This window comes from Cnephaeus nilssonii, assembly GCF_951640355.1.
Source record: "Cnephaeus nilssonii genome assembly, chromosome: 7".
NCBI classification, from domain to species: Eukaryota; Metazoa; Chordata; class Mammalia; order Chiroptera; family Vespertilionidae; genus Cnephaeus; species Cnephaeus nilssonii.
Window position 1 is genome coordinate 92,436,938 of NC_137078.1, and position 283,426 is coordinate 92,720,363.

The window sequence follows — 283,426 nt, forward strand, 5'->3', positions numbered from 1 at the left end:
AAAATAAAAATGATTTTTTAAAAAAAGCTCTTGGTACAGCTTACACAACTGCAAACGATACACAAAAAAATAAAATGAAAATTAAGGTGAAAACAGCAACGAGTGAAAAACACGACTCAAAGGAGAGTGGTTCAGACAGTGTGGTGGGTCCTCCACCTCCAGTGTATACACACAATCTGTCTTTTCTTCAAGCTAGTCAGTCCCTAGCTTAAGCCAGACCAGCAGGAACCTAGCTGTGCATCTAGATGGAATTTTGGGAAGGCATTTTGTCATAGCCTACCCTCAGGAATGGATTTTAGAACTAGGTGCTGGATTTATTCTAGAGATGTTAAGGATATTATTTATCGTATGTAGAGGAACAAGGAGGAATTTACCTATGGGCTCAGTATCAGAATAGTTGTCTCTCTTAAATCACTCATAAATATATTTTCCCTTTGATTTTAAGTAGAACATGCATGTTATAGAACAAAATTTTAATGCAAAAATTACTGTGGACTAGTACTAATAATCATGGTAGCCAGTTTAGTGTCCGTGTGTTCCAGGTTCTTTCTTAATGGAATCATGCTATTTAATTTATTTGTTTTTTCAACTACTGCCTCTTTAACATCATGTTTTCATGAAAGAGGCCCTAAATTCTTTCTGGAACAAAATATGATAGAAATTTTAGAATTGTAATTTGACTACCCTTATAAATTGCTATTCTTTTTTTAAAAAAGCTTATTACATAAGCTACAATGATCAGAATCATTCCAAGACTATTTACTGACTTCTGCTCATTAAAAATTTTGTTTTTAAGAAATGAATTATTGTTTCTCTACATTCCTTATTTGGAATGCTTTTTTCCCTTCTCAAAATAGGGCTTGTCTCAAATCTAAAATCCTCCCTAAAGCCTTCCCTGTTGATTTTGGCTACCCAGAACCTTTGAGTTTCCTGGCTGCTCACCACACAATTTCCCGAGTGGTGTATCCCAGCATTTTATTACTTGAGTCATGTGTCTCCCAGGGATTGATAAGCTGTTTTCTGAATTCCCCACTATCTTAAGCATGAAGCTTCTATTTTGACTAATAGTTTCTCCAATGCTAATACCTTCATAGGAGAGAGGATATTTGTCATTAGTTTCTTAAATTTATAGTGCCTTATGGTGACTTAGTAAGGAATTCTTAGATTGAAATGCCAAGAGGTAGTCCTACTCACCTTTTCTGGTATGCCCTGGAACACAGGCTCTGGCAAACCTTATTATGCTACATTAAAAAAATGCTCACAAGATCAAAATGGGAAAAGAGCTTTGTGGTACCATAAATTCTATTGTAAAAAGGAAGGAAATCTCAGTATTATATTTATGTGTACTTATATAAACAAAATAAAGAGAACTGTGATTACTTAGACTCAAAGTCCAAATAGGCTTTGAAAAACAATGTTCTTTATAACTGCCTTAATATTCAAATTTGATAATTATCATTCCATTATCAAAACAAGGTAGACAATATGTTGTCGAATTTATTTATTTATTTTTGGTAAAATGCAAACAAAGATCCATCTACCTTTCAATAATGGAGACACTGGTACTTCGTATGAAGGAACTGCTTCATATTTTGTTGCCAAGTTATTTATATTAAAAGACTACATACGTTACCATCCATGTTCTGCTCTCACATGGATGTTTCCCTTATCCTTCCTCTCTCTCTCAAAACCAATAAAAATATATTTTTAAAAGACGACATACATTATTAAACAATACCAAAAAAAAATAATGGTTCCATCTCCCCTTCAAAACCTTCCCCAACCCTCTATGTCCTTGATAACCACTGAACAATTTGGTATGTATCTCTCCAGACCACATAATGTTCTGCAGCTTGATTTTGTCAGTACTAGAGGCCTGATGCACGAAATTCGTGCAAGAGTAGGCCTTCCTTCCCCCGGCTGCCGGCACCGGCTTCCCTCCGGCTGCCAGCAGGCACCTGGGACCCAGGCTTCCCTTGCAGCCCCAGCTTCGTCTGGAAGGATGTCTTGGTCTAATTAGCATATTATGCTTTTATTATTATATAGATATCACAGACAGCTTCCCATATTAGCAATAAGGATCTCCCTTACCCCTTTTTATGGTCACAAAATTGAAATTCTTCAGTGTTATTCCATTAGAGATTGTTGTTAGATCAATTAAGTGCTCTTTCAGGGAAGTCTTTCTTGATTTACTTAGACCAGTGGTCGCCAATCTGTGGTCTGCGGACCACTGGTGGACCATGAGGTCCGAAAGGTTGGTGACCACTGACTTAGATCATCTTTCCCGTAAGGATTTATAACATAAAGGATGTGTACACCCTACCTCTTCAGTTTTCAAGGAGTTTGAGTGTGATGTCAGTTGAGACTGACCAACCAAAATCCTCTTTTCCCACCAGCACTAGGGTTATATACATTTCTAACCCATGGTACTGAGATGGTACCATTTTCAATATAGAGACTGAGGCTATTTAGAAGGCATCTTTATAAAATAGCTACACATTTATACTGAAGAACACTTTTGTCTACTATTGCCTAAACATGCAATCTGAAAGAATAAAAGAAAGCAGAAATACATCTAAAAGTCATATTTACTCATGTAAGTTTCACTGTACTTCTTAAGGTTTTGGTGAAGTTTTATATCCCAGGTGCTGTGATAAAATAAGCTAGACTAGAAACTAATAAGCAGAATGCCAGCTTATTGATGATAATGAAGACAGGAATTATAAAGAGGATTAGAATACTTACGTCTGCTAGTTGGAATATATATATATGTTCTTTCCTTTGAAGAAGTCTGGATAATAAGTTAAAATGCTATAAGTTTGCTTGGTTATTATGGAGTTAGAATAGGGGGTGTGAAATCCTATGCATGGTTTTTTACTATAGCATCTATAATAATAAAAGCATAATATGCAAATCGACCGAACGACCGAACAGCAAAATGACCGTCCAGATGATCCTCCGGATGACCACGCTATGACACGCACTGGCACCAGGCCAACCAAGGCGGGTGCAATGCAATTGGTTGGGGGGCCCTGCCATCACCCCATCATCACCCCGCAGAGGGAGGCCCAGGCCACCAGCCAGCGGGGTGATGGATTGCAGATGGGGGGGGGGGGGGGGCTCTGTGATTGCCCCAAAGAGGGAGGCCTAGGCCACCCTCTGCACAGGGATCAATCACGGAGACCTGGCCTGGTGGGCGGGGCCTCCTTCTGCGGGTGATCGATTGCGGGGGGGTGGGGGGGGGCTCATGGTCGATCACCCTGCAGAAGAAGGCCCAAGCCAGCCAATCGATTGCACCCCATGCCTGTTGCCAGCAGAGTGAGGCAACTGGTAGCAGGGGGGTGGGGGGTGGTGGTGAAGGGCAGCGCTATACAGATGGCAAGCAGTGGCAGTGGTGGGGGCAGGGCCAGCTGCCAGCAGCTGGGGGAAGGAAAGCCCTGATAGGCCCTGATCACCGGCCAGGCCTAGGGACCCTACCTGAGGGGTCCTGGACTGCGAGAGGGCGCAGGCCAGGCTGAGGGACACCAACCCCCACCTGCATGAATAAGAGACCAGAATATTCACTTCCGCTGACCAGAATAGCCCCTCCCTCCCCCAAAGGATACATTATAATCATTTGACTGCACTTTTCCTAGACTAAGTATACTACCTTCCTTCTGTTAAGTGCCTGCCAAGTGTCTTTATACTCTAATCATAAAGCAAAGTATTTACAAGGTTTTAAAAAAACCTTTTTATTCTGATACAATTTCAGACTTACAGAAAAGTTACAATAGTACAAAGAATTCTCAGATACCCTTCACCAGATTCTCCAAATATTAACATTTAACATTTTCGTTTTATCCTTCTTCCTCCTAGCTTTCTCTTTCAATCTGATGGTCCAAAATTCTGAGTATAAATCCGAAAAGACAGCAATAACAGAACTGAGGAATATAAAAACATTTCACAAAACAAAACTCTTCTGATAGATTTTCAATTTTATGTGTTATTTTTTTAAAGCTGAATAAATATATCCATGCTTCGTTTTGTAGAAGAATTTGTCAGTTGAGCATTTGTTAATTCACATTGGCTATTACTGAACACTTAAAAGTTGAAGGTTTACCTTATTATAATTTTAATAATTTCAATTGTGTTTTCCTTCTCCAGTTTCCTGTAAGTCCTGCTTCCTGCTGTTCTTTAAAACTGACATTGTATTCTAGTCCTGCACAATTGCCAAAATTATTTGTCTCAAAGCAAGACAACTGCAAGGCACATTTTCTTCTTTAAAATTCTACCATACAAAATGCACTATTATGGGGAAAATAATATTTGTGGGTTACAAATGACTGTATCCTATTACTAAATTGAATCATGTTTCCAATCTATTTCCTTATATTCTTTTTTTTAAATATATTTTTGATTTCAGAGAGGAAGGGAGAGGGAGTGAGGGAGATAGAAACATCAATGATGAGAGAGAATCATTGATCGCTGCTTCCTGGACACCTCCCAGTGGGGACTGAGATCGCAACCCGGGCATGTGCCCTAGACCGGAATTGAACCTGGGACCCTTCAGACTGCAGGCCGACACTCTATCCACTGAGCCAAACTGGCCAGGGCTCTTTACCTATATTCTTGGTATTAAAAAAAAAAATCATTGTGAATTACCAAAACGGAGCTACTCTCCATTTGTAGTATTCAATGCTGCATTAGGAGTTTCCACAAGGTGTGCCCTGACTATTGGTTCATGTAACTTTGTAAAAGCTTGAGAGCAGAGTGACTTCTTTTGGCTCCTGGGAACTAATAGTAGCGTGGTTTATTCATCTAATTGTTTTTAAACACAAAGTATCTATGAGAGTTTACTTCAAGCAACCCTGTATCAGATGGAATATTTTTGGAAAAACAAAAAAGAAAGCCAATATATCCTGCTTTTGGGGATCCTGCAATGACACTGACTTCTTGGTGTTCTTGCTGGATTGAGGTATAATTTATAACCACTAAAGTGTACCCATCAAGTACATAGCTCAATAAATAGCATTGTGTGTCTCTACACCTAACCACGACTTGTGTCAAGATACAGAACTTTCCCAGCTCCCTCCTAGTCTGTACGCCCACATTAAACCATACCGCTCAGCTATAGCTGCTTAATTTTGAAGCCATGGTTTCCTCTAGGCCTGGCCTTCACTGAATTTATTTCTAGTATGAAATAGGTCTTTTCTTACTAAAAGTGCAGCTCGACCACCAGGTACCAATTTATTCATCCGCATTACACCGGTAACAAAAGCTCTTCCCAAACTTGGGATATTTCAGGGCTTCAGGATTTTCATAGTCTCCACGGTTCTCGCAAAGATTTTTTTTTTTTTTTTTTAATTTAGGCGGTCTGTGGTCCCCCGGCCTAGTGCTTGACGTCGTCCGCCAAGATCTCACGTGCCCAAGAATGCCCTTAATGTACGCATACCTTTCCTGGAGTCAAACGGCTTTTTCCTCTTAAATCTGGTATCCAGGTCATTCCTCTCCCTCTCAATAAAATCTAGACATTATGCCCTGTGAATAAAAGCTTACATTCTTTCTTTGCTAGTAGAAAAAAAAGGGAAGATGGACCCTCATGTGGCAAACTGGAAAGAGCGATGCAAATACGAGCTGGTAAAATTACTAACGAGGATAATCAAAAGGTAAAGGGGATGTGGGTGCGAAGGAAGGAAGGACTAGAGATTCCCATAATAGCGGGAGGCGGTGTGGGGAGGAGGAAGCTTTGTAAACCGTAAGGCGCTGGAGTATTATTATTATTACAGGGAGCACTGCGAGGTGAGAAGTGGGTGAGTGATCGGGCTTCGGCATCCTCGTCTGGTCCTTCGCGGTCTCGGGCCGGAGCCAGTATATTCGCGATTCACAGCGTACTCCGCTGCCCTGGTCTTGTCACCTGAAACCAAGTGCTCAACTCACCTTTCCCGGGCAGCGAAGCCACTTTGTTCCCACCTTCACGAACGACTCCCAGGGCGCAGGCGCGGAGGTGAATGCGCTCCCGCCCTCCCCGAAGCGCTGCGTCCTGCGCAGGCGCAGCAACCCCGGCCTCCGCCTGTGGGAGCGGAGGGGGGGCCAGCCCTGCGCGTGGCGTGTTTTGGCCGGCGACGGCGGCGCGCAGTCTGACGCGCCCGATTGCGTCACTTCCGCCCCCTCCCGGGAGGCGGCGCTGGGCCGGTGGCAATCCCCCGGAGGGAGCCGCAGGAGTACGACGGAAGATGGCGACGAGTGGCGGCGAAGAGGCAGCGGCAGCAACGCCAGCGCCCGGGGACCCGGCGACGGGGGTGGACACGACCCCGGGCTGGGAGGTGGCGGTGCGGCCCCTGCTGTCCGCGTCCTATTCCGCCTTCGAGATGAAGGAGTTGCCGCAGCTGGTGGCCTCAGTCATCGAGAGGTACCGGGCGGCGGCCCCGGCGGGGCGGCGTAGCGAGGGGGAGGGGAGGTCGTGCGGGACCGTCTGGACCCGCTTCCCGGGCCACCTGCTGCCTCTCGGGGACCTCCGCCCCAGCCTCGGCTTCAGGGCTCCGCGGCCGGGGTAGACGTGGGCTTGTGCGGGGTTCCTTCTGTCAGCCTGTGAAAATCATCCGTGCCTCAGTTTCCCTCCCGAGCAAAACTTTGGAGGTCGGCCTCTCGGGAGGGAGTGGTCGCGCGGGTTTGTGAGTGAGTGACTTGGCGATGCACCGGGCCCCGAGGGGAATGGCCCCCGGGCTGCCCCCTGCGTTAAGGTCAAAGCGCTGATGAGTTTGCATTTCTCGCCGGCCCTCAGGCCCCTCGCCTAGGCCCCAGCGGAGCCCGGGGTTTAAATTGGGGGCCCACCACACAGTTTGATAACGGTCTCTCCGAGGGGCTGTCGTCCCCGGGGCACGTGCTGTTTCTGCGACTGAAACCACTGGGGACCGTGGATGACTTTCTTCCAGGGTTGCACTGACTGTATATTTCTACCATAACGGTCTGTGATCGGAAGCATTTCCGTGTGTTAGTCTGAGAGGTCATTTCCACAAACACTGTGTTCTCTTTCTCTCTCAAGAAAATAGCGTCAGACTCTTTCCCTGGTGGGACTACTTATATGGTTTGGCCTTTTTGTACAGAGATTCTGAGATTGTGAGGGTTATGTTAATAGGAAGGCGGTGCTCGCCTTTTCCTGACTTACTTGCTCAGAGCAATCTTTCATCAGCTTAATGGTAGACGTGCTTTTAAAGCTAGTCTTATTTTCGTTTTTCTAGCCAACCCTTACTTACTTCAGCAACTCCCTGCAGTTGCTAACTGGGTCATTTTAGCTTCATGCCAACAAAAGTATATCTAATTGTTATCCAGAAGGTTAGAAACTGCTATTTATTACTAAAGGAAAGGCCATGATTTGAAATGTTTTATTACAATGCTTATTGTTAGGTTTATGTTGCTTTGGATGCAGTTTTTTAAAAAAATTATAATTAAATAATACAATAGTTGGATTTGGTAACAGTTTTGGTTACAGTTAACTTTACAGATGGATCTTTCTATATAATTACTAAGCCAAGAATGTTCTGAAGATGTAAACAAGTATCAAAAATATTGCTCTGAAATTATGTAGCCACTTTTTAACTGTTTGAAACATTTGGATTAGTGGTATTTTTTCTGAATTATACTTGTCAGTCACGTTACTTATAATGGACCGTGTTACACTTTTTAAAGAACAGTTGCTTTTATGTTTTTGTGGAAGTGAGCTGAGTGGGTTATAAGTCATTTGTTGACACCCTCCCATACATCTGCTATTCTAGGCCCATGCTTTTATTATTATTTTCCATTGAATTTTTTTTAGAGAGAGTGGAAGAGACAAGGGAGGGAGAGAGAGAAAAAAATTGATGTGAGAGAGACACATTGATTGGTTGCCTCCCACACCTACTCGGACTCAGCCAGGGATCGAACGAACCTGCAACCTAGGTATGTGCCCTTGACCAGGAATTGAACCTGAGACCCATCAGTCCTTGGGCCGGTGCTCTAACCACTGAGCAACCTGCCAGGGATGGGCCCATGCCTTTTAAAACAATAATAGTTAAGCAACTTCCTCCAACCTGTAGAAGGAGCCAAAACCAAATGCATCAAACTGGGTTTGAATTTTACCACATAAGTAATGGTGGCCCCTCCTACATTCTATGTTGGCTAAGATAACCAGAGCTGCCTGAGTTTGTGGACACTCCTAAGACCTCTCTTCATGGTTTAGAAACGAGGTCCAAACTGATGGCTGTTTAGTAACAAAATTTTATTGGAAGGCAAGAGCCTCAAAGTCTTTGTTCTGATTTTTGTGGCTCAGTTAACTCTGAAAGCCTATGTGTCCTCTTCAGACTTTATGAGAAGAATGTGATCTTAAGAAAAATTTCCTAAAGAAACATCTGGCTTACAAGGTCTTGTGGTTAAAACAACTGAAGATATTCAGCGTCAAGTTTGGTGCAGGGCAGAGGTTGGCACTTTTTCTGTAAGGAGTCAGACGTTTGCAGGCCGTATAGTCTCCTTATAGACTAGTCAACTTGGCCCCCTAATGGGCGGGCGTGGCGGTGTTCCCAAATCTTACTTGTGGACACCACTGTGAATTTCATGTTATAAAATATTATTCTTTTGATTTTCTTCAGCCATTAATAAATGTCAAAACCATGCTTTAAATTTTTTTTTGATTGCGCTTATTGGGGTGACATTGATTAATAAAGTTATATAGATTTCAAGTGTATGATTCTATAAAACATCATCTGTATACTGTAGTGTGTGTTCACTACCAAAGTCAAGTCTCCTTCCATCACCATTTATCCCTCCTTTACCCTCTTCTATTTCCCCTCACCTCCCTTTCCCTCTGGTAATCACGACACTGTCTGTGTCTATGAGTTTTGTTGTTGTTTTTTGCTTAATCCCTTCATCTTTTTCACCCAGCTCCCCACCCTGCCTCCCCTCTGATAGCTATTAGTCTGTTCTTTATATTTATTAGTCTGTTTCTATTTTTTTGTTAATTTATTTTGCTCATTAGATTCCACAAAAAAACATTCCTTTTATATACACACACACACAAACACACACACACACACACACACACACACACACACACACACTGAGTGGCCAGATTATTATGATCTCTGAATGCATAATAATCTGGCCACTTGGCATATATCCTATATAATAAAAGGCTAATATGCAAATTGTCCCCTCGACCAGCAGGCAGGCCGGCTATCCGCCCATGTCCCCTCCCCCTGGCCAGGCTGGCCGGACCCCACCCATGCACCAGGCCTCTAATACACACACACACACACACACACACACACACACACAGAGTGGCCAGATTATTATGCGTTCAGAGATCATATAATCTCTGAACGCATAATAATCTGGCCACTCAGTGTATATATTATTGATTTCAGAGAGGAAGGGAGAGAGAGAGAAACATCAATGATAAGAGAGAATCATTGATCAGCTGCCTCCTGCACGCCCCCTAGTGGGGATGGAGCCCGCAACCAGGGCATATGTCCTTGTGTGGAATTGAACCTGGGACCCTTCAGTCCGCAGGCTGGTGCTCTACCCACTGAGCTAAACCGGCTAGGGCCACAAAAACCATGCTTAATGTGGACTGTATAAACAGGCTACTGGCTGGATTTGGCCTGCAGGCCATAGTTTGCCAACCCCTGATTTGGAACACAAAAATTAGTACTGTGCTGTCAGTATTGTGTTTCTCAATATATTTGCCTTTCAAAAAAATGAAATGAGGGTGTCAGAATGATGGAAGTCTTTCTTGAATATCAAGTTGTGGCCACTGAGTATAGGACCAGATCGGAGCCAGCGCTGTGCAGGTGCTGTGGTGGGCTTGCTTTAGGTGCCTAGGTTGTTGCTTTACGTCTGTGGTTGCCGCTTTCATCTTCTGCAGCTCCTGTGGTTTTTTCCTAGTCTGCCTGCTATGCTTTTCTTCCTTGCCTCCAGGGATCTTCTCTTTTTCTGTTGCAATCTGCTACTTTCTGTTTCCCTTTTTGATGTCCTGGTTCCATCATGCCAGCTCCTACTTTCTATCTGGCAGCCTATTAACCCATTGAATTCCTCCTTTTTTGACTATTGGGGATGATGACAAATGTCTTAAGAGACTGCTCAGTACCCTATTATTCTGTTTTCTGCCCCTGTTCTTTCATACTTTTATAGTTGGATTTGACCTTTGGATTAGAAGAAAAGGTAGTTAAAAAATTCCTAGGTCCAGACCCTGTTACATTTGGCTTGGTTACCAAACTAAGTAAACAAAGGAGGAGTGGATTAGCATGAAGAAATTGGGAAGGTACTTTTTAAAGTGTCATTGGATTTTTAAAAGAAAAAGGTAATCTGAGTTTACTTAAAGGGGAGTTATTTTTAAAATCTTTATTGTTGAAAATATTACAAATGTCTCCCCTTTTCCCCCATTGACCCCTTCTAGCTTGCACCCGCTCCCACAGAAAGGGGAGTTATTTTTATTTCTACTGTCTGTTGCTAGAATGTCTTTTAGTAGTAAAGACGGAAAGTCTTTTAAACACCATTACTTTTCCAGACCAGAAATAGAGCTAGGACTAGCTTGATGGAGCACATGTTATACATGGAATTAATATAATTGCTGAATGTAGCCTTATGTTTTAAAGTACTGTAAAAAAATTTCCTTTCTTAACTTTGCGCAAGATATGGTGATGAGCATGACTGTCTGAACAATTTGATGGACTCTTGGTCGATTACAAAAAGAAATTGCCTCTTTCGCCGAAACCGGTTTGGCTCAGTGGATAGAGCGTTGGCCTGTGGACTCAAAGGTCCCGGGTTCGATTCCGGTCAAGGGCATGTACCTTGGTTGCGGGCACATCCCCAGTAGGGGGTGTGCAAGAGGCAGCTGATCGATGTTTCTCTCTCATCGATGTTTCTAACTCTCTATCCCTTTCTCTTCCTCTCTGTAAAAAATCAATAAAATATATTAAAAAAAAAAAAAGAAGAAAGAAATTGCCTCTTTCCTCTGAGCCAGTCCTTCCTAGGCTGTCCTGGCCTTCATGGTGATAAATAAGCCTCTTTGAGTCTCTGCCTCCCAGTTATTTGATAAAATTTAAGCCAGAGAGACCTACTTGGGAAGGCAGAAGCTGTTGCAACAGCCTCATTAGATAATGCAGAGTCATTTCCTAAAAATCTTTTTTTAAAATATGTTTTTATTGATTTCAGAGAGGAAGGGAGAGGGAGAGATAGAAACATCAATGATGAGAGAGAAGCATTGATCATCGGCTTCCTGCATGCCCCCTACTGGGGATTGAGCCTACAACTCGGGCATGTGCCTTTGACCGGAATCGAACCCAGGACCCTTCCATTGAGCCAAACCAGCTAGGGCCATTTCCTAAAGATCTTGAAAGGGAGAAAGGGATGCTAATGCCATGCTCTTTTGCATTTATAGGCTATAGGACAGTGGTCGGCAAACTGCAGCTCACGAGCCACATTCAGCTCGCCAGCCGCGCGGTTTGCCGCTCTGTTGACTAATGAGTTTGCCGACCACTGCTAAGACATTTGTTTGTGATTGACCTATAGAAAAAGAGCCCACCACCGACTGGTAGAGTATCATTGTGAGATTAGTTCTGGTACTAGTTAATGGTTCCCTGTCTTAGTGTCTCGTTCACCCCAGGTTTGTCAAGAATGGGAGAGACATACCTGAAAGCTTTCAGTTCTTTGGTGAATATGTATTAAATACTCTGTGGCATAAGCACATGTTCAATAAACATAGGCTGTTTTAAAATATAATTCATTGACGGATTCATTATGCTTAGTAAACAATGGATTGGAGTTTATGATTCTGATGAGGTAAAAGGGGTTTGTGGAGTTTCCACAGTTCCCCCAAAAGATTTGAATAGTATGTAATCTAAGAGGGAGAAGGGAGGTGAATCCTTCATCTTTTATTTTGCACTCTCCGATTTCTACCTTTTCCTTAAAAAGCTAGACATATCCAGACCCTTCCAGTTCTTTCTATTTACATGTCGAAGTGGATTTCTCTGACCTGGCTGCTTAGCTGCTGTTCCCCTTTGTGCTCCGCATCACATTTATTTTGTGTGGAATATGAACACCCGTCTTTCAGCAGTGTTTCAGTGGTGCTGTTGTCGCAAAGTTAGAAGAAGCAGATCAGATGTTTGAGGAAGATAGCCTGACTGCCCAGAGGAGAAAATTCTAACGTCTCTTTATTTTTCTTCCTCTGTGTTATATCTGTCTTCAATTTCTTCATCCTTCCCCTTCCTACCTAACTTCTTGTCCTTTATTCCATTCCCCCCCACCCCCCCATTTCTTTCCATCCTCTGATATCCCTCAGGTTCTTGGGGAATGCGGATGGGGTCAGGAAGTGTGGCAGCACATCTTTATTAGGTGACTCATACATACTTGTTTCTTTAAAGTCAAGGGATATGACATTGTTATTGACCACATGTCTATTCCCTCCTTCAAGTGGTTTGAAAACTCATTTCCTCAGGTTTATCCTTAATTTGCCCTAAGCAAATTATAAGTGGAGCTCAAGACTGCTCCATATTTCTTTTCCTCCTACGCTAGTGTCCATCTTTCCCCAAAGTGCATTCTTATTTATTTATTTATTTAAAAAGTGCTCCGGGCATGCAACAGCTCTGGCCACCAACACAGGCATCCAGCTAGGATGAATTAAGGACTGTATGTCTGCTTAGCCCCTGGCAGATATAAGAGCAACACCGCCGATCAGGTGTCTTCTTGCCCACTGCTAGGGGGTCCAAAGTGCATTCTTGTTTCCTTATTGGAATAAGGCAGTTGTGTTTTCTAGGGCAGGAAGTAGGGTTTGTTAAATCATATTGGGGCAACAGTGAACCAGGTAATTAAATGAGTTTACTCATATATTTTGCATCTGTTTCATTGACTGGGAATGAAAACAGAATAAGTTCATCCTTTGGGTGGCCTTTTTTTTTTTTTTTTTTTTTTGTAGTTTTGATAAACCTATTCAACAGAAAACATGGGGTAAGCAACTCTGAAGTTTTGAAATAAAGCAGAGAAGGTAAACAGCTCAGTAAAATACACCAAATTATGGGGTGGAAAAACTTCAGAACAATGAATAAAAAAGCATAAGGATGGAAGTGAAGGAACACCTAAGTAAATGTAGAAGTAGGGGATTTAGTAGGGAATTTTCTGCTGAATATGGTATGTCCCTTATCAATGTGATGGTCACTAGAAACTTTGAGTGCTACTTGGTTTAAAGGTTTTCGTTTCCTCCTTTTTGTTAACCTGACAAATAAAGAGAAATGATCGTTGGTGGGCAGGAAGGTCCTTGTACATCGTGTGTTCCATAAGTATTTCTTCTTGGTGAAGGAGTTATTACAAGATAAGTAACTGATCTTTGATAAGTACCCATTTATCCATGATAAATCCCCAAATAGCAAAATGTTTGCAATGCCAGACTCTTAAGTGCTATTTGAGGTAATTCATCATTCACAGTGGCACCTTCTGAATCTCGAGCTTGGATTTTTGGCTTCTGTGTTGCTTTGGCAAGTGGGTAGAATCCTTACTGTTTACATTTCCCTTCCTAGGCTGATACTTGTGGTTAGAGAATTAACTCATTGAGGAAACTATGTAACCACATTGCTCTGCTCTTTAATAAAATACAGTTTAGGCTTTTCTTTGCCTTCTTGTTTCATGGATTGTGGATTAGCATCTGATTTGAAAGAGAGAATGACATAAATGTATCCAGCCTTTAGACCTAGTTGGGCTCCAGGCTTTCACTAAAGAGGGCATTTCTTCAGCCAAAGATCAGGGATGTGATTAAAAATCACCGAATCTGTGCCCTGGCCAGGTGGCTTAGTTGCTTGGAACATCATTCATACACCAAAGGATTGTGGATTCAATTCCTGGGCAGGGCACATACCCAGGTTGTAGATTCGATCCCTGGTTGAGGCACGTACAGGAGGCAACCAGTCGATATTTCTCTCTCACATAGATGTTTCTCTCAAAATCAGTAAAAAGCATATCCTCAGGTGAGGATTAAAAAAAAAAAAATCACTGAATTTGTTGTGATCTAGCTGTAATCTACCAGGAAAGGGGTGGGGTCAAGTAGTGAATTTAGGTTTGGGCAACAATTAGATTATTTCCTCCCTTGAGTTACTGATTGTTTATGACGTTATTGCATATGGACTAGCCTTGTTTGGTCTTCCGAAGGGATCACTGTATCTGTATTCCCACTAACAGTATTTTAAGGGCTTTGGTCTACCCCTTTTGGCCAGTACATGACATTATTAGATTTTGGTCTTTGCCGATCAGTAATATAGGACACAGTGGTATCCTGTTATGTTTTTACTTGTATTTCCTTTAGCCTTTGCCATTCACTAAACCAGATACCTTGAACAGGTACTTAATTTTAGTTCTCTAAGCTTCACATTCTCAGTCTTGAATGTAGGGATGATAACAGTGCCTTCCAAGTAGGGTTGCTATAAGAATTAAGTAAGATAATACCTATAAATGAATGGGTAGGGTATCTGGCATATGGTAAGCACTAAGTAAATCTTGGCCAAATTATTTTCTTTCCAGTGAATCAGAAATCCTGCACCATGAGAAGCAGTACGAGCCATTCTACTCATCTTTTGTTGCACTTTCTACACACTATATTACAACAGTTTGCAGCCTCAGTAAGTATTCCACTCTTGTCACCCTCTCCTGAGGGCTTGTGAGTAGGGGGTTGTGTACTAGTATCCTCCTGCTAGGGTGCCTGAACAAGTTGTTGATGAAGTCTGTATTTTACCACTTTTGACCTGTTCACCCAAGAGTTCATTCAATACATGTGTTGTTTGATATAGTGACTGTGAGGCTGAAGTGAGTTACAGTAGTTTGAGGTTAAGTAAAGCTCACAGCTGTCAGTGTGATCAGGCTCTGCAAGTTCTTTACCTAGGCCAACCTAGAGGGATTTAAGAACTACTTCCTTTGGACACTTGTTTCGTATCCCATTAAGTTAACCTTCTTTACCTTCGTAATCAGAAGCATTTTATTGATTTCATAAATGCACTTACTAGTGTGTTCATTTCTGGGGTGGTTAGGGGGATAGGTGGGTCTCAGCCTGGGGTTAGCAGCCAGTAACTAAGGCTCTATTCCTTACTTGGTTTTGGTGAGAAAGAGAATTCTCCTTTTGTGTCCTCTGGTATTTGAAAGATTTCTATTTCAAGTCTCCATCTTTTAAATTTTTCTACTAAAAAAGTGACCAAGCTTTTATTTTCCACTATTTCTGGATTTTTGCATTTTCAGATTTTTAATAAAAATTCTAACTCCTATAGTTCTGAAAATTGTAATGATTTGTTTACTTAAAAAAATTCTAAGCAAGTAAAATGAAAGGAAGCTCCAGGGATGCTGAGTAATCTTTTAGTGTCCAATGCTGTTTATTATAGGCATTGGCTACTGGTGAAAAAATTACTTTTAACTTGAAGGAACTTGGTGTAGGGAGCCCCTTGCAAAAAGGCATTTAGAATCTGTGGGGGAAAAGAGGTAGTGTATAGTCTTGTGGCTAAGAGCCAGAGTTCCTGAATTTGACTCTGGCTGTGTGACTGTGGGCAAGCCATTTAACCTCTCTATGGTTATCTGTTTAAAAAAAAAAAAAAAAAAGGGAGATCAGCTAACAATAATACCAACCTCAGAGAATTGGTTTAAGGACTGAGTTAATATACTTGCAGTTCTTGGTGCTTACAATGATGTATTTCTTATTATAATTATCTTCATTTCTAGTAAATATAAGTTGATTTGTAAGCAATTGATGGTTATCAATGCCAAGATGCTTTTGTGCCCCCTTGGGTTGTTGGTTCTGAACAATTATTATCATGGAAATATTGGAAATGTTGGATATATGGAGCTCAATACATGTTTTGTTTGATATATTGACTGTGAGGCTGAAGTGAGTTACAGAAGTTTGAGGTTAAGTAAAGCTTATTACTTTCTCAGTTCCCCGGAACCAACTTCAGTCGGTGGCAGCAGCCTGTAAAGTCCTGATTGAGTTTTCTCTCCTACGTCTGGAGAATCCAGATGAGGCTTGTGCTGTGTCCCAGGTGAGAGTGATGGGCCCATTTCTGGCTCTTATCCTGGGGTAGTATTGTGATTGACTAGTGGAATGATGGAGAAGAGGTGGCATAGAGCAGGGGTTGATAAATTTTTTTCTGTAATAGGCCAGATAGTAAATAATTTGTTGACCATCCAATCCTTGTTGCAACGAGTCTCTGCCTTTCCAAGCTCTGCCTTTGTGATGTGAAGGCAGATACAGACACTATGTAAATGCATTAGCATTACTGTGGTCCAGTGAACTTTATTTACCAAAGCAGGCAGTGGGCTGAATTGGGACTGTGGTGCTCTAATCTGTAAAAAGAGCTGCAAGAGGCTTTTTCAAGGATTCCAGTTACATGTCCACAAGGCCAGGCAAGTAACATAAAATGAGTAAAGTGTGCTAGTTGAGATGGGTGCATGACTCAGCTATAAAGGGCCCAATCACTGTTTGGCTCCAGCTCACTGTTGTCATTCAGTAATGGAGGCTCAGAGGCTCATTGCTATATCTTGTGAATTATTGAGAGAGATAAGAAATCTGGAGTTGTAGGTTAAACCTCCCATGTTTTAAAAAGTTAGTATAAACTTCAAATTAAAAACCAGTAACATTGTGAGAAATGTAGGACAAACCTGCAAGCCAGATATGGTCAGAGGACCATTAGCTAGTGATCTCTGCTTTAGTGTTTTTACCCAAGATTGCAGTTCTTGGTAGGAATCTAAATTTGCTCCCATGCCAGTTAGAAGTCAAAAGTGTAGGATCTTCTAAAAGACATATTTGAATTTGTTTTCTTTTCAGAAACACTTGATTCTCCTCATCAAGGGCCTGTGCACTGGCTGTAGCCGACTAGACAGAACTGAAATTATCACGTTTACAGCAATGATGAAATCTGCCAAGCTGCCACAAACAGTGAAGACACTCTCAGATGGTGAGTATTCCTTTGCCAGGCCTGGTAACTTGGCCACTTCCCTGGCCTGCTTTTTCCTGTTTTGCTTTCTAAGGGCACTCTCCTCACCCCTCTTTTTGCTTTTGTATTTCACAGTGGAAGATCAGAAAGAGCTGGCCTCACCAGTAAGCCCAGAACTGAGGCAGAAGGAGGTACAGATGAATTTTTTGAACCAGCTGACATCAGTTTTCAACCCTAGAACTATAGCATCACCGCCCGTAGGCCCACAGACTCCGGTGAGTTACTTCAGTCAAATGTCCTTATTAAGACGATAATACTAGAAAAATAAGTAACAAACATATTGTATATTTCTGATATAAAATGATGTACATGCCTGTGATAGAAAAAAATTGAAGAATACAAATAAAAAAGAAAAGGCCTGACCAGTGGTGCTAAATGGTTAGAGCATCTACCCACACCGAAGGACCTGGGTTGTGGGTTCAATCCCTAGCTCTGGTCTGGGCACGTGCAGGAGGCAACCAGTCGATGTGTCTCTCTCATATCAATGTTTCTCCCTCCCTCCCTCCCTTCCACTCTTTAAAAATAAATGGAAAAAGTATGCTTGGGTGAGGATTAACAACAACAAAAAACAAAACAAAAATAAACAAAAGTAAAACTCACCCCAACTTCTCTGTCCACAGTTATTATTATTTTCGTGACCATTTTCTAACATTTCTCAATTTGAATAAACAAATGTAAAGCATGTTTTCTGTAGAAGGCATCACTCTATAGTAGCAGGATATATAAAATATATTACAGCTATATATTTTCCCCCTTCTTTTTGGAAAATAACTTGTATTTTCCCCCAACATTAGAGAGGAATCTCTTCTCATTAACTGGGAGTCTGAAGAGTGTCCATGAAGTTGCTACTTAGTATGGACAGTTGGTTCGGTTCTGAACTCCAGGGCAAAGGTCAACAGATGATCGTATCTTTTTAAAAAAATATATATATTTTATTGATTTTTTACAGAGAGGGAGAGAGAGCTAGAAACATTGATGAGAGAGAAACATCGATCAGCTGCCTCCTGCACACCTCCCACTGGGGATGTGCCCGCAACCAAGGTACATGCCCCTGACCGGAATCGAATCCGGGACCCTTCAGTCCGCAGGCCGACGCTCTATCCACTGAGCCAAACCGGTTTCGGCAGATGATCGTATCTTGATAGGCTTTTCTCATCCTGTTTCTCTTCAGGTGGAAGGAGAAAACGACGAGCAGTCATCCGCAGATCAAGCCTCTGCAATCAAAACCAAGAATGTGTTCATAGCTCAGAATGTGGCTAGTCTTCAAGAGCTTGGTAAGACACTTAATTGTTGTCAGAAAGGTGGTTCCTCTACTGGTTTCTCTGCTTTCAAATATTCCTTGAGTGGAAAATAATCAAACGGCAGACAGAAGCTTGTTTGTAAGGTCGAGCCTTTTCATTAATTCAGGTGGCTCAGAGAAACTACTGCGTGTCTGTTTGAACCTGCCATATTTCCTACGCTACATCAACCGGTTTCAAGATGCAGTGCTGGCAAATTCCTTCTTTATCATGCCTGCAACAGTAGCAGATGCCACTGCTGTTCGTAATGGGTAAGGTGCTCCAGGGGACATGTACTTTACATTCGAATGCTGTTCTTAAAAAGAGAGAAACTGGGTAGTTTTTATGGCATGCCTACTTTCAGATTATAGAAGCAAGTGATTCAAAGAGACACTTTTGTCCATCTTTTCTATTACATTCCAGTTTTCATTCACTGGTGATCGATGTAACCATGGCATTGGATACCCTTTCTCTACCTGTGTTGGAACCTCTCAATCCTTCTCGTCTGCAAGATGTGACAGTCCTCAGCCTAAGTTGTCTATATGCAGGTGAGAAGTTATATCTGATCTCACTTTCTCAGTCAAACAACAGGTATACTTTCCAGAAACCATGAGATCTTTCTAAGTACACTCTCCCCCTTTACCTTTGCTTCCTTCCTTCCCCCAAGGATCATCTAATATCCTTTCTAGGTGAAATGAGGTCTCAATAGGAATCTTGTAAGTTGTCCTATTGACTTAACAGCTAGCATTGTGTTATGTGCATATTTGTTTTTTTTTTCATATTTGGTTTTTTAGTGTGTGCAGATAATGTCTACTGTATGAAAAGTAAAATTCCAGTGCTCTTGGGATAAGTAATCTGTAATCCCTGCCCTCAAGGAACCTATACCCAAGAGTGGAGAGTAGATAGAACCACATAGCGTAATATAAAATAGGAGATGCTAAAGGCAATAAGTATAGTATATTAGGGACACACAAAGAAGGGAGCGATTGCGTGTTGCTGTGGGAGCAGGTTTGAGGAAGGCTTTGTAGAACAGGTGGAATCTGTTTATATTGGTAAATACGATGAATGTTATTCTTCATGCTTCCACACAGTCCCCTTCCTCTTGATCACACTTGCATTGGGAGTGGGGCCTGACAGCTGGTGTTTACTCTCTTTTAAGTTATTGTTACCATGCTTGTTAACTATCATAATCCTGGAATGTCTTGGAAGGTATAACAGTTTCTGATGTTTACTTGGTTCTGTAAGTGAGGATTTGAATAGTCTAGGGAAATCTGACTTTGGGGGCACCAAGAAATTATTGAAGTTGGTCACCTTCCTACATTCTTTGAACAGCTTATTTTGAACATCCCTGTGCAAGTAGGAATCTAAAGTTAAATGCACTTACGCTAAGGAAGGCAGTAGTCATGAAGGAATTAAGTTCTGTTGATACATCTTGTAGGGCAGGCGGGATTTTAGCTTGGCTATCCCTAGGCAGAAGTAAAAGCAGGGCCAAAAGTATGCTAGACCTTGGGGGAACATACTAGGGTGTGTGTGTGTGTGTGTGTGTGTGTGTGTGTGTATGTGTGTATGTGTGTATGCATGCGCGTGCTGATTAGTGAATGTTACAGCTGCCCAGAAAGTAGGCCCCAGTCCCAGAGGGCTTAGGAATGCAGTCTAAGTCATTTGGACCACATTCTCTGGACAGTAGAGAGACCATTAAAGATTTTGAAAGGTGCCATGATCTGAGCTATATTTTAGGAAGAACATTCAAGCAGTAGTACGCAGGATACTTTGCTGTGGGGAAATATTAGAGGCAGGAAGATCTGTTAGGGGGAATTTGCAGTCACTCAGGTAAGAACACACTAATGGCCTGAGCTAGAGCAGCAGCAGGAGTAGAAAGCTAAGGATGCATGTGATCGTGGTCTCTCATTATACACAATAGTGTGTTATTTTAATCCTTCTGCTCATTGTGGGATTCTGAACCATGGAAGCTAACCCATCTGGGTATAAGTGCTTATATTTATGCAACAGCTGTGGACCAAGGATCCATGGGTTGGTCTCAGGTATACAGACATGCATAGATGTAGACCTTGAGCAGTTCTTGAGCTAAGAGTAGGTGCACTCTCTCCAAGCCCACTTCCAGTATTTATATGCTAGTCCTCTACCATTGATCTTTGCAGTTTTAAATTTGGGGTTTATTAATTTCAATTTTCAGGGAATTTCTTGAATATCACATGGATCTCATTGTGTTTAGTCAGTAAGGATGAAAGATTCTTTAAAAATTCTAGTTGGATGAAAGATTACAGATTTGATTTGTTGTTGAAATTTGATCACTTGGGGTTAGATTTAAAGAAAGAGATTTATCCTTGATGCCTTCCAGAAAAACTAAATGTGGGATTTTCCCCCCAGAATCTTAAAAAAATAATAAAAATCATTAAAAATATATTTTAAAATTAACAGATTTTAAAATTGATTTTTAGATAGAAAGTAAGGGAGAGGGAGAGAGAGAGAAACATCAATGTGAGAGCAAAACATTGATTGGCTGCCTCTTGCACCGCCCTACCAGAGATTGAGCCTACAACCTGGGCATGTGCCCTCTTTTGCTCGAACCAGCAACATTTTGATGCACAGGACGATGACCAACTAACTGAGCCACACCGGCCAGGGCAATAAACTCTATTTTTAAAGCAGTTTTAGGTTTACAGAAAAATAGAGCAGATTGTACAGTACCTTCCCTCCCCCACATACTTTCCCTTATTAACATTGCATTTATATATTACATTTGTTATGATTGAGGCAACAGTATTGATATATTATTATTAACTGAAGTTCATAGTTTAGATGAGGGTTTCCTTTTTGTGTTGTACAGCTATGTGTGTTTTTACAGATGCATAATATAATGTATCCGTAATCATTGTATCATACAGAATAGTTTCATTGCTCTAAAAATCCCCCATACTTCAGCTAGTATAGTATTACCTCTTCCCTATCCTCATCCTCAACCTGTAGTAACCACTGATGTTTTTATTGTCTTCTTAGTTTTACCTTTTCCAGATTGTCATATAGTTAGAATCATATAGTATGTAATCTTTTCAGATTGGCTTTTTTTTTTTCTTAGAATATGCATTTAAGTTTCTTTTATGTGTTTTTGTGGCTTTATAGCTCATCTCTTTATTGCTGAATAATATTCCTTGTATATGTACCACGGTTTGTTTATTCATTCACCCTCTGAAGGACATCTTGATTGCTTCTATTTCTTGGCGATTATAAGTAAAAGATACAATAAATTTATGTATGCAGGTTTCTGTGTGGACAGTTTTTCCGCTCATTTAGGTAAATACCCTTGGAGTATGATTGTCTCCTTCTTGAAGTCTAATGACCCTGCAGTCTATTCTGCATAACGAAGCTGGATTCTCAAATCACTGATAATTACTTTCAGTAATCAAATCACTGAATTGCTTGTGAGTGGGTTTTTTGTTTCAGCTTTGGTAGATTCTTCGGACCATGCCATAATTGGAATTTGTGCATCTTTTTTTTTCAGGTGTGAGTGTGGCAACCTGTATGGCCATCCTTCATGTGGGCAGTGCTCAGCAAGTGCGGACAGGGTCCACGAGCTCCAAAGAAGACGACTATGAGAGTGATGCAGCTACGATTGTCCAGAAATGTGTAAGTCACACCTCTGGGGATACGGGTGCCTTGACTGTTCAAATGAGAGACTATGGCCAGTTCCACTTTTCCTTGGTAGGGGAAAGGCTGTGGAGTACTCTAGGTTTAAGAGGTAGGCATTCAGTTTGTTTATTTGGCAGATTGGTTAACCCTATAGAAAACACTGCCATGTTGTGATGGCGGTGGCCCTTAAAAGATGAGTCATCCAATCAGCATATATATCTGAGGGCTTACTATGTGTCAGTGTACTTTTAGTGGAGACATAAAATACACAAAATAATTTCCAATAATGATAATGTATAGGATGAATAAATGTGTTAGAAAGCAATCTGGGTGTGTTGGGCCTGGGTGTGTTGCTTTAGATTGGGTGGAAGGAACACCTCTGAGGTGACATGTGAGCTGAGGGAGCCAATGCTATGTGAAGATGAAGGAAGGTGGGATGCAGTTGTATCATTGGAAAGTGACTTGAGGATATTTAACTCTCGAAGCTGAATTAATTTGGGTAGGATTTAGCATGTATAATGAAATATGTCAGCTTGCTCAAATTTTTGTGTATGTTTGATATTGGACAGCTTGAAATCTATGACATGATTGGACAAGCAATCTGCAATTCTCGCCGGGCTGGTGGTGAGGTAAGAAGCACATCTCTGCTACATTCCACTCTTGTAGCGTCTAAGATGTGTTCCTGTCTTGTAGCCTATAAGATATCAATGTTCATATTTTTCTTTTCTGCCTTTTTCTTATTTATTAGTGTTTATTTATTTAAAATTACCTTTTTCAACAGCACTATCAGAACTTCCAGTTGCTCGGTGCCTGGTGCTTGTTAAACAGCCTTTTCCTCATATTGAACCTCAGTCCTACTGCTTTGGCTGATAAGGGGAAAGAGAAAGACCCACTGGCTGCACTCCGAGTCAGAGACATCCTTTCTCGTACCAAAGAAGGCGTGGGCTCTCCTAAACTGGGGCCTGGAAAAGGGTATGTGTCACTCCTGCCTTGTTTTATTTTATTTCCCTGACATTTTCTGTTGATTAGGGTGAGTTTAACTCTTCTAATCTCCACATCAGTAGAAAAGTTTGCCTTCATACCCAGTTGAATTTAACAACTAAAATAATGATCATAATCTACTATCTCTACGTCATAGCTGTATGATTTTGGTGGCAGTGGACTCATTTTCTCTGATCTTGTTTCCTCATCTGTAAGGAGAAAATATCTATGTAATATATATTTTAGGATTTTTTCGAGATTCAAATCAGGAAAAAAGTGCTTTTGTATAAGGAGCTGGTTGATTTGAAGGTGATGACTCAACTTGCATGTTTACCTATAAAGCGAGGATTTTGTCACGTCCTTCTGGCTTGCTTCCTAAAAAACTTGCTACTGTTTTGAAGAAATCTGGGCATTAAGCCCTGCTTGGTAGGAAAAAAGAGATGGCTTCTGTGCTGTTCAAGGTTTTGTTTTCTAAGCCCAGGCATTTCTGGATTGTATTTATTCATTCTGTCCCAACAATGTACTAGGTAGGTTCTATTCAGGCCTTGAGGCTGTAGCACAATCAAAGCAATGTCCTTGCCTTTGTGGAGTTTATTTTCTTTCTTTTTGTTTTTGTTGTTGTTAACCCTCACCCAAGGATATTTTTTTCCATTGATTTTTAGAGAAGGGGAAGGCGGGGGGAGAGAAGAACATCAATGTGAGAGAGACATGTTGATTGATTGCCCCCTGTACATGCCCTGACTGGAGCTGGGATCAAACCTGTAACCCAGGTATATGCCCTTGACCAGCAATCGGACTTGAGACCCTTTGGTCCACAGGCTGATGCTCTAACCATTGAGCAGACCCGACCAGGGTAGAGTTTATTTTCTAACTGAACGACAGAGAACAAATATACTAAGTTCATAATAGATTATTATATATGAGTGTTGTGAAGAAAATAAGCCAGAGCAAGGTAATAGAGTGATGGGCTGTTATTTTAGTTAGAATGGTCAGGAAAGAGCTCTAAAGGTGAGGTGTAGAGAACATAAGACAGGTGACACAGTGAGCATTGCAAATATTTGGGATAGAATTGTACAGGTTTTGAGGTGAGAGTATGCGTTGGCATTTTTAAGGCTCAACAAGTTCAGTATAGCTAGAGTGGAGAAATTGAGGAGGGAGATTAGTGGAGAATTAGGTCAGAGAGGTAGCTAGGGGCCAAGTCACCTAGGGCCAAGTGTAATCTGTAGGTGTAAGAGGTTTTCGACAGGGGAGTGATATGATCTGATTTATTAGTGATTTGATAATCCAGCTTCTGTATGGAAAATAGACTGTAGGGTCGTTAGACAGGAGGAGGCAGAAGAGTTAGGAAGCTTATGCATTACTCCAAATGCGAGAGGAAGGGGACTTGGAGTAGGGTGGTGGTGGTTAAGGCAGAGAAGAGGCCATATTGGGATATGTTTTGAAGGTATAGCTTATGGGATTTGCTGATGGCTTGAACGTTGAGTGTGAAAATATGACATCAAAATTTTTTGGCATGAACCCAGCCTATGTGGGTCAGTGGTTGAGCGTTGACCTATGAACCAGGAGGTCAAGGTTTGATTCCCTGTCATGGAACATGCTCAGGTTGCTGGCTCAATCCCGGCAGGGGATTGAGGGGGGAGTGCAGGAGGCAGCTGATCGATGATTTTCATCATTGATGTTTTTGTCTCTTTCTCCTTCTCCCTCACTCTTTGAAATCAATACAAATATATTTATATTGTGAGTCTATCTTCACTCTTGGTATTGTAAAGGGAAATGCCAAAAAAATATCTATGTTCTTACAAGTAGCAGTTACATTTTTTAAATGGCTGTTGTTTCTTGAGATTTAAAAAGAGTGCATGTACATTTTATAAGCTATAAACCATAAGAAAGGGGGAAAAAAATCACCCAAATTGGTAAACACTCTACCAGACATCAGACATTTTTCTGTACACATACATATGTTTTACAAAATTAGGATCACTGTTATGAAATATTGTTGACGTCTTTCCAGTGAACAAACTATGTAAGTTTTTAATGGCTGACGGTATTCCACTGTATAAATACACCATAGTTAACTAATTATCTTGTTAAACACTTAGGTTGTTTCAAGCTTCTTATTTTGATAAATAATACTCTATTAAAACTTCTAAAACACAAATCTTTGTGAACTTGTTTAATGATTCCCTTGGAGTAAATTCCTACAAGTGTAATTGTTAGGATAAAGGGCACACTTAAACATTTGCTATGTTTTGCAAGTTTCTCTCGTTTGCATTTCCACCTTCTATGTATGCATATTCTCATTCTCCCAGGTCCACTTTGACGGTGGTTATCGTTAGTCCTCATGTTTGCTAACAGAAGTGAAAGATGTTCTTATATTGCTCTTGTTTGTATATCTTTGGTTACTAGTGTGATTGTGGTTTATTGCTCATTTTTGTTTCTTTTGTAAACTGCCTATGTCCTTTGCCTCAGTTTTTCCTCTTTGGTGTTTGTCGTTTTTTTACTTATTGATTTACACGAGCTCATTGTAAATTGGATATGCAAACTTTGTCATGCCACTCAGACATAAAGAAAAGTTTTATAGAAGTTGGTAATTTTTAATGCTTTCTTCTCAAAAGAATGACTTTTAGAAAGTTCAAACACCATTTAAATGTCAGCATCTTCACATGACTCAGTGGCTGGGTAGCTCAGTTCGTTACAGTGTCATCCTGATATGCCAAGGTTGCAGGTTTAGTCCACACTCAGAGCATGTATATAAGTGGAACACTAAATATTAATGTTTCTCTTTCTCTCTCAAAAAAAATAAATAACTAAATAAAATTCCGTGGGTTTGGAAGTTTCTTCCAGTCCTGGAATTCTTAACCTGAAGCCTGTGGATCCTTAGGCAGTCTGTGGTTGGCCTCCAGGGAGATTGTGCACTTCTGAAATTACATGCAGATTGTGTGTGTGTGTGTGTGTGTGTGTGTGCGCGCGCGTGAGCGTGTGCGCACGCACGCCTGCGGGGAAAGGTCCATAGATTCTGAAAGGGGTCTAGGACCCCAAAATGACAAGATCCACTGTTTTTACGGTTGTAATTTATTGTGAGTTATCTTAAGATTTGTGTTTTCCTTTTGCTTCGTGTAGGCATCAGGGATTTGGGGTGCTCTCGGTAATTCTGGCAAATCATGCTGTCAAGCTGTTAACATCCCTCTTTCAAGACCTGCAAGTGGAGGCTCTGCACAAGGTGAGTGGATTGTACTCAGGGAATCAGTATATCGATGGCTGGATTTACTGGGTAAGCTAGCTGGAGCTAGCAGATCAGGTTGTTATTTCCTGATGACTCATAACATTAATTATCTTTTGATGTTTACCTTCAGGGCTGGGAGACAGATGGTCCTCCTGCGGTCCTGAGCATTATGGCTCAGAGCACCTCCATACAGAGAATTCAACGGCTGATTGACTCTGTTCCACTGACGAACTTGCTGTTGACATTACTCTCAACTTCCTACAGAAAGGTGGGTGGGTCATGCCATTGGTAATTGGAAGATCTTATATAGTATAACCTTCTCAAAATGAGTAAGACTGACTACATTCTTACCGTGACCTTTGCAAACGCCAAATTTGTGGTAATAGTTTTAAAGATTAGAGGAATTCTTAAATTATTCTAAACATTTGAATCAGCTATTAGCGTTGTGACACATTTGGCTACTTGGTGATTTGTGACAATTGGCATGCTGAAGCGAAAACATGCAGTGCACTATGGAAACACTCCTTTTTCAATTCTTGACTGTATTTCTGGTTTCGGAGTGCTTTTGTAGCGTAAAGCAGAGAGTCATGAAGGGGGCTATTAGGAGAGCTACTCCTTGGGTTTAGAAAGAAGAGTAAGACACAGAAAAAACTTTCCAAGTGATGAATGGGATGAAGTAGGATGGCTCCAATTTTGTGTCTTCAGTTACACAAACCTCACTGTTTGCCTAGGCATGTGTCCTGCAGCGTCAGAGGAAGGGCTCCATGAGCAGCGATGCCAGTGCCTCTACTGACTCAAACACCTACTACGAGGATGATTTCAGCAGCACAGAGGAGGACAGCAGCCAAGGTAGAGTCTCTCTTTTCTGTCTCCCAGGAGATCAGCTACACTGTAGCTGCTACAGAGTGCAGCAGGAAGTTTCCCAGTGGTTCCTCTAGTTTCCTGTTTACCATTTTCTTTCAGCTGCCTAGCCTGGATCTTCACTTTATGTGTACTCAATGGTGACATGTTATTTAAGAGTAAGTTGAGCTGTTGAAGACTGAATGATAGAAACTATCAGTAAAGCCCAGATTGCTTTTCATTCCTTTTCCTCCAAAATCAGAATACATCTCAGTTCATATTTCTTTTCATGTTAACCCATTTTGTGAACTCTGCTCTGAGCTTTCCCACTGGAACTGAAAAGGTTGTGAGGTGCTTGGTTTGGCTGTTGTCATAGATGTGTGGCTTGGGGAAGCTTTGGGAGAGACTGTTGCTGTGAACTACAAGGCAAAACTAGCATTACTTCCTGCCTCAGTTTGGAGAAAGATTGAAAGAGATAAGTATCTCAGATTCTTTATAATCAGGTTTGAGGGACCAATGTGCAGTACTGCGAAAGGTACGATTCTTATCTTGGGGTTTACAACTGATAGGCAAGTAAAAATTTGCTCTTGAAAATATTTGCTTTGTTACCAGTAAAATAAAGTGAGATTGTTTTTCTTCCTCTGTTGGGCTCCATTAAAAAAAAAAAAAATCAGTTGGTAACAAAGGGGAAAAAAAATCAGTTTTATTGAGGTATAATTTACATAAAGTGCTCCCATTTTATGTATACGTTTAGATGTTCTAAAATTTTCAATTACAGTTGATGTACAATATTATATTAGTTCCAGGTGTAAAAACATAGATGAGTTTTGACAAATTTATGCAATTTTGTAACTACCACCACAATCAAGATATCCTTGTGTTCCTTTCGACTTACTTTTTTTTTTTACAAAATATCTAAATGATATGCTAACATTTTAAATTTAAAAAAATGTATTATGTTTGTTGTTTTTCTTTTTCTCTGTTCAGATGATGACAGTGAGCCTATTTTGGGGCAATGGTTTGAAGAGACCATCTCCCCCAGTAAGGAGAAAGTGGCCCCTCCACCTCCTCCTCCACCCCCTCCTCTGGAGAGCTCTCCAAGAGTTAAAAGCCCCAGTAAGCAGGCCCCTGGTGAGAAGGGCAACATTTTGGCCAGTCGCAAAGATCCTGAGTTGGTAAGAGTGGATTTCTGAGATTTAGGGGAAGGGAAAAGGGGGAGAAAGGGCATGAAAAGCAGATAATTTAACTAAAACATTTTGTAGGATGGGTAATTGTAAGATTTAAAGGTATTTTATCTTAGGACTTAAATGTATCAATTATACTTGATTAAATAACTTATACTCTTCGTGGTGTTTCTGTGATTGAGGGTTAGTAACACGGTCTTTGGAGTTAGACAGAAGTGATTTTCAATTATATGTCTCTTACTTACTGGCTCTGTGAATTTGGGCAAGAATCTGAACTTCTCCTTGCCTCACTTTTGGTTTTATCATATGGGAGTGATTGCACCTGCCTTTAAGGGTGTTGTGAAGACCCCTCAGCATAGGTCTGGTACATAGTAAGTGCTTGCTAACACTTTTTCCAACCAGTATTTATAGATGATGTACTCTGTGTCAGCCCCTATTCTGAAGCTGTATCAGCAAACAAGTCAGATATAATCTTTGCTTTCATACAGCTTAGTCTAGTCAAGGGTCTGGAATAAAGCATTTATGCAATAATTCAATTTAATTTTTATAGAGCAGGTAAAGAGCCAAGAATTCTATAATGATTATATAGGCCTCAGAATTGAATATAACAATAATACCCTAGAACTGGACAAATATAGATCGTAGCAGAGAAAGAAGCGAGTCAGTCTAATTGGAAAATCCCTGTCTTCATACAATATTTTGTGAAGTCTGTTATACTAAACTGGCATACTGCTTTGTGTAATTGGTAGAATTACATGGGAAGGGCTATCATAATTAAACTTAGTCCTGATGTAGGAATTTAGAATCTGATTTTTACATTCATTGTGTTTATTATAAGCATGAGGCCCATGGGCATATTTTACTTCTATTTGTATTCAGGATTTGTAGGGGCTCTGGGCTTCAGAATCTGATAGGAGCTTTTTGTTGTTGTTCTTTCTAGTTCTTAGGTCTGGCTTCCAACATTTTGAACTTCATCACCTCTTCCATGCTGAACTCTCGGAACAATTTTATCCGAAACTATCTGAGTGTATCTCTTTCAGAACACCATATGGCCACCCTGGCCAGTATCATTAAGGAGGTGGACAAAGATGGACTCAAGGGTCAGTAGACAGGATATCTTTTTCTAGGGGAGTTTGGCTGTTGGCAGGGTGGTGTGATGCATCAAGTAGCTGCTTGAATAAATTGGTTTTCCCATTTGTCTCCAAGGTTCATCAGATGAAGAGTTCGCTGCTGCTCTCTATCACTTCAACCACTCTCTGGTGACTTCTGACCTCCAGTCACCTAACCTGCAGGTGTGTGTGCACTCTGACTGGTCAGGCCAAGAGCTCTCCATCAGTTCTCGGCAGGCTGCAGTTCTTCTGTTGCTAAGGAATGCAGTTTGTCATGGAATCCCCACACTGGAAAGAGTTTCTGAGAAGGATTCTAGTATGTCCCTCTGCTTCAGTTAGGATCATTTTAGGGGAAAAAAAGTCAATCAGTGAACTTAAAGAAAAGGAACAACTATGTAACTCCCAATGACTATCCTAGTAGAAAAGTGGACAAAATAAACAAGAGGGCAGTTTATTAAAAGAATATAAATGGCCAACAAACAGGAAATGTTCGTCATTAATAATCTTAAGAAATACAAATTAGAAGGTGTGTTTTAAAGGAATCAGATGACAGGAGATAGATGCTCTCATATACACTCCTGCTTGCAAACCCACCACCAAAATGAAATCTAGGTTCTTGATTGTGGACTTCTAAATTTTAAAATTTTCTCTCCCTACTGAAGTACCTGATGTCCTGATTTCTAAATCTTTAATTTCTCATTTCATTAGTTTCATATATGTATTTATTTTTGCATTTATAGTTCTTAAATGATAAAATTATTGTTTTTAGTTTTTATAGCAAATGACATCGTGCTCTATGGAATCTTTTTAGGCTTTTTTTCACTTAATATTATTTAGCAATAAACTACCAAGATCCATCTCTACTTTTGCAGTTCGTGTTTTGACTGCTATGTAATATTCCACTGTCTTTGTGACTATATCAGTTTATTTCCCATCTGCTCCCACTGACAGACCTTTGGGCTGTGTCAGGTTTAATTGAAATTCTAGGTGTTGCTATGGTCTTTCTTGTACATCTCCCCTGTTCTCCTGGGACTATAACTAGGAGTAGAGTTGATAGGTTATGGAGTTTGTGGCCTTAAGCAGATAATGCCAAATTACTCTATTTGTGATATCTGTAATGTTTTGAATAATTATTTCCAAGGAATGAGGTCCTCTAGAATGTTTTATATGAATATAATTTAATTTGGCAGACATAGAAGTTTATCCTGTGCCCTGAGGTAACCATGATTTGTGTTTTCTGAAGCCAAGTGAGCAAGCAGGCTTTTGTCTGCTTTTCCATTGCATCCTGCTCAGTTTGTGTGTGTTTGAGAAGATAAGTTGCAGCTTAGATAACTGAGCTGAATGTAAAGCTCATTTGAAAGACATGCCTCAACTGAAGGCAGACAGCCCTGATTAATTCTAGATGCCTTGACATCTTCCAGGCATGTTTCCCTGCTAATACTGTTAATGTAAGTTGTTAGACCTACAAGGTGTTATATCTTCCCCTTTTGAGTGTTATTTGTAGCATGTAACTGATTATGAAAGAAAAAAATGTTAGCTATTTCAGTTCAAGTTATCTTTGGAAAGTACTGACTTTTCATGTTCTATCCATTTAGAATATTTCCCTGATTCTGCTGTCTCACTGCATTTCTCCTTTTTCAGGACCTCATTTCTGACACTAATTAATGATAATTGTTAATGGGGTTAGGTTAGTAATTGTTTCCTTTATATTTTTGTCATTTGTTGAATGAAATGATCTCTTTTCAAACCACTTCTAAATCTGAATCTTGGCACCTCTTTTATTTAAATTACTCCTTTCAGTGTTAAAAAGTAACATTAGAGAGCATGAGTAGCCTTTTGGCCTCATTCGCTGTCCTGGTCCTAATGGTCTCTTGTGTCTTTCATGTCAGAACACACTATTGCAGCAGCTGGGAGTTGCTCCTTTTTCTGAGGGCCCGTGGCCCTTGTACATCCACCCTCAAAGCCTCTCTGTACTTTCACGCCTCCTGCTCATCTGGCAACATAAAGCCGCCGCTCAAGGTGACCCTGATGTCCCTGAATGCCTTAAAGTTTGGGACAGGTAAGAAAATGCCAAGAGGAGCCCTGTGGAGAAGGTTATTTACTTTTTCTTTGTAGTGAATCTGTACCTCTGAGGTGGTACTCAGATGATAGTGTTGAAAGTGTGAAGGTGGAGGGAGAGGGTTGGGGGAAGACGTGCTGTTTAAAAGACAGAAGTACATAAACTGTGGTCTGGAAACAGAATTCCTTCGGCACAGAAGGGATTTGGTTGCAGTGATGAGATAGAACCTAAATCGTGAACATAGCCAATTTTATCCTGACATGGTTTTTTGAGAGGGAACAGGGAAGCCAACTCTGTCTGTGGTTATATTGCTTTCAGCATGAAACCACTTAGAGCGACTCGAAGTCTTTTTTGGACAACTTTTAAAGAATTTTTTTACTTGGGGGAAGCTCAGATTAATTGTCTAAATCCTCTTTAGATGGACCTATATTTGCATTTTTGTTTATGTGGTTAGGAGTCTTCAAAGCAGTTTATTTTTCTAAAAGGCTTTGCTTTTTCTTCCCCATTCTACGATCAAATAAATTCTAATGTTGGATTGGATAAATCATAAGCCCCTCAAATGCCAAAGACCCTGCATTTTTCCTGGTGGAATCTTGCAAAAAGGCCAGGAGATGGTGGGGGGAATGTGTGGGGGAAGCCCTTATTAAAACACAAATCTCTATTCTGATAGCCAAAGGCAGCAGAAACAGTTGGCTACATTTATTTCTTTTTTGCATAAAAGCTCTTCCAACAAGTTCTGAATAGCAGAGGTTTGAGTTATTTTTGACTATTATTATACATTGATTTAACCTGTACTATAAACTAAAATAATTAAATCCTAGAATCAAAGTATAGGGAAAAGTAGTAATTGTTTTTACCTGACCAGATTTGTTAATTAAAAAAAAAAAGCACCACCTTTTGGGAGTTTGCAGTTCTTGCCATTGTCACAAATGGCTGGGCTGGTGTTAACACTCCTGTGGCCTCCCTGGACATTGCTGAAGGGTTCTTGTGGATCCATCTGGCTCTTTTGTAGCCAAGATTTAGTTTTTTCTTTACATGTGGCTTTTTGTCTTCCTCAATTTGCTATCTTAATGCCTGGGTTTAACTCTTCCAGTACTTAACATTGTAACACTTCGGGAATGTTCTAATTTTTTCCCAATGGACATATTCTCCTTTTCTCTGGTAGGTTTTTGTTGACAATGAAGCAGAATGCCTTGCAAGGGGTGGTGCCCAGTGAGACAGAAGACTTGAACGTGGAACACCTGCAGCTGCTCCTTCTCATTTTCCACAACTTCACTGAGAAAGGCCGGCGGGCCATATTGGTCCTTTTTGTGCAGATCATCCAGGAGCTGAGTGCCAACATGGATGCCCAGATGCGTTCTGTGCCTCTCATCCTGGCTCGCCTTCTTTTGATCTTCGATTATCTGCTTCACCAGTACTCCAAAGCCCCTATGTATCTGTTTGAGCAGGTACGATGGACATATTCTTTTTGCTTTACTAGCTGTTATGTAGAGTGTTTTCTTCTTGAGTTACATGATACAATCCAAAATGACCTGCTCAGGTTAGGTTTAAGGTGTTCATTGTGGTAGGCATTTGAGTAGCCTTAGGAAGACCACTAGGACTGTGTTTGTGCACTCACACTTGATGTTTAGGAGAAGCAATAAATGTAGATGACTTGATTTGATGTGTTTGTTAAAATTGGATTATAGGCTCTGTTCATAGGTGTCCTTCTTTGACTTAACCTTGCTTTGTCTGGCACAGTACCCTGAACATCAGCCCTTACTGAATATCTGTTAGTGGTTGAATGATGATCAAGGAATAAATTTTATGGTTTGGTGAATTCTTTTGTAGGGATCCAAAATGAGGATGGAAGGGCCAGTTAAGGATTATTATACTCAGCATTTCTTAAAATGTTTCATTTTACTCCAGCAAAAAGATGCTCCCCAAAAGAAGTCACAGAAAAATCTTAAGATTTTATTTTAGTTTATGAATTCCTTAAACTTTGATTCATCAGTCTACATCATGCCTGGAGTGAGAAGCAGATGGTGACTATGCATCTTTCTTACTTTGAGTATTTGTTTTAATAGGTGCAGCATAACCTGCTCAGTCCTCCTTTTGGTTGGGCAAGTGGATCCCAAGACAGCAACAGCCGCCGGATGACCACCCCCCTCTATCATGGTTTCAAAGAAGTAGAAGAAAACTGGTCCAAGCATTTTTCATCAGGTCAGACAAAAGACTGTCGATAAGAAACTGATTTATTGGTTCTCATGGGCAGGAGACTGCTTGAGGATCTTTGCTCATTAGTTTGTCTACTCCCTTGGGTGACAAGTACCTGTAGATTCAAAACATTTTCAGAAATAGATGCTCACATATCCAGTATTTATTTTAAAACGACAACAACAAAAAAACACATTGAGACACAAGAATTAGAATCCTTTTGTCTGCCACTCTAGATTAAATTTAATTTCTCTTAGGATATGGTTCTAACTCACAGGCTAAATTTCCTTTTGGGTCAATATTCAGAAAATAATGGGAGTTATGACATTTTGTGTGGTGTTTCTAGTTGCCCATTCTTTTGACGAGGTGCTTCTTGTGTGCATGTTACCATGAGGATTGTGAGATTTTTAGTGTATCCTGTGGAAACGTTCAAGTGTTCATATGAATTTACTATCATTTGGATCTCTTATTAGTCCCTTTGGTATTGGGGAAATAGCATTTAACTTTAAGGTAGTCAGTCTAATGGTACAATTTCGTTGATGAGCTTGATCATAGAGCATGTTCGGTAACTCCTAAATAGTGGTTCTTATCTGGGGGTGATTGTGTCCCACTGCCAAAAGAGATATTGGACAGTGTCTGCCGACATAGTTAGTTGTCACAACTGGGAGGCTGCTCCTGGTATTCAGTGGATGGAGCCATAATGGTGCCAAACATTCTACAGTCTGCAGAACAGCCTCCCATAGTGGAGTTATTTGGCCCAAAATGTCAGTAGTGCCAAGGTTGGGAAACCCTGTTCCAAAGTGTTTCTTGGTTTTTACATTTTACACTTATTAAACAGAGTTGAGAATAAAATACTTTTTTTAATAAGCATATTATTTTTCAGATGCTGTGCCACAGCCCAGATTCTACTGTGTCCTGTCCCCAGAAGCCTCAGAGGATGATTTGAACCGACTCGATTCTGTGGTACCAGGAATTTTAAAACCCCATTGTACATGCGGGTCAGATGGTTTCCACCCAAATCAGTTTGTCAGGGGGAAAGGGAATGACTGTATGTAATGAGGGAATTTGTTCTGTGTTAAGGTTTGAGCTTATTCTAAAAGGACAATGCTATTTTGAGGTTTATTGGCTGGGCTCCAGTTTTGCTGTAGGGGATGTCCTTTCTAGTGGTTGACACCTCTGACACATTATTCCTAAAGACTTTCAGCATTTTCACATGCAAATATTTTAATGGATAAACATAGTTGCCTTATTCTAAAACCTGCACTGTGTGCTCACAATGGCCCATATAAGGGCCCTGAGTGGGAATCTTTCTGCAACAAGAAATTATTAATCAGAATTAGATGAACTCTTTTGTCATTCATGAGGTTAAACGGTAGTGTAAGTAGTAGGAAAAAAATATTTCCAAAAATAAGAAATGATTGTCTTTCTTTCTTGGTATTAGGCATGTGATGTTCTCTTCTCCAAGCTTGTCAATTATGATGAGCTTTATACTGCCCTGACATCCCTGCTTGCAGCTGGTTCCCAGCTTGACACGGTCAGGAGAAAGGAAAACAAGAATGTTACAGCTCTGGTAAGACCATGGAAGCCTGGGCTAGTTATGAAGTTTGGCCTTTGTTTGATAATTGGTAGCAGTTCTACCGGAAATTTCCTTCAGTTTACTGAATATCTATTTGCAAAACTGACTGATACTTCAGTATTTCTATGTAGTTATTCATCTTAGAGATAATTTTATCATTTGTCAGCATTGGGAAAATTGTGACTTTGAGAGTTAATGGCCACCTAAGTATTACATACCCTGTGAGCGCATAATGGGTGATACCGAAAGCCTCACACTTGAACTTTTTCTGTGGTCACAGCACTGTGTCTCTCTCTCTCTAAAAGCCTTAACAGCAATCAGGCCACAGAAAAGGCCAGCTGATTGTGGGCCTGCCAAGGAGAATGTCCTGCTTTCTTTTAGTTACTTGTTAAATTGTTTGGGGAGCCAAAGTTGTCTCAGAGCAGCTTTTTTGGCCTGTGAAGTGTGCAGGATATGGTGCAAATTATTTGTTTGTGTGCTTTCACATTTTCTGCTTTATTATTAGATATATTCTCTAGAAAGACTTGAGAGCCAAATCTCAGTTGAAAGTGAGGACTATTCTGCTGTGAGAGTTGCGTTTGGAGCAGTTCTTACCATTAGGGAGATCTTGAGGCAGTGCTGCTACCTTGGTGACTGCTCTTTTTGCTTCTTCCAGGAGGCCTGTGCCCTTCAATATTACTTTTTGATACTGTGGAGGATCCTAGGAATTTTACCACCATCAAAGACCTACATGAACCAGCTGGCCATGAACTCACCTGAGATGAGTGAGTGTGACATCTTACACACTCTGCGGTGGTCTTCTCGCCTGCGGATCAGCTCCTATGTCAATTGGATAAAGGTACCACAGTAGAATGCAGAGCTTGCTGCTAAGGGGTATTCAAAGTCAGTATTCTCTGTGCTGTTGGGAACTTTTAAATGTAAGGGTAATGAAAACTTCAGACTCTGTCTATATTGATCTCCTGAACACTTTTTTCTTGCTGCCCAAATAGGATCACCTTACCAAACAGGGAATGAAGGCTGAACATGCTGGTTCTCTCCTAGAACTGGCTTCCACTAAGTGCAGTTCCGTGAAGTACGACGTTGAAATTGTAGAGGAATACTTTGCTCGACAGGTATGTGTGTTTTGGATTCATAGTGACTGAATTTGGCTTTTGCCACACAGCCCTTTGCCACAACTAATTAATATCTTGTTATTTTTAAAGATCTCATCATTCTGTAGCATCGACTGTACCACCATCTTGCAGCTCCATGAAATTCCTAGTCTGCAGTCCATCTACACCCTTGATGCTGCTATCTCGAAGGTCCAGGTCTCCTTGGATGAGCACTTTTCCAAGATGGCTGCTGAGACTGATCCTCATAAGTCATCTGAAATCACCAAGAACCTACTCCCAGCTACACTACAGCTCATTGATACCTATGCATCATTCACTAGGTGTGATGGGCTGCCTGCCGGGAGGTGGCAGAAAGGGAGAGTTTAGATCCTTGGGTGGTTTGCTTTCTTCAGGAGCTTGAAAATTCCTAAAATTGAACTTTGTAGTTCTAAGTACTATTCACTCTTCAGATCCCCAATGATTCAGAATTTTGTTGGTTTTGTTTTTATCAACTTAGATTTTTTTTTCTTTTCTTTCTTCTTCTCTAATATGAAGGGATGTCTGATGAAGGAATTTTCGAATAGTTCAGTAAGAATCAAGAGAAAGTTTAATTTTTATGAATCTTTAAATATTTTCTAGCATTTTATTTGTAAGATACAAAGAAAGATAATATAATTTTTCCAAGCCTGGTCATTTCTGTTATTCACTAAGATAAAGCTCTTTAAATGCTCTTTAAATTTTATGGTATGTAGTTAGAAAAACAAATTTTTAATGAGTTCGAGTATATTAAAATCCAGCCCTTTCTATAAGCACGGCAAATCACATGCCATGTAGATTTGTGTGTTTTTCATTTTGTCTGAATATTTTGGAATTCATTTTCCGTGTATAAAAATTGGGAGTTTATTCACAAATGAAAATTTCTGGCCTTTCTTACGTTGGAAGAGCTGGCAGAACTGGGCCTGACTTGCCACGTGTCAGTAACAGACCTGAGCTGAGGAGTGACCACTCTTGTAGCTGTGCTCCCTGGGCTCACAGGGGCTTTAAGCTTGTCCTCTTTTTCTGGTCCCCCTAGGATATCACTATTCAGCACCAATTCTATTGGGCTTTTATGTTAAAAGGGTCTTGGTGTTTTTGTAAAAATTAACTAATGTTTTTTAATGTGAATGCCTCCCAGTGGAGAGAGGACTATTGCTTGAGGCAAATTTTTGAACAAAAAATATGAAGTAAACATGAATAATAAATACAAGTGTTTGCTATGTGCCAAGTGGTTTTCTAGGTGCTGGTGTATAGCAATAGCAAAGCTGGGGCCCTGCCCTCTGAGAACTTACGGTCTCTAATCTGGCCCATTAGGCCAATACTTTGTCAACAGAACTGTTACTTGATGTTCCTGGGCAAGTGAGTTTGGGAAGTGCTGGGTAAATAATATTTAACAGTTTTTAAAACTTCTCTGAGACTTTATATGTTGCCAGTGTTCCAAGGCCAGGGGGAGAGGGGTCGATATAGTATTCACTATTTCCTGAACTCATTTATACTAGATTGTGCTTTGGGAACATTTGAGAGGATGGGATATTCTTTGGGAAAGTTACCCATTGGAATTCTTATGAGACCAGAAAGGGGCAGGAGCTGTCAACCATATTTAACAGATTAGGAAATGGGTAAAGGTTTTTCAGTTGGTCCAGGGTTAGTTTCTCCTAACTACAATGGGAGTAGATTCCTTCGGCTTTTACATATCCCCTATTTTCTCTTCAGAGCCTATTTGCTACAGAACTTTAATGAAGAAGGATCCACTGACAAACCTTCCCAGGATAAATTGCACGGCTTTGCTGCTGTTCTAGCTATTGGCTCTAGTAGGTGCAAGGCAAACACTCTGGGTAAGTGAATGTGCTTTTGCATAATACTGTTATTATGACCAGTAGTGCCACTTCTCTCCCTCTCGACCTGTCTGCTGGCATTTTCCATTTATTGGAATCAAACACTGACAGGTTTATCTGTTTAGATCTTCACAGTAACCCTGTGAGTAAGTGTTGGCATCATCCCCTTTTACTCATAAGGAAACTGAGGCTTAGAGAAGTTATTTGCCCCTAATCCTATATCTTTGCAAGTGGTAGAGCTGGAATCCAAACCAAGATAAGTTGTTTCTAAAGCATTAGGCTATTCTGTGAGCACAGATCTTTGTTCTTTTTTTCAGTTATAGAGATTAGGAAGACGAGCAGACTATTGTTTCATGCTTGGGAAAACCTTCCCTGAGTTAGGAAAGATCTGGTAGAAATTTAGGATGGGGAATCAAAAGAACTGGAGTTAAGTACAGTAGTTACCCTTCAAAATTTCCAGCCATTTGGCCTTGGCCAGTTTGGCTCAGTGGATAGAGCATCGGCCTGTGGACTCAAAGTTCCCAGGTTCGATTCCAGTCAAGGGCACATGCCTGGGTTGCAGACTCGGTCCCCAGTCGGGGGTGTGCAGGAAGCAGCTGATCAATGATTCCCTCTCATATTGATGTTTCTGTCTCTCTCTTCCTTTTCCTTCCTCTCTGAAATCAATAAAAATATATTTTTAAAAAATTTCCAGCCAGTTGTATTTTCCTGAATTTCAAACTTTAAATGCTTTGGATGTTCAAATATTCTCACTTTAGAAATTAAATTTTACTACTTCCTTGAATGCTGTTCTTTATGATTTCTACCCTTAAGATTTATCGTAAGGGTAAAAGGGATCAAAGCAACACTTATTTGTAGGTGTAGCAGATGTTTAATAGTGATTTTAGTCTAACTTTTAATGACCTGCCTTTACTTTGCGTCTTGTTTCCAGTTTTCTGCTTTACTTACAAGATTAGAAAGTGAATATAGTGGGAAATAAAAACCTTACAATTGAGATTGTTAAGCAGTTATATAGTTCTTGGACATAATACTGCTATTGAACTATCCATCTAAGCTATCTTAGTAATTATTTTGACAGCTTGAGCTGTGATGGTTCTTTTCTGCATTTGGGCCTGGCTTTTAAGATGCTGTGCCCTATTCTTTTTCTCTAGTGATGATTCCTTGTCCTTTTTGTGGCCACCAGGTCCAACACTGGTTCAGAATTTGCCATCGTCAGTGCAGAGTGTGTGTGAGTCCTGGAACAACATCAGCACCAATGAATTTCCCAACATCGGATCCTGGGTGAGTGTCTGTCTTTCCAGGAAGCATTAGCCCGTCTGTGTTCTGTTCTTGTTCTTTAGGCTGAAAGTAGCCTCCAAGGGATCTTTGTATGCTCCAGTAGTATTTGCTGTGGCTAAATCACTAATCAAAGCCTTGAATTATCCATATGGTACCCATGTGGTCTTTTGCTAAGAAGTGTGTGTTATCGTGTTACAGGACAGGTACTCTGCTACTATGAGCCTCAGTTTTTTCATCTGTTAAATACAGATGTGAAATTGAGAATATTAAATGTGAAGTGCCTTGCACATGATCTAGCATGAATTCTCAGTAAATGTTAATTGTTTCCTTTTTAGGTTATGTCAAAAACATGCTCCTCTTGTCATAATTTTATGGGGTAGCTTTTAGGTTCTCTAGGCTTTTAGAAGACTGTTTAATCTTCTATCAGTTTACTTGAACTTTGTGTATTCTCTACTCCAGGCGTCCTCAAACTACGGCCCACGGACCACATGCGGGTGTTTTTGCTGTTTTGTTTTTTTCCTTCAAAATAAGATATGTGCAGTGTGCATAGGAATTTGTTCATAGTTTTTTTTAAACTGTAGTCCGGCCCTCCCAACGGTCTGAGGGACAGTGAACTGGCCCCCTGTTTAAAAAGTTTGAGGACCCCTGCTCTACTCAGATTACCTCTTAACAGATTATTACAGTTCTTTGGAAAAGCCAACTATTATAATCTTATTATCCCGGCTTTGTAATTGTGGCTTCAGTTTACATTACCTGGAGCCTATAGTACAAGGATAATGAAGATATTTGTAATAGAGATCCAGATGCATTGCAAACTCTAGATCCTTCTCAGGTATTCGAGACAATAGTTTTCATGTTGTGAATATACAGTTGACCCTTGAACAACAATGGCTTGAAATGTGTGGGTCCACTTATAGGTGGATTTTTGACCTGTAAGTTCAATTTGGCATTGTTTCAAGGATCAATTCTAGGGTTGGGAACCTGTGTATGAGGAGGACTGACTAGTTATATGCAGATTTTCGACTCATGGGAAATCGGCGCCCCTAACCTCCAAGTTCATCAGGGCCAACTGTAGTATATTCTAATTATTTTGAAAGTGATTGGTATTTTAACTTTTTATTAACTAAATTTTAACTTCTAACTAAAGTTTGTACCTGCTCCCTCTACTCTACTAGCTTTCCTTCCCAGGATGCATAGTAGTGTATACTGAGGAGAGCCATTGTCTGTAAACCTCAACAGGGCCTTAATTTATGTCAGCTTGGTTTCTTTCTTTCCATGTGAGAATTTTATCCTGGGTAGGTAGATGGCCTGTCCATTCGTGTCTGTTTTGTCTCCATTCAGCGAAATGCCTTTGCCAATGACACCATCCCTTCAGAGAGTTACATCAGTGCTGTGCAGGCTGCTCATCTGGGAACTCTTTGTGGCCAAAGCCTACCCTTGGCTGCTTCCCTGAAGCACACCCTCCTCTCTCTGGTCAGGTTGACTGGGGATCTTATTGTGTGAGTACTTACTATGTAGCCTGAAGTGCTTGCTACACCTGTATTCTGTCACAGCTAAAAAAAGGCACGGGTGCTGTTTTTTAAAAATCTGCATAATAATGACTTATGCATGTTTCTGTAGCTGAAAGCCTGTTGGATTAGAATCTGAGCTTTCACCTAGAATGATTTTTAACTTGGTTCTGAAGGTCAGCAGAGTACCTCCTCCCCTCTCTGTATAGTATTTCAGAAAAGGCATGCTGGCTTTAGATGATACTGTGATTTGGAGGTGCTTTGGGTTTAAACTTTAAGGTGATAGTGATGTATTTGAAATCAGATGTTTTCCAGAATTATTGTGGGAGGCAGACACAGCTATTGGGGATTAGGAAAGGCCATGGAGGGACTATTTTGTCTTCCTGTACTTAGGCCCGGGTAAAGTCCTATATCACATTGCCTTAAAAGTTATCCAGATTCCTGACAGTTCTAGAAAAGTATCTGGGATGGGTTACTATATTAGGTTTTAGTTAATTTTTCTTTTCTAAATATAAAAAAAATACATCTTGTTGTTTTAATAAATGAATTTTTCATATGGAAATAAGTTTTGCTTCTGATATAACAATGAAAAAAATAGGAAATGATATGATGGCACCTCTGTAAAAAACAACTATCAAGGGCAAAAAACTGGACTAAGAGTCCTTCCCCTTAATAATGACTGAATTGCCCTATTTTGCTGTCCCTCCTCGCAGCGTTTTGGAGAAGTAAATTCACTAACTTGGTTCCATTTTCTTTGTTGAAGTTGGTCCGATGAGATGAACCCGCCACAGGTAATTCGGACCCTGCTTCCCCTTCTGTTGGAATCGAGCACTGAGAGTGTCGCTGAGATCAGTAGCAACTCCCTGGAACGCATCCTGGGCCCCTCGGAGTCTGATGAGTTCTTGGCTCGTGTGTATGAAAAGCTGATCACTGGTTGTTACAACATTCTGGCCAATCATGCGGATCCCAATAGGTGAGCCTGATTGAGATCAGTCAGGTTCCTGTGACCTGCTACTCTCAGTGAAATGTACCAATACAGGCTCCTTTATGCCATTAATTATTAGCTTTTTATTGTGTTTTTGAACAGAAAGTTCTATACTTGTGTGCACTTTGTGTTGTCGGCATGGCGTGAAAGTTATTTGGAATCCTCTTTTGTGATTAATTCTTAAGAATAAACATGAAGAAAATGGAAGGCTTAAATGTTCAGATTTGGAAACTTGAAATATTTCAACAGATGCTTATCAAGTGCTGTACTAGATGTGATGAAGTGTACAAAGAAACGATAACATTTCTAATATTTTTGTGATCAGGTTTCTGAGATGGGTGGTCAGTGGAATTAGGTAGTTTCATAGCATTGTTTGACTTCGATAGTTTAGGCCATGTTGACGTGGGCGAGCCATAAAGAACAGTTAAGTAAGTTATAGTTTTAACCTACTGAGAACTATATAAATAAAGGGTCTAAGTATTGAGATTTCCTTTCTTTATGTTGTTGAGACCAGGTTTTTATTTTTATCATTGCACCCCCCCCCTTCCCTCCCTTCCTTCCTGCCTTCCTTCCTTCCCTCCTTCCTCCCTTCCTTCTATAATGTGTGGCCTGGACCCATGGTCCTTTGGACTCAAGCCATCGACTACATCAGTTACCTCACATTTTAGGAACTTTTTTGTTTTATTAGCTTAATTTATCAAATATTTATTGAGTACTTACTGTGTGCCAGGCTTTTATGCTAAATTTTGACGAGACAAAATTGAATATTACCCTCAAGGTTTAGTCATAAACCAACTTTAGGCTTTTAAAAATCGGTGTTAGAAGGACATTGAAACTCCTTTTTGGTAGTTAATTTTTCTTTTTTATCCACAGTGGACTGGATGAATCCATCTTGGAGGAATGTCTCCAATATTTGGAGAAACAACTGGAAAGCAGCCAGGCTCGTAAAGCCATGGAAGAATTCTTCTCTGAAAGGTGAGCTGAATTTTGTTTTATTCAGTGAGCATTTTTTGAATGCCTCCTGAAAGCAAAAAGCTATCTATGTTGACTTAGGTATTCTTTCTCAAGGAATACTTTAAGGACTGCTTAAGTGTGCAAACAGTATCTTGGGGAGGACTTAGGTTAACTGCTGACTCCTTGAGGTTATTGATGAGGAGTTGACTTCTTGAACACCTTGTGTTGTTGACTCACAAATGACCAGTTCCCCTAGAGGAGATGAGATTGTGAAGAAATAGAAATGGATATTAATGTGTTTCTTTCCTTTTTTCCCTTTCTGCCTCCCAGTGGAGAACTTGTGCAGATCATGATGGCAACAGCCAATGAGAACCTCTCTGCTAAATTCTGTAACCGAGTTTTGAAATTCTTCACCAAACTCTTCCAGCTGAGTGAGTGACAGCTTTTAGTAATCTTCTTATGGGAACTTTGATGTCTGGCTAATACTGTGCATTTCTTCTGCCCGAGTGTCACTATAGCATTAAAATGATAACAAGTGGAGAGAATCCCTCAGAAAGTTCGGAAGGAAGTAGAAAACGTGCTTAAAGCCTTTCCCCTTTCCTGGCTCACAATTTGCACCTTCCTTCCTTTCCCCGTGCCCTCCTTCACTGACCTTGGCCTCTCTGTCTGTCCCCAGCTGAGAAGAGCCCTAACCCGAGTCTTCTACACCTCTGTGGCTCTCTGGCACAGCTGGCTTGCGTGGAGCCTGTGCGTCTCCAGGCCTGGCTCACCCGCATGACCACATCGCCCCCCAAAGATTCTGATCAGCTGGACATGATTCAGGAGAACCGGCAGCTGTTGCAGTTACTGACTACATACATTGTTCGGGAAAACAGGTAGAACAGCTGCATTTCCGTAACGTGGCCCTAACGACTCCAGAAATATGTTGAGAGCTTTTTCAGTGATCTTTTCTTTAGGCATCAGCCAGTATTTTCAGTGACTCCAAAGCTCCCTTCACTAGAGTTAAGGAACCTAGTAGAGCTCCCTTCACTAGAGTTAAGGAACCTAGTAGAGCTCCTTGCTTTTTGTCATGGAAAAACTTTTGCAATGACTTGATCTGTTGGTTGTAACAAAGGTGAAAGTTTTCTGCTCTAGGAACCCAAGTCCAAAGTATATATAATCATGCATTTAATGTTTAATTTAAGACTTCCCTTAATTACTCTTACCAATTCAGAGGTACATGGAGTCAGATTCTTGTTGATTACTCACCAATTTGCTGTTTCTTCCAGCCAAGTTGGGGAAGGTGTGTGTGCTGTGCTTCTGGGTACCCTGATCCCCATGGCAACAGAGATGCTGGCCAACGGTGATGGAACTGGTTTCCCTGAACTCATGGTTGTGATGGCCACCCTGGCCAGTGCAGGTCAAGGTGCTGGCCACCTTCAGCTTCATAATGCTGCTGTGGATTGGCTAAGTAGATGGTAAGGTGATGAAGTTGGAGGAACTCATTCATACCTTACAACATTGCTCTTAGATAAAAGGGGATAAGTAGTTGTAGGTTATTTTCTTTGTAGCTCAGAGTGAGTATAAAAGAAACTTGAATCCCTGGCACCCCCCCTCCCTCCTTTTTTGTTAATCTTTGCCCAAGGCTATTTTTCCCATTGATTTTTAGAGATAGTGGAGGGGGGCGGGTGCAGAGAGAGAAACATTGGTGTCAACACCTCAATTGGTTACCTTCCTCATGCACCCCAACTGGGGCCGGGGATCAAAATTGCAACCCAGGTATGTGCTCTTGACCAGGAATTGAACCCACAACACTTTGGTGCTACACCAGCCAGGGCTTGAATTCCTGCCTTTTTATCAATAAATCTGTTCACTTTAGACTTCATCTTTACTGTTTTCTAAGTAGAGTTTTCTGTTCATTATTCCTAGGAGAAGTCTTGGGGAAAAGTGTACTAAGTGTCAGTGATAAGGCCAGAGCACTCCAGACCTCTGATTATTTACATAGTTTTCTAAGGATGCCTTTGCTTATAGTGTCCACAACTTGATGCAAGATTTATGAAGATGCTTCCTTTCTTTGGTTCATCTGATTTTGTGTCCTCTTCCCCTTTTTCTTTCCTTGGGATAGCAAGAAGTACCTGTCACAGAAGAATGTGGTTGAAAAACTGAATGCCAATGTAATGCATGGGAAGGTAAGAAAAATGAGGAGTGACAGCAGTCAGGGAGTGATGATTCTCTGTCTGTGGTCAGGTGGAAGTCTCTCCTTTCTGTTGGCTTCTGTCCCTGGCCAGCCTACAGAGGAAGAGGCTACAAATCTCAAAGACCTAGAAAAATATAATTGCAAACTGCATGCCCTTTGACACCTTTGGGTGGCAGAATCCTTAAAACAGTGAACTCCAGCTATTTTTAGATACTGCTATGCTGTGGAACACTGTCTCCTGCTCCTGCATTGGATCCATCTGCTCTGATGAGGTGTTATGTGGGGCTACAGACTCTCTTTTCAACTCCAGTCTAGATACTAGAATGGTTTACTTTGCCTGAGGATTCAGGTCACTGTGCTGAGAAAACAGTTTGAAACTGACAGAAATCTTACATCCAGGCATTCCCCAAACCCTCACCCCTCAATTCATGAACCTGGCATAGGAAGCTAATGGCCAACCATCACGATACCATTCATTTCTCCCTATTTTCTTGCTAATCTTTATCCTTTCAGCTCTGAACTGTCTATGTGCAGAATGAGGAATGGAGAAATCTGAGGCTTTGATGCCAGGCTGTTGAGTTTTTTAGGCAAGCAAGAACTACCTGCAAAGGGTTGCTGGAAATTTTTCCACTTGATCTCTGAAGCTGTCTCTCTTCTACTGCATTGATTTAAAACCAGTAATTTAAGTGTCTTATTAATGGTTAAAAAATGCTAATGAGAACCTAGTCATAATTTTAATCTAGTCTTTTCTTGAATGATTTTTTCCTTCATTTTTCTCCCTTTTCCTTATTTCAGTTTTATTTCATTTTATAATATTTTGTAAAGACTCATCTTTGTGCTTAAGAATAAATGAATACACAGTAATTTAGTGCAATTTATTGACATGTGGTCATAGTGCTAATAGTTGGGGAAATGGATAATTAAAATTTTTTTCCCTCTTATACCATTCCTCTGAAATTGAACTTTATTAGGAAAAGCTTGAGAAACTGTAGTTTACATGATAATGAAATATGGGGACCAAGGCTTCTATGGTGTGGTGCTCTTTTTTTGTAGCATGTGGTCGTCCTGGAGTGCACATGCCATATCATGTCTTACTTGGCTGATGTCACCAATGCCCTGAGCCAGAGTAACGGTCAAGGCCCAAGTCACCTCTCAGTGGATGGGGAAGAGCGGGCCATTGAGGTGGACTCAGACTGGGTGGAGGAGCTGGCAGTGGAAGAGGAAGACTCCCAGGCAGAGGATTCAGTAAGTACCAAGGAACCAACCGCCAGGGGACCCACAGAGTAATTCCTGGCTGGCACTTGCAGAGCTCACACTAACAGGTCCATGACCTTTCCTCCCAGCCGTGAGCTTCAAAACTCTTTATAGTCCTTACAGCTTTCTCCCAGTTTATGTGATTAATGCCAGAATGTTTCCCCAGGCCTGCAGAGCAAGCTGTCGGGACCTAATTTCTTGGAGGAAAGGACTATTAAATAAACATATGCTGCCTTCCATCCAGAGTCAATAATTCTGCTATTCCTTAGTTTTTGCATCCAAGATGGAGATTCCAGGATGAGTTCTTCATGGGAATGGTGTGAGCTCCCTTTTAGAGAAAGCATAAGATTTCTCTTTTTCTTAACCTCAAAACTCTAAGGTCTCACCTGACATTGTAGCACATGTAGAGCCTGCAAGCCATTTCCTAGAGTCAGCTATTTATATAGGCTGTGTTTTTCTGGGTGTCTGGAGGGATATAGGTCTGATTAAAAGGTCTTATATCTTTGAAGGATGAAGATTCTCTTTGCAATAAACTCTGCACTTTCACCATCACTCAGAAAGAATTCATGAACCAGCATTGGTAAGAGTAGTTCTTTTTAGGTGACCGTTTGGCAGGCCTTGATTGTTGGGACTTCTGGGCTCATTTGCTGGTTCTTGTTCTTCGTAGGTATCACTGCCACACCTGCAAAATGGTTGATGGGGTGGGGGTGTGCACAGTATGTGCCAAGGTATGCCACAAGGATCACGAGATTTCCTATGCCAAATATGGATCCTTCTTCTGTGACTGTGGAGCCAAGGAAGATGGCAGCTGTTTGGTGAGAGATTGGAGCATTCTCTGGGCTAAAAAGGGCGGCTTGTTAGTGACATGGGAATGCTTAAGCCAAACTGGGAAATTCTCATGTCACCTTCATGGTGACCTGGGTCTAGGAGTAAATTCTGATTCTGTCACTGATCATGGCTTAAGCACTTCACTTAGAATGTTAGAACTTTCAGGGTCATTTGAGACCTTGCAACTTTTTTCTAAGACCCATAATTTCAGATGTTATAATCAAGACCAGTTGCTCTGCCTAAGTTTTAGATATTAGGTGAATACCATGAAGATCAGAATTCAGGCCTTTGGATGTCTTTTAAGTGGCTAGCCAATTTCTTCTTTGGGTCAGATTTCCCTCCAGGATCTTAGGCAGTATTTCATCTGTGCTTGTGGCGAGAGCTCAGGGCCTCTGATGTTTTCTGTCCCTAGGCGCTGGTGAAGCGAACACCTAGCAGTGGCATGAGTTCCACCATGAAGGAGTCAGCATTTCAGAGTGAGCCCAGGGTTTCAGAGAGTCTGGTGCGCCACGCCAGTACATCCCCAGCTGACAAAGCCAAAGTCACCATCAGCGATGGCAAGGTTGCTGACGAGGAGAAGCCTAAGAAGAGCAGCCTGTGCCGCACAGTGGAGGGCTGCCGGGAGGAGCTGCAGAACCAGGTGGGCTCTGATGGCGCTCAGCACCGTGGGCAGAGGGTGGAGCCTGGCAGGTGGTTCACTAGCATACAATGGACAAGGCTGTTTTTGCAGCTCCACGGGTGGGTCTTGGAGCTATTTCCTCTTTCTCTAAGTTTACTCATTTCCGCAGTGTGAATAAATGGTGTGTGTTGTCAGTCATACTTGTTAGGGGAGGATGTATCACTGAGTATTATGGGAGTTTGTGTGAGGGTAGGTTTTAGTTGTGTAATACACTAGAGCACCTCTTCTCGGCCAGGGTTCCTCATCTGAAGCATAGAATACAGAACATGATTTGAGTGATTATTTTGTCAATTTTCCTAAGGATTGTACATAACTCAAACCATTCTAGTTTCACAGGAGATAAGTTAACTAATTATGCATGATGGACATGATCGAGCTTTAGGGTATCTACATGAGACTCCTGGTTTAGAAAGATTGCTCTAGAGTTAATAGCATGGTAACATACTGAATGGACTCAAATCCAATATTATGGAGGGAATGAGATGATTCCCCATAATGGATTCTGAGAGTGGATACTGGCAAGATTATTGTGATGAGTATGACCCATTATTTTTACGTCTTTTTTTTTTTTCATTTGTGTATTTGGATTTTTCTCAGGCCAATTTCTCCTTCGCTCCTCTCGTGTTAGACATGCTCAATTTCCTCATGGATGCCATTCAGACCAACTTTCAGCAGGCTTCTGCCGTGGGGAGCAGCAGCCGGGCTCAGCAAGCCCTCCGAGAGCTGCACACAGTGGACAAGGTGGTTGAGATGACAGACCAGCTCATGGTGAGTGTGTCAGTGTCAGGAAACTTAGATGCCAGAGTGTGCTAGGCACTTTAAGAAATATCCTTAGAATAGTCGATCCCTGGCCATTTAGAACTTAGAACCTAAGGTACCATGACATCCAGTGTGAAAATCAGCATGTGAGGTGTGTATTCTAAAGAAATCATTTGAAGTAAGTCCCCTTTTCAGTTCATATAAGTATATGAATTGCCAAGATGTGAAGATCTTCATTTGGAGGCAATTATAATATAAATTTCTTCTGTATATAAAATAGAGAGTCTCCTTATTGTATCTTATCCCCTAAGGCTCTTCTGGCTTGCAAAAATAATGTTTGTCCTCTTTTGCTTTAGGTAACTTTCCTTTAGTTCTTCATATGACATGGGTTTTAAGGTGTAAGTGACTATCCACTTTAAAACCTGTGCTCAGTACTGACTATAGGACTCCCGGTGGGTCTGCCTGGCCTCTTTGGAAGCGCAAAATTAAATGACGGACATGACTAGGTCTTACAAGGTGACTGTTTCTAAGGAAAAAAATACTCATTTGGAAATCCACACACATACTTACACACATGTACTTTATTAAAAATTCGTTACAGTTTACACAGTGGTTACACAGTAGTGTAAAAGATGTTTCTGAATCCATGTCTTTAAGTCTAATATACCTGAATGTAAGAAATACCTATGTGGTCCAGTATGTTTTTTTCCACTCTCAAAGTAAATAATGCCCTAGTCAGTTTGGCTTGGTGGATAAGAGCATTGGCCTGTGGACTGATGGGTCCCAGGTTCGATTCCGGCCAAGGACACATGCCTGCGTTGTGGGCTTGATCCCCAGTAGGGGGCATGCAGGAGGCAGCCGATCAATGATTCTCTCATCATTGATGTTTCTATCTCTCTATCCCTCTCCCTTCCTCTCTAAAATCAATAAAAATATATTAAAATAAATAAACAGTCACAGTTTTAGACCAGTGTTTTTTAGACTTCTAGATATGAAAGATGAAGCTAAAAAATATTGGGGTAGTGTTGGTAACCCTAAAAGCTGCTGTCTTTTCATTTCCCTGGTTAGATCAATGAGAAAAATTTCATAGTCACTATCATTTTTTTTAAAAAGCCTTATAACATTTTAAGAGCCAATACTTTTTATTAACTAAATGTAGCTTTATGAAACATTCACTACATTGTTGTTATTGCTGACAATAACTTTATAAACTTACTTGTGTCCATGGACAGAGATTGGAGTCCATTGCTCCTGAATGACCTAACTGTAGCATCTTAATCACTTAAATAGTGTGTGAATCCCCTTGATCTTGTTTGCCTTATTACTGCCTCTTCTCTCTGCTTCCCTCTATGCCAGGTTCCCACCTTAGGCTCCCAGGAAGGTGCCTTTGAGAATGTTCGGATGAATTACAGCGGAGACCAGGGCCAGACTATTCGACAGCTAATCAGCGCCCATGTACTCAGGCGGGTGGCTATGTGTGTACTCTCCTCCCCCCATGGGCGTCGCCAACATTTGGCCGTCAGCCATGAGAAAGGCAAGGTGGGTACTCCCAGTTCCTTCCCACTCATTTTAGGTTATATTTATCTTAAGTGCTAAGTAAAACAGGTGACTATGCTCAGATTGGCCTTTTGGGAAAAATCTATCAGGTTCTGAGAATGCTTTAAGGACAGTGCTCAAAGAGCATTTCTACTGGAACACTTGGTGACTTGATTAAACTTAGACCCAGTATGACTGGAACAAAGACTCTGTTTCTCATTAGTAAATTCCCACTCAAAGCATATCCTTCAAGCCCCAGGGAAAGATAATGACCAGCAGTGACCTAGGACAGAGTGGCTTGCAGTCTGCTCAGTTTGGCCACTCTGGAAGGCATAAGCCAAGAGACAAACAGCTTCCTAGGAAAACAAGAGTTCCTTATTTGGTTCCTCACAGCCCTCAAAGGACACAGGAAAGTTTATATGTTGTGTTCTAGAACCCGTGGAAGGTGAGAGAGTTGTGGATATCTTCACGTTTTTCTGTATTCTGGCTTCTCCATCACCAGTTAAGTTGTTTTAACATTAGCTTAAGTGAAAAGAACAAACTAGAGAGATGAATAGTTCTTAAAAGAGCTTGAAAATACTCAAAAATATTTCATAGTAAACTAGAAAGGATATAGTACATAGGAATTTTTTATTTTTATGAACTGATTATAGAAAGAGAAATTAGGTTTATTAGTCATCTGTTTGGTCCTCACTGGATGGAGAAAATGAAGACATTCCATATACTTTACAAACTTAACCTGTGTCCATGGACAGAGATTGGAGTCCATTGGGCTAGGGTTTTCCTCAGAGGCTTATCCACAATAAAAACCTGCAAACTAATATCCCTATTGAAGAAGCGTTTGTTATTGCTGTGTTCTCTGAGAAGACTAGGGTTAAGAATAAATTGGTGATTGTTCCTTTGCAGATCACTGTTCTGCAGCTCTCTGCACTCCTGAAGCAAGCAGATTCCAGCAAAAGGAAGTTGACTCTGACCCGCCTAGCATCTGCCCCAGTCCCCTTTACTGTGTTGAGCCTCACTGGGAATCCATGCAAGGAAGACTACCTGGCTGTGTGTGGACTAAAGGTAACAGTCTTGATCCAGGGTTGGTTACCTAGAGCTATGGATCCTAGTCACCTTCTCTCTCCTGTTCTTGGCACCACTTTCCTTACTGGCTGTTGGTTTTTAAACTTAAAAACTATTGGAATGCAAAAGAAATATTTCTATGAATTTCTTTTAGATTGTTTTTTATGTTGGAATAATCTTTATATGTTCTTGAAACCTGAATATGTTCTAGATAGTCTGAATACTGTCTGAAGGCAGGGAATATTAGGGAAGAATAGGAAACATTAGCACTCTGAAATGAATTAGTCTATTTCCAGATCATCTTTCAACCATTCTGTTCCTTAAACTTTGTCCAGGACTGCCATGTGCTGACCTTCAGTAGCTCAGGCTCCGTTTCGGATCACTTGGTGTTGCACCCCCAGTTGGCAACAGGAAACTTCATCATCAAAGCCGTGTGGTTACCAGGTTCACAGACTGAGTTGGCGATTGTCACTGCAGACTTTGTCAAGGTACAGTAACAGCTCTGATGATGTGGTCCTAGAATGGTTTTGCTTTTAAATCCAGAATGTCTGATCTCCATTGTGTGCTAGCTTCTCTCAGAAATAAAAAATAAAAAATCCTAACATTTTGTTACCTTTTGTTACATTGCCGAGCAGGAGCTTTCTGTATGTAGGCAATATAAAATCGATTCTAGTTCTACCCCCAGTATACCAAGTGCACAGCTATTGCTGTACTTGTTACAGAATTTGTTGATGTGTATCTCCCCCCTACTCATTCCCTGAGGGAGAGTAATAGGTACTTGATTCATTTTTATTCATCAGTGCCTAACACTTGCTCTCTAATTGCGGCTCTTTGGATTTACCAGGATAATTTGGGGGTGGAGCTGCAATGGATCTCCCTGATTTCATCTTTCTTCCTTCCATTCTGCAGATTTATGACCTGTCTATTGATGCCTTGAGTCCAACCTTCTACTTTCTCCTGCCAAGCTCAAAGATACGAGATGTTACCTTCCTCTTTAATGAGGAGGGAAAGAACATCATTGTTATCATGTCTTCAGCTGGGTACATCTACACTCAGCTCATGGAAGAGGCCAGCAGTGCCCAGCAGGGACCCTTCTATGTCACTAATGTTCTGGAAATCAACCATGAGGACCTGAAGGTTAGAGCAAATGTTGCCATTTCCTTCTATTCCCGATTTAATTAGCTTAGCAACTCTTCTGTTCTTGTTCTTTTTTCTTCTAACTTTTTACCTAATAGCAAAAACTCTTGTCCTTTAGGGCTAAATTAATTCAACTTGATGTTTCTTTATTCTCAATTTTTAAAAGTTAGCCCAGGGACCTCATGTTTAGCCTATGAGAGCTCATAATCTTGATTTAAAACTAATAACCAGCAAAACGGGAAGCTGGTACTCAAGGCAACATGAGAAGTTAATGCAGACATTGTGTCTTTGTCCTGACAGGACAGTAACAGCCAGGTGGCAGGTGGTGGTGTGTCTGTCTACTACTCCCACGTGTTGCAGATGCTGTTCTTCAGCTATTGTCAAGGCAAGTCATTTGCAGCCACCATCAGCAGGACGACTCTGGAGGTGTTGCAGCTCTTCTCCATCAACATCAAAAGGTGGGAATGAGCCCTGCATGTTTGGCTTCATAATGCCCACGTTCAGTAGGAGGGCTCACCTCCCTCCCAAGTACTGTGTCTATTATGAATTTGGTGAAATGTGCTTTTCTCCATCAGACAGCTCCTTTCCCTGCTGGGTATTTTCAAAATCAAGCAGCATCCAGTGTTGGCAGGTTGGTCTGTCTGCATGGTTTGTCCCCACCATGGAGACTAACCTGTAAGAGGTAGTTTGTGGGGCCACTGTCACTCAGAAGGAAAAGCTGTAGTCAAGGCAGCAAAGCGGATTTTAATGTGGTTACTGAGTTTTGAGAAGGGAAAGTTTCTCCTGGACATGCATGTTGTCGTAATGCCCTTTAAGTTGCCTCTTGGAGGACTCATTGGTCATAGAACATGGTATCGGTAGTGGGGGCACAGTTAGGGTTGGAGAGCTAGAAGGTTCCATTAGCTTTTTAGATAATAGAGATGTGTGTGACGTAGTGACTGTTTTATTTAGGGAGGAGGAAGGGGTTTAGGATTTTTTCCTGTCTTATCTGTTATTGAAGAGCCATTCTAGCACTTTCTGGCCTCTGTTTTGTGAATTACCTGGTTTGGAATGAAATAAAATAGATGTCATTCATACATAACTTGAAGTGCTTGGAGACTCTTTTTTTTTTTTTTAATCCTCACCCAAGGCTATTTTTTCCATTGATTTTTAGAGAGTGGAAGAGAGAGAAATATCGATATGAGAGAGACATGTCGATTGGTTGCCTTCTGCACGAGCCCAGACCAGGGCCTGGGCCGGGGAGGAGCCTGCAACCCAGGTACATACCCTTGACCAGAATTGAACCCAGGACCCTTCAGTCCACAGGCCGACGCTCTATCCACTGAGCCAAACAGGGTAGGACTGGAGATTCTTACTAGGAAATTGGGTCATCAGCCTTAGGCAGCTCCATAGCCCTATGTAGTGACAACCTCTTAGGCACATAGAGTCACCTGTTCCCTCAGACAGTGGAGCCTAGCAGTGGAGATCCTAGCCAAGACTCCTGCTGGGGCACACTTTGGGGCATATGAGAGTATATACATGGCTCAGAATAGAAATGAGAATCATGGGTAATTGAGTCCCTGGACAAATAACTTGCTCTGAGAGTCACGTGTTTAGTGAGGATGTCCTTTAGTTCAAGGACAGCTCTAGTAGATGGTGATTGACACCTGACCGTGGCCACTTTTGTTGTCGGCAGTTCCAATGGTGGCAGTAAAACGTCTCCTGCCCTTTGCCAGTGGTCTGAGGTGATGAACCACCCTGGCTTGGTGTGTTGTGTCCAGCAAACTACAGGTGTGCCACTGGTAGTTATGGTGAAACCAGACACTTTTCTTATTCAAGAAATAAAGACTCTTCCTGCTAAAGCAAAGGTCAGTGCCACATTCTCCCATCACTTGAATTGCGTGAACCTGCTCTAGTTTTATTGTATAGTCTACTTTCCCAGCTCTTTCAATGGAGCCAATAAAAGAATTGGGATCCATTTTTTTTCCTCGACGCCTGTGCCTGCCTTCTGCAGCCCCACAACTGACTGTGAAACCAGCTGCTTCTCTGCCTCTCTCTCTCTCTCTCTCTCTCTCTCTCTCTCTCTCTCTCTCTCTCTCTCATCTGTAGGTGCGGGAACTAAGACCCTCCTTTGTCCCCTTCTCCTAGATCCAAGACATGGTCGCCATTAGGCACACAGCCTGCAATGAGCAGCAACGAACAACCATGATCTTGCTATGTGAGGATGGCAGCCTGCGCATTTACATGGCCAACGTGGAGAACACCTCCTACTGGCTTCAGCCATCCCTGCAGCCCAGCAGTGTCATCAGCATAATGAAACCTGTTCGAAAGCGCAAGACAGCCACCATCAGTAAGACCCCTCAAGCCGGGGGTGGGAGATGCGGGGGGGAGGGATGGCAGTCTTCTAGATGATGAGTAGACTGTTGTAAATATCTGTGAAGAATCGGTGACTGTCTGACTTCCATGTTTTGTAAAGGTAGGATATGTCTTAGCTAATTTCCAAAAATGGACTCAAGTTTCCTGAGGCCACCAATGCTCTTGTGTGGCTTTTAGAGACATATTGTACTAATAGGAAGCACCCATTGGCTCTCCACTTAAGGTCATCCATCTGCAGGTGCCCAGTAAAGAATTATCTTTTGGACCTTGTTTGAGAGATTTTTCTCTGGGTTCGGGGAAAATAGCTTGCCTGGTGGGAAGTGAAAGAACTGACTGAGAAGTAGGTTCTTCAGTTGCTGGTTAATTTCTCAGTGAGTAGTGAAGAGCCCCTCATGGGTCTCTGGGCTGGAATCCTGCTCCTGACTGATGGAGGACTCTTCAGGGAATGAAAGCTTGACTGTAGGAGTGAGTAAATCTGGCTAAGCACAGACCATCGTGGGGGTCCTCCCATTACCTGAAATTTGTCCCAGTCTGTGAGATAGTGATACAGCTCATCCTCCAGTAAAGAAATAGTTCTACTTATTTTAAACAAACCAGCTATGAGAGGACCTATTGTTATTAACTATACGCAACACCAGCGCCAGATTTCTTTGTCCTGCTAGGTGATATTGTGGTTATAGGGATAATAACTGTGGTACGGCTAACCACATGTAGGCATCATACTGATGCAAACATTATAATCCAGAGTTTGTCTAGAAAGCTTGGGCATGTGTGTGTGGGCTCAGCTGGGAGGGTGTGACCTGTGGAGTGGGCACAGAGGTGGGAGTGGCTACACTTACCGATGCTCTCTGGCAATCTGTGCTGCTCTCCACAGCAACCCGCACGTCCAGCCAGGTGACCTTCCCCATTGACTTCTTTGAACACAACCAGCAGCTGACAGATGTGGAGTTTGGTGGTAATGACCTTCTGCAGGTCTACAATGCACAACAGATAAAGCACCGGCTGAATTCCACTGGCATGTATGTGGCCAACACCAAGGTGAGGACTGGGTCAGGCTGGGTTGAGTCTCAAACGGTGTTGTTGGAGAGCACATCTCTTTAGAATGCAAGTATAAAGTATAGACCCACAGCCACTAACCCTTGACTCTAGTTAAATGGTCCCTGGGGTGAATATTTGTTCTCACCCCATGCAGAAGGGCTGCTGTACAGCATTACCAGCAGGTTTGCTGTGCAGAGGGCGGGCGGGTGGTAACTGCTAGGGAGAAGGAAGCCTGAAATTGAAGAGAGTCTACTCCCTGTCTCAATTTACCTGTCTTTGGAAGGAAGGAAATTATTACTGGAGAGTTAAAAGGATAAAGGTCTTGTTGGGGACCACACATTGAGATACTGTCAGAGGAAGGTTTACAGGTCTGCCCTTAAGAACTGTATTCGTTCTCTGATGTGAGCCTTTCTTTCCTGCAGCCTGGTGGCTTCACCATTGAGATTAGTAACAACAACAGCACAATGGTGATGACGGGCATGCGGATCCAGATTGGGACCCAGGCAATCGAACGGGCTCCATCATATATCGAGATCTTTGGCAGAACTATGCAGCTTAACCTGAGTCGATCCCGCTGGTTCGACTTCCCCTTCACCAGAGAAGAGGCCTTGCAGGCTGATAAGAAACTGAACCTCTTCAGTGAGTCACCAGCCCCTGGCACAGACTGTATCTTTCCCACTGTGACTGCTGACTTGGGGGCCACTTCTCTTTGGGGAACCCTCTATTCTCTTGAAATCTCTGTGGTCTCTACTGTCAGGAAACTCTGAACTTCATTTGAGATATGAAGGAGGCAAGGTGACAGGAAAGGGATATACTTGAGAATGGGAGGGGTGGAGATAGGGTCAAAATCTGCTTCAGTTCCACATCTATAGGCTTGAGTCAGCCTTGCTGATGGGGCTGCCTGCGTGTTTATGCAGAGAGGAGGCAAGATTAGCACGTGAAATCACAAGGCTTTCTTAAAGCACCGAGACAGCCATAGGTCCACGGCACTGAGGTGTTTGACAACGCCTTGCCTTGCCATGCTATTAAAAACTTGAAACCCTGAATATAAATCCTGAGCCTTGCATAAGGCTGGCATCTTTCTATAGTGTTTACTGGCCACCTGTCTGATGCTGTTTGTATGAATGATGAGGCTCTGTGCTTTGAACAAGGGGAGTGCTCAGAGTTCCCTGGGCGAGGGAGTTGGCGATACCCTGATAGCGCAGAGGGTCTGGTTCCTACAGTGATGGTCAGTGACTCTTCTTCCAAGTAGTAGACCTCATAGGCTTTGATCAGTGGGGCTGTTTCTTCATTTATTTAATATCTGTACAACACTAAAGTGCTGCTGAAGTTGCAGGGGATCAATTTCTGTGACTAAAAATGCATGTGATTTGCTACTTGGCTCAAACTTATTCTGGTCTTTGCTTTGAAGATGATGGTGTTAGCCCTTCAGAGAATGTGCTTCTTAATAGCTTCTCCTGCTTATTACAGTTGGGGCCTCGGTGGATCCAGCAGGTGTCACCATGATCGATGCTGTAAAAATTTATGGCAAGACTAAGGAGCAGTTTGGCTGGCCAGATGAGCCCCCGGAAGAATTCCCTTCTGCCTCTGTCAGCAACATCTGTCCTTCAAACCTGAACCAGAGCAATGGCACTGGAGAGAGCGACTCAGCTGCCCCCACCACAACCAGTGGAACTGTCCTGGAGAGGTACCAGCACTGGAGGGGCTGGCTTCAGTGTCACCGTTTCTCACTCTCCCTGCAGAACCTGTGTCTTGAGAGAGTCAGTCTCTATTAACTGCCCCAGGTTGAGCCCGTGATTTTCAAGTGTTCACACAACTCCCAATACTCGCTGTCTTGTTAGTGTTCAGACAAAGCCTGAAAGTGTGCTGAGAGCCATCTGACTCCAGTCTCTGCCCAGGGCTTCTGTGCCTTCTCTTAATGTTCAGGTACCCTTTGGTATAGCCAGAGGCTGCTAAGATGCTTACGCGAGTGTTGTAGATTAGGATCCAGTCTTGCAGAAATTATAGGGAAAAATCTTCCCTCTCATTCTGATTTCATCATTTTCTCATCTTTCTCTGCAGCAGCAACTTATGTGGTGATAACTACTGTAAGAGGCTGGCTGCTGCCTCTGTGGCAGAGTTCAGAGCCTCCTGGGCTCCCTCCAGAGGCCTCCTTAAGTACTGCTCTTGGCTTCTTTGCGCTAGGTAGCTACTGGTTTGCCATGGCAGATGAAGTAACTCATGATGTAAGATGTTGAGATTCTTACATTGTAAGTCATAAGAATAGCCTGGCTTGAATCACTGCCTCCCACCAGCAGCCTCCCCCTCTCCCTTCTCTCTCTCTCTTTTTCTCTTCCCCTACCCTATTCTTATATTGTTTGCTTAGGATGTGTTTCCAGGTTTCTCTGAGCTTCACATTTTTTTCCTTTTTTTTTCTTTGCTTCTTCCCCAAGTTCTGAAACTGAGTCCCTAACCAAGCTGGACCGGTTAGTATGCCCTCTTTCTTTTCTCTGCACGAGTGAGTGTGTGTCAGAGAGCAGTGTAACCCAATGGTGTGGCTTTGCGTTGAATCTGCTTCTGTGGAAGAGTCCTCCTGCTTCTCTCTGTTCTGGTCGTTGCATGGCTGCAGAGCTGTCTGCCTAAAAGTGGAGAATGTGGAGGGTCGTACGTGTGCACTTGGTGTTGGCCGCTTCAGACTTGGTTGGCTTTCTCTTTTCCTTACCCCATTCCTCCCTGCGCCCTCTCTACAGTGGATGAGAAGGGCGGGCAGGCCAAGAGCGGTGGGACAGTCAAGAAGCCCTACCACCTGAAAAGCCACTGGAGAGCTATTCCGTCCAACTGTGTTTTATGCCCCTGGTCTCTCTTCCCTGGCTCTTTGTCTTCCTCTACCCTTTGACCTTTCTTTCCAACTGCCTTCTCAATCCTTCCCCTCTCTCCAGAACGTCGGTCCTCCAAGTATTGGTCTTTTTACTATGCCACATTAAACTCACAGGAGTCGGCCCTGGGCAGCATGTTACAGTTGGGTTTCCTGTTATTTCCTACGAGAAAATTGCTCAGGTTTCTAAAGGTGCTTTGTAGTATCTTTTAAATGTTGGCAATTGGCATGCTCCTGAAAATACAGTTTTCTCTCTTCCCTGTACTTAGGGACTTATAGGAAGTGCCTTTGTGCATTTTCTAGGAGGCGTAAGTAAAATATAAACTAACCTTCCCCGTGTAAGAAGATGGCTTTAACCTTTCCCCTGGTGTATGTATCCCTCTGCCTGTGAACTGTGGGCACCTGAGCTTCGGGTCCTATTGCATCAGACCGTTAAGCCCATCTCAGTGATCCCTGCCACAGGCAGCAGAAGGAAGCACATTTATCCTCTTTAAGGAAGAAAAGCCCTCTCTTTGAGTTACGGATTATGAACATGGCCTCAGGTTGATCTCCAAGCAGGAGCCAGGTTTCTTCTGGCCTGTAACACGAGGAAACGATATGCATGGTGCCTGTGGCAGGTCTTCTTACGCTTTGATTTTGTATTTGGCATTCATTAGCTGTCCCCAAGGTCCTCATGACTAGAGTTTGCGCAGGCTGAAGCACAGGGCGGAGAGAGGGTTGTTGTACTCAAGCAGCTTTTCTGTCTCCTTAGGCTGGTTGTGAGTTCTTTAGAAGCTCTGGAAAGCTGCTTTGCTGTTGGCCCAATCATCGAAAAGGCAAGTTACTTTTTCAAAGTGCATGGGAGCTTTCTGGAGGGGCAGGAAGTCAGTGGAATTGTCAGAAGCCCCGGGGCCTCCCAGCTAAGGGACATTTATAGCTTAATCTTGATTTGCCGAGAAGCACTAGAGAAGTCTTCCACTTAAGGCCTTCTGTCCTACTTTTGGGGGACCCTTAGTAACAGTGTTTCATAGAACAGGGTGAGTGCTGGTAAAAGAACACTGCTCTGGAGTTATGAGCTTGAACTCAATTTCTACACCTGTATTGTGAGAGGATTATAATTTCTGAAATTCCTTGTTTGTCTTTTTGCAGTCCATGGAGCTCACCTTGCCCTGGGGGTCTAGAAGGGAGGAAAGAGGGCAGGGTGTAGACAGTGCATTCCACATGGATGTGGTTGGCTTAGTGGTAACCCTCCTGTCTTTCGCATCAGGAGAGAAACAAAAATGCAGCTCAGGAGCTGGCCACGTTGCTGCTGTCCCTGCCAGCACCTGCCAGTGTCCAGCAGCAGTCCAAGAGCCTTCTGGCCAGCCTTCACACCAGCCGCTCCGCCTATCACAGCCACAAGGTAACCGTTCCCTCTTGAGATGCCTTCCGTGAAGGTGGAAGTTGGGGCTACTGACAGGGAATCAAGTATGTTGGCTTTGGTATGTAAAGTAAGGGCATAGTGAAGTTCGGTGGGGAGGCATAGTATTGAGATTAGATCCACACAGTCTAAAATGTCTCCTGAGGAATTAATGGATATTTCTGGAAACTGAAGACAAGCTGACGGTGGGCTACTGGTTTGCATTTGTTTTTTCTGTCACTCTTAATAGGATTAGCAAGAGTTTAGAAAGAGGAGGGAGGGACATTTGAATGTGAGTCTCTGGCTGGAAGAGAGTAAAGAGGGGGACTCATTTGGGAGATCAGGGCTGCTGGTGTTACCCTCCGCCAGTTGTGGCACCAGCCTATCAGTGTACTTGCTTATGAGGAAATTGTTGAATGGTTGTTGGAGAGAGACTGAGGGGGAAATCCGGGGAGAGAGGGTCTCACCTGTAAAAGTAAGTGGGGCTGAAGGCAGTAAGTTGGGCCAGTTTCCACATGGAAAAGCCAGCAGCCCAGATGCCTTGGTTAGTTTTTATGCCTCCAATCCAGAGAACTGAGAAATGTGAGTTTATCCTGCTGCACTGCTCAAGCGAAGGCAGTTTTGGAAACAATCTTTGGGTGGTATGAACTTGCAAAAGAATGATCCTTTTACTGTGGGAAAGAGATCTGGGATGTTGCAGTGCTGGAGAATTGGGTGGTTTCTAATTTTCTTCCCCACCATACTTCGGTAAGATTTTGTGACTTTTGATTTTCTTTTTTAGTACCTTTAATATTTTATGTATTAAAAAGTTTAACTTTGAAGATTTTTTACTGTTAACGTATTCTCTTGAGTGGAGGTAGCCATCCTGACGATCTGCCAGCTCTCCTCTGCTCTTTGCCATAGTACCAGCCCTTGCTTGTGGTTTATCCTCTGTGATCCTTCCATTATAGGATCAGGCCTTGCTGAGCAAAGCTGTGCAGTGTCTCAACACGTCCAGCAAAGAAGGCAAGGACTTGGACCCTGAGGTCTTCCAGAGGCTGGTGATCACAGCTCGCTCCATTGCCATCATGCGCCCTAACAACCTTGTCCACTTTACGGAGTCAAAGCTGCCCCAGATGGAAACAGGTGAACTTAGCCTGTATGGACGTGGTCCTGAAATCTACTTAATACACCTGCTATACCCTTTCACCCTTGTATTGTTCTCACTGGCCTCTGACTGACCTCAAGCTCTGAACCAGGGATTTTGCTCTCTTTATACCTTATAGAGGGTTTGTGACATTAAGATTGTACAATTTTTAAGTAAATAGTACTCTTTCCAGTCCTTACTTCTTGTATTATCCTTGGGTTTATTTACTGCTCTGGGCATTGATATAATCTGTCACTACCTCTTATGATCTTGAGGGTAAAGTTAAGCTTGGGCCCTGGTTGCTTTAAAGTAATAGGGTCATATCTTTTACTTTTATGCTGTTCTTTTGCCAGTATTTTATTAATACGTGTGATGGACTTTCTTAGTGCTCAATTCTGTTTCCTCCTCTCTCATTTTGTCTGGATACCAAACTTGTTTCGTCTTTATCAAATATAGTTTATTGATGCCTTTACAATTCTCTGTTATTTTCATGCACCCATATGCTGTCATCATGTTGTTTCTCCTTCAAATATTATAACCTAGGAATCATTCTAGAAAATCTCAGACTGTCCCCCAGTTTTGATAAGTTGAACAGTTGGACCTGAGGTCTCTGAATCTGCTGTAAAGATCCTGAATGCTCCCCTTCTTAATTCTAACATAGTGTTTTCTGTGATATTCCTTTCCCAGACTGTTTTTTTCCTAGATGTGCCTGCTGGAATCTAGGGATAGTTGGCATATTGATTGGGGCCCCACTTGAAACTCCCTCCCCAGGCAAGCTTCCTTGACCTGAGTTAACCTTAAAACAAATTAAATTCCATCTCCAATTTATAGTCGTTAATAATTTTCTTTCTCCTGCTTAGAAGGAGTAGAGGAGGGGAGAGAGCCTCAGAAGCAGTTGGAAGGAGATTGCTGTAGTTTCATCACCCAGCTGGTGAACCACTTCTGGAAACTCCATGCATCCAAACCCAAGAATGCCTTCTTGGCACCTGCCTGCCTGCCAGGTATCATGTTGGAAGGGAAACTTGAGTCTTGATAGAGAGTAAAGCCTCATGTAAGTTCTGTCTTTGAACAGATCGAACCCCTGGCTTGTAGTTATCCGTTTTTCAGAACTCATGGTTAGGAAGTAGAAGTCTGTGAGATCATTACACTGTTCCTGAAACAGAAGTGCAGTGCGGGGGGAAGGAAGTGGAGTTTTCTTGTATCTCTTCATGTCAGGGTCAATTTTTCACATGGAGGGGTGTGTGTGTGTGTGTGTGTGTGTGTGTGTGTGTGTGTGTGTGTGTGTCCGTCCTTAGTCATGTTTATAATTGTTTAAAAAATCTTTGAGGAAAAAAAAAATCTTTGAGAGCTTGATTCGAAGCCAGTTCAAAGGGTAAAAGTTAAGTATCAGCCATGAGAATTATGTTATTTCCGAGCTGTTGCTGCCTTTGGTATCTAACTTCTCCACTATCCTGGGTGTAGGTGGATAGCCAGGATCTGAATAGCAATCTAGAAAAGTAGAACAACCCCTAATGTTCATTTATGTTTGGAGGCTTCTTGGGCAATAAACCTAAAAGGCATGTCAGTGTCATGCTTATCACCTAAGGTTTGGGGTTAGTGGGGAACATTTAGAATCTGCTCATCTCTTCATACTTCTCTGCCCTATTTTGATATCCAAATGTGTAGACAATTACTTATTTCTGTGATGCAAGATATCTGGTGAGGCTTTTGAGGACAGTTTGAGAGACTAGGAGAGTATTCATAAAACAAATCAAATAATGCTGACAGTCTACATTCTGTGTGTGTATTTTGTTTATTTTGCTCTGTTCTAATTATTTTGTTATGTGGGGATAAAAATTTCTCCTTTTGTCTTAGACTCTCAGGTTAGTTAGAAGTTTTTCCGTTATATTTTTATCCCCTTTAGGCCTAACTCATATTGAAGCTACTGTCAATGCTCTGGTAGACATTATCCATGGCTACTGTACGTGTGAGCTGGACTGTATTAATACAGCATCCAAGATCTACATGCAGATGCTTCTGTGTCCTGTACGTATCACTAAAACCCTACGTAGTCTGGGAATGTCTGGAAAAATCACTTTTTGTATGTTTGCTAGTTAATGAAATAAAAACAGGCTTAAAGGAGATAATGGGAAATGGAGCTCTGAATAAAAACTTTAAGGGTTTACTCATTCCATAGAAAAAATGGTTGAAGAGGTGATGGACTTCGTCTTGTTTAGTGTTGGATCCCCAGGAATATCCTGGTTTTTGCTGCTTGGTTAGTGTTAAGTATTAATTAAAATGAGTACATGAGAAATCATCATCAAGCTCTATCTCCAGTGACTGTCACAGAAGCTAAGTGTTTGAAGTACTGATTTGAGCACAGAGCTAAGATAAGCCTGATCATCTGATGAAAAGCCAAAACCCATTTATAGAGAGCCAGAGTGACTTCAGGAGCAAATGACCTGCCAGTCCATTACCAGAAGAGATACAAGAATGTAGTGAATGGGTCTTACATAGCCAGGTCGGGAAATGGGTTAACTGCTAAACTTGCTCAGAAGGGTTGCCACTGGGAGTCAGTAGGTCTTCCACTGATTGCATGTAAGTGATTGACCACAACAGGAAAGTGTTTTGTAGGCAGTCTCTGAGTGATATAAAATCTAAGCATGACAGTTTCCTTTCAACCTCAGGATCCTGCCGTGAGCTTCTCTTGTAAACAAGCTCTAATTCGAGTCCTAAGGCCCAGGAATAAGCGGAGACATGTGACATTGCCCTCCTCCCCTCGAAGCAACACTCCAATGGGTAATGCGAGGTCTGGGTTTAGGCTTACAGGGTGGTGGGAAGGGGGAGGAGGGGGGGCGTGCTGCCCATGTTGACCAAGGTCCTGGAGACATTTGTTTATGTATCTTTTGTTGTTACCCTACCTTATTCCATAAAGAATTTAAGATGACATATAAAAATGCATATAATAAGTAGAATAAAAATAAAGAAAATAAAGCCATGGGAACATAAAGATACAATAGTAAAGTCAAGCCAAGGATACACAAAAAAACTACATCTTGAGTCCTGTATGGTTGTTAAGTGAAGAAAGATCTTATATTTGGCTGAAAGCTTCCCACAAGCCATAGCAAAAATAACAAAAGAACAGTTACAAAATCACAGTGACTAAAGAAAAAACCCGCCGGTATTTTTCAGGAAAAAGAGACTTCCTGGCATAAAAGCTGTACATTAAGGATCCATTTTGTTGCCGAGGGGGTAGTATCCTATTGTCTTGCCTGCAGTGTTTGACAGCAGATTTCACAAGAGATTTCCCTCATGATACACTGGGACACAAGTTGAGGGCATACCATTTAACATTTTAGTAAAGCATTTCTCAGAGCATCTTAATATTAGCATTATATTATGTAACACTCTGGTTACTTGTTTCCCCCAGAAGTAAATTTCCAGTGGAAGTCACATACATAATTGTAAATTTTTGTATGCCGCATTATAAAGAGTAAAAAGAAGTATGTTGAAATTAACTTACTAATTAATCTAATATATAAAAATATTTCAACATGTAGTCAATATAAATTATGAGTGGAATATTTTGCGTCCTTAAAAAGTATTTTTGTGCAGTCTTAATCTAGTGTGTAGTAAATACTAATGTCACATCTCCGTTTGGACCAGTCCCATTCTAAATGCTCAGTGGCTGGTGGCTGCTCTGTGGTACAGTGCAAGTCTGGAGGAATGCTTGTGACTCTGTGACCCTCCACCTTCCTTGAATATCATTTGTGTTATCTAAACTTTTGATGAGCTAGGCAACAGTTTGTGCATCTTTGGTGAGAAGCTAAAGTGCAGAGAGTGTATATTTTCATTTGAGGCCACATTCACATGCTTTCCCAGCCCACTGAGTGGGAGGCAAGGGGTCTAACTTATTAGAAGGCCTCTCCCCTTCACACTGGGCAGGACCGGTAGTGGCTTCCTCAGCCTTCATTTGATGATTTCACATTTTTTCAATCCTTGTTCTCATAATGATTGTGTAGGGTGAAAATCTCACTGACCCAGTTGTTTTGGAAAAAAATAATAAAATAACACACTAAGCTGCCATGATAGATAACAGATATTATTATATTATTTACTTTCTCTGTCTTGCTCAAGGCCTCCTGAGAGTTGGTGGGAGCTGGTCTTAGATTTCTCTGCTTTATGGAAATCCCTGCTCCCCCTTCATGAGCTGGAAAAAGTCTTTTCCTAAGGTGGGGCAAGCTGTCACTGCCAGCCCCATCTTCCCAGACCCTGCCAGGTCCAGGAAACATTAGAACAGGCTGGAGTTTACCTCTAAGGCACAGGTGCCAGCTAGTAGCTTGTCTGGGTTCTTGTTTGCTCTGTGACTCCTCCCACCACATGCTGAGGGTGGAAAGACCTTCAAGTACCTTCAGGTGACTGGGATTTCTTTGACTCAGGAGACAAGGATGATGATGACGATGATGATGCAGATGAGAAAATGCAGACATCAGGGATCCCGAATGGTGGTCACATCCGTCAGGAAAGCCAGGAACAGAGTGAGGTGGACCATGGAGATTTTGAGATGGTGGTGAGTCGAGCTGGAGAGGGGAAGGGGGCCTCTAACTCTCCTCTAGCTCTTATTCAGTGGACTTCCAAAAGCTACCATTTACCATGGGGCACTAACATAGCTTTCTCTCTGCAGTCTGAGTCCATGGTGTTGGAGACAGCTGAAAATGTCAACAATGGCAACCCCTCACCCCTGGAGGCCCTGCTGGCAGGCGCAGAGGGCTTCCCGCCCATGCTGGACATCCCGCCTGATGCAGATGATGAGACCATGGTTGAGCTGGCCATTGCCTTGAGCCTGCAACAGGACCAACAAGGTAGAGGCAATGCCAGGAGCACAGCAGCCTATTTGCTTTGCACAGGAAAGAGGGTTTGGCAGTTACTGATGTGCAACTGACTCTTAGTTTGTCCCCAGATTTGGGGAGAGGTTGATCTGGGTGAGAGCTGTTTGGAGATACAGGTGGAGAGTGAGAGGGATTGTGGTAACATGTTCAGTCTGGGAGACAATCTCATAGTTTCTGTTAGTTGGATTGTCCCTCCCAAATCTATTACCGTATTTTCCGGCGTATAAGACGACTTTTTAACCCAGGAAAATCTTCTATACACCCAGTCGTCTTATACGCCGGAAAATACGGTAGATTCCTCCAGTCTGTGCCCTCCCTACCTGAGCTAAAGAAAGTCTTCCACCATCTCTGTAACGAAACATGGTGGTTGGGTAGCTGTAGCTCTTGATTAACTTCCTCTAGGCCAGAGGGGTCTAACGCTGGAGAGTTTAGACTCCTGAGGACAGCAGGTGGCCAAAGCAGCATTGTGAATGGGGTCTTGGGGGGATGTTGTGCTCACTCTCCACTTGTTTCCCAGGCAGCAGCAGCAGTGCCCTGGGCCTGCAGAGCCTGGGGCTGTCCGGCCAGGCACCCAGCTCTTCCTCTCTGGACGCAGGAACCCTCTCTGACACCACAGCATCAGGTAACTGTCCACAGCAAGGAGCATGGCTCAGGGCCCCAGGACCCTCAGGCCTCGTTTCCAATGCTGTGAGAGTGTGAGGGGCAGCTGCTTTGACAGGCCATTCTGGACTTCCCGCTTCTGCCTTTGCTTCGGAAATGGGAGAGGGGAAGGCATACCGATGCAGCTCCGCAAGGGCACTCATGGCTTCGCTTCCTGGCTTTGCATGCTGCCTGGCTTCATTCAGCTCATTCCCCGAGGAAGGACAGAGAGCAGCTTGCAGGTTGATCAGCTTTAGGGCTTCAACGACAGCTTTCAGGGTTCTTCATCAGAGTTCTGACATTTTAGACAACATTAAAAGAAAGACAAGAAATAGAGATTATACCTTTTAACTTTTTTCTCTTCGTTCGGAAATAAAAGTGAAGCTGCAAGAAGCCGAGTTAGCTGCAGATTAGAGTGGCTCTCAGGGATCTGAGTGCTCGGGAGGTAGGGATTTTGTGCACAATTCAAATGCATAGGAAATCTTCAGACCTAATTTGCCTTCACTTTCAAATTCTCCTAACGTGATCAGAAAAGGAAAATTCCTCAGTAGAGAGTTGGACCAAAATAGAAGAGGGTGGGACATCTGAATAAGCCGCTAGAAAAGCAACCCCTGATTAAGGGTTGACTTGGAGTTTTTCAAACTGATGCTTTCCTATATTTGTTTCTTTCTTTCTTTCTTTTCTTTTTGGAGGTTTTGCCCTGGGTAGGTAAGAAAGAGATAAACTGGCTGTTCCCCCTCACCTGCTGCCATGGCTTGTTGCTTTCCTTGGTCCTTTTAGTTGCTGTCATTTCAGGCTTGGAGGTTGCTGTCGTGCTGTGCCATGTTCCTACTGTGCTCCGTGGCTGTCTTGGCTTCCCTCCCCATGTACCTCATCCAGCATTTTCCTCCTGTCTCAGCTCAGCCCTGATCCTGGATGCTGTGGCTGTCTCTGGGGAATTTCCTTGCTTCATTGTTAGCACCTGAGGAGGAGGATTAGGAGGTGTGAAATTTCCCAGTGAGCTCCCCTGGACCACCTGATTAGAAAGAAAAACAAGCAGGGCTGATTCAAGAGCTCACATAGTGATTTCCTCATATGAGCACTGATTACAAAATAAACCATTAAAATTCAGAGTTCTGTGCTTCCAATCTCAGGAGGAGTCAGTAACACCTACACAGTGGTGACTGAAGCATTGCAGCTAGAAAACTGAGTGTTCATGTCACAGATTCTCACTAGATCTCTGCACTGTTCTATTTGCACTGTGATGCAGCAACGAAGGAAATGCCCAGTGAACTGGGTTTCCACTTCTGTCTCAGTTCTCTTCGCAACGCACCGTGTGCAGTGTTCGTTCCAGCAAAGCAAACCTTTCCTTTTTTCTTCGGCGACAGGACAGAGAAACTGCATTGTGTTTTCTGCACTATGTGGTTTGATGCTTTTGCTCCAAGGAGGGGTTTTTACCTGTAACAGCTCTCGTTACTCTCTCAGCTCCAGCCTCAGACGACGAGGGCAGCACAGCAGCGACTGATGGTTCCACCCTTCGGACCTCTCCCGCTGACCATGGTGGTAGTGTGGGCTCGGAGAGCGGGGGAAGTGCAGTGGACTCGGTGGCTGGCGAGCACAGTGGTAATGTGGCTGGGATCCTGATCTCCTTGGGCAGAGGGTGGGGACAAAATGGGAATCCCTGTCTGGGTCCTGGGATTGGTTTCAGCAGAGGGAAGCTTTGGGGTCTCATGGAATTTATGTGACTTCACTCCTGGAGTTTCATGTGTTCAGTGATAATATCTTAAGCTCAGTGAGGTTAATATTGGAATACTTATAGGCAGCTTTTAATTTTCTGTTAGTGGAAGAAAGCAATGGCACACCTAATCCCAAATCATGATTTAAAAAAAAAATGTTTTTATTGATTTCAGAGAGGGGAAGAGAGAGGGAGAGAGGGATAGAGACATCAATGATGAAAGATAATCACTGATCGGCTGCCTCCTGCACACCCCCTACTGGGGATTGAGCCCGCAACCCAGGCATGTGCCCTGACCGGGATTCGAACTATGACGTCCTGGTTTATGGGTTGATGCTCAACCATCGAGCCACAGAAGCTGGGCGCAAATCATGATTAATCTAAAACAATTTTGGTATGACTTTAAAGTCCATTGTTCTGGCTTTTGCTCTTTCTGTTTGGGAAAGATATTTTGGGAAGCATTGTTAATGATCTGATGTGTTAATATAATAGATCATCTTCACAGAATCCTAGCTGATAGGATGGAGTTCTGGGATGACTAAGTATGACAAAGTCATTTTGGTTTGATCTTATAATTCATTCTGTGGATGTGAAAATTTTTTTATGGAGATTAAGAGTAGCTGAGAATGTCTAGATTCCCAAATCAGTATATATTCTGTGGAACATGAAGTGGAACTTTATCAGTAGCTGAGATTAAGATCATTCTTGTAGGTAGATATTGTGTTCTGGAGAAGGATGAGTGGCTGTCTTGGGAGTCATTTAGCATAGTGCCATGGGGTCAAAATTGTGAATTTCATTCTTATATAGTTTCACATAGAAGAAAAAATTCCCAAAGCTACCAGTTACCTTCTAACTATTGCTGACTTCAGAGTGCATTGGATTCCATCATGCTTTGGGAGTTGATTTGTGCTTTGAAATCATTTCCCTCCAGTGTCTGGCCGGAGCAGTGCTTATGGTGATGCCACAGCAGAGGGGCATCCGGCTGGACCAGGAAGTGTCAGCTCAAGCACTGGTGCCATCAGCACCACCACTGGACACCAGGAAGGAGATGGCTCCGAGGGAGAAGGGGAAGGGGAAGGAGAAGGAGATGTCCACACCAGCAACAGGTCAGGACCTGGTCATTCTCAGTCAAGAGGCTTTCCTGTGGGAAAATGTTTTAGGAATAGGATGATGGATCCATTGCAGGAAGTGGAATGGGTGATAACAGTATATTTCTTTTGAAATATAAAGACAACAAACTCATGAAGCAATTTAAAATCTTAGCAAGTGTTCTAGATCTGTCTTTGTTGTCCTAATTAAAATTCTATCAAATCAAATGCAGAGAGAATAGAAATTAGTTTTTCCCTTAAGTCTTCCCTGTATTCCTTAGTAGCTGAGAAGTGGTTGTCATAAAAACATATCTTCCTCACTCAGATCTTTCTTGTTTCATCAAGATGAAACTAATTTTGTAGCATTCTCTTTATAAATGGCATTGTTATAGGTTCAACGGTGATAGTTATTTAATATACACTAGAAATAGCTGCTTGCTCAGCATGTTTATAATGTAATATAGAAGTAAGACAGAGCCAATGCATGTTTATGTCTAAAAAATACCAGTGGTTGACCTCTTGGCAAATTGGAATTAATCTAAAAATTCTAATCCATTTCCCTCAAGACTTTCTGATGGTGTTTGTACTGGATTGATGGAATGAATGTATTCTTAACCAAGAGGTGACTAGAGAAATAGGAAGAAAAACCTAAGAATTCACTTGTGATAGAGTATTTGTTAAATTTGTTGGGGCCTACAGTTATCAATCACATTAGTGTAGAAATAAGGAATCAATACTTTGAGTGATTTTTATCAGAAAAACAGGTCACTGAAGCCGTCAGTCATCAGAGACATTGCAGAGGGCATCCGAGCGTCTCCTTTATTGTTTCCTCCCATTCCACCCAGACCCTTGCAACAACTCTCATGGAGATGACTGGGCTCAGTTTAACTGCTGATAACTTGATGAATTAGTTTTTTAACTTAACATAAAGGGGCTTTCTACTTAATCTTTTTATTTTCTCTTAATGTGATTTCTAGGCTAATTCCATGAGTTCAGATAATGTGGTCTTGCTAGGGGTTGCAATTTTATTTATAAAGAACCAACTTTTGACCTTTTTTACACCCCCCTGTTGTAAGTCTGCTTTCTATTTTATTTTCACTCTTTATATCATTTTTTTTTCTATGCTTCCTTTTTTTTTAATACCTTATTTTTGGAGGTATAATTTTCTGTTCCTTTTTTCTAGCTTCATAAGATGGAAGCTTAAGTCATTGATTTAAAATCTTTGTTTTAAAATATATATTAGAAGCTATATATTTCTCTCTAAAATTCAATTTAAACATTGTTTTCGCTGGAGCCCACATATTTTGCTATGTTCTGTTTTCATTGCTGTTCAGGTAAATGTTGTCTAAATTCTGTTGTAATTTACTCTCTGGGCCCAGGTATTTCCAAACATCTGGGGATTTTCTAATTATTTTTCTGTTATTGATTTGTAGTTCAACTTACTATGGTTGGAGAACATACTATGTGATTTCAATCCTTTGAAATGTTTTGAAATTCATCATTGCTTCTAAAATGATGTTATGTCTTTTTAGGATTTTTAGTTGTTTTTATCAGAATGGTCAGTTGAGGTAACCTAGCCATATTGGTCATGGAAGTCTCTAAAGTGGTTTTAAGTTAACTTTTTTCCCCAGGAATAAGTTAATTAAACAATTAAGGTGGTTTGTTGTTTTAAATAATATAATAACTGAATTGTTTTTACTTTTAAGTCACAAGGAAATTGTAATTTTTGGTAGTGTTCACTTTTTTAGTTAAGTTTCAAGAATAACAAGTGTCTGTAAAGCCAATGATCTGGTATGATCTTGGTCCGGGTCCAGACCTGCTCATTTTGTTGACTTTTTCCTTCATGTGTGTATTCACTCATATGCATGTTCTCCAAATATGAAGATTTTACTCCATCTCAAAGCTTATGTTTTATCCTAAAAGTGCTGAATTGCTGCTGTCATCTCTGCTTTCTTCACTTGTACCTCATCCATTCCAGATCAGTTCTTACTCATTTGTAGTCCCCCACAGCTTGCCTAATTAGTCATGAATGCAGCAGGTGTGGGCTTTTATGTGTTACAGAATTCTAAAGGCCATTTAGCTCGTTCCTTTGAGTTCTTTTTAGAATGATAATCATTATTCAAATAAGACACTGTACTTCCATTCAGACTTTTATTATTTTGAAAATATTCTGGATAACTGCCTGCTAGGGTATGTAATATATGAAAATCATGCTTAAAAAATATATAGGCATATGGTTTCTTACAAACAGTCCGTAAAGAAAAATGAACAACTATTTACTGTGAGAGCAAATCCATTAATTCATTCAGCAAATGAACTTTTAAATTCATGTTAGACTGTGTGTTAGGGGAGGCTGCCAACCAGCTTGTCAACAAAACCCTAATTAATTGATTTTCATATTGGTCCTTTTGAGTCTGTGTATTCACTAGAGGTCCAGGGGCACACACTTAGTACGGAAATCTAGCTGTTTATTTGCAGATGAAGTAGGTGAAGTAGTGACCAAATGAGTATATGGGAAAACTCCTGGGTCCTGTAGGGGAAGGGTGGTGTTGAAATTAAATTTCACACTAGGAAAAATGATAGACAAGGTTTGAAGGAGAGGGTAAAGCAGTGACTAGCCTTTCTAAGGACTTGGGGAAGCATGAGAACGAAAGGGTTGGTCACTATGCAGATGGATGATTGAGAATTTATAGGTAAAAGAATGCCAGGAAAATAATGCCTGGAGGCAGAATAGGGCTCTATGCTGGGGGAAAAACAGTGCTTACTATTGAAGGTTTAAATTCTGATACTGAGAATGGCTAGGACCTGATTGCTTGAGAAATATTTTAAACTTTGATATAGTAGGTTTTCAGTACCATTAATAGTATTTTTAATAGTTTTGCTCCCTTTTAACGAAGTGAGATTTCTCTTACGTTGCTGGTTAATAAACAGGCATTTATTAATGTTAGGATTGTTCCTGAGCAGTAGTTGCCTTGTTTACCTTGGGAACAAGGGGGAAGAGTTATATTCAGCTAGTAAGTGGTTGTATATTAGCTCAGGTTTCATCTGTTTTCCTTGGCCTTTTAGGCTGCACATGGTCCGTCTGATGCTGTTGGAGAGACTACTGCAAACCTTGCCCCAGTTAAGAAATGTTGGAGGTGTCCGGGCCATCCCATACATGCAGGTATCCATCCCTCAGTTCACTGGGTCTATCACATAGTGAGACCATCCTTAAGCATGCTGCCATCTCAAGCATTGGTATTAAACAATGGAATTCAATTTATAGCCCTTCATTTTATAGATGAGAAGCCCAAGGGTCAGATAATTTTTTTTTTTAAATGTCCACAGTCATCCAGCTAGTTATTGACAGCCAGGAGCTAAAGTCTGCTCCAGAGATTCTTAATCTGCAGTGACTCTTCATTAATATTAGTGTATTAGAGTATGGTCTTGTGATAGCTGTTCTTCCACTGGCTGCCTTCCTTTTGGGCAAAATTGTTCTTTAATTCTTAGCAGCATAGTGCCCTCTCTCAACCCAGTTTGGTTAGACATAATATAGGTTAGTCATTTAGTTTTACAAACTTTTTGCAAAACATTTTCTGGGATGCCAAACCCCAACATTTGACTCTTGTGACTCTGCACGCATAAACTTTGGATAACTTGGGATTTAGAAACTTTTCACAGATTATGATTGACAGGGAAGTCAGGAAGATTGGGATTTCTTCTGAAACACCTTGTGTTCGAGTTGTTTTCTAGGGAAGTGGCTTTCACGTTTTCTCTCTCTGACTTCTAGGTCATTCTGATGCTCACTGCAGACCTGGATGGAGAAGACGAGAAAGACAAGGGGGCTCTGGACAACCTGCTCTCCCAACTTATTGCTGAACTGAGCATGGATAAAAAGGTGAAATTTGAGTCATATTGTGTGAAAAATAGGGATCAACTAAGATTAGTTCTGTGGTGTGTTTTTTTCTCTTAGAGAACTTCCCCTATTTTCAGGGGGTGACCATCCATTAAGGCCTCTAGTTCTGTTGATTCCACAAAAATGTTTTCACTGCCTACTTTGGCCAGGCATACCTTTGGATCTGAACATAAATAAGGAACGAGACCAAGTCCCTACCCCTATGGTTCTATAAGGTGAAAACAGTAAATTAGTTGTTTCTCTCTTAATATGGCTTTCTAAGTGTATCAGGCTTTTGGTAATTCAGATGTAGTCCATGGACACTTGAGCTTGCTTCGGCTCTTATTCCATCTGAGGCATATTTAGCACTGATAGGCTTGAGGGCATCTTGTTCAGAGGATGCCTCAAGCTTAAAAGTAAGCCTGAGCTTCTGGGCTCTGTTTCTGCCTGTAGGATGTCTCCAAGAAGAATGAGCGCAGTGCCCTCAATGAAGTCCATCTGGTAGTAATGCGACTCCTGAGTGTCTTCATGTCCCGGACCAAATCTGGATCCAAGTCTTCCATATGTGAGGTATTTTTGCTTCAAGCTGATGGGTGGGGGGGAAAGGTAAGAGGATTGTCTGGTTGGTACTAGGGCTGAGGGCAAAGGTGATAGTCCTGATAGTCAGAATAAGGCCATTGTTGTTGCTTGAGAGGAGTAAGATTCTAAGCAGTCACCTCTTCAAGAACAGAGCCTCCACCTTTTTCAGAATCCCTTCCAAGTCCTCTCTTTGCAACAATCCCTCCATTGGAGGGGTTAAAGGGTTTGGAAGTTTCATTATTAAAAGGCAGGGGACTGTTCTGCAAGGCGCGGAGTGGCTAAGAGGATTCCCCACTGTATGTTGCTATAAGGTATGGTAATAAAGCAGAGAGAAAGCAGTGTGTGCGCGGTGGGAAGGAGATTAACACAAAGCAGAGAAGGTAGAAATGGAGGCTGAACTGCATCCAATCTTAATGAGCTTATGAGCTGTGGGGTTTGCTGGGATTTGCAAGGCTCTCCTAATGGTTTTATTTACAGTAGCTTTTCTCCTACTTCTTTATTCATGTGATCGCTCACCCCATCTCCTTTGGAAGCTGGTTCTGTGAGAAGAGCCCCTATTGGGAGGGTGGAGTTGCCCAAAAGTGTCTATAATGAAAAGTTTTCTTCCTTGAAATGATCTTTTTTTCTAGTTGCCCAAAGAAAAAGAGAAAACCATGCCCTCCAGGTAGAAAGGTTATTTAGTCCTTGCCTCTGGGCTTCTGGCATGTGTGTAGAGAGATTAGAGTTGAGAACTGGAGTTCATTTGTTTCTTTTCTCTTACCATGCTGTTATTCAAAGGAATGGGGGAAATGTTTGAGCTAGTGGGAAACTTTTAACTCAAGAGAACAACTAACTCACTTCCATGACAACTAGCTCTACTGGGAGTGTGTTTCCTCTCGCCAACAACCAGCTGCATTTACAAGCCATTCTTACCTTCTCCCTCCCAGTCGTCCTCCCTCATCTCCAGTGCCACCGCGGCAGCCCTGCTGAGCTCTGGGGCTGTGGACTACTGCCTGCACGTGCTCAAATCCCTGCTGGAGTATTGGAAGAGCCAACAGAATGATGAGGAGCCTGTGGCTGCAAGCCAGTTGCTGAAACCACATACTACTTCCTCCCCACCTGACATGAGCCCTTTCTTCCTCCGCCAGTATGTGAAGGTGAGGGCTTTCCTTGGACAAAGAGCTGCTCCCGTGCCTCATCCAGAGCACACTCAGTAAGGAGAGTGAAGGAGCTGCAGGAGGGAGCCCGCATTCCTTGGTGGGGTTCACTCTTGGTGTGATTTAATAAATGCCCTTCTATTGGGATCCTGAGCCCTGCCACTTGGTAAACCTGAGGAATTGAATGAAATCAAACAGTCATGGCTCTTTCACATTAAGCTCCTTAGAAAAAGATGAGACGGTACAAGGTCACGTTGTCAATAGTGGGTTATGTTCCCATGTGTGTCACATGCCGTCATTAGAAGTCTTTTAACATGCTAGTTTAGAAGATGGGCTTCTGATCAGGTGAGCCTGGGAACAGTTGTTCTCACTAGCCAAGAGGCTTGGGGAAATTCTGTCTAACCTTAGTAAGCCTTGTATACCTGGAAAACGAGGGTACACAGTATCTGCTTTATAGGGTTGTCGTGAGCATTGAATGAGGTGATGTTGGTAAAGCACAGTGCCTTGCACATACCAATGCTCAATAAATGTTCCATTTCTATTCCACTGAGTCCATATGGTGGAGCTAAATGGGTTGGACTAGCTGTGCTTCTTACTGCATACTCAGAACTACTTTGAATATGTAGGAGTATAACAAGCATAAAATAGGAATCTGATCATTTCCTTCTCTTTTCAATAACCCTTAGGTGGTTTTTTATTACTTTTCGGCCAAAAAGTTCTTTGAGGATCCAGCTATCTATCGTACTCCCTAGCTTTCATACCTACAACACCCCTGCATGCAGCCCTACTGACGGGTGCATTTTCCCCATGTGGCATGTTGCCTTTGTTTATACTGTCCCTTCAGAAATTCTTCTCCCTCTGCATCCCTGTGTTCCCTCGTTTCTCGAATTCCTACTTCTTCTTCAAGACCCAGTTCCAGCATTGGATCCTAGGGAAAGCCTTCCCTAACACACAGTCCTTGCTGTCAAGTCTGATTGAGATAGTGCTTATCTGGTCACGCATGTGGAGTCTCCTCTTCAAAGTATCAGCAAAGATCATATTTACTCCTTTTATACTCCCAGTGCTTGGCTTAGAATCGATAAATAACTGGTGATTGAATAGGAGACACGTTGTGCAGGCTCTTCCTGGGAACCACACATCTTGCAGGATAGCTGCTGTTTGCACTGTCCTCAAATCTCCCTGTACCCCTGCCTGTCCATGTGATGTGAACCAGGATTTCGCCTGAGTTTAGTGATCCTGGCCCCCTTGGCTTATTTGAATATTTCTTATTATGGAAGTTTTAGTTCTAGGGAATGGAATATATCTCTCATAGAAAGTCAAATCTTTTCCTGCTACTGCTTTTTCAGTATTTTCTAATTCTAGGTTTTGTGTAAGTAGAATACAATCAATCCAGTGTCAGAAACCACAGAGTGAACTTTTAAAAAAGAGCAGTGAGAGCTGTCTCCATTGCAACCTTTGCATGTAATGAAATTGCCCAGGAGCCTGGGGCCTTGCTTGGTTTTTAAACTAAACTGTTAGCCAGTGATGGCTCTGGCTTCAAAAGGAGCCATTGACCAGCTCTAGCATAAGGTATGCCTAGTGAGCAGTAAACCAGCCTTTTTCTTAAGTGTGGTCATGGAAATGGCCAATCATGGGTTCTTACACAAATATTCTTCTCCCAGGGTCATGCCGCTGATGTGTTTGAGGCCTATACTCAGCTTCTAACAGAGATGGTACTGAGGCTTCCATACCAAATAAAAAAGATCGCTGACACCAGTTCTCGAATCCCACCTCCTGTCTTTGATCATTCCTGGTTTTACTTCCTCTCAGAGGTAAGTGAAGGGGTGGTGCCAGTGGCGGAGAGGACACATCGGCGGTGACTGCCTTTGTGGACCCCTGACCCTCATAGGTTTCCCCTAGGTCTCACCCCTGTGCTGTAGACTACAGGGTGGGGCAGTTGTGAGTATGCGAAACAGTTTTTCTTGTATTATTTATTCATTATTGTGTTATTTTCCATACAAACTACTGTAAACCTACTTGTGCCTTATTGTGTATATGGTGAAACTGGGAGATGCACATCAAAGCAAGCTGTCCACTTTAGTTTCCGATCTGTTCCTTTAACTTCCCCACACAGTGATAATGGGCAAGTTTAATACTTCGGACTCTGTCCGGAAAACAGAACGTATAGTAGTTAAATTAACAGAGATTTTAATATAGGGAATTGGTTAAAGGACCATTGAAATAGCAAAAAGATTGAAAGGGAATGCTGAGATACACAGAGATAGTAACTTCAAGCAGCAGCTACCTGCAGCCTTGTGTGTGAAGAGGGAGGCCCAGTTGATCTGAGGAGGGGTGCAGCTGCTGGTACCTTAGGAGCTCTGAGGAGAGGGGGAGTGTCGTGGTTGATTTTGGAAGTACTGCGAGAAGCTGATGATAAACAGTTAGTTTGCCCTTGAATACTAAAGAAATGACGGAGGCCACCAGCATGAGGGGCTGTTGCTAGGATAGCAGGCAAACAGGAAGAAGCAAGTCCCTTCTTTTCCTCCTGCTTTCCAGTGTCCCTCTAGTGCTCCCTATTGGCAGAACCTAAGAGGGAGCCAGTTACAAAGAAACAAGGCAGTTAGCATAATTCTGGACTGGATATTGCAGAGCAGCAGGGTATTATGGGGTGAGTTTGGAGCCAGCTGAGAGACCATAGTTAACCACAGCAATCGTGAGATTAACTCTAGGATGAATAAATAATCTGTTAGCAAGCTCCAAATGACCATTTCAAGATGTGTATGTGTAACAACCTCACCTCTTTCCACATCTCTTTCACCTGAGAGATTGTGCATGTTTTTCTCTTATATTTTCACTCGGTGGGCCAGAGTGGAGGCCAGCTTCCCTAAGATTCCTAAGTATTCTAGGAAGGGGAGCAGTAATATCGCTATTTGTCCCTCTTTGACTTCTTTCTGTGCCTTTCTCCTGGCCCCTGGAAGGAATTCTAAAGTTCACTAGAGGCTAGCGTGGCCACAAGAAAATAGATTGGTTTGTGTTTCTCACCAGTTTTTTTTGTTTTTGTTTTGTTAATTCTCACCGGAGGATATTTTTCCCATTGATTTTTAGAGAGAATGGAAGGGTGAGAGGGAGAGAGAAACATTGATTAGTTGCTTCTCACATGTGCTCCGACTGGGGCAGGGGAACCTGCAACCCAGGTACATGCCCTTGATAGGGAATTGAACCTGAAACCCTTCGGTGCGTGGGCTGATGCTCTATCCACTGGGTCACGAGCCAGGGCCATTACCAGTTTTTATTTTTATCTTTTTTAAAAGAACTGCTATATTTTATTTTATTTTTTGTTAATCCTCACCTGAGGACATTCTTCCATTGATTTTTAGAGAGAGTGAAAGGGAAGGGGTGAGACAGAGAGAAACATCGATGTGAGAGAGACACATCAATGGATTGCATGCACCTGCAACCGAGAAATGTGCCCTTGACCAGAATCATACCTGAATCCGAGGGTCCGACACTCGCCACTGGGTCAGACTGGCCAGGGCTATCACCAGTCCTTAATAAGAGCTCATGGGAAGTCAGGGAGCTGAGGCTGGTACAGATATATAGTTCCCGAATCATTGACTGTGTTGTTTTTCCCCCTCAAGTACCTGATGATCCAGCAGACTCCATTTGTGCGCCGGCAAGTCCGCAAACTTCTGCTCTTCATCTGTGGATCAAAGGACAAGTACCGCCAGCTCCGGGATTTGCACACCTTGGACTCCCATGTGCGTGGGATCAAGAAGCTGCTGGAGGAACAGGGGATTTTCCTCCGGGCAAGTGTGGTGACAGCCAGCTCAGGCTCCGCCTTGCAGTACGACACACTCATCAGCCTGGTAAGAGGAGGTGGAAGTGGTTGGTGGGAAGGGTATGTGATGAAGCTCAGCTGAGTTAATAACCCAGATGGAGTTGCAGACAGGGCTTTTAGATATTTAGAGAACATCCTGGCTAGGGTTGGGATTAGGGAAAATCTGTAATACGTGACTGGGTGCTACACCACCATGTGTAGTTGGCTTCAGGGACTGAGATTTTCCCCTTACATTCCCTCCCCTACCTGGCTGTGGTTCATCCATTATGAGGAGGGGTAACTTGGATTTTTTACCACTGTTATTTATTCATATCATGGACAGGATCAACCTGAAATTTGTACACTTCTGATTTTTGTCCTTGAATGCTAAAGAAATGATGTCTTACTGCCTGAAGATAAATTGTTTGAACTTTGGGGAGTAAATTGAATATTTTGCATAGGAGCATCTAGAAGGAACAACTTCAGTATTAAAGACTCCTAATCTAATGTCCTTACTGTTGTGCTTTTAGTAAGACAAAAAGTAAACTTCTGTGGTTTTCCAATCATGGAAAACCATCTCTCCTGCTGCATTATTAAGCAGTCTGAAGGATGCCTGGAAACAAAGGGCCATTGGTGGTGGGGAGTTGAACTTAGGAGGCGTGGCAAGAGCCTCGTGTGTGGGCGGTCGCAGGTTCACCAGCGCACTGGATTAACTGCACAGAGGGCCATATTCAGTTTGCATCCAAAACCAGATGATGACCCCTCAAGGCAGCAGGTGTGGTACCCTGTGGGCTGCTTGGCGGGGTTACTCAATTTTGGTGATTGGTTTCCATTTCAGATGGAGCACCTGAAAGCCTGTGCAGAGATTGCTGCCCAGCGGACCATCAACTGGCAGAAATTCTGCATCAAAGATGACTGTAAGCAGTGCTGCTCCTTTTGGTTGCATTATTCATTCATTCCTTCAGGAGCTATTACTGAGGCTACTATATGCCAAGGACTAAACTGGATGCTAGAGATACAAAGCCATGACCAAGATAGGTAGTCATGCGCCACTTAACAATGGACATTCTGGGAAATGTGTCATTAGGCCAATTCATTGTGCAAACATCATAGAATGTACTTATACAAATCTACATGGTGTAGCCTATACACACCTGGGCTCTGTGGTATATCACCGTCATATATGCAGTCCATTCTTGACCAAATTGTTATGTAGCACATGACAGTGTAGACAGCATTCTGCCTAGCAAAGAAGACAAGTAAAAACTTAAAAGAGTGATAAGGGTCAATAGACAAGATTTGGGGTGCTACAGGGGCACAAAGGAGGAGTATCTGACCTCTAGACTGATAGTAAAGCTATAGAGGAGTGTATGGAGTCTACGGAATCATCTTTTTCAAAGTAGTGGGGCTGGCAGTCATTCTCTACCTAGTGTTAAGATACTTGTCAGTATTTTCTTAGAGGATATACATTCTTCTTGGCAGCACTCAGCAGAGAGAATTTAGAGAAGGAGCTGGTGGGAATAGGGCAGTCCTGATCATGTGGAGAAGTTGCTCCAGTCCTTGCATGTAAGTTGAGTTGTCATCAAATCTTAGAGCTGAGCCCCTCTCCTCTGCCTGCAGCCGTCCTGTACTTCCTCCTCCAAGTCAGCTTCCTGGTAGACGAGGGGGTGTGTCCAGTGCTGCTGCAGCTCCTCTCCTGTGCTCTGTGCGGCAGCAGAGTGCTCGCCGCGCTGGCGGCCTCAACAGCGTCCTCCAGTTCTTCCTCCTCCTCAGCCCCTGTGGCCTCCAACTCTGGACAAGCCACAACACAGTCCAAGTCCTCCACTAAGAAGAGCAAGAAAGAAGAAAAGGAAAAGGAGAAAGAGGGTAAGAGACCAGGGTGATATATTCTAGTCTCTCCTGGAGCACAAGGTTTATTCTCTTCTGAAGTGTCTTTCATCCTGACTTAAAAGGGACCTAAAACCCAAATGACCTCTGGGCTCTACTTTTGGTCTCATTTTCAGTTACATTGAAGCTGACACCTTAAAAACAGTTGCCTTCCCATCCTAAGTGAGCGTAATAGGAAAGGTCAAAGTAGACAACATTTTTACTAGGCAAAGCTTCTTTTGCTGTGAAATAATAACAATTGTTCTGTGGCAAGTTTGTCAGTGTGAAATGAAATGTGCCCTGTAAACTGTTGAGTGCTCTGTAAATGTAACTTGTTTTACCCGACTTCTCCCCATCAGAAATGCAAGTGCCTTTCTGTTTAACTGGTTTTCATGGTCCTCGGAGGCCTGAGTCAGGTGATCAGGGGTGGAAAGCAAGGAATGTATTCACATCCTCTCAATTAATTATTCAGATCTCTCTGTTCAAGTAGGTGTATAATAATATTGACTGTTTTTGGTAGCAAGCTTTCGATAGGTTATTTCTCCTCCAGTGTAACTATGTTTGTTCAGTGCCAGGCTAATTATAGGCACTTTCTGCTTTTTTGGGAGGGTAGCATTATTATATGTCTCTTTTGAGGTTGACCTTTTGTTTCCCAGGAAGCAACTGAAAGTTGTTTTCAAATTACAACCATTTAGCTCAAAAGTTTAGACATGGACAGCCTCTCATCCCTCTATATATGCTAGTGCTGGCTGTGATACTGTAGACCACTTCCCCCTATTCTTCTTGCCTTGATCTTGCAGGTGAGAGCTCAGGCAGCCAGGAGGACCAGCTGTGCACAGCTCTGGTGAACCAACTGAACAAATTTGCAGATAAGGAAACTTTGGTCCAATTTCTGCGTTGCTTCCTGTTAGAGTCCAATTCTTCCTCGGTGCGCTGGCAGGCCCACTGCCTGACACTGCATATCTACAGGTAGGGTCCAGGGCGGGTTTGACAGTCTTCATGGATCTGGGACCAGAGTGGATGGTGTAGTTCTGACTTTGTTTTATGTTACACGCTCACGGTCACAGTGTCAATATTTTACCAACCTGAGCATCCTCTTAACTATTACAGATTTCTTCATTGAGTTATCGGATTTTTAGTATTAAACTGATGTTTAATCAAGAGATTTTCTGTTTCCCACTAAGAAGGCTATGTTTCTAGAAGTTTGTAAAATGATCGGGCTTGACTCGTTAGGCTAACAAAGCTTGGCTACTGCCGTTGAGTAATGTTGGATGATGGGAATAGACCACTTCCCGAAGACAGGAAAGGACTGTGCTACGTCTGTTAGGATGGATTGTCAAAAGAGCAACAAAACCATTCAACTTAACTCATAGTTATGGGGAAATAGCTACACCTACAACAACAGTACCTGGGCCTTGATAAAGAACCTCAGGGCTTTCTGCTGTGTGGTAATATGAACTGCCGTTTATCTACAGAAACTCTAGCAAATCTCAACAGGAGCTCCTGCTAGATCTGATGTGGTCCATATGGCCAGAACTCCCAGCCTATGGTCGTAAGGCTGCCCAGTTTGTGGATCTACTAGGATATTTCTCCTTGAAAACTCCACAAACAGAGAAAAAGGTAACAGTTGATTTATGGGCTAAAGGGCTAACTCATCATTTTAACCTTTTTTCCCCTCTCTTAAAAAAAAAAAAAAAAAATATATATATATATATATATATATATATAAATATATATATATATATATTTTTTTTTTTTTAGAGAGGAAGGGAGAGGGTGAGAAAGATAGAAACATCAGTGATGAGAGAGAATCATTGATCGGCTGCCTCCTGTGCGCCCCTTACTGGGGACTGAGCCTGCAACCTGGACATGTGTCCTGACCAGGAATCGAACTGTGACCTCCTGGTTCATAGGTTGACGTTCAACTACTGAGCCACACCAGCCGGGTTAACCTTTTTTTCTCTTGAGTTAAGCACATTATGACCAACACCCAAAGGGGTTCATATATGAAACCTCTTGTAAAAATATATATGCACTCCCAGTGTGTATACTATGTAGATAATATACACTAGCACATAAGTACAATCTGAAATTGGTTTAGCCAATAGAAGTAGATCAAGCAGGAAGAAAATGCAAGTCATTAGAAGTGCTTGGGAAAGACAGTGCTTCTCTGGGTTTCTAACAGCTCTGATTACATTCCCCAGAGTGTTTCTACAATTATATAACCTTTTCATGGCTTCTTGAGAATCAAACTTATCTTCTTCTACAGGGTCTAAAAAGATGGACTATCATAAGATTGTGGGAACTTCTAAAGAAGATAGAATCCTTTAAACGATTAGGAATTAGGCCCAGTTCTGTGTGATTCTGATGGGGGCCGAGAAGTCTGGTACTTCTGGGGCAGTATCATCTAGAAAGCAGAAGACAAAAGTCTTTTCCAGTAAGACTTCCCTTGGGCTTTAACTATGGTCCTTTACTGACTTCTGTTTCAGTTGAAGGAATATTCACAGAAGGCTGTGGAGATTCTGCGGACTCAAAACCATATTCTTACCAACCATCCCAACTCAAACATTTACAAGTGAGTTTTGTTCTGCTTTCTCCCTATTGAAGCTCAACCAAATTGATCTCTCGATGTTGATTGGCTCTTACATGCGAATCAGTATGCCCCTAAGTTGGTCTTTGAATCCCTCCCTCATAGCTGGGGCCTTGCACATAGAAGTTACTTAAAATATAACTGCTGAATTTGGGTTTGATAAGCAGTAATTTTTTAAAAAGATCTCTACTTTCCAGAGTCTAAGTCTAAATAAGACAAGTTTACAGAAAATGGTTACATTAAAAAAAAACTTTTGAAAGAGAATATTGGTTAAACTGACAATTTATTGTTTCCAAGGTTTAATAGTGACTATTCTTTTTTTCCCTTCAAACTTTATTGAGGTACAGTTTCCATAGGACAGAATTCACCTATTTTAAATTCAATGATGTTTAGTATTTTTAATTGTGACTTTGAGTTAAACCTTAAACTTTTTAGGATTCCCCCTGACCTCGGGACAGCTCAGAAACAGGAAACTTCTATGTGAAATTTCCTTCCTGTGACTTCTCAACCCTGTTGGCATTTCTCACATGTCTTTATGTTCTTACTAGGGTGGGGATTGCCTTGGGGAGTATTGAGCCATGGCCTTTTCATGGCTTCTTTATGAAGCTCAGTGCTTTCTAAGATGAAAATTTTTTTATATGCTGAGACTGGTTTCTTCTTTAGCACCTTGTCTGGCTTAGTGGAGTTTGATGGCTATTACCTGGAGAGTGATCCCTGCCTGGTGTGTAATAATCCCGAAGTGCCGTTTTGTGTAAGTGACATCTTCAACGTGGATGGTCCTGAGACTCACAGGGCCAGTGGGTTTCTTACTTCCAGATATTGGTTGTTACCACATAGGTGCTCCTCTCTTAATGCTTGGTTGCCAGGGGTATGAATCCTTACCTGCTACACTTGTTACCTTAAATAGAAATTTCATCCATGGATGAAGAGTGGGTTACAGTGATGAATTTTGAAGAAGACAGGATGAGCCATTAGGCTTGAGCTAATACAATGTTTTGTGTGTCCTCTTGTGTTTAGTATATCAAGCTGTCTTCCATTAAAGTGGACACCCGGTACACCACCACCCAGCAGGTTGTAAAGCTCATTGGCAGCCACACCATCAGCAAAGTGACGGTGAAAATTGGAGACCTGAAGCGGACCAAGATGGTGCGAACTATCAACCTCTATTACAACAACCGAACTGTGCAGGCCATCGTGGAGCTGAAAAACAAGTACGGGCTCTTTGGACTTGAGGGTTTGGGGAGGCTGGTAAGGCTTCCCACCTGCTGTTGGCTTTGATTGCTGGGATCGGGTAAAGTAGCGCATCCCTACAGGTCCAGTATATTCTCTTATCCACTTCAGTCATGACTGGGGGACAAAAGTGAAATGCCAGTTCCTAAGGATGTCCAGGGAGCCCTCGGGGTCAATGGAAGTTCTTCAACTGCTTGCCTAGGGAGGGGAAGCTTAGTGAGGGGCACGCCAGTCTTCTCATACCCATGCTAACTAGAGTAGTTTCAGTTTTATATAAAACCATCTACATTGGGAAGCAGTTGTCATTTTTTGGATTTAGATGCTATTCTCTTGCTCACAGAGCAGGCAGTATTTCTCCAGAAGTTTTTTCTAGTACACAGTCCTTCCATTTCTGCATGGTGTTTCCCCTCTATATCTGCTGATGTTGGATCTTTCTAGCTTATGGATGCCAATGTTTGAATCAGGGCAAGTCATATATGGGCTAAAGAAGGTACTAGCAGGTTACAGTGCTAACTTTTGCAGAAACAGATCTCTTGTTGAAGTCTCAGGCATTGCTGTTGGGCATGAGTAGATACTGCCTGAATATTAAGACTTATGGTACTGCCTGGCCAGTGTTGCTCAGTGGTTGAGTATAGACCCATGAACATGGTTCGATTCCCTGTCAGGGCACATGCCCAGGATGCGGGCTCCATCACAGTAGGGAGCATGCAGGAGGCAGCCAATCAATGATTCTCATCATTGATGTTTCTCCCTTCCTCTCTGAAATTAATTAAAAGAAAAAGACTTAGGGTGCTGTTCTGTACATAGAATGGAAGTGTTGGCATTATTCTAAGAAGCAGAATAAAGCTGGAGTGTACCATATCAACAAGTGGCCACCTTTGGAAAGCACTGGTGACCTGCAAGTAGAAGCTGCTCTTTGGGATAACCTCATTCCTTTCTGCAAGAGGGGATTTGATGTTCTTTGTGTAGAGTCAGTGCAGCTGCTGGGAGAGCACTTAGACTCGGAATAGGACTGTGGATTCACATCTCTGTTCTGCCCATCTTTGACCTTGGAGGAGTTATGTAGCCTCAGTTTCCTTAACTTTAAATAGAGATAAGTTCACTTTCAAGGTGTTATTTTAAAGATTCAATGAGTGTGTGTGTGTGTGTGTGTGTGTGTGTGTGTGTGTGTACGCTGAGAACAGAGCCTACCCAGCACATGGTAAGTGCTTAGTAAAAGTTGGCTCTAATTGTAGATAATTACCTGCCTTTTCTCTCTATGAGTCTGTTTGCCACTTGGTCCAGATTCTGGTATGTCCCTCTGCCTCTCTAAAGCAACCTGAGCTTTATCCTTCCGAGGTAGTTGTTGTGATGGGAACTTATGGCAGTCATCATCATGCTCCTCTGAGGGTACAGGCTTCAGTGTGGTACACTTTTGGAGTAAGGTCTTCTCTTGATAAGAACTTCTATTTTTCTGGAATCTCAAAAATCATCATATGTGGAACATCTTAAAGCATTGTATATTCTATCCTTTTTATAGAGAAAGGGTAGTAGAAAATATTTTAAAAATTAGGGTGCTATTATTTGCCAGATGTCCTGCTCTTAGAGTAACCACTTCATTGCCCTAGAAAAATACATAGGAAAATCTTGTCTCATAAGACCGTCATCACTGAGCCTTAAATGAGAGGCTGTCAGGTCTCTGCCCCTCTATCTGACACTGTCTCTCTTAGGCCTGCTCGCTGGCACAAAGCCAAGAAGGTTCAACTGACCCCTGGGCAGACAGAGGTGAAGATTGACCTGCCCTTGCCCATTGTGGCTTCCAACCTGATGATTGAGTTTGCAGACTTCTATGAAAACTACCAGGCTTCCACAGAGACCCTGCAGTGCCCACGCTGTAGTGCCTCCGTCCCTGCCAACCCAGGGGTGTGCGGCAACTGCGGAGAGAATGTCTACCAGTGTCACAAATGCAGGTAAGTGAGTAGTTGCTGCCCAGGCCAGGGCCATGAACATTCCTTGTATCTTTCTGTAAGTCAGTGTGGGCAGTTTCAGTGTCTAAGTTAGAGGATTATGGGTATGTAGAATGTGAAGTACAAAGGTAGAGAGAAGGAGGGAGGCGGGGAAAAAGTGGAGTGTGTGTGTGTGTGTGTGTGTGTGTGTGTGTGTGTGTGTGTGTGTTTGCGTTTGCCCAACCTGTGATTGGGGGCGGGGGGGTCCCCCTAAGTTTAGTTCTTGGTCTTCCTTTCTTGTTATCTGATTGCTTAAGTCATCCTTACCTATTTGTTACTGTCCATCCAGTAGTCCCTGCAATAATTTCCAGACATGATAAAATCTGTTTCCTCCCTGAGTCATCCCTACACCACCAAATTTCTGCTGCTCCCCTGACCCAAACACTTTGGTTCTTCAGATCCATCAATTATGATGAAAAGGATCCCTTCCTCTGCAATGCCTGTGGCTTCTGTAAATATGCTCGCTTCGACTTCATGCTCTATGCCAAGCCTTGCTGTGCAGTGGATCCCATTGAGAATGAAGAAGACCGGAAGAAGGTGAGGCCACTTCTGTCCTAGACTCAGGCTTTGATCTGAGCTTTCTCTACAGCTGGTGTAGGATGTGTGCTTTTCCTTCAAGCCCCAATCTTCCTCAACTCAGGACTAAGCTTTTGGGTGGAAGCAAATAATAAAGTGAGATATATTGGAACACATAGTTGGCCTAGGATTTTGGAGAAATGTTGGTAATAAACTAGAATATCTCAAGGGGCAAATAACTTTAGATTTGGAAAGGTGGAAAGAAGCTGGGTGGCTTGCCCTGCATTTTTTCTATGGACTGCTTCATATTGCAGCTGTGGGTCTTCCCTCAGTATTAGCCTATTCAGGGGCCGCTTCTCAGCCAGCATGATGTGATGGGACTGGATGTTATAGGAGTGAAAAGGGGGGGGCTTTGGAGTCAGAGGACCAAAATTCCAGTTCCAGCAGTAGATTTTAATACCGTGTGACCTGCCATAAACCATTTTTTAGCATTGCATGTTTATATGTATGTGGTATTATATATGTACATCCAGTTTTATTAAAAATAATTAGAAATAAGATGCCTGCCCCACAGGATTATTCTGAAGAAGAGAAAGAATGTATGGAGCACAGCACCTGCCCTGTGGGAAATGTTTCAGTGAACAGATCCCTCAGGGAAAGCCATCGCGATGAAAAGCCTTCATGCGCTCATCCATGTCTTTTCCTGTCTAGGCTGTTTCCAACATCAATACACTTCTGGACAAAGCTGATCGAGTATATCATCAGCTGATGGGACATCGGCCACAGCTCGAGAACCTGCTCTGCAAAGTGAATGAGGCAGCTCCTGAGAAGCCGCAGGTAATCCCAGATTGGAAGGGGCATTTGAAGAGGGTCATGATCAGAAGACTGGCCCAGGTGAGACGATCTCTCAGTGGAAAGCTGACAGCTTCCCTCTTGGATTGCAGGATGACTCGGGCTCAGCTGGGGGCATCAGCTCCACTTCAGCCAGTGTGAATCGTTACATCCTGCAGTTGGCTCAGGAGTACTGTGGAGATTGCAAGAACTCTTTCGATGAACTCTCCAAAATCATTCAGGTAGAGCAGTGGGAGCGCCTTGAGAGTGAGCTATTGAGAATTGCTTTCAAAGCAGCCCTGCGGCTCTTGTCCAGCAGTTCAGACCCTGGATGACTGGTTTTAAAGAATCCAGTGCCAAGATTCTGTTTCCTTTTTTTGATATAGGCGATTTTGGCAGGCTAGACGGGCAGGGAGTTCCAACTCTCTTCAACCATGGTGGGCCACATATCGGGTGGAATATTGATCTCCATGGAATGGGAGGCTGACTGTAGACAAGGAGAGCAGCTAGTATCCTTGCCACTCAGATTGCTGGTGTGCCTTCTTTGCTACACGTACCTGCGGTGCTGACCTTTGTCTTTGTTCTTTTTGAGAATCTGACAATGGAATTAAAGGCATCTGCCTGCGATCAGAGGCTTTTCTGACTCTGCCACTTACCTTGGTCAAGCCAACCCCTCTAAGCCTGTTTCCATCTCTCTAAATTGGGATAAAGTAACTGGTGGGATTATCAAGAAGGTTAAATTAGAAATACATGTAAAGTGTGTTTTTTTCCCCCAAACCAAAGCTTTCTAGTTAACTTCCTCTTCCTCCTTATTTTAATTGCTAATTTCTTTCTCCTTTGTCTTTTTTTTTTTTTTTTCTCCTTAGAAAGTCTTTGCTTCACGCAAAGAGTTGTTGGAATATGACCTGCAGCAGAGGGAAGCGGCCACCAAGTCCTCCCGGACGACTGTGCAGCCCACCTTCACTGCCAGCCAGTACCGGGCCTTATCCGTCCTGAGCTGTGGCCACACGTCCTCCACCAAGTGCTATGGCTGCGCCTCGGCTGTCACTGAACATTGTATCACACTGCTCCGGGCCCTGGCCTCCAATCCAGCCTTGAGGCACATCCTCGTCTCCCAGGGCCTAATCCGGGAGCTCTTTGATTACAATCTCCGCCGAGGCTCTGCAGCCATGCGGGAGGAGGTCCGCCAGCTCATGTGCCTCCTAACTCGGTCAGAGCCTGCCTGCAACGTGGTGGGGCTAGTAATTCCTGCTAACACCAGGGTTGATGGCAGCAGTGATGCTGGGAACACTAGAGGGTGCAAAGAATTATGCTTCTCATTGCCAGACAGTTTGGCTAGTTGATCATGGAGGAGAAAATGGGGAGCTGTCCAGGGTGTAGATGAATGAACTTAGAGATGTTTGAAACCCCATGTAAGTAGTGTAATTGGCTTATACTGGGCTTCGTTGGTTTCAGTGTGGTTTCCTGAGGAAATGGTCTCTGAGTTCTAGTGAGGGGGAGAAGGGAGTGACTGGGCACTTGAACTTAAAACTCACCCAAAAGAAGACAGTGGAGCCTAGTGGTTAAGAACTTGGACTCTGGGTCGGAATGACCCAGGCTCAGTATCTGGTACTTTGTACTGTGGGCCTTGGACAAATTACTTAACTCCTTGAGCCCAAGTTTTCTTCATCTGGAAAATACTGATAATAGTAAATACCTTCAAGACTAATGGTGAGGATGAAAAGAAAATTCGTGTAATAACTCATGTTTGTTGAATACTTAAAGAATGCCGATATAGTGCCCAGAGCTGGATGTGGATATATACTGAGTATGTGACTTAAACTCTGGAATGGGTTGGGTGGTTGGTAAATATTGTATTGTTTTTCACTCATTTAGCAAATATTTATTGACCATCTGCTGAATGCCAGGCACTGTGCTAGACTCTGAGGTTACAGTGGTAAATGAAACAAAGTCCCTACCCTCATGGAACCTACATTCTAGATGGGAGAACTGCAGTGGACAGATAATTCCACAATACAGTGTCAGGAGGTTAGATTGTGAAGAGAAGTAAAGCTGGAGTGGTGACCCTGATTGTGGAAGGGGTTGCTGTAAGGATAGGGTGGTCCAGGGAGACCTCTGAGGGTGTCATACGTGAGCAAAGAGCTGTGTAAAGTAGGAGCAGGCTGTGCTACATGCATAGGAAACACATGTGGAAGGCTGAGAGGCAGGGCTGTGCCGGGAATGGAGGGGGAACAACAGGGAGGCCCATGAAGCTGGAGGGAAGCACCGTGGGGGAAACGGGGGAGTGGGAATTAGTGAGGGGTCTCTAGTGGCCAGATCCTGAAGGGTCTTGAAGGCCATTTTTAGGACTTTGGATTTTATTTAGAAAGTGTTGGAAAGCAAGAAAGTGATGTGATACAATTTACGTTTTTTGTAATAGTTAATGTAGACATTATTACAAAGGGTCATGGATGCCTTGTGGGAAATGGAGGCAGTTGGAGAAGATACGGAAAGAGTTGTGGTCAAGACTGAGTGTGAACGCCTAGATCTGGCGACTGTGATTACACCACCTGGCACCTGAGGGCTCTGCAGCCTGGGACGTGGGTGGGGACACAATCTCCCCTATGTTGGTGCTGCTCCTCCCCAGCCAGGGTCTCCTCCCAGGAAAGGCGGCTGTGACATGTGCTTTTTACTACACACCAGGGTCTTGTGGGCTAACGCTGTAGTCTTGCCCCTGGGAAGGCCAGGTAGCCCTAAACATCGCTTTCCTCTTCTTTGGGTTCCTTCAGGTGGGAAGAAGGGGCACAGCAATGGTGAGTAACAGGACCCTGTTTTTTTGCTTCTGCAGAGACAATCCAGAAGCCACCCAGCAAATGAATGACCTGATCATTGGCAAAGTCTCCACAGCCCTGAAGGGCCACTGGGCCAATCCTGATCTGGTGAGCAGGACAGGTGTCCCCTCTGACTCCTCCCTCACTTTCCTTCTTCGTTCCCTCGTTTCCTCCCTGCCAGTCCCGTTGTCATGACTGAACAGCATGTTTGCTTGCAGAGCTCATGTCCCAGAGTGATTTTGCCAGGTTAGACCCAACTCCACACAGAAAAGAGAAGTGGGTGGTCTGCCGTATGGAGTACAAGGGCCTTCCCCTCTCCGTTCTCTCTCTGATGATGCCACTTAGGACCAGAAATTTTAGTTCTTAGTGCCTGGGTCAGAGTTTGGCCACAGCCAGTCCTGGGATTGACTTTCAGACCCTTCTCTACTAATGCCTCTTCCTGTTGGCCTCCTAGGCAAGTAGCCTTCAGTATGAAATGCTGCTGCTGACAGATTCTATCTCGAAGGAGGACAGCTGCTGGGAGCTCCGGTTGCGCTGTGGTGAGTTTGGGGAGATCTGGTTGGGAGCTTTTAAGAGAAAGGAAAGGAGGCCTCAGGGTGCAGTCCCAGCCACAGAGAGGAAGGGGTGTGGGGGCTACACTTGGACAGCCTTGCAGAGCAGCTGCGAGGTGTTTTATGATCGTGACTCTGCCTTCCCTCCCGACCCTAGCTCTCAGCCTTTTCCTCATGGCTGTGAACATTAAGACCCCCGTGGTTGTTGAGAACATTACCCTCATGTGCCTGCGGATCTTACAGAAGCTGATTAAACCACCTGCTCCAACCAGCAAGAAGAACAAGGTACTGGGCAGGGAGTCTCTGAGGGAAGGTTAGGGTGGGAGCCCCCACCATGTCCCGGCCAGCACTGTGCTCTGCCCTGTCTGAACTCCCCTGACCTGGGGGAGCACCATGGCTTCCTTTGCTGCAGTTCAGCAAAGATGGGTTGGGATTTTTGAGAGAGTTTCTCAGAGGAAAGTCAAGGGTAAAATAAGCACAAAAATATAGCCCGGCCGGCGTGGCTCAGTGGTTGAGCATTGACATGTGAGCCAGGAGGTCACGGTTCTATTCCTGGTTCAGGGCACATGCCCGGGTTGCGGGCTGGATCCCCAGTAGGGGGCGTGCAGGAGGCAGCCAATCAATGATTCTCTCTCATCATTGATGTTTCTCTTTCTGAAATCAATAAAAATATTAAAGAAAAAAATACATATATACATACACATATACATACACATACACATACATATACACATACACATACACATACACATACATATACATATACATATACATATACATATACATATACATATACATGCAGAGAACAAAGTGGTTGACCATGGAGGACTACTCTTTCTGCCATCACATGCTCCCGGTCAGCATGATGTTCTTCCTATCCCTGTGCCTCTGCCATGCGGTGTGTGCAGGGATGTCTTCCATTTACCAGTAACTTAACCTGGGGAAGTTATTTAACTTAGGTTCCTCACTTTTTCCATCTGTAAAGTGGGAATAGAGTCTCCACCTTGAAATGTTGTAAAGAATAAGTGACTTAATGAAGATCAAATTCTCAGAGCAGAGTCTGGCCCAAGTTAGTCCTTAATAAATGTTAGCTGTGGCTATGTATATTGTCCTCTTTGTCTAGAATACTCCTTCGATCCTTAGCTGCTCCTCAGAAGATCCACTTCTCTGCTAGGCTGGCTGCAAGTTCCTTGAACCCAGGGCCTGTCTTACTAATAATTTTTTTATGTCCAGTACATAGTGTGTATCTAGCATATAATAGCCACTCAGTAAATGATTGTTAAGTGAATGAATAAAGCCAAGTTCTTATCCTAAAATAACTAGCCAAGCCACAGATAGACTTGCCTGTACCAGCTATACACACCATCATTTTTTCTCTCGGCCATGCCTGAGGCTTGCTGCCTCTAACCCCTCATTGTGGTTCTTGGGCCATTCCAAGACCTGCTCCATCATGATAGAATCTCTTGATGGGAAACAGAGCCTTCATTGCAGGAAGGTTGCTTTCAGAGAGGTAAACACTAGGGAGGAAGCTGCTGTTGAACATTTCCTTTGTCCTGGTCTGCCCAGACAGTCCTCAGGAAAGACAGCACTGAGGTACCTTCCTTCCTTCCCTTTGATTAAGGTTTATTTCCCCTCAGAGTGATTCCCAGCAAGTGAAATTGGTCCTTGATTGAATAGAAGAACCTCATCCGCACATAACTCATTTTATCCACAGTGTAAGGTGAAAGATTTCCCCAGAGTTCTTACCTTCCAAGGCTGATGCTTAGTTATAGCCCAGAGAGAGCAACCCATAGTTCCCAAGACATTCAAGGAATCTGCGGCCAATATTATTTTTATATTTACCCTAAGGCACAATTTGCCCTTTGCACTCTATGGATGTCTGTGCTGATGGTGCAGTCAGTGCTGGTAAGACTGCTGGTGTCTTAGCAGAAGAGGCAGCGGCACCAGCTTCATGGGCTCTTCACTGCCATGCAGTTTCATTCCAGAGCTTCCTGATGAAGTAGTGCCAATTAGTTCCAGTGAATCTCGACTCTTGAGTACTGATCTCCTTACTATTCAGTGGGACATGTGGGAAGTACGCACAAAGTGCTTCTGCTTTACTCCAAAGTGCAAGGTTGTCTTGAGGAAACACACGTGTGTGATTGTTGGAGATGCCAGCTGAGCTAGTGCTTTTTCTGGAACCATCTGTGCTTGCAAGGACAACTGACAGGCAAATTGTGGTTGCTCAGAATTAGTGCCAGGCAGACATTTTCTTAACAAATGAATAAAGTGAGCCTGTCACTTGAAGAGGAATTGATGTATTTTCCAAATGACCAGTGCATGTTACAGAATCATGCATGGGTAAAAGACGAATTTTAGTGTAATGGAATGTGAAAAGTTTATTGATGGGTCTTAGATTCCACATTGCAGTCAGTCTTTAAGAACCTATAATTTGTTGAATTTCGGTGTAGTATCAAAGAAAAAAAATGCAAAATTAATTGGAAAGCAATAAATATTTTCTTCCCTTTCCCAACTGTATGTCTGTGTAGGGATGGGTGTTTTTTGTATACTTAACCAAAACAGCATATCACTACTGTTTGGAAGCAGAAGCCGATATGACAATCCAGCTGTCTTATTAAGGCAGTCATTAAATTATTTTTAAAAATAGAAAACTGTACCATTCCTTTCTCTAGATTTCTTTTGTTTTGGAAAATATAAAAAATGTCATTTAGGTTGATAGGTAATGGATTTTTTAAGAGAGTGATGAGGTCCTGAAGCCAAAAAGTTTGAGAACCACTGGCTTAGAGTTCTGGTTAGTAGTGGCCCTTTAAATTCTGGAGGCTGCCCAGTGACCCCTTGAAGATTTATGTTGGGAAACTGCCAGTCAGCCTGGGGATAGGAATTAGTGTATGTGGCTATAGAATTGTCTGTAGGAAGCAGCTACATCTTACCTTGCACAATCAAATCAGTGATCTTAAGCTCAGTGGAGATGCTACTGCTAAATTGGATCAGAATGCTTTAATAGGAACATGTATTTGAGCATAAAGATGTGACAGTTGATCCTCTTGATCTTCTTGCCTTTGCACATGTCCCCTTGGGCTGCCAGTGCCACTGTGTCGGAGCTGTGGCTCAAGTATGGCCCACACGCTTTCTCTTGTTCCACTTTCCTCCTATAGGATGTTCCCGTGGAGGCCCTCACTACAGTCAAGCCTTACTGCAATGAGATCCATGCCCAGGCTCAACTGTGGCTCAAGAGAGACCCCAAAGCATCCTATGAAGCCTGGAAGAAGTGTCTTCCTATCAGAGGTGTGCTTGTTTCTTCAAGACTGGGGAAATCAGTCCCTCCAACCCCTGTCCTGACAGCCCTAAATCCCCCTCTTCTGTCACTTTCTTTTCCTTATTTCCTCCTGTACCCTTTTGCCTCCCAGGGGTAGATGGCAATGGGAAGTCCCCAAGCAAATCGGAGCTCCACCATCTCTATTTGACTGAGAAGTACGTGTGGAGGTGGAAGCAGTTCCTGAGTCGTCGGGGAAAGAGGACCTCCCCCTTGGATCTCAAACTGGGCCATAACAACTGGCTACGGCAAGTGAGTGGCCCTGCCCCTGGGCCCTGCCCAGCTGCCCGGCCCCAGATACTGAGCACCTTCCCACATTTACTCTGCTTCTGTTCCTTCTCTTTGCTTTCTTGCAAAGGAATCTGTGGCCAACATTATTTTTATAATTAACCCTAATCACAATTTGCCTTTCAAATAGGGAGTGGGTTGAGGGTCTTGGTTGCAGCCAACACTGGCCAGAGCACAATTTCTCTGCCCTTCTTTTCAAGCTCGTCCTGCTCTCTGCTCCCTCCCTGACCACTTAATAGACTGAGCCGCAGTGCCCACAGTCCCCTTTTCTCCTTCCGTCTTTCATATCTTCTGCTGACCTCTTTCTCTTCTTCCTAGCTAATGTTTTAAAGGATTAAAGTAATTTTTGTCTATTGATATGTAAAATGAAAAATACTTGACATGGAGTGTCCCCGAAAGAGAATTATAGAAGTGTTTACTAGGGAAAATGCCTGCTTGTCTTTTTCCCAGTTTGGTCATCTTAGGTATATTCTCCAAATTACTTGATGGAGAAAATCTCCATGAAGAAGAAGGCTCCTTAGCAGCCTCTTCCCAGTCTGGCAGTCAGATCTCATGTTAGCGGGTGATTTTTGCCTTTAACCTTTTCCTGGAAGGTGCCTAGATGACTTCTTGGGATCAGTGGTAGTTGACTGCCCTGCTGGGGGCCTGGTGAGAGGCTGTCATCTGAGCCAGGCTTTCCTCTCATGCCCTGCAGGTGCTCTTTACTCCAGCGACGCAGGCAGCACGGCAGGCAGCCTGTACCATTGTGGAAGCTCTAGCCACCATTCCCAGCCGCAAGCAGCAGGTCCTTGACCTCCTCACCAGGTACTATTTGAGGGTGGGATGGGGAGAATGGTTAGACTTCATCTAGAGCCTTTTCTGCTTTCCCAGGGGAATCCATAGATAGGAGTGATGGGAAGCACACCTAAGACCACAGAAACAAAACAGTATTGAAAAGCTGAGTTTTAGTGGTAGCAGTAACAGAGCACCAGCACCAGCTTATGAGCACATAAAGAAAGTTTGGCATGCATCATTGCATTTAATCTTCAAAGCAACCTGGGCTTAAAGGGGTTAATTAACTTCTCCACCAGAGGGCAGCCTTTGAGTTCAGGCAGTCTTAATTTCACAGCCTTCATTATTATGGTACACTTGACTTTTAAGTGATTCAGTCAAAAATAGTTTCGCTGCCCAAGTAATCACTAATCATATTTTGGTGCTTATTCCAGATGAGTATAGTTTATTGCATCCTATTCCCTGTTGTGTGCTCTGGGTTCTTCCCAAGTGGGAAGTTTGGGTTTTCTCAGGAGCCCTTCCTCTGACCTGGAAGGAAGCGGGGCGAAGGACAGCAGAAGACTTGACAGGTGAAGGAGTGTAAGGAACTAGTAGACTGTTGGAGCTGTTTGAGTTCTCACAGTGCCCTGTCTGTCTCGATGGCAGTTACCTGGATGAACTGAGCGTAGCTGGCGAGTGCGCCGCTGAGTACTTGGCTCTCTACCAGAAGCTCATCACTTCCGCTCACTGGAAAGTCTACCTGGCAGCGCGGGGAGTCCTGCCCTATGTGGGCAACCTCATCACCAAGGTATCCCATCCTGCAGCCAGGAGAGCTCTTTCCCTTGGGGGCACTTAGGCTCTTCCCAATTTTTAAGCAATCCCTTAACATGAATGCAGTTGCCCTTGGCTTCTTGGAGAGGAGTTTTGCAAAGATTCAGCTTCAGGGATCAGTGGAATAAAACAATGGTGACTACAGAATGTCTTTGGTTGATGCTGAAAGCTCTGGACTGGTGTTGGAGGTGACGAGTGTCGTTGGCAGTGCTGTCACACTAACTGTGCTTATCGTCCTGTTTAGGAAATAGCCCGCTTGCTGGCCCTGGAGGAGGCAACCCTGAGCACTGATCTGCAGCAGGGCTATGCCCTCAAGAGTCTCACAGGTAGAGAAAGCTGCCAGAACCTTCTTTTAGGGCACCCTGGGTGCAGTTTGGGGACTGACCCTTAGTTCCTTGGGTGCTGAGGTTGACCATAGTGCACATTTAAGTTCTGCATTTTTCTCTTTATCTATGGGTTTACAGTTTGAGCTCCTGTTCTCTATTGACTAGTACACTCCTTGAGCACCTGCTCTGTGCCAACCACAAAGATAGCTTTTTTCTGCTTTTGAGTTGTTCGTTATCTTTGGAAGACACAGACCTTCCTTGCTTATATTCTCATTCAGAGCTTTTGCAGCAACTTTTTCCTGTCCCCACAGGCCTTCTTTCCTCGTTTGTCGAGGTGGAATCCATCAAGAGGCACTTCAAAAGTCGCTTGGTGGGTACAGTACTGAATGGATACCTGTGCCTGCGAAAGCTGGTGGTGCAGAGGACCAAGCTGATCGATGAGACCCAGGATATGCTGCTGGAGATGCTGGAGGACATGACCACAGGTAGCACTGCCAGGGCCCTGGAGCCCAAGGCCCCCATGTCCCTTCTGGGTCTGCCTGGGCACATTAGTCTGATTTCCCTGAGTTCTGCAGAGCAGAGGAGGGGTGCAAACATGTCCATGCATTCAAGTAGAGAAGGAGGAGAAACTTCTCTCAAGAGAAGACTGGTTCTTGGAGTTGTAAAATTCCAGAGCTGCGCTCAGTCAAGCAGAAAGAGGCCAAAGCTTCTCAAGTTAGTGTCTTTCATTGGTTATAGAAAATCCTTAGCCATTATCCCTTGTTCCTGGGAACTCCACTCACTCTGTCATCCATATTTCTTCACCTCTCTTTCATAGTGTTTACCTCCCTGTGTCTTTATGCTGATTTTGGATGATTTTCTCTATTCTATCATTCAGTTTATTTTTTTTCTATACTCTATGCCAGTGGTCGGCAAACTCATTAGTCAACAGAGCCAAATATCAACAGTACAACGATTGAAATTTCTTTTGAGAGCCACATTTTTTAAACTTAAACTTCTTCTAACACCACTTCTTCAAAATAGACTCGCCCAGGCCGTGGTATTTTGTGGAAGAGCCACACTCAAGGGGCCAAAGAGCCGCATGTGGCTCACAAGCCGCAGTTTGCCGACCACGGTTCTATGCTACCTGTTTAATCTACTTACCTAGTGTGTTCTTACAGTTCTATGTATATTTTATAGCCTTACGGCTTTTTATTGACATTTCCTATCCCTTTTATACTCTTTCAACACATCAAACATATTTCTATGCCTGGTAATTCTAAAATTTGAAATATTTATTAATCTGATTCGTCTGTGTGCTATTTTGGCTCTTATGGTACCTTAAACTTTTTTCTATTTTATGACTATTTACTTATTTATTTATCTGTGGAAATTCTTCAAGACTGGAGTCTAAGAACTTTTTTTTTTTTTTTTAAGAGAGTATTTGTAACTGCTTCTGTGAGGCATCTCACGGCACTGCCATCTCAGGGCTTGCCTTCAGCAAAGTTCTAAACTTTGGGTTTTCAGACCTCTCAGTATGAGTCACAAACCTTTGAATGGCTGAGTTTGCAGAGATTTTTTTTTTTCCTCCCTCTACTCAATGACACATTTTAAGGGAAGACAATTTCCTGTCAGCTATTTGCCTGGGAGAAAAGGCAAGACATTTCTAGTTGAACCTTAAACCAAGGTATAGCTCTTTTAGGGCACCAGATTTACGTGTGTGCAGGGCATTCCCGCTAGACTTTCCACCCTGGCAGGTTTGGGGCTTTGTATCTGGCTCTCAGATCTTGGCAGGTTATGGAAGCCAAAGTTTAAGGCAAAAGCAACTCAGTGTTTTGCTAACTTTCTTGGGTTCCTGATTTCTCTTAGATTTTGGCCTTTGATTCTTTGCTAGTGTGGCAGTTCACTGATACCTTTTTATTCAATATTTTAAGTGGTGAGAAGTGGGGAGTAGGTCAGGGAACAGTCTGCTATATTAGCAGACATGGAGGTCCTTCTGTTGCCATTTTATTATGCCATGCCTGGCTCGTTTGTCGCTTTGTCACTTGGACTCTTTTCAACAGGATATTTCTTCTTTGTATGACTTGAAGTTATGTCTTTGGCTTATAGAAGGCAATCCAACTAATCATTTAGAATGAAGCTTGTAACTTCCCTTTGATTTGACTGAAATACAGTTAGGATCATGTTAAAATGTCAAATATTTGACATTTTGGGGTACCTATATTGGTCAAGCAATGCGAGGTTATAATTCTGAAAGGAAGACATGTACACAACTGATCATGATGTGTGGTGTTGACTTGGATATTAAGGCTTTCAAACAGAATGTGGTGTGAGAATAAAAATCAGCTTCAAGTTTCCAGTTGAACTGTTGATATTGCCATGTAGGGCATTTAAAAATGTACCAGGCAGAAAGACTCTATCACTGATGATACTTCATTCAAAACATCATCCTGGTTTCTGTGTGTGAATTGCTTTCCCTAACTGACTTGACTGCTTTGATTTCTGGCAGGTACAGAATCGGAAACCAAGGCCTTCATGGCTGTGTGCATTGAGACAGCCAAGCGCTACAATCTGGATGACTACCGGACTCCTGTCTTCATCTTTGAGAGGCTCTGCAGCATCATTTATCCCGTAAGCAGTGGTACTTCCCAGGCTCTCAGGCGTCTGCATGAGCCTTTCTGCCCTGAAATCTCTTGGTGATCCATTGTAGTCATGGGCAATCTTACCGGCTGTGGGCCATCTAGTTAACATTTTAGAAGCCACCACTGACATAAAACCAGAAGCAACCTCATAATTTTCCTGATCTTGATGATAGAAAATCAAAAGACCTTCCTTGATCTTATTTCCTAGATATAAGGTAAGGTCAGCCTTTTTAAAAACCTAGGTCTAACCTCCCATTGCCAGAATCCCACTGCGTATCAATCCGATATGCTGTGAAAGAACAGTATTGAGCTGGAGTATAAGAAATGTTCACTACCCTCTTCCCCTGTTTTGAGTACACATGCATGAATATTTGTCCCCTGGCCTGAGCTGTGGAGAAGCATAGTGTGAGACAAAGATCCTATCGTTATTGAGAAAGGATGAAAAACACCAGTGTCCTCAGTTATTGATGAGAGGTCATTGGGAGTGGGCATGTCTGATGCTCTGTAATATAAAGGAGACCCTTTTCTTGACTCAAGGGCCACCAGTAACAGAGTCATTAGCCTCAAATCGGTCAGCATCACATGAGAAGAGCAGGCGGAGGAAAGCCCCCTATTCCTCATTTCAGTGACAGCTTTCATGTCACGCCTCACCTGCTTATTTAGGTTTCTCTCCTAACCCACCCTTGAGTTTCAGAGGAGATGCTTGATATTTACAGCTGTTTGAATTATATTTGGATTTTGGGAATCACCCCGAGCTTCCTGTTTTTTATATCTTTAAATGTGTAAGGAACTGGATGAGTCTGGTATGTTTCCCTCAGAGTGTTCATGGAACACGGCAGTATGGTATAAACCTAAAAGGCTGCTGCCATCCCTCTGCACATACCTTTATGCCGTCCCTCCTGATGCCTCCTTCTCTCTGCTCTTTAGGAGGAGAATGAAGTCACTGAGTTCTTTGTGACCCTCGAGAAGGATCCCCAACAAGAAGACTTCTTACAGGGCAGGATGCCTGGCAACCCATATAGCAGCAACGAGCCAGGCATCGGGCCACTTATGAGGGATATAAAGAACAAGATTTGCCAGGACTGTGACTTGGTGGCTCTCCTGGAGGATGACAGTGGGATGGAGGTAACAAGCATAGGATAGCTGCTATGGTTAAGAGCGTGGGCTGAGATGAGATCCAAGTTCCTTCCTTTAGTAGCTGGTTAACGTTTGGCAGCTAGCTTGCTTCAGCTTTCTCATTATAAAGGAGGCCAGTGATTCCCACTTACCTGATGTAAAGGTTAATTACCTGTAAAGGGCTCTGCCCCAGGCCTGGCATGAGGTAAGCAAAGGATTAGTGGCTGTCACTTGTCATGGGATATACTTTTAGTATTCTTGTTGCTCTGGCAGAGGCTTCCCAGTGATTCCCATTAATCTCCCTAAACACTGGCACATGAGCTCTGGTGCAGATTCCTGGCTCTGTATCTGGCACCTTCTGGTAGATAGCCTCTAGGGTCTGGTGTTACTATATACATAGTGAAAGCAGGTTGGATGAAATAGAGAAAATGGCTTTTTCTGGTGCTGAGCCTGAAAATGGACTCAGGCTAAGAAAAAGTCTTCAGCAGGGGTTTTTAGCCCAGAATCCATGGTTTGGGTTAAGGGTGTTTGCAACCCAAGAAATTGTGCATAAAATTTTGTGTTGTACACACGTGCATATTTTAGAGAGGGAGAGTCGATTGATCCTCAACACATAAAAATTATGAATTATGAACCACTGCTATAAAGTGCCCTTTGATCTTGAAATTGACTTGCCTTACAATTACCTGGAATAACAGCCTCATCTACTTTTCTATTCAGCTTCTAGTGAACAATAAAATCATTAGTTTGGACCTTCCTGTGGCCGAAGTTTACAAGAAGGTCTGGTGTACCACGAATGAGGTATGTGCTTGTCTTCCTGCTTGGAGGTGTGATTTTACTTTTCTGATGTGTGCAGACTTGTACCAGGAGGAGCTGCTTTGGTCATCACTTACCCAGCTTGCAGCAGCTCTTAAGCTGCCCTTCCTCTGACTGGTTGTGGAGAGAACCAGGCAACTTGCCCTCTGCTTGAAGCACTTGGCTAGGGAAGGTGGAAGAGCTTCAGGGGAGGATGAGTGTTTTCTGCTGTGCAGCCAGGCTGAGCAAAGTCTGAGGAAGCACTGTGATGGGGATGTGGGGGGGGGTGGCGGGGGGGCAGGAATGCTTGCTCTCTCGTACTGTTTCTGTGCAGGCACCTCGTGACTAAAATGAATCCTCAGCTTTTGGGGGCCTGCTCAATTATCAGAACATTTTCCCAGTGGCTGTGTCAGGGGAGCATATTTTCTATTCCACTAGTTGGGGAGTTGAGGAGGGAAAAGGAAATGAAGGAAGCATAGCTCTCTGGTCCTTTTGGCCACTGCAGTACTATCTGCTCATGCAAGTCTTAGGTATTTTCCTCCCACCCTCCCTCCTCTTAATCTCTCTGTTCCTTTTCCTCCATTTCTTCCTTTCTTTTTTTTTTTTAAGAAATCCTTATTGTTCAGATTATTACAGATGTTCCTCTTTTTTCCCCCCATAGCTCCCCTCCACCCAGTTCCCTCCGCCCCACACCCCTTGCCCTTACCCCCGCCACTGTCCTCATTCATAGGTGTTAAGATTTTTGTCCAGTCTCTTCCCGCACCCCTCACACCCACTTCCCCCCAAGAATTGTCAGTCCACTCCCTTTCTATGCCCCTGATTCTATTATATTCACCAGTTTATTCTGTTCATCAGATTTTTTATTGACTTAATTTTTAGATTCACTTGTTGATAGATATGTATTTGTTGTCACTTTGTTGTTCATAATTTTTATCTTTACCTTTTTCTTCTTCTTCCTCTTCTTAAAGAATACCCTTCAGCATTTCATATAATCCTGGTTTGGTGGTGATGAACTCCTTTAGCTTTTTCTTGTCTGTGAAGCTCTTTATCTGACCTTCAATTCTAAATGATAGCTTTGTTGGGTAGAGTAATCTTGGTTTTTAGGTTCTTGCTGTTCATCACTTTGAATATTTTTTGCCACTCCCTTCTGGCCTGCATAGTTTCTGTTGAGAAATCAGCTGACAGTCGTATGGGTACTCCCTTGTAGGTAACTGTTTTTCTCTTGCTGCTTTCAAGATTTTTTCTTTGTCTTTTGCCCTTGGCATTTTAATTATGATGTGTCTTGGTGTGGTCCTCTTTGGATTCCTTTTGTTTGGGGTTCTCTGCGCTTCCTGGACTTTTAAGTCTATTTCTTTCACCAGGTAGGGGAAGTTTTCTGTCATTATTTCTTCTAGTAGGTTTTCAGTATCTTGTTCTCTCTCTTCTTCTGGCAACCCCATAATTCGGATGTTGGTACACTTGAAGTTGTCCCAGAGGCTCCTTACACTATCTTCATATTTTTGGACTCTTTTTTTTCTTTTCTGGTTGGGTGTTTTTTGCTTCCTCGTATTTCAAACCTTTGATTTGATTCTTGGGATCCTCTAGGCTACTGTGAATTTCTGTATATTATTCTTTATTTCAGACAGTGTATGCTTAATTTCTAACTGGTCCTTTTCCATTTTTTTTGGCATTCTCATTAAGATCCTTGAAGGTCTCACTAAATTCCTTGGAGATCTCACTAAGTTTCTTGGAGGTTTCTAGAATATTCTTTGAGTAACCTTATAACTGTGGTTTTGAACTCTATATCCAGTAGTTTGCTTTCCTCCATTTGTTTCATTTGTGACATGTTTCTTTGTCTCTGCATTTTGGCTGCTTCCCTGTGTTGATGGAGTGGCTTTGTGTGCTAGGTGTCCTATAGGGCCCAGTGGCTCAGCCTCCCCAATCACCTGAGGTGGACACTCTTGGTGCACCCCTTTGTGGGCTGTGTGCACAGTCTTATTGTAGTTAAGCCTTGATTATTGTTGGTATCACTGGGAGGAATTGACCTCCAGGCCAATTGGCTGTGAGGATCAGCTGTGGCTACGATGGGAAAACTTCTGTGCTGGAGACACCCTTATGAGGCAAGACTTGCTTCAGTGGGGATTTGGTGCTCACTGAGTCTGCCCCCTGAGTGTGTCCCTTATGCATCTGAGCAGTTGTAATCTGGATGGTCCTACTCTGACCCCTGGGTACACTGGCTCTTGGATCTCCAAGGAGGTGCTAATTTAGCCTCTGCCTGAGGCCACCCAGCAGGAGCTACTGAGAGATATGCAGATTCCTCTTCTTTGTTTGGGTTTTGGAGGTGCCCAGATAAGGCCTAGCTATGAAGCAATGCAAGCTGCTGTGGGGCCTTGGGCCTTCTTTTGAATGTTCTGGGTCTCTCTGACTCAGCTGCAGTTTGTTAGGTAAGTTTAGATTTCAAAGGACCAGGCCATTCATATGCAAAAGCCTCTGCGCACAGCTTGGATGGGGTGGAGTCTCAGGGTGGAGCAAACAGCTATGACTGATCCTCAGCCCTGCCCTAAGAGGCCCCTGGGTCTCAGTGTCCCTCGGTAATCGCTGCTAGCACCTCTGAGAGAAAGCCGCCCTCGAGTTCCGCCTGCTGCCAGACAGTCCAGTTTTTCCCCGTATGAGTCTGGGTGCCCAGAGTCTCGCCCAGAACTGGAGTTCAGAGCAGTCGGGAGCTTGTATCTCCCTGCGGATTGAAAAAGCCAGCCGTGTACTCAGTTGCCAGCCCTCTCCGCGCGTGCACCTCCCTACCTCTGCACTTTACTTCCGCAGCTCCTCTGAATTTCCACTTAGCCAGCCTTCCTGTGGTTCTGGATAATGTCCGTTTTGTCTTTTAGTTGTAGTTTTGAAGTGGTTGTACGAGGCAGCAAGTTCAGGTGTTTACCTATGCCATCTTGGTTTCTCCTGTTGCATATTTTTGCTTTTCTCTCTCTCACTGTGCTGGGAATCCTGGACACTGTTTACTGTTGGTCAGCTGCCAGCTGGGGAGATCTAGTGCTGTGGACTGCCCCATCCAGTGCATCTTGTCACTGAAAGTTTAGCATCAAAACAGAATGATGCAGATGTAATCCCTGATGCACATAAAAAGTTATGCTCATGCTTCTATGCTCATGCTTCTATGCTCATGCCTTTGTAAATGTGTATGGAACCCAAAGAATACACACAGGCATCCCCCTAGAAGTTGAGGATCACTCAACCTTCACATTAGTGTGCTTAATCCACTGAAGGGTTGTTCTGTCAAAGTCCAGAGTTTGTGGCAGCTTTTTATTTGGGGCTTCATCAACTTCCTTCTTACTTGCCTCATAAACAGCCCATCTCTTTATTTTTATTTTTTGAAATTTATCTTTATTGTTGAAAGTATTACAGATGCCCCCCTCCCCCACCATGGACCCCACCCTCTAATTCCCTCCCATACCTTCCCCAGGCCTTTCTTGCAATGGCCCATCTCTTAGCTACTGACTGGAGCCTGTGCTGTTTTCTAAGCCTCTTTCTGTCCATGATCTATGGCTGTTCTCTCTCTCAGCCTCCATAGCTGAGAAGTGGCCTTTCTGACAGCTTTTCTCCTCCAGGTTTTCTCCTGATGTTGAGCATGGCTTAGAGGCAGCCAACATTTCATATATTGTGACCTCAAAGCCCCCATTTCTCACCTCCAAAATGAGGATAATGTAAATGCTAGAGTGCTTAACTCATTTACCTGGGGTATAACAAATGTTCATGATCCTCCAATTTACATAATGCTACAGTCTTCTGATTTGCCAGAGACTTACTCCTCATTATTCTATCAGGTTAGAGGTTTTAGTTTGAGGACATTAGGATGTCCTTGCTGTCTGGTTAAAAGAAGCCCGTAGGTTCTCCATAGGCAAAGATTGATGCATTGTCTTTTCTTGCTTTTGGTTCCTGAGACTTGAACCAAAGCCCTTTGATTCTCCCTTGTCCTGACTCTTTGAGTGGTGGTCCTTATTAGTTAGAGTTTCTGCTCCTAAAGCAGGCACAGGCTTGGCCATAGACCTGGGCTTACAGCGGGGTAACTTAGAACAAGCTGTTTAACCGTGTATAGAAGGGTAATATAAAGCGCTTAACTAGCATAGTACTTAGCACAGAGTAAAACAATAAATAATAGTTGTTAGAGTTATTACATAGAGTTTAATGAAACTAAATGGGATAGTGTCTGTAAAATGCTTCATATAATTCCTGATCTAAATAGACAGTAAATGAAATAGCTTCCTTCCCCTTAAGGGAAACGCAGTGCATTTGGATTCTAGATGCTGTGGTCCACATGTAGCGAAATAGAAGTTGTCCACACTGCTGAAGCATTACTTGAGACCAGGTATTCAGATCTTTGTATTTTGGGGGCCTATTTACAAGTACCTTTCTTCAACTTTCTCTGCTCAGGGAGAACCCATGAGGATTGTTTATCGAATGCGGGGGCTGCTGGGTGATGCCACTGAGGAGTTCATCGAGTCCCTGGATTCCACCACAGGTGTGGCCCTTTTCACGGTTATTGCTGCATGTTGGGTTGAGGTTTGGGACCAATCAGAGGTTCACGTCCTGGGACTTAGAGGTATTCTGGGCAAATACTCTGAGCAGAATTGAGGGGAGATTACTTCTCTTGACTGAGGAAAAACACAGGTATCTATGGCCTGATTCACATACCTCTGGGGTTGGGAAGAAAAACACACACCCAGCCTTGGGGAAAATAATGCAATTAGCAACAAATTTGAGTGTAGATTTATTTTTAGCTTAGTTTTTTTTTTTTCCCCATTGATGGTTGTGGTACTTATATTTTCACATATTTGAGTAAATTTAATTGACTTGAATCTTTTAAAAAGCTACTGAGAGTGAGGTGGTGTAGTTTAATATACAACATTGACCCCTTTTATTGGCTGTCTTTATTGGAGATATGAAAAAAGGGAAATAGCTACCAGCCCGGAAGAGGGCTGTCAGTTTTATGCCCATCTTCACCTTTTCCTCTATGTCTGCTCGGCTTCCCTTCTCCTCCAGATGAAGAAGAAGATGAAGAAGAAGTGTATAAGATGGCTGGTGTGATGGCCCAGTGTGGGGGTCTGGAATGCATGCTGAACAGATTGGCAGGGATCAAAGATTTCAAGCAGGGACGACACCTTCTAACAGTGAGTTGGAGGCAGTAAGATGGGACCAGCCTTCTGCTTTGGGAGAGACCCCTATGGAAAGAAGCTTGTGGTCATTGTGCCATTTAACTGTAGAGGGCAGCATGGTGCCATGGACCAGTGCAAGCCAGTGAAGGCAACTTCCCTGAGCTCCACATCTAGGCTCCTTTTCTTCACTGCCCTCTTCCTGGCCCACTCCCCAAAAATGCCAGTATGATGGCAGCCTTTGCTAAGTCCCTTTAGTCACTTGTGGAACCAATGTCTGATTGTCTTTTCCTAAAAAAAAACAGTACTTGTGTCTGTTATTTTTACTGCTTTTTAAATTTTGTAAGTAATCCTTTCATTTATTGTAGGATTTTTGTCTGATTACTCTTTGGTCTCATTAGAAAGGAAAGAGGATTTCAAAGGCAGCACAGATTTTTACCTCTAGTCGCTGTGAGAACATATATTACTGTGCCGTGTCTTAAATGACCTACATGGTTCTGAGCTGCCACAGACCATGAGCTTTGGGATCTTCCTGTTGACTATTAGTTAAGAGTCTTGAGTTAGTACTAGAATTTCCCCCAAGGCAGCAGAGCATCACCTGTTCCATCCTCTGCCAGGGTTTTAGAGATGGTGGGGACCTACCCAGCTCACAAGAGCTACTTTTGGAGAACGTTGCTGTTTAAATTGCCCCCTGGTATGGGATCTCAGCCTCCTTACCATGTCCCCTTAAGGAACACTTCTCGGCTGCCCTCTGGGTTTCAGGAGGAGTACCTGCTGATTATACATGACCTCTCTTAAGCATTCCGCTCCTGCTTGTCCACACATCTTCACTCTCAGGTGGTTTCATGGGTGTTGACTGGCTTTTCTTGTCAGGTGCTGCTGAAATTGTTCAGTTATTGTGTGAAGGTGAAAGTCAACCGGCAGCAGCTGGTCAAGCTGGAAATGAACACTTTGAATGTCATGCTGGGGACTCTAAACTTGGTAAGTAAAGAGTGTGGGCTGCAAAATATAGCTAAAAGTCCTGGGAGGGGGGAAGACAGCTCAATTTTGGACTCAGATGAAATGGACTGTGGCCTTTGCAAGCGCTTCATTTATCTGTCTGGATCATTCAGGTGTCTCTTGTCCTACTTGCTCACCCCATGTTGTCACCATGACACCCAAGAGCTTCCTTGTCCCTTTCCTGAGTTCAGATCAGAGACAAGAGGAAGTTAGTCATTAAAACAGTACAGACCACACACCGGTGGAGAAGCAGTGCTACTCACCTCAGGGCAACCAGAAAGATCTGTGGAGCATCACATTTTCACTACCCTCAAAGCCCACATGCTGTCTCTCTCTGAGAACATGAACACACACAGTCTCTGGGAAGTCAGGCCATGAAGGACATCTTTGAGGAGCAGATCCCATAAATGAGTGGTTGTGTTGCTGTCCCCAGAGTGACTGTGTCTCCTCCTACAGGCCCTGGTAGCTGAGCAGGAAAGCAAGGACAGTGGCGGTGCAGCTGTGGCCGAGCAGGTGCTTAGCATCATGGAGATCATTCTGGATGAGTCCAATGCTGAGCCCCTGAGTGAGGACAAGGTGAGTGAGCCCAGCCTGTGCTCTGCAGACCCTGGGAACCTGCACTGTCTCATTGCCAGCAACAGGCTCGTTTGTGTCTCACTGTGTCACCCAAGAGTGACTGAACCTGCTCAACTATGGGAATGGCAAGGCTCAACTAATTAATGGTGACATCGTTGCATTAAAGCCTGAAAGCTGTGGGTTCAGAGGAAACAAGGCTGCTAGGGATGTTCTTGCACTCAGAAGCTGCTCATTAATGGAATTTTACATGTTCCAGCTGATAGACAGTCCAACCCTTCACCTCACAGCGGAGGGAAGTAAGCCCAGAGAAATGCAGTGAGCTGTTCAGTCGAGAACCTGGGTCTTCAACTCCCAGTTCAATTTCTCTTCACTTACTGCACCATTGCTGCCCTCCATTCTTACTGATGCGAATGTTTTGGCTAGAGATATGACGAATAAATGAGTATCAGGGAGCCTACATTCTCTTGAGGGAGCGGAGATTGTACTTTGAGCACCTGTGACTATTAACAAAGCCATCACAGAAATTCAAAAACTAATTTATCAAGTGGAACTCACTGTTTATTGCCTAGGTAGTACTGAGACGGTTCTTTCAGGGCTGCTTCTGATGGCTGATGGAAGTGCTGCAGCCCAAGTCCTGACCCCATTAAGGGCCCTCCTATCCTCTTTCTATTGCAGGGCAACCTCCTCCTAACCGGGGACAAAGATCAGTTGGTGATGCTCTTGGACCAGATCAACAGCACCTTCGTTCGCTCCAACCCAAGTGTGCTCCAGGGCCTGCTGCGCATCATCCCCTACCTTTCCTTTGGAGAGGTGGAGAAAATGCAGATCTTGGTGGAGCGGTTCAAACCGTACTGCAGCTTTGAGAAGTATGTTGCTTGGACTTCATATGGCAAAGGGAGAGTCCCCACAAAAGCCTTGAATTGGTTCTGGGAAACTGAGGAAGAATCACCTGAATTTTGATCAGATTTTTACATGCCAGTCTGGCGGACCTTTAAGGGGCTTAATCTAATTGGAGAATCCATAGTGAAAACATATTGTGTGAAATTGGCTCTGCAGAGAAGGCGAAGTGGATGTAAGATGGGAAGGGGGTATGACAAGCTGGGGAATGGAGGACGTCTGAGGGGGAGACGTAGGAACCAGATCAGTTAAGGAGTTTAGACTTGATCCTATAGCAGTGATGGCGAACCTATGACACATGTGTCAGCACTGACACGCGTAGCCATTTCTGATGACACGCGGCTGCTGAGGCGGCCGCATGCCGAGGATGAAACATTTGCTGCTCCTGAGGATGAAACGTTTGCGAAATAATGTTTTTTCCTAAAGTGACACAGTACCCGAGTTATGCTCGGTTTTTTGGCGAAGTTTGACACACCAAGCTCCAAAGGTTGCCCATCACTGTCCTATAGACTGTTGAAGGTTGTTCAGCTTATGCTAGTCCTTTCACACCTTCAGACTCTTGGCTCTTCCCACCTAGGTATGATGAAGATCACAGTGGCGATGACAAAGTCTTCCTGGACTGCTTCTGTAAAATAGCAGCCGGCATCAAGAACAACAGCAATGGGCACCAGCTAAAGGACCTGATTCTCCAGAAGGGAATCACCCAGAATGCACTTGACTACATGAAAAAGCACATTCCCAGTGCCAAAAAGTAAGAAGCGGCTTTGGCAAAGTGACTGCTTTTCTTCCCCTTGTCCTGGTTCCTTCCTCCTCCATCATCTTGGCATAATTATTCCCCTTTGCCCTCCTTGGGGGTCTCCCTCCTCTTCTGGAAAGGACCAAGGTGACTCTCAGCCACTGCAGAGTCCTTTGGAGCTCTGGGGAAAGGATGAGAGCCCTTTGGTTTCTGTTCAGAGTACTCATCTCCCTCTGCTTCTCAGCTGAACTGGGTGGTCCTTTGTGATTCTTGTGGCACTCTTGGAGGGTCATGTCTTAACATATCAGAATCAACAGCTGGATTCTAGGTAGCCTTTGCTTCTCTGGCCTGCTAATAAGCCGTTCTTTGCTTTGCAGCTTGGATGCTGACATCTGGAAGAAGTTTCTGTCTCGCCCAGCCCTGCCATTTATCTTGAGGCTTCTTCGGGGGTTGGCCATGCAGCACCCTGCCACCCAGGTGAGTAGCCAGCCTGCATGTATGCCTTCTTCTGGAGACAGGACATGTAGAGTGAGGGAACCATACACTGTCTCCTCATCTCCCAGGACTGAGGAAGATAACTGCCTTGATAGCCTTGAGACATGACTTGCCCTGATACGTGAGACTTCTAGAGTGGAAGACACTCTCAGAGGTCATCTGGCTCAGCTCTCTGTGGGAAGGATTAAGTTTCATTTGTGATTTCCTCATTCAGCTCATTCCTACGTGGGGCTTCATTATCTCAGGGCAGCTGAGCAGCAGTTGGACTGTGAGTGTGACTGGCCCAAGTGTAAAACAGTTTCGTTTTCTGGCCACAGTCACTGGGACATTGGGAATATCATCACCCTGTTTTCTGCTCTGTGTCAGGCAGCTGAAAACTGTGCTCAGAGAGGCCCACCTATTCCTCTCTGTAGCTCATTCCTGATAGCTGCCCACGGGCCAAGGCAGCTGTTATCACTCACCTGGGCAGGTGGCCAGGCTGGGGTTTTGAAAAATTGAACTTTTTATTTCAAGATAATTATGGATTGACATGAAGTTGTTAAGAAATAATACAGAGATGCCTGGCTGGTGTGACTCAGTGTTTGAGCGTCGACCTATGAACCAGGAGGTCATGGTTAGATTACTGGTCAGGGCACATGCCTGGGTTGTGGGCTCAATCCCCAGTGTGGGGCATGCAGGAGGCAGCCGATTGATGATTCTCTCTCATCATTGATGTTTCTATCTCTCTTTCTCTCTGAAATCAATAAAAAATACATTTTTTTAAAAAGAAAGAAAGCATACAGAGAAACCATATCTATACCCATTATCTAGTTTCTCTTAATGGTAACATCTTGAAAAACTCATAAATATCACAGCCAAGATGCTGATCTTGGTGCACAATTCAGGACTGTTTCAGCACCACAAGGATCCCTCCCATTGCACTGTTACAGCCCCACCCACCTTCCTGCACCCCCACGCCTCTGACCCCCAGCAGCCACTGATCTGTTCTTCATTTCTATAGTTTTGTTATTTCAAGAATGTCATATAAATGCAATCACACAGCATGTAACCTTTTTGGGACAGTGAATGGATTCAGCAGAGATCTAGGAGGTAGAATGAATGGACTTGGAGGCTGATTGCACCTGGGGAGAGAAGAAGCTAGATTAATCAAGAACTCTGCTCAGTTTTTGGATTGGGTGACAGGGTGAAGGTGGTGCCATGAAGGAGGTGAGCTTAGGACAGGTCTGCTGATAACCAGGCTTATTCTTAGTTACTAAACTGAATTACTTAGTTACTAAACTGGAGGTTTGAAGTGAGGTGGACAGAATTCATTAGGTTAGACTCTCAACATATAGTCTGTCCTCCTAACTGGAATGGAAGCTTCAGGAGGATACAGTCTTTGTTTCCCCAGCACCTAGAACACTGCCTCACACACAGTAAACAGAGTGGTGAATGTGGGCTACCTCACCGTAGGCAGTTGAACTGTGGGCTTGGCTTTTAGGAGCTTGAGACACAAGATGCCCTGTAATTTTGCTGAACTGTGTATTTGAAGCCATGAGAATAGATTTATGAGCTAGTGAGTGATCTGATTGAGTGCTGAGCTTTCACATTGCAAGTTGGCTTCGTTGTTTTCAACTTATTGTCAAATATGTAGTAATTGTCATCAATTCACTTGTGATGTGGGTGGTGCAGAGTTCAGTGAAATGCTGCTGTTCCCTGTGAGCTCACCTGGAGAGCTTTTTCAAATGACACCTGCCTTCAGTGTTCTGATGGTCTCTAACCCCAGTTCAGAGTGTGGTGCTAAAGTGCATTGATTGCCAACCTTCTCCAGCACAGCGGCTTCTTAATACATTTTTAAGTGTTTTCTTATCTCCAGTCCCACTTGTAGTTGTACCTCTAGTATCCAGAGGTTGAGAAAACTCCTGTGCTGCTGAGTGTGGTGGCCCCAGATGAAGACCTTAGCACAGTCCCCATGAACCTCAAGGGCCTGCTAAGCTTGGTGGTCACTGAGTTCACCACTTAGGACTCATCAGGTGCTGCTTCTCCAGGGAATCTTACCTGCACCCCTTTCCCCGTGCCTGGATGCTTTGCATGTTGTCTCATTTTAATCATCACAGGAGCCCTGGCATTACCCCTGCTTTGTAGATAGAGATGCTGAAGCTAAAGAGCATAGTGATGGGTCAGAGGTCCTTGGCAGAGCCGAACCCGCCCCCATTTATCCAAATCTCTCAAGGTTTAGAATGAAAGGATCTGATTGAAACGAGCAGATAACACGAGGTTGTGTACATTCCATCGATTTTCTGAACCTTTAAGCTCCTGGGAAGAATACTTGTTTACATAACTGGAGGCCTGTGTCTCTGGCCCCTTCTTGGCAGGTTCTGATTGGAACTGACTCCATCACAAACCTGCATAAACTGGAGCAGGTGTCCAGTGACGAGGGCATTGGGACCCTGGCAGAGAACCTGCTGGAGGCACTGCGGGAGCACCCTGATGTAAACAAGAAGATTGATGCCGCCCGCAGGGAGACCCGGGCTGAGAAGAAGCGCATGGCCATGGCGATGAGGCAGAAGGCTCTGGGCACCCTGGGCATGACGGTAAAGCCAGTCCCTGAGTCCCCAGTTCTTGCCACCCTGCTGAGGAGGTGGCCGTGGCACAATGATTTGTAATTTGGGACAGAGCTGGAGTTGGGCATGGTGAAGCTTAAGGCTGGACGGAGGAAGCGGGTGTGCTAGGCCCTTCACCTTGCTAATCTTCCCAACAACCCTCAGAGCTGTGACTGTTACTGTTCTGTCCAGATGAGACTCAGATGCTAAGGGACTTTAGTTCATAAAAACAGTCAAAATGGTGATGATAGCCATTGTTTATCGAGGATTTACTATCTGCCAAGCACTGTGCTTATGCAACTTACTTGTAAGATTTTATTTAAGCCTTCATGTGGTTCTATAAGGTATTATTATACCCATTTTCTAGATGAACTAATTGAGGCTGAAAGGTGAAGTAAATAAGCCAAAGCACATAACTAATAAGTGGTTGACAGTATTTTGAACCCCGGTCTGTGCACACGAAGGGCTCTGTGCTGTTTTCACTGTCCTGAAGCCTTGGAGGAAGCAGTAGGCCTGTGAGAGCCTCCTCCAAGCCAGCAAACTGAGTGTCAGCAGTTTTAAAACTCCCATGGGAACAGTAAATGATTCATAACGCATCAGCCCTTGCCAGCTGAGAGTTGGTATTGCTGGCACAAAGAAGGGGCTGTTTTGGTGGCAAGTGGCGGCTTGCCAGGGTTCCAGCCGGATGGTTTCTCTGCTTCAGTGGTCCTGCAGGAAGAGAATAGCAGGGAATCCGGGTCTTTACCCTCATTAGTAGCCAACTGAAGAGATTCCTTTTGATGCAGCCATCCTTTTAGTGTATGTGGAGGGTCAGCCCTGTCCTTGAGCGTCCCCGAGCTAGGGTTGAGGGGGGAGGGGTGGAAATCCCCTTCTGACATGCCACCTGGGGTTCCCCCAACAGACAAACGAAAAGGGCCAGGTCGTGACCAAGACGACGCTCCTGAAGCAGATGGAAGAGCTGATTGAGGAGCCGGGCCTCACGTGCTGCATCTGCAGGGAGGGGTACAAGTTCCAGGTACAGCTCTGGGCCTGGGCCTGGAGGCCCAGCCTGCTCGCTTGCTCTGGTGGTGGCCCTCGCCCGCAGGCCTTTGGTTCTTAGATTGGCCAAGGCTTGCTTCTCGGCCACTCGTCTTTAAAGGCAGGAAGGCGCACTGCCTTCATCATCACCATGATCGTAGACAACAAGCACGCATTGGATTCTGTCTTGCTAGGCCCCATGCCCAGAGCTTTATGTAATTTTATCCTTAAACTTGTAAAAAGTCGTGTTTGTGGCTGAGAACAAAGGTCATGGGACAGAGCCAGAATTCTGGGCTTTTAAAAACATACATGCTGTTTCCCTTCAGGACACCTGGGGAGATCAGGCTCCCCCAAACTAGATTCTTACCTGAAAGGAGCAGAGCAGCAAGTGACCTGTTTGCTCCCCTATAGGCCTAAAAGGGGTCCCCTTTCTCTAGCCTCTATTGACTACTTAGCACCCAAACTATTGAAGGGCAGTACCCTGGACCACAGGCCTGCTGTAAACACAGGCTCTTTGGAGCTGCCCAATAATTTTTGAAAAGCAACCGACTTATCAAGAAGGCACTTTATTCATTTTAAAATAAATAAAGCAAAAAGAAAAGAAGGGCAGTTTAAACATACATTTCTGTCTTCCCACCCGCATAGCGTCTGCTTTAGTTTGGTTGCTTCTCTCACTGCCCAGCCGAGTGCTTATCCACGGGCCTGGGGTGCTGGCTGTCACCCCCTCTCCTGGAGTGTCCATGCCTAGGAGGGTAGGCATTCGGATCCCTTCAGCTCTGCTTCACCTGCTTCCAAAGCCTGCCATGGAGTTTCTCCTCACCTCTCCTCCTTGTTCTGTTGTCTGCAGCCCACAAAGGTCCTGGGCATTTATACCTTCACCAAGCGGGTAGCCCTGGAGGAGATGGAGAATAAGCCCCGGAAACAGCAGGGCTACAGCACCGTGTCCCACTTCAACATCGTGCACTACGATTGCCACCTGGCAGCCGTCAGGTAGGCCCTGGCTCTGGGGACGGGTTCCCTCAGTGGGCCTCTCCCTCATCTGGGCTTCAGCTCCAGACCTCTGTTACTTCCCAGGTGTAGGCAGCTGCCAACCCTGAAGTTTTAATGCTGTTCCTTAGTCTCTGGGGAGTAGGGTGTTCTACCTTTAACCATATAGGCTGAAGAGCCATTCTTGCCAGGAAAATACATGTGGCTTTTGGCCCAAGGCTGGTGAAAGCAACATTACTTACCTGAAGCAATGAAGCCTGCATTTGCTATAACAGGGTTACACTTGGCTAATTCTCTGTGTGGCGTCAGGAACATGGGCTAACTTCCTTTGTGTTAGCAAACCCTCTCCAGTCCACCTGCCCAGGTGCCTGGTTGCTCAGTTAGTTCCAGCAGCCACTCATCCCTGCTCTCCTCCCATCCAGGCTGGCTCGAGGCCGGGAAGAATGGGAAAGTGCCGCCCTGCAGAACGCCAACACGAAGTGCAATGGGCTCCTTCCGGTCTGGGGACCCCACGTCCCTGAATCAGCTTTTGCCACTTGCTTGGCAAGGTGAGTGTTGAGCATTTTGCATGGTAGGAAAGGGGATTCCCAGGAGTTTGGGGGGCGGGGGGCGGTCATCTTTCAGCCCAGCCTGTGGTGAGACCATTTCCTGTTGCCTTCATTGGGAATCCCTGTCTCTACTTGCTGGCAAGGGGCTGTTCGGAACAGAGGGCACTCTGCTGAGGTACCGGCACCCTCAGGGTCTGTGCACCATGGAGAATTTCTAGTTATTCACTACTCTCCACCTTTGTTGATCTAAGGATATCAGACCCGGGATGCCTGACTTGGTCCCCGAGGCCAACATTTCCCAGAGTTCACTTCTACGGTATATGCCTCTGAGGGTTAAATAATAAAAATTAATAGCTCAGTGGCATGGGCTCCCTTGTCCTAAAATGCAGAGTAGCTGAAGCTTCTGTGAAGCCCTTGCCTCTGACTGCTGCCTTGTGGAGTGGTGCCCACCACAGGCTCTGGTTTTAAAGCTCAGGGATGAAAAGGTACTTATATAAAGCTAGTACCCGGTAGTAGTAATGATGGAAGTAACAATAGGCAATATTGAAATGCTTACCATGTGCTATTGTTAGACACACTCTACAGATGAGAAATTGTGGCACAGAGAGAGTGAATAACTTGAGGTCACATAGTTAATAAGGCATAATAGATTATAATGTAAATTGACATAGAAAAAGCCTTTATTTGGAGTTTGGGGAGATGATTCTTAGAATAGATTTCCTGGTCAGTCAGAAGGGATAAGTTCTACCTTTCTTATTCCAAAATGTACTTCTAGATGTGGCCATAATATGTTCTGTGACCTTGGTCTCTCAAGAAGTGGGTCCCTCAAAACCAGTGGGTTCTTATCAAAGCTTGGAGAGCATCACTTTCAGTCACAGCAGAAGTGAAACGTCCTCTGCTTCCTCTTCCTACTGGCTCAGTCCTTCCCTTCTACTCTCCCTTTCATCCCGCTGTCCATTTGTGCAACCTGTGCAGCCAACAGGGAAGGGGGTTTCCACCAGGGACTTGCTTCTGTTTCAGCGCTTGTTCTGCTCCCTCCCAGGCACAACACTTACCTCCAGGAATGCACGGGCCAGCGGGAGCCCACGTACCAGCTGAACATCCACGACATCAAGCTGCTCTTCCTGCGCTTCGCCATGGAGCAGTCGTTCAGCGCGGACACCGGCGGGGGTGGCCGGGAGAGCAACATCCACCTGATCCCGTACATCATTCACACTGTGCTTTACGTCCTGAACACGTCAGTATCTTGCATCCCACTGGGCACCATCCAGCTGCCCCCACACCTCCCATGTGTCCATATTCACCTTAGTTAGTTCCAGAGCCAGTGCCTAACCTAAGGCAGCCTTTGCTGCAGGAGGAATGTTCATCCACAGCTTCTAGGTGACTCCCTGCTAAAACTGTCCCATCTCCACTGTGGGCAGCCAAGGGACTGACCTTCAGCTCAGAGAAGACAGAAACGGGGAGAAGCCAGACCATCAAAACTTCTACTTCCACGTAGCCTCTACTTCCACTCCCAGCACTCTCTTCTCTTGGGTGGGAGAGGTGCCCACAGTTACTTCAGGGTGTTGCAGGGGAGGGTGTCACATGTAGGGGATGTGGCAGAGCCATGAGCCTGTTTCATAAATGGAAACTGGACTTGCTTCCCCTGTTTTCTCTCCAGTGAGTAATGCTTCTGGCAAGTGTGAGGGGAACGAGGGGAGTGTTAAGATTATCTGGGAAAGTCAACTGACAAGGAAAGCCAGGAAAATTAGATTGTATTTTATCCGGATGTACATTAGCGGTAGTTAGGTTGATATGTGAAAGTACAATTTTAAAGAAGCACTCAGGGGTAGAGAATAATATTTTTTTATTCCACCCAAGATTTCAAAAGCAGATTTAATATACTTTAGCTCTTAGGTTTGATTTATTAAATGGTTTCATATTTTAGGCCCCAGATCTATTGGGCAGAGTACTGACAGGCTGTGTACAGTCACGCAGGCAGCTACAGTTCCGTTTAGGCAACAGGACAATCTGTCTCTTGTTCTTGCTGGTCTTCTCTCTCCAACAATGTTATCTTCTGCTTCCCTCCTATTTCCTTGTGAGTTAAATGGCTGACCTCCAGACCACAGGTTTCATTGTTAAAAAGATGCACAGGTGGGTCTCCATCAGTGCATTACATCACCCGCTAAACTGTTTAGACTGTTACAAGAAACACCTGCATTGCTGACAGCACAAATGTTCCCATCCCAAACTGCTGCAGGCCTGAGCACTAACTGCGTGTTGTGGCCTTGGACAGAGCCCTTGGCTTTCGCAGAGACATGTCTCTTGTTGACAGCTAGGAGGTAGAGTGGACTGTTCCCCGGGGCGGAGAGCTGACCCAGGGCGGGGAGCCGGCACGATTTGCCTGGCAGAACAGAGCCGGTGATTTCAGGTGTCACTGAATGCTAGACATTTTAACTCTTCTCAAGCCTTGACAGTGGTGAGGGAGTTGGCTGTCATTGTTACCTCGGTCAGTTCCAGGCTGACCTGGAAGCTTTACTGAGAGGCACTCTCTTATCTGCAGACTGCTTCCCTACTCACTCCACGTTGCCACGGCCTTGGCCACGGGGCGGCTGAGGGGGTGACTGCCTTTGGTGGACCATTTGTGTATGAAGGCAAGTGTGTGACACCATGATCCAGAGCAGGGCTGAGCAGGTCTGCAATGGCAGAAAGCCTCTGATTCCCAGTTCAGGAAAATCCAATTTACTCACCGTTCCCTCTGCACCACTCTTCAGAGAGCAGGTGTGCTCGCACTGCCCCCTGCTCCCCACAGCCAGTTGGGCAGTGCTGTCCGCACACCTGGTAACTGTGATTCTGTGGCTCCCAGTGCTGTGTGGTTTATCTCATGGCATTAGGACAGGGCATCAAGCACTCCTGGTTTGAGAGCACCATCTGGGTTATAGGAGAGAGAGTAGCCAGAAACACCTGATCGGGGGGCGGGGAGGGGGGGCAGGGGCGGCTCCATGGTCTCATTGCCGCGTCAGTGACCACTGCCAAGGCTTCGTCCTGGAGGGAAGAGAGTTAACTAATGCTGGGGAGGCTCTGGGCCAGGCGGCCTGGGTTTACAGCCAGTTCTTTCACGCCCCAGTGTGTCACTTTGGGCAAAATATTTTCTCTGTGCTGTAGTTCTGTGAGACTGGGATAGTGCCGGTACCTGTTCCAGGGTTATTGTGAGGATGTCCACATGAAGCTCTTAGAATGGTTCCTGGCGTTAAAGTTCATGATCTCATCGTCCCTGCAGCTTGGGCAAGATTTGGAACAAGAAGTGGCGCTTGCCTGGAAGAAGCTGTTCTATTGAAGGGGAGAGGGCACAGACACATAGGGAAACAAACCACACGGCACGCCGTGGGAAGCAGTGGTGTAGATGGAGTGTGAACAACTTGGCTGTAATAGGACCACGCTGCATCAGGGAGTGCAGGCGGCGGGCCCAACCAGAGATTCAGGATTCACATTGGCTCCATCACCTACTGCTTGGTTACCTTGGGCAAATCACCGTGGTAAAAAGGTGCTAGCTGTCACCTTCCAGGGTTCTGAGGTCACTGGTGGTGGAGTGTTTGTGAAGGTGCTCAACCCGCAGGGTGCTCAAGCCAGCAGTTTGGAATTCTGTCAGAGCTGAGCTGGGGGCGGGGAAGGGCCAAGGAAGATGCCACCTAGAGGGGCTTGGAAGGGAGCAGCCCCACTTGGAGAGGTGGGGGGACGAGTGTGTGTGGTCTGTGATCCAAGCGTTCAGGACACCCGAGAGAAGAGAAATTGACACATCCTCCTCCCCTGTTTCTACTGGTCCCTGGCGCCTGCCCTGGCTTCATCGTGCTCTTTTGTTCTAGAACCCGAGCAACTTCCCGAGAGGAGAAGAACCTCCAGGGCTTTCTGGAGCAGCCCAAGGAGAAGTGGGTGGAGAGTGCCTTTGAGGTGGACGGGCCCCACTATTTCACAGTCCTGGCCCTCCACATCCTGCCCCCCGAGAGGTGGAGAGCCATGCGTGTGGAAATCCTGCGGAGGCTGCTGGTGACCTCTCACGCCCGGGCAGTGGCTCCAGGAGGAGCCACCAGGTTAGTACCTGCTTCAGGGACCGCCTCCTGCCCCCTGTTGCCTGGACGGTGTATTCCCAGTGTGTGAAAACTGCCAGGCAGTGTGTGTGCGCTAAGGGAAGGCATGCTCATTTGATTCAGTCATTGGTCCTGACCCCTCCGTCTGCGACCCCAGGTCTAGGCCCGATGGCTGGCAGATGCCTGCCCACCTTGGTCTGGTGTTCAGCCACTAAAGAGGCAGAGCCAGGCAGAGCTCTGGGCAACATTTCTAGAGGAAGCCAGCCAGGCACAGGACAAGGAGCATTCGGGCCTCTGGGACTCAGACAGGTGACAGGTTTCCCAGGCGGCTGGTCTGGCATAAACTAGGAAAACCTCCGCATGGCTGCGGTTGGGGAGTTTCTTTTCGGATCATTAAAAAATGCTCGTCATCTCCCTCCTTGGTCACATTCCTGTCCTGACCTTGCATGTTCCACAGCTCTTCTTTCTCTCCTGTTAATGTGGACACCTCCCAAAGCCGGAAGTGGTCTTTGTTTTCATGACCTTGTGCTGCGATTTGGGTTACATGGGAGGTGTCCTGAGAGAAACATCTGCAAGGAAGCCCTTGAGATGCCCACATGGATTGCCCCACACTCGGTGGACTCCGTGGGCACCACTCTTGGCTCTCAGTGGCTTGTGCAGGCTGCCTGCCCGCGCGGCAGAGTAGGGGCGAGTTTGTCAGCTTGCTTCTGCCACCGGAGGAAAATCTTCCTTCTGGGAGAGCTGTCCTTGGGAGTCTGCTTTCGCTGGATCCGAGGGAACATTCCCACATTTGTGGGCCGAGGGGGGCCTTCAGGCCCTGATAGTGACAGACCAAGTGGAAACAGCCAGTGCCTGAATTGGCTCACTTGGTATCTTTACTTCCATCAGCTCTGCTTTACCAAGGGCTGCTAGTCAGGCCTCCCGCCCGCAGGGAGGCTGGGTTGGAGCTCTGTTGAGTCAGGCCAGCATCAGCTTCTTTGTGTGGAGCAGGAGGGGTGAGTCTTGTTAGATTCCTATCTAACCCCTGCCCCCATTCCAGGCATATCACTTCCAGTGTTCCCCGAGAGACCGAAGCATTCATAGTTAACTAGCCGCCAGAATCACAAGTCAGATCTGGCGGATACCAAGTTGTTGATAAGCCAGGCTGGCCTGCTTCCCTAGCACATAAAGTGGCATTTACTGGGCACAAGCTCTCAGTGGCAGGTGTGAAATCTGAGCCCACAGGAGCTGTTTTGCTTTCAATTAGGAGACTGGAATTCATTACTGTCCCAGGCGGTTAAGGAAAAGCCGATTTGGTCACAGCTTAATTAGGCAATCCAGTGCGAGCTAGACTAAGGAGTTGCCATTTTCTCTGTAGCAGTTTAGTCACCTTTACTAATTAGCCTTAAATAATTAAGTTGGGCAGGGTTATTCAAGATTCCTGCTTACCAAGGCAAAACAGTCACAGAGAAGGACCAAACTTGGTGTGATGTGGGGGCGTGAGCGGGGCGCTCCTAAAACAGCCTGGAGGAGGAGCTGGGCATTAGCACGGTATTGGGACACCCTCCGGGGAGAGGCCTCGGCTGGGAGGGTATTAGAGGTGTCATCTTGCTGGTTGGGGCAATGTCAGTGGTGCAGGCTCTGTACATTATGGAGTGGGAGGCAGTGGCAGACACACAAAATGTGGCTCTCGGCATCTGCACAAGAGAAGCTGACCTCTTCTGCGTGTTTTACATTCGAGGAGAAAGGTCCTCTGCCTGGGACTTGCTCTTCATGTTGTTCACAGAGAAATGGGTCATGGGCCTCATCCTCAGGCCCACCTCACAGTGGTTTCACTTTAGGCTGTGGCATCCTCAAGCTGGCAGGCAAGGGAGAAGGTGCATCGGGTGGAGGGAAGGTTCAGGAAGCATATTTCAGCAAATGGAATTCTCCTTTTATTACTTTCCTTTTAAAGAATTTATATTTACTGACTCCTAAGTGTGATGGCCTGTGCCATGTGACACTGTCCCTTTACCTGAGGCCCATACGGTATAGTTTTAGCTTCTGTGATAAGTAGCATCGATGCTTGTCTGATTTTTATGATTCTTACACCACACACACATTCTAATACTGAATTCTAGTCCCTTTAGTTATGGGCTCTGTATACAGCATCCCCATCACAAGGGTTTAACTACCCTTTACTTACTACAGATGTGAAACCAGTTTGCAAACAATACCTCTTGTAGATTTGGGTGCTGGAAACCAATTCTAGCTCCGCTACATCACTCCCTATGCAGCGAGGAGTCTGGTCTTTCTGTATTTCACAGTGGCTGCACCTGATGTAAGCATTCCTCACCGGCAGTGCCTGCCGAGGAGGCGGTGGACGTGGTGGCAGATAGCCCCGTGTTCTGAGGGACTGGCTGGTCCTTAATCCTCAGCTGCATCATGGGATTAAGTAGGGGCAGGCGATACTGGGTAGAAACTAAGAGGTGTGGTGAGCAGCTCGCTCGGGATTATCCCGGCATTGGGAGGTGTTGGGCGGTTGTGTCCTCCATCCTGGACGTTACCATTGCTCATCGCCACTTTCCCACCAGCTCGCTGCTTTCAACACAGCACGTGCTGACAAATTGCTGTACGTGGTGGCTTTAGGTCTGCTGACTAACACTCCTCCCAGACTGAGGAGGACCTTGTTTCCTACCTCATCTAGATCCCATCAAGTCTGGAGCTCGTGGGGTTACACACAGCAACATGTGAGTCCTTGGCCTCTCCTTAAGGCAGTTGCCTTTCGGTTGTCATGTCGCAACTGTGTCTCCCTTTCTTCCAATCTACCCTTATTTGGAAGAGAGTCCATGCTAAAGCTGAATATTTCAGGGAACGTTTTTGTAGTAAGTAAATCACTGGCTTCAGAAGGTCCTGCCCCCTGAGACAGACAGTGACTAGAACTGAGTGACCCCCAGATTACCGTGACTCTCCCCCTGCTCCCCAATGCTTTGCCCTGTCCTGTGAGGACCCTTCCAGGGCCTGCATGACATGCAATGGGATGTTCTTTTCAGGCTGACGGACAAGACAGTGAAGGACTACTCTGCTTATCGCTCCTCCCTTCTCTTCTGGGCCCTCGTCGATCTCATTTACAACATGTTTAAGGTAAGGGTGCCATTGGAGGCTCAGCAGTATCAGGTGATGTGTTGCTGGCTCTGACCCTGCCTCAGCTCCCAAGAAACCAGCGCCCCCGCTGCGGAAGGGATTTACACCAGCCTCGACCCTTGCGTGTCTGTGCTCACTCCACCACCTGGTCTGGGGCCTGCTGGAGACCTGCTTCTGCAGGAAAATCTTCCCTCCCGAATCACCTTTGTGTGCTCTTGTCCCCCCAGTTTCGATAACTCCATTGCCTGTTCAGTGTGACTTATTCCAGCCCAGCTTACACTCCTCTCTGCCTGGAAGGAATCGGGGTTTGGGTGGCTCCTTTCACAATCTGAATGAAACAGCTCAATTAAGGCATCTTGACGAGTCCCTTTTCTTTGGGAAATGCAGGTGTGACGTGTGGGGAGGAAAGAATGCAGTCACTTGTTGTAGCTTGTAGGTTCAAGTGACCCAGTGTGTAATGAAGGGGCTGTAAGAGGAGTGAAGTGAAGTTTTATTGTTCCTGGAAGCAAAACACATCCTCCAGGGAAAACTCTGGTGTACATAGGAGGGCTCTCCTTTCACGGGCTGATGTGGCTGCCTGACTCGAGGCATTAAGTCATCCCTCCTTACGCCCCGGCCTGTCTCCTGTTTGTTCTTGTAGAAGGTGCCTACCAGCAACACAGAGGGGGGCTGGTCCTGCTCGCTAGCGGAATACATCCGCCACAACGACATGCCTATCTGCGAAGCTGCTGACAAAGTCCTGAAGACCTTCCAGGAGGAGTTCATGCCAGTGGAGACCTTCTCGGAGTTCCTCGATGTGGCTGGTCAGTGTCCAGGTTCTGTCTCTCTAAGATCTTCTGCAGCAAAACCTGTTTGTCTAAGTGGGGCTGGCCATAGCTTGTATCTTCACATGTCAGATAACACAGGTGAGAACTCGCCTGTCGGCCACCAAGAGATCTGGGAGCACTGATAACAAGAGCAGCAGCTCTGCACTGGGCTGCCCGCTGCATTTCCCTGTCTGCAAGGCAGCCCTGGGTGAGGCAGGCCTGTGGTCATCCCCACTTTGCAGATGGGGTAACTGAGGTGCTGAAGATTAACTACGTCTACAGTGGGGCATCGCTGCAAATTGGTAGAGCCCCCTTGTGATTCCTGGCATTTTATGACAACTCAGGGAAGGACCATGGAGCTTACCTGTCTTTCTCCTGCCTCTTATGTCACAGCTGCCCCTGGGGAGATGCGGAAAATTTCAGATCTGATTCTTAAATGGTGAACATAAAACACCAGAGCAAAGAGCATCTATGACTGTAAGAATAGGGCAACACTTTGAGCTCTTGTCATATGAGACATCCTCAGTTCCTTATCCCTCAGCTAGTAGACATGAAGTTCATTATCTTTCCTGTGTACAGATTCCTTATACAACAGACATGTATTTTAATTGCAAATACATTAAAAGTTGCTTGGATTTCATAACCAAGCATCAGGTGACCACAGGGGGAGGTGACATGGCCGCTGTCTGGGAAAATACACCTCAGACCACAGATGTGGTGCCCTCTCCGGCTGTGGGCGCTGTTGCCTTACAGCCCTTGTCACTGCTGTCTGTCCAGTGTAGGGCTCACGGGGCCGAAGCAGAGGGCCCACACAGCCTGACTCTTGGGAGCTTATGTTGTTTTCCCCTGACGCTCATTGTGGGAATGCTGTGACACGTAAAGAAGCAGGGGAAACATTTCCCCGATCACACTAATATTTTTCTGTTTGTCCTCTGGGAACTAAACTCTCAAGGGTTGGAATGATGCTCTGGGTGAATTTCTCTTTCCTCCCAGCTCAGCCCCAGCTGATGGAGTTCCCCTAAAGCCTGGGGCTTGCATTTTGTCCTTTGCGGTGGCCTTGGTGGGAGCTGTGCTTTGGGATGGCCTTTGTCGGTGCCCTCCATTATCAGAGGTCACGTGCTAGCCCTGCTCCCCCCCGGTTCCTTCGTTAACTTCTCCAGGTGCTCCCACGTGCATCCTCCAGCCTTGACTTCCTACCTTAGCCACTCTCCCTGCTTTCTTCCCAGGAAGTGACCCCTACAGATAGAGGTGGCCTGTGTACGTGTGTCCTCAGGGCCGAGCACTGTGTTTGTCCCCCAGGGGTCTGGTGAATGGACTAGTAAACCAAGACTGCCAGTGTGAATGTACGAGTCTGAATAAGAGGAGGGGGTGGGCCAGGCAAGGAAGGGGGCCAGCTCAGTTCGGGGCTTTGCGTCAGCCCCGGGCCTGGTGGCAGCACCCCGGCCCGAAGCAGGGGGGTGCAGGGAGGCTCTGGCCTTCACTCGGAGGTCCTGTTTTCACAGTGTGACTTCATTACTTTGTTTAAACTGGTAGAAAACCTCAGAACATCAGACACACCCTACTTGAATGCAAGGACAGAGACACCTTCCAAAACCAGCATGAGATGGTGCCACCCTTCCCTGGGTTGCGCAGACCTGGGGAGAGGATTTCCGTTTGCATGCTGCCGGGCCTTGGGGGGATCACTTGTGTGGGAGGGGCAGGGGCAGCGGGGGACCTGATGCTGATTGAGCACCTTCTGTCACTGGCACTTTCACATACATGCCTGACGTCATCCCCACAGCGATGAAGCAAGGACTCGTCACTGTCCCTGTGTGATAGTTGACGAAACGGAGCTTCTGAGCATAGGCAGCTGCTCAAGGCCCAGGGCTGGTGGCTAAAGCTCCGATGAGCCCGGATCCTATACTCTTCTCTGCCCTCCAGCCCTCCAGGGCGGTGGTGTGCACCCTTCCCAGTCCAGGTCCTTTTCAGAATGCGGGGAGGGCTGTGGACACTTCCATTTACACGGTGGTCCACGGACCGGGCTTAGAACTGCTCCGGGCGATTGTGGGCCAGCCTCTGCCCCGCACCGCCCTCACACAAACGGCAGTGCCGGTTCCGGAGCAGCCTCCTCTTCCAGAACATGGCGCGGTGACTCTCGCCCCAGTCATGGCCGAGCCTCCAGCCAGCAGCTGTCAGAACTTGTTGGAGTACAGTGTGTTCACTTCGAGGATGCGGCAGCCGTGACTCACGGGCTGGGGGCCATGCGTTCCTGCTCCTAACAGCCTCTGCCTCTTGTTTCCAGGCCTGCTGTCAGAAATCACCGACCCAGAGAGCTTCCTGAAGGACCTGTTGAACTCAGTCCCCTGACGTCCCCGGAACCGCTGCTGACCCTCTGAAGCTGGCTGGCCTCCGCCCTCTGTGTTCCTCCCTCCTGTGCATCGGTTCCCACAGGACGCCACACCAGTCCCCTCCCTCCTCCCTCCCTCATCTTTCTCGGAGTGGCTTGGGGTTTTAGGCTTCCTGTTTTATCTGTGTGTGTGGTGCACTAGCTATGAAGTTGTTTGTAACCCGAGCCACGGAAGGACTTGTACATACCTAGGAGCCATGAGTTGTCCTGGCCAACTTAATACTTGAGTGTGCACATCCTGAGAAATAAACGAATGACTTAATACACATTGAAAAGGGAGGTGTTGACTGCTGCTTACACCCGTCCTTGGTGACACGGGCCACACTTCTCCTGGCTGCCCAGCCCTTCCGATGTCAGTACAGGAAGACTGGCCTTCACCATCTCTGGGCCTCTTGTCGGCATCAAACAGAGCCTGTCTCTTTCCGGCCAGCAAGTCGGGGCACCGCATTTGATGAATGTGATCTTTCCTAAAACAAACCCCTTGGCCTCTCTTAATGTTTTGGCCTTAAGAGCTGGAACCCAAAGACGCGTGGAGCCCGATGGTTTTCTAGTCCTCGGCGGAGGGCAGGCCCGTAGGGCGCTAGCCTTTCTGCAGCAAGCGCATCGACACTCCTGCCCACTGCGAATCGGGGGTCCTCGGGCGACTTCTCTTCGGGGCCGCTGCTTAGGAGAGGGCCTGGGGTAGACTTAGAGTCAGAACAGTGAGCAGCTGCGCTTTGCCGCACTTCCCTCTGCCGGGCCCAGTGTGGGCGGTTATTTCTAGCCTTTCTGACGGCCCCTCAGGAAAGGGCCACTGAGCCAGCGTCGCTTGCCAGGGGCTGCCCACCGCGGCTGCCAGGGCGGCAGGTTTGTGCTCTGACGCCGTGTCCTCAAGCACTGTGGCTCCTGTCCCTGGGCCTCCGGACCTGCCTCCCCAGCTCCTGGGCAGCGTTCCCCTCTGGTGAGGCAGCGAGGCCCACCCAGATGGCCCTGGGAGGAAGAGCTCGCCAGTGCCGTCTCCTCTCCTCCGTGACTGCCCTGCCGCTGCTGCTCCGAGGGACAGACTCCCCCGTCTTGATGTCCAGTGTGTGGGGCTCCATCCTCAGGCGGTTCCTCTGGGCCCGTTTCAGAGATTTCCACAGCCAGGACCTGTCTCTTCCCAGAGCCTCTGACGAAGTCGCCACAGGCAGGCGTGAGTGTCCTGCTTGGGGCCTACCCAGAGAGACGAAAGGCGTTTGTTGCAAGAGCCCAGCTGGCAGCCCTGGCAGACGAGCGTGTGTGATTGTGTGCACAAGTACACGTTGGCATGGGCGCTGGCATTGCTGGGCGATGGGCTTCTGAGGGACGGACTTGGCTGAAAAAGGGGCGCAGCATCGCCCCAGCCGTGTCAGGTGCTCACTTGGTTCAGCTCCATCGCCTCCTGTGTGCAGTCTCCATGCCTGTAAGTGGGAAGTTGTGTCTGTGGGGTAGGGTGGTTGCCAGGCTTACATGAGATTATCTGCCTGCTATGTAGTAAAAGGCTGCTCTTACTATTAATGAATTCACCTTCAGTCTACAAGATTCTGACTCTTTCTTTACCGAAGCGCCATGCCTCAGTGAGGTCCAGACATGTCTGGAGGAGGCAGATGAAGGACTTGGTCTCAGGGACCCTGACTTCACACGCTGAGTACAACAAGTTCATGCCCTCTGGCGGGCCCCTTGTCTCCCCTGCTCTGAGGGTCTCCCCGAGGGACCATTGCAGGTACACGTAGTGGAGTGGCTGTTATATAACATCCTGGTAGCGAATAAACTGGCAGCTTCTGGGACGGCGAAGGGCGCGCGGGGAAGGTGCGGGGTGAGCAGGGCTATGCCTGCTTACCGGGTGTCGGCTTGCTGTTCCGTGTGGCACCTCTATAGGCTGAGCTGTGCTCAGAGGGACACCTCGGGGCACTGGTGTTGACGTGGCACCTTCGGGAGCTTAACTTTTTTTCCCCTCTGCCTTCATTTCTTGCAAAGGCCTCAGAAATTTGGCCCCAACCCAAGTCATCAAGCCTCGTGTTTTCATTGTCCCAGCTTCCCCCTGCTGCAGTCCCTGACCGATGTGCAGGCAGGGGGGACTCTGAGCCCAGGGCTGGTCACAGCCGCCCTGAAGGACAGACACCAGGCAAAACGCAGTCTCTTCTGTCCCGAGCCATCTCTGGGCTCATCCCTCTTGGGTTCCTGTCTTCTCAACAGGCGACCCCAGCGGGAGTTCAGAGGTTCCAGACTGAACGGTGCCTACTGCTGGCTGCAGTGTTTAAGCCCCCCAGTCTGCATTCAGCTGGAAGGCTGGAGCGGAGATGCCACCTCCTTCCCCCTGGAACGCTGAAGCCTCGGTGCCTCGTGGTCTCGTGTCTCTCCTGGGCCAGCTTCTGAGTTCAGTCTCTATTTGGAGGCCCCTCACCCCAGTTTTGTTTGCTGTGACACCAGGGTCTGTGCTGGGTTGTTTACGCTTATTTCTCACATCAACCCTAAAGTTAGGTGGTGGTGTTCCCACCTTACAGATGAGGAAAGGGCCCCAGAGGAAGGGACCTGCCTGCCGGGAGCCGGGTGCTGAGGGAAGAGGGGGTGGGACTCGGCATGGCTCCACTCACCACCCCACTCGCGTCTTCAGTGTCTGCCTGGCGCAGGTGCCCTGCTGAGTGCTGAGTGCACAGCGGGGCATCCACAGTCTGTCCTGTGGAGCTTAGATTCCCGTGAGGGGCAGAGGCAGAAAGCATGCCTGTCCCAGACTAAACAGACCCATCACGTGAGCTGACTTAGTCCTGGATGGCCACCAGATGTGGGCATTGTGGTGCTGGGGATGTGCCAGGCTCCGGAGGGGCCCAGCGGTGCTGTGGGGCCGAGGGCGAGTCTCCCCACCTGTCTGTGAGGGTGGGAGTGCTGAGCTAACATGGGAGAAAGTCCTAGAATTGGGCACGGCCTGGGCCGCCCGCTGGGGCTCCAGTGGCCGGTGTGGGCGTGCTCCCGCAGAGAGGACCGCGGAGTGGCTGAGGTGAGGAGTCGCCTCCCCTCACCTCCCGGCTGTCAGGACAGGCGTTCAGCCGCGGCCCATGCACACCCCCCCACTCATGGGCACACACACACACACACACACACACGGCCCAGGCACATGCTTGCCGCACTTGCACGGAGCCCGTTGCGTGGTGATGCTTGTTTGTTTCCCGCGGTTATTTCTGTCTCTGCTGCTCCACGGTCCCCACCCTGGGGGCTACTCCCTCTCCTGCCCATCCTTGTCTCTCGTCCCATCTCGGAGCCTGGCCCAGGCTTGTGAGCTGCCAGCTCGCCCCCTTGGCTCCCCGACAAGCCTGGAGCCGCGGCAAGGCGTGTCCAAGTGCAGAGCTGGCTCCTGCAGCTCAGGGTGTGGGACCCCCCCCCCCTCCACCCCAGAGCAGTAGGACTCAGCCTGGGAGGGGTGTGTGCCAAGGACCCCGGGCTGCAGCAGCCAGTGCCCCACCTGTGCCCTTGGCCAATTTCTGAGCTTTGGGGCACACGGACCCCTTTGTTCTGGGGCTGGGACAGTGCGGCGCAGAGAGAGGGAAGGATTGCTGGGGTCCCCGACTCGCATTTCCCATATCCCAGGCCAACAGGCTCCAGGCACAGAGGCTTGGGGCCCTCCAGGCCTGTCCCCTGAGTCTGAATGTCCAGGTCATGGCTGATACTGATGAGAGGAAAGAGGGGGAACAGGGATAGGCGTGGGGGGCCCTCTTTTGGGAGAGAAAGTGGCAGGTGGGGTTGGCAGCATCTGGTACAGGCCCAGCATCTCTGCCCACTCACCCGGTCCGCGCTGAGCTCTCACAGCCACGTAGGTCTGTGGCCACTGTCCATGCGCCATGACCTTCAGTGGCCACGGGAACGGGCAGTGCGGGCTGGTTCTCTTCATGGTACAGGACGCCCCTGAGCTTCTCATTGGCTAAAGCCGGCAGCTCTCGCTCAGGTGGTCGGTGAACACACACATTGAAGCAAACGGGCCCTGACTTTGTGGAAGCCTCCACATCCGTGGGCAAGGCAGGACCCACGTGCACGTCCCCATTGTGGGGGCCCAAGGAGCAGCAGTGCTCCTGGAAGTTGGGGAGAGCCTGGCGTGTTTGGGGACCAAGGTCAACAGGCCTGGAGTGAGGGGAGGGCCATGGGGACTAGTGAAGAAGCTCGTCCATGCGCAAGAGGAACGTGCCTCATCGGGTTAACCAAGGTGCTTGCACAGCACCCGGCACAGAGGCGGCCACGGGAACGTGAGCTGTGCGGGGGATGAATGACTCACCCCGAGGGGCCTTCCCCGACGTGGTTTGGGTTCCATCGGAGGAACAGGCAGCTGACGCAGAGCTCCTGCAGTGACAAGAGCTGTTTGGAGGTAGTGAGCCTCCTGTCGCTGGAGGCATCCAGGCAGATGCCGCACGGGATGGTGCTGGGCAGCAGGGGCAAATCAAGGGCTTCGGAGTCCGAGGTCCTGGTTCTAACTCTGCCTTATCCATGCCGGGGGCTTGGCAAGCTGCTTCCCCTGGCAACTTGGGGGTGCCCCCAGAAAAGGCGGGGCTGCCTCACGGCGTAAGGGTGGCCATGCTCCCACGGTGCCCAGCTCAACGTGGGTGCCTAACAGGCGTGGGTTCAGAGAAGCGCCCCCCTGATGTGGGAACGGAGGCTTCTGACGAGCCTCTCGGGTCCTGCCAGGAGGTGCCCAGTCCCCTCCCCCTACTCTGTCCCCCGCGGGTGGGGTGGCTGTGGTCAGAGTGGCCACAGGGAACCTGAGGGGAGGCAGTGGTCAGAGGACAGCTCGTCCCCCTCCCCAGGTGTCCCCCAACACCTCCGGAGGGCCTTGTAGGGCCTGGAGCCTGGGCTGTGGTGTTCTCTCTGCCAGTGACGCCGAGGCAGCGGTGAACCCGACGGGCAGGTGGGGCCCGGCCCCCGCCAGGCTCCCTCAGCGCCGTGTGTGCGCTCTGGGCGGCTCCCGCCGGGACAACTGTCAGGACAGGACACGTGTGCAGGGATGTTCTCACTTCATCAAATCCTGGAGGCGGGAAGGGGTCCTGCAGGTGGAGGGTGCATGGAGAGCTGTGCTATTAGCCACTTTGGGGGGAACTGAGACCCACAGAGGCAGGGAGTGTCACAGGCACCTCGGGGCACGCAGCCTCATCGAGGGGCTGGCAGGGGGTCAGAGGAGGCCCCAGGGGGTTCAGTCCTCATGGCTGCCCTGAGGCCGGCGCTGTCATCATCCCATTGCACAGATGAGGACACTGAGGCAAAGCAGGGATTCGAGTCCAATTCCATCCCAGGCCACAGTCCACGGCCATTATCTCTCTGCCACCTCATCTCTGTGCTCGTCCCAGCTGGACACTGTGTGGGGTGTCTGGTGTGGGGTCTGTGGGGGAAACACCGAGAACTTCCTGCCGTCCCAGGGTTGGAAGAAAGACAAAAGAATTTGCAGCAGCAGCATGTGTGGCCCGCAGAGCCTTTACGGACAACGTCTGCCGAGCCTGGTGCCATGCAGGGCCACGTGGGTTACGGAGGAGCCGCCACCTGAGGACCATGCACGCCTGCAGCCGTCTGAGTCCCTACAGCTCCCTAAGCCGCCTGTGTCCGAGGGCGTCGCTGGGCCTCGCCTTCCTGGGAAACACCGCAGGCTGACGCCCCAGCTTGTCCTCGGTGCCACTCGCGGGGACGATGCCCAGGCTCCGGCCGGGCTGGGGCCAGACGAAGCTGGGACCAGCGATGAGGGTGTCGGTGTCCCTGTGGGACGCGGAGCAGCTGAGAAGCTCCAGCTGTGAGGGTCAGAAGCCCCAGTGCAAAGCCACCTGCTGTCTCCCCAACAGCCAGCCCGAGGGGCGACCAGGAGTGGTTGATCCAGGACTCAGCCGAGCCTTAGGGAGAGGGTCTGCCCGGGCTGGCTGCCCTCCACCTCCCACGAGGCTGCTGCCGCGGGGCCCGGGCATGGCATCCGGACCGCGTCCAGAGGCAGACGGGGCACGCTGATTCCTGTGCCCGCTTCTCAGGAAACCTCTCCGGGAGCCCCAGAGGCTTCCCCTCACGTCTCTGGGATCCCTCTCCACCTCTGCCCCGGTCCTGTCAGGAGACACGGGATGGTCCCGGGTCCTCATCCCAGCTCCCCCCACCATTGCCTTGGGGCCTCAGTTTTCTTGTCTGTGAAAAGGAGCTAAGAGCCCTGACAGTGGAAGTAAATGCGATTATGCTCGCTAAGCACGGAGCACAGTGCCGTCCAAGGCCACCCACATCCTCATCGGGCGCCGGTGCCCAGCACGGAGCAGGCCAGCAGCCGCCCACAGAGCTCTCGCTGTTCACAGGTCTCGGCCCGCATCCTAAAGAGCGAGGCCAGGACTGACTGGTCCCAGGACTGAGCTAAAGCACAGCTGGGCTCTTAAGGGAGGGAGAGACCACGTCTGCTTGGGGGCGGTGTGCTTGCACCAGGGGAGGACTTCTTGGAGGAGGTGCCGTTTGAGAGAGGGGTTCCTAGGTGGAGGGAGCAGAATCTCAACGGGGCAGACAGCTGTGGTGGAGGGTGTGTGGGAGCCAGCCCAGTGCAGGCGCTGTCTTGGGAAGGTCCCGGGAAAGGTCCGATGCCGGGTGTGCAGGTGGTGGGAGCCGGGAAGCGTGCAGCTGGAGGTGGGGGGAGGCAGGAGGAGGTTCAGGGCAGTGAGGGTGGGACAGGGGAACGTGGGGAGGCTGAGGAGGGTGGCCTCAGAGCCCCTGTGTGATCCAGGGCACATCCCTGCCTCCTCCACGCCCTGCCCGTCCGTCTCTAACACGAGGGGATTGGACGAGGCCCGCCCATCTCCTGCTGTTCCTGGAAGCGCCCAGAGGCTCCCCCTCCTTCCCAAGGGCCACCTGGGAGGTGGCGAAGGTGCGGGTTCCCGGGCTCACGCCAGCCCTGCCCCTGTGTGCTCGGGTGGGCACGAGAACCAGTGATCCCACGGCCTCTTCTGTTCATGTTTTGGACTCGCCCAGTCCAACACACACTTGCTGAGCGGTCAGGGGGCAGGGGCAGGGAGGAGACACCGGGGCTGGGACTTAGGCTCGGGTGGGAGGGGGCTGCAGGGGAGCACACGCAGGCAGGACAGCAGAGGTGAAGGTGTGAGGGCCAGAGCAGCGTGGATATCGGGGGACTGCAGGTGTGAGAGGGAGCCTCAGGTTCGTCCCTCGGGAGGGAGGTGTGGCCCAAAGCGTGTGCACAGGCGCCCTGAGACCCTGGTGTCTGCCGGGCACACCTGGCCACTCCTTCCCAGGTGGGAGTGAAGGCTGCCAGCTGAGCCACCCCCGGCGGGAACCAGGCTGTGTCCCTCTTCCCTGCCTGGACGGTCTCTGTGGTGACATCTTTGTCTGGAATGTCTGCCACCCCAGCCATCGTAAAACCTGCTCAGCGGTGCTCCCCCCCCCCTCCTCCTCCTTCCATCCCCAGCTCGGCCGCTTCTCTGCCTCGTCCTCAGGAAAGCCTCGCTCACAGAGCAGGACCTGAGCGTCCAGGCTCCTGCCCCTCTGGCTGCTCTGACGCAGGCCCTGCAGGCAGGCGTGGGAAGCAGGATGACCGGAGCTGTGACAGCGCCTGCCGCATCCCCTCCCGCCTTCCTCTGGAGCCAGGGCAGCCTGCTCGCCCTCCCTCGCCACCACGACAGGCTGCCCATCACTCCACAGAGCCCGTCCTGGCCAGGAGGCCATGATATCATCTCTTGGGCAAGCTCTGTCTGGCAGGGTGGGGTCCCCACCAGGTGGAGGCTGGCACGTGTCTGGGCACCTGAGCCTGGGCAGGCCAGAGGGCACAGGGAGGCAGCCACACAGCCAGGATCCTAAGGTCCCTGTCTTGGGATATTCCCAGTGTGCCCTGGGGCCATGGTCCTCCCTGATGGCTTGGGGCCTGGTCTCCGCGAGGCAGGAATGCTGGTTAGTGATTCCACTGAACATTTAGCGTTCGGGGCAGATGAGTTTTAGGAGGTGGAGGAGAGAGGATTTGCTGTGTCCATGCCCCTCAGTACCAGGTGGGGTGGGAGACCTGGCAGGTGTCCCCAAGAGAAAACGGGACCGCCCGGCCTGTGAGGAAGCAGCTGCTCCCACACCTGCCTCTGTTCCTCCAACAAGGTCAGCCCTTCCCAACCCCAGGGCCTTTGCTCGTGCTGTTCCCTCTCCGATTCTCGGGCTCCTTCAGGTCTCGGTCTCGGTCACATGTCACCTCCTCACAGGGCCTTTCCCGGGCCTCTGTCCCACCTCTCGCTATTGCATTGCAGAGCACATGACCTGCTTTGAAGTTGCCGTATTTATCCACTTGGTTATGTGTTAACGGCCGGCCACCTCCTGGTCACAGCCCTCTCTGACTTGGGTGTCATTATTCTTCAAGCATCAGATCCGAGGTCCCGTGTTCTCTGGGTGCCCTGGCATTGAATCCGGGGAACTGGAGGACCATCCGGGGAACGGGAGCCTCGTGGTTAGTTTATCCTCAAGGACTGGCAACTTCATGAAACCGAGGCAGCTGTCAACTCCTTTCTGTTCGCAGCCCCGTCTGCTGGGCCTGGGCCGGTCTGCCTGTTCAGGAACCTTCCTGAGGACTCGGGCAGGGACCAGGTGTTTGTGGGGCCTGGCATGCTGGTCCCCACGCAGCCTGGGTGCCGAGGGAGCTCAGGGGGAAGGAAAGCAGAGGAGGGCAGGACGGCCGTGTGTGGGGGTCCTAGGCACCCCTGGGTCAGTGGTTTCACACCTTCTATTCTGCCCAAATCCTGAAAGAAGCCCTTCTCAACACCCACCCCATATATGCAGAGGAGCCTGGGGTGCAGCCCTGGGCCCCTGCCTCAGTGGGAGCTGGAGTCCCCAGTGCTTGGCATGCTTCCCCCCGAGGTGGGCCACAGAGGACAGGACAGAGACCACCGATCAGAAACAGCGGTCCCATTTCACAGATGGGGAAGCTGAGGCCCTGACCTGGAGTGAGGGCCCAGGCAGCATCGTGAACCCCAGGCCGGCCAGCAGGTGCTACCCAGGGACCTTGCCACAGGCCCCTCTTCACTTCCGGCGGCCTTGCCATCCCTGGCTCCTGTGTCCCTACAATGGGAGGTTTTGTGAATTCCCAGCTTTTGCCAGGAACACAGAGGACTCTCAGGACCAGGTCCTGCCTCATCTGGCTCCTGGGCTGGCCTCAGGCGAGGAGCAGGCTGGGGAGGGAGGGTCGGGGGGGGGGGGGTCTCTGGGTGGGCAGCGGAGGTCTTGGGAACACTCAGCAGCCCCACCCGGTGGGCGGTCACTCACTTTTCTTAGGAGGGTCGCCTGCCCAGGGCCACGCTGGGACTCGGTCCCCGTCTGTGGAATTTGGGGACAAGGCTGCTCCCACCTCGGGGCGTGGCAGCCCAGGCAGGTTCTGTGCTGAGCTCAGCGTGGGGCTGACTCACGCCGCCTCTCCCAGGGCCCAGCGGAGTCTGGGCTGCAGGAGCCTGGTCTCCGGGGCTCCCACGAGGCAGCCCAGGCTGAGGGCCCCGTACACGTGCAGGTAATGAGGGCGCCGCCCGCCTGGGACAGGGCCTCAGCGGAGCCACAAGTGCCGCTGGGGACCGCCCTCCCCACGGCGGGCCTGGCCGGGCCTGCTGACTTGGGGTTTTGTCCTGTGCTGGGCTGGTCGCCCTCTGAGACAGGGTTTCTCCTGGGCGCCAGGATTCCCTGGGGACAAGAGGCAGCTAAGGGCTAACTCCACAGCACACCCAGACCACCCTTAGCTGGCTGGTCCCGGGTCAAGGGAGTGGGTGGGGGCTTCAGGGAAGACAGGGTGTGGGCACCACCTGCCACCGCCGCGGGCACTGCAGCCATTGTGATGTCTGCCCCAGACTGTGGGCTCTGAAGGGCAGAGGCAGGACCGCCCAGCTCGGCCAGGGGTGAGCACAGCCCCATGCCTGGTCTCCGGGAGGGGGTCGGGCGTGATGTGAGGCATCTGAGCCAAGCCATCCCCTGAGGAGGAGGCGGAGTGGGAGGGGGTGCTGCATTGGGCCTCGGCCAGCCAGTCCTGGGGGAGATTCTGGGCGACACCCACTGGCCGTAAGACAGACTCGGGCCAAGTGTCTTCCCCGATGGGAGCCTCAGCGTCATCTCCCGTGGAGCGGGTGCCCTGGCCCCTACCCCGGGGGGCCGCTGTGAAGAGCCAGCGTTTACCAGGGCTCTGTAAACTGTGAAGCGCCGTAAAAATGGTGAGCTGCTCGGCCGGCGGGGCTCAGTGGCTGAGCGTCAACCTAAGAACCAGGAGGTTATGGTTCGATTCCCAGTTGGGGCACATGCCCAGGTTGTGGGCTTGATCCCCAGTAGGGGGTGTGCAGGGCGCAGCTGATCAGTGATTCTCTCTCATCATTGATGTTTCTCTCTCTCTCTCTCTTTCTCCCTTCCTGTCAGAAATTAATTAAAAAAATTTTTATAAATGGTAAGCTGTTTTTTATTATCTGCCACCGGCTGGACTGGCCTTCAGAATCACCCAGGAGAGCCAGTCCCACTGAGGCTGAGGACTCCTGGGCCCTGATGCTCCCGCTGGGGAAGCTCATCGGCAGACAAGGAGTCCTCCTCAGGACGACTTCTTCTTTCTCCCTCCTCCTCCTCCTTCTCCTCCTCCTCCTCCTCCTCTTCCTCCTCCTCCTCCTCTTCCTTCTTCATTGATTTCAGAGAGAAAGGGAGAGGGAGAGAGAGATAGAAACATCAATGATGAGAATCATTGATTGGCTGCCTCCTGCACGCCCCCTACTGGGGATCGAGCCTGCAATATGGGCATGTGCCCTTGACCAGATCGAACCCGGGACCCTTCAGTCTGCAGGCTGACGCTCTATCCACTGAGCCACACCAGCTAGGGCCCTCCTCAGGACTTCTTAGAGGACACGTGGCCAAGAGTTTGAGGTCTGGTTTGAACTTTGGCTTTGCTACTTCCTGGTAAGCAGAGTCCATGGGGTGACAGTGACCCACAGGGCAGTCAGGGCTGAGCCAGGGGTGAGGGTGACCTGGCATGGGCATCAGAGCCCAGAGGTGAGAAGGGTGTCCACAACGGGGAGGGGTCTACAGGGGTGTCAGAGCCCCAGAAGGTGTGGAGGGCGGCCAGGTGGAGGGGTCGACACCCCTGTTAGTGGGGGAGGTGGGAGGTGGGTTACATTAACGGAGGTAATGTAATTGACAAACATGTTGAGAATAAAGAAGCCAGATTTTCACATCAGAAAAGGGGTTGCAGACATGCAACGGGAGAGAACAAAAATGAAGCATGGGGGATTGGATTGAAGTTGGAGATAATCTGTGTACACTCATGGTTATCCATGTGAGAGAGACAGAAACATATGGGTGTAAATGTGTGTTTTGTATTTACCATCGTGTGTGTGTGTGTGTGTGTGTGTGTGTGTGTACGAAATCACATACGTTCCTATCCCCGCCCCCTCCTCCGAGTCCAGAGAGGGCCCGGGAGTGGCAACTCCCTGTGGCAGTGGGCACACCTCGCACTGGATCTTGGCTTCTATGCACCATTCTCCTCAACAGGAACCAGGGCTCGCTGGGGACGTGGCTGATTCTAGGACCGAGGCAGGGAAAGGACCAGATGAAGCTGGAATATCTTGTGCCAGAAAGTAAGGAGACGTCCAAGAATGATGGAGACATCCACAAAGCCCCACAACCACTCGGAGGGACCGCCACTGGCCGTCTTGGGACAGTGTGAACATTAACATAAATGAGGGCAGTAGCCCTGGCTGGTTTGGCTCAGTGGATAGAGCGTCGGCCTGGGGACTGAAGGGTCCCGGGTTCTATTCCGGTCAAGGGCACATGCCCAGGTTGCAGGCTCGATCCCCAGTACAGGGCATGTAGGAGGCAGCCAATCAATGATTCTCATAATCAATGTTTCTATCTCTCTCTCCCTCTCTGAAATCAATAAAAATATATTTAAAAAAATACACAAATCCATAAACGAGGGCAGTAGAGGATGGTAAGCTGTTGAATACAATCAGAAACCACGAGTCCACCTGCTGCAAGTAAGTAAGTGGAGAAATGGAAAGTTTGATGGGGAAGAGGGTATTTGCATAGTCTCAAAGTACTTACTAATGACAAAGGGAGGCAGAGGAAGCTGACAGCGGAGAAACCTGCTGGACGCCACCTTAATCAAGTGACCTAATTTGACATCGCCAGTCGCGGGACAGATTCAAAGCCCAGCAGGTGCCACCGGGACAGTCCTGTCTCAGATGAGCCGAGCCACGAAGGAACGTCAGCCAAACCCACATTCTACGAAACAACTGACCCGAAATCTTCAAAAGTGTCGAGGCCGTGCCAGGAGGTCTGGGGAGCCGGTCCAGGCTGAGACGTCCTGGCAAGGACCCGAGCTGGGTGCTTGGGCACTCAAGGGCGTTGCTGGGACAGCGGGCACACCCTGCCCCGGCCGTGGGGCGGAAGGTGGCGATGCATCCAGGCTACGGTCCCGATCGGGTGGTTTTGCTGTGGTTGTGTAGGGAAATATCCTGAGTGCAAAACACAAACACTAAAAAATGTGGAAGGATGGGTATCGGGTCGGCAACTTACTCTCTAGTGGTTTCGGGAAAAAGACAATCCCTGGAGTATTCTATGTGCAAGTTTTCTCTAGGTCTGAAACGGTTTGAAAAGGTTAAAAATCATTAGCATAACAACCAAGAAATGGAACGCACGACAAAAGAATTCAGATGATGAGACCGTCTGCGTGCGGCACGTGGGCCAATCCTGACCTGTACGCGCTCACCTAATGGCCGTACCTGCACTGCAGCTCCTGGTCTTGTCCTCTCTTCCTGCCCATCCCTGTCACGTCCCTCCCTGCTCAAAAGTTGCCTCCTCCAGGAAGTCTCCCATGAAAACGTCATGTGTACCAGGGATGGAGGCCACCTGGCCTTTCCTGGGTCCTGGCCCCCAGCTGTGTTTTTAACTCACAATTGCCTGTAGCGCAGGACGTACAGGAGAAGGATGGGCTGGACAAAACCCCTGCCCCCAAGCTCTCCTCTTGCCCGAACCTTCCAGCATCCTCTGCTCTGGGTGTCCCCCTTTCCTCCAAACAGGCGCCTTCCCAGAAATCAAGGTTAAGGCTCCTCCCGTCACTGCTGGCCCAGGGTCACGGCAAATCTGGTTCCTGCGTCCATCCCCTGCCTCTTGGCTGGGCCGTGCTTCAACCGGCTGGGCGAGAGTGGCCCTTATCTTCTTCCTACACTTTTCAGGGGACAGGGTTTCAAAAGCGCACATCACGCAACCCTTGCAGGCTGGGCCGCCCCAGCCGCATCCGGCACCCACTGGCTGCCAGCTTGCTCCCTGGCTCACACGGTTGTCGGTGATGGGAGCTGAGGTGGTGTAGGTCAGCAACGTGTCCTCAGCACTTACAGGGCGCACGCTCCATGCCAGGCTGGGGCTGGGCGCTTTCCCGAACTCACTCACGTTTGCTCACGGAGCGTGATGAGGCAGGTACGGTTACGCGTCCATTTCACAGATGAGAAAACGGAGGTGTGGAAGGCTGAGCCCCGCGCCCGCTGTGCTGTCTCCACTCGTTAGGGGGCCTGAAACTTACACAGTTTGGCGTTGGGGGACTCTAACAGAAGAATACAAAATGCCTTAACTTGCAAATTGTACAAAAACACATGAGCAGGTGAGTCCATTGCTAGGGCCCCTCCCAGGCCTGTGGGGGGGGTCTTGAGGCTTAAGCTTCTTCCGCTTCCTGTAAGTCACCCCGTGCTCAGAGAGGGGGGCGCCTTGTCCTGGGCCCCTCAGCTCAGGAGGAATATTAGGTCCGAGTTCCCAGGGAACCTTCCCTCTCCGTGTCCTCTCCTTGGTCCCTTTCTGAATCTTCCACATTCTCCAGCCGGGCTGGGCCGGGTGAGGGCGGGGCTCTGTCTGGCGTTGGGGTGGGGCAGGTTAGAAACCCCGGCTGGACTGGCCTTCAGAATCACCTTGGGAACTTGGCAGGAATGCATGCTCCTGGGCCCTCAGCCCCCAAGCAGAGTTCGTGGTTCTGGGGCAGGGCCTGGGACTCTGTACTTTTAAGAGGTCCCCAGGGGAGGCTGATGAGGTCACCCCTTTGGGACACACTGCTCCTGGCACTGTGGCTGAGGTCTGTATTAACACGCTGAGGGCTGAGCAGACCTCACTCCCCAGGCATGCAATTAGCAGCCCCAAGAACAATACCCTTGTTTTAATCATTACAGCTGGGAGCCCGCCTGGTAATTTGCTGCTTTTACTGCAGTAACAAGCTCTGGCTTGGGAACAGGGAGGAGCGGTTCCCTTTCATCCAGGCATTCCCAAACACCTGCTCAGGGGGGCCGGGAGAGGCAGAGAGACACCTAGCGGTGTCTGGGGCAATCTGGGAAGGCTTCCTGGAGGAAGTGGCTGCTGGGTGTCCACCGGCAGGACCCAGAAAGGGGCTGGAATTTGGCCTGGTGCTGGGACCAAATGTAATGGTGGGCAGATGGCATGGACACCATCCATGCCTGGGAGTGGGGTGTCGCCGTCTGTTGGAGATCACTAAGTAGGAAGCCACTCTACCCAGAGGGGCAAGTATGGTCAAGAGAGGCCTCAACTCATCTGGGGTGAGCAGAGGTCGCAGCCGGCTTCCTGGGAGATGATGTCTCCATTGAGCCCTGAAAGGTGAGCAGAGGTGGGCCAGGAGAGGGGGCGCACCCACCAAGTCACCCCTCCATCCCCAGGTGCCCCGCCTGCTCTTGACCCACAGACTCCGCGCATAGCAGAGCTCTTGTAGGCCGCTGCGTTCTGGGTAGCTTGTTGCCCAGCACCGGGGACTGGCGCAGGTGGCGAACTGTCGGAAGACACTCGGCACAACAGGTTGGAGGGGTGCTTCGGGAGGGTCACGCCCTCTGCAGTGGGCGGGGCGGCGTGGGAGGGTGAGACTGGACACGGGCCTGTCATGAAATAAAGGGAACGTGAGGCCCAGCACGAAGCCACAGTTCCCCAGGCCCAGCCGCGCGGGAATGCGCGTCACCTTGTGCCACCGACCACCCGCCTCTGCTGCACCGCTGGTGGCCGGACGCTCACACCTCACGCGGCTGCCCCTTCCTCCGTCCTCGGCCCCGAGGGTCACAACTCGGCTTCTTCCAAATCGGCATCGGCTTCCCGGGAGCATCCCTGTGTTCTGTCCTCAGGATTCCCACGCGCCCTCCTCTCCCGGTGTGCCCTCCCGGATTGGGCGAGGGGGCCCTCCGGTCTGCTCGGTAGAAGGAGCAGCTCTGGGCGAGTCTCGTGTGGTCTTGGTTGCGGGCGAGGGTGCAGCCGGGCTCTGCCTCTCCCCGCGGCGTGGCGTGGGCTCAGCTCTCCGGCCCCAGGGTGCCCCCGGGACGGGGATGCAGTAGTGGCCGCCCCGCTGCCGGGAGGGTGACGTGAGTTGATGTGTGTAAGGTGTTTGGCACAGGCAGGGGCTCCAGCGGTGTCAGCTCAGACAGCGGAGAGTGACCTGTCTTGTTGCCGCTCGAGGCCGTGAAAATCGAAGGAGACAAAGGCAGGAAAGTGCTTTACAAGCTGCATTGTGGGTGGGCATCGCTGTCACTCTTCTCTGACTATTTTCAAACAGAGCAGCATCGGCCTAACCCGCTCCTGGGGACCATCCTGCCGGGACACTGGGAGGCATTGTCCTCACGGTCACAGGTGGCTCTGCTGGTGGCTGTCATTCTCCCCCAGCCTGGCTCCTGGCTGAGCCACCCAGAGGTGAAGGCTCTGACTGCCCGTGCCGTCCCCACGCCCCATTTCCTCATCCTGGTCAGCGGCAGGGGCTTTCTGACAGGGCCTGGGCGATGGTGGGAGCAGGCTTCACAGATCCCCCGTCTCTCCTCTGAACCCCAAGACCCTGGGTGCCACCTCACCTGGTGGCCCAGGTTTCCCTGGACCGGGAGCCGGGACCCGCGACGGGCTCGTGCGGACTCAGCGGCTTGGGCAGAGATGGAGGGAGAATGGGGGCTCCCGGGGCCCCCTCGGAGGGAAGGGGCGGAGGGGGAGGGTCTTGCCCCGCTCGGCCCCAGCATCTCTACTTGGACCTGATTTACAATCGGAGTTCCACATGAGACTTTTCAAAAGCCTTTTGTTCCAGCCCAGCCCTCGGGAGTGGTGGGGCTGCCTTTCTCACGCTGGCCACCCCCTCAGCCCACCCACCACCCCCGAGCCGCAGCCCTGGGCACTGAGGCCTGACTCATCCACCTGCCGAGGCTGCGCCCCTGAGCCCAGGAAGTTCCCCGGGGCCTCCGGCTGGAGTGGCACAAGGGAAGCTCAGAGGGGCTGCCTCCTCGCCGGTCATGACCCAGCTGTGCCCCAGGTGTTGGAGGTCACCCAGGGGCTCTTCCCACACCCTCTGCCCTGGCTGAGGGCGGCAGTAACCGCAGCTTATGCTGTGCCGGCTCTGGGCCAAGCACTTCCCGGCAGTCCTTTCCTTATCCTCAGCGCCTCCGGAGCCAGCCGTGTGGACCCAATGGTTCAGCCAGGGACTCAGGAGCCGGGTGGCCCAGGTTTGAATCCTAGCCATGCCACACACCAGCTGTGTGATCCTGGGCAAGTTGCTTAGCCTCTCTGTGCCTCAACTCTCCTCCTATAAAATTGGGCTGCTGCATCGCAGACTCTTGAGAGAGGAGTTAATACACAGAAAGGGCTCAGAACAGCAATGCCCGGCCCATGGTGAGGTGCTATATAATGCTAGCGTTGTTATCATTCCCATTTTACAGATGGCACCACCGAGGCTCAGAGGGGGTGAATAACTGGTGTAGAGCACATGGCTGAGTAAGCCTGGTCTGTGTGATTGAAGAATCAGTGGCCCATTTTATTGCCACTGGGAGTAACTCCCTGTGTCACCTGAATGCTTTCGGCCACTGGAACCAGCTAGGGCCTGGGGAGTCCACGGGAGGCCCGTGTGGAAGGAATCTGACTGGCCTGCAATCCAGGGACACACTTTTAGAGGAGACCCTAGAGGCCATCGGTGTGTGCGCTGTCCAGTATGGTAGCCAATAACCACGGGGCTGTGGGGCAGGGTACACAGTTTAACTTGAGATGTGCTCTGGGGGTAAAAAAAAAAAACAAACCAAAAAACAACACAAAACACTGCATTTGGAAGACAGCACAGAGCATGTAAAATCTCGTTAGTACTTTTTCATATTGGCTACCTGATGATATTCTGAATATATGGGGTTAAATACTAATTTTATTATTAATACTAATTCCAGGCAGGCCAGTGTGGCTCAGTGGTTGAGCGTCAGCCATGGACCAGGAGGTCACGGCTCTATTCCCGGTCAGGGCACATGCCCGGGGTTCGGGCTCGATCCCCAGTGGGGGGCGTGCAGGAAGCAGCCGATCAATGATTCTCTTTCATCATTGATGTTTCTCTCTCTCTCTCTCCCTCTCCCTTTCTCTCTCTAAAATCAATAAAAACATATTAAAAATACTCTTACAACGAATTTCACCTGTTCGTTTCTGCCTTTTCTGTGGCTGCGAGGACGTTTGTGACCCACATGATGTCTCTGTTGGACGCGCTGACCTAGGCCGGTCCCGGCCACTGCGATCAAGCGATTACTGCAGTAAAGGGAGCCGAAATCTTTTGCTGCCGGCGGGTCTGTCTTCATTTGTAAAACATGCCACACCTGTGAAGCTCAACCAAGGGGGCGCAATAAAACGAGGCGTGCCTGTGCCCCGTTTTACGGACGAGGACAACGAGGCTCCGAGTGCGATTCGCTGTAGCTGCGGGGTTTTGTGGGCAGGGCTGGGCCTCCAGGTCCCCTCCAGGGCTCCTCCTAGGAATGCCGTCGCCGCAGGAGGCGGGAGCCCAGCCGGACCACGCGCTGAGGAAACCCCGCGTCCGGGTCACCGTGGCTCTGTCCCTCGCCCACTGCCCCTTCCCACTGCGCCACCTCCACGCCACGCACCTCTGTCCAGACCACGATGTCAGAGAGTCCCCACCCAGAAATGTCTGAGAGGCTCCCTGATCCGCCCACAGTGTGAACTGTTCTAGACAGAAAACCCACCTCTGCTCTCCCAGAGCCCCTGGCGGAGGCTCTGTCGTGCCCCAAGTCTTCCTGGCGTCTAACCCGCGTCCCTCACGCTGCAGCCCGCACCTCCTCCCCTTGTGCTGGCTCCCACGGGTTTTCTCAAGGGCCGGCCGGGGTGCAGGCTCGGTAAAAGCGGCATGGGACCTGTGGCTGCGTGAGCCCGTAGCAGGGGCCAGCTCACTGATGGTGGCTGCTAGACACCCCCCCGGAGCACCCCGGACAAGTTATAAAATAGGGGTGCCCTCGCCCTGTGCTCTCCTGAGCCCTCCCGCTGGCATCCACAGGAAGAGGGGAGCCACTTTCTGGTAGGGCCCCGTGGACAGCAGCGTGGGCCTGGCTGTCAAACATTTGCTCAGACTCGGTAAGGAATGTTCCAGCGCCTTCCCTGCAACCCGCCCCTGAAGCCAGCTTAGGGAACGAGCCTTCTCACGTGTGCACTGTTTCCCTCTCCTCTGCCTTAGTCTGTTTTAAAAATGCTGCTCCTGGTCCCCTAACTCATTCCACACCCCACTGACAAGGAGGACCTGCAGACTGGACAGCACTGGTCCAGGGGCCGGATCTCGGCCCTGGAGACCTGCTCCTGTTTGCCAGGGAGCATCCCCATCCTGAGCCTGCGGGGAGGCTGGGAGTGCGGGAGGGGAAGCCGCACCAGGAAGCAGGGCCGCTGTTGGCTGTGACCCTTGTTCTCGCTGCACAGATGCGCCCGTTTGGGGATGAGGGCGGGCGGGGCGTCTCCGCGGGCCACGCTGCGGGAGCGCCCAGGATGGACGTGTAGGATGGACCTGGTCCCCCGCCCAGCAGCCCCCCAGCATCACCTGAGAGAGCCCCTCCTTCAGGTGAGCCCCGCCTGCCCAACCCGCGTCCTTTCACGTGTGAGCGCACCTTGTCCGAGGGGTGACTCGGGTCCCCAAGGCTTTGGACAAGAGTCTGTCAGAGTCTCTCCCAACCCGGACAGACAGGAGGGAGGAAAAATGGGAGGCGGGGAGGGAGGATGTGTCTGGAATTGGGGCGGCGGGGGGGGGGCGGGTTAAGGAGTTGGTGGGAGACCTGGAAGGTCTTTCTGGACACCCGGACACAATCTCTTGCCCTGTGCTCTCCTCTCCCAGTAGCCCCAATTCCCCCCCGAAATGGCCCCCCACTCTGGAGTGGGCTGGGATCCGTCTCCTCACGTCTCTGAGCCTCCGTTTCCTCCTTGCAGTGTGGTGGCGCCCCCGCCCCCCGCCCCGCCTCACTAGGTGGGTGTAACGTGTGAAGGACACGGGCCTGTGGGGCACGCCACACCGTTGCCAGCGCGTGGTAGGCCCCAGTGCATCTCAGCTCCCCCTTCCCCGCCCGGCCCCTCCCTACGCACCCCCTGAAACCAGGTTTTGGGAAGAGATGTGCCTGATGAGGCAGGGAGTTCCCCATCACTGGGAGTGTCCACAAAAGGGCCGGAGAACCACCCTCGTTCTAGAAGAGATGGAGGCGGTCTTGGTTCCGGGCACTCAGTAGGTCCTTCATACATGTGTATTGAGTCAATAAACAATGGTGATGCCTGCACTGAAAAGGAGGTGGTTGTAGAACCTGCCGGAACTCCGCTGCACGTCAGAGTCAGCTGGGGAACCTCAACAAGATGGGGGCCTGGCCCAGCTGGCATGGCTCAGTGGTTGAGCATCAACCTATGAACTAGGACCGTGGTCGGCAAACTGCGGCTCTTTGGCCCCTTGAGTGTGGCTCTTCCACAAAATACCACGGCCTGGGTGAGTCTATTTTGAAGAAGTGGCGTTAGAAGAAGTTTAAGTTTAAAAAATTTGGCTCTCAAAAGAAATTTCAATCGTTGTACTGTTGATATTTGGCTCTGTTGACTAATGAGTTTGCCGACTACTGAACTAGGAGGTCACAGTTCAATTTCCGGTCAGGGCACATACCCGGTTGCGGGCTCGATCCCCATTGTGGGGGGTGTGCAGGAGGCAGCTGATCAATAATCCTCTTTCATCACTGATGTTTCTATCCCTCTCTTCCTCTCCCTTCCTCTCTGAAATCAATAAAAACATATTTAAAAAAATATATGGGTGCCTGGACCCTCCCCCTCCATGGATGCTGACTTAATTGATCTGAGGTACAGCCTGGCCATTGGTAATTTTATTTTTTTAAAAAGGAATTTTTAACAGCATCTTAATATTTATTCACATTTCACATACCATCTGTATTTTGGATAAAGTACATTTCCCCAAAGATACCCCCCCCCCCCATTTTTTTATTTTTGGTTAATCCTCACTCGAGGATATTTTTCCATTGATTTTTAGAGAGAGTGGAAGGGACGGGGAGAGACAGAGAGAGAGAAACATCGATGTGAGAGAGACACATCAATTGGTTGCCTCCTGTCTGTGCCCCGACCAGGGCCAGGATGGAGCCTGCAACCGAGGTACGTGCCCTTGACTGGAATCAAACCCAGGACCCTTCAGTCTGTGGGCTGGTGCACTATCCACTGAGCCAAACCGGCTAGGGCCACTGGTGATTTTAAAAGCTCTCCAGGTGACCCCACATGCAGCCATGCTTGAGAACCAGAGCGCCGGGTTCCCTTCTAACTCCAGGATGATAAGATCTTGCTATACAGTCATTTACACTTTAGTATAAATTTAAGTCAGAGTTACCTCATACGCTATGTGGTTGGAAATACTGTCTCAGCTGTCAGGGAAGAGCTGGGTTGTCTATAAGAAGCAGAAGCGATTCAGCTGAGTCGGCTGAGCCTGAAGGCTGACGGCGAGTGGCCCGCCAGCACCCACGTAAGTGGGGCAAAGGGCTCACTGCACACCCTGGTGCAGGCGCTCCTGGGACTGCAGCATTCAAACAGGCCCCTCCCGTCAATGGGAACGGCCCGCCGCTGGCTCGGCCAGATCCCAGCCCGATGGCGGAGCAGGCCCTCGCCCTCGCCCTCCGCAGGCTCCCAGCTTCACCCAGTGCCTCCCAGCTCACAGCGCGTTTTCATATCCATCATTCTCACCGAGTGATTGGCTTAATGCGGGAGACGCGGTCCCAGCTCAGGCAACCCTTCCACCTGGGGGACTCTCTGTAGCAGGCCTCGCCGTGGCCGTGACATTCCTGGGCAGAGGAGGGCACACGGTTACCGAATGCCCTTAGGGAGCCCTGGTCTGAGGCCTTCCAGCACCCCACCCTCCTGGGTCTGGGGAGAGGACAGGGAACCCCGTGGGCGACCGTGAGGGTCTGCGTGTGCCTTCGGCCCGCCCGGCTGGAATGGGTTGGCCCTGCTTGTCTGTGTCCTTCCCTAAAACGAGCTCCTCACGGGCCAGGGCTCTGTCTTCATGTTCTCTGGATGCTCACGGGGTTTGCTGGCCCCGGAGGGCCCCCGAGTACAGAACGAGTGAGGGGGGCAGCAGGGGTTGCACTCTGACCCTCACAGCGACAGAGCCTCCTGCTCCTTGCTCCTGACAGCCTAGACCCGTGGTCGGCAAACTGCGGCTTGTGAGCCACATGCGGCTCTTTGGCCCCTGGAGTGTGGCTCTTCCACAAAATACCACGGCCTGGGCGAGTCTATTTTGAAGAAGTGGTGTTAGAAGAAGTTTACGTTAAAAAAATGTGGCTCTCAAAAGAAATGCCAATCGTTGTACTGTTGATAGTTGGCTCTGTTGACTAATGAGTTTGCCGACCACGGGCTTAGAAGCCCTGCGCCCCTCCTGGGAGGCCCTGCGCTCCCAGCCAGGATCGCACACACCCGTGCAGGTGGGCGGGCTCCCCTGGCCCGTCAAGGTGCGCAGAGACCAGTGCAGCTCTGCAGCCAGCGAGGCGAGGGCCACAACCCTGCTCAGTGTGACTTGTGTGGGGCCCAAGAACGGGGTGGTGGGCGGCCTCCTCCTTCAGGGAGCCCCCCTCCCTCTCCTCTCCCCGGTGCAGAAAACCACACCTAGAAGGAGCTGGAAGGAGCTGCATCCACATCAAAACAGCCATTGCCTTGGGAAGGGGTGGAGGCGGGGATACAGTACTCCTTCCAAAATTCCCACGCACGGCCTCGATAACGAAGCCAACCTGCCCAGTCTCATGGTCCTATGCAAAGTCTCCCTGTGTCCCCACATGGCCCTGCCCAACCCCTCGGTGTTACTGTAATTTCCTGAGATTCACTGGAACTGGTTGCAGGCACGCTGCCCGCGCTGCCTCGCTCCCTGGCTGCCTGAGCTCGTGCAGGGCTGGGCGCCGCTCCTCCTCCTGGTGCCCGCGTGGCGCCCACGCCAGGAACCGGCCCCAAAGAGCCGCCGGGGTGATCCAATGAGGTGGGGGGCCTGCATCCATTTCAATGTGCTGAGATTCTGGTGACGGGATGAGGGCAAAAGTCACCTGCCCGCTCTCCCCGCTTGCAGGCTCTCACCACCACCAAAATGGATTTGGGCTTGTGTCTCCACTGGAACCTGAGATCTTCCTCGACTTCATCAATCCTTTCGCTCCTTTATCCATCCGTATACGCAACGCCTGAGCGTGCTCATCAGCTCAACAGTGACCGCCTAGTGTCCCCACCTCCTTAGACTGTCCTGTCCCCGAAAGATTCAGTGCCTCTTCCTGCTCCGCGTCCGTCCCATACAAGGCAGAGGCCAGTCACTGCCTCAGAAAGGCTCTGGCTGGAAGGAACGCTGCACCTGGTCAGGAAGAAGGATGGATAAATGGAGAATCCAGGAAAAGGTGTTCAGTAAAGGAATAGAACAGGACAGGGTGGGGGTGGGCGATGGCACATCAGGGCAGGCGTCTCCCAGGAGGCAATGCCTGCTGCAGTCCTCAGGGGTGCCCGGGGGATTGACTGGGCGGGTGTGGGCGGGGGACAGTCTGGGCCAGGGGACAGCAGGGCTGGTGGGCTGGTTCTCAGGCTACAGCCACCACCAGGTCATCCTCCCTCCATCCTGCCCCTCACCTCCTCCTGGCACCACTGTACCAGGCCACCAGGTGCAGGCAAGGTGAGAGGGAATTCTCGCAGCCCACATGGGTGAAAGCTGCTGGGCCATGACACTCAGGGCTCCAGGCAGCTCTGGGATTATCTGTGAGCCTCAGTTACCCCAGCCCGCGCCCCCCACCTTTTTTTTATTTCCAGAGAGGATGGGAAAGGGAGAGAGAGAGAGAAACATCCATGATGGGAGAGAATCATTGAGCAGCTGACTCCTGCACGCCTCACACTGGGGATCGAGCCCACAACCCGGGCATGTGCCCTGACCAGGAATCGAACCACAACCTCCTGGTTCATAGGTTGGCACTCAACCACTGAGCCACACGGCCAGGGCACCCGGCTTTATTTTATCTTGCTCTCTTGTCCTGGCTTTGTTACTGGAAGTTATTGGGATTATTTATCTAGGATGTTGCTCTGGGCGGCGGCGGCTGGGGCCTGGGGAGCCTGCCCCACGCCTCTCCACGCCTCTCTTGGTTTGCAGGCAGCCCGTGGGGTTTGCCGGCCTCCTCCCGTGTCTTCACATAGTCTTTCCTTGGAGCATGTCTGTCTGCGTGTCCGAATTTCCTCTTTTAGAAGGACCTCGGTCACGGTAAATTAGGGCCCAGCCCATGACCTCATCTTCATTATTACCTCTGCAAGTCATGTCAGCAGAGAAGGTTATATTCGGGGGCCTGGCCAGAGTCTGCCTTCAGGGGGTGAGCACGTCAATATCTCTTCGGGGACTCAATTTACCCAGCCCCTGGCCGGCGGAAAGGCCTCCCCGGTCAGTTCAGCGGGTGGACATGAACCGACGCTGTGCCCGGCTCGCTCCTGGGGCCGCAGCAGCTGCCCTGGGGGCTTGCTGTCCCCACGGAGCCCTCTGGCAAGAGGCAGGGTGGCTCCCAGGTTCCCCGGCGTGACTCTAGGGGCACAGACCCCGACGGCCTCCCAGCTCCATCAGAACCCAGCCGTCACCTCTGCTGCTGCGGCGCCTGCCGGCCTCCGTGTCCTCCCCTCGGGCCCTGGGAGGGCTCAGGGGAGCAGCCACTCCTTTGTCCAAAGGGGCCTCGTCCTGCACCGCCACTCGCTGGCGATGTGACCCTGTGTGACCCTGAGTCCCCTCGTTGAGTCCCCTCCTCGGCCTCCGTCTCAGGTTGCTCGCCTGTAACTTGGGGTCACCGGGACCCGCCTCCCAGGTCTGCTGGGACTTCCCGGAGTCGTGGTTTCAGCAGGCACCCACCAGGGCCTAGAACACTGCGGGCAGAGCAGCCACGCGAACCCCATTTTCAGGTGTTTTGGTGGGAAAGCCAAAACCCTCAGGCGGCAGAGCTTTCACAGTGCCCCCCACTCCGACTGGTTGGGGGAGCAGGCGTGTTTGGGGCGTGACTGGTTGGGGGACGAGGGGATGAACCCGAGGGTGAGCAGTGTCCTTGGGGCAGGAGGGCGGGCTGGGTTCGGGCCTCCACCTGCCCCACACCTGAGGCTCTCGCTTTTGGGCGCAAACCAAGGATGCTGTCACCATTCCTTCTGATGCTCATTAATCAGCTCCAAGAAAAGCGCCAGCTTCGGGCTTTGGGCCTTTTCCCTCCTCGATTTTCCTTTTCTGTTAACGAGTGGGATGTGATCAGCAGGGACCTGTGAGAGGGAAGCTGTTCCCCTCTTTAGGGCAGGGCGTCGCCCTCCCTGACTCATCCCCTCCTGCCGGCCCTCAAGCATGCACCTTGCCTGTTAACTCGGTCCCAGGCACCGCCCCTCCCTGGGCGGGCGGCCCCCACCTTCGTGTTTGCGAGGCTGAGTCAATGGTGAAGTCACCTCTTGGCTTGGTTCTCAGACAAGCGCTTTCTTGCCTGGCCTGCTGGGTTCCCGTTGGCACCCCGGCTCCACCCGGCCGTCATGTGGGCCGGGACCCTGGGCAGGTGCTTGGTGAGCAGAGTCAGACCCGGGTCCATCTGCTGCCCCCCTGATTCCATCTGGTTCTTAACGCAGCCATTGCCGGCTGAAGGCAGACCCTGGGCCAGGCCCCGGCGTGGGCCACAGGGTATGGAGCTGGGAGGACCGGGGCCTGCTGGGCCGGGGCAGGTGTGCACATGATATCCCCATGCATGGACTCTGTGCACAGCCACTGGATGCCCTGAGTGGGGATCCCCGACTGCCCTGGAGGTCAGCGAAGGTGATGCTGGCAATGTCTTCTTGAAGGATGTACTGGAAGTTGTCAGAAAAGGGGAGGGAGCATAGCAGTCAGCGGGAACAGCATCAGTCAGGTGGAACAGAATGTGCAAAGGCCCAGAGACACATTTAAGGAAACAAGAACGGTTTTTGGGATGAGCTCAGGAGGTGATGAGGGAGAAGGAGGCGGTGTCTGGACAGTGGAGGGCTCTATGCCACACCAGGCAACTCACATCAGGAGAGTGGGGACCACAGAGGCTTTGAGCAGGAGAGTGACATGGCCAGGGTCAGCGTGAGGGCAGATGCGGGTGGCAGGTGGGGAGGATGTTCAGAGGGTAGAGGCAGGCGGCAGGAAGCCCACTGGCCGCTATCGCAGTCGTCCCGGGAGGCCGGGGGAGGCTCTGGACCGGGGCAGGGGACCGAGAGGACGGGGTGGGTTTAGGAAGCTCAGGGCCCCAGGTCCCTGGCACAGCAGGCGCCATTCTTAGTGCCCGTTCCTCGTTTCTGGCCTCAGTGCCCCCTCTCCACGATGTCCCCAGTGGGTCAACTCAACCAGCGTGTCAGTCCTTACATCTCTCACCCAAGGTGTGTTCAGGTCTGCCCTCTTGTCTGCTCTCCCACCGGCCCCTGTAGACTGAGGGGTGTGAGGCACCCACTGCATAGATGAGGGCTCCCCAGGCTCTCCCACTTCCAGGACGCAGGGGGCCACCAGGGCCGGTCTGCACACTCAGCCCAGAGCTCTCTCATGTCACTGCAGCCGTCCCCTCCCGTGGGTCCTGCCATGCAAACAGGGCTTCCCCCACCTTCCCCCGCCACCCTGGGACAGAGCGCAGGCTTCTGATGTCCAGGTCTGGGGTTTCCCACGGCCCCTTCTGTGTGACCTTGGGCAAGTAACTTGACTGCTCTGTGTAACCCTTCCCTATAAAGTGGGGCTTTTCTCACTGGGCAGATGTGAAACCTAAATGAGGTGGCACATGGCCTATATAATAAAAGGCTAATATGCAAATTGACCGAACGGCGGAACGACAAGTCGCTATGACACACACTGGCCACCAGGGGGCAGACGCTCAACACAGGAGCTGCCCCCTGGTGGTCAGTGCACTCCCACAGGGGGAGGGCCACTCAGCCAGAAGCAGGGCTTATGGCTGGCCAGTGCAGCAGCAGTGGCGGGAGCCTCTCCCACCTCCGCTGCAGTGCTAAGGACCCCTCGGGGAGTGGGCCTAAGCCAGCAGGCGGACATCCCCTGAGGGGTCCTGGCCTGCGAGAGGGTGCAGGCTGGGCTGAGGGACCCCACCCTCCCAGTGCATGAATGTCGTGCACCAGGCCTCTAGTGTATTATAGTTAAGACCAAAGCCCCTACTTCCCCTGGCCTCCCTACAATAATTGGGGTGTCCTAGAATATATGGAAGACTCCTGTCTACTGACCTCCGAGGCCATGTCTGCTGGCACATCCAACAGCCACCTGGAAAGTGAGGAGCCGCGGCTCCGGGAGTTTCTGAGTAGTGGCTGCCCCAGTGCAGGACAAAGGCCTGGTGACTGGCGGATCGGTGTTGCCGGCCCGAAGTGCTCGCCACGTGCTCCGTGGCTGAGAGCAGCCGCATCTCCCGCGCTGCTCCCGTCAGAGGGGCTCAGGCCGACGCTGGTCTGTGCTTCAGTTTCTGGGCTCCGTCACACCCTCCTCCTCTCCAGCCCCCGCTGGACAGAGTGGGTGAAAATAAACAGAACCATCAGCGAGAAGCACTCTCTGTAGGAGGGGCCGGCGCCCCGGCCTTCTTAAATAGCCTGAATGAGGACGTGGGGGCTGCAGCTCATCTGCCCTCAGTAACTTCGCCCCAGAAACCATCCCGCTCCCCCAGTGCGGCCGCAGGCCCCGAAAACGATGTCCTAGGCCCGCGTGCGGTGGCCTGGAGCGAGGGCCACATTGTTTTGTTAAATGAAGAAAAGCCAGTCACCAAGCAGTAGGTAGAAGGTACTTTTATTTTGGCAAAATATACATAATACACATGACCAGGAAGAGTCTAAAGAGAAACACAGCACAGTCTTGATGGGAGTTAGTTCCGGTGGAGGGCTTGCAGGTAATTTCCCCTTTCTTATCTGTGTCTTTGTGGAGCGTCTAGAATGCGGGTTGGCCAACGGTGGCCTGTTTCTGTACATGCGTGGGGAACGGCTTTTGCATTTTTAAAGGGTGTGAAAAACAAACAAACAGGACCATATGCCGCAGAGAGCAGATGCCAGCCACAAAACCTGAATTATTTAGGGCCTTGACAGAAAAAGTTTGCCAACCCTTGATAAAAGAGAGAGAGAGAGAGAGAGAGAGAGAGAGAGAGAGAGAGAGAACATTAGCATGTATTATTGGTATAATAATAAAAACAGCACCCTTGTTCCTTTTCGGAAGGTATGAATTTCCCCTTAGCCAGCAGGCACCCAGCACCCGTCCTTCCTATTCAGTAACTAGCCCAGGGGCCGGCCGCCATGCTGTCATCTTCTCCCCCCTCCTTCTGTCTCTTTCGTCTCCAGACTTTTCCTGGGCGCCTTCCGTGTGCCAGACCCCGCCCCCTACCCGCCCCCATCAATGGGGAGACAGACCCAGGACAAGTCACCACGATGCTTGGCCCACGTGCCAGGGGACACCTGGGGGTCCGTCCAGGCTGCGGGGGGCAGAGTGGAAGCGCCGGCATTGCCGGGAGGGTGAAGGGTGCTCCAAGGACGACTCAGCGTGGGGTCTCCTACAGCCACCGGGAGCCAGAACAGGCCCGTAGGAAGGCGCTTCCCAGCCAGCCACCGAGGCCAGCGCCGCCCGGGTCGAGGTGGCCAGGGGTATTTGATGACTGAAAAGGGGCTTGTCTGAGGATTTTAAGAGTTGAACGTCAACACGTGGAAACAGGAGCAGAATGCTGAGGGGCAGGGGACCTGCACGGCCGAAGGCCAGGCGAGATGGGGCTCGGAGAGGCACTTTGGGGAACAGGAGGTTGTGAAGTGGCGATTTGTGGGGGTGAACCTGGAAGGCGGGGCAGTGGATGCCGGGCTGGGCTTTATCCTGGGGGATGGGGAGCCCACGAGGGGCCCGGGGAGTGTGACGGGCTGGGACAGGCTCACATGGGCCGGACAGGAGGCTGCGAGGCCGGGAGGCTGTTGCAATCAGGGCCAGTGCCTGCTCAGCCAGCTTACAGCCCACGCCCCTCCCGCCCGGCTCCCATCCACCGGCTCTGTCAAACCAGTAAAGGGGATTGGGAAAGGACTGAGCGGGGCAGGGTGGGAAGGCGAGGGGCACCCCTTCCTTCCTCTTAGTCACTGGATCTGGCTTTGGGCACATCTTTCCAGCCTTAGTCATGCCGAGGTGGCCATGCCTCCCCCAGCACCAGGATAACTGAGCAGCCGCCTACCTGCTCCCCCAAACTGGGCGCAGGCCAGCAGGTCCTCTCTCCACCCGGACGCCCGAACCTCTCAGCGCTTGGGCCAGAACTAGATGTGCTGGGCCTCGGGCAGGACACACTGTGCCCCGAGTCCCAGCTCTGGGGCTGTCACGTCACCGCTCCGGGTCAGTTTCCTGGTTCTGAAACAAGGTACCGAAATGGCCTGCCACGTAAGGACGGGGTGCTCTCATGCCCCAAAGGGCACCGCAGTCTCGCAAGCAGCACCCCTCCCTCCTGTGATGCGGAGCCGCGCTCTGCCCTCCAGAGGTGGCCCTGGAGGCGGGACAAAGCGACTCCCTGAGACAATTAGACACACTAATGGAGCTAAGTCACTCCCCAGGACTGCGCCCTGCCCTTGCAGACAGCAGTTTGCACCCCAGACATCCGTGACACCCCAAGGTCATGGCCAACAAGGCCCTGGTTCCACACGGGGCCTTGGCTCAGGCGGCTCTCTCTCTGCCACACCTCCCTCCTGCCGCCCCCCCCCCTACCCCCTCACCTACTGGGATGGAATCAGCGGCCAGGAGGGTGGTCACATCGCCACCCTCAGGGTTTGGAAGGGAGAGGCCCACCCAGTTTTTGCAACACCCCGGAGACTCTCACTATTCCCGGAGGTCTCAGGAAGCTCTCTAGGCCAGATTCCATTTAATTCGCTTTAATTAAAAAAGAGACGACAGCCACCTGGCACTTGAATGGGTGGGAAGAGGAGGGAGAGCGTGCCAGGAAGTCACGTGCCCACGGTCTCAGCTCCAAGGGGCACCTCGTCTCCTGGGAGGGCTCCCCGGTGTGCCCACAGAACCAGGACTCTGGTGAGTCCTGTCACATTGCTCTGTGATGACTGGTCACGTGCCTCTCAGCCCCCCTGGACCAGGCGCGTCCCCACGGCAGCATATCGCCTCAGCCGGTCCTGCTGAGGAAGGTTGGAGGTTTGTGGCACGCGGATGCCAAGCCAGACGTGAAGGTGGGTCAGAGCATCCCTCCTCGTTCCACGGTTCTTACTCCACGTTTTTGTCCCCATTGTTTTTATGGCTTTGCTGAAGAGTAATGCGCATTCCAAAGAATTCACCCATTTAGAGCACACGGCTCAGTGAATGCTGGAAAATTAACCCAGCTGTGCATCCACACCCACAATCAAGGTTTAACGCACTCCCAGCACCCCCGAGTTTCCTCGTGTCCCTTTGTGGTCTGTCTCCAGCCCCTGGCAACCACTGATGTGACTTCTGTCGCTGTGATGTTGCTTTTCCTAGAACTGCACAGAGTATGTGGTCTTTGCCTGGAATAATGCTGTTGAGGTTCACCCACATGGTAGCACGCGTCAGCATGGTTGCTGTCTGTTAGTGACTGGCATTCCATCCCATGGCTGCATCGCATGTTGTTCAACCTTCCCCTGTTGAAGGACATTTGGGTTGGATCCGTTCCTTTTTCAGGATATTATGAATAATGCTATGACCACTGGCATACACCTGTTTTCAGTTTGCATAAGTACTAGAATTGTTTAGGACTAGAATTTTTAGATCAGAAGATACAAGTGCTCCTTAAGAAACCCATCCAGCCGTTTTACCAAGTGGCTGGATCATTTTGCATTGTCCTCAGCAGTGCAGAGGGGACGTGTCTCTACATCCTCAGGGGTTGGGTTTTGTTTTATAATCTCAGCCATCGTAAGGGGTGGCACCAGGTTGAATGAAAATGGTGAGAGCAGGCATCCTGTATGTTCATGGATTTTTGCTGGGAGGAACTTCGCCTGGCAATGATGTATCATCCTTTGTATATGCTGCTGGGTTTGATTTGTTAATACTTGTTAAAGAATTTTGTACCCATGTGTATGAAGAATATTGACCTATAGTTTTTTTTTGTTTTGTTTTGTTTTTTCCTCCCTGTGATTTCTTTGCCTGGATTTGCATCAGGATAATATTAGCCTTGTAGAGGAAGTTGGGGAATGCTTCTCCCTCCTGGATGTTCTCAGTTTCTGTAGAATTAGTATTTCTTCCTTAGATATTTGATGGGATTCACCAGTGACAGCATCTGGGCCCGGCCTTTTCTTTGTGAGAAGACTTTTAATTACCAATTCAATTTCTTCTTGAATCAGTTTTCATCGTTTGATAACGTTGTCCATTTTATCTGTTTTCATATTTATTGGCATAAAGTTGTTTATAGTATTTCCTATTTCTTCTATTTATATTTATTTTGTAATAGCTTTATTAATGCATAATTGATATACAGTAAACTATACATATTTAAGGGATACAATTTTATTGAAAAAATATGTAATATTTAGATACACACCTGGGAAACACCCCATCAAGGTAATGAACACATCCAGCACCCCAGGAGTTTCCCGTGTCCCTCTGTACATTCCATTATTGTTTTCATCTCTTAAACTTTGATTTGGTCTTTTTTAGATCGTTCCATCTCTACTTAACCTGTCCGGCCTTTCTTGTAGTTTTTGAACACAGGTAACACAGTTATGATGTATGTCTCCATGTCATTATCTGCTAGTTCTCACATCGGTGCCAATTCTGGGTCAGTTTCAATTGGTTGATTTTTCTCCTCGTGGTGGGTAGCATTTTCCTGCGTCTTTGCCCGCCTGGTCGTTTTGCACTGAATGTCTGCCTTGTGAATTTTTCCTTGTTGGATGCTAAATGTTTTATATTTCTGTAGATATTCTTGAGCTTTTCCCCTGGGACACAGTTAAGCTACTTGGAAACATTTTGATCCCTTTGGGTCTTGCCTTTAAGGTTTGTAAGATGGTACCAGAGCAGCATTGCTATTAAGTCAAGACCCTTCTGAAAACTCTCCCGGGAGCCCCATGCACGGAGTTTTCCAGGCTGACTGATGGGAACAGGCCCGCGCTCAGCCCTGTGTGACCTCGGGTCACTGTTCTTTCTAATCCACGAGGCTTGTTCTTTCACGGCCGTGAGGGTGGAAACATAGGTAATTATTTTTATACGTTTTTTTTTTCTTTTCTAGTATAAGCATTTAAAGGTATAAACTTCCCATTAAGCCCTGTTTTAACTAAATTTTGACATACTGTGTTTTTATTTTTATTAAGGTCAAGATTTTTTTCTGATTTCCCTTGCAATTTCTTCTTTTGATCATGAGTCATTAAGAAGTATATTGTTTAATGTCCACATACGTGGGGGATTTCCCATATGTCTTCCTGTTATTACTTTAAATTTAATTATTTTACATTTCAACAACATACTCTGTATTATTTCAACCCTTTCAAGTATATTGAGACTTATTTTTGACCCAACCTTGATCTACTCTGGTGAAGGTTCCATGTATACATTTTTTTTAATGTTGCAGTTTTATAAATGTGAAATCGATCAAGTTTCTTGATTGTGTTGTTCAAGTGTTCCGTATCTTTCCTGCTTTTCTGAATAGCTTGTCTATACATTACTAAGGAGAGGAGTATTAAAATATTCATGTATTGGAGGGTATTGTTATGACATGCATATACATTTATAAATCTTTATGCCATATTGACCTTTTTAACATTGTGAAATGTTCCTCTTTGTCTACAGTGACAACTCGTGTTTTAAAGCCAGGTTTTTTTTTTGGTTATTAATATGGCCAATCCAGCCTTCTCATAGTTCCATTTGTGTGGCATATCCTTTTACTTTCTTGTACAAAGCAAATAGCTGAATCTTGCTTTTTAGTACAATCTAAAGTATCTCTGCCTTTTGATAGAAGGTTTAGTCCATTTATATTTCATGTGTTATTGACCTGGTTAGAGTTGGTCTGCAATTTTGCTGTTTACTTTTTGAAACTTTTATTGAATTTATTGGGGTGACATTGGCTAATAAAATTATGTAGATTTCAGGTGTACAATTCTATAATATATCATCTGTATATTATATTGTGTGTTCACCTCCCAAAGTCTAGTCTCCTTCCATCACCATTTATCCCCCCTTTACCCTCTTCTATCTTCCCACCCACTTTCCCTCTGGTAAACACTATGCTGTTGTCTGTGCCTATGAGATTTTTTTTCCCTTAAAATTTTCTACTTATGTAGTCCTTTGCCATTCATTCCTCAGTTCTTTCTATACTTCCTTCTTTTGTAAAACAATCTTTTTAAATATATGATTTTAATTCTCTTTTTGGATATTTTGGTAACTTTTTAGGGATTGCTTTAGGCATTATAATATACTACTTCACTTTATCAAATTCAAATTAGTAATGCCTAATTTCCACCAACTTTGCACCAGCATAGTTCAATTACCCATCTTCCCTGTGGTATTGTTGTAAAATCTACTATATCTATGCATATTATATATCCAGCAATATAGTATTATAATTTGGCTTTAAATCAGGGGTGGGGCACCTTTTTTCTGCCAAGGGCCATTTGGATATTTATAACATCATTTGCGGGCCACACAAAATTATCAACTTAAAAATGTGCCTGCTGTATTTGGTCAAACGTTTAATTAACTCACCTCACCCCTAATGCCTTGGCAGGGGCAGACCAAATGATTTTGAGGGCCTTATATGGGCCGTGGGCCAGACATTCCCCGACCATGCTTTAAATGGTCAGATACACTGAGTGGCCAGATTATTATGATCTCTGAACGCATAATAATCTGGCCACTCAGTGTGTGTGTGTGTGTGTGTGTGTGTGTGTGTGTGTGTGTGTGTGTATTAGAGGCCCGGTGCATGAATTCATGCATGGGTGGGGTCCGGCTAGCCTGGCCAGGGGGAGGGAACATGGGCGGTTGGCCGGCCTGCCTGCTGGTCGAACTCCTGGTCGAGGGGACAATTTGCATATTAGCCTTTTATTATATAGGATATACACTGAGTGGTCAGATTATTATGCATTCAGAGATCATAATAATCTGGCCACTCAGTGTATATTTTAAAGAAATTAAATTAAAAAATAGAAAATAAGAAAATAGACCACATAACGACCACTTTCAGTGCTCTTTATTCCTAACATGTGGCTCTGGATTGCTATCAGGTATCATTTCTCTTTAGTTTACAGTGTTGATTCAGGTTTCCTTTAGTTTTTACTGTAATGCCAATCTGACAACGACAAATTTGCTTTGTTTTTATTTATCTGTGAATGTCTTTATTTCATCCTTATTTTGAAGAATAGTTTTGACATACAGCGATTTCTTGGTTGACAATTTTTTTCTTTCATCACTTTGCATATATCATTCTAATGTCTTCTGGCTTCCATTATTTCTAGTGAGAACTCAGCTGCTTATCATATCGCTATTCCTCTATATGTGATGTGTCATTTCTTTCTGCTTTCATTATTTTTTTCTGCTTTATTCTTTCAGCAGTTTGACTGGATGTAACTTGATCTGATTCTCTTTGTGCTTAGTTTCTTGGATCTGTCAGTCAATGTTTTTCACCAAATTTGGGAATATTTTGGTCATTATACTTCAGATATTTTTCTGCTCATTTCTCTCTTTTCTCTCCTTCTAGGGATACCATTAAATGTATGTTGGAATGCTTGATACTGATATTGTCTTGCAGATTTTGGAGAGTCTATTGATTTTCCCCCCTCTATGGTTTTTTCTATGGCTTTCAACCTGGTTAATTTCTACTGATTTATCTACAACTTCACTGTTTTTTTTCCTTCTTCTGTTATTTCACATTTACTATTGAGCCCATCTGGTGAATTTTTACATTTTTGCTTCAATTATTGTACATTTTAGCTCTAGAATTTCTACTTGATTTTTAAATAATTTTAATTTCTCTGTTGAGAGTTTCTATTTATTCACTCCCTCCCAGGATAGTTTCTTAATTCTTTTAAATATATTTATAATAGCTTTCTTTGAGTTAAAAACAACAACAACACAAAAACCTGGGCTCAACATCTGGGCCCACTCGGAGTCACTGTCTAATGCTGCTTTCCTCCCCCATCACCCCAACTATGGGTCACACTTACCAGCTTCTTTGCATGAGCTGTAATTTTTGGTTGAAAACTGGTCATTGTAGATAATGCACAGTAGTAGCTCTAGATTATTTTGTTTTTCTGAAGTTGTTAGTCCTTTGGTTTTAGTAGGCAAGTACCTGTCCTGGACTGAAACTGCAATCTGTCCCTGTCGGCCATGGCTACCCGGGTATGTCCCTCCCACAGTGCGAAGCTGCTGCTGTTCCTGGTCATTTTTATTTTGTCCATGGCAGCTTGGCTCCCGAGGGCTCTCCCCTGTGTCTGTATAGTTCAGGGTCCACCAGTGATTGGGCAGAGATGATGCTCAGACACTTCAAGCCGATAGAGATTTAACCCTTTGCCACCTGCGCGCTGGGTGGGTTGAGAGGCTCATTCAAAGGCTCTAGTTCCAGGCATGCAAAGGGTCTGAAGGCCTGGGAACCAGGGGAGCTGATGACATCAGTCTGAGTCCAAAGACCAACGAAGCTGGAGTGGCCGCGTCTGAGGCAGGAGAAGATGGGTTCCCAGCTCAGACAAAGAGGGAAGTCCCGATCCTCTGCCTTCTTGTCCTGTTCAGGCCCTCAGAGGATTGGATGATGTCTCCTGCATCGGGGAGGGTGATCTTCTTTCCTTAGTCCCCTGATTCAAACACTAATCTCTTCCTGAAACACCCTCACAGACACACCCAGAAATGATTTCTTACTCGCTCCCCGGGTAAGCCTTCGCCCTGTTGACACATAGATGGATCATCACTTATCCCTCTCTCACTTTCAATATCTCCCTGTTGAACATGCCACCCTTGCGTCCTGTTCACCACCCCTGGCCATTTCAGCTGTGGGCTTTGCCGGGAGAGATGTGGCACCTCCAGCCACAAAGGCCACACGTTCCCTGTTCCTCCCTCCGCAGCAGTTTTTGCCGAGTGAAGACTGACCACGTTGCCACCTGCCTCTGGTCATGTTCCGGTGCTCTGTTAGCAAAAACAGTTTCGTCCAGCTTTACCCTTGTTTTCTGTGGAGGAGAATTGCCTCATGTCCTCATGTTGACATGACCGGAAACCCTGCCCATGATACTCTTTCAGGGTTTTATTTGTTATACAGCGAAAACAAGTTCTTCATCAACATTTAGAAAATGAGATCACTTTCTCAGATCGCTCATAATCTGGTTCCTAGAGATCATTACTGTTAACATTGTAGATATATCCTTTTATATCTTTGAAAACGTATATGTTAAAAAAGGGGATAAGTTGATATATAATTTACTATTGTAAAAAATATATAACATAACATTTGCCATTTTAACCATATTTAAGTGTACAGTTCTGTGGCATTAAGTACAATCACGCTGTGGTACAGCCATCACCACCACCCATTTCCAGAACATTTTCATCTTCCCCAGTGAAACTGTGTACCACTTCAACAGCATTCCTACCCTCCCCAGCCTCTGGCAACCACCATTCTACTTTCTGATTATGAACTGGACGACTCTGGGTACCTCGTGTAAGTGGAATCATACAATATTTGCCCTTGTGTGTCTGGCTTATTTCACTTAGCATAATGTCCTCGGGAGTCATCCATCTTGTAACGTCAGAATTTCCATCCTGTTTCAGCTGAATATTCCATTGTAGTATATACCACATTTTGTTTATCCATTCATTTTGGATTGTTTATATCGAGGTTGTTTCCACCTTTTGGATAGTGTGCCTTCAAGCACTATTTTGTTGTATCTCCTCTATGTTCCAAATGCAAACCCAGAGGCTCCCAGGGTGTCATGCACCCACCATGGCTGGGCTTGGGTCCCAGCCCTACCCCTCATGTGCTGGGTGGATTCGGACCAGCTCCTTAACCCCCCTTTGTGGGTAAAAAGAGAGCAACAACGCCCAACTTCTAGAGCAAATGGATTGCTCAGAGCCCAGCACAAAGCAGACACTTAGTGAATCCTTCTCCCTCTCCTTTGTGGCATGCCCAAAACTAGAACTCAGGGTCTTTCTTAACCTACTTTTCCCATTTCTGCAGTCAGAGTTCTGAGACAGTTTTTAATTCCATTGTCTTGCTTGAAGGGAAGGGAACAAACCCTTTCTTCTCATTCAGTTGAACTATAACCCTTAGTATTTTAATTACATAATTAATATTTCCATTAATTTTCTATATATAAAAGCCTAAGCCAGTGGTCGGCAAACTCATTAGTCAACAGAGCCAAATATCAACAGTACAACGATTGAAATTTCTTTTGAGAGCCAAATTTTTTAAACTTAAACTTCTTCTAACGCCACTTCTTCAAAATAGACTCACCCAGGCCGTGGTATTTTGTGGAAGAGCCACACTCAAGGGGCCAAAGAGCCGCATGTGGCTCGCGAGCCGCAGTTTGCCGACTACTGGCCTAAGTGACCGTTATGGCCGAATGACCGGAATGACCGGTTGACCAGTGGCTATGATGCGCACTGACCACTAGGGGGCAGACACTCAACACAAGAGCTGCCCCCTGGTGGTCAGCGCGCTCCCACAGCCAACCTCCCCCAGGCTGGCCAACCTCCTCTAGCCCCTCCTCTCACCCCACTGGCCAGCCCCAATCGGGGCTGGATGAGACGACCCAATTGGCCTGATCACCGGCCAGGCCGAGGGACCCCCACCCATGCATGAATTCGTGCACCGGGCCTCTAGTATAACATAATTTATATTTTATATTTAATTAAGTTGACTTACATTTTACATAATATAAAATTATAGTTAATCTGAATTCTTTGTCAGGAATCGTTCTAAGCACTTTATAAATGTTCATTCCTTTACCACCTTCTAGCTGAGAAAGTGACACTTAGCTTGGGCTGGGGCAGTACAAACCTGGCCGCTACTGGTCAGCCTGGACTGACAGACACGGGTCAGGCCTGCACAGTCACCAGGAGGCAACATTCCCCTGCGGGGACACACTGCCGCTGGAAATGGCAGAACAACGCACGTCTTCCAGTGGCGACTGCCTTCCACTCCCTGGGAAACTAGGCTCTCTCAAATTCCAGGCCACCAGAAACGTTGGTGCTTGAAACGTTATCCGTGGGAATTTCGGAGAAGGAAGGAATGTAAGAATGAACTTCCCACTCGTGCCCTGAGGATCTCAGTCTCTCACACAGGGAGACAGCCCAGTCCCCACGCCACTCCCAGGGCCTCAGGTGAGGGACTTCCGAACACAGCGGCCACGTCCAATGTCCATCTTCACTTGTGGTTTTTAGGGAAAGAGAACTTGGGGTCCACTTTGCCGTCCAGACTTGATGCCAGTTCCTTTAGCTTCGAGGCTAAAAGTTTACTTCATTTAAATTCCACCTGGACTCCACTCTTTGCCAAAGTTCTAGAGTAACTCTACCTCTTTCTTTTAGTTCCAATTTTAAAGTTTTATTCCTCTTTCTAGGTTAACTAACAGTAGATGGAGTAGTGTCTCTTGTTGGGATTTCATCTAGATCTTTTATTTTTTGCATTTTTATTGTGGTAAAAAATATATAACATAAAATTCACCATTATAACCATTTCTGAATGTACAGCTCAGTGGTATTAATATACTTACCATATTGTGCAACCATCACCACTGTCAATTTCCAAAATGTTTTCATCACCCCTGCAACCATTAAGCAATAAATTCCCAGCCCCTGGTAACTTCTACTCTACATGCCATCTCTATGGAGTTGCTTATTCTAGATATTTCATAAAAATAGAATCACACAGTATTTGCCCTTTGTATTTAGCTCATTTCATTAGCATAATGTTTTAAAGTTTTCATCCATGTAGTAGAATGCTGTAGAACTTTCTTTCTTTTATGGCTGAAATACCACTTCACACCTATGAGGATGGCTGTATATTTCATTTATTCTTCTAGCTTTTAAAAAATTATATGTAATGGGATAACATCCTAATATATAAAAACCCAGGGTGTGTAACGACTCACCAAAGGCTCTACTGAACACCGGAAGTCTGTCCTGCAGTCAGTGCTGGGTTGCTGTGGTGACCCAGCACTAACTGCTGCCAGTGGGGCGCAGCAACCCAGCACTGACTGCCAAGGGGGCTGCGGGTCAGGCCCAGAGAGAAGCCCGAAGAGAGAGGCAGGGTCTGATCCACAGCCTCTGTGGCAGCTGTTGATCAGCCGTTGCCTCTCTCTTTCTCTCTGGGCTTCTCCAGCAGGCGAGCCTCTGTTTCTCTCCGGGCCTCCGTGGGGGCTGCTGATCAGCCCCGCCTCTCTGATCAGGCCCAGAGATAGGCCTGGAGATGCTGACTGGCATAGAAACCAACCAATCAGAACCAAATTTGAGTGAACTGTGAGGAGCCAATGACTGCCTAGGAGGCAGAGCTTTTGACACTGACTGGCATAGAAACCAACTAATCAGAACCAAATTGGCCAGCAGGGGGCGCGATCAGGCCTGCAGGGGAGGGCAGTTAGGGGTGATTAGGCCGGCAGCGGAGGGCAGTTGGGGGTGAGATCAGGCCAGCAGAGGAGGGCTGTTGGGGGTGAGATCAGGCTGGCAGAGGAGAGCAGTTGAGGGCGAGATCAGGCTGACAGGGGAGGGCAGTTAGGAGCAATCAGGTAGGCAGGCAGAAAAGTTAGGGGTGATCAGGCAGGCAGGCAGGCAGAGGGGCGATCAGGCAGGCAGGCAGGCAGGTGAGCAGTTAGGACTCAGCGGTCCCAGATTGCGAGAGGGATTGGGCCTAAACCGGCAGTTGGACATCCCCCAAGGGGTCCCCGATTGGAGAGGGTGCAGGCTGGGCTGGGGGAACACCCCCTCCATGCATGAATTTCATGCACCGGGCCACTAGTCCTATATTATAAAAGACTAATATGCAAATCAACTGAACGTCAGAATGACCGGTTGCTATGACATGCACTGACCACCAGGGGCAGATGCTCAATGCAGGAGCTGCCCCCTGGTGGTCAGTGCACTCCCACAGGGGGAGCGCTGCTCAGCCAGGAGCCGGGCTCACGGCTGGCGAGCACAGCAGTGGTGACGGGAGCCTCTCTCGCCTCTGTGTCAGTCGGACATCCCCCAAGGGCTCCCAGACTGGGAGAGAGTGCAGGCTGGGCTGAGGTTAATAACATTGTATAAATTTCAGGTGCACACTAGCTTGTCCTTGTTTGGATCCTGTGGTGGGTGCTCTCTGCATTGCAGGAGGTGGATAAATCTGACTTTGTCAGACCACAGGCTTGTTTTTGGTCTTAGCTTGACTGAAGCCTCAATGCCAAGGCTATCTGGGCTGCCTGTCACCCCTAGACCAGAGCTTCTCAGACTTGAGCGTGCATCAGAATCACGTGGAGAGCTTGGTTAAGCACACTTTGCTGGCATCACCTCCCAGGGTCTCTGGTTAAGTAGGTCTGGGTGGGAACCCTAGATGTACATTTCTTAAAAATTCCCAGGTGATGCTGATTCCAAGGGACCACACTTTGGGAATGCTGTCATAACTAATCCGTGTATCATCCTCACTTAATAGAATTGTAAGGATCAGGAGTCAAGTGTATGAAGGACTCGGTTCAGGATTTGGATGTAGTAAGTGCTCAGTAACTGTAAGATATTACTATTATTTTTAAATGAATTATTCAGATTCTCAAATAACCCACACACCCATTCATCTTTCTTCCAGTACAGTGACAAGTTTTGTGTCCTCTGAGAGCTTACAGTCTAAGGGGCAGATAGAAAACCAGTTAATTACAAGACAAGGCTGAATGACATAAGCTTCTTACATAGATGTTGAAAACACAACTTCAGAGTCATATTATAAACTAGAGGCCTGGTGCACAAAATTCGTGCATGGGTAGGGTCCCTGGCCTGGCTGGTGATCAGGGCCGATTAGGGCCTTCTGGCTGCCAGCCGGGGTCTTCCTTCCTCAGGCTGCCGGCCACCAGCCGGGGTCTTCCTTCGTTCTGCGCCGCCCCCTGATGGTCAGCGCACGTCATAGCGAGTGGTCGAAATTCCGGTCGGTAGAACTCCCAAGGGGACAATTTGCGTATTAGCCTTTTATTATACAGGATATTATATAGGATATGTAAGTTTGTATATTTTCTCCCACGGAGTATTTTTAGGACAGTCATTCTACCATGTCATTACTAGGAAACCTCCCAAACCAGAAATATTACATGATGTCTGTGCTGAATTCCGGGTAACCGTCCTGTTGGTGGACATTTCGCTTCTCCCAGTGGTTACTGATGGAATAACTCTCCGGTGAGGCGCCTGCAGCCAAACTATTTGTCAGAAGCACAGATGACCTCTTTAGGAGAGAAAGAGGCTTAAAATGGGGAGAGGATGGGGCAAAGGGCACCAGCTCTTAAAGGTCTCCCAAGAGCCATTGTCAAATTTTCTCCCACCTTGGAACAGAAAGGTTGCCGGCAAAAGCTTCCAGACGATTGATGCCCTGGCTGGCTGGCTCTTGGTTGGAGCATCGTCCCGTGCACCAAAAGGTTGTGGGTTCAATTCCCAGTCAGGGCACACACCTAGGTTGTGGGTTTGATTCCCGTTCAGGGCACATAAGACAATTGATGTTCTCTCTCTCTCTCTCTCTCTCTCTCTCTCTCTCTCCCTCCCTCCCTCCCTCCCTCCCTCCCTCCCTCCTCCTTCCCTCTCTCTTTCTCTCTTTCTCTCTCTCTCTTCCACCATCCTCTCTCTGAAATCAATGAATATATTCTCAGGTGAGGATTTAAAAAAAAAAAAGCCTTCCAGATGGCAACATCTGTGTTCCTTTCGCTGTTCTCGGTGTTTCTGAGCAGCAGGCAGAGGTGGTGGGCTCCTAGCAGCAGAGACAATGAAGGTCACTGCCAACCCCAGCCTTTCACCACTTCGTGCTGAGCGAGTGAGCAAGCGAGTGGCCTGGCTTCCCCAGGCTTCTCTCTGTCCTTTCCTTCTTGGTTAGAGGGCAGTCTGGGCCCTCCACCCATCCCTAATGGTGCGTGAATGGTTTTATGGGTTTTCAGTGAAGTGTGAGGCGTGGGAGGGAACCACTTCCTGGTGACCTTCATTTCACCCCAGGCTTGGCTGACGCTGAATAAACTGAGGCAGGCGGTCACCGAGCGAGCGTGGCGTGGCTGAGTCTAGGTCAGCCCTCATTGGAAACAGATCGGCCCTCAAAGGGAGTCGCCTCTTCCACCACCATCAGCAAGGACGAAGCGGCCTCACCTGTGTCAGAGCATCCCCTGTGGCACAGGCTCCACCTGCTCAGCCCTGCCCTTGCTTCTCAGGACTCATGCCCACCCCTCAAGGAATCCTCCCGACACCCCAGCCCGCTGTGTCTCCCCACCCCTGAGAGCTGCACGGGGGCTCAGTTCCTTGCTCGCCTCGTCTCACTCAAAGCCGTGCTTATTGGGGGCCCATATCACGGCCAAGAAAACGGCGGCTCAGAGAGGAATGGGCACTTGGCCCAGCGAGAAATCAGGGGAACCGGGCTTGGAAGTCGGGTCTCCTGCATCCAGACCTGGACGGGCTGCCCCATGCCAGTCCCGGCGGCTCGTCTGTGCACCACATGCCCTGGTCAGTCTTCCCCCTCTGCTGCCTGCTGGCCTCACGTTTGGAGCCCTTGTCCACGCGTCTGTCTGGTTTTATGACTATCGTCTCGTGACCCGATGCCCACTTACCATTCTCCGGGTGGCCAGGCTTCGCACAGGGCCGGGCCCAGAGCGGGCGCCCGGAGATGCTTGAGGACATCCTTCCGGCTTTCCCTTTCCTTCCTCCCCCCATTCCTGTTCCCTGAAGGAGTGGTTTTGGATGACTTTGCTTATTTCAAGACATCTATTACGAGGGGAAATGTCCTCATTTCCCTCCTTGTAGTTCCACTTTTTAAAGAAAGAGACTGGAGACTTTCCCCCAAACCCACTGCGATTTTAAAGAAAGCAACCGAAGTCCTGATGGTTCGATATTTAATATTCATGCAAGCTGATCGAGTAATTTCCGTTCCAATAGGATACACCAGGCGTTCCACGTAACGGGCACCACTCCCTCCCCCCTTCCTCTGTCCTTTCTGACATGCAGGCTGGGGGCACCGTGGAGCAGTCGATGGCCTGGGCTCTTGGCAATCCCCACCCGTCAGGATGGCAGGCACCAACACCAAGAACTGCCCAATAGGAGGCCACTATTTAGCATGTTCTCTTTTTCCCAGCTTTATACAGTTACATTTTTTTAAATGCTAACCAAGAGCTTTTATAATATATATAATTGATTTTTTTACAGAGAGGAAGGGAGAGGGATAGAGAGTTAGAAACATCGATGAGAGAGAAACATCTATCAGCTGCCTCCTGCACACTCCCTACTGGGGATGTGCCTGCAACCAAGGTACATGCCCTTGACCGGAATCGAACCTGGGACCCTTCAGTCCACAGGCCGATGCTCTATCCACTGAGCCAAACCGGTTAGGGCTATACAGTTACATTTGACAAATAAAATTGTAAGATATTTAAAGTGTACATTGGGTAATTGGATATATATATGCATTGTGAAAGGATACTTCCCATTTAGTTAATTAACACCTCTGTTACCACACACACACACACACACACACACACACACACACACATTTTGGTGAGAATATTTAAGTCCTACTCTCAGCACATTTCAATGATATAATACAGTGTTATCAACTATAGTCACCATGTCATATGTTAGATCCTCAGACTTGATCCACTGCAGAGCTGAAAATGTGTACCTTTTACCAATCTCCCCTGTGCAGGCCCCGCTCCCTGCTCCCTGCCTGCGTGATGCCTGGTCCCATCTCCTCTGTGCAGGCCCCGCTCCCAGCCTCTGCCTGCGTGATGCCTGGTCCCATCTCCTCTGTGCAGGCCCTGCTCCCAGCCTCTGCCTGCGTGATGCCCGGTCCCATCTCCTCTGTGCACGCCCTGCTCCCAGCCTCTGCCTGCGTGATGCCCGGTCCCATCTCCTCTGTGCAGGCCCCGCTCCCAGCCTCTGCCTGTGTGATGCCCGGTTCCTTCTCCTCTGTGCAGGCCCCGCTCCCAGCCTCTGCCTGCGTGATACCTGGTCCCATCTCCATCTTCCACTGGGAGTCACTCCTTCGGGGAGTCTTCCCTGGTACAAGCTATTATAGCACCAGATAGCTCAGCACTAATCGCAGCTGTGTTTTAATATTCATTTATGGGATCATTTGATTCATGTCTGTCTTCCCTACCAGAATGGGAGCCTTCTAAGGGCAGGGTGTGGGAACCGTGTGTGTGTGTGTGTGTGTGTGTGTGTGTGTGTGTGTGTGTACACATATGTGTGTTTCTCATCAAATCCATTGTACAGCACAGGGCTTGCACATGTTACGCACTCAGTAAGTATTTGTTGAAGGAATGAGTGTGTGGGGCTGTGTATTTATTTAGAACCCTTTCGGCAGTAGTGACTTCATTTTACAAACAGAAACCAAGGTCGGGAGATGGGACTTGCATCGGCCACGGCCCCGCGGCTGGGAAGGGGCAGAGCTGGGGTTCGAAGCCCAGCCCCGCTCTCAGCCCAGTGCCCTTTGTGCTCCTCCAGGCTGCAGCTCCCCTGGAGGTCTGGCGGGTGAAACAGAAGCGAACAGTTCAGAGGAAATGCACCGCAAGGCAGAGTGTTTACCGGCGATGACCTCACCGCCGAGGCAGCGAAAGGCTTTGCAGGAAAAGGCTGAAAAGAAAATACCTTCGCAGTGAATGAGCTGGGCTGACTCATGAGTAAGTTTTCACTTTATAAGGACTTTACTGCCCCCCCCCCCCCCGCCCCGCCTCCCCGGGCATGCCTTCGCCCGGTGTGCAGGCCTGGGGGAGGGGGAGTGGGTGAGGACAGGTGGCGGGCTCAGGCCCTGGCGGGAAGCGGGCTCTCCGGCAGTGTCCAGGACCCTCCCTCCCCTCCTTGGATCCGCTTCCTCCCGTTTCTCCAGGCCTGTGTGTAAATGGCACACTCACAGCACCACCCAGATCTCAGGGGTCTGGTGCCAGCGGCTGCTGGGACGTCGGGTCCCTAAAAACCTCCCGGGTGAGTCTGGGAGTCTGAGTGTAACCCGAGGCCCAGGTGCTCACAAAACCCTCAGCACTCCCCAGCAGCTCTTGCTCATTCATTCATTTTGTTACCCCGCCCTCCTCTGTGTCTTCTGTCCTGGAGTCCCTGAGTGGTGGCCACAGTGGCCGTGCTGTCTGCAGGAATGTGGAGATTGTGCCCGATTTCCCAAGGCCCCACCTCGGGGCCCACGGTGCCGTGTTCTTGCAGCGGAGGGGGAAGCTCGCTCTTACCGCCGGGTTCAGGCCTTGGTCCCGGACAGCGCCGCCTGCCTCGTGCTCGGCACCGCCTCACGGGCTTTCACTCCCGGGCCGCTGCCTGACCCATCGTCCCTCCTCCTCCAAATGAGCATCTCCCCACGCGAGCCGTCCGTGTCATCGTCACCCGGGCACTGCCCACTCCACCGCACAGCCCACCAGGCAGCCCGCGCTGTGCTTTGATGCTGAGCAGTGAGAACTGTGGAGACACCCAGCCATTCCCCCAGCCCTAATGCTTCTCACAGCCGCCCTGGAGGCCGGGTTATCACCCACCCATTTCAGAGCTGGAGAAGCTGAGGCGCAGAGAGGCTAAGCCCTCCCAGCCAGGAGGACAGGAAGCCCGGGAGTGGGACTCTGGTCCGACGCTCACATGCATGGACAGGGCGTCACGCGTGCCCTCGATCCAGCGGCTGCAGGATTCACGCCCGGGTTCCGACAGGGAGGGCCCTGTGAGGCCTCAGGAATGCAGGAAGGCCGTCTCAGGCGCTGGCACCTGCGAAGTGACGGAAACAGCTGGGGTGACATCGCCCATCCCTAGCTGATTGCCATCCGTTGGCATGTGTGTGCGCTTGGGTCAGAGCTGGAGAATGATTACCCGAGAGCGCGGGCCGGGAACGGGAAGGAAGTGCAGGCTGCAACCCCAGGCCACGCGCTCTCAGGCGGGAGAGGACAGGCGGGAGCGGGGGCAGCCACCCAGCGCGCCCGGGCAGCCGTGTCTGCCGCCGCCAGGAGCGGGCCTGGCGTGGGTGGCGGGCACACGGCGCCGGGTCCGTGCCATTCCTGCTGCTTCCTCGCTGTGGACCCTGGGCCCGTCCCTCCCTGCCCCGGCCCCGTCTGCTCACCTGTAACTGAGAAATGTCAATGGGGGGGGGGGGCGTGTCAGGAAGGTTCCCTGCGGTGATGGGGGCAGGGCTCTGCCGTGGTGTCCTCAGTGCGGGCAGGTTTCCCACCGCCTCCCCCCTCCGCCCCCCACGTGAAATACCAGCTCTCATTTCCACGCCTTCGGAGGGAATGGGCTCTAGCGTGGAGTCCCACCCGCCCGTGTCCTGGGTGTTCCCCTTCCTGAGCCCCAGCTCCATCCGTGGGAGCGGGTGGCCACAGCGGCACGGGAAGGCGTGAGGCCAGGTTCACACGCGCGTGAACACGATCTCTGCGGTGAGCGAGCCTTCGCTCAGAGCCAGCGCTCGGGAGCGGGGCCTGAGGCTCTGCATTTCCAGCAAACCCTTGGGGATCCTGCTGCTGCGATCCAGGGACCCCGCTTTGTGTAGTGAGGAGACAGGTCAGGTGCATGGACCTTCGATTGTGGCGGAGAGTGGGCGGGCAGCACCTGCTGGAGACGTTTAAGCGGGCCCCTGGCTTCGGGGTCCCCCTGATTGAGACAGAGCTGAAGACGACCTGCAATCCATTGGACATGTTAGTGCTGGGCTGGGGCCAGGGCTCCCCTAGGAGTGCAGGGGAACACCGGCAAGCGTCTGTTACAACCGGGACCGTGAGAACTGTGGCTGCCGACGCACAGGCCTCGCCCAGCCCAGGGCCAGGCAGGAGGATTCTAGCGTCCGAGATGAGGCAGTCGTCGCGTGGAGGGAGGTGCGGGAGTGTGCAGGCAGGTGTGCCATGGGAGACCAGTCACCCAGACACGCACCGAGGACATCGTCTGTCTCCGTGTCATCGTTTTACAGCCTCGTCGGGGGAAGCACCCAGGCGTGGGGGGCAGGGAGAGCGGGGTCACACCCTGCCATCAGAGGCTGCGTCACCCACACGCTGTGTGCCCGCCTCGCGGGAGCGCTCTTTCCTGGGAGGTGGGGTGAGGCTTCCTGTGGTGGCCGTTGGCGGGGGCGGAGCGTTGGGCTGTCTGGCTCCAGCTCTGTGAACTCCCTCCCCGGACACATGGAAATCCAGGGTCCCAGCGAGGGGGCTGGTCTCCCAGTGGCCGCCCTGCCCTGCGGCTCCCCTATGTCTCCCCTGCTCCCCCAGCCAGGCTGTCAGACGAGGATGGGGGTGAGCCAGGGTCCCAGGGAGCTGGGTTTTGTCAGAGCCTCAGAGCATGAGCCCTGCACTGCCTGGCAAGAAGCCAGAGACCCGGCTGAGATAACAGGGCCGTTATCATGGTAAACAGACGCCTCCCGGGACAAGGAGGGCATAGACCAGCCTCTGTCTGTCCTTCCCTGGCATGGCACCCAGGAGTGGCCCGGGGCTGACCTGCTTCTCAAGTTCCTCTCTTTGCCCGGAGGGGCAGCGCAGTGTGGTAGAAAAGGCAGGGAGGTGGCCGGGATCGCTGGGACCCAATCCTCTGGGTGGGCAGCTGACCTCCAGGGTGACCAGCTGCCCTGGTGTGCCCGGGACGGAAGGGCTTCTGAGACACGGGACTTTCAGGTTTAAAACAGGGATGGTTCTAGGACACCTGGATGAGTGGGTCACTCTCTTTGCCGCTCGGAGACTCAATTTGCTCATCTGTAAAATGGGGATAATTATCTGCTGGGAGGATTAAGTGGGTTCATGCAAGGAAGCATCTCGCACACGGTGAGTCATCAGCGATGGTATCAGTGACTTCTCCGTCTGGAGGATCGCAGGGCTTCCCCTGTGAACGTCTCCTTCCTTATTTCCAAGACCTTTGGGATCCACACTGAAGCAGATTCGGGGTAGTGTCTGCATTTGAGAAATCATTCAACCCGTCTTGTACACAGCTTTTGCCCCAGATGCCTTTTGATTGGTAAGGCTGACGCGATGAAGAACAGAGGCCGGTTAGTAAAGAGACACACAGGCTGGGAGCCAGAAGGCCAGGCTCCCTCTCAACTCTGCCACTAACCTACCTGCTGTGTGCCCTTGGACAAGACACGTTGCCTCTCTGGGCCTCAGTTTTCCCATCTGCAAAATGGAGGCTTGCCCCGCATGATCTCTGAGTGTGTCTAAGTGTACCTTCCAGCTCTGACACTCAACCGTCCTATGCTACTGATGCTCATTACCTGCACACTGTTACGGAGAAAGCACTGAAGATGGGACGGTTTGGTCGGTGCCAGTAAAAAGGTGAGGCAGAGGAAGGAGCCAAGCTTTTGGCACCTTCTTAAGCACCAACTAAAGACTTTTAAATGGCATAAGGTGGAAAACGACGAAGGCATCTTACAGGTAGAGCAGTTGCTTGATGTCTGGGAGCAGGCTGGGCACGGTGCCATGGTGCCAGGCCACTGGACACTGATGTACTCATTCCTTTGTTTAACTGTTTATTCGCCGGTTCCTTCCCGTTTCCCTTCGCTTGCTCATTCATTCTTTCCCTGGGGGATTCACATAGTGATTGACAGCATGGATTCTGTGGCTGAGATGCTTGGGTTCCAATCCTGGCTCAGACAATGATTAGTTATGTGATCTCAGCAGAACTTGACTTCTCTGCGCCTCTGTTTCCTCATCTGTAAACTGGAGACCACGGAAGTACCTGCCTTTGGGCACGGTGTTGTGTTAAATGTGCTAATTTATGTAAAGGTCTTCAACCAGAGCCTGGAAGGTGTGACATACCCATTAGCTGCTGTTTGTTTATTCTTTCACCATTGACTAAGAGACAACAGGTAAATGGTCTGGGCAGCCACAAGGTCTGCACACCTGAAGGTCAACGCCAACCTTGGGGAGGTCACAGCAGGATAACCAGGCAATAACAGAGTCACGTGGCCAGTGTTGTGCAGGCAAGCACGGGGTGCTATAGGAACGAAGAGGAGGGGCACCCAGGCTGGATGGGATGGGATGGGCTCGGGAGGGTGTGTGTGCCCAGGAAGGCTTCCTGGCAGAGGTGTCACTTGATGTGGATCTGCGGGCACAGGCGCATATTAGCCAGGAGGGGAAGGGGGCGGAGTGTCTGGAACCTCTGGCAGTGGGAACAGCTTGTGCGAAGGCTTGGAAGGGCGAATATGGGTGTTCAGGGAACAGACAGGGTTTGTGTTGTGGCTTGCTGGGGGGAGGGGAGGTGGTAGATGAAGTTGAGGGGGAAGCTAAGCAACAATCCCTTTTACAAAGAATATAAATGAATGTTTAAAAAGGAGTCTGAAATATTGACAGTGGTTATCACTGGGTGGTGGGGGCTGGTGAGAAGTTACAATTAATTGCTTTTACTTCTGTTGATTAAGTAATATATTTTGGGCCCTGGCTGGGTAGCTCAGTTGTTTAGAGCATTGTCGCAATGTGCCAAGGTTGTGGGTTTGATTCTGAGCAGGGCACATGTAAGAAGCAAGCAATGAATGTAAATAAGTGGAACAACAACCGATGTTTCCCCTCCCTCCCGTCCTCCTTCCCTTTTCTTTTCCTCGCTTTCTCTAGTCAATAAATAACAACTTAAAACAAGAAATATATTTTGGGTTTTGCTTACCCGTATTAGATATTTTTTGATGAGAAATATGTATATTATTGTGTGATTTTTAAAAATATATATTTTATTGCTTTTTTACAGAGAGGAAGGGAGAGGGAGAGTTAGAAACATCGATGAGAGAGAAACATCGATCAGCTGCCTCCTGCACACCTCCTACTGGGGATGTGCCCACAACCAAGGTACATGCCCTTGATCGAAATTGAACCTGGGACCTTTCAGTCTGCAGGCCGACGCTCTATCCACTGAGCCAAACCGGTTAGGGCATGTGTGATTTTTAAAACATGAAAAACAAGAAGGTTGAGACCCCATTAGCGAGCAGGGCATAGTACAGAGGGAGGCAGAGTAAGGCAGAAGGCCTGGGGCGACTTAGAGGCACTTAGAGAACAAGGTGAGAAATGAGAAGAGGGCTTGGGCTTGGCAGTGACAGTGGGAGGGGAAATAAGATGGGTTCCAGAGATCGATGGGAGAGAAAGACTCAGCAGGACTCGGTGACTGATGAAGGAGAGGCAGGAGTGAGTTTCTGAGGGGTGCTGCTCACCAAGATGGACCGTTCAGGGGAAATAGTTCTGAGAAGGAGGGTGAAAGATGCGTGCTCTGGGGCCTGGGGGTACGCTGTCGGCTTGTTGGCTTGGTTTTGGGCACATGGGCCTGTGGGACGCCCAGCGGGAGGGTAGGAACTTGGGAACTTGCTGTATATAGGCCTGTTTCTTGACTTCAGCCACTATTGCCAGCACCCTCCCTTTGAAAACTCACCGAGCCTTCAACATCGTGCCGTGCTGGCCTGGAAGTCCCTTCTGATCCATGTCCTAGTTTGAAAAGAGTCAGGTTTTAAGACATATCTGTCTAGGTTTTCAGACACATTGCTGTCACTTGCAAGCCACTAAAGATGACTCGTTTGCGTTATATAGAACGTTTCTCTTCTCTGTTTTAGCTAAAAAAAAAACCACCTGTGCATCCCTTATCATTTTTTCTCTCTCCAGAATCAGTGTAGTGATTTCAATCTCTTTAGATGTATCAAGGCATGTTTATGGCCCAGCATTTGGTGTGCCCTGGAAAACAGTGTGTACTGTGTTGCTAGGTGGAGTATTCTATAAATGTCAGTTAGGTCAACCTAGTTAGTTGACAGTGTTGTTCAAATTCTCTATATCCTGATGGCTTCCTGTCTACTCGTTCTATCACTTATGGGAGTGATGACATTTACAACTCTACCGTGGATTTGCCTCTGTCTCCCTCCAGGTGTGTCCGTTTTTGCTTCACGTATTTTGAAGCTCTGTTGTTAGGGCATACATATTTAGGAGTGTTCCATCCTCTCAATGAATTGATCCCTTTCTCATTAATAAATATCCTTCTTAATCTCTCATAATATCCCTTGTTCTGAAGTCTACTTGGTCTGCTATTCATTAGCCACTCCGACTTTCTTATGATTAGTATTTTTCTACTCTATATTTTCCCATCTTTTTACTTTTTTCCTGTTTCTTTATATTTAAAGTGGGTTTCTTGTAGGCCAGCGTGTAATTGGGTCTTGCTTTTTAAAATCAGATCTGACATTCTTTGCCTTCAAATTGGTGTTTTGAGGAAGATTAGCATTGAGTGTAATTATTGATATGGTTGGATTTAAATCTACTATCTTGCTACTTGCTTTGTATTTGTCCCATCTCTTTTTGGTTCCTTGATTTCTCTTTGTCTGGCTCCTTTTGGATTATTTTTTATGTTTCATTTTATTTTCACTCTTCCATTTTTTTAGTGGTTAGTTTAGGGTTAATTATATGCATCTTAAACTTATCACATAGTATTTACATAATATTACGTCACTTTTCATATTTACTAAGGTTCAATCAAAGCAGCAGAGCCACTGAGAGTGATATATGAAATAGATTTATTATAAGAATTGAACCTTATACAACTCCAAGGCTCTTTTCTGACAGTGAACGGAAGGATCCTGGGAAGAAGCGATGGATTTAAAGTGAGGGAAGGGCAGAAACGAACCACCACCCCAAGGTCACCTCTCACTTCTTCCAAGACGGTAACTTCAATGTGAATGACTGATAGGAAAAACTGGGGTTTTCATCATGAACCTAAACACACACTGGGCCAGGGATGGAGAAACCGACACAGCAGGGGCTGTGGGCCAGCTGCTGCCTCAGGATGACAAGATGACCCAGCGGTTAAGCGACAGAGTGTGAGCTGCACCTGGCGTCACTTTCTGAGCGATCAAAAACAAGAAACAACAGACAAAAAACAAAAGAGCAAGTAGCTACTGCGTCCAGATGTTGCACAAAATGTCCTTGTGACACATGTTAACTTTGAACTATACAGAGATAGGAATTCTGGGAAATGTAGTTCTAGCTTAGCTGAGTCGACACACTACAAATCACTATAACAGATAATATAAGAAACTTACAATAACATTTCCATTCCCCATTCTGTCCTTTATGTGCTATTGTAGTCTTATATTTTGCATTTTCATACATTGTAAGCTCCAGCAGACACTGTTATTTTTGCTTATCTTTTAAAAATGTTGACAAACGAGGGGACAATGCCTTTATATTTATTCACATGTTGATTCTTTTATGTAGATTCAAGTTTCCACTCACTATAATTTTTCTTTCACCTGAAAAACTTCCTTTATTATTTCTTGAAATGCAGGTCTGATGGTGACAAATTCTCTTGGTTTTTGTTCTAATGAGAAAGTTTTTATTTCTCCTTCATTGTTTCAGGGGTATTGTTGCTGGAAACCTAGAATTTTAGGTTGATGGTGTTTTCTTTCAGTGCTTTAGAGAGGGCCCTTGCCTCCTGGCGTGCATGATTTATGATGGGAAGGCTTTTCATTCTCATCGTTGCTCCTCTGTATGTAACCTGTCTTTTTTCTCGGTTTGCTTTTAAGATTTTCTTACTATCTTTGGCTTTCAGCAATTTGATTATGATGTGTCTTGGTGTAGGGTTTTTCTGTTTATCCTGCTTGGGGTTTATTGAGATTCTGTGGGTTTATTTATTTTTAAATCAAATTTAGAAAATTTGCAGCCATTATTTCTTCAAAAATATTTCCTGTTATTTTTTATTTCTCTCTCCTGTCCTTCAATTACACATATGTTAGACCATTTGGGGTCATATCACACTAAGCTCTGTTCTTTTCCCCAGTCTAGTTTCTTCCTGTGCTTCATCTTCGATAGTTATATTGCTACACCTTCAGGGTCAGTTACTTTTCTTCTGCAGTGTCTAATCTGCTGTTAAACTCAACCAATAACTTTTTTCATTTTAGATATTATATTTTTCACCTCTAAAAGTTTCACTTGATTTTTTAAATGTCTTCCATTTTTTCTTCTCATTATGCTCATATACTTCAACATAGAACATTTTTGTATGCTAGTTTCATTCTCAGTCATTTCTGGGTTCGTTTCTTGATTGATTTTTTCCTTTTGACTATGAGTCACCTTTTCCTGCCTCTTGGCACAGGTAGTATTTTCTGACTCGAAGGTGGACATTATTATGGATGTTATGTAGTTGAGTGTTTCAGTTTTGTCGTCTTCCTGTAAAGAAGTTGGGCTTTGTTGTGACAGGCAGCTGGGTTGCTTGCAGATCAGCTTCTGCCTTTGAAGCCTGTTTTAAAGCTTTGCTACGGCTGGCCTGGACTAGCCCTCACTCTAAGGGTAGCTCAGCTTACAGCGAAGGCATGACTTCTACAAAGTCTCCCTTGAAGGTTCTAGGTTTTCAGTGACTTCTCACCACTCTGGCTGGTCATAATTCATCTGTTTCCTGTCACGTGTGAGCTTTGGGAACTGTTCAGCTTGCCACTTGTCAGTTGCTCTTCGCCCAGTCTCATGGGATTTCACCCTCGTGCTCAGCAGCACCTTCGGAAGGTCACATGCAAATTTCTGGACCTCTTTTTCTGCACACCTTCCTTCTTTCTGGAACTTCAAGCTGCATCCTTGTACTCCAATCTCCAACATTTTAATTCAGCAAAATTAATGTATATTTGGGATTCCTCTCCCTGAACCATGATCTGGAATTGACTCCAGGCAGAAAAACAAGGTAATCAGGGGCTCCCCTCATTTGTTTGTCTTCTCTCAGGGATCATATACTGTCATGCCTGTTTTTCATTGTTTGAAAACGATTGTTTTTTATATTGTGTTCAGTTTTCTAGGTTTTTAGGGTGAGAAGGTAAGTCTAGTTTTTGTAACTCCAACACAGCCAGGAGCAGAAGTCAGGAATTATGTACAGAAGAGCTCTCTAGCCTGACCGGTGCGACTCAGTGGTTGAGCATTAACCTATGAACCAAGAGGTCATGGTTCGATTCCAGGTCAGGGTACATGCTTGATCCCCAGTGGGGATGTGCAGGAGGCAGCCAATCAATGATTTTCTCTCATCATTGATGTTTCTATCTCTTTCCCTTTCTCTTCCTCTCTGAAATCAATCTACACTAATAAAAGAGAAAGGTGCAAATTGACCATACCTTCGTGACACCCACCAGCCAATCAGGAGTGAGTATGCAAATCAACCCAACAAAGATGGCGAGTTAATTTGCATACACAGGCGCCCAGCGGCTGGTGGAGGGATGCAGGCATTTCACACCACCCCAGCTGCTCAGGGCCTCTGGGCAGCATGGGAAGGAGGAAAGATGGCTCCTGGCGGAGCGAAGGCAGAAAGGCGGCTCCGGGCCAGAGCAAAGGCTGTGCCGGCAGCCAGGGTAAGGAAGGCCCATTCTGCATGAATCTTCGTGCATCAGGCATCTAGTAAAAATATATTTTAAAGAAGAAGAAGAGCTCTCTAATGGCTTCAATGCTACCCCTCTTTCATGAAGCCTTTAATTCCTGTCTCTTCTGAACTTGCTGCCACCACACTCGGCCTTGACTTATAATCACATACACCTGTGGCTCTGGGTGGACTAGAGGGGCCTCGAAGGTGGGCCCAGTGTCCTTTTTAGTAGCTCTGAGCCCTGCATGTGATAGGCCCTTGGGAGGCTGGGTTTCCTTGTGTGGCCGTGAACTGAAGTGACCCTGATGAGACAACGGGCATCCCAGGCTGAAACCCAGGAGGACCGGCTCTCTCCCTCGTGTGCTCACCAGTGGGCATACTCCCAGGTAAAAGCCATGAGGGTGCACTATTCTCCCTTATTAGGCAGGGGACCGAGGGATTGGCTGAAAGAATCCAAGCCTGCCTAGACTTGCCAACGACATCATCCTGACATGAGCGTTCACAAAGCCTCAGATGTTGACACAATGGAAGGGCTTGACCACAGGTGCCCTGGCAGCGTCAGACGATCCCTCAGAGGGGGGGCTAGACCAATCCCGAGGGGCACGCCCCTGGGCCAAGTGTGCAGGAGCTCAGGCAGCCGCAGTGGGCTCTTGCTCACGTCCCTGGGAAGTGGAGCGTGGATGCAGAGTGGTGAGGTCTAAGTCTTAGCCCTCGCTCTGTGACCTTGAGCAGCTGACTCAGTTTCCCTACCTGCACAATGAAGCCTTAGACAGGGTGGTCTCTAAGACCTTCCCCCTCTGTGAAGAGCTGGGTCCTGCCAATAGATGGGTTGATAGTCCTACAAGTCTGTGATTCCCTGAGCTGGTGATTCTAGCCTTAGGATTCGTGGTTCTGGGACACTGGCTTTCTGTGGCTCTGTGATTAGAACAATCGTTGCTCTTGAACAATCGTGACGCTATGAACCTAACCCTCCGTGGTTCTGATGGTCACAGTTAGTGGCAATTCTGTGGCACTCTGTTGGTGGCTCTGTGATGATAGATCTTCAGCGGCGGCAATGGCCTTGGTGTGCCTGGGACCCAGCTTTCTGTTTGCTCAAGGAGAACTCAAACCTGCTCCCCATTCATTGTTCCCAGGGTCATTAATTCGAGTGATTCACTTACCGGAGCCAGAGAGAAACAGAGGGGCAGGGGATGCCAGCCCGGCTGCCCTCGGCCTGAAAGGGCTGAATTGTCTGCCTGCCTGAGAGAGCCATTGTGCTTGGCTGTCTGGTGAGGGCCTGGCTGGGCCGGGCAGCACTGCTCCGTGCCCATATACAGAGAGGTGCTGCCCTCCCAGCCCATTATCTGGCGTCCCAGTGAGGATCCTGTGCCCACCAGGAGGGGTGAGCAGGAGGGCAGGTGAGGGCCCATTGCTGATTCTGCGCTCACCCCCCCCCCCCCCCCCCAGGTTCCCGGGGCTGCCTCTGGCTGGGCTTCTGCCTGTTTGCCAACCCTGGGTGACACCCCTGATTCTGCCTGGTCTCTGGCCTGACCCCACCTGGGGGCCCTCCATGCAGCTCTCTGAAGTCTCCTGGCCTGGTCGGGCTGTCTGACTGGGACTCTGGGCACAGCCCCTGGAATGTCTTTGCCTCCATTCCATTTCCCTCTACATGGATGCTGCTCGCTGACCTGTTGGCCTGTAGATTTGGACAAACCTCTGGCAATCCTATAATTCTGTCTCGGACCTTATTCGCAGGGACAGGCTGGAGGAGAAGGGGTGAGGGATCTGCCGTGACCCCCACTCTGTCACTTGTTCCTGTGCGACAACAGGACGTGCCCTCTGCACTGCAGGCTCTTCATGGACAGTGGGAGGGTAGCACATCTCTCCCGGTGGCTGTGGGGGGAAATCATGAGAACATGTGTACAACATGCTCTGTGGACAAGGCTAACCCTCAAGAACACACGTGAGCCCATCTCCTGTACCTAATACGGAGGGTTCTCCGGCCACGGGAGAATGTTGGGTGGGCGCCTAGGTCTGACTCTCTCAGGGAATCGCAGACTCTCTCCTCTGAGAAGGGAGACTGTAGTCAGGAGAAATTGATTCATCCATTCATTATACATTCAGTAGTTCATTCATTCACTAACTCACTCATTCATTCATTTACTCATTCATACGTTTATTTATCAAGCTCAGACTTTTTACTAGTCATTGTTTTAGATGCTGCTTTGTATCTTGGAAATTCAGCCTAGAAAATGACTTCATTACACTCTGGACTTGGAATGGGGAGGGGTGGGGAGGTGAGAGTGGCCACACCAGCCCAGCCCTCTGAGGGAAAACAGTTCCGGGCAGGGGTTAAGAGCCAACATGTTGGAGTCAGATGGGCGTGGGTCTCTGCCATGGCTTGCCTTGCTGTGTGACCTTGGGCAGATTACTTAGCCTCTCTGACTCTCTGTTTACTCATCTTTAAAATGGAGAAAGTGCTGGTGATTCCCCGGCCAGGCTCTGAGGCCTGAATATAATCAGGGGTAGCCCCGTGTGACCAAGTTTGGGCTCCATGCTCGGCAGCTCTAGCGTGGAGGTTAAGGTCATAGGAATCAGGTGACTGGTTTGAATCTCAGCCCTGCCACTTGCTGGCTGAAGGGCCTAGTGAAGCTCCTTGGCCTTTCCTGCCTCAGTTTCTTCTTCTGTCAAATGGGGTTCCTAGGTGTATTGTGAGGATTAAATTTGTAGAAATGTAGATTGTGTCCAATGGTAGCCTACAGTATTATTCAATATTCCTCATGATACCTGAGGGCTCAGCCTGCTTGGACTTCATTCATGAACTTCTCAGAGAAGCACAGGCCCCTGTGGGTGTGCCAGGGGCCTGCAGAAAGACTCTGGCCACATGGCCAATGGGATGGATCCTGGAGCCTGGGGTTTCTTCTTTATATGGAATGAGGCCGAGTGTCCCACACCCCTTGCCCAGTTGGCCCCGCCGGAATTTCTAGATTCCTAACTCACCCCTTCTCGAACCTTGACTTCCCCAGAGAGGGTTTGGTCTCTGTTTTGGTGCCTTGTTGTGGGGTTTCCATGGGGCTGCCTGAGCCTGGCGATTGCATCGATCTCAGCTGATACACCTCTGGTACCAAAGCTGCCTCCCTTCCGGGGTGAGGCGGCGGGAGAGGAGGGCGCAGCCAGCTTCCAGGGTGAAAAACCGGTAACGGGTCAGCATCTCTGGGTGAGCAAGAGGAGAGCCCTGTCCGGGGCCCTGCCCAGCTGGGAGCTTAGCCTTCCTGGCTCTGAGGCCAACTTTCTGTTCCCTGTCTGTTCCAGTCTGTTCTGGTTCTGATGAGTGACCAAGGGGTCTGAGAGTGAAGATGAGCCAGGTATCCAGGCTCCAAAAGCTGCATTTATTCACTTAGTCCTTCGTTCCAGATGTCACTGAGGTTCTCCTATGACATGCCAGGCACCGCACTGGCGCTTTGGAAAACAGTGCCCGGCTTGCCCTCAAGCCGCCTACAGCGTGGAGGACCTGGTCAAATTATAACCCAACTGCAACAGCAGGGTTACGAAAATGTTGTGTGTGTTTGTGGCGTAGACCCCTCTAAGAATATGGTGGAAACTCCCTAGGACATGTAGTAAGCACATGAAATTTGGCCTACACTTTTAGGGTGTTTATGGAGTCCCTTGCCGTCCATTCAAGAACCCCAGATCAAGAGCTCCTGAATCATAGTGGGAAAATTGCTGAGAGAGCCGAGCCAGGAGGCTGTAGAAATACAGAGTTAAGGAATGTCTGAGTCTAGACATTCAGGGAAGGCTTCCTGGAGGAAGTCCCATTCACTCACTCAAGAAGCATTCATTGAGCTCTTAGGAAATGCTTTCTACTGGTGACATACCACTCAGCAAGAAAGGCCAGGTTTCTTCTCTCCTGGAGCTTAGAGTCTAGTGGGGAGAGACAAAGAAATAAGCAAGCAAATCAGTCAACACACAGAACCTCTGGAGGTGATGGGGAGCCTGCTTGGCGGGAAGTGCTGGGCAGAGGGAACAGTTAATAGCCAGGCCCTGAGGTGGGGGTGCAAACTGGTGCTTGAGGAACGCCCGAGGAGGCTGGTGTGGCTGGAGCTTCGCGCGTGGTGTGAGATGGCGTTAGAGAGCCGGGCAAGAGCCAGATCACATAGACCTTGGGGTCCAGGGTAGAAATGAGCATTTTACTCTGAGGGAAAAGGGAAGCATTTTTCTCCTTAAGGTGAGAATTTTAAATTTGCATACGTAGAAGCGGCATGCACACATCTGTTATGACTGCTTTTTTTTTCATTTGACCAGGCGTGATAGATGTTGAATTCACTTAGTTAATTTATTTTTAACTGCTATGTAGAATTACAGGAATGTAGACATCCTATTTTATCTACCCGCTCTCCTATGGACAGACGTTTAGGTTGTATCCTGTTGTAGTTGTTGTTTTCACTATTACAACTGATTCTGAAGTGGGGGCTGATGGGTCGATGGCTGTGCTCATTTTCGACATAAGAAGTTGCCAGGCGGCTCTCCAAAGCTGGCCTCCTGATTTATGTTACCGCGAGTCGCGTCTGAACGTTCCCGTTTCTTTGTGTCCTTGCCAACAGTCGATATTGTCAGCCTTTTAAAAATTTGACAATGTGTTGGGTGTAAAATGGTAACTCGTTTTAATGTGCATTTCCATGATTACTAGTGAGGTTAGACATGTAATTTTGTATTTATTGGCTCTTGGAGTTTCTTCTCTTGTGAACTGTCTGTTCACGCTCCTTGTCCGTTTTTCTAGAAGGCTGTCTTTGTCTAATCGATTAGTGGGAGTTGTTTCCAGTTTCCAGTTTCTAATCCATTGTCTTTTATACATGTTGCAGATATCTTCTCCCACGCTGTTTACCGGAGGGTTTTAAGGAGAGGAATGACATGATCTGATTTACACTTTGGAAAGATCACTCTCGCTATGGTGTGAAGAATAATGGTGGTGATGGGCTTGCACGGGAGCCAGGAAGCCAGGGAGAAGGTCATTCTAGGAGTCCAGGGATGGGTGATGCTGGCCCAGACTAGGGTGACAGGAGGAAAGAGAGAAAGTGGACAGTTGCCGAGTACATTTTGGAGGTAGAGCTGACTGAACAAGCTGATAGATTGGTTGTGGGGTGAGAAGAAAAGATAGGAATCAGGATGACTCCCAGGGTTTTAGCCTGAACAACTGGGTGGATGGTGGTGCCATTCACTGAGATGGAGAATGGCAGGTGGAGAAGCAGGTTTAGGCGAAGGGGGGTGGAATAAATATTTCTGTTTTCAGCATATTAAACTGGAAACAGCTTGTAGATATCCAAGTGGCTAAATCAAGCAGGCAGTTGGATATAGGCGTCTGGAGTTCAGGAGAAACAGCCCTGTCTAGGGATAGACATTTGGGACTCATCGACCATGGGTGGAATTTAAAGCAGGAGACAGATAAGATGGAAAAGACAAGAGGAGCCACAGCACATGCCAACACCTAGAGGCTGAGCTGAGGTGGAGCATCAACAAAGACTTGCCCTAGAATGTAACCTCCATGGGCAGGGCTTTGTTCTGTTGAATGCCTACTGCCTGGCAAAGGGGTTAGCCAGCAGTGGGCTCTTAGTAAATATTTGTTGCAGGAACACATGTAAAATGAATGAATGAATGAATGAATGAATGAATGAATGAAGAGATTGAGAAGGAGTGGTCAATGTGGTAGGAGGAAGAGAATAAGTTATTATGGAAACCAAGAGAAACCTTTCAAGAAGGTGGTAATAGTCAATTGTGTGGAACATTGTCAGGAAGTTACATAGGAGGCTCTCGGCTCCTCCTGTTAATCAGACAGCCTCTCCCCCTGCTCAGTGCCAGCCACAACCCTGAGACACGATGGAGAAGGTCGAAGTGAATGGATTTGGTCATATTGGGCACCTGGTCACCAGGGCTGCTTTTAACTCTAACAAAGTGGGTATTGCTGCCATCAATGACCCCTTCATTGACTTCAACTACATGGTCTACATGTCCCAGCATGATTCTACTCATGGCAAGTTCAAAGGCACAGGCAAGGCTTAGAACAGGAAGCTTGTCATCAATGGAAAGTCCATCTCCATCTTCCAGGAGCGAGATCCCGCCAACATCAAATGGGGTGATGCTGGTGCTGAGTATGTTGTGGAATCCACTGGTGTCTTCACTCCCTGGAGAAGGCTGGGGCTCACTTGAAGGGCGGAGCCAAGAGGGTCATCTTCTCTGCCCCTTGTGCAGATGCCCCCATGGTTGTGATGGGTGTGAACCATGGCAAGTATGACAAGTCCCTCAAGATTGTCAGCAATGCCTCCTGCACCACCAACTGCTTGGCCCCCCGGCCAAGGTCATCCATGACAACTTTGGCACCGTGGAGGGACTCATGACCACAGTCCATGTCATCACCGCCACCCAGAAGACCGTGGATGGCCCCTCTGGGAAGCTGTAGTGTGATGGCCGAGGGGCTGCCCAGAACATCATCCCTGCTTCTGCTGGCGCTGCCAAGGCTGTGGGCAAGGTCATCCCTGAGCTGAATGGGAAGCTCACTGTCATGGCCTTCCATGTCCCCACCCCCAATGTGTCGGTTGTGGATCTGACCTGCCACCTGGAGAAAGCTACCAAATACGATGACATCAAGAAGGTAGTGAAGCAGGCATCAGAGGGCCCTCTCAAGGGCATCCTGGGCAAGATGAGGACCAGGTTGTCTCCTGCGACTTTAACAGTGACAGCCACTCCTCCACCTTTGATGCTGGGGCTGGCATTGCCCTCAATGACCACTTTGTCAAGCTCGTTTCCTGGTCTGACAATGAATTTGGCTACAGCAACAGGGTGGTGGACCTTATGGTCCACATGGCCTCTAAGGAGTAAGAACCCCCTGGACCACCAGCCCAGCAAGAGGAAGAGAGGCCCTCAGCTGCCCAGATCAATCCCCCCAAACACTGAGAATCTCTTGACCACAGTATCCATCCCAGACCCCCTGAAGAAAGGGAGGGGCTTAGGGAGCCCTACCTTATCATGTACCATCAATAAAATTCACTGTGCCCCCTCCCCCTACCCCCAAAAAGAAGTTATGTAGGAGCTGGACAGAGAAGTGAGCCTTGAATTAACAACATAGAGGTTATTGGTGACCTTGAAAAGAGTAGTTGAGGCTTGAAAGATGAGGAGTTTGCCAGGTCCTATGATGTAGAGGGGGAGAGTGGGGGGAGGGGTGAGAGGGAGGGGATTTTCCAAGCAGTTGGAATGGTGTGTGGAAATGCAGGAAGGCAAGTTGTTCTGGCTGATGGGAGGGCTGGAGAGTGGCCATGCGAGAATAGGCTGGGGAGAACAGTAGGCAGGATGGGTTTCATGCCCTCGCCGGTTTGGCTCAAGGGATAGAGCATCCACCTGCGGACCAAAGGGTCCTGGGTTTGATTCCGGTCAAGGGCATGAACCTTGCTTGCAGGCTCTGCCCTGGCCGGGGCCCTGGTCAGAGCTCGTGCAGGAGGCAACCAGTCAATGTGTTTCTCTCACATTGATATGTCTCTTTGTCCTTCCCTCTCTCTTCCACTCTCCCTAAAAATCAATGGGGGGAAAATATCCTCGGGTGAGGATGAACAAATAAACAAACAAACAAACAAACAGAAAACAAAAACAAAAACAGAATGGGTTTCAAGGCAGCGGGGAGAGGGAGGGAAGGGGCCAGTTCCACACAGATGAGAGGGTTGAGGGCAGCCCAGCGGTCTTTGAACATGATCACTTGAGCTGGGGTTAAGGGGCTAACCATGTGCTCATGTATTAGTGAAGATTCAGAGGACAGAATTCCAATTTGAAACTAAAAGGATTTTTTTTCTAATGTAAAAGCCCAGGGATAGTTCCTGGCTTCGGGTACAAGGCTTGGACTCTCTTCACTCTTGATTCTCTTTTTCTCTGTGTTGGCTTCCTTGTCAGGAAGGCTGTTCTCTCACAGGGACAAGCTGGCTGCCTGCAGGTCTGGGCTTCCATCCTAATCCCTTAGCAACTCCTGGGGAAAGTCTACTCATTTCCAATCTTTCAGTCATATGGGGTCTCATTGGCTCTGCCTGGTGGTCATGTGTCATGCCTGAACCAACCACTGTGGTCAAAGGGAGGGTGCTCTCCTCTGATTGGCCTGGCCTTGGTCATATGTCCAACCCTATAGCTGGGGGCAAAGATTAGCATCCGTGAAGTAATTTTCCTTTGGAAAATCAAGGTGCCAACACAAGAATGGAATGAGGAAGGGTGTAATGCCAGACAAAGAAACCCGGTGAATTAAAGAATTACCCAGCAACAGAAGGGCGTAGATTTGTAGAATGTCAGAATATTAAAAAAAGGAAGAGATTCCATAATCCAGTGCCATACAAGAGAAGTAGAATGTGAGCCACAAATGTAACTTGACATTTTCCGGTACCCACATTAAAAATGAAAAATAAAAGAGAGAAACAGGTGAAATTAATTTTAATAATATATTTTATATAACCCCACAAATCTAAAACATTACCATTTTAATATATAATCAAAATAATAAGTATTAATGAGATATTTTACATTCCTTTTTCATAGTAAGTCTTTGAAATCTGTATTTTACACTGAGAGAACATCTTAGTCCAAAAATCTAAATTTTCCTTAGAAGTACTTGATCAGTGTTTATATTTTGTCAAATTTACAAGGGAAGAAACTAATTTCCCATACCCAAGTTGTTCCAAATGTACTTAAAAATTCTCCAATGACTAACTTGTATATCAGTTTTTAAAATTAATTAAAAAGAAATAAAATTTCAAATTCAGTTCCTCAAGTCCTAGCCACATTTCAAGTCAGTGGCTACCATATTGGATTGCACAGCCCTAATTCAGGGCATTCGCCTGGCCAAGGGGGAAGTGAGGTGCAGGGAGGGGAGCGGCCCACCCACGGTCTCCCCATTGTCAGGGCCCCTCCACTCCACCTCCTGCATGCCCTGTTTTGAGCGGGTCAGTGAGCATCTACCTGCAAGCGTCCGTTTCCGCGGTGGGAGTCCCAGCCTGCAGAAGGCATGGCCTAAGGTAGGAAGGGTCCAAATCTCGGCGAGACTCAAATTCTTGCTCAGTCTGTAAACTTCTTGAGTTGCTTTATTTTATGTTAACCTGTCTGTGACCATCTCTGCCTCTAGATAATAAATGTGTGTGGGACGCGTGCATCCATGACTTTAGCAAGCATTTATTGAGTACCTACTGTGTTCTAAGCCCTGCACCCAGCCTTAGGGACACGGAGAGGAGGCGGGCCCCAGGGGCCTCACCATCTGGCCCAGGGAGAGCGGGGTGGTAAAGACTCGTTTAGGATGCACACAGGGTGGCACGGGCAGCGCTTTGGGGAGTGATCGGATCGCGTGCCTGGGGTATGGAAATGACCAGCAAACAGCCGCTGGGCTGGCTGAGTCCTTGGGAAAATCTGCAGGGAGCCCACACCTGGCGCGGCAGGGTGTTGGGCCTTGGCCTGTAGGTGTGGGGGTGTTTGGGTAACAGCCCAAAGGCTAGGAGGGGTTGTTTTGGTTGTTGATTTTGGAGCTGAGAGGGGCTATTGTGAAGTGAAGTCTCAGCTTGTTGGGGTGTGGGACTGGCTCAGGGGTGGGGTGGGTATTGACTGGGGTGTCTTTGCCATCAGCTGATATCGCTTCATTGAAGAGAACATCTCTTCATTGAACACCCCCAGCATCCTTTCTCTCTCTCTCTCTCTCTCTCTCTCTCTCTCTCTCTCTCTCTCACACACACACACACACACACACACCCTGGCTACATAATTTAATTTGCGGAGCCCAGTGAACAATGAAAATGCAGGGTCCCTAGTTCAAAAATTAAGGATTTCAAAATGGTGACATTAAAGCAGAGTTTTTACCAAGCTCAGGGCCCTTCGGGGCCGGGGAGGGAGCTGACCCTCCCATGCAAACACTCCGGTCCCTGCTGTTGGCACTGCACCTGCGCCTTCCCTTCGTCCACGTGCTGTGAACAAGACAAAAAGTGTGGCAGCGAATGCCAAGCGCCTTAGAGATGTGTTATCTCCCGTGATCTGTCTACACCAGATGTGAGCTGTGATTGCCATGCCCACTTTACATATGAGGAAATGGAGATGCAGAGGAGGTCCTGGAACCAACCCCAAACGTAGCTGAGCCCCAAGGTCGGGCTCGTTCCCCTGCACCCCGCCTTTCCTCCCAGAAGGAGTAAACCTTCTCTTGTGTCCTTTCCGATACTTTTCTAATATTCTTTTCCTCTGAAAATTTAGATGGTGAATCTGGTAGAAAAATGGAACCACCGAGTTCCTCTAGCCCTGTGGGACCACTCTCCCCTCCAGAGAGTCCCCACCGTGGGGCCCTGTGGGGTCTCCTCCTCGCCCAAATCACCAAGGATTCTCAGGCGCAGCCCCGTCTCCCTTTCACTCCTTCGCAGGGTGTCCCTCACCTGAGCAGCACAGGCTTGACTGAGATTTGGGGTCACGGGGAGAGTTGCATCACAGAACAGCCAACAATCAGCAGGTGACAATAGATGTGCATCTTCTCAGCATCTCCTGGTACCCCCTGCCTCCCAGGGCTCCCACCTGACCAAGGCTTCCCGGAGCAGGCTGTCTCTCCTCCCCCTTTCCTGGGATGTCCCATCCATCCATCCACCCATCCATCCATCCATCCATCCATCCATCCATCCATCCATCCACCCATCCATCCATCCCTCACTGAGCATCTGCTGTGCGTTGTGCACTGTTTGGTGCTGGAGATAAAGAGCAGAAAAGATGGACAAGTCTCTGCCCTCGTGGGTTCCATCTGGTGGGAAGATGGACCTGAAATACCTGAAACCACCACACAGATTAGCTTCTCAGTTTCGGTTGTGACAGGTGCTGTGAAGGCAGCAGGTGGAAAACCAGAACGAGGTGGGGAAGGGAGGACCCATTTCCGATTGCACGGCATTTAGGCCGAGACCTGAAAGATGAGCACGGAACAGCCTGGGAAGAAGGAAGCCCTCAACAGAGGGCACGGCCTGGGCAAGGGTCCTGAGGCACGGAGGCTGGGGGTCCACGTGGGGTGGAAGGGAGCAGGGGCTGTAGAGAGCAAGGGGGAGTGGAGATGAGGTCAGAGAGCAGGTGGGGTCAGCTGGGGGCTCTGCGGGCAGGGAAAGGGGCTGGGGCCATTCCCAGTCCAGCAGGCAGCTGCAGGAGGCGGGTGAGCATGGGGGCCGTGTGATTCGTGTTACCTTTCAAGAACGATCGCTTTGGCTGTTGGGTGAACCCACTGGAAGGTTGAAAGGACAAGAGCGGAAGCGGGGCACAATGGCGGACAACCTCGGGGTTCCTGTGATGGGTGAGGACGGCTGGATCTGGAATGGGGGTGATGAAGACAGACGAGGTGGACCAATTTGACATTTATCTTGGAGGTAGAGCCAATTGTGTGTGACTAGTGTTTGGTGATGGAAGGTGGTTCTCACATTTCTGGGGCCACCCCTCTCATCTGCAGCGCCCCCCTCTGGTCCTCCCCACCCAGCTGTTAGACGTGACAGCAGCACGTGACACCAGCCACCCAGGGCACTGGGTGCAGAACTTCACTCCTGGTGTTCGAGGTGGGACAGAAAGGCTGCCGGAGGATGCTCAGGTGGTGGGAGCTTAAACGGGAAGACATATGATAACCCCATTCCCCCCTTATTATTGAAGTGATACACAAAAAATGAAAAAGGTAGATGAGGTTCTGTGCCGATAAAGATTTGGAGAAACAGGTACCTTAAATAATGTTAGTGGGAAAATCAAGAGGCAGATATCACTGGGAGAGTATTTTGAGTTTATCTCTTTTTAAAAAATATGTTTTTATTGATTTCAGAGAGGGAGAGAGAGATAGAAACATCAATGATGAGAATCATTGATCAGCTGCCTCTGGCACGCCCCCTAACTGGGTATTGAGCCCGCAACCCGGGTTTGTGCCCTGACCAGGAATCAAACCGTGACCTCTGGTTCAAGGGTTGATGCTCAACCACTGAACCACACTGGCCTGGCATGGGGTTATCTCTTTAAATTGAAAGTGTGTGTGCCTATGGCCTTGACTGAGACTCTCCCCTGGAGAAATGCGTGTGCACCTGCATGCACACAAGCGCAGATTAGCACTTTCACTGCGTTGGTGTTTGTATCAGTCAGAAACTGTGGACAACCCAGATATCCATCAGCTGTGGGTAGGTGGACAGATGTGTTCCATCTATTCTATAGATTCCACACAGCAGTTAAAATGACTGAGTAGATCTCTTTATACCAACATGAAAAGATCTCCTGTCTATGAGTATGCGAAGAAGCAAGTTACATATCTGTACAGTACCTACGTTATGATACCAATTATGTAAAAAAACCCAAAACTAAAGAACTCTACATATGTCTAAATACACTCATATCCATGCAAAACACATAGGGAAAGGTCTAAAAAAAATATGACATTAAACTCTAATAGTGGTCACACTGGGAGGGGAGGGCACCAGGGGAGGCCCGGTTAAAGGTGCTGTTGGCCTTATGTGTTTTGCTTGACTATTTCACCAGGAGTCTGTTGTCATGCATTCCTGGTGTAATTAAAAACTTAAAACTAAAGCAATTATATATCCATTGTAAACCCTCTGAAAATGCAGCTGTCACAACGAAGGCATATTACACCCCAAAGATAACCATTATTAAGATCTTGCTGCATGTTTCCAAATTTTTTTCTATATTTTTCTATTCTTAAAAAATACGACTAAATTAAGCATACTATTTTATGGCGTGCTTTTTTACACTTTATACTACATTGTATTTTTCCATGTCATTCAATAGTCTCCCAGGCCAAGTTTGATTTTTTTTTTTATCTTAACCATTTTTTTTTAAAATTTCTTTATTGATTAAGGTGTCACATATTTGTCCTCATCCCCCCATTCCCATCCCACACCCCTCCCCATGGATGCCCCAACCCTCTGTTGAACTTAAGCATTGGTTAGGCTCATATGCATGCACACAAGACCTTTGGTTGATCTCTCCCCCCTCCCCCCACCCTCCCCTATCCTCCCTCTGAGGCCCGATAGTCCGATCGATGCCTCCTTGTTTCTGGTTCTGTTCTTGTTCATCAGTCTATGTTGTTCATCATTTCCCCTAGATGAGCGAAATCATGTGTCACTAGAGATATACTTATAAGAATTGAATGTGCGACGAGCAATAATAGTTATGCTGACAGGCAAATGAATCAGTCTGTAGTGAGTTTCTTTCTGGTCCAACAGTTCTTTTGAGACCCAATATCAATGTCCACCAGTTCCTTATGAGTACATGTCGGCACTGACCCCTCAGCTCTGGATGGTGGACAAATGGTGGTAATGCAGGTCCGACTTCCTCTGGTTTGGTCTCGGCCGGATCCAGGGGCACGGCTTCACCCGGATCCAGGGGCCCACGGCCTCACCCGGACCCGGGATCCAGCCTCACCCGGATCTAGGGGCACACGGCCTCGCCCAGACCCAGGATTCAGCTTCATCCGGACCCAGGGGCGCATGGCCTCACCCGGACCCAGGGGCGCGTGGCCTCTCCCAGACCCAGGGTCGCGTGGCCTCACCCGGATCCAGGGGCCCACGGCCTCACCCGGACCCGGGACCCAGGCTCACCCGGATCCAGGGGCCCACGGCCTCACCCGGACCCGGGGCCAGGCTCACCCGGACCCAGGGGCCCACGGCCTCACCCGGACCCGGGGCCAGGCTCACCCGGATCCAGGGGCCCACGGCCTCACCCGGACCCGGGGCCAGGCTCACCCGGATCCAGGGCCCATGGCCTCACCCGGACCCGGGGCCAGGCTCACCCGGATCCAGGGGCCCACGGCCTCACCCGGACCCGGGACCCAGGCTCACCCGGATCCAGGGGCCCACGGCCTCACCCGGACCCGGGACCCAGGCTCACCCGGATCCAGGGGCCCACGGCCTCACCCGGACCCGGGACCCAGGCTCACCCGGATCCAGGGGCCCACGGCCTCACCCGGACCCGGGACCCAGGCTCACCCGGATCCAGGGGCCCACGGCCTCACCCGGACCCGGGACCCAGCCTCACCCGGATCCAGGGGCACACGGCCTCGCCCAGACCCAGGATTCAGCCTCACCCGGACCCAGGGACGCATGGCCTTGCCCGGACCCAGGGGCACGTGGCCTCACCCGGACCCGGGGCCCAGCCTCACCCTGACCCAGTTACCAGCCTCACCCGGACCCAGGGGCACGCGGCTTCACCCGGATCCGGGACCCAGTGGGGTTTCATCTTCTTGATCCCAATTCCTGTTGGTCAATTCCCTCTCAGCAATTCCTTCGGCCATTTTCTCAGAGTTCCAGGGCAGCCACCGCAGAACTCGTTGGGCGGCGGGCTCGGCGAAGCTCCGGTGTGCCCGGTGCGCGGCGGCGGGCTGGTCCGGGGTGGCTGCGTCGGCCCTTGGGTCTGCAGCGGTGACCGGTCGCCGAGCGTGCGCACCTGGCTGCTTCCGGGGCGTTGAGATTCTTGAAGGACTCGGAGGTCAGCAAGCGCGTAGTCTCCCACCCCATGTCTCCCAGGGGCTCGTCTGTCCGTGCTCGGCAGCGAGTGAAGCCTTCCCCTCAGCCGGAGACTGCTGGGGGAACTGCACCGAGCACGATCCAGGCCGCCATTGTGTCGCCTGAGCCGTAGTTTTTAAAGTGTGGTCTTTGGGTCACCGGCATCAGCTTCATCCCGCGTACCCCTCTCTTTTATTCTAGTTGTAGAGCATCTGCTCAGTCAGCCCTCCGGTGGTTCTGGATGGTGTCTGCTCTGCTCTCCCGTCGTAGTCTCAAAATTGTTGTGGTAGGCAGCAATCAGGCTTCTGCCCTATGCCTCCATCTTGGTCCTTGTTTGTATAGTTAAGTCTTGATTGTTGTTGGCGTCACTGGGAGGAATTGTCCTCCAGGCCAATTGGTCGTGCGGACCCTCTGTGTCTATAAAGGAAGAGTTGCTGTGCGGGAGACACGTTTATTTGCCGGGTCTTGGTGCAGCAAGGCTTTGGCGCTCACTGCGTCTGCCTCTTGAATGTGTCCCTTATGGTAGTGGTTGAAATCTGGTGTCATCTCACACCGACCACTAGATGCCTTCGTTTCTGGGTCTCCAATGGAGTGTAGGTCAGCTACTGCCTGTGGCCCCTCAGCAGGAATTACAGCATCCCTTATATTCGTGACCTGTTTCGGTGTCTTCCCCTTTTGGCTGCCTCCCTATCGCTCAGCTTCCCCAATCTCCCTAGGTGGTCGCTCTTGATACCCCCCTTTGTGGGCTGAGTGCAAAGTCTTGGTGTTGTTAAGCCTTGATTGCCGTTGGTACACTGGGAGGATGTGACCTCCAGTCCAATTGGCTGTGAGGATCAGCTGTGTCTATGCCGGGAGACAGCCCCATTCAACTAGACTTGCAAAATTGTAAAAGCCTCTGTGTTCAGCTTGGATGGGGCGGAGTTACAGGGCGGAGCCTACCGCCTTGGCTTCCCGTCAGCCCCGCCCTATGAGGTTCCTGTGTCCCTCTGTACTCCCAGCAAACACCTCTGAGAGAAAAGCGCCCTGGAGTTTCGCGCGCTGCCAAACAGTCTAGTCTCTCCCCCAATTAATCTGGATTCCCAGATTCTCGCCCGGAACTGGGTTTCCGTGTAGTCAGAATTGGGGCTCACCGCAGTCTGGCGCTTTTGTCTCCTTCCCTCCAGGGCGACTCAGCGGCACAGTCAGCAGCCCATCCTCCGCGCACAATCCCGTGCGCGCCTCCGGTGCTCTGCTCTTCGCCGCCTCTCTGCACCTCTGCCCCACAGCCCAGCTTTCCCCAGTATGAGCCTGGCTTCCCCGGGTCTTTCCTGGAACTGGGGTTCAGTGCAGTTGGAACTGGGGGTTCAGCACAGTCCGGAGCCCTTGTCTCCCTCCCGCTAGGGCAATCCAGCGGCACAGGCAACAGACCCTCCTCTGCGCACATTCCTGTGCGCGGCTCCGGCGCAGCTCCTCCGTGTCTCCGCTCCACAGCCCAGACTCCCCCAGCATGAGCCCGGCTTCCCAGGGTTTCGCCCGGAACTGGGGTTCAGTGCAGTCGGAGCTGGGGTTCAGCACAATCTGGCGCTTTTATCTCCTTCCCGCCAGAGAACGCCAGCCAGGCCGTCAGCCGCCCCTTCCTCTCCGGCTCCGTCTTCCCCAAGTTTGATTTTTAATGGATGCATTGTATTATGCTGTGTGGATTTACCAACATACATGTAAGTTCCTGCAGTTAACACAGAGCTCATTTGTCATTTTTCTTTATTACATACAATCTTGTAAGTGCCTCTTTATGCAGTTGTCCGGTTGTTTATTTAGAATAATTTATTAGGAAACTATGTGGGCTGAAGCTATTTTAAAGCTTTGGATACACGGTGTGCAGTTGCTTTCCATAAAGGGGACATTCAGGGAGGACTGAACAGGCCAGTGTGTTCCCGACAGGCCGCCTTCGCCTGAGGGCTTTTCAAGAGGAGCTTGTTGTCCACAGGGAGACAGGTTCCCAAGAGAATCAGTGGCATCTCCCTCACAGGAGACCTTCAGAGAGGGTCTGTCTGTTTGGGTTCAGAGGCTGAGCTGCCAGGGGACTTCTGAAGTCCTTTCCAGAACCAATGACAAGAAGAAAAACCATATCCCGGCCGGTGTGGCTCAGTGGTTGAGCATCGACCTGTGAACCAGAAGGTCACGGTTTGATTCCTGGTCAGGGCACATGCCCAGGTGGCGGGCTCGATCCCCAGTGGGGGGCATGCAGGAAGCAGCTGATTAATAATTCTCTCTCATCATTGATATTTCTATCTCTCTTTCCTCCCTTCCTCTCGGAAACCAATAAGAAGCTATTATGAAAAAAAAACAACAAAAAACAAAAGAAGAAGACAAACCATAGAGCCAGCATGAAGGTTAACTTTGACCTCTGGTTGTGAGGGCCAAGGCCATGGTGGATGTCCAAGGACTCTGCCCTCAGAGAGGCCAGGCCAGGAGTCAAGTTCTCTTGAGACTCACAAAGAGAGAGCCCCAGGATGAATTTGCTCTACCCTCCGAGTGTAGCCACCTCCGAAGGCGTTGTACACCTGCCCAAACAGGATGCCGGGCATTTTTAAGAAACCGGGAGAAAGTCGCGGGGTCCGAGGGCTCTGTGTTGAGTCAAAGGGGGACCAGTAACCTCTGTGGAGTTGCCTGGGGGCTGGGAAAGCCTCTCTAGCATGGCTCCAGGGCAGGCTCGGGACAGTTCCTCCGGCAAATCCTCGGCTCTCCATCCTTTACACAAGCTCCCCATCAACCTTTCTTCAGCCCAGTGCACGGCACATATTGGTAAAAATGGCCATCCACATGCCCCAAACATGCATGAAAAACAGCCATCACCCCTGCGACTGCCAACTGCTTCTCCTCTGTGGTCCCTGCTTGGTTCTCTGTACGCACTACGTGTGTTCATCAATACAATGGAGTCAGACTGTCAGGGCGGACCCTCTTGCTGCCTCGTGCAATCACTCTGAGCTGCAAAGATCTCTCACATCGATTCCTCTTCCCTCTGCCCGGCACCACCACCTCCTGCCAAACCCTCATCATCGCAATAGGGACAAACACTTACATGGACCTTGCCATGGGCTAGGCATTGTCTTAAGCTCTAGAACGTTTGTGATTTCATGTCAGTTAATACTCGTGAGACCCCCGAGAGGGAGCAGCCCCAGTTTCTCCCTTCTGAGCCCGCACCTTTTCCAGGGTCGCCAGAGCATGGGTGGTAGTTGCATTTTGTTTTTGAAATGAGGAACATTTCATCCACGTAAGACACGTCTTATATGTGAGATATTAATAATAACAACCATAAATTCAGATACCCACCTTCAACCTAGAAGAGCTGACACGACACATTCCTGAAGCGTGCCCTGTGTCCCTCCTCCCGCGCGCTCTCTCCCTCCCATCTGGAGGCAATAACCACCCTGCGTTTGGTATTTGTCATTCCTTTGCCATTTTTCTTTATAGTTTTCTCACGGATGGGTGCAGTCCTGAACAATACGGTTTTGCATGCCTTTGAACTTGGGAGGAATAGAATTGGATGGCCTGCATTTTCCTACGGTGCGTGTGCCTCGGTCTGTGAGACCCACCCATGTTGTTGAGTTCAGCTGTAACGCATTCATTTTCGCGGCCATAACGCACTCTGTTTTCTGAATAAGCCCCAGGTCATCAGTCCAGTTTCCTATGGATGGACATAGAATTGTCGCCATCAGTATTTATTCCCTCTCCCGGCGCACACACGGAAGGAAGGGTTGCTAGGTGAGGCACGCAGGGATAGGAGCACTGGGTAGCACCTGAACTTGGCTAGACAATGCCAAGTTTACATCCAAATGGGTTGTATGGATGTACACTCCCACCAGCAGCGCATAGAGCTTGCATTGTTCCACAGCCCTGACAACACTTGGTGCTGTCAGACGTGAACCGTGGTGCCAAGCCGGTGGGTGTCAGTTGGCATAGGATGGAGGTTTTAGGCTTGCGTTTCCCTGATTCCTAATGAGGTTGGGCGTCTTTTCATGTTGGTTACAATCCTGGATTCCTTGTCTGTGCAATGCTCGGCTATGTTTTGTAGTCCTTTTTCTATTGTGTTCCTTATTGATCCTTTAGGAGCTCTTTATAGGTTTTCCTCCTACTCTTTTGTAAGTTATTTGCATTTCAAGTGTCATTTCCTAATCCGTGGCTTGTCTTGTCACGTTATAAGCGGTGTGTCTTGTGAACAGAAGTTCTTATTCTTCACACAGAATAATTTTTGAGGTTTTCATTTATGGCGTGAGCTTTTGTGCCTTTTTAAAGAAATCCTTCTCTTGTCTGAGGTCACAGAAATAGACTCCTATGTTTTCTTCTTAAAGTTTTGCCTTGCACATTTAGGTCTTTAGTCCACCTAGAATTAATTTGGTAGAAAGAAGGATTATATTTCAGGTTTTTTCCCCCAAATGGATAAGCAACTGTCCTCGCTCTATTTGTTGAGTAGTTCATCTTCTGTATTATTTTGCAAAACCACATCTTGGAAATGGATCACATTTCCATTTATGCTTGAGTTTGTTTCTGGCCTCTCTAGTCTGATTCACTGGTCCATGTGTCTATGCCTGAGCCAAACCACAGTATCCTAATTACTAACACTTTCAAACAAGTTTTAATGATCACTTTATATTGTGTGCATTGATAGCTGGTAGGCCACGCCCTGCTCTTTGTAATTCTTCAGGAATGTCCCTGGCCTTTTGCTCTTTCTTATAAACTAGAGGCCCAGTGCACGAAATGCGTGCACGGGTGGGTTCCCTAGGCCTGGCCATCGATCAGGGCTGATCTGTGGGGTGATGCGGGGGGGGCCCTCGCTGGCACCCAACTTGGCCAGCCTGGCGCCACCCGCTCACCAGCCCCGCCCCCTGCCACCGCCGCCAGTCACCTCCCTCTGCAGGGCAACTGGTGGGGCAACCAGGGGCTCCCGCTGGCACCCACCTTGACTGGCCTGGGTCCTGCGGGCTGGGGGCAGCTCCTGCATTGAGTGTCTGCCTCCTGGTGGTCAGTGCGCCTCATAACGACTGGTCATTCCATCGTTTGGTGGATTTGCATATTAGACTTTTATTATATAGGATAATAGAGATTGTCATATGCCATGAACACCTTGTTGAGATTTTATTTGGAACTGCAATGAATGATAAATTAATTTCTGCAGATACTACATTTTTAAGTGGTTAATATTTATATTTACTTGCACTATTGTCTCTTTTTCTCTCATTATTCTATCTTATATTTTAAGGGTCTTTTTCATTTCAGGGAGAAAGGGAGAGGGAGAGAGACATAGAAACATCAATGATGAGAGAGAATCATTGCTTGGCTGCCTCCTGCACACCCCCTACTGGGGATTAAGCCCTCAACCTAGGCATGTGCCCTTGATCAGAATTAAACCTGGGTCCCTCTATCCACTGAGCCAAACTGGCTAGGGTCTATCTTATATTTAGACCTACATCTGGGATCATTTCATTCTTCCTGTGCTACATTTTTAAAAGTACCTTAGGTGAAGGTTTATTTGTGGTCAACATATTCAATGTTGGTTTGTTTGAAAATTTTGACTTTGGTCTTGAAAAATATTTTTGCTGAGTACACAATTCTAGTGACAATTGCTTTCACAAAGGGGCAATTATTTAGCCCTTTGAAAATATTGTTCCATTGTCTCCTGGCTATGGTTGTTATTCTGAAAAGTCAGCTGTCTAAAAATCTTTGCTTTTTTGTTGTTTCCCTCTCTGTATTTTTTCTTCGACCATAGTCTTCTCCAGGTTTGTTGTGTTACATATAGATGTAGATTTAAACGTTTACCTTGCTTGAGATTTACTGTGCTTCTTGAATATGATTCATGTCTTTCATCAATTCTGAAAAACAGCCATTATCTTTTGGATGATTACCTTTCTCCCATTGTGTTAGTTTCCTGTGGCTGCTGTAACAAATTACCACAAACTTGGTAGCTTAAAACAAATTTACTCTGTCACAGTTCTGGAGGCCAAAAGTCCTAAATTCGTATGATTGGGCTGAAGTCAGGATGTTGAGAGGGCATTGCTTCCGCTGGAGGCTCTAGGGGAGAATTTGTTCCTTGTTTCTTCCAGCTTCTGGTGGCTGCCAGTACTCCTTGGCTTGCATCAGCAGGACTCCAATCTTCAAGGGCAGCATCTTAAAATTTCTCTCTGCTCTGACCTCATATTGACCTCTCTGTGTGTTGTCTCCCTCTTATAAGGATACATGTGATTGCATTTAAGGACAGTGGGTAATCAAGGCTCATCTCCCCATCTGATGCCCCCTAACTTAATCACATCTGTAAAGAACCTTTTGTTGTGTTTTTCCATATATGCTTACATTAACAGGTTCCAGGCATTAGGACATGGATGTCCTTTGGGGGCCATTTTTCAGCCCAAGACATTGAACTCCACTGAGATGTATCTTACACCCTCCCACTCTGTCCCCCATGTTTTTAGTCTCTTTTTCCTCGTTTATACTTTTGTCTCTCTGTGCTACATTCTAGACAGTTTCTTCAAATATATCTTCCATTTTCCCAATTATTTTTCAGCCTTCTATAATCTGTTGTTTAATCCAGGCATTGATTTTTACATTTCCCTTCACATATTTCTCATTCCTTGATGGCTTGTTTCTTTGTCAAATCTCCAAGGCCATTTTTATAGTCTCTGGTTTCAGGCTCAGTTTGGTTCTCTTTTTAATTGATTCGATTGCTTTAAATCTGGAGAAAAGGTCAGAGCTCTTTTGTAAAATTTTCTCATAAAAATGATCAGAGAAATGGACCAGTAGCTAGAGGGGGGTGTAAAGTCACACACACACACACACACACACACACACACACACACACACACTGAAAGTTGAGAAGTTACCTTCAAGGAAGGTGAAGGTATTTATGGGTGATGAGATGACCCAGCGGACAGGTGATGGGGCCACGTCCAGGTGTCGGGGAGAGCAGATGGAGTCCAGTGTACAGGTAAGAGCTGGAGAGTTCACAGTGAGGTTCACAGAGCCCAGAGGTTGGCACGGGGAGACAGAGGAGTGTGGGCCATCTCTCTGGCTGTTTCTGCTTCTCAGTAAATAGGAAGGAAGGTCATGGCTGAGGAAGAGGGTGGAGGAGGTGTCTGAGCTATGAAAGAGAGAAGGTGGGAGTGCTCAGCCAGGAGAGTGGAAAGTGAGCAGGCTGGGAAGTGGAGTAGAATGGAATGGATGTCTGGCAGCACCGAATACCCAGGGGAGGCTAATGGGCTGAATCTAATGAGAGACTGATCAGCATGGTTGTATTTCTCTAAAGCACAGATTTGACGGTGTCCCTCCCCTGCTTAAAACCTTCATTCACCCCCCGCCCCCCGGCCCCCTGCTCCAAACTCCTTTAGTATGGCATTCAGGGTGCTCCGTGACCCCAGCACTACTAGATCTCAATTATGCCCTCTACACCCCCAAAGCCAGAGCTACTTGCATTTCCCCAAACAGGTTTCATATCTCTCTGGCGGGGCTCATGCTGTTCCCACTGCCTGGAACACCCTTCCCTGCCCCTACCCTCCAATGGCGGGTCTGCCCACGAAGCTTCACTCCCACCTGCCCGTCACCCCGCAGTTCCCTGTGCAGCCTTGTCTCATCTGTTACAGCTCCCATACAACTTCGCTGGCTCTCAGTCGTTCATGGCTCTGCCTGGTCCCCCTCATTGAGGGCACAGTCTGTGTCCTGTCCTTTCTGTGTCCCTGGAGTCCTGTGTGAGCAGGTGCTGGGACTGTCCGCTGAGAGGATTGGCCAATGGCTTCTGGAGGAGAGCTGGGTCAGGACGGCAGGGGTGTGGCCCGAAGGGCCATTAGTGGAGTCACTGGGCTGTGGAGAAGAGACTAGAGCAGTAGCCAGGAATCTCGGCCAAGGCCTGAGGTCAGGAGAAAGCAGGCCATGCTCCCCAGTGGGGGGCTGAGGGAGGCTGGGAACCAGAAGGAGCTGGCAGGGTGGGGCCCTGTGGTCCATACCACGCTTTCAGACTCTGAGCACCTGGTAGGGCGATTCTGTGCACTTGGTCCTTGTGCTGGGAGAGACACGGCTTATCAGGGTGAGGGAAGAAAGCTGCTACGAAGTGCTTTTCTCTCTGGGGAATCATCGACCACTTAAAGTAGGAGAGATGTGAGGGGTCCCCCAGCCCCTCATTTCCAAAGAACCAAATATTCCACTCCCAACAACCTCCAACGTGCCCTTGGGGAATACAGTCAAGTGGGGATCTGGGCACAGCCTACCATAGTGCCAAGGGCAGTGCGTAGGGGTCAGGCTGCCTGGCACCCACAAGCTGTGGTGCTGTGGGCACGCTGCTCTGCCTCTCTGAGCCTCCATCCTCTCATCTGTAAAGGCGGATGACAAGGAAGAGGCAACACCATTAAGAAATGGGCGAAGGATTTACATAGATATGCTTACAGGAGATAATACGTATGGCCCACAAGCACACGGAAAGCTGCCCAACGTCCTTAGTCATTAAGGAAATGCAAATCAAAACCACAATGAGATACCAGTTCACACCCACTAGACAGCAACAAGTGTTGACAAGTGTCCAGACTCGAAACCGTCATGCACTGCTGGTGGGAATGTCAAAGGGTACAATGGCTTTGTAGAAGCATTGTCTCAAAATGGAAGACACGGAGTTACCATATGACCCAGCAACTCCACCCCTAGGTACCGCCTCAAAAATGAAAACACACATCCACACAGAAACCTGTACACAGATGTTCATAGCAGCATTATTTCTATTATTGTAACAAAAAAGGAAGTGGATTCAAAGGTCCATCAGCTGGAGAATGGATAAGCAAAATGTGGTATATCCGTTCAATAGAGTACTATTTGACAATAAAAAAGATTGAAATATTGAAAATCTACAAATGGATGGATCTCAAAAGCATGATGATAAATGAAAGAAGCCAGACCCAAATGAGCACACATTGCATGATTTCATTGATATGAAATGTTCAGAATAGACAGCTCTATAGGGACAGAAAATAGGTTACTGAGAGGCTAGGGCTGGTGGGGGCAGTTTGTTGGTGGGGGGCGGGGGGGGCGGTTTGGGGCATGACTGTAAATGGACAAAGTTCTAACATTAGCTTGTGATGATGTGGGCCAACTTTGTGAATATCATAAAATACATTGAATTGTATACTTAAAACGGCAAATTTTGTGGAATGTAAATTAGACCTCAATACAGCTGTTTAAGAGGGGGAGGGAGATAATGGTGTCCATCTTGCAAGGTGCGGGGCAGGGGGAGGGGGCTGAGTGAGAAATTGTGTGTGTGGTACCTGAGTGCCTAGAAGAACGTACTAGTAGGTGCTCATAGCAGAGGCAGTGGGTGTCCCTACCTCTCGCCCCACTTCCAGCTCCTGCAATTTTTTCATGCGGGCACCCCCAGGAGGTGTGAAGTGCTGGGGGACTCACAGCCCCGCCCCCACCCCAAGACATGCATCACAGTGGTAGCTGGATGCCTTCCTTCCTCCATCTCATTCCCTCCGCCCCCCCCCCCCCCCCCACACACACACACACTGGTGTTTCTTACAATAAACTACATGTCCAGGTCCATGAATCCTTGTATGAGGTTGGATTTAGGGGCACCCTGTCTAAGGTAGTGATTATGGTCCTAATGGGGCTAATCAAGTCTCGTGACCATAGCTGGCTCCCAGGTGCTGTACAAGCCTGGGCTCTCTGCTCTGCTCTGAGGAGGTGCGTATGAGGAGGGAGGACTCGCTCTGGAGGGAGCTGAGGCCCAGAGAAGGGGAAAGAGCGGGATCCAAGTTCCGCAGGTGCTGGAAAGAGCTGGGCGAATTGAAGGTTCATTTTGTGCCTGGCACTGTGTTCAAAGCACTTCCCAGGTGTCATTTCATCCTCACAGCAGCTCTGGGCCTCATTTGACTGAGTTGAAAACTTGAGGCTCAGAGAGGTGAGGTGACTTGCCTAAGGTCACACAGCTATTAAGTTGTGGTGTCTGCCTTTCACAGAGCCCCGTTCAGCACCTGACCCTCCTCCTTTCCATTTAGACTTACGGGGGACTGGTTTTCCCGGGGAGGTTTTGGTTTGCTCTGCATGCTGCTGTCTTGGCCCCAAGCCCAGCTGTAAGGACACCATTCAGGCGTGTCTTTGGTCGGGTTGCTGTTTTTACAGATTTATGGTGGCGAGAGCCTGGGGGCTGTGAGGAACAAGGATGCTGGTGTGGCCTCCTTTGAGGTCCCACTGCCTCTGAACAAGGCAAGCCTCTGAGTCTGTTCCCTGGCCCATAAACCATGCTTCCGGATGCTTCTCCTCTAATTTGCAAGGGGCTGGAAGGGCCACTGTGGGGCAGCTCCAGGCATGGCCCTGGCGCCTGGGGCCTGGTTTTAGGTCAGGGACCTCTGTGAGAGAGCAGACCTGCTCTTGGGCAGGCTGAGTGCACCCCTGGCCAGTCTGCTTTGTTCAACTGGGAGCAGGGGTGAGGGTGAGGGTGAGGGTGAGGGTGAGGGTGAGGAGGAGAAGGCGGGAACTCACTTTGATTGAGCACCGAACCCAGGCCTGCTGCTGCTGCATTAGGCACTGGGAGTCGTACCCGGATGACTTGGGGAATGGGCCAGCCTGGATACTGACAGTTACAATCGCATGCAGTTACCCTCACGGAGACTCTTTGCTGAGCACTTACTGTATGAAGGGGCGTCCCAGACATTCCCTCATCTAATCTGACCACAGGCTTCCCGAGCGGTCACTACCCCCATTGTACAGGCAAAGCAACGGATACAGAGCAAGGCTCAGTCACTTGTCCCATGACCGAGTTGGAACTGAGAGGGTCAGCTTGAACCCAGGCTGTCTGGCTCCAGAGCCAGCTGGCTAAGCCTTCCGCTGTGCAGCCTCCCCAGGTGTGAGTGGGGGGCCTGGAGGCAGCCCAGGGGAGGGAGGGATCTGCTCTGTTGGGGGTGAGAATTGGGTACATGGAGGTCTTCATACTAATGTCCGATTGAGGCTTTGAAGGATGAAGAGGAGTTCGGTGCAGAAGGGCAGGGAAGGTGTTTCCGTCAGAACAGCCTGTGCACAGGTAGCGAGGCAGGAGCCAGCGTGATGGGTTTGGGGAGTGACAAGCACAAGCAGGGAGCGGTTACAGACCAGGCTCCAGGCACGGAGGGCCTGTCCTGTCCTGCTAACTCGTTTGGAGTTTGTGTAAGACACACTTCCCACCCTCCCGGGGCCTTTCCTGAGTTTGCCTTTTAGGGACGTAAATAAATCCATTTCAGAAGGAAACTTTACGTCACCTCACCACCACTTAACATAAATAGGTGACCATAAGAACAGCATTGAAAAAGCGAACTGGTGTCATTGAATTCTCCCGGGGTCTGAGCCCGGGCCGGGGCCTGTTCTCTCTATTAAAGGGCGATGGGGAGGTGTTGGGGACAAATGAGAACAAGACTGAGACGTTCTCCCGGTCACATTTAAAGAAAAAAAAATGGAAAAGGAAGGAACAAGTGGGAACCTCATTCGAGAATCAGCGTTACTCGGTGCTGCGTCCTGCTCGGCCCGATGCCACCGTGAAAGGCAGCACGGATGTGATCTGCAAAGGCTCTGGCTGTTACTGGAGGCTCCGGCCACAGCCCGGTGTCCTAGGTTCCAATCGCGGTCACGTACTATCAGGGGAGAAAAATACTCTCTGACAAGCGTAGGGGCGGGAGTCCACCTCTGCTAACTGTTTTGAAATCACCTAATGACAAGTGGATGGCCAGCGCAGGAAATTAGTGTTAATTAGCTACTAATCACGGGAATGGTGGCGAAGTCGGGGTGGGGAAGTCGGGGTGAGTGCCCAAAGGCCTTGAAGCATCTTGTAAAAGCATCCCTAAACATAACCACTGAAATTGCAACCCGGGTGAGTCAAGGACCTGAAGCCTGCTGGGCAAGGACATAGGCCTGCTGGAGAAGCCAACTGAAACAGCTCAGGACCCCCCACCTGCCCCATCCACGCAGAAGCTTGCGAGGGACGAAGTGGGGGTGAGAAGGGGACACCTTCAGGAAGCCCATGAAGGTGACACAATAGAGATGGTGCCTTCTGATGTGGGGCCCATCTTGGAGGTTCCCGGGCCTCGATGGCCTCATCTGAGAAATGGGGATAATAATACTTTATGTCCAGGAGGCAGGGGGCTGGGCCAGCTGAGCCCTTAGGTTCTGTTCCAGGCCTGCCCACTCTTACCTGGGGTGGGTCTCAACTCCTGGTGTCTCAGTGGCCAGGTGTTCTCCATCTGGGAGCGAACACCTAACGCAGGTGTTTGCTGCCTGGGGCCACATCTGGTCCGTCGATGTGTTTTACCTAAACGGTGTAGTTAAAATGTTAGAAAACACAACTTTGGGGATTTATTACATATAATGAGGTAATAAATATATATAAAAGCCTACGTGACCGTTAGGACCGAACAACCGGAATGTTTGGACGACCGGCCGGTAGCTATGACGCGCACTGACCCAGACCTTGAGGCTGGGGCCCTGACAGCGCCGAATCTGGTTCACCCGCACCCTGAACCCAGACAGGAGGGAGGAGGGAGCCCAATTCCTCGCGGATTAGCCATTGGCTAACTTGCTGCTGGGGCCAACCTCCCACAGTCCCTCGTCCCTGGCCGGCCAGCCTGAGGGACCCCACCCGTGCACGAGTTTGTGCACTGGGCCTCTAGTGAGGTGATAACACAGAGACAGAAACATGCACAGTTGGTAACTAAATAGCTTGGTGAACCGTCGCATAGTGAACAGCTGGTGACCCCCAACCCTGCCGGGTGAGAGCACAGCAGGGCCGGCCCCCAGGGCCCCCTTGTGCCTCTCCCATCACTTGACCTTGTGTTTTTCTTTTTTAAATTCTTAGGTTGACCACGTGATTTCTTTTTTCTGGCACCATTTCTGAGAACACTGTATGGGGGTTTCCACACCAATTCTGCAATTCTCCAACACCAACTAAGTCCCCAGCCGTTCCATTCAGTTCCCACAGGAACTGCCTGCCATTGGAACAGGCGCCACAAGTTACACGCTCAGTCCCACAAGACGGCCCCCCTTCAGACATCAATCGTAAGTCCTGGGGGCCACCTGTACTCAGTTTCCTCATCTGTGAAATGGGGATGTGAGCCCACGGTCATGGCATTGCTGTGAGAATTAAAGGATTGCCTGTACAAATAAACCTGAGCACAGTGCCTATCCCACAGCCACTATCCCACAAGTTAGCTATAATTGCTCTTTTCTGCCTGGTTTCATGCTGCTAGGATTGGGCTGGGAAAGGTGCTAAATCTTAGAGTTCTGTATGTGGTGATTTTCCTAATTCATGCTGTCTTGGGAGGTCCTTCCCCTTCCATCCAAGCCCCTCTGACCCCTGAGTCTCCACCCCTTCTCCCTACCTGTGACACCATCATCGTCTCGCCAGCCAAGACATTGGCAGATGGAAACTGGTGCTGTTCCTACCCTTCCCAGGGATGTTTTCACTTAAACGGGCTCTTTAAAAACCCCAACAGCAAGGAGTAGGCTCTGAGAACTTGAGAAGTCTTTGCAGTACAACGTAAGATTAGTGATAATAATGACCATTTATTCAATGCCTACTATGTGCTGGCCTTGCTCTGACTCCTTTAAGGTATTCCCTTATTTGTCTTCTACAAAAGTAGAAGGTTGGGACTTTTTCTATAACTCCCATTTTACAGGTGAAGAACGTGAGGCACAGAGAAGTTAAGTAGCTTGCCCAGTGTCACACAGCAAGTGGCGGAGAAGAGACACAAACCCAGGCAGCCTGACTCCAGAGCCCACGACAGCTTCTGTTTAGCGAAGCGCTCACCATGGGCCAGGAGTGTTTTCAAGGTGCTGTACACACATGATTATCTCTATTGCCTCTGCCGGAAATGTGTTGGATTTCCCTGTCAGTCCTCACACCAACCCTAGGAGGCTGGTATTATTACCTCCAATTCCAAGGTGAGGAAATTGAGGTCTGCACAGGAAACTGCCTTTGTGTGCCTCCCCAGCTATTGAAATGTTACCTACCAGGCAAGTTGGAACTAAAGGCTGCTTTGTCCCGACCACTAGCCTGGGGCTGGTGGGAATTCTGGGAGTGGGGGAGAGAGCATTCATTGGCTTTGGAGATGGAAGTTCGAATTCTGTCTTCGCTAGTCCTAGCTTCGTGGCCCTGGGACAATTTGGGGGCCTTGGTGAGCCTGGATTTCCTTAGGGTACAGTGATGGAAGTCATGTCCACCCCAAGAGCTGCTGTGAGCCCGGAATGAGATAAGGCGCTCAGAGCAGAGGCATGTAGTTGGTGCTCAATACATACTCGTTTTGTGGTTCCCAAGGCCAGTCTGTTGTTCTGTCTTCTCATAACACTGCGGAGTGCTTCCCTCGGTCCACCTACCAGATGCAAACTAGATTCTAGTTCGTTAGGTGCCTGGGGCTGGGACCTTCTTGAAGTCAAGGACTGCATCCTATGTGTCTCAGATCTCCCACTTGGTCCAGTGTCTTGTATGCAGCCAAATGCGATAAATGATGTGGGTGTTTGTTTGTTTTTTATTTCCAAAGTGAAAAAGCTTTCCCATTTTTCTCCTTATAAAAGTAATAAGTCCTCATTGTAAAATGAGAAAAGAATTTACTGACCTTGTCTTGATGCGAGGATTAAATGAGATGTTGCTGGTAAAGGGCTCACCTTGGTACCTGGCACAGAGCTCTGTAACAATCATAATTATTCATAAAACACATAAAGGCATTTAACAAAAGGAAAAACCACCTGCTGACCTCACGGATGTCCTTACAGATATTTCTCCACTTGTGTACACAGACGACCCTACAGACATAAGACGGGCACTTTTTAAATGGACGTTAATGCACATGCTTTTCGCGTCCATGGTAACTGGTGGGCGTCTCCCTGTGCCAGTAAACATGGGCGTGTGTTAGCCTCTGGATTGAGTGTCACAGCTCATGGATGCGCCATGACTGATTTGGTCAATGCCCTGTTGCTGGGCACCTCGGGGACTCCTATTGTCGGTTTTGAGTTGGGCCGGAAGGCACAGGGCGGCTGTGGACCAAGGAAACTTCTCGCTGGCGAGGCCCTATCGTTACGAAACAGCCGTCCGGGAAGTCGCCGGGGCTGACACAGTGGCTTCTGTGACGTGTCGTCTTAAGTTGCGTTCAGGACAATTAGGGAGACGTCCCTGTCGTCGGGCCTGGGATGAGCTCAGTGCATTCCTGCCTTTCACGGTGCTGGGAGGAGCGGTCCTCTGCGAACAGGGCCTTGGACTCACCCTTTTCTGAGCAGTCGCCTCCCAGGCAATGTCCTCGTTGCTGGGACATCTGTTTCAGCAGAAACAGGACCACAGGGAACGGGCACCTGCCCTGCCCTCCTCCGAGGGCTTTCTCTACCACCTGAGAAAGCCGTTTGCAAACCAGACATCGGAGGGGAGGGGAGGGAGGATTCACCACGCTCACAAAGCCAGCCCATGGGGAAGACAAGGGGTACCCCAGAGGGTCAGGACTCCCCTGCCCCGCCCACCCTGCTAGCCTGTGGTTTCTGGAACCCCCAGGGCCTTCCTGACAACCGTCCACACCTCCTGGTCTCCCCCTGCAGTGGCCGGGCCCTCCCCGCCCTGAGGACACGGCAGCATCCACGCAGGACCCGGCTCCAGGTTTCAGACCTATGATCTCCAGGCCCTGGAGCGGGGTAAAGAGCCTCCCCTCCGCCACCCAGCTGCTCCTTCGAACCTCAGTTTCTCCATCTGGAAAAGGGGGAATGATGGCCCCTTCCCTCAAATGGACGAGGTTGGGATGGAACGAGACGATGCAGGGAGACGCTTAGGGCAATGCCTGGCACGTCACCAGCGCAGTTGGCGCTGCTGGAGCTGGGGAGGCCAGGCAGGAGCCAGATGCCGCGCGGGGAGCAGCGGGAAGGCTCCCAGTACTTGCTGGGTGTTGAGGTCAGGGACCCATCACTTGGGGCGGAGAGGGACGTGTCGCTTCATGTGGTCGGTCGGGCACTTTATGAAGCTTTCTGATGATGAGAAGGATGAGGCAGGAGAGGTCGTCTCTTCTGAGACAGGGCTGCGGGCGCTGGAGTGATCTCAGGGCGGCCCGCCCCTCTGCCCGGCACCCTTCCAAGGACTTTGTGTATTGCATCTCACCTGGCTCTCACCACAACCCTATGGGGCAGAGGTAGCATTCTTATTCTGTGCATGGGGAAACTGAGGCTCACGCACCCAGGAAGGAGCATCGTACGGCCCATCAAAGAGAGAGGCCGCCTCCTCGGGGCTGGACTTCCGGCGGCACTGGAAGAGGCAGAGTGGCCTGCGAGCAGGGGGCAGGGTCTGGCTTCTCCTTGCCAAGGGCGCTGTGGGTCAAAGAGAGCGTCCTTCCCTCCCTTCGGGAGCCCCGCCCCCACGAGAGGAGGGAGACAGTGAGTTGGTAGAAATGCTGCAGAGAAACGAATCCATAGTGGGCAAGACCGGGAGGCCCCTACTCTGGTCTGGGGGTTGCAGAGTGGCTTCTAGGGGCAAGTGCTACCCTTCACTCCCCCCCCCCCGAAAGCTTAAAATAGAAAGTACTAACTGTACCCAGTATTAGCAAGGACATGGACAATCAGAACTCCAGACACTGCTGAAGGGGGTGCAAATGTGATGGCCGACTCGGAAACTGGCCGTATCTCCTAACTCTAAACATGCACATCCCCTAGGACATGGTGGCTCTGTCCCTGGATTTGTGCTCGAGAGCAGCAAGCGCTTATCGTCACCAGAAGATATACAGGAAAAGGTTCATCGAGTCTTAAGCCCCAGACCAGAGACGGCTCCTGCGTCCATCCGCAGGAGATTGAATAAATAAACTGTGATAACTTCCTACCGTGTGATACCACACAGCAAAGCAGAAGAGCCAAATGCTGCACACACAGCTGCACGGCGGCTCTCCTCCAGGTCAGACTGAGCAAAGGCAGCCAAAAGCACCCCGTATGAGCCCACCGACAGGAGGCTGGCCAGGAACCCGTGGTGAGAAGCGCCAGAACCTGCTTGCCTGTGGGCGGCGCCAGTGAAGGGATCACGGGGAGCCTTCCAGCGTGTGGGCAGTGCCGGGGGGTGAGTACACCGGGGTGTGCATATGTGGAAATTGGTTGAGCCGTACATGTAGTACTGATACACTTTACTGAACGTAACTCATTACAAAGTCAAAACAAGACAACACATGAAAAAGGAGACATGGACCAAAGCTAAGATCTGAAGGGTAAGTACAAACGGGCCAGCGAGAAGGGGAGCAGTGCTCCTGGAGGGGGAACCAGCATGTGCAAAGGCCCTGAGGCAGGAGTGCATGGCGCTGCTTCTCATGGCGCCGGGCTCCCTTGATGATGCTCTTGCCCCTCGCCTCTCTATGCCTCTTTCCGCTCATTGAGGGTTTCTGCTGGGGAAGGGGTGGGCAGAAATGACGCCAACAGCTCACTCCTCAGGTCTGTGTCTGAATGTCCCCCTCTGAGTTGTTGAGGAGGAGCTGCAGTCAGCGCGGGAGGGACAGGACTTGGAGTTCAGAGTTGGGTTCGGAGCTCCAAATGGATAGGTCACTTACCCGCTGAGCCTCCCTTTCCCCATCTGTAGAAGGGCCTTTATCAGGTGGAGTTTTAGGGACAGAGTCTGGGTAAAAGAGATGTTCAACAGATGCTTGTCGTACAGGAATTGGGGAATAAGGCCTGAAAGCAAGCCCCCCAAACTTGTGGCTCCCCCTAGGGTAACCCAGCATGGCCCTGGTTAGGCCTCTGAAATTCCTGGCCTTGATTCCCTGTCACGTGGAGCTCAAACCACCACCTAGAACGGCGCCTGGCACATCCTAGAGGTTCGGGGAATGTTGGCTCATGATAGCCAGCTCCGAATACATGCCAGGCTCTGCTCTCAGCTTTTTACACACATGGGCTAGTTTAATCCTCACAGTAAATACTACCTTCCATTTTACAGAGGGGGAAACTGAGGCATGGGACAGTTAAGGCACCTGCCCACAGCCACACAGGTAATGAATGGAGCCTGGCTCTGGATCCCCTCCTCGTACCCACACGGCCATGTAGCCAGATTATACAGTGCTGCCCAACGGGCCTTCCCAAGACAGGTCCACAGGAGCCTGGAGAAGGTTCTGGAAGCAACCGGGGCTCCCCCAAGGCTGTTGTTGACCAAGAGCAACGCTGTCGGGTAGCCAGTGGGACACTTTGGCGCCCTGATGCCGGTGAAACCTACGCCCTTTTCGAGGAAGGCAAACCCGCCCAGCATAATTGTCGAGCCAGCAGGCAGCTTAAGTCGCTTGTAAGCCCGGAGGTGCCCAGGAGGGATGAGGCCCAGCAACGTGCCACCGCCGCCGAGGCGAGCCAGAGTTGCCCTTTTGGCCAGCTTTGGTGTTGTTTTTGGCTGGTGCTGTCATCGTTATTGTTTTGAGGGAGGAGAGATGGGACACCTCACGAGGCTGCTGCTTGGCTTAAAGGATTAATTTTCACCTGTAGCATCATGTGGGCTTTGCAGCCGCTCCCTTTCCTCTGTGCCGTCATGTTTTACTGCTCTCTTTCCTTTCTCCATGAAGAAACCTGGTGAGAATGTTCTAGAAACTGCAGCCCGCGGGTGAGGATGGGGGACACAGTGGAGAGAGCAGTTCATTCTCCCCGACTAAACTTAGATGCCAGAGAGGACCCCTGGGTGTGGGACCATTGGAGATGGTTTTTTTCCCCCTGCCTCTTTATATATTTATGGACTGTCCATATTTGCATAAGCAAATAGGTTTAAAAAAATGGTGTGAATAGCTGCTATTTATTGAGCGTTTACTACATGCTGATTTTACATGTATTAACTCATTTAACCCTTACAACCACGCGATGAAGTGGATATTCTTGTTAGTCTTACTTCCAGGTCGGGAACTGGAGTGTAGAAAAGTAAATCAGGTAATGAAGAATTCAAACTATCAAAGTTTAAAAAGAGATTGTCAATCAAAAGGAATGACCTACTGATGCTATGACATGGGTGAGCCTCAAAAACATTATGCTCAGTGAAAGAATCAAGACACAAGAGAGCACATGTTGTATGATCCCGTTTATATGAAATGTCCAGAAAAGGCAGTAGATGAGTGGTTGCCTGGGGCAGGGGTGGAAACAGGGAGTAACGGTAAATGGGCACGAGAGATCTTATTGGGAGAGATGAAATAGTCTAAAACGGATTTATAGTGATAGTTGCATAACTTGGTAAACTTACTAACAACCATGGAAATGGGTGAATTGTATGATATGTAAAATATTCCTCAAAAAGTTGTGAGACAAAGAAGTGTAATTAAAATATGAAAGTCTAACACTTATTGAGCACCTAGTATGCACTTTACAGGATTATTTCCCACCCTAACAGCTCATTCATTTGTTTACCTGAACTCATCTTTGTCGAGAAGCTATTATGTGCCAGGCACCATGCCAGGACACAGGAGTACAGCGATGAACTAGACTTGGTTCTGGTTCAAGGTCCCTGCCTGATGGAGGTCATGGTGTAGTGAGCATTGGGGGTTGAGGTTGGGGTGCGGTGGAGATGCAGGTGAAAACGCCAGTGATGACAAGAGAACATACCTGGTCTGTCATGCTGTGTGTAGGCATGGTGCTGGCATAGTCCAGGGGATGCATCCCAATCCAGACCTGGTGGGTGCTGGGAGGGCAGAGAAGGTTTTGTGCATGATGCTGAGACCTGAAGGAGGAGGGTAGTTACCAGGTGAAACGGTGAGAGAGTAAGGTGGGAAGAATGAAAGTTGTTTGACCACTCATTCATTCATTCATTCATTCATCCATTCATCCATTCATCCTTCCTTCCTTCATTCACTCAGTTACTGTTTATTGAGAGCCTGCTCCGTACCCAGCAATTTGATGAGGCTGGCAAGGTGGCCATGACAGAGACAGAGGGTATAAGAAGGGCCTTGTGGGTGAAGTTATGCCCATTTCACTGATGAGGAAATGGAGGCTCAGAGATGAGAAGTAACTTGCCCCGTCACACAGCTGGGACAGAGATACAAACCTTGGGCCAACTTTGTCTCAAAAGCCCATCTCTGAAAATAGTCTCTCTTCTTGCTTCCAAGAAGAGTGTCTGATACACCGCTGTGGTTTTGAGGGCCAAGGGGAGCTGCCCCCCTAAGGGAGTGGAGGCTGGCATCCCTCCTGTCTGCTGGATACCCCCAGCCCTTGTGAGGAGCTACCTATCTATCGTCTCTTTGGATGACGGATGGGGGACATGAAGGTGTCCAGGGCTGAGGGGAAGGGACCACTGACTTTACTGTCCTGAGCATTGGATAGGGAATGGAACCAGAATTGTAGACCCAGTTTTGCCACTAATTATTTGGGCAACCTGGGGCTAATCCCTAGCCCTCTCTGGCCTCAATTCTCCTGTCTCTATAATGGGAACATTGGGTTTGCGGCACTCTGACTCTGTCTGGGCTGACATTAATGACCAGGACTTTTAGCCTCAGAGGTCCCCAGAGCTATGTGGTGGGAGTAGGATGACCAGCTGGTCCTGGTTTGCCCGGGACTTTCTGGGTTTGAGCAATAAAGGTCCAATGTCAAGGGAAACCCCTGGGTCTTGGGAAGATGGAGACAGTTGGTCACCGTAGCGGGAGGGCATAAGGTTAACCTCCCCGCTCATGTTACCCACAAAGATCAAGAATCACAGCCTCTCACTTTTGCACCTGTGAGGCCTCAGAACAGTTTTCCAGCCATTTGGTTTGTACATATCATGTTCCTACAATTCAGGTGGAAGTCCCTTCTAGCCTGGGTTCGACGTCCTCCATTTCCTTCAGATCTCCTGCTTCTGCTCAGCCATCTCTTCCAGGTCGGTGTCCCTCCCTGAACCCCCTCCCATATCTCAGGATGGTCCTTTGGGCTGCCTGTCTCCATTAGCTGCCCCGGAGCTCCTTAAGTTCTTGCCTTGCTCACAATTGATTCCCCAGCATTGGGGCAGGGCCTGTGCTCAATAAATGATTATGGAATTTCTGAGTCTCTTCAGTGCCCAGGACAGGGCTGGGTATTCACTGTTCCCCCTCCACCCCCCACCCCAGGGTTTCACACCCCAACCCCAGGACACTTCTGTTGGCAGAACAGATTCTTCGTAGAAAAGGCTGCAGGGAACCACTCCCCAGGTATGGCTTCTTAACCCCTCTGTCCTGCAGGCCCCTTGGGCATCCTGTGTAGACTCTGGACACCTTCTCAGGATAACTTTTTTTATTTTTATTTATTTTGTTTTCTGTTTTGATACCAATTTGGTGGGTTGTCTTACGTGGGGGAAAATGTGATGCATTTTAGAGTCAAACAAAATAAATATCTCACACTCACTTCTTATTTCCAATGTGATCTTGGGCAATTGACTTAACCTCTTATTTTTTTTTCCAAACTTGAACTGGAAACAATGACATCCATCTCACAAGGCTATTATGAAATAATATGGGAAAAATGCATAGAAAATACCTGTCACATTATGAGACATTCATTGAATGTTAGGTCACATCAGAAAGAAGAGATTCGTGAATATTTTTGTACCTCAGCTCATTTTAAAGACTCTTCTAGTTGAAGTTAAATTATAGATTTTTTAAAATTTTATTTTATTATTTAAAGTATTACAAATAGTAGTACATATGTCTCCTTTTTTTCCCCATTGACCTTCCCCCGGCCTCCCCTACCCGCCCCCCCCCCCCCCCCCGCCGGCACATGCCCTCACCCCCCCCCCCCCCCGCCAATGTCTTGTGTCCTTTGCTAACATACAATTATAAAGTATTTAAAAACTTTTGGGATATAATAACATGTGCTTCTTTATTAATCCATTAAGTAAGATTTAGTGATGAGCCTGATATGACCTTAATTGCCAAGTTGTGGTAGCTTAAACTATATTTTGAGATATCTACAGTAACTCAAGTGTGATGTGAAAATATCTGTGATTTTTATTAGTGGCAAAATCCAGGGACTTTTACCTGTTGGCTGCATTCATGACCAAAGGAAATGCTAAGTATCATTTAAAGATTGGTGAAAAGTGGAGATACAAACTCTTGTCCATCCCAAAGTCACGAACCCTTCAGAATTCTATCTCCGCTCCCTCGGGGATGTCTTTGGACTCCTGCTTTAAGGCAAAGGAGTTTTGACTCTTCAGGTTAAGTAAACAAGAAAAGCACCCGGAGATGAGAGAACAAAAGGTAGCGAGCAGTGCCCACACTGGGCTGGGATAAACAGAAGGGTTTCCCGGCAGGGCAGTTTCAGGCTGTGCTGTATAGGTGAGCCTATTTGGGCAGGAAGCAAGAAGCTAGAGGGGAGGGAAGGAAACATGTGGAGGGTTTGTTCTTAGGAGTGAATCCAAAACAGCAAACATCACAGCCTCGACCTCACCCTAGAGCAAGCCTTTGTGTCACCTTTGTGTCTCTTTTGTTGCTGAGAACACCAAGCCATTGTCCCTGTAAAACAGGGTACCTGCCCTCAAGCTTATATACAATGAGACAAAACAAACACAAAATTTAATAACAAGACAAATATTAAATTTCAATTTAAAAAAATGTGTCCAGAAGAATCTGGAACATGCCACATATCTTGCTAAGTGCACGCAGCGCAACCCACAGGCATTCAAAGGTGGGAGTCACCTCCTCTCCGAGGTTTGTGGTGAGGATCAGATGGGGAAATGGACAAGAGGCCAGTGGAGTGGGAAGGACAGAGTATTCGCTTTGGGACTGCTTGCTGCTGCTTCTCTAGTCTCTGACTTCGGTAAAATGGGGGCAATAACTAAGTATGGCTCCTGACATATACTAAACACTCAATAATGAGAGCTATTATTACCATTAAAAAATGATAGATGTTTGCAAATTGATTCTAGCGAACACCAGATTGGAGAGCTTGGTCTTTAGGGTGGTAGATCTGAAAACAGATTTGAATGAATGAAAGAATGAATGAACGCATCCTCGGGGTTGGCTCCGCCCTCCGGATGGGTTCCTCCGCCACGTTGCCCCCTAAGTGGCTCAATGAAATGGACCTCCTCCTCTGGGGTCAGCTACATGTCAGCGTGTGAGTGTACGGTGGTGTGGAGGTGGTCGATCGGGGCGGAGCAACCGCAGCCCAGGCTGAGCAAGAGGGTGTCATATTCCCGAATGGTCTTCACTGGGACTACCTTCCCCCCTCCTCCGTATCCCCTTAATCAGCGTGGCCCTCTATGGGGACTAGAGGGTTCTGCAGTGCCCAGGAGGAACCTGGGGGCAAGGGGTGGAGGAGCCTGCCTGGGTCCACCGCGTGGGGAACGTGCAGGCACAGAGAGGCCTTATCCTGGGAAGGTCGATCTAGGCTGCCCAGGCTGAAGTGGAGGTGGGGTGCAGATGCACCTTCGGATGCTATGGTTCCCCAGCCCTTCCAGGCCGAGGTTTTCCGTACCCCGTGAGAATTTGGGTCCTGGGAATTGGGGTGGGAGAGAAGCGGAGTCTCCTTGGCAGAGGACGTGGGGGAGAGGGCTACCTAAAGCGGGAAACGAGCACTGCCGAAGCTGCTTGTCCCTTTAAGAGGCCGGGCTAGCTCTGCGGCGGCTCCAGCTAACCGCAAGCCTGATGCAGCTCGGCGGTCCGTGTCTCCTCGCAAAGAATTCGAGCCGCGCGTGGCAGCAGGACCCGGCCGGAGAGGCGTGGTCCAGGGCACCTGGGCGGAGCCAGAGCTGCAGACAGCCGGTCATTGGCGCTGAGGTAGGGGCGGAGCCCGGGAGTGGGCGGGGCCTAGCGGGTGGGCGTGGTCCAGCGTTGCGGGTCTTGAGGCCCCGCCTCGGACAGGAGAAGCGCCGCAGGAGGCGGGTGGGCGGGGCAATGGAGGGGCGGGGCCTGTGTCTGCAGTGGGCGGGGCCCGCCGCAGAGAGAGGGGCAGTGCCGGCTAAGAGTCCTCTGCGCGCTGCCGCCGCGGCGACTCCACTTCGTCTGTGACAGCTCCCGCGCCGGTATCCGCAACCCTCGCTACATCGCGCAGCCGCCGCGGCCTCCGTCGCAGCCTGAGTTCTGTTCCTTGCCTCCGCGCCCACATCCGGGGGCGTCCCGGCTCTCTGTCGCTGCGGAGGCCGCATCTGGAGCTCATCTGGAACTGCCCGCCCGGCCGGCCGCGCTGGAGCCCGCGCCCAATCTGGCCCGGCCGCGCCGGGAGCCTTGCCCGGAGCTGGAGCCTCCTCTGGACCCGCGGGCCCGGGGCCCTGAGCTGCGCAGCCGGCGCATGGTGAACTCGTTGCTGTTCGGGGAGATGGCTTTGGCCTTCGGCTGTCCGCCGGGCGGCGGCGGCGGGAGTTGCCCTGGCGGGGGCGGCGGCGGGGCCGGGCCAGGGCCATCGCCGGTGACGGCGGCGCTGCGGGATGACCTGGGCTCTAACATCCACCTCTTGAAGGGGCTCAACGTGCGCTTCCGCTGCTTCCTGGCCAAGGTGCACGAGCTGGAGAGGCGCAACCGGCTGCTGGAAAAGCAGCTGGAGCAGCAGCAGAGCGAACGCGAGCGGCGGCTGCGCTACAAGACATTCACCCGCGAGCAGGCCGTGCAGACCGGGCCGGATCTGCTACGGCCACCCGCGCCCGGCAGCGGGCACGGCAGCGGCGTGGCGGCCGGCACCAACGCCAACGCCGTGGCCCTGGGCGGTCTGCCCCCCGGCGGCGGCTCTCACCCGCAGCTCTATGGCCGCTTGCCTGGGACCATCTGGAGCTACACGCAGGTGCGGCGCACGGGCGGCGGCGGCGTGGAGACGGTGCAGGGCCCCGGCGTGTCGTGGGTGCACCCCGACGGCGTGGGTGTGCAGATCGACACCATCACGCCCGAGATCCGTGCGCTCTACAACGTGCTGGCCAAGGTGAAGCGCGAGCGCGACGAGTACAAGCGGAGGTGAGTGCGGCCTCGCTGCTCCCCTGTGGCCGCGGAATGTGTGCGTTCGGGAGGGGCCGGGGCAGCCAGCTGGTCCTAGCAGGTGGGCTCCGAGGCCCCTACGTGCGCTTGGAAAACTCCGTTATCTAGTTCCAGGAATGGGGGGCGGCGCTGACCACAGCAGGGGGCACCTGGAAACCTTTGTTGGACCAGGCACATGGTTCTGTAGGTGTCAAAATAGCCTTCGGTGTTTTAAGTAATCTCATTTAATTCTCATAGCAACACGGAGTGTAGAGTATTCTTATCACCATTTTATAGATGAGGAAACTCAGGCATGGAGAGCAAGTGACTTGCCTAAGTAGACTTGTCTAGTAAGTGGTGACCCCAGGACTTGAACTAGTGATTTTAAGTACTCCTGTCCAGTCTGTCCCCCAGCCTAGGTACTTGCCCAAGAATATGGAGAGGGGCTGCCCACCTTCCACGGGTGAAAAGAAAAAACTCTGAAGTAACCCACTGACCTTTTGTTCCTTGAATTAAATGAGATCGTGTATTTGCAAATGGTTGCACCTCTGTCTACCCACTGGGGCTAGGGTCTGCCTTCTTGCTCCAGCTCTGTGGGATCCAGCTGGCTGGGCTGGGTAACCAGACCTACATCAGATGGGCCACAAGCTTTTAAAAACACCTCCCTTTACTCCTCTCCCCTGCCATCCTATTGTCATGGTTTACTGGGCCTCAACAAACTCAGCCCTGAAGGCCCACAGAGGGAGGTAACGTTGGACTGGAAGACTGGACATTGAATGGACCAAGACCACCATCTCTGAGTAGGGTGCCAGGCAGACTACCTACAGGACTGGCCAGCACGTTTCTACCCAGCCCAGATGCCCCAGCTGGGAAACTAGCATTGTTTCCTGCCTACAGCCTGGCTGATAGAACTGTGGGCTCCACTTTCAGAGGAGGGGAGAGGGGTCTGTCTGTAGCACCTCAGGCCTGGGTGGGGGTGTCCCAGCCTGGGCAAGTCTGAATTGAGAACTTGGCTCTAAACTCCTGGATTTAGAGGATGTGCTGAGAGGATGTTTCCTTCCACTCCTTGAGTCCTTGAGTCACATGAGCACAGAGGTCTGCCCAGGGAGCTGGGCATGGGTCTCCCTCCTTTTCCTCTACTGGGAAGACTTCAAATATCAGCTCCATCACCTGAGATTATTGAACCACCTGGAAGCCTGCTTGCTCATCAGAGAAATGGAACCATGAACTTCACTCACAGCTGCGTGAGCGGGGGAGTAGGGTGGTGATGCTTTTTGGAAGGTAAAAAAATAATCAAGTTGATGTCATTAAAGATGGTAGACTCTCTGTCAAGCTCGCAGGACAGAGGTGCCTGGAGTCTCAGGGCTCTCTCATGCGGGGCCTGGCTTTCTGGGGGTAAGTCTTAACCCCACTGTACACTAGCTACTCTGCTGGGCTGGTTGTCTCTCGTGAGAGCTTGAGAATGGCCTGGTGCCTCGCTGTGGGGAGGCCATGGCCACCTCTCGACTCCTTGTGGGCAGCTTCGTGGGGGTGGGTGGGGTAGGCAAACAGGCACTTGGTCTTGATGGTGAAATGCGGAGGGATGGGCCCTTCTGTCTGCCACTGTTGAGTGTGTTGTCATGCCCCAGGCTTGTGTTGTGTGTTTTTTATTGTGTGTGTGCTTCTTGGAGTTGGCTACTAAGGAGATGAGAAAACCATGCCCAGTGTTAAAGGGAGGTAGGTTGGCATTGAGCAATGCTCTGTTTAAGTTGTACGCGGGGTGTGGGGTGTGATGTCAGCCTGTGGCGCTGGCCTGGAATGAGATGGGTGCTGCGGAGACAGGTGGAGTGAGGTGTCTCTCCTCCCGCCCTCTGGGATGTGTGTGCACCTTCTCTTCCTTCTTCTTCTTCCTCTTCATTTTTTTTTTTTCCCTGAAGTTGATTCAGGGCTCAAGTTGGATTTTTCCAAAGCAAGTGTACTTTCTTACTTGGGCCTCAGTTTCCCTAACTGTAAGCCCCAGGCTTCCTCAGAGATGCCTTAGGGATTCCTTGAATATTAAATAAAAATTAATATCTAAAGTATATTAAGATGTTAAAATGGTCGTAACAATGTGCTCACTCCCTTTTAAGTTCTGAATGTTAACTGATTGAAGCTCACTTCCGCACTAACTTGTTAGTAGTCGGACTCAAGTGAAAGTCCCTTCTGCCATCTCTGTCTGGAGAGTATTTTGAGATTACAAAGCAAACTGCTAAAAACTATTGCCATTTGTAGCCACTAATCTGTGTGTCAGGATTTTCTTGACACTCTGCAGCCAGAACTGGAGATAAAATTAGACGGAATGTGGAACTGTCATCCATGATCCCAATTCTAAATATTAACAGATCAAAACAGCCCCAGCAACCTCGGAGATTGAATTCAGAATCGGGAGCTGTTATATATTGGAACCTGCACTACAAATGGACACAAGTAACACTCTGCTTTTACTTGTTTCTATATTCAGGTCGCTCAGAAGGATTTTCTTTTGCGAGGATGTGATCAACTTTTCAAAAACCACTGGGTTAGATGATCTCAAAGGGTCTCCCCAGCCTTGGCAATATGTAAATCTGAGTTTGCGCTCCCAGCCCACTCCTGATTTCCTGTCTGTAAGAGAAGTCAGAGTCTGAGGTGTGAGACCCAGGTGTTTGCCGGGGCTGCTGGCCACCGGAGGCTTCGGGGCCTCCCGGGTGTCTAGCATGGAGCCCCACGCTGCGAGCAGGGGAAGGAGCCTGTGCAGGAGAGGCTCCAGGGCTCCCCTGACCCAGCTGGAGGGACTCACAGCTCGGGGACCCCACTTGCTTCCCAAAGGGCACCTTGGATGAGGAGCTCAGTGTTCAATGTGGAAACGTTTCGGGTTCCACCTCCATGACTTGTGGCCAGGTCCAGGCACCACCACCTGCATTATTTTTTATGTAAGAGATTTTTAACAGCTTTATTGAGGTGTAATGTTCAGGTCCTACAATGCTCCCATATTAAGCATAAAATTCAATGATTTTTAGTAAATCCACAGAGTTGTGCAACCATCACCACAATCCAGTTTTAGAACACTTGCATCACCCCAATTAGATCCTTCTTGCCCATTCGCAGTTAATCTCCAGCCCCAGCCCAGGCTCCCACCGACCTGCTTTCTGTTTCTCTAGATTTGCCTTTTCTGGACATTTCATGTGAATGGAATCATGCAAGGTGCAGTCCTTTGTGCCTGGTTTCTTTCCCTTAGGTCATGTTCTTGAGGTCCGTCCATGTTATAGCATGTATCAGTAGTACGTTCCTTTATGTTGCTGAATAATATTCCCCTGTGTGGGTAGATCACATTGGGTTTATCCATTCACCTGTGTGGTCAATAACATGTAAATGGAGAAAGCCACCTGTTTACCACCTCACATCCATCAGCACACGTGCCATCAGTGGAAACACCCACCTGAACCAGAGCCCCTGGCCTCGGGTCCCCTGGCGCCGGCCCTGCTCACGATTGCCTTGGCTTTGCCTCGGCCCAATCAGCTCTGAGCTCCTCACTGGGTGGGTGGGTGGGGAATGTGGTTGCAGAAACTGTAGTACCGGCAGACAAGGTTGTCAAGCGTTGATGTGGAAACCAAAACAAACAGCTCTGCTCTGTCACCACCCAGTGCCACCAAAATATCCTGTTCTGAGTTTGCAAGCCGGGGGCTTTTCCCTGGGAGATTCCTCCGGAATCCCTCGGCACTTTAAACGGTGGGGAGTTCTCTGGATTGCCTTCCAAGAGGCCCAGACTCTGGGTCTGGCTCTGCCACCAGGCGCTGTGTGACGGGCTAGTTGCTGCTCCCTCTGAGCCTTAGGTCCTGCACCTTTTCACAAGGGGGTTCATTTAGGGGACCCTCCCAGCTCTCTCTCCACTTCGGGTCTGTGACTTGAAGGGGCCTTGGTGGGGGCTGCTCTTTCTGCCTCCCAGGATGATAGACGGGGCCTCCCCCGCTCCTGACCGGGCCCAGGGTGGTGTGGAAACCTGTGGTTTTGTTCCCTCCCCCTGCAGGTTGCCTAGTGTCTGTGCCCCTGGCTCAGTCAGCACGAAAGGCTTGGCTTGTTTTTCCCTGGTACCTGGGTGGATTGGAACTTCATGTGAGAGCCAGGGGGGACCATCGCCATTTAGTCTGGTGGTTTTCAAGGAGGCCCTTTGGAGCCTGGGGTCCAGAGCAGGGTGCCTCGAGGTGATTCTGGGACAGTGGGAGGCTGAGCATCTGGGGTTCAGCCATGGCAGCCACAGCAGCTCCATTTCCACGACTCTCAGATCAATATGCTGAGGAAGATTCAATTGGAAAACAGGGTTTTAGTGTTAAGGAAATAAAAAAAAAGAAAGAAAGAAAGGAATCACTGATTCAGCTGAGATGGGGAAACTGAGGCACAGAGGGGCTGACCCACCGCTCCAAGGTGATGCCATCATCCGCCTGAGGTCGGGGCTTGGCAGAGTTTTCGTCTCCTTTTTTTGCGTGTCTGCCTTTAAGCATTTTTTAAAAAAGCCACTTTCAGGGATGGGAGGGACTTTTGTCACAGCTATTTCTGATTGTGAGCCGGAAGGGGCTGGGCTGTGGGCCTGAATGGAGGGCTCCCAAAAGGGGTGGTGGGTGAGCCAGCTGGAGCGTCACCTGCCTTTCCCCACCACACCCTGGGAGACCCTTGAGCAGGTGGCGTTGGCCCCTGAATGTCCCAAAGCCAGAAGTCAGCACCCCAAAGGCCGGTCAGAGGGCTTTGTTTGCTGTCCTTCCCAGGGACATGTTGAGCTTTATTGAAGCTGCCCCTGATAGGGATTCTTTGTTTCTGGTTTTCCTGGGGGGCAGCCTGGGACGGTGGGAAGAGTGTCTGAGCCTGGGCTCTGGGCTCTGACACTGTGTGACTCTGGGCAATTGCTCGGCTTCTCTGAGCTGCCGGGGCCCCGCTTTCTGTAAAAGGGGGAGAATAATTGCTCTCTCAGAGATTGGGAAGGAATAATGAGCTCACCTGTTAAGACACCTGGTCCTTGGGAGGCCCCCTGTGTCCCCTGCACCAGCCCACCCCCTCCCCTGCGCAGTGCCTGCCCTCTTCATTTATAGGGGTTTCTCAGTATGTGCTGGACTGCCCGGCACATCCATTTCAGGACATGTTGCCTCTCTGTCCCATGGAAGGCGCCGCGTTGGTGTTGGGGGGAGAGGGGGGAAGGGCTCCTTCTTTGTCCAGCATCTAAGGAGAGTGTTCTTCCTACTCTTAGCGGTTGATTTGTGCCTCCGGAAATCTACGCCTCCCCCCCTCCCCCCCTGTTTCCCAACCTCCTTTAAAAGAAGCACACAGCCCCCCCTCTCCAACTAGCTCCTCAGTATTCCAAAGTCTTCTGGCCGAGTTGGCATTCTCTCTGGGGACAAATTTGGGAGGGATTTTCAGAGCCTCACTAGAGGGAAGGGAATGAGGTCCCAGAAAAGAAAAGGAAGCAGAAGCTGGGAGACAGCTGAAGCTGGAGATTCCTCCTCCCAGGAATGCGAGGCGGGGCCTGGGTCACCGGATGCGAGGTCCCCCAGCGCGCTCCCCCGCCCCCCCTCTCTCTCCAGGCCTGTGGCCTGCATCCCCACACGTGTCAGTGTTTGAAGGACACAGAGGGTAGACGCAGAATTTGAACACGCCCTCTGCTGCAAGGCGACGGGTTGGCTGCCAGAGGAATTGATTGACATCACGCCACGTGTCCGTGATGCCGGAGGCTGTGGGCTTTGCATTTGGAGTCCTGGCTTTTGATCCCATTGCCGAGATGCAGCCCAGCCTGTGTTGTGTTTATTCCCATGTCATGATGGCGGAAGGCCTGGGACAGGAAGGAGGCAGCCCTTTTGTCCGCTGTGCTGGGATTAGGAAGTGTTGCTCTTCCCTGACTTTCTTCTATTGGGCATTTCTGGGCACCCACTGCCTCCCCCATCACAGCACTCTGCACCCTGAATCGTAATTGCCTGGGATGTGTCTGCAAGCTCTGAGGGGCCGGGCCGGCTCTGGGTCTGTCTTCACCTTGTGGTCGCAGAGCCCAGCCAGGGCCCGGCCAGAGTCCCCCTGAGCGAGCACTTGTGTGGCGAGGGAGGCTTTGGGCCTGGCTGCCGGGTGCTAGTGGCCCCAGTGGGGCTGGGGGACGGAAGGCACAGAGGCATGGATGACCAGCACGGACTCTACATTCAGGGACTTGCAGTTGGTGGAGGGAAAGGTTTGGACCTGGAGTCAGGAGACCCACGCTCCTGTCCCAACACATCGCTTCAACAAGTTTGAATGAGCATCCGTTGCCTGGTGCCAGATGCGGGGTATTGAGCGCAGGAGTTAAAAGCTGAGCTTGCTTGGGCGAGTCACTTTGCCTCTCTGAGCCTTGTTTCCTTCTCTGGAAAAGAGGATGCTGAGCTCTGTGTGCCAAGGCTGAGGGAGAAGTAAATGGGTTCAGAGAGAGACAACCCTTTGTAAATGGTGAAGGTCAAGAGAGTTCCATGGCAAGGTTCACAGGTGGAAGGGTGGGTGCCCTAAGGGGTGAGTGGTGCCAACTTTGTGAGCTGGGCAGAAGCTGGGAGCAGGGTGGTCCATGCCCTTGCTGGCAGCATGAGGGTTTGCAGCCTCTGGGGGTTGTGTAGCCTCTGTGCATTGCTGGCTGTGAGATACTTAGAAAATTCCGGGCCAGGTGGGAGGCTGGTGAAGATTTCTGATGGCGCTGCCTGCCTGCTAGGGCAATGCCCTCCCACCCTTACTGGGCACTGGGTGCTTGGTTTCCTGGGCAGGATGTGGTTTCTTACTCTAGTTCCTGGTACAAGAGAGGGTAGTTGTCACCCATTGGTAAACCTGATAAATGACCCAGGTTCCCTCGAGGGGCTGTGGCCTGGCTGAGCCCCCTGGGTGGTGGCCTGGGGCAGCTAGAGCCCTGTGGAGTCCAGGCCGTGTCCTGTTGTCCACCTGGGAATGGAGAAGGTGGGAAGATAGGCTTAGCCAGTCTCCTGTGGAGGCTCTTCTCCCTGTAACTTTGTTCTGTACGTGCCGTTTAATCTCTTGCATCTCAGTTTGTCGCTCTGTAAAATGGGGATAAGGTTTCTTTTGAATTCCGCTTCCTGGGGTGGATGAAAAAAATTAATTGAAATAATCGAGTGTGAAAGCATTTGGAGAAAAAAGGTTTAAAAACAAATCATCATAACTTAATAGCCACCATCAATTGAGCACCTACTACGCGCTAAGCTCTGCGATGGCTTCTTTAAGTAAGTGAGATTTAATGATCACAGCAACCCCCAGAGGTGGGAATGGTGCCCATTTCATAGATGATAGGTTTGCAGAGGTGAAGAAATCTGGCCCAGATCCTGCATCGAGTTCAGTCTGGGTCTCTAGACCCCACATTCAGTGCTCTCTGGAGGAACCCAGGCTGGTCTTGTCACATGCCAACTGAGGCAGGACTCCCCGGTGCCTGTCACAATATTGCCATGGCTGGAGGCTGGCGGAACAGGAGGTGGCTGCTACGCTGGGAAGACTTCCTGCTGTCACTTTACAGTAACTCTTTCTTGAGAAGCCAAAGAGTCACAGGCAGTGGCATGCAGATGAGCCTCCGGGGCCACCATCCTGGGCCGTTCAGACCCCGTCTCTGGGTTGGGGAATTCCTGGTCTCAGCCAAAGAGGTTAGCACACCTGGGCTGGCAGGCCTGGCAGGGGAAGGGATGGGGAGCAGGGAACACGGACGTATTATTACCTGTCTGGCGCTTGCCATGTGATCTGATTTAAACTGGTGGCAATTCTGCAGGATAGAAACCAAGGCTCAGAGCAAAAGTAACTTGCCCCAAGCCACGTAGCAAAGCCAGGCCTGGATATGGGTCCCACATTCTGAGTTCGTGCTCCCTTGACCATGCCTAGCACCTAAGTGCTCCCAGGACTACATGCTAACTGCTCGCAGGCGGGAGGGAGCCTCGGGCATTCTGGTGGCAGGAGAGAAGCTGGCTTCCGCCTGGGCTCAGGTCTCCCTGACTTTTGCTTTCGGTTGGTGCCGTGAACTCTGCCAGGGTAGAGGGAACTTGTTACAGTCATTCCTTGACTCTTGAAGGGGAAGATGAGACTTCGGGGTGTGGATATCTGAGAAACCGAGGTTCCCTTGTCTTGACAGTGGCTGGCATCCACCACACCAGACACTGCCCCCTCCCTCAGCAGCTCAGAGTCTGGGGACACAGGCAAATGTGATAATGCCATGTGACAAGTACCTGCTCAAATAGTGCCTGTGCAGACTAGGGACACAATAAATATTTATTAATTAACTTATTAAACGATTATTTATACAGCCTTGATTCTTTGCCAGGCTCCACTTAAAGCAGTTTACATTTAATTCATGTAACCTCATATTAACCTAATGAGTTGGGCTCTATCATTAGACCATTTCAGAGATGCTGAAACTGAGTCACAGAGACAAGAAGGGAACTGGGCCAAGACACAGCTTGTAGGCAGCAAGCCAAGATTTGAACCCAGGAAATCAGGTTCCAGATCCCACCCAGGAAGAGGCCTGAGTGTGTTCATACTCTGAGCCTCGGTTTTCACATCTGTGAAATGGGAGTAATAAATCTGCCCTCACGGGGCTGTTTGGAAGATGAAATGAAGTGATGCCTGTGGGAGCACTTTATAAACTGTTGGTTGCTGTGCCTGGGGGACTAAATGATTGGAAGCCTGGGGCCCTGCCCACCCTGCTGTTTCTTTTCCAACTCCCAGTGCACCCAACTTCCTGTCCCATCCTCCCCTTGCATTTACTTTCACCCTTTCCCTGGATCCCGGGACAAGCTGTGATGGGGTGTTGGACAGAAACCTGCAAACCTAGACAGCTTGGAGCAGAGCACCGGTGTGGAACTGGGAAGCTGGGAAGAGAGGAAGCTGAGGAGCATGTTTCCGCTGCCTATCAGCCCTGTGACCTTGAGACAGTCAGTTGCTTCTCTGCGCCAGGTGTTCTTATCTGCCAAATGGGGACAGGCACACTGCACAGACAGCATGAGAAGGCGAACGGGGTGAGGAGGCTCAGACCCTGGCAGCTGCCGTGGCGATTACTAAGTGAGGCTGGGTATTCCGGGGAGCGAGGCGCAGGCGGGGATTGAACGGCATTAGGACCCTGGCCTGGGTGGGGGCCCCTCCACGTGGCTGCGCTGGGCGGGGGCTGTCTCCACGCCATCTCTCGGATGCTTGCTCAGCGCTCCCCGGGCTGCGCGCTCTGACTTGGGATGTGCGGGTCCACACAGCCGCCTGCTCATCAGCTGTTCCATGGAGAGACGCCCCCCAGGGGAGACACTGCCTTCCGCCCCTTCGTTGGCCGTTTTCATGACTTGGGTTATTTAAGACGGTCCTTGGCTTGCCGCCGCCTGTGTGCCGCCCTGGGGGAGGGGCAGGCCAGCTGGTCTAAGCGGACCTTGTGAGTCCCCGGCAGGCGGGCTCCTCTCGGGGCAGGATCGGCCTATCTTCCCAGGGCCTCCTTTTGCCCTGGCCTGCTGTGGTCAGGGGCACAAGGCCATCTGGGGGTGCAGTGGGGAGACCGGGACTGGAGTAGCTCTGGGGAGAGCTTGTTGCAAAGTCAGACCACAGGACCCGAGAGGCTTTGGGCTCCGGGTGGGAGCCTGGTGGGACACTGCGGTGCCTGAAACCCGGGGATTCTGGGAGGCACCTGGACCTGACGAGGGTCAGTTAAGGAGGGCTTCCTGGAGGAGACACCGCCTGCACTGTGTTCTGAAGGTCCAGTAAGCGTTCAGGAGAAAGGGGAGGGTGCTCCAGGGGGCGAGGATGGCATGTGCAGAGGCCTGGAGGTGAGATGCTGGGCCGGTGCCTCGTCCAGAGCCCCTTCCTCGTGCCCAGGCCTGAGTCAGGACATGGCCTGCCTGCTCCTCCTCCCCCCCCCCCCCTTGTTCTCCCGCCCTCCTCGTGGCCTTCTCGGCCTCTTTGTTCGTTTGCTGTCTCACATCCTCTCTCTCTTTCTTGTTTTGGGCTCTGCTCCCTATGGCTGGCTCTCACCCCTGCCCTGTCCTTCATCTGAGGCAGGGGAGGGCTGTGAGGGGGCCCTGTCCCCTCCCTCTGCCTGATGCCAGGCCTCAGTTGGAGGCTCTTTGTCGGCCGCTCAGGCTTTGTGAGCCCGTGTGTGTGCGTGCACATGAGCATGTGTCTGGGGGCCTCCCCCTGCACCCTGTGGTCCCGAGGTCAGGACCCTGCCTCTGGTCACCCCAGATCCTTTGTACTACCCCTTGTACGTCATGGGGGAGGGCAGGGGGGCTGCCTGGTGAGAGCATAGCTGCCGGGTCTGGGAGGTCAGTGCTGCTCAGGGGACCTCAGCCCCCAGCCCCACCAAGGTCTGGGCCCAGGATTCGACATGGGTTGGGGAGTGGGGCGGGAGGCTAGGCTGCCACCTTAGCTCCCCCTGGCCTGACCACCCTGCCTGTCTCTTCTCCCTCACACCTCTGATTTCCTCTTACACCCCACTCCCGCCTGCAGAGGGTCCGAGGCGCTCTCAAAGTCCTTTAACCCATCCATTGCTTCCAGGCAATGTCATGACCTGTCATCCCAGACGACTAAATGTGCTCTTTGTCTTTTTAAAAAGACCTGAGTGTTTATGCTTTAGTATTTTATATTTCCCTCCCCACCCCCACTCACGTGCCCATGACCGTTTTAGGGATGAGGCCCAGAGAAGGAGAGCAGCTACCTTGAGGCCACACAGCCGAGTAGGGGCCGGAGCCCAGGCCCCCTGAGCAGGGCTTCTTACAAACCCTTGAGCTAAGGGATCCTAGTCCTTTAAAGAGAGTTTTTAAAACTCCCAGAGGCCAGATCGTTTGGAGTGAAGACTTGCCCGTTGGCCAGATGTAGGGGTCCTCCACGTGTAGCTGGCCCTCTCTACAGAAGAGAAGTAAAGTTGCCATGGGTTTGTCTCCTTCTAACAAAAGGCACTTCCCTGGCTTTGGCCCAGCTTTGGGGTCTTGGGGTGTTGACTGACTGATTACTATCCCCATCTGCCAGCCACGTGCTTGGCCGCGTCATTGCTCTGTGCCTCGGTTTCCTCCTCTGTAAAATGGGATGGCAAGCCCCACGGGCTGCTGAGAAGCCTGGGCCAGTGAGGATCATCCCCACCCCCTTTCCCCGGGTGAGCCCTGGAGTTGGACGGTCTGAGGACTTTGTCTGAGTGTGGAGTTGGGTGACCTGTGGAGCCTGACCCTCCAACCCCCACAAAGAGTGTTTCCTGGGCCCCCAGTCAGGGGCTGGGGCCTGACAATGAGTACTTGTGGGTCTCTCGACAGTTTCGTGTGGAAGAGCTTAATGCACACAGCTTGCTTTTACACTTGCCTTCAAAGGAAATGCTAGGACTTGTCCACGTTGGGGAAACTGAGGCCCGAGCTCAGCCAGCTGCTGGCAGAGCCAGGATTACCCTGAGGCCAAGCTCACAGAGCCCCACTTCACAGGTTGTTCCTTTCTGTGCCTTCAGGCCGGATGCATCCATGGAGAATTAAAGGGACATTGCTTTGCTCGCTCTTCCTTGGTGCACACCGTTGGCCGAGATCTGGGCCTTCTCGCGGGTGTGAGCTCCGACGCTGGAGTGAGCATGTCTGGGTTCCCAGCACCATCCTAAGCCTCAGTTCTCTCATCTGTAAAATGGGGGTGACAACCTTAGCTCCCAAGGCAGTCATGAGGATTCAGTGAAATAGCGGGCGCTTGTCCTCCTGCCCAGGCCGGGCCCTCCCCAGCCCCCAGGCCCGTGCTGTGGGAACTGCCTACTCCCTCCCCCTTCCGGCTGCAGGCCGGCCTTTTGTGTTCAGGCCACTTCCTTTCTCCAGCAGAGCCGGCTGCCTGGCCAGCGAGGAGGAGGTCACATCCCCTCTCCTCCCCAGCAGACTGTCAGCGCAGGGTCACTGGGAGGACAAGGCCTAGCCTGCAAGGCCGTGCCTATGACAGCGTGTGCCCTGGAGCCTGTGGCTTCCAGGGGCCTGTTGGAGAGTGGACTCTCCTTAAAGGCCCTGTCCCTGCTTCCCTGGGGTGTCTGTCCCTGTCCCTGCCTCCTAGCCTCCTTGTGCCGATGCGGAAGCAGTCTAGGAAGCCACATCCCTGAACTGAGGACTCACCATGGGGCGGGGGCAGCACTGGGATGAGAACCTGGGTCTGGCAGACTCCTGTAGAGAGAGTACCTCCTGTCCCACGGACGGGCTCAGTCTCCCAGGCTGAGAAATGGGCCGTGTGCCCCTGGCCCTGGCCCTTGAGCTGAGAGACGCGAGTTGCAAGTTCAAGTCCTGCCTTGCCCCTCGGCAGGCGGAAGGGCAGCTGTTTTCCTTCTGGGACTCCGGGAAGATGGCGTCCATGCCCGTCCAGCCCACAGACCGCCTCTGGGAGGCCTTGTGGGTGAAGGGCTTGCTCCCAGATCTTGGCAGAGAGGTGACGCGGAAGGCCGTCTTGGCATTGTTTTCCCAGGGTTGACGTCAGGGCGGCTGGTTTAGGGTTTCACCTGAGACAAAGGCTGCTTTGTAGCTTCTGCTCACCCCCCAGGTGGGAACAAGGTGGACGGGATTGCGGGGCCCAAGCTCAGCAGCCCTGGGAGGCCTGGCTCTCCCTCTGCTCCTCCAAGAGGAGAGCCGGGACCTCATCACCCATAATCCTCATCTCACCTTTTCCCACGAGTTTCTCAGGGGCCCGGCGCGGGTCAGCCCTCATGGCTGCGTTCTCTGGACATCACGGCCCTCCCGAAGGTTGGCTGTGGTCGTGCCGCTGTCCCGATGAGGACACGGCCTCGGCAGCTGAAATGACTTAGTGGCTTAAAAGAGTCCCACTGGGTTCCACCGCTGTTGAGTCTCCTTTCCACCCCCGCGTGGGGAGTGTACTTCAGGGAGCCGGGTGCTCTGGGGAAAGGCTTCGGGGACCCATCGCTTCAGTGTCTGTTCTCAGGATTCAGAGCTGGGTTACTCTGCTTGGAGTGTGTTGCGTGTGCAGCCATGCGTCTGTCGGGATATGCATGTGTATGTACACGTTACATGAAGGAGACTGGACACTGAAGGGCAGCCATGAGAAAGTGATCCAGGGAGGCTGCTGGGCAGGTAAGGAATCATCCCAGGGGGTGCCTGGGACCTCCTGCTCTTCTCCTTCAGGAATTACCCCAGTTTATCATCCATCCATCCATCCATCCATCCATCCATCCATCCATCCATCCGTTCTTTCATCCATCCATCCATCCATTGTTTTTGGAACCCCTATGCTCAGGCCCCATGCTTGGGCCCTGGAGATGCTGCTGCCTGAGCCAGGAAGGCAGACTCTTACCTGTGGGGAGCTTGCCAAATGACTGTTCAATCAGAGCTGGGAGAGTCCTTAGAGGTGGTTTCATTTCTCCCCCAACACACAGTTTTTTCAGAGAGGGGCAGTGACGTGCCCAAGGTTGCACAGCGAGTGGGTGGCAAAGCCAGGACTCACAGCCGGGACTCACCCCGTGTTCTCGCCCCTCTGTACCAACAGCTCCTCTCCCGGCTGGCGGGCCTCTCGCCCAGCCCTCCCTCCATGGCTGTGCTGACGTGTTCTTGGCTTTTCTGGATCCTCTGCAGCCTCTGTCCTGAGAGGCCTCCAGAGATGCTGGCGGGACCAGAATGCCAGTCCCAGCCTGGAGCCAAGCATGGCCACGTTCTGCCCTGAGATGACATACTTGTCTGCTGGGAATGTCAGGTTGGCTGGACACCTGAGCGCAGAGACCCTGGGGCCCCGCTTCCCTGATCCTTGTGGACACCGGCTTGCTGTCCCCAGGGCGTCTCCGGAGGTCATGTGTTCCCTCCTCACCTTGAGGCGGGGACCACTGCAGAGCACCTTAGACACCACACTGCCTTGGAAGGGCATTCCGAGCCTTTTGTCGCCTCTTCCTACGGGAAATGCTTCCTGGTCTCCAGCCCTAGCCCCACGTGCAGCCTGCCCCCCTGTTTAGCCTCCCACAGAGGAGGAGCATGGGCGGATTTCCACTGCCTGGTGATGACCCTTCCCAAGTCCTCAAGGCAGCACCCCTTCCCCCCGATCCTGAGGTTTACTCTCCTCCTGCCTGAATCCCTCCTGACTCACGCTCACTGGTCGGGGCATGCTCTGTGTAGAAAGGTCGGTCCCTGTAGGATCCCACAGGTTCCTAGGCGGGAGGCACATTCCATCTCGTGGAGTCATGGAACCCTCTGAGCCAGAGTGGCCCTGGAGCCCAGGGATCACCCCCGCCCCACCTTTCCCGATGGAGAAACTGAGGCCCAGAGAGGTTGTGCCGCATGCCGGCCTGGGCAGTGCTGTTTCTAGGGTTTGGCCTGGGAGTGGGTTATCCAGCCCCATAAAGGTGGCTGCTGGCCCTCTGGCCCGGCGGTTCCGGCCCCACAGGGGTGTCTTGGAAGCAAAGCAGCTGGTTCCACCTGGCCCCGCCCAGAGTCAGTGCCCTCCCCTGCTCGCCTCTGGGCTGGCAGATTCCTGGCGGTGCAGGCCTGCCCTCAAAGCTGGCAGCGGCCTCCTCCACTCCCACCTGTCCCCTGGTTCCCTCTCATCCCATAGCCTCCCTGCCTCCCTTTTGACCCCGGAGGCCCTTCACTTGCGAGGTGAAGTGTATGGCAGAGGCTAAGCTGCCAAGCAGACACTGCCTCCCGCGGCTGGGGCAGGAAGGGGTTAAGCAGCGCTGCCTGCTGGGGCCGGACCTGCAGCTGGTGTCCTGGCCCTTCAGGCCAACCAGGCCATCTGGCTTGACAGATGCCACACGGTGTTCCATCTGTCCCAAGGCAAAGTCACCAGGAGGAGGCCTTTGTGGGTCCAGGGGGTGGGTGTGGACCGGCTGTCTCTCCCTAGCAGGCCAGGCCCGTTGGGGAAGGGCCCACCCTGGGCAGCTGCCCTGGGTCCCCAGGGGCGGGGAGAGCTTCCGTGTGCGGAGGGGTCTAGGAGATGCAGGGACTGGCCCAGGGTCGGTACAGGTGGAGTGGGGCTCGGACTGGACTCTGCTCGCTACTCTGCCCCACGGCTCCAGCTCACAAGCCCATTCATCCAGTAAATTGGCACCAGTTGAGGGCCTACTATGTGCTGGTCCTTTGGCAGGGTTGGGGTTGGTGACCCTCTGCCCACCATGGGCTGGCACTTGGCAGGGTCCGGACAGCTTGGGGTCTTGCTCAGGAAGGGGGCCTCTCTGGTGTCTGAAGGACCCCCTGGCCATCTGAGGGCCTGGGCCGGACCAGACTTGGGGGGCACTTCATTCAGGGGCCTCTGCACTTCACTCATGCAGTTTGGAGGTCGTGCACTTTGGGGCCCATCCTGACCCCCAGGAAGCTGGGGTACACGCTGCCTGACCTTCTCCCTCCCATTATGAGGCCGCCTGGCGCAGAGAAAGGAGCCAGGCTTTGGGACAAGAGAGACCCGTGCTCTCATCCTGCATCCGCCATCCCACAAGGGGAGCAGAGGCAGGCGCGTCGGGTGGTTCTGAGCTTGGGCCCTGGAGCCGGACTGTCGAGCTCTGTGACCTTGCGCACCTTGCTTCACTTCCCTGGGCCTGTTTCCCCGTCTGTAAAATGGGCATGATACTAGTACCCCCCTCATAAGGTTGCTGTGAGGATTGAATGAACTAATAGTGCCTATCAGTGCTAGCACTTCATGACGTTAACTATTGTGATTATGTCACCTGGGCAAGTTGCCTGACCTCTGTGAGCCTCAGTTTCCCCATCAGCAGAATGGGGGTGAGGAAAAGAGGGGTTCCAATACAGTACCCGGCCAGGGGCTGTACGGTCACAGAAAGTTCTCTGGGCATCTGGAGGGAACTGACTTGTCTCCACTCTGAGAGGGGAACCCCAGCCCCATGGTTGGGTGGGAGGAACACTGTGTGTGTGTGTGTGTGTGTGTGTGTGTGTGTGTGTGTGTGTGTGTGTGATGGAGGCACCCCAGTGCCCTCCCCCAGGTTCATGTCAAGTTGAATGCCAGGGCCCGCATGGCGACAGGAGGCTGGTATTAAGTAATGAGCCTGTCCCCTCGAACTATGTGTGGTCACTAATCCCTCTCTTGGAGCAGGCGATGGCCGTTTGTCCTGCTCCTGCAAGCCCTCGGGCCATTGATGACACTCGGGGTGCCGCACACACAGGCAGGGCCCGCCGAGACCCATCCTCCGTTGCACAAGCCCCACGTGTAATTGATTGTTTTCCTGGGTCCTTGTCACTCTTCCCTCCTTCCTCCCTGGAGGTTACTCAGGAGTGTCCTCCTTGCTAGTGGCATGGCAGGAAGTACACGGGCTCTGGGCTCCTGTCCTCGCTCTGCCGCTACCTGACGGTGTGACCTTGGGCAGGTCACTTTCCTCGCTGAGCTTCCGATGTCTCATTTACAAATGGCCTGGACTTCTGGGCGTCTCTTTCTGACATCCCGGGATCCCGTGTCCATGTGCCGTGATTTTTCCTCCCACACAGGGAGCCTGCCTGTGCTTGCCTGTCCTCATTTCACTCAGGCGGGGTCCTTCTCCCCCATGTCACAGATGAGGAGACCGAGGCCTGGAGAGGTGACTTGCTCAAGGCTGCAGAGCCTGGTTTAAACCCAGGATGGGGTGTGCCAAGTCCTGGCTGCAGATGATTAGAGAAACTTGGCATCGGAGGCATTGGCCCCAAGGCTGCCGGCTGAGCAGTGAGTGAGGATCTGACTTTGATAGGGAGATTGCATCGAGCTTCAGACCCACAGTGCCTTGCCTTTACCTGTGGGGCACAGTCACTTGGAATAAACAAGGGAGAGACCCAAACTGCAAATTAGTTTCCAAAATAGCCTTGGGAGTTGCTATTTTACTCCAAGCTGTAAACATATCCTGGGGTGGGGCCCCCAGCCTCCTGGACGCAGATACAGAGCCTCTGGGCCTCCTGGCGCTTGGCCTGGGTGCTCAGACCCCCTGCCAGCTTCTGGAGTGGAGCAACAGCAGCAGCGCTGGAGGCGCAGAGCCTGCTGACACTGGGAACGCAGTTGGGTGGAGTGTGTCTGGGGGCTTGGCCAGGCCAGGCAGCAAGGGAAAGTGCCAGGATGGAGGGCTGTGAGCACCATCCTTCCTATCACCTGCCCCCTGCGAGGTGGGCCTAGGCAGGGCGGCGAGAGAGGAGGATCATGGAAGGAAAGTCGCAGAGCTGGCAGGGACTGTGGAGGTTGTCTGGGGAAACTGAGGCTCCTGGGGAGGGGCGGGCAGGGAGGTCATGTCCAAGGTCACACAGTGGAATCAATGTCCTACTGACTCCAGATTGGATCTCCTCAGACGGCCCTGGAGGTGACACGCAATGGGCCCTTTGTCCAGCAAACATTTGTTTGGTGCCTGTGTGCCAGGCTCCGTGCTGGGCTCTGGAGTTGCAGCTGGGGAGCTAGACATGGAGTTGCAAGAGCTGAGTTAAGTAGGGGAGAGCCAACAGGGGAACAGATCACCTCGGTAGCCAGTGACTGGGGCCTCTGGAGTACAGAAGAGGGGCATTTGACTTTGACCAAAGAGTCAGGGAAGGCTTCCTGGAGGAGGGGGCATATAAGCTGTGTTTTGAAGTCGGCATGAGGAGGAAGAGAAGCGACAAAGGAGGCAAACAGAACAGAGCCTTCCAGGCAGAGTGCACAGCACATGCAAAGGCCCCGGAGGTGTGAGGCAGCTTGGCATGCCCAGGGCTGGAGCTGCTCTGGGGGATGCTGTTTTGTGTGGCCCCGTCCTAGCATATGGCCACGTGCTCCAGGGCTCATCACACACCAGCTGGGAACCTCTGCCCTTTCAGAAAAGAGGTTTGGCCGCTCCCCGCCCTTGCTCCTTGGGGGAGTCAGAGTGCCACCCCAGCTAGGGTGTGGAAGAGAAGTACTTACGATGAGTCTTCCTGTACCTGAGCCTTTTGATGAATAGGGAAACTGAGGCACAGATCAGTGTTGTTGCAGGAGCTGAGGTGAGGACCAGGGACCCTGCTTTTCCTTGGCAGCTGCTGAGCCCCAAGAGTGCAGCCCCATCACACACACGCTTTAGAGGGCACGGAAGCCCTTTCTAAGTCTGCTCCTTTGACCCAACCCACGCCCCGTAGACACCTGGACAGATATGCAAATACGTGTGCACCGAGAAGTTCTTCACCGTTTAGATGGCTGGAATTTGGGGGATGACGTGTAGACCCCTTAGATCAGTGGCGCCCCAGCCACCTGCCGTTTCACCTGCTCGGAAGGAGGCTTGCCGAATACTGTTCAGTGGAAAAGGATCCCGAAGACCAAATATGGACTGACCCCATTTTCATTTTTAAAAGATCTCACAAGAAAAACAGTCTCATAGAAAGGATGTGCAGCCAACGTAACATCGATCGTCTCAGGATGGGGGATCAGATGGGTTTCGATTTTTCTGTTTTTCTGTTTGGCTTACCTGATTTTAAAAAAATTATTTCTTGTGTAACCATTGTGAAATTCTCATGCTATTGAAAACAGGGGGAAGCGAGCAGGTATTTTTGCCTTTCTAAAATGTAAATGGTTTTGATTTTTCTTATTAGGTGATACGTTACATCATTCAAAAGTTTTAAAAAGATACGGAGGGAGTGGGGATTATGGAGGATGCTCAGGCTTGGGAGTCAGATGGACCTGGGCTTGACCCAGAGCAATCATTTCACTAGAGCCTCAGTTTTCTCATCTGTAAGGTGGGAACAGTAACACCTGGCTCACAGAGCTGTGCTGGGAGTAAAGTGACATCATGAACATTATGCAGTTAATGCAAGTCTTCCTCTTCTCCTGGGAGACCACAGTCTGATGAGAGAGGCAGAGAAGTAAAAATGCACAGCATCCTGGATGCCATGAGGAAGGTGTGTGCCAGGATTGGAAATGCCGGGATGGGCGTACTGATTCGTGCTGGGGAAGTCATGAAGGGCTCCCTGGAGGAGGTGATGAAGGTGTAGCAAGCCTGGAAGAAGTTGGAAATGGTGCCCCGAAACCTCACGATGGCCTGCAATTTGGGCCGCAGATTCCTCCTTGCCATGAGATGCTCGTTGAGTCACTTTCCTTCTCGGAGTGGCCTGGTTTGTGGGGGGGCAGTGCCCACTTGGGGTGTGGTTCCTAGACAGAGGCCTGGAAGGAGGGTGCTGTCCAGCCTACAGCTCTGGGTCACAGGCGTCCACAGAGCAGCTGGGTCTCCAAAGGAATTTGCAATAAATGACACCAACATCGAAGTGACGCTGGGAACCGGGGCAAATATGGACACTGGGTAATTGGACCATTGACTCATAAACAGCCGAAACCTCAGGTTGGCGTTGGGGCAGGTGACCAGGGGTTCCTCTGGGCCTGGGAGAGTGCCCTTAAATGCCTCGTGCCTCACAGGGTGACTCCATGAGACCAGCTGGCGGGACCTCCCCTGCCTTGGTCTCACCTGCTGTTATGGTGGCTCTGGTCACAGACCTCAAAGGGCTGGGCATGTGCCCATTCATTCTTGGGGCACAATGGGGGGCATAGAGGGCAGACGCTGGTAGGGGAATTGGTGCCAGCATCTGGTTTCTTTCCCTCTGCCATTCCCACCCTTATGTACCCCTGACCATCCATCCAGGTGACTGTGGCATCTACCTCATTATTATTATCATCATCAACATGATTATTATGGCAGCACAGTGGCTCTGGGGTCAGCTGGTCCTTGGCTTAGGTCTGCCCTGTCACCTGCAGTGTGGCCCGGGACCACTGTCTGGGTCTCTCCCAACTTCTCCGGCCATCTGTCATTGGGAGGTCATGCGGATGAGGATGATCCGCATGCTCGTGGTGTGTCAGGCACTGTTCCAGGCACCTGTCATACATGAGTCCCCTGAATACTGGCAAAAACCCTATGAGGTGGGTGGTCTCACCGAGGCTCAGAGAGGGTCAGTAGCTTGCTGCAGGTCACAGAGCTGCCAGATGTATAGCTGGGTTTGCTCCCAAGCCCCTCGGGCTCCTTCTCCCCACTGCACACGTTGGTTTGGACTCAGAGACTGATGCCAGCTGCCTTCGAGATGCTGTGGTTTATTAGAGAGCTCTGTGGTCAGCCTGAGGTGCCTCTCCAGGGACCATGGACATCGTTTTCTGGCCTGGCTGGGTGGGCCCTTAGAATTTATCTAGTTTGACACCATTGCATTAAGAACGGGAAAGTGATGCTAGAGGAGGAGAAGGGACTTGCCCAAGGTCACACAGCAAGTTAGGGCAGAGACAGGACCAGGTACCGGGCTTCCTGCTTAGTACAGGCTTCTCGTTGCCCGAGGGTGTGTGGGTGGGGGAATGGGGCCCATCTAGTTAGGGACTTGCTTGTCTTTGCTGCCCACCTCTCTCCGGGCCTGGTGGCTCCTTACAGAGAGGAGGCCAGCCAGCAGGGTGCAAAGGGTCCCTTTGGTCACTGAGGAACAAGTAGCTCTCCCCACAGACCCCGGCAGGGCTTGCTTTCACCTCTTTGCTGGGAAAATGCATTAAAACAGAATTTCAGTGCCACCCCTCTGTGGGGCAGGATGGAGAGATGTCCCTGCTAAGGTGCTCGGAGCCTTACCTGCTCACCTGTCCCTCCCTCCCCCGAGCAAGTGCAGTCTGGGTAATTCCAGTGGTAAAAATGACTGTCCATCAGGAGCCCCTGTGTACCTTCCCATGAGCTCATTTAATCTGTCTGAACCCTGCAAGTAGGACTGCTAGCCCATTTTACAGAGGAGGAAATGGAGGTTCCTACCTCATGGTAAGTGGGTCCCCCGGGATCGCAGCTTTCTCAGTGTTTGCCTGTCCTCAATGGGGCGGTTGAGAGTCCTATAACCATTGATTCTATGAGGCCCGGGTGCACATGGCAAGCCCTCAGGGACAGTTATGGAATAAATGAATGGATAGATGGATGAACCAATGTATGCTGCACTCCAACCCCTGCTGTTGTTAGTCGGTGCTGAGAGCCAGAGCCAGAGACCTGGGCCCTGACCCAGGAAAAACTCTGGATGGAGTTGCATCTCTGAGGCTGTCACCTCTTCTGGGCTCCAAGGAAGGGCCACATGCAGGGTCTGCAAACAGCGCTGCAATGTCCTATTCAGAGGGACCCTTCGAGATCCTATTATCTAGGGACTGGGAGACTAAGGCCCAGGTGGGGAAAGGACTTGCTGGGGTCATGCAGTGAATTAGTGACAGAGCCGGGACTCGAACCAGGACCTCCTGTGTCCCAGCCCAGACCACTCTCCTCCACAGGTGCTTCCTGCTCACCCCTGGATAGCCTGGCACAGGCCTCGCCCACTGGGGGCCCCGGAGGGGACTGCTGTGTCAGGCTGAGAGCAGGTCCATGTATATGTCTGCATGGTGGCAGCATGCTGGGCAGAGGGTGGCTGCTCAAACCCGGCCCATCACCAGCTCGTAGCCTGCCCTCCTGGGCCATTACAGCCGCCTGTAATGGAGTCAGCTGCCCTGGTTAAGTGTTCACATTAAATTAATCCCTCCTCCACGGAGACAATCAGTTGGCATTTAATTTGTCTTTCCTTCGGAGCAGCAGAGTACAGCTGGGCAGCCAGGCCTCTGATGGGCATGTCTGCCAGGCATCCCTTCCCTGCGGTCCGGGGCTCAGTGCAGATGGGAGCAACAGGGAGGAGGAGGGTGTGTGGGTGCTGGCGGGTACCTGGGAGAGGGGGGTCAGGAACGCAGGGGCCCTCTCCACTTGCAGGCTGGGGGACCCAGCCCCTCTTTTACTGGAGAGAAAAGATCCAGCACAAGCAGGTGAGAGAGGACGAGGTCAGGAGATGGAGGCTCCCCGTGTCTCAGTGTTCAGCCCTCACGTATCCCCCGCCCCACCCACTCCCACTGCCTTTTTGTCCTTTTTGCTCATCGCTGTTACTTTTCTGCCACAGATGTGAATTGCTTGTGATAGCAGACAAGGGGTGGTGGTGGTGTGGAATGAGGAAGTTGACTCAGTTGTGAGTGTTACGCTCTCTAGGTGGGCTCAGCAGAAGCTACAGGAGTGGGGGCCGGATCTTCGCATTGAACTCCCATCTCGCCATAGTGCCCACTCTGAGCTGTTAACCCATTGGCTTCTGGGAAACTGCACCAAAGACAGGGCCCCTGGTCTGCCTCTGTGCCCGCAGCTGCCTCATTTAGACAGGGCACGGGCTCCGCCTCGGCGTGGCATTGAGGGGTGGGAAAGGGGAGAGTTACCTCTGGGCATCTGTGCCCAGAAAATTGGGGGGCAGCCCAGAGCCCAGGGGTACAGGCAGCAGAATGGCTCCAGCACGCCCCCGGGCCATCCCCTGCAGCCTACACCTGGCCGAGCTGCAATGGGGCGAGCTCCCCGGCGCCCAGGTAGAAATTGCTCTCCACCCACCCGCCCTCCGCCCGAGGGCCAGGCCCACGCTTGGCCCAGAATGAAGTTTTCCACTGAAGCCTCACCTGAGCTCGCTTCCCATCACCGAGTGACGGGCCTGGGTGTGCCGCCCCCGCCTTTCCTGGAAAGGTGTGGACCGTTCCTGCGGTGCCCTCCCCGCGGGAGGCCTGGCCCCTGAGCACTTTGTCTGCTCTGAGCCAGGCTGGGCTGGTGTCTGCACCCGCACGGCCCACCTCGTGGGCTTCTCACACCACCCTCCGGAGTGGTGGTGTGCTCCCACCTCCCAGATGAGGAGACTGAGGCTCAGAGCGGGGACTGACTGGCCCGAGCTCACACAGCGGGGAGTGGCTAGGAGGGGCAGGAGATGAACCCAGAGTCCCCAGGACTTTCTCCCCAGAAGCCCCAAGGCCTCCTTTTGCCGGGGCTACCCCCACTTTCCTTCGAGCTGGAGCCCCGGAGCCTCTTTCTCTGATCACAGAGGAAGTGAAAAGTCTGTGAGTCAGTCCCCGCCAGTGACTTCAGCTTGGCCCCCCTCCCCTCAGTAAGCCGGGCTTTGTCAGCCCCTTTCCTGTGGGGCTGTGTCATCGGAGTGGAGGGGGAGGCGGGACGCTGGTCCTGAGTGTTGCCTGGGGGTGGGGGCTGGCTTTGAAGCGGCCCATCCCCTCCCCCCAGCGGCTGGCTGGGACTTCTGGTCCATCACGTGGTCACAGCCGCGGCTCCGCAGGAATGCCTGGAGACCACATCTGGCTGGGGCGGGTGCTGCCCCTCCCCCTCGGGCCACCGGCCTCACACGTGTGCTCCTTCTGCGGAGATGGTGGCCCGGCCCCCGATCTCAGCGGCAGCATGGAGTCATTTCCTCTCCCTGCCTCATTGTCCGACACCCCTGCATCCCCTCCCCGGCCGGAGGGCGGTGGGAAGTGGGAGAGGGAGGCTTTCTTCCCTCGCCTGCTTCCTGCCCTGGCTCTCTCCCCCGGCCTGGCCTGGTCTCTCCCTGGAGAGGCTCCGGAGCCAGCCGAGTGGACAGAGCTGGGGGAGAGTTGGTGCTGGGAACGCAGCTCTGGGAAGCCCCCGGGCTAGCAGGGGGCTGAGAGGAGAAGATCCTTCCAGGCAGAAGGGGCCCTCGATGGGGAAGGGCGGAGCAGGAGGGCCGAGGAGTGGTTGCTGTTTGGATTCATTCGTTCGTTCATTCATTCATTCATTCAACAAATCCATACAGCAACTCTTTGACCCTAACCCAGTGCAGGTGAGCTGTAGACGCAGGGACTATAGCAGCGAGCATAGGAGTAGTGACAACAAGCAGTTCTCTGGGTTGGTGGAGGGGCTGGACCCCCAGCTTGTCTAGTGACTTGTTTGGGGGTGCCCCTCCGCTGTGCCTCTCTTCCACCCCAGAACAGGCATCTCACCCCTGTTTCCTCTCTGCCCCGCAGGCCAGGGCGCAGGGTGCCTGGACCTGCTGAGATGGGCTTCCCTGTGCTGCTGGCACACACATCCAAGCTCCCGACTCGTGGACGCCATGGCCTGGGCCCCTGCTTGTCCCTGCATCAGCACAGGGGCCCTCCAGGCCACCCTTGCCCTTATCCAGCACCCGCCCCTGCTCCCATGTGTGGATCGCACCCAGTGGTGCCCCGAGGTTTCCGGGGAGGCCCTGTGTAGGCCCCTTCCTCCGTGGGATCCCGAATTCACATTCAGTTCACGGCTCCAGGCAGTGGGAGGGTGTGAGCACTGGTCACCAGGGGGATTGGAGGGACTGAGGGGCAGGGGCCAGTAATGCGCCTCCCAGGTCTGCCCAGCCAGACCTGGCCGTGGCTGGAGGCCAGTCACATGGCTGCCAGAGAGTGTGGGTTTTTCTCGAGTGTCCCTGGGGTGTGTTGGGCCACAGTCTATCCCATTGAGAAATGGAGGCAGATGTTGGGGAAGGCAGATCCGGGCCCAGTCTCACTGCTGGTTAGGCCAGCCGAGTGGAGGGCACCCTGCCACCCACTCCCTGCGTAGCCCTGAGCCTCAGTATTCTTATCGGTACCTTCAGGTTTGGGCGAGGGGAACCCCGGTCCCCTTCAGCCTTCAGTTTGGGAGATTCTGAGTGTCGGCTTTCTTCTGTAAAGTAGAAACAGCCCCACCTTCCTGGCTGTGTGATCTTGGCTAATGGTTTTGGACTTGAACATCTTCATGGAGATAGTGACTGTACCTAAAGGCTACTGTGCAACTCATAGGAGATTATGCATGTGAAGCCCCTAAGAACGGAGCCCGTACGCGTGGGCGCTGTTAGAGCCTCTGCGGTCTTCTTACCATCCTCATCCTCGCCGTCAGGGGCTCTCCTGCCTGCCTTGGAGGCTGAGAGCGCTTTGAGGAGCTGGCACACCTGTGAGGCTTGTAGGGTGTCTGCATGTGGGAGGGGTGGAGAGTGGAAGGACCTGGGGCCCAAGTGGATCTGGGGCCAGGGCCTGAGCACTGTCTGGAGGTGGCGAAGGTGGAGGGCGGTCCATCGCTGTCCCTGGCATGGCGGCTGGCTGTTGGGGTTAGAACCACGCAGGGTGAGATACCACCGCCAAGCCGCCTGGGAAGACGAGATCCTGAGGCCCGGCTGCCTCAAGCGGGAGCTTGGAACTGGAGCAGGGGGAGCCGTGGAAGTGGCTGCGGGACCTGGGGGAGGGGTACATTTGAGATTAGCCTGGGAGGATGCGGAGGACTGCGGGAGGCTGAGAGGGAGGGAGGGACAGGGAAACCGAGTTGCCCCGGAGCCCCTGTTTCTTCATCTGCACAGTGGGGGCGATCCTGGGGGGTGGATAAGTGACATGTTGCATTTTATGTGTTTATGAATGCCTAAGATGGTGAATACAACCCAGAAGCTGCCCAGTGAATGTCCCTCCTCTCCTTTCTCTAGTCTAACACTTGAGGAGAGAAGAATTTGGAAGTTTTAGGAGCTGGTGGGTCGGGGTGGGCAGGGTGGCTCTCAGTGACTCAGGCCGTCTTGGCCCTGGCGTGTATTATCTCTGCTCTGGGCCTTCATTTTCCCACCTGTAAAATGGGGAGGTTTTTCTGTGTGTGTTTTTTTTCTGTGACCACCTTTGCTGAGCGGTGGGTCAGGCAAGAGAATTGGGACAGTGACGGTTAAAGGACATGACATCCGCCAGCCCCTGACCCGTAGTAGGTGTGTCCCCTTCTCAGTGGCCACTGGCTCTCCCTGCCTTCCTGCTGCCCCTCTTTGCTGATGCTGGTCCCTCTGCCTGAAACCCCGTCCTGCCGGAACCTGACTCCTGTGGGCTGACCCAGGTTGGGGAGGGGGCCGGACCGTGCCTGGCAAGCAGGTGTTGAAATTCCATAGCCCACACCTTGGCAGACCAGTTCTGGGGGAAGCTGGTGCTCCCTCCTCCCGGCTGCACGCAGGGAGTGTGGGGTGTCTGGGGCATCTTAAGGAGCACATCACTTGTCGTCATCCTTTCACCCCGTCAGCCGGAGCAGCTGAAGGGCAAAGCTTTTCTGCACCGTCAACACTGGGGCTGCACAGCCAGGTTTTCCCGCCGCAGCCGGAGGCACGTCAGCGTGGGCAGTGGATCCGGTCTGCCAGGCCAGCTGCTATCTGCACGCTGGGGTCTGTGCTCGGTCTTCTGGGACCAGGAGTGCCGGCTGCCCACGCAGCCTGGCTTTGGAAACAAAAGGCTCATGCCCGTGTATCTGCTGGGGTGCAGCTCAGAATCGCTGGCGAGGAGTGGGGCCACTGCACGTGCCATCTGCAGGGGAGCTCGTTAGAAATGCAGCACGTTCGCCCCACCCCCAGCCCAGCTGAATCCGGTCTGCATCTGAACCCATGTGTGATGCCCATGCTTGTCACCGTGTGAGCAGGGGCCAGGCCTCAGTCCCAGCCCTGCTGAAAGCTGTGTGACCTTAGACAAGGGACCTCACCTCTCTGAACCTCAGCTCTCTCATCTGCAAAATGGGTTTTGGGGGGAAACCCTTTGCCCCAGAGGGTTAATAGTTCCCATGAAAGCTGATGAGATACGTGTAGGAGGCACTGAGCCCAGGGCATGCGTGGTACCCAGACATGCTCCCCAATCAGTGGCTGCTTCTGTGGCTGCTAACGTGGCTTGGGTTCTTGGTCTGGGTGGACTTGGGGCCAGTGGTTCTCCTGCTCTGGGCCTCATTTTTCCCATCTGTACAATGGGTCTGTTGACTCCTGCCCCACCTTCCTCAGGAGAAGGTTGCTGATAGGAAAAGTGGGAGGGGGCTGGGCGCCCTGCCCAGGAGCGTGGGGAATGGGTGTGTGTGTAGCGGGGGAGATGTCCCTGGCGCCTGCATCTCCATCCCTCGCTGCCCCCTTCTCTGCTGCTCCTGCTGTCGCTGTAAGATGCAGTCGTGAGGCCAGGCGCTGGCACCTGCTCTGCGCAGTGGCTTCGGAGTCAGGTTCTCTGCCCCCACTCAGAGCTGCATGGCCAGGAGGGATGATTCAGCGTGGGACCTGCCCTCTGGGCCGTGGCTTCTCTTGAGGGAAGCCCTGGATGCCCCATGCTGCTGGGCGGGGCGAGGGCTGCCTGTGGGCTTCTCCCCACCGGGGACTTCTGTCCCCCACATTGGGCCTAGGGGTGAACTCCTGGCCTGGCCCTTGACACATTGGATGACCTTGCAAATTTCTGGCACATTGTGGGCCTCGGTTCCCCTATTTGTACAACGAGGGTGTTCAGTGAGAATGTCCCGCCTGGGTTAGACCCTTAGGTTCCCTCTCTGCCCCTTGGCTTCCTCTGTGTCCTTCATCCCTGGGAGAAGCCCTCCCCCCCAGCCCCACTGCCCTCTAGGTTCTGGAGCCCGTGGCCCACGGCAGATCTAGGCCTGGCTGCCAATGTCGGGGGCTGATAAAGATCAAAGAGAACAGGGGAGAGTGTGTGTGTGTGCATGTTTGTGTGTGTGTCTGTACGTCCCTCCGGGAGCCCTAGCCAGGCCTGTCTCGTCTCGTGTGGGAGAAAGGAGGAATTTTCCTCTGTGTGTGCAAACAGTATCCGTTTTCTCTTATTTCCAAAAGCTGGTGACGTAACTCTCCGTCCATCCCTCCCCCTGGCCTATTTTTAGCTGCTCCGGCAGCATCCTAAAGGCTTCCAGATCTGCCTGCTCAGAGGCCATGTAGGGAGGCGGCCGTGGGGCGAGGAAGGAGAGGAGCTGTCTGTCCCAGGATGGAGAGGGAAGGGATCCTGCCCCTGGCTTCCTCTGGGGAGGGAGGCGGCCTGGGTGGGGAGCCGGGTTAGGCCTTTGATTGGTCCTGGGTCCTGGAGGAGCCCAGCAGGGTTATTATCACTCAATCTGGAGCCTGGAGCCCAGGGTTTGAGTCCTGGCTCCACCTGTCTGCACCCTGACCTTGGGCGCCTGCCTCTGTGCCTGCCTCTCTGAGACGTGGGGATAATGGAGGCGCCTGTGCTAGAGGGCTGTTATGACGATTGAATTATGTCATGGAGACGGGAGCCTCATACAAAGTAAGCCCTCAGTTAAGGCGAGCCGGGATTGTCAGGGCGCGTGTATTGTTATCGTCTCATCCAGCCTCCAGGGATTGCTGGGGTATACCGTTAGCCCGCTGTGCCGTCTCCTCTCGGTCATTTCCTGTCCAGCTTCGACCCGCGTGTGCGCGAACCAGACAGTACATGTAAAGCCGGGAACAGGGCCTGGCATGAAATAAGCGCTAGAGAAGTGCGCGCTGTGTTTGTTATTTTTTGTTTTCCGTAATAAAACGGACTTGGGTTTGAAGTCCAGCCCTCCTCACTAACTAGCTGTGTGTCTTTGGGCAGGACACTTGACTTCTCTGAGCCTCCAGGCCTCATCTGTCCGGTACAGCGATGTCTTTGTTGGTGAGGGTAGGCTACGGGGCCACAGACTCTAAAATCGAGATAATTAGCACAATAAAAGTGCCTCCTGTGGGTGCAGAGAACAGCCTGGCTCCTGCGTGCCGGCCCCGATATTGCATCCTGCAGCCACGGCAGGAGCGGCAGCGTTTGCACAGCACTTTACAGTTTGCCTTCATCTCCCGTGGTGCTGTGCTCATGCCTGAAGCGTGACATTCGTCAGCACCACCTGGTATGATGGCCTGTGTCAACCTGGCTGTCTCTGCCCCGCCCCCACCCCCTAGACGGGAGCTGCTGGAGGGCAGGCAGGGGTGGAGTCACTGCTGTGCCGGGGACAGGCCCAGGGTGGCTGCCTGCACGGTGTGAGGCTGGACGGGCATGGGAGGCTCCCTCTGACCGCCTGTCCTTCTTGTCCTTACAGATGGGAGGAGGAGCTGGCCAAGAGCATGAACCTGCAGACCATGGTGGACACGCTGAAGGAGGTAAGAGCCCCCAGAGGTCCCGATCGGAAGAGGCGCAGTCCTCAGGGGGCGCAGTCCTCAGGGGGCACAGTCCTCAGCGGGCAATGCCGGGGTCAGTTCCCAGCACAGCCCCTATTCGGTTATTTCCTGCTGCCTCAGTCTCTCCTTGATGGGGCCAAGGGGCCTCTCTGTCCCCTGCTTTGGAGCTAGGTGGGGACCGCAGTGTTGCAGCGAAGTTCAGGTACAGGCCTTGGGAAGCCTGGATCCAAGTCCTGGTGCTGCCCCAGCTGGTGGGGTGACCTTGGGCTAGTGACTCCCCTCTCCTGCCTCTTCTCCCCACCTGGATGGTGTTTAAGCCCCACCCCCACCCCCCGCCTCCCCCAGCTTGCATGAACTGACTTGGGGCCCAATGCCTTGGAGAGGGCAGTGGGCAGGTCACCAGGTGGGCGCCCAGCCCGAGTGGGCTCTCCAGGGCGGGCGTGAGGGCCTTCCTTGTTATTCTGGCTCCGTAGCTCTGTGTTCTGGGCCCTGCACTCATCCGCCTGTTCGGTTCCCTACGCACCTTCGCCTTCCCGCCTCTCTTTTCCTCTCAGCCAAATGGGTACAAGAATAGTGGCCCTGTGAGAAGGCGTGGAAAGCTCTTTCAAATATGTTTAAATATTGCTTTCTGATACTTAAAAAATGTATCTTCTAAGCAAGTTAGAGACAGATGAAAATAATATCAATGCTTCGACGGGAGAGGATGGACGTCCCCCGCTTTGATAACAAAAGTGCTTTTTACTTTCCAAACATAACATGCTCATGCTCAAGTATGTGGAAGGCTGAGCAAAGCTTAGAGAAGAAAATAACACCGCCTCCAGCCCTGCCCCTCCCCCGTGGCACATTGGTGTGCCACCTTCCGGTCATTCCCATGCAAACACACACTCCAGGTGTGTCTGTTCGATTAGGTTGGGACTTGCCATTTTGGAGACCAGAGCGGTCAAATATTGGCGATGCCACACGAATGGACCTAATATCCTAACCTGTGGGACCACTTATTGCATTACTTGCTCTTTTCCTCTTGCTGTCTGCCACGGGTCTCCGTGCCGTAATGTCCCTTTGAGGAGTGTTTTAAGCTGAGTGCTGGGAAGTCAGGCTGGGCCGAGGTCCTTGGCGCCCCATCCCCAGCCATCAGGCGCCTGGCCTGGCTGGGCCCAGGTGTCCAGTCCCTCCTGCCCTCAGGGTGCCTGGCCCCCCTAAACCCTCCCCATCTCTGTCCCCATAGGCGGCGCAGGAGGCCGAAGCCATCCAGGAGGAGATGAACGAGACGATCGAGAGGCTGAAGGCCGAGCTGGTGGTGTTTAAGGGGCTCATGAGTGATGTAAGTGCACTGGCCGCCACCCAGGGGTCATCACCTCCCCCTCCCCCATCATGCAGAATGCTTCATTCACTCCGAGGCTCCAGAGCTCGGCTTCTAGTTAGAGTCCTGGCTGCGCGATGGACTGCGAGGATGACAGATGCATCAGAGACCAGGCGCCCCCTCCTGCCCTCCCTCTCCCGCTTCCCTTGGTCTGAGTAGAGATGCATTAATCTGCCGCTTAACCCATCCTGCCTCCCGAGGCTCCTGGGACGGTCTGTGTGTGTTGGCTCCGACTCCCCCCCAGCTCGCCAGGATGCGGCGGGTGGAGGCCGTGGGCCTCCGTGTCCGGGCACAGGTCGAGGGAGGCCTGTGCCATGCCATCCCGAGAGGCTCCCAGGCCAGTGGCCTTCCGCGGGGCTGCTCTGTACGGGCCGGGGAAGGCGAGTGTGTGCTTCCTTTCGCCAATCAGAGCCCTTCTGAGTGGCCGCCTCCCTGCCGGGGTCCTGGGGCTCCTGCCACCTGCCCGCAGCGGGCGGTGCGTATGGAGAGCCGCCAGGAGAAGGTGCCGTTTCTGGGTGACTCGTCCAGGTGTGGCCTCTGGTCCTGAGGGGCGTGAGGCCGGGTGTGGCTGGGAGGAGCCTCCCGGGGCTCCAGGTGGAGGCCATGTGGCTCCCCGCACTGGGGTCCAGGGGGACCCCCTGTCCTGGGCAGACCCCTGCGGTCAGCCCTGGGAGGAATCCTGAAGAGAGACCCGCCTTGGCAGGCGCCTCCGTGGGACAGCGGGGCAGGCTGGGTGGGAAAAAAGGCAGCCTTTCAGCACGGGATCGCCTTTGTGTTGTCTTTGCTCGCGCAGAATAAACAGTGACAGTGTCTGCTGAGAGGTGTCGTCCGGCCCTTAGGGAGCCCGCCAGCGCGGTCTCACATTGTCCACTCGGCGCCAGAGCCTTTAGCTCCCACGGCCCCGCCACCCCCGCCCCAGCCCGATCAGCGCTGACCCAACCCTTCACGCCCATCAAGGCCAGCCTCGGACTCCGGGGCCTCCCGCCCGACACCCAGGGTCCTCCACCCCTCTCTGTCCGGCAGGGGCCTGGGAGCAGCGCCCCCACGCCACGCCGGCTCCATCCCTCGCTCACGTAACCCCTGCTGTCCTCCCTGCAGCCCATGACAGACCTGGACACAAAGATCCAAGAAAAGGCCATGAAGGTGGACATGGACATCTGCCGCCGAATCGATATCACGGCCAAGCTGTGCGATGTCGCACAGCAGCGGAACTCGGAAGACGTGTCCAAGATCTTCCAGGTGACTAGGGCCACCCTGCTCACCGCCGCCACTCCCACCCGCCACTGCCACCCGCCCGGAGAGCCCAGCCTCAACCCTGCCTGGCCAGCCCTGCTCCCCTCACATCCCCACCCCCCGCCCCACCCCCCGGCCCCCGAGGCAGCGCGGCCTCCCCAGGAGAGCGTAGACTCAGGGACTCTAGACTCAGGCTGGCCAGACTCCACCCTCAAGGCTGACGGCTTCATCCTGTGGCTGAGGAGACCTCTCCCCCGGGGGGTGACAGGGTGGGGCTCAAGGACGGAAATGGCAGAGCTGGGCCTAGAACTCGGGTCTCCTGAGCCTGCAGGGCTTCGTCCAGCCGCCCACATTGGGGTCACTGTCCGGCTTCCTGCCTCTTCCTCGAGGTGCCAGGCTGTGGGTGCGCGGGGCGAGCTGGCTGGGCCCTGGCAGATGAGCCTCAGGAATGCAGGGACGAGCCCGTTGGCCTCTGTCTGGTTTTCATTCCCACCGAAGAGGCACTCCGTCTCCCCCCTCCCCCCTCCCCCCTCCGTGAGAAGTGTGTGTCCCGAGAAGAGGCGATGGGGTCACGGCCGCTGTCCCGGGGCCGGCCGGTCCCGCTGCCTGAAGGGCGGGCGTCCCTCTCCGAAGGCTGCTTCTGGAGTCTGGGCTGTGGTTGGGCTTTTGCTAGCCCAGGGCAGTGTGTTGTGGCTTTCAGCGTGTGGCTTTGGATGTAGCCGGGTGAGACCTGGGCGTCCCTGGGCCCCCTGTCCCCCTCCGGGCCTCCTCGCTGCCCCTCTGCTGGGGAGCAGGGGCCACCATGTCAGCCGTGGTGTGGTCTGCTCACGTCTTGTCTGCCGGGAGTGGAGGGAGCTTGGGGAACCGGGGCCGCCGCCTGTTGCTTTTGCATGTGAGCAGGAGGGCTCTGGGAGGCAGGGAGCCATCCGGGCCTCCATCCGGGCTCCTCTGGCCCCCTGGCTGCCGCTGAGACATCCCAGGGGATTCTGTGCCCCAGTCTAGCTCGCTCCTCTCCCCAGATCTGGTGGTGACTTTTCTGGTGAAGGGGTGAGCTGAGCCGGCCAGGGTCCAGGCTGTCTGTGTCCCCCACCCCGCATGTCTCCCCACCTCATGCTTCCTGCTAACGTCGCCTGCTTCTTAGAGGACCTGCGCATCTTTCCTGGCAGCAGCTGGCCCCAGCCACGCTCCATCCGTCCCGTGAGATGCTGGCTCCCTTCCCGGCCCACCCCTGCCCTCTATCCCCGCAGAGCCTCCCAGTTACCTCCATCTCTTCCTTTCCGGGTCAGGTGGTCCCCAAAAAGAAAGAGCGTAAGGTGACTTCGGACGATGACATCTCCGAGCAGGATGGGGAGGTGAACCGGTTCTCGGATGAAGAGGTCGGCTCTGTGAACATCACAGACGAGATGAAGCGCATGTTTAACCAGCTGTGAGTACTCCGCGGCCCCCGCTGGGGCTCCGCTCTGCTCCCCCAGGTCACGAGGGCAGGGGTGGCAAACTGGCGGCCTGGGTTGAAAGTAGCCCACAGGTGTGTTCTGTTGGGCCTGCATCCTGAGCACATTTGCATTCATTTTTAACCTTTGTAATTTGGGAAGTTCCCCATCTTCGGAAAGGACCAGTATTTGTGTGGGAGTCTTGGCCAAGCCTCAGACCCACTCTGACTGGTTTTCCTTGTGGTGGGCTGGCCGAGCTGAGCCACACGCCGGCCACCACGCTGGCCAAGCATCCTCCGTCTGTAGGATGCTTTACAAACGTGACTTCATCGACTCCAGACTGCCAGCCCAGGAAGTGGGGCTACCACTCCCCTTTTGCAGACGAGGAAACCGAGGCTCAGGGAAGCGCCCTGGCGGAGACCACTCCGCTAATACATGGCTGAGCTGGGATTCGGAGCCCGGCCCGTCTGCCTGTGTCCTCTCCCTCTGAGATGCTGCCTGGGTTAGTGGCAGACTGTAGGTTGGACGTGGTCAGTGGTGGGATGGAACCGGCTTGTACCAGCTCATGAAAGCTGATTGTTCACATCTCCAGGTTCAGTGATGGCACAACAGTAGCTGAAAATTTGCCAGCGTGGAAAATTGGCAAATGCTACCAAGCAGGCTGACTTCTGCGCCCCCCCGCCCCCCCCCCCCCCCCAGAGCTGTTTTACCCGAAGCTCACTGTGTAGAGTGATCTGGGGCAGGGATCCTTTGTGACTGTGGCCTGTCCATATAGCACCCTAAAGTGGGGTAGGGAAGGGGAAGGGAGGGGAGAGGCGTCCCTTTGGGCATTGCATGACTTGCCCAAGGGCCTGGAGTCAAAGGGCAGGGCTGGGGCTGGTCTCTGGGGTCACCTTTCCCCTGTCCCAGTGACCTGCTCCTGCCTCTCTGTCTGGGGTCCCTTGCAGTTGGGCTCCTGAGCCCTGAGAACTCAGCTTTTCCCCAGAACTCCACCCCTGCCCCTCCTTCCTCACACCCCGCTACATCCGTCTCAGGGCTGAGCAAGCTTTCTGACCAATGCCTCTCCCCTGAGGTCTCTGGTCTCCAACAGCAGGGCTACGTTTGCCATCTTTGCTCTGATGGCATCACAAAACCCCCAGAACCCCTCCCGAGAGGGCGCGGGACTCTCCTAATGCTTCCTGCCCAGCCCCTTCCTGTTCAAAGGGGGAAACTGAGGCTCAGAGAGGGATGTGGGAGATGGGGTGGAGCCTGGCCCGCGATGGTCAGTCCAGCGCTTTGCCCCCAACCAGCTGTCCTCATGCCTGGGAGAGCTGTCCCTCTGCCCTCTCCGGGCACCATCCCTGCCCTGGTCCCTTTGCAGCCGAGCGAGCCCGGCTACTTGGCAAGGAAGACTGTGGGGACAGCCTTCTCACCTGGTTAGTGGGCATATTGGGCTGAGTGGTTCTGAAGGTCCCCTCCAGTTGGGGTAACCATGCATCTCCAGAAACCCCTCAGTCCCAGGCAGGGGTGTGTTTGCTTCCCAAGATGGGGCTGCGTTTTGGGGATTGCTGTTGGAAGGTGACAAGGAGACTCCCAGACGCTTGGTTCCTCTTTGACATCCCCCCTTCCAAATCTCCTATTCTCATCTTTTGCTGACAAGAAGGGTTTGGGGGATAACTCTTGGTTGGGTCTAGGTTTTCCGAATGTTGCTCTGGGCATTCCTGAGCCTAAGGCAGAATTGTATGCCCCCACAGACCCAGGCTGGGTTCATTTAGTTGAATTAAAGGGCTTCTCTGAAGAAATCATTGTCCTCATTTTCATAGAGTCACCAGGGAATGGGTGAGCTGAGAGGGACAGTCCCAAGAGCTGGTCGGGGGCGCCCTTGGCCCGGCTCCTGTGTGCACAAAATTAGATTGATATGGTGGTGCAGTCCCTAAGTTTAAAAAAAAAACATCTCCAATCACCCAAGTCCATGCTGACCCCACCCTAGGTGGAGCCCTAGCCTCCGCCCCTCCATCTCCGCTTGCTGAGATTCAAGCCAGAGACTGCCCCGGGCCAGTTCCACTGAAATCTCTGAATAATGCACCCGTGTATGGCCTGTTTTGTTTTGATCAAAATCTGTTGCTTGGGCTTCAGACCAATGAGAAGGGGAGGAATTGGCTACTTTTTCTGGGTGGTGGCCAGCCCTCCTCCTCAGCCCCGCCTTCCAGGTCTGTAGGGAGGGGGTCGCCTCTTCCCAGCCCTCTCTCTGGTCCATCTTCCGGGCTTTGATGGTTTCCTATTCCTCGGCTGGGGTTTCCTTCAGATCCCAGACCCTGGGAAGGAAATGAAGTCAGCAGCTGAGTATGTGATGCGCTGATAGTGGACCCCAGAGGCTTGTCTGAAGCTAGTCCAGCCCGTGGCTCCTCCCCCTGCAGCCAGGTCCTCAGCTCTGCTCCCTGGACTCACAGAGCCCCCTAGAGGCTCCGACAGGAACTGCATTTTGAAGATGAGCCTGGCTCCAGGGGGTTCTCTGGACAGCTTTTTACCAGAAATTCTTTCTTCTTGAGCCCTGCCCAGTGGCCCCAGCCTGGACCATTTTTGGAAGGTTGGGCGAATCCAGGAAGGAGTTGAGGGAGGGAGTGTAGCAGTTGGGGGGAGTCTGGAGACTTGGAACCCACTTCCTTCTTGGCTAATTCACCGGGTCCAGTGATTTAACCCCTGTTGACATCAGCCTTCTCACCTGGTTAGTGGGCATATTGGGCTGAGTGGTTCTGAAGGTCCCCTCCAGTTGGGGTAACCATGCATCTCCAGAAACCCCTCAGTCCCAGGCAATCCCGTGTGGTCCGGCCCCCTACTCCCAGCCCTAGTGAATAGGGGAGCCCTGGAGTCACCCAGGCTGTGAATTCAAATGTGGCTTTCAGCATGTATTGTTCCGGAAGTCTACCTGATCCTTCTGAGCCTCCGTTTCCTCACCTGTAAAGTGGGAATAATAATCAAGCTTGTCTCATGGGATGGGTGCGAGGATAGCACAAACTGCATTTTACTAAGTGCTCAGAAGCCAGTCTGTGAATGAAAAACTTACAAGATTGGACTTGGGAGGAAATTGCCTTTAGTCTCCATTGATGATAAAGCCTGGCCTCTTAAAAACATACATTTTAAAGAGCATGTAAAAACATTCTGCATTTTAAAAGAGTCCAACTCCATGGATAAGGCCCGCGCCCCCTTTGCCACCACCTCTGTCTCTTTAGGAACACACCCATTCGGGCAGCACCCTGTCTCTCTCCCGTCCTGGCCCCTGGAGCCTGGCTCCCGCTCAGTCCCTCTCTCCTTGTCACCCCCCAGGCGGGAGACCTTTGACTTTGATGACGACTGTGACAGCCTGACGTGGGAGGAGAACGAAGACACACTGCTGCTCTGGGAGGACTTCACCAACTGCAACCCCAGTATCGACCTGCAGGGCGAGGTGAGTGGGGCCAGGCCTCCCGGGGGCCGGGGGGTGGGGACCAGGGGACACCTCCTTTCAATTATCCCTCCTCCCCATTCTTTCCCTGACTCCCCCCCCCCCCCAATTCTCCAGCTAAATGCTCCCCTTTGATCTGTTTCCCCAGCAAGAGGAAAACTTGGGCAACTTAATCCACGAGACGGAATCCTTCTTCAAGACGAGAGACAAGGAGTACCAGGAGACGATAGGCCAGATCGAGGTGAGGGCTCGGCCCGTGCAGCCCCCTCGTCGAGACCCCTGGTGACTAAGTTGCTACCTAGGCAGGGGCTGGGAGCCTGGGGCGGCCACAGGCTCTGGAGTCGGGAGGCCTACCAGTTCCCTGCTTGGTGCTGGGAAAGCCATACCCCTCTTAGGGCCTCAGTTTCCTAATCTGTGAAATGGGAGTAGTGATCCCTGTCTGCCCCAGGGAGGTTTTATTTAAGTTATTCAACTGAGATGGTGATCCCAAAATAAGGAGAGCTGACATTTGAGTGACATCAAGTGACACTAGGCACTGAGTAAGCCCATGACAAGTACAAAGTACACCCTTCCTAGTCTCCGCATACCCTAGTGTGGACCTGCAGGTCCCCAGGTACCCTATGCAGTAGGTACTGAGCATCCTGTGTTACAGAGGAGGACATGAGGCTAACAGAGACCAATGACTTGGCCAAGGCCCTCAGCCAGCACACAGCCTTGGAGCCCCGCCCTCCGTGCCCGAGAGCCTGCACTTGGCCATGTCCGCCCGTGAGGTCACTGCTGTTGTCATGCTGGAGAAAGAGGGGCCCCTGTCCTGGGGGATGTCTCCTTTGGTGGAGGAGAAGGGTCAGAAATGTGAAGACGTGAGGACTTTGCTAATCAAGGCCACAGAAAGGAGCGCAGAGGTGCTGGGTGGAGGAGAGTTGGTAGAACCAGGTGGGCTCGTCAGGGAAGGCTGCCCTGTGGTTGCTAAGCAACCACTCCCCTTTCCCCAGAAGCCCTGCTAGAGGCCATGGGGATGGGTATCCAGAGAACAGAGGCCGAGGCAGGGTCCTGCGGGCGTGGTGTCCAGGAGTGGTCTTGAGGCCGCCGGCACTCAGGCGCTGGGAGGGGATTGCTGAGGGTTTGCTGTGAGGACGACTTGGCCTCACCTCCCCCCACGTTGGTTCCCCTCAGCTGGAGCTGGCCACCGCCAAGAGCGACATGAACCGACACTTGCATGAATACATGGAGATGTGCAGCATGAAGCGTGGCCTGGACGTGCAGATGGAGACCTGCCGCCGGCTCATCAAAGGCTCCGCGGACAGGTGCCTGGCCCTTCCTCCTTGGGGATTCGGGGATCCAGCAGTTGGGTCCTTGTGGGAAATTTATGAGGCTGCAACTTACAAGTCTGGCCGGTTTCATCTGCCCAGCGCACCTGTCCGGCCATCCATCCATGAATATTAGTCACCTACCTACTGCATGCTAGATGACTTCCCTAGTTTCACCTAACTCCCTGCACCCACTTACTCAACAGCTACTTGTCGGAGGCCTGCTCTGGGCAAGGCTGTGGGGATACAGGGATGAGCATAGCAGTCATAGCCCCTGCCCTAGGGAGCTTACACCCCCCTTTCTGCTGAATTGGGGAGTGGAGAAGGTGGGCAGGACACTCCTCTCCACCATGGCGGATGGGACCCCCATTTGCCCATCAGAAGCAATTTCACATCCTTTCCCATATTCCAGGTGGGCCAGGGCCCTTTTATTTGCTGGGGTGGCTGACACCCCAAGACAAACACAGAGCCCCTGCCTTTAAGGAACACACAGCCTTGCCCAGCCGGCCTGGTTCAGTGGTTGAGGTCATAGTTCAATTCAGGAGGTCATAGTTCAATTCCCGGTCAGGGCACATGCCCGTGTTGCAGCTCGATCCCCAGTGTGGGACGTGCAGGAGGCAGCCGATCAGTGATTCTCTCTTATCATTGATGTTTCTAGCTCTCTCTCCGTCTCCCTTCCTCTCAGAAATCCATAAGAATATATATATTTAAAAAAATAAAGGAACACACAGCCTTGTTGGGGAGATAGCCATGCTACTAATAAAATGGGATAATACATGTAAAGCACTGGGCACAAAGTGCAAATCAATGTTCCTTGTAATTGTTTCTCTTATTAGGACGGCATTCCCGCAGGCTGCGGCTCAGGCTGTAGAAGACGGGGGGCAGCTCTGTGGGAAGCTACATGTGGGGCCCTGGGCTCAGCAAGTCCTACCGTTAGCTCAGGGAACCCCCCCCTCCCCCAGATTCACTGTCGTTATCTCCGCTGTGCCGGTGGAGGAGCGGAAGCTTAGGCAGGTCAAAGAGTTTGCCCAAGGGCCCCAGCTCATGGGTGACAGCCAAAATTAGAACTAGTGCTGTTAACCACTACCCAGCACGGCCTTCCTGGGAGAACGGAGTGAGCTGGGGCTGCCTGAGCACCTGCCCTGTGCCCGGCCCTGTGTTAGGTGGATCGGGTCTCTTGATCCATGGTCTCTGCTCCCACGGGAGCAATTAGAGGCTGGAACAGGAGGCCCCGGAGCTCTTGAGAGCCACGTTCACCGTGTGGGCTTAGGAGAGTCTAAGGAAAGCAGAGCAAGGGCGGGGTCTCAGGGAAGGACCCCCTCTGAGGTCAGGTCTTACAGGAGTGGTTGCTCAGCCCTTCCTGCTCCTTAAATCCCTCAGGGGTCTTCAGGCTGCCCCCCCACACACACACACACACTGACCCCCGTTCTCTCGTCCTTCCAGGAATTCCCCATCCCCCAGCTCCGTGGCCAGCAGCGACTCAGGAAGTACAGACGAGATCCAGGACGAGTTTGAGCGGGAGGCGGACGTGGAGCCCATGGTCAGCTGATGGCTGAGGCCCCCGTGCCTGGTGGTCTTGGTGATGGGGACTCTGCCCCTTCTCCCCACGAGGCCAGGAAGGCCCCTCGGAGTGGGGCTCCGGTCCTCACCACACGGACGTCCTCTGCCCTCCCTTCTCTGGAGGCCCCGAGGGACCGCTGCTTCCTTCCTCCCTCCCACTCACCATCACCCGTGCCCCCTCTCCATCCACCCACCCTCCCAAGGAATGGTGCTCTCAATTTCTATTCTCCACGTTACCAATGCAGACTTCTGTCCAGATGATGCAGCGTGAACCGTGCCTTTTCCCTTAAGCTGAGCCACTTTGAGCTCCAAAGAATTATTCCTAGCAGGTGTTTTTATACAAAACTCTTAAGGTGAGGGCGGGGCCCCGGTGTGGCAGATTGTGGTTTTCTACCCTCCCACCTGCTCCTCTGATTGGCTATGACCTATGCCCTCCCGTCCCCTGCCGGCCTGCACTGATGGCGTGGGGCTTGGGGTGGTCCACTTCCACCCAGGACGGAGCGGTTTGCCTCGGCGAACCTTCCACGCCCGGGTGGGGACCTCCCCAGGGTGTTTTTTTCACTTACCAAAAGGGGAAACGATGGAAGGAGGGAGGGAAGACAAATTCTTATTTTCTTTTCGGATCGAGTGGCACAGCGGAGGGACAAGGCACTGGGGGGAAGGTGGAGCCTCACTGTGTTTAAACTACTATGCAAAAAAACAAACAAAAAAAAAAGCAGCTTGCCTTATATATTGTGGAAGGGGGGGCCCTCTCCCAGACTCAGGGTTTTCACCGTGGAGCTGGGAGGGAGGCCACCGCTAGGGCCATGTCTCCTGCAGCCTGTGAGGGGGTTCGGTCAAGGTCAGTCAAGAGGCCTGGGTCCTGCAAAGCCCTTGGCCACCTGACTGTTTGCTTTCTTGGGACCTCGGTGGGTTGCGGGGGAGGGGGTCTTTTATTGCCCTGATGACTTGATGTTTTCCCCTCGGTTTCCAGCCAACTGTAAGGGGTTGGGGGGTCTGTCATTTCTCTGTGAGAAAGCCTGAAGGGGGCCAGGCCTGCTGACACCCCTTCCCCAGTGGAGCCGGGTCAGGCCCGCCTGCTACCATCTCGGTTCTCCACTGTGCCCAGTCGCCCACGGTCGGGCCAGTGGCAGGCATTGGGAAGGGAGGAGGAGGGAGGCAATGAGGGCTGCTGGCAGGTTGGAGGTGGCAGGCGGCGGCGCTCAGGCGAGAACCATCCTTGTTCCACATCCGCCAGCTTCTTTCCGTACTTCACTAACTGACCCTGGGAGGCCTGAGTGGGCCTGCGTGGAAGAGCGCTGTGTGAGGCCACCCGCCAGGTCCCAGCTTGGAGCCAGCTGACCAGGCTTTGCTTTTATTTTTTGTAAGTCTTTTGTCGCCACTCCTGTGGGTGTGATTGCCGAGTTTTGTTTTCGTTGGCCCAGCAGCTCCCCCTGGAGGTCAAAGGAGCACACTGAGCCGGAGGACCAGGACTCCTTACCTCCGGGGCTTATGACTAGCGGCACAAGAGGGGTTCTGACTTCCAGTAGGTTGTGCCCCCCAGTCTTTCCCCACCACCCCAGGGTACCAACCACCTTTAAGGGCCTTCTTTCTCTTCTGTTTCCCCTACCTGTTTTGCAGTCTTAAAACCATTGTATATAATAGTCACATAATATATATATATATATATATATATATATATATATATATATATATATATATATATATATATATGGAGAGAGAGCAAGCGTGTTAGTGACAGTATGTTATTTTTATTTATCAGAACTTGGTGGCCTTTATGGTTTTTTTTCCCTAATTTTTGTTGCTGTTGGGCGAGTCGTTCTGTTCCCCGCGGCTCTGTGGCCGGGAGGTCCGTGCCCAGCGTCTCCTGTTAGCGAACAGGCCCTTGGCAGGTACGAGGGGGCGAGGGGGCGACGGCTTCGGAGGAGGGCGGCCCTTCCCCCCTCCTTACCGACCCTTGTTCTCAAGGTTACAGGGTTCAAACACACCTGGCGATTATTGCCGTTGTTGTTGTTGTTTTAGTGTAGCTTTATTTTAACCAAAGGTTATCAGAGCCAGTTGGGCTTGGACCTCAGCTGCTAAAAAGATGTTCCGTTTCCAGGAGGGCGGGGAGATGGCCCCAGGCCTCCGCCGTCCAGGGCTACGGGAGATGGCGCATGGTGTGGGCAGACCGGCGGAGCGGGAGCCGGCCCTGGGTGGTTCCTCCAGGTGGTGGTGGGGGAAGAGTGGGGGGACAGGCCTATCGTTAGAAATATGACAGTAAGGCAACAATGTGTTTTGGGGGTAACTAAGGTGACGGGTGTCCAGTGGTATTATTTTTTCTTCCCCCTTTGTGGACATTTGTCACTGGGGACTAGAGGACTCTGAATTTGTCCGAGGACTATAGAAATGGCAGGAGCCAGGGAGAGACACTGGCCGAGAGGTTTCCTCCCTGCTGGGGAGCCAGGATTTGGGGCAGGTAGACGGGGCAGGGACGGCGAGGATGTGGCCCACCTGCTTCCTGTGCAGGGCCCTGGGTCCTGGCCTGGCTGCCTCCCTCCCCACCAAGTTCTTCTCTGAGTTAGTTGCCAGTGGGCCCTGCTTGTCCCCTCGCCACGAGCCCACAGCTTGCCAAGAAAGACCCCAACACTCGCGGAGGCAGCCCTGGGTCCAGAGGGGACACGCTGGTCTGTCCTTTGTAAAGCTGTAAATACTTAATTTTTTGGTTTCTACTTCTAAGCCCAGTGTCATATTGACATTGGTATTTTAGATGGCTCTCAGATGGCCTCTCCTGTGCCGCCCGCTCTCACCCTCCTATTTTGGGGGGTTTTATAAACAGAGAGCATTGGGGAAGGGCAGGAAGAGGAATTCCTTTTGGTTCCTTGGTTGTGGGACACACACACACACACACACACACACACACACACACACACTCCTCTGAGAGTCCGAACAGGGGAAACAATTCTTGGCAAGTGAACGCATTTTGTTTTCTTGTAGCAATACGTCTTGACGGACGGGTCTCTGAAGGGCCAGTCCATCTCGCACTTAGCTCTGTGGGTGCAGCTCAGATGTTTTCGGGAGAATCCAACCTCTTGGGCTGGGGATGAGGAAGAGGGTGTGGGGCAGGGGATAATGTAAGGTGTAACTTAAGCTAAATGTAATCTATTTATAAAGCAAGAGACTCTCGTCTATTTTTATGAAAGGAAAGGTTTTGTAATCTAGGCTAGGCGGTTGTGACGGCCCAGCCTTTTTCTGTGGGCACGGTGCATGTTGCTGCTGGATTCCATATAATCGGTACCCCCACCCTGTCTCCCTGTCCTCACCGCCTGCTCTCCACACCCATGAGCCGGCCTCGGCCGAGCATAGGCCCCACCTGACCCCAGTTCCCTGTTCTCTGATCCCGCAGCTCCCGGGTCCTTGGATGTCTTGGGGGGGGAGGGCACTTGTGGGAGTGGGTGGGCAGTGGCGAATTCAGCATGGAGGTGGGTGGGTGGGAGGTGGAAGGGGGGACGAGATAGGGGGCACGCTGTGCTTCCGGGGCGGGCTCCGACTAGTTATTTGAACTATGTGAGATCCACTTCCAAGTCCGCTGAGTTTGGGAGAGTGTGGGAGGCAATGGGGCTGCCGGCTCCGGGGCCACATGGCTTCCCTGGGGCCTGGGACCCTCTAGAGCTCTAGTGGGTCCCAGGTTGCTAGGCAGCTGGAGTGGGAGTGGAACTGCCACGAAATGCCCACCGTCCTGGCTGTGCCCACCGTCCTGGCTGTACCCACTGCCGGGGCTGCTGCTCCGGGCCCTGGGGGAGGGGTTAGGGCTGACTCTATCGGGAAGGGAATCGTCCGTGGGTGGAAGATTTCCAGGCTCAGGGTGGGCCATGTGTTCGTTTGGGGCAAACCCCTCACCATTCCTGCTGCCAAGCCCTCAAAGGAATGAGGCAAAGGCACCCCTTACCCCCAAGACCCCTTCGTGGGCATTTTAGCATCTACGTGATTTTTAATCCCTTCAGGGAGACTTTCTATCCTGCAGCCCCATCCCGCCCCACTGTTGCTGTTTGTCTGCCAGCTGGGTCTAGCATCAAGGGGAAGGGGGGGTTTATACTCACTGAAAGACTACTGATCCCACCGGGAAACCAACCTGTTTACTGTACTGTTGTAAATATCATACCCTTTATATCCTGTATATTGGCTTCTTTTAAATAAAGTGAAATGTCTTAGAAATGATGATGTACTTTTTTTCTTTTTTTAACTGAGGATAAAATGGCAAGAGGACTGAGGGCCACATAAACACAAATGCAAACTAATTAGTGGTGAAATATGGGAAATTTCACATCCCCCGCATCTCACAATAAAATCTCTACAAGTAGGGAAAGCAAGATTTATTATACACATTTTACCGAAGGGGAAGTGGGAGCCTGAAGATCACAGGCTGAGTAACTGGCACGCCTAGTTTGGAATTGAGGTTCTGTTAATCCCCAAATCCCCGTTCCGTAAACTTCCTCACAGTGCCCATGAGAGGCCAGCTCCCAGACTCCGAATTTGACATTGTCCAACGTTCCAGTTTTTTCTTGTTAATGGCCAACTTCAGGAAAACACTGCTCTGAATGAACTGTCCCCGTCCCCGACTAGAGAAACAGTCCCATCAATCCCAATTCACTTTTTGCCGTATCCAAGACTTTCACTTATTGTTGTTTCTTTTTTCCAACTCCCAACTGTTTCTGTTCCCCGAGTGTGACCTTCTGAAGGAAGAGTAGCATGGGATACTGAGGTCATTCTAAGGTGGGCATTATTACCCCTACTTTATAGACAAGGAAACTGAGGCCCAGGGAAGTTATGGATTTTGTCAATGTCATAGGGAGGAACCACAATAAGAATGGGAACAGACTCCTTAGCAGGTTGTGAAAGTAAGAAACATTCACATCTGTAAGGAATTTTTTGTGTGAGTTCATTTGAGCCAAACTGTCAATAATTGGCAGGAAGCAGAATCTCAATGGATGAGATAATGGCAGTCTTGCACTTTGTGTTATACATTACAACCCAAAGAGGAAACATAAGTGGGTTACATGAAATCCATTGGTGATAGATTAGGGAGGCGGGAGAAAGCAAAGCCAGGGCGGTGGGGGAACCTCTGGGATTGGATAAAAAGTAAAATGATAGACACATACTTAGGTGGGTGCAGGAACAATTAACATGATAATAATGAAGGAATTTGTGGTATCTGTCCTGGCACACAGCACATAAGGTTGTGCCCCAAAGGGTCCAGGAAAAGGGAAGTTACAAGTTACCCAGACATTTCAAGGGTATGTTATTATAGATGCAAAAAGACACCTAGGCTCAGTTAAGGTAAAGGTTGACCTTGTCAGTGAAGATACCAGCCTAGGATGTAATTACCCACCATCACTGCTTTCAGTTAACGTTTAGAGACCATCATTTGTGGTTACTTTAGGTCTCCGAATTTGCAAGACCACGATGCAGGCCTCCCCTGAGCTTGTCAGGTTAGCATGTGGCCCGTTTCGTCCACATAGTGCTTTAGGAATACAATAGGTCCCTAAGATGCTGACAGCCCTGCCGGCTAGGCTCAGTGGTTGAGCGTTGACCTATGAACCAGGAAGTCATGTTTGGATTCCCAGTCAGGGCACAAACCCAGATTGTGTGCTTGATCATTAGTGTGGGGTATGCAGGGGGCAGCCAATCAATGAGTCTCTCTCATCATTGATGTTTCTTTCTCTCCCTCTCCCTTTCTCTCTGAAATCAATAAAATATATTTAAGAAGAAAGAAAGAAGAAAGGAAGGAAGGAAGACTCGTAATCCGAGTTTTAAATAACATTCAAGCCTTCACCAAATTTCTCCAAGAGAAAACTAAAATTTTGATCCAGGGAGGGGTAAAATTAAACTGCAGGAGCAACTGGTTCCACAGCCAGAGGTTTTGAAGGAAAAGCTAGGCGTAGACCAGCTCAGATTTTATCTTTTATTGACCTTAATCTTCAAAGAATTGAGCTGCTTTCTTTATCTAGGCGCCAGGCCCGGGGAATCTGGTCCAGCGCCAGGCGAGAGGGAGAGGGTTCCTGGGTCCCGGTCAGGGAGCAGGAGGGAGGGGCGACAGGGTCATCCTCGGGCCTGCACCCCGCGGGGAGACAGAAGGCCGCGGTGCGGCCTTGCGGTGAAGGACCGTAACCACCGGCCGAGGGCTGCCCAAGCGGTCAGGCGGGGACAGCCGCCGCACCTGACGCTCGGACCTGCAGTCCTCACCCACAGCCACGCACGTGCCCCATTCCCGCTCTCTCATTGGCTCTTTCCGTCCCTCTTGGTCATAGAAGACTGAGGCATAATCGCCCTCTGATTGGCCCAGGAGCTTCCATGTGTCATTCTGATTGGCCGGTGGGGCTTACGCCCTCTCCCTCGGGCGCCTCAAAGGAAACTGGGTCTTACCATAAAGAGAGGAGGGGGAAGCGTGAATATCTCCAGACTTCCCTTCTGTATTACCAGGCCCTGTGTCACGTAATGGCCTCTATCACGCACTAAAGAAAGTTATTTTATTAACATAGATAAATATAGAGGTATTTCGCTTGACCTTGACTCGGAGGACAGCCGAGGTGACCCGGAACCCCCCCCCTCTTTCCGAGGTAGTGCGCTCCGGGCGGGGCAGCGCCGTCAGGTTGCGACCCGGGTTAGCCTGTCCCGGGAACAGCCACCCCGCGAGCTGGAGATGCTGCCGCCGCCGCCCGTGCTTCGGCGCGCCCTGCTGGCCTGCCCCTGGAGGGGGGCCCGGTGAGTGCAAACCGGGCCAGGGGAACGACACCCCTGTCTCCTTCCTACAGCGAGGAGGACCCCCTTCCCGAACTGCGGCCGGACGGGGGGTCTCGCTGCTCTTCCGGCTCCCGAGCTCCCAAAGGAGCCCCCTGCGCCCTCGTCTCGCTCCTCACATGGATCCTTCCAAAGTGCCCACTGCCCGAGTGCTGGCTTCCCCCTGGGGCGCTTCTGTTTTTAGCACAACACCCTCTCCTTCCCTCCCTCCGTCTCACGCTCAGAACCCACCTCCGGGTTCCCTGAGACTCCCGTCTCCTCTCTCTACCGGGACTTCTACGTCTCTTCCCCTTTTTCAAGTTAAGTGTTGGGCAGAAAAGGGACTCCTTTCTGTGACATGTGGGGTGCTTACAGCGCGCCAAACGCCGTGCTGGGCATTTGGTGTGTGCTTTGTTGTAAAGACTTGAGGGAGTTAATTCATTCACGTGCGTCCACCGGCGGCAGGCGCATAGGCAATGCCAAGTTATTATCCTGATCCTCGCTATCACTTGTATTTTAAACTCCTGTGCGGTAGATCTTATTATTTCACATTACAGGGGAAGACTGTAATTTCGGAGTGGAGTGCAAACCCCCACGGTGTGGAGTTGGGTTCCTGGACCCTTGCTCACTCAATGACAAATGTCCTCAGGGCCCCCTCCTGCTGGGGACTGGGTGGGGGAGGTAGGACACAGACCTTGCTTCAGAGGGGCTCACAGTCGGGTGAGGCTGCCCCCTTATTGGACCTGAGTTTCGGTGGGTCTGCCTTTCCCAGCTGGGCAGCCGCCACCCCGCCCCCCCCCATTTGAGTTTTGTTTGCCTGATCCCTGGGACTGTGACCAGCCCTGTCTCTGCTGAGCTAGGCTCTTTCTGAGTTAATCAGTGTCCTAAGGGATGGCACAGGGGTGCCCTGGGCAGGGGTGAGTTTCAGCACTGCTGTGTGTCCTCTGTGGGTGGGGATGGGGTAGGCAAGGGCACAAGAAGAGGACGTGGGAGAGAAGGGCTCCTCTCCCAAGCCAAGGTTTGGGTCATACTTGCCACACCCTGTCCTGCATTCTGAGACCACCCCTCTCAGACTGCACGTGGAAGTCCCATAGAGTTACAGTGTGACCTCGTTTCTTGAGCTTAATTTGTTCCGGAAGTCTGTTCGAGAAGCGATTTGTTCGAAAACTGAATACTTTTTTCTCATTATAAATAATGTAAATTGAATTAATCTGTTCCAGAGCCCCAAATGATTTCCTGTTTCAACCTTTCTTTTATACAGCACGTCTAATGTACTATTTAATTTATAAATAAACACTTCTTTACTTAAATTTATCTAACCACCCCCTACTAGCCTTAAAGGAATCCTCCAAAATCCTGTCACCAGCTAACTGCTTTTTATCCAGTCAACAACAGTTTTTCTCCCCGTTCAGTTGTCGGTGATGGCTGTTTTGTGAGCACTTTCACACCCTTAGCGACATTGGAACTCTTGATGGCCTCTTTATGTTTTAAAACTGTGCCAACCGCCAGCAACAAAAGCATTCTCTCCTTTGCTTGTTGCCTGCAAGATGCATTTTGTCATGCTGAGCTTTCAGCACGAAAGGGTTGTTAGGTCGAAAACTGACCTTTTGGTCGACAACCGAGACATTGTTTTCTGTGAACAGCTTGGTCAGGAACCGAATTGTTTGAGGTGGGAGACATCTGAGAAACGAGGTTTGACGGGACTTGTGTACAGTCCCTGCCATGTGCAGGTGCTGTGCTAACCCGGAGCGAGGGGTGCCCAGGGCGTTCACATGTGGATGGGCCTTCGAAGAGTTCGTTTTCATGGGGGAGAAAGACTTAGGGGTAAAAAACCCTCACATATCTGGTAGAAAGCAATCCCTGTTCTCTTTTTTAAAAAGCCGATTATAACAGTAATATTTATCCCCATTTTACAGAGGGCAGACTCTCTGCCCAAGGGTCACAGCATGTGATCAAACAGCCGAGCTTGGTGATTTCGGTAATTGGTTCTGTTGTCAGTGGCGGGACTTTCTACAGCAAGCGTGTCAGACTCACAGCTGGTGGGCTGCTTGCCTAAGTAAACGAGGCATGCGGCACGCTGGCCCTGGGTTTGACATGCTTGTTCTACAGCTTTTGTTTGTTAATCCTGACCTGAAGATATTCTTTCCCATTGATTTTTATTTTTTCTTTAGAGAGAATGGAAGGGAGGGAGTGGGAGAGAGAGAGAGAGAGAGAGAGAGAGAGAGAGAGAGAGAGAGAGGAACATTGATGGGTTGCCTCCCACGTGTGCCCCAGGGCTGGGGAAGGAACCTGCAACCCTTTAATATGGGCCTAAGCTCTACCACGGAGCCACACTGGCCAGGGCTCTGCAGCATTTTTAACGGGCAGGCCAATGCTCAGAAGTGCACTAAGCCACCCCCCAGCCACGTGCATTTGTTTATTCGAGGTGACTGGTGAATGCACGGATTTACTAGGCCTATTCAGTCTAAATTTAAAATAATACATATAGAAAACTTTTCTTTGAAAAATTTAATTTTAATTATACAAACATGTCTACATAAGTAAAAATAGGTAAACTGAATAATTTGTCAATTTTTTAACATACACATTCAGAGAACCTACTTTATCGTGTAATGGACTTTCGGCTTTCACATATACCGCCTCGGCCAAATTAATCTGTTTTATCAAGGTTTTGCTGTTAATAATACATTTGTAGAGTGGATTCAATAAGATAATCACTTAGCATGGTGCCAGGCCTGTTGTTAGTGCTTCATAAATGCTCCTTGATGTTTCCGGGGCAATAAAGGGCAAACATCATCCTGCGCGAGGTGCCCCTCCCTCCTGGACCTGCTCTGAGCCCCACACAGTTCACTTGCACTGCTGGCCGCTTATCTCTGTGATAAGGAGGATTAACCTAATCAGGCCCCAGATAACAGCTGCCGAAGCCCGGGTGCTGAATGAAGCTAGAGTAATCTCCCTTCTACTCTTCTTGGCCGTGGCCACCTGGGCCTCAGCCACTGGGGAGCCAAGGGACCTGCACCCAGCCCCAGGTGCTAGCTGGCCTGGGAGTCCAGTCCTGGGGGCCTGGTGTCCGCTCTGACATCGCCTGTGCGTTAATTGTTTTCCTTTTTCTTTTTAAATATATCTGTATTGACTTCAGAGAGGAAGGGAGAGGGAAAGAGAGATGGAAACATCAATGATGAGAGAGAATCACTGATTGGCTGCCTCCTGCACGTCCCCCAGTGGGGATCAAGCCAGCAAACCAGGCATGTGCCCTTGACCGGAATCGAACCTGGGACCCTTCAGTCCGCAGGCTGATGTTCTATCCACCGAGCCAAACCAGCTAGGGCGCGTTAATTGTTTTCAAAGGTGTTTCTCAGGTGCTAACCCCTGGCTGGGCCATGTGTCCCCTGGTGAATGGAATGGACACAGGCCGGCCCAGCGGAGCTTACGGCCTGGTGGGAGCGCCGTAATGAGGGTTGTCACAGGTGCTGTGAGGAAAGTGTGGGCTAATGAGGATCCGAGAGGGGCCTGTCCAGTGGTTCGAGGCCGGCCGCATGGAGAGTGTCCCACGCAGAGGGGACCGCAAAATGAGCAGGGTGACTGGATCACAGCGAACGAGCTGGGAGGTGGTGGGGGCGATGGACAAGGTCTGGAGGCATCAGCAGGGAGTCTGGCTTTTTCTTGCAGAAGAAATGAGAGGCCATGAGGAGTTTTGAGCCAAGTGCTTACTCCGTCTGATGATCAGATTTTCATGTTAAAACTGTGACTGCGGCTGCGATTTGGAGAGTAGCTTGGTGACAGTGGAGCCGGAGTGGACATTGCAGTCGTCCAGGCAAAAGCTGGTGGTGCCGTGGACCAGGGTGTAGGCTGAGGGAAACCTGGGAGGGATCTGAGCTTCCCGCCCAACCCCACCCTGCCTCGCTCCCCCTCAGTTTTAAGGTTGCATTGGCTGTCCAGCCCTGGTGTCGCCCATTGCAGGAGACGTTTTGATGTGGCTCTGAAAGCTCAGATTCTGGTACCTGCACAGGGTGGGGAGGGGTAGCTAAGGTCTCACACCCAAGCCAGGAGGTCCCAGGTGAGCAGAAGGGGCACTTCAGGTCGTTAGGGAATCGGAGTCAAATTCGGACTCTGCCCTATGCCTCCTTCCTGAAGCCAGAAGGCCCAGAGCTGCCCGAAGAATGGTCGGGGTGGGTTCATCTGCATCCCAGACCCAGGCACCTGCCTGGTGGGTGCTCAGGAAATATGTGGTGAAAAATGTGCAAGCCTTTTGGACCTCACTGAGTTATCACTGAGCTCTTGAAGTGTGGAATAAATGTGTGCTGGCTGCAATCATGAATGAATGAATGAATGAATGAACAAACAAACAATGCAGGCCTGCCTAGAAGGGCCTTGCAGAGCCTCATAGAGGCCCTAAGTTTGTGAGTGATTCCTCCATGCCTTGCCCTGAGCCAATGGAAGGGTGTTTCTTTCGAGTCCCTGGATTTTTTTTCTTGGCTCTATTCCACTCAGGATGATCTTTGAACTAGTCTCTGTCCCCGAGGCTGTACCAGGGCCTGGACTTTCTAGGTTTAGAGAGAGCCCTTGGGGCGTGTGATCCTGAGGTCACAGTGGACCTCTGCCCTAGGGAAGGGGGAGTGAGGCCTGCAGGATTTCTGTTTCGGACACTGCCTGGCAGGGGACAGGGAAAGGAGAGCTGGTAGCTCGACATTTTCAGCTTCTGCCCTGGGTGCAATGGGGTGCTGTTTATTCCAGCAGTATTTGGTGAGCACCTGGGTGTCTGGGAACCGATTTGCCTTTGAAAGCCTGGCATGGTGGAGTGAACATCCTGGAAGATCTTTAGTTCCTTTAGAAACTCCTAAGAGCAGGAGGGTGAGGAAAGGCAAGCAGTTTTCGTTCTCACAGGGACCTGGTGTTATAGAATAGTAAAAGCTAGGAAAATTCCAGAAGTGGGGTGGGGAAACTGAGGCAGAGAGTTAAACAGCAGTTGGTGCCCATCTAGTAAATCCTCTCTTCCCTAAACCAAGGACACTTAGGAGTAAATGGTTTGCACATCTCCCCAACCTGGGGGTAAATAGCTTAAAGCACCCTGCTCAGGGAGACATAACAGAAATCCATTTAAGTGCCATTTGCCAATCACACCGAAATTAAGAGAATAAATTGATTTGGGAATATCAGCATCAAGTGATGAATATTCTCTTGATCCACCACTAAACACCCAGCCTTTATTTTATTTATTTTAAAAAATATATATTTTATTGATTTTTTTACAGAGAGGAAGGGAGAGGGATAGAGAGCTAGAAACATCGATGAGAGAGAAACATCGATCAGCTGCCTCCTGCACACTCCCTACTGGGGATGTGCCAGCAACCAAGGTACATGCCCTTGACTGGAATCGAACCTGGGTCCCTTGAATCCGCAGGTCGACGGTCTATCCACTGAGCCAAACCGATCAGGGTTATAGTGTTTATTTCTTGCCTGTGTCCACCACTCGGCAGGAGTCAGCTGCGTGCAGCCAGAGCCTTGCTGTGTTGGTCACCGCTGTGTCTCCGGGGTCCGGAACAGCGTCAGAGATGCAGCAGGGGTTCAGGAACCTCGTAGGGGGAATGCGGGACCTCCCTCACAGCCCCCTTTCTGTGTCCTTCCTCCAGGCCTCCCGCCCAGCTCTCAGCTTCCACCCACACCTCTTCCCAGTGAGAAAGGAAGAAGCCCCCAACCCTCATGGCCAGGCCTTCCCGTCCTCCTGTTGGGCATTAGCTGCCATCCGGAACACCGGCCTCAGACAGGGTCACTCTGAGGCACAACAATACTGTGTCATGGTTTCGTCTGAGCACAGACGGAAACAAGGTCACCGTGCCACCCCCCGAGTACCAGACACCCCCCCCCCCCCTTGCTAAATGAGGGGCTGCTTCCCCCAGGTGTGCACTCCCTCCTGCATCAAACAGTGACCCCGCTTGTCCACCTGCAGGTGCGTTCCCACTGGTCTCTGGCTGGGGACGTTGACACCAGAGGGAGATGATACCTGGGTTTTTCTGGATTCGAATCCAGGTCTCCTGATCTTGAACTAGCCATTTTCCTTTTAGGACCGAAGTTACCTTATTTCTATAATGAGGCCCTGGTGAGAGCCATCCGATGGGCCTGTCCATGGCGGATGGGAGCCAGTATCCAGTCTAAGGAGCCCTGTGTGTGTTAGGTGCCTTTGTCATTAATGTCCCCATTTACAGATGAGGAAACTGAGGCCTGGAGGAGAAGTCCCACAGCTGAGGCTCCAGCTCTGGAATGACTGACTCTAACGTCTTACCCACATGTCCTCCCACCTCATGACCCCCCAATCCCCACCTTCGGGGTGATGGCCATAGTGGTCACTGATCAATGAGGTCACAGGTTCTTTTTTTTTTTAAAAAAAAAATTTTATTGATATTTTACAGAGAGGAAGGGAGAGAGATAGAGAGTTAGAAACATTGATCAGCTGCCTCCTGCACGCCCCCTACTGGGGATGTGCCCGCAACCAAAGTACATGCCCTTGACAGGAATCGAACCTGGGACCCTTCAGTCCGCAGGCCGATGCTCTATCCACTGAGCCAAACTGGTTTCGGCAGGTCACAGGTTCTTGAAACTCAGTGCCCAGGAACCAGACCCTGAACCCCCAAACCTGCCCTCCCTCTCTCTGTGAGCAGAGCTCCGGGCACTCTTCCAAGTTCCCGCCCAGGTCTTGGGCTTTCCTGCTGGCCCTCGGTTCGCTCTGTGTGCTGGGACTCAGCTCTGGGATGTCCTCCTCTTCAGCTTAGAGGAGGAGCGACTGGGACTGTTCTGGGATCGGGTTTGCCTCGTGGGGACACGCTCTCCACGTACAAACACTTAGAAATGCTTTTGCACCTCTGGATTTCAACTCCAAACACGTGGGTTTGTATTGTTAGAAATAAGGTGAGCCCCCCAAGTCAGGGGTTCTGGTAGAATACAGAACACTCAGGAGCCAGGCAGCAAGGCATACATATTTACTTCTACGTAGAAGGGTGCACACACATGGTCTGGAAGGGCGTGCACACTGAGCAGGCGGGCTGCTCGGCTTTATAATCCCTGACGCACGTGACCTGTCCTTTGCTCTTGATTGGAGCTCAGGTGCACAGTCTTTCACAATTGGCTAATTCAAACGAAGACGTTGGCCTTTGTTGTTCCAAGATGGCGGCTTCCAGGGGAGCTGCAAGCCATGCGGCCAACATGGCGGCTGCCAAGTCATGAGGTCCAAATGGCAGCTGTCTAAACTGTTCTTTGACAGAAAAGATGATTTGTTTATTTTCACAGTATGATTACTCTCACTCCTGGTATAGAAACAGGCTCAGAGGAGGCAGCTCACGCGCCCAAGGACACACAGCACAACTGGGACTTGAACTTGGATTTTGCACCCCAAGGCCTGTCTCGCCCCCCCAGTTCTATAGTTGCTCTGGATTTCAGGATTCCGGGCCAGCCCAGGCTCCCCTGTTGGAGACTGGGTCTGTGGTGGTCTCTGCTGACCACCACCTCTCTCCCCGCCCTTGCATCCAGGCTCCGGTGGAAACACGCCTCCTCCCTGAAGGTGGCCAACGAGCCCATCTTGGCGTTCACCAAGGGCAGCCCCGAGCGAGAGGCACTGCAGAAGGTAAGGTGCAGGGCATGGAGGGAGACAGCCTCAGCCGCCCAAGATGCTCTCTGTGCTGCGGCCACTACCCCTCCTGCCCCTGCTCCCAGTCCTGGTCTGGGGAGGGCTGTGTGTCTGGAGCCGGTGAGAGGCCGGGAGCAGCCGGGTGGCCTCAGTGCGGTCAGGAGTCATACGCTCACATCACTTACATGCTCTCCCATTAATTGCTAGTATTTTAAAACTGAGATTCCACATACATTTCAGGTGCAGTTTTTGAATCTTTTTAACGGGGAAACCTGTCAATACTGGCCTCGCCTTCCTGCATGGCAGGAAGTGACCGAGGAGGGGCTGCATCCTGTCCCCCCAGGGAGCACACGCTCTCTGGCCACAGCCCCGCTGGCCGCCTCCTTGGTTCTGGTTCTGCGTCGGGTTGTAGGTGGGAGAAGGGGAAGAAAGTGCCCATATGACATCTTGTCCCCTCCTCAGGCCTTGAAGGACCTGAAGGGCCGGACGGAAGCCATCCCGTGCGTGGTGGGGGACGAGGAGGTGTGGACCTCGGACGTGCAGTACCAGGTGTCGGTGAGTCCAATGGGTGGGCAGGGCCGGCCCCTCCCTGAACCTTGGGTCCTTGGACAGCACTTGGAGAGGGGCATTCGGTTTACATGGCACCTCCCTCCTGGGCAGTGACCTCACTCTTCTCTCCTTTCAGCCCTTTAACCATGGACACAAGGTGGCCAAGTTTTGCTATGCAGACAAGGTGAGTCCCTGGCAACTTTGGGGTTGGGGTGCTGCCCCTCTTCTGTCCTGCTGGTTTCAGACTTGGAGGTGGACATCAGGCACTGCTTCCCTCTGGTGTGGGGGGTGGGGTATAGATGGGACAGCTGAGAGTGGGAGTCCCTGAATGGGTGCCTTTAACAGGGCCAGGCATGCCAGGGTTAAATTGAGCCTAGTAGGAGCTGCCTTGATCAGGGCTAGACCTGCTCTTGCCATGGGGCAGACCCTGACATGGGGCGGGTGGGGGTGGTGGATTCTGGAAAGCTGGGTCAGGGAAATTGGAGACATCATGGATGGTAAGTCGGATGGCACTGGTATCATCGAGAGGGGATGGGGTCACCTGTGGCTCGGGGTCTAGGAGCGAGCATCGTGGCATTGGGGGTGCCGGCAGCAGGTTTATGTCTCAGATTGTGGCTCTGACCTGGCGTGGGCAAGACCAGGGCCCTGACCTTGAGGGCTGGTGGCTCTGGGTGGTGGGTTCAGGGGCCCCAGCCCCAGGATTAAGGTGAGGCCCCGAGGAGGCCACAGGAGAACGTGGTCTAACAGCTGAGGGGCTCAGTGCCAGGTGCTGGCATGCGGACCCAGCTGGCAGGTCAGACTTCTCCAGACTGGCAGCAGGACAGGTTCCGCGCCTGGGGTGGCCTGTGGCAGTGGGACACAGTAGACACTGGGGAGGGGACGCTGAGGGCCCAGGGAGCAGGGCCTTCCCTGGGTGGAGCGTGACCTCCAGACCTCCCCTCCCTCGCTCATCCCCCTGGGACCCTTCCCGCTACAGAAGAAGTCCCCAGCCTGTCCTCTTCCTCAGGCCCTGCTCAACAAAGCCATTGAGGCCGCCCTGGCTGCCAGGAAGGAGTGGGACCTGAAGCCCGTCACAGACCGGGCCCAGATCTTCCTGAAGGCAGCAGACATGCTGAGCGGGCCGCGCAGGGCAGAGGTCCTTGCCAAGACCATGGTGGGACAGGTGAGGTGTCTGCAGCACAGTTGGGGGTGGGAGGCAGCTGTACCCCATTCGATTCGGCAATCGTCAGCTGAGGAGTTTCTGGGTGCCTAGACCTGCTTTGGTGGCTGGAGACTCAGAGATGTCCTCGAGGGACAAGGCCTAGGAGAGGGGACACACAAAATGGTAGACAAGGTGGACTGTGCTAAACCACGGAAATGCCCCTTCCCCGCCTTCTCTGTCCGCACCCTAGCAGGCCTTTGTCGTGCTTTGCCTGAGTGACAGTCGCCCTGTGCAGTCCTCTGGGTTCGGTGGCACCTGCACCCTCAGGTTTTCCCGACACCCCAGCAGGCTGCTCAGGCTTACACCCCACCGAGATCTCCCACTGAGAGGCACCCCCCAGATCCTGAGCCCAGCCCCCAGGCCCCTGCAGTTCCCACCTCTCTCCAGCCGCTAGCTGCTGCCCTTCCCGCCAGGCCGTCCGCCTGTGATGATGCCAGTCTGGACCTGGAGACATTCCCGGGCACCGTCGGCATCCCATATCCCCGCCTCTGCCTGCTGTCTCCTGCCTGGAGTGCTCGCTCTCTTCTGTGCCCCGTGAACTCTTACCCATCAAGGGCCGGCCCAGATATCACCTCCGCTGTGAGGCTTCCAGAACCTTCTCTGTCCAAAAGGCTCAGCCTGCCCCCTAGCGTGCTGTTCATTTGTCAGTTACAACTCAGTTCGCAGTGGGGTGGAATGACTTCCTGTGTCTGTTGCCCCTTTACAAGCTTTTTGGGAACAGTGATCACATGTTAATGCTCTTCCTCTTTCTGGGCCTTGCATCATGTCTTCCTGGATAAAGGTTTTATGAGTGAGTGCATTTGAGCCAGAGAGTGGTTGAAGAAGGAGAAAGCGTTAATTTCACCATCCGCAGGAAGGACCCAAAGGTTGAGAACCGCTAGCAGGGTCGTCTAAGACCATCGGAAAACACAGATATTTACATTACGATTCATTAACAGTAGCAAAATTACAGTTATGGAGTAGCAACGAAAATAATTTTATGGTTGGGGGTCACCACAACATGAGGAACTGTGTTAAAGGGTCGCGGCTTTAGAAAGGTTGAGAACCACTGCTTTAGGGGTTGGTCAGCCCAGCGCTCTTCCTGCAGTGAGAGCTCCCCCTGCTGCACAGATGTGGTATGACAGCTCCACACCCTGCCAAGTGTCCCGATTTTCTCAGTGGCCCCTGGGTGTCACGCTCCGAGTGTCCAGGTGAGCCACACCTGGGCAGGAAGAGACACACAGATTACAGTGCCTCTTTATGTGAAGACTCAGAAAGTTGTAAGAACCGCAGTGGCCGCGCAGTACAAGGGGCAGTGTCTTAGCTCAGCTTCCTTGGCTCCATGTCCGAGCAGGGCGAGCAGCTGCCAGTGACCCTGTGTGCCAGGGTGGGAAAGGCCCATTTTTGCTGCCCACAGTCCTTCCCCTCGGCTCACATTCACCATCGGGAAGGACAGACGGTCTAAGGAGACGTTTGCAGTCCCAAGGCCTCCTGGTTCTAGCCCAGCTCGCCTAGCGAGGGCATGTATTTACCCTGCGGCAGGAGTCACCGTGGGCACAGGATTCCACGTCAGGGCCAACGGAGGCAGGTCTGCCACTGCTGACCCCCTGGCCTTCCCGCCTCGCAGGGTAAGACAGTGATCCAAGCGGAGATCGACGCGGCGGCCGAGCTGATCGACTTCTTCCGATTCAACGCCAAGTTTGCCGTGGAGCTGGAGGGGGAGCAGCCCATCAGCGTGCCGCCCAGCACCAACAGCGTGGTGTACCGGGGGCTGGAGGTACCACAGGGGCCGGGCGCGCGGGGGCTGCTGGGAACCTTGAGCTTGGCCTCACCACCTCCTCTGTCTCCAGGGCTTCGTGGCGGCCATCTCCCCTTTTAACTTCACTGCGATCGGCGGCAACCTGGCGGGGGCGCCGGCCTTGATGGTGAGATATGGGCCGCGGGCAGGGATGGCGGGAGCTCAGCACCATTCCCGTCTCAACAGTCGAAAGGCTGCACTTGAACTCCTGAGGTCCCAGCCCTAGTCATGGAGAAGCACAGAGGGTGGAGTGAGTGTGGGGCCGTGGAAAGGCTTTGGGGTCAGAGGCAGGTTTGGGTCCCGGCTTGCCCTGCTCTAGGTGACCCCGTTAAGCCTCCACTCTGCTCTGAGGCAGTTGGCTCACCTGCAAAGTGGAAGCAATAGGAAAGCCTGTGTACAGGGCTGTGAGGAGCAAATGAGACGGCCACGTGACACGCTGAACGCCAGGCAGGTCTGGCCCTGTGCAGGCTAGTCTATGGTGACGGGTAGTGATGGTGATGATTAGCTCACCTTTGAATGCTTGCTATGTGCTGACTTAGTTGTCATGGTCGTATGGTTAGCTTTTTTTTAATCCTCAACCAAGGAAATTTTTTCCATTGTTTTTTATAGAGAGTAGAAGGGAAGGAGGAGGGGGAGAGAGAGAAACATGGATGTGAGATACATCGATTGTTTGCTTCCTGCACCTGCCCTGACCAGGGCCAGGGATTGAACCTGCAACCCTTTAGTCCACAGGCCAACACTCTAACCACTGAGCCAAACTCCACTTAGTTTTTTAAAAAGTGTTTTTATTGATTTTTAGAGAGAGAGGAAGGGAGAGGGATAGAGAGATAGAAACATCAATGAGAGAAACATTATCGATCGGCTGCCTCCTGCATGCCCCTCTCTGGGATTGAGCCCGCAACCCAGGCATGTGCCCTGACTGGGAATCGAGCCGGTGACCTCTTGGTTCCCGGGTCAGTGCTCAACCACTGAACCAAACCGGTCAGGGCTCCACTTAGTTTTAAAGGGTGAAGCTGACCATCGTCCTCATGAGCTTCCAGTCCGATGGGGCAGACGTGGCCCTGCCTTCGGAGGGCCTGGGTGTCTGGGAGTCGCAGGAAGAGGGCTGACAGTCGTCGGGGGCCTGGGCCCAGGCAGGAAGGCTGGGTGATCGGGAGGATGCTCATGCACAAGGCCATCCCCGTGCCTCTGCCCACAGACAGACGCGCACACGCCCAGACGCCCACGTGCCCTCACCAGGACACGTGCAGAGAGAGCCTTGTGCGCACTTGCTCAGCCACACCTGTGAGCACCTAGCAACTCAGAAACACCCAGAACAGAGCGGCCCGAGGGTGCTGGCGGGACCAGCCCGTGCAGGCTTCTGGAGGAAGGGCGCCTGGGCTGGCGTGGTGCTGGCGAGGGCTGTTAGAGCACAGTGCCTGGCACCGGGAGGTGTGGTCGGTAGGGGACATCCTGGCCTGCACAGGGGCCTGGTGGTCCAGGGGAGGGATGACCATGCTTCAGGGTGGGTGGAGTCAGGGCTGGTGGCCCCGGCCTGTGTCATCATTGTGCCTCCCGAGCAGGGCAATGTGGTCCTTTGGAAGCCCAGCGACACGGCCATGCTGGCCAGCTACGCCGTCTACCGCATCCTCCGGGAGGCTGGCCTGCCCCCCAACATCATCCAGTTTGTGCCAGCAGACGGGCCCACATTTGGGGACACTATTACCAGCTCAGAGCACCTGTGCGGCATCAACTTCACAGGCAGCGTGCCGTAAGTGCCTGAGAGGGGGTTGGGGGGGTGGAGCTTCAGGGAGTTCACCTTTCACCTCTGTCCAGAGCTGGGCTGTGAGGAGGGAATGAGACGGGCATGTGACACGGTCTGCCGCTGGCCGTACTCACTTGCTGTGCTGCTGTTGGGGAGCCACTTCCCCTCTCTGGGCCTCCGTGTCTTCACTGTCCTAGTGATGGCTGCTGCTCTGCACACAAGTCGCTCACATGGGACAGGACGACAGGGCCTGAACGCGGGTGGAGACCGCGGGAATGGAGAAAGCAGCAGGCAGATTCGATGGCCTGTCTGTGGGGTTGGGGTGGGGGGTCAGCGGGAACCTCCAGGCTCGGGGCAGGAGGCATCGTTCACAAGGTGGCACCCAGAAGGCCCAGCAGCGGAGGGTTAGGGCAAAGATGAGTCACATGTTGGTTACTTTGAGTTTGGGGTGCCCACGGACCATCTGGGTAGAGATGTCAGGGTCAGCACTGGGGTCCTCCCGGGTGACACCTGCGGTGGCTTCTCTCTGCTGGCCTCCGGCTCCCCCACCGCTTCCCTCCCGGGTTTGCCGGGTGGCAGGGCGGCGTTAGAATTGCTGAGGAGGGCCGTTTCCAGAGGCCTGCTCTGCCAGCGCAGCCCCGCGGGGCCCTGCCTGTTAGCGGGCGGAGCAGGCTTGGCCCCCATTTGCCATGCTCTGATGAGCAGAGGCTTAAAGGTGGGCAAGTCATAAATTAGTATTAGCTACTGTGTCGCCGGCTCCCTGGTGATTAGCATTTTTATTGTTTTGTGGTGCTGGGGTTGGTCACACTCGGCGCCCAGGGAGGAGACGGGGGTGGGGTGGGGGTGGGGGGGCTACGCTTCCTCTCCCAGGATCCTCCTCAGTTTGGCCTCTGGAGCCTGGGTGCTGGGCGAGAGCGCCCCATGCAGATAGTGACAGTGTCCGTCCCCCACCGGGCACGTGCAGTGTGCCGGCACTGTCCTAACACTGGACTCATTAGCGTGAATCACAGAACAGCCCTGCCGTGGGATTGTTGCCTCCGGTTCCCGGATGAGAATTTGAGGCTCAGAGAGGTTAAGTAATGAGCGAAAGGTCACACAGCCATGGGTGTCTGAGTCAGAGCTTGAACCCAGTACTTCCTCCCCCCTCCCTGGTCTTCTCTGCACCACCTTGCCACCAAGGCTCCCCTTGCTGCCTCCCCGTAGCCTGGGATGCTGCCCGTTTCCAGCTGCCACCACCTACTGGGTCCCCCACCACCTCTGCTGGGACCCCTGCTCGCCTCCTGGGCTGCTGACCCTGTTGTTCCTCACTTGGCTTTTCGGCCCCTTCTGGTGGGGCCTGTGCCCCACCCCCACGACCTTCACCCTCAGATACCCGAGCTGGCTCCCTAATCCCCACCCTGTCTTCCGATTTCAGCACCTTTAAAAACCTGTGGAAGCAGGTAGCCCAGAACCTGGATCGCTTTCGCACCTTCCCACGCCTGGCCGGAGGTAAGGGCCCCTCGCCCTGCCCCCTCCCCGGTGGCTCCAGGGAGCCCTCCCTCTCCTGGCCATCATGAAAGAGGAGGAGAGGGTGCAGCCATAGGTGGGTAGTGCTGCAGGAGCTGAGCCCTGGGGGCCATAGGTGCGGAACCTCTGCTCTGGCAGGCACTGGGGGTGTGCAGAGCACCTGTGCCTCAGGATGCATTTTTCTTTCATTCATTCATTCATTCATTCATTCATGCCTCAGTCATTCAGCAATTTAAGTGCCATGAGTAGGGAAGGAGCCCTGGCAGCTGACATGGGTGGGTCCCTCTCCTCTTGCTGGGTTGGGGGTTAGGGGAAAGCTTAAAGAAAGCTGTGCCACTTCTGGGAGGGAGTGGGGGCCTAGGATTCTGCTGTTTCCTCTGTCATTGTATTGGGCAGCACCCTGGCCCGGCCTCAGTTATTTCATCTGTATAATGGGGGAGTTGGTCCTGATGACCCCTGATGCCCTTCACCCTTGGGCTTCAGTTTTTTCATCCGTAGAGTGGGAGAATAGGCCTGGCTCATCGGTTTCTGGGATGCTGTCCAGCTCTCACTCTGTGCCTCTCCTGCTCTCATCCGCCTGGTGTGGGGGGCTGATCCCAGGGCCCCGTGGACAGGTGTAGGCAGTGTGGTGGGCCCCTGAGCTGGCCGGAGGAGCCCGCTCCTTCATCCGTTCCCCGCCCTGGCCCCTGTAGAGTGCGGTGGGAAGAACTTCCACTTCGTGCACCGCTCAGCGGACGTGGACAGCGTGGTGAGCGGGACCCTGCGCTCAGCCTTCGAGTACAGCGGCCAGAAGTGCTCAGCCTGCTCCCGCCTCTACGTGCCTCACTCGCTGTGGCCTCAGATCAAAAAGCGGCTGCTGGAGGAGCACAGCAGGATCAAAGTGGGCGACGTGAGTGCTGCCTCCATCCCTGCCTCGGCCCAGCGGGGGGCTGATGGGATTGGAGGGTCCCGTGGGTGGGCTGGGTGTGCAGGAGGGGCCTTCCTTTGTCGGGGCCTGTGGCAGCTCAGTCTCCTCTGGTGTCTCCCCTGCTGCAGCCTGCGGAGGATTTCGGGACCTTCTTCTCTGCAGTGATTGATGCCAAGGTACGGGCTGGAACCCAGTTGCTCCTGGGGGGCTGAGCCTGGACTGGGTGGAAGAGGGAGGAAGAGAGATAGGGGGCCTAAGTGGGGGATAACCCCGCCCCACTGCTTCCAGGAAGGCAGCCAGATTGCCACCCTGCCTCCAGCTTGGTAAGGGCAGAGTCCTCCAACCAGAGACCTCGCCTCCTGCACACCCTGCAGCCAAGCTCAAAGCCCCTTTAAGTGCATGTTCATACACAGAGATGCAATTAGGCCTGCACACGTGTGTGCATAAACCTAAGTGCACGCATGAACACGTTCATGTGTAGGCATGCATGTCCGCTTTCCACAGAAATGCATACACATTCATACATGCATATCTCCATACATGAACAAATCCACCCATGTGTGTGCAAGTGAAAATATTCATGTACATGTTTGTGTTTAGAGGCACATGTGTAGGTCTTTATGGATAAACGTGCATGTTACATACATACATACAAGGGTGGGCAAAAGTAGGTTTATAGTTGTAATGTAAGTAATACAATAATTAATCGATAATACAAGAATAAACTGTGATTCACGTACTTATAATTGTAAACCTACTACTGCCCATTGTGTATATCTACGTGCTTTAACAAAGCAACATGGCCATGCATATGCCCGAATACATGTATGTCATGTGTGTTTGGTTATATTTATATGCGAATATATACCTGTAGTTCTAACACACACAAGCATGCATGTCTGCCCTTGTCTCTGCCATGGCTCATCCAGATACTCAGGGCCCTCCCCTCCCCCCTTTCAGAATTCAGGTCCTTCTGGAACAGGTGTATTGGGGTGAGTGTATTGCAGGGCTGCTGCTGGGAATGATCCCCTAGCCGGTCTTTGACACCCTTCCTCCCTGCCCCCTGCAGTCCTTTGGTCGCATCAAGAAGTGGCTGGATCACGCCCGCTCCTCGCCCAGCCTCACCGTCCTGGCGGGCGGCAAGTGTGACGACTCTGTGGGCTACTTCGTGGAGCCCTGCATTGTGGAGAGCAAGGACCCTCAGGAGCCCATCATGAAGGAGGTGACTGGGCGGTGGCTGGGAGCACGAGGACAGCCTCCCGCTCAGCACAGCACACACACCGGCCCTTGCCCGTGGTCTTCTCGGGGCGTATCCCAATTACAGTTGAGGAAAGGGAGGCCCTAGACAGCGAATATCACACCCAGTGAGAGCAGAGCCAGGCCTTGAGCTCAGGCCTCCTGACCCAAACCCAGTGCTGGCCCTGACACCCTGGCCATTGCCGTAGCACTTCCATTGCCCACGCCGCCGCAGCAATCTTCTCAGCTGACATTGACCTGCTCAACCGTGGCCGGCCACACCTGGCCCTTGATTGAAGTGAGGGCTATATTATCAGTCCCATTTTACAGATGAGAAACTGAGGCCCCCGGAGATCAAGACACCTTGGTGGCAGCAGGGACAGTATATTGTAGGGCAGTTCCTGGACCAGCTGTTGCCAGAAGCCTACCGTTTCCATGGGCTTGGGCCTGTGCCTCTTCGGGTGTGGGTTTGGCTGGCAGGGGCCCAGAGAGTGTCCTTGGCCCTTTTGCCACGGTGGGATGGGGTGGCAGGGCAGGAGCTGGGCACGGTTCTGTCCCGGAGGGAATCCAGAGGGACACTGCGTACGCCTGGCCCTTCTTGCAGGGGCTGAGGTGTGGACTGGGGCCTGGGGACCTGGACTGAGAATAGAGGCAGAGGCCAGAGCAGGCTGGGAAGCCTCAGGCCGCTGGTCCAGGCTGACACTGACCTTGGACTTCTCTCACTTCTCTCCCAGGAGATCTTCGGGCCTGTGCTGACCGTGTATGTCTACCCAGACGACAAGTACAGGGAGACACTGCGGCTGGTGGACAGCACTACCAGCTACGGCCTCACGGGGGCAGTGTTCGCCCAGGATAAGTGAGTGGCCACAGCCCCTCTGCTCTAGGCCTGGTGTCCTGTCCACACCCTGGACACTGCCCTCCTGGACATGGGTCGTAGTAATAATGCCGCCCCTTGCTTTCTGTCCACTCCCCTCACCTCAGCCCTGGCTGGCAGGCAGGCCTCCTAAGCGCAGGGACCCAGAGGCAGCCCGGCTCTTTGTTAAAGTGCAGGTTCTGGGGCCCCGCTATCGAATTTGGATCTAGGGTGGGCCTGGGAATGGGAGCTTTTGCCCAGCTCCCCGAGTCTGAGGGGGCCCCGCTACTCGAGGTCATCGTCTCAGCTGCAGAGGGACACGGGCTCAGGCCAGGGTGCACTGCTCATCTTGCAGAGGCAGGATTTGAACCGGTGCCATGGTATTCACCCTGAGGCTTTGCTTTTTCCTGCCTCCATGGCTCCCCTTGTCTGCCTCTAGAGAGAGGGGATGGAGGTGGGAGTGGAACCGGAGGGGCAGGCTGGGGGCTTGGGGTTCCCCAGTTCCCGAGGGGCAGGAAAATTGGACCAGGATGGGCCACTCCCTTGAGTGTGTGCTGCCTGACCCACACCCTCAGTCCTTGCGGGAGCCCCACGAGGGGCCGTGAAACCCCCTTTGCAGAGGGGAAGCTGAGGCTCAGACCCTGAGTCACCTGCCCAAGGGCCCACAGCTGGTGGCTGGCGGTGCTCACCGGGATAGCCAGCCTGGGCTGGGGATGGAGGCTGGACCTGGGCTGGAGCGGTGGGTGAGCTGGCTGCCCTGCCTTGTAGGGACGTTGTCCGGGAGGCCACCGAGATGCTGAGGAACGCTGCCGGCAACTTCTACATCAACGACAAGTCCACTGGCTCGGTGGTGGGCCAGCAGCCCTTTGGGGGGGCCCGAGCCTCCGGTGAGTGGGTCCCCGTTTCCAGAGGGGAGCCACGTGTCTATGGGAGACTTGAGAGCCTTCATTTCAAGGGTGTTAAGAGTAATAAGGACAGCACTGTACTCACCCCGAGTCCTTTCAGCAACCTCGTAAGTCAGGGTGCTAAATTCTCACCATTTTACAGAGGAGGCAACTGAGGCACGGGGTGGTGAAGTGACTCGCTCAAGGGCACATGGCTAGGAAGTGGTGGAGCTGGCACTGGACCCAGCTCCCGCAGCCTGTACCACCATGGTCCAGGTCACTTTGGTCCAACTCCCTCCTACTTAGAAGTGGGGAAACTGAGGCTCAGATTGGGCTGGTGACTTTCTAAGATCCCAGCTGCCTAGTAGCAGAGCTGGTGCTCTCCACAGTGCACGCCCCCCCCCCACCTCCAAGACACCCCGGGCTGGTGGGGCACATGGACCCCAGGAGTGTCGGCATCCTGTCTACTCACAGTTCCGGCCCCACCCGGCCTCCCGCTAAGGTGCTCCTCACCGGTGTGCGTAGGAAACTGGCCCCTGTGAGCACATTTTGTTTGAGTTTAAGTGCTGGTGCCCCATTCATTCCGTCAGCTCCCCCCCACGCCTTTCTCTCCTGCCCAGAGCTGTTGCGTCTTTTTCCCACAGGAACCAATGACAAGCCCGGGGGGCCCCACTACATCCTGCGGTGGACGTCGCCCCAGGTCATCAAGGAGACCCACAAACCTCTGGGGGACTGGCGCTACTCGTACATGCAGTGAGCCCGCTCGGCGCCTCCGCCGTCCACCTGTCTGTCCGTCCAGGTGACTGACCTCGGTGCACTGGGCCCACCCAGCCCCTCCACCCTGCTCCCCGGGGGGCGGCCCCTTTTCTAGAGCCAAGGGCTGGCCCCCAGCCCCCCACTGGCCTGTATCCTGGCCTGTCCCACACCTCGGGGTCAGGCGCCCAGCCCTGGTTTGATCCTGCTGGGAAGGGACAGGCGTGCTGCTGCTCATCCCATCGGCCGTCCTAGGAAGTACATCTCAGAGGCTGACCTTGGTGCCGGCTGGCTCGCCATCTTCTCTCCTCTTTCTGCTGCACTGTGGCCAGTGGTTTAGCAGGGCTGGGGAACGTCAGGCCCGAGGGCCATATAAGGCCCACAAAATCATTTGGTCTGGCCTTGCCAAAGCATTAGGGGTGAGTTAATTAAATATTTGACCAATTATAGCAGGCTAATTATTAAGTTGATAATTTCGTATGGCCCACAAATGATGTTATAAATAT

General features: G+C 50.0%; 3 protein-coding genes and 1 pseudogene across 7 annotated transcripts in view; all 4 read left to right on the forward strand.

The window, feature by feature from the left end:
- The first annotated feature begins 6,160 nt into the window (after positions 1-6,160).
- Positions 6,161-126,914, forward strand: UBR4 (ubiquitin protein ligase E3 component n-recognin 4). 4 transcript variants are annotated; one of them, XM_079777440.1, is made up of 106 exons: positions 6,161-6,388; positions 14,515-14,612; positions 15,910-16,013; positions 16,799-16,928; positions 17,043-17,182; positions 18,139-18,241; positions 18,375-18,516; positions 18,668-18,792; positions 21,765-21,889; positions 22,462-22,521; positions 22,674-22,864; positions 25,994-26,093; positions 26,227-26,364; positions 26,828-26,945; positions 27,924-28,111; positions 29,061-29,220; positions 29,327-29,412; positions 31,119-31,288; positions 32,454-32,736; positions 33,355-33,490; positions 34,368-34,447; positions 34,926-35,054; positions 35,716-35,898; positions 36,050-36,172; positions 36,263-36,492; positions 37,901-38,022; positions 39,206-39,303; positions 40,642-40,799; positions 41,572-41,781; positions 42,667-42,768; positions 43,078-43,178; positions 43,424-43,622; positions 44,016-44,204; positions 44,852-44,915; positions 45,977-46,168; positions 46,687-46,757; positions 46,845-46,992; positions 47,418-47,645; positions 48,282-48,452; positions 49,800-49,982; positions 50,886-51,044; positions 51,380-51,532; positions 51,954-52,181; positions 52,482-52,639; positions 53,857-54,028; positions 54,309-54,510; positions 55,411-55,574; positions 55,997-56,213; positions 57,045-57,261; positions 59,180-59,243; positions 59,675-59,809; positions 60,757-60,931; positions 61,793-61,933; positions 62,836-62,957; positions 63,599-63,710; positions 65,351-65,481; positions 65,596-65,773; positions 66,318-66,422; positions 67,904-68,041; positions 69,085-69,259; positions 72,308-72,404; positions 73,011-73,118; positions 73,569-73,685; positions 74,621-74,830; positions 76,492-76,641; positions 78,448-78,675; positions 79,465-79,543; positions 80,247-80,492; positions 81,293-81,461; positions 81,968-82,112; positions 82,982-83,067; positions 83,746-83,833; positions 84,100-84,293; positions 86,022-86,261; positions 86,696-86,834; positions 87,525-87,650; positions 87,758-87,886; positions 88,511-88,854; positions 90,472-90,562; positions 90,909-90,993; positions 91,163-91,290; positions 94,161-94,290; positions 94,413-94,570; positions 95,301-95,410; positions 96,023-96,164; positions 96,432-96,513; positions 96,825-96,998; positions 99,002-99,123; positions 100,062-100,259; positions 100,971-101,051; positions 105,465-105,552; positions 106,074-106,201; positions 107,057-107,164; positions 107,639-107,758; positions 108,434-108,624; positions 109,233-109,406; positions 109,769-109,868; positions 112,241-112,459; positions 113,370-113,483; positions 114,333-114,475; positions 114,895-115,020; positions 116,063-116,257; positions 118,863-119,087; positions 122,096-122,186; positions 122,827-122,989; positions 125,274-126,914. In XM_079777440.1, the coding sequence occupies exons 1-106, from the start codon at positions 6,213-6,215 to the stop codon at positions 125,336-125,338; spliced, it is 15,546 nt and encodes a 5,181-aa protein (XP_079633566.1). In that variant the 5' UTR covers positions 6,161-6,212; the 3' UTR covers positions 125,339-126,914. The 4 variants fall into 4 exon arrangements, with proteins under 4 accessions (XP_079633566.1, XP_079633569.1, XP_079633568.1 ...); XM_079777443.1 differs by having other exon boundaries at positions 67,910-68,041; XM_079777442.1 differs by having other exon boundaries at positions 65,354-65,481.
- A 57,889-nt stretch (positions 126,915-184,803) lies between these two features.
- On the forward strand, positions 184,804-185,839 carry LOC307102882 (glyceraldehyde-3-phosphate dehydrogenase-like; annotated as a pseudogene). Its single transcript has one exon. The product of its transcript is annotated as a glyceraldehyde-3-phosphate dehydrogenase-like (transcript).
- A 31,453-nt stretch (positions 185,840-217,292) lies between these two features.
- Positions 217,293-260,585, forward strand: IFFO2 (intermediate filament family orphan 2). Its single transcript, XM_079777204.1, has 9 exons — positions 217,293-218,275; positions 246,747-246,807; positions 248,051-248,146; positions 249,284-249,424; positions 250,705-250,844; positions 254,152-254,272; positions 254,418-254,510; positions 255,443-255,573; positions 257,020-260,585. The coding sequence occupies exons 1-9, from the start codon at positions 217,623-217,625 to the stop codon at positions 257,123-257,125; spliced, it is 1,542 nt and encodes a 513-aa protein (XP_079633330.1). The 5' UTR covers positions 217,293-217,622; the 3' UTR covers positions 257,126-260,585.
- Positions 260,586-263,748: 3,163 nt separating this feature from the next.
- The window catches only part of ALDH4A1 (aldehyde dehydrogenase 4 family member A1), a 21,434-nt gene continuing 1,756 nt past the window's right edge, over positions 263,749-283,426 (forward strand). The window contains exons 1-15 of the mRNA XM_079778001.1: positions 263,749-263,877; positions 271,414-271,507; positions 271,973-272,065; positions 272,196-272,243; positions 273,066-273,221; positions 274,867-275,016; positions 275,090-275,164; positions 276,600-276,787; positions 278,196-278,269; positions 278,980-279,176; positions 279,323-279,370; positions 280,264-280,416; positions 281,165-281,286; positions 282,052-282,170; positions 282,812-283,426. The exon at positions 282,812-283,426 is cut by the window's right edge and continues 1,756 nt beyond it. Of these exons, the coding sequence (XP_079634127.1) occupies positions 263,816-263,877; positions 271,414-271,507; positions 271,973-272,065; positions 272,196-272,243; positions 273,066-273,221; positions 274,867-275,016; positions 275,090-275,164; positions 276,600-276,787; positions 278,196-278,269; positions 278,980-279,176; positions 279,323-279,370; positions 280,264-280,416; positions 281,165-281,286; positions 282,052-282,170; positions 282,812-282,924 (1,692 nt within the window). The 5' untranslated portion in view covers positions 263,749-263,815 and the 3' untranslated portion in view covers positions 282,925-283,426. The remainder of the gene's footprint in view (positions 263,878-271,413; positions 271,508-271,972; positions 272,066-272,195; positions 272,244-273,065; positions 273,222-274,866; positions 275,017-275,089; positions 275,165-276,599; positions 276,788-278,195; positions 278,270-278,979; positions 279,177-279,322; positions 279,371-280,263; positions 280,417-281,164; positions 281,287-282,051; positions 282,171-282,811) is intronic.

Bases quoted from the DNA above. Each gene is read 5' to 3' on its own strand.
- UBR4 (XM_079777440.1), top strand. From the start codon at position 6,213: ATGGCGACGAGTGGCGGCGAAGAGGCAGCGGCAGCAACGCCAGCGCCC. The intron at 36,493-37,900 runs GTGTGATGGGCT...TTTTCTCTTCAG, and splicing joins ACCTATGCATCATTCACTAG to AGCCTATTTGCTACAGAACT. The intron at 39,304-40,641 runs GTGAGTGTCTGT...GTCTCCATTCAG, and splicing joins TTCCCAACATCGGATCCTGG to CGAAATGCCTTTGCCAATGA.
- IFFO2 (XM_079777204.1), top strand. From the start codon at position 217,623: ATGGTGAACTCGTTGCTGTTCGGGGAGATGGCTTTGGCCTTCGGCTGT. The intron at 254,273-254,417 runs GTGAGTGGGGCC...CTGTTTCCCCAG, and splicing joins GTATCGACCTGCAGGGCGAG to CAAGAGGAAAACTTGGGCAA. The intron at 254,511-255,442 runs GTGAGGGCTCGG...GGTTCCCCTCAG, and splicing joins AGACGATAGGCCAGATCGAG to CTGGAGCTGGCCACCGCCAA.